Here is a 288358-nt window from a genome sequence, read left to right as displayed (position 1 = left end):
CTTTGTAATTGACATTGTTATTGGTATGGAAATTCTCTAAAAACTGTATATATATATATATATATATATAATTTCATTGAATGCAAAACTGGGGAACCAGTTACAGTTTTATGGCTTACGCATATGGAATTATTAAAATATGTTTCATATCAAGTTTACCAGTCAGTTTTCATTTTACCATTTAAAAAAAAGAGATTGAAATATAGAAGTGTACCGACACAAAAAAGCCTCAGATGCCCACAACAAAAGTATAAATACCAATATTTTCATGGATTAGGAAGTCTAACAAAGTAACTAATTGGATGATAAATATGTTTTAGTGTATTTTACAGCTGATTTAAGTTATGTATCAAAATTGAGCCATTATATCATAAGAGTTGCGAATAGAAAGCTAGCACAAGAGGAAGGTTATATTTTATGGGTTTATTTATTTCAGGCTCAGTAACTGTGATTAATTGAATATGAATTTAAGTAATTGAGATCGTATTTGTAATTGACTTTCAAGGGGAAAATGAAATTGGAATTTTAGTTGTAATTGTAAAAAATGCCAGTCATCGTTATCATAACTGAATTCTAATAGAACATGGATAATGGAAGTTGTTATTGTAATAGAAAAATGTAATTGACCCCAACCCTGGAAGGAATATTCTCTAGTATTAGCTGATGATGTGATGAAGTTTAGCTAAAAAGTTAGGAGAAGGAGAAGTGAAGGTATTGTGTCCTACCCTTAGCACCGCATGAGCCCAACACCAGCAGAGCCAGAGTCAACAGAGCCACCATTGTCGTTGATCCCATGGCTGCGTCTGATCCTCTGAACAAACACGTCTTCAATCACACCACAGTTATCTAAAACTGCAGGTCATAAAGACTTCTGATGAAACATCCTGTACCGACTCAAAGAAAGACACGAGGCTGTCCCTAAAACATGAAAATACGTTAATATTAAAGGGGCAGTATTATGAAAAATTCACTTTATTATAGTTTTGCTACAGCAATATACATTCCTTTACCCTCATTCAGAATCACTTTATTATAACACTTCAAATAAAAAAATAAAAGAACAAACACCAAAGAAGGAAAACGTACATGGTTAAGTAACCATTAAGCAAATAGAGACCAAATACCAGAGCACACATTACCGTAGTAATGTAAGATAAGATAATAGTAATAATAATCAAGATTTACTTGAAATGAAGAACAAACACCCAACAACAGAGAAAAAATAGAGAAAAAAAACCGCACAAAATTAAATAGAAGACTGTTAACCTTTAACCAATAAGGACCAAAATACCAGTGCACACATTATCTTGGTAAAAGATGAACAAGATAATAATAATAATAATAATAATAATAATAATAGACTGTTAAAACCACAGATATATACAACAGTAATAATAATACCATTACTACTACAGATATTTACAACAATCAAAGCTGACGAGTAACAAGTTACAGAGATGAATTATACAGTTTGAATGCCACAGGCAGAGATTATTTCTTGTGGTGTTCTGTGGAGCACCGTGGTGTGATCAGCCTGGTGCTGAAGGTGCTTCTGTGACTGACCAGCACATCATGGAGTGGGTGGGAATCATTGACCAAGATGGCCTTCACCTTGAACAGGCTCCTCCTCTCTGTCACCACTGTCAGAGAGTCCAGTTATACCCCACAACGTCACTGGCCTTGTGGATGAGTTTGTTGAGTCTGTTGGCGTCTGCGACCCTCAGTCTGCTACCCCAGCAAACAACAGTGTAGAAGATCGCACTCGCCACCACAGACTCGTAGAACATCCTCAGCATTTTTCTGCAGATGTTGAAGGACCTCAGCCATCTCAGAAAATAGAAGCGGCTTTGGCCCTTCCTGTAGAGGGAGTCATTGTTCCTCCCCCAGTCCATTTTATTGTCATTCACCACTTCAAGGTATTTGTACTCCTCCACAATGCCCACACTGACCGCCTGGATGGAGACAGGACGGACCGGCCTCTTGTTCCTCCTCAGGTCCACAATCAGCTCCTTAGTTTTTGTCACATTGAGCTGTAGATGGCTCAGCTCACTCCATGTGACAAAGCTGTCCACAGCAGCCCTATACTCCACCTCGTCCCCCTCCCTGATACATCCAACCACTGCAGTCATCCAAGAACTTCTGGAGATGACTGATCTCAGTGCAGTAGCCGAAGTCTGTGGTGTAGGTGTTGAAGAGCAAGGGAGAGAGGAAAGTCTCTTGAGGAGTCCCGGTGTTGCTGACCACTTTTTCAGACACAGTGTCTCAGGTGTTCATACTGTGATCTGCCAGTTAAGTAGTCCACAATCCAGGACACAATAGAGGTGTCAACCTGCATCTCTGTCAGCTTCTCACTCGGTAGAGCCGGACGGATGGTGTTAAAAGCACTGGAAAACTCAAAGAACATGACTCTCACAGTGCTCGCCGGCTTGTCCAGGTGAGAGTAGACACGGTTGAGCAGGAAGGTGATAGCGTTCTCAACTACAACCTTGAGCTGGTAGGCAAACTGCAGCAGATCCAGGTGTGGTCTGATAGATGGTCGGAGCTGCACCAGGATAAGTCTCTCCAGGGTCTTCATGATGTAGGAGGTCAACACAACCAGTCTGTAGTCCTTGGAGCCACTGGGACGTGGCGTCTTTGGAACAGGAACCAAGCAGGATGTCTTCCACAGCACAGGGACCCCCTGCAGACTTAGGCTCATGGTGAAGATGTGCTGTAATATTCCATAGAGCTGAGGGGCACAAGCCATCAGTCCTCTGGGGCGTCATTCAGAAGGCCAAAGTTGGAAAAAGTTATGTTTTCTCACTTCCTCGTTATTCCACATTTTGTAATAAGTCAGCTACAAAATGGCGAGTTGGATTTTTGCCATCTTATGATTCATAAGTCATACTGGAAGAAACAGGAGATTTAATATTTCCCCAGTATTGGCTTCCCTTCATTGGCTTCCTATAAAGTTGAGAATAGAGTTTAAAATCCTGCTGTTAGCATACAAAGCTCTACATGATCAAGCTCCTGTATATCTTAGAGACCTGTTAGTGCCCTATCGTCCGGGCAGAACACTCCGCTCTCATTTTGCTGGCCTTCTGGAAGTTCCTAACGTGTGTAGAAGTAAAACAGGAGGCAGAACTTTCAGCTACCATGCTCCTCACCTTTGGAACCAGCTTACAGTCTCAGTACGGGAGGCTGCTACTCTCTCCACCTTTAAGGCTAAACTCAAAACCTACTTATATGCTGAAGTGTATACCGTATAATAGCATTAACTTAACCGCTAGAGCGGACATGGGCTCGTCCATAAACTGTCGTATTTTACAGTCCTTGGAGTTGCTGTTAGATTGCATATAAACAGGAAGAGATTCAAATTCTAATGTAGCTGGTTATGATTTACAGTCCACATAAACAGGACTGAATCATAACATAACGTAACCACTAGAGCGAACATGGGCTCGTCTGTGAACGGTCACATTTACAGATCTTGGAGTCACTGTTAGCTTACCAATAAACGAGTAGAGATTCGTCACCTTTATAATAAGTGCTGACTAGGCCACTGAGAGTGAGGCCCAAGGCCAAGGCAGAATGACTTGATAATAATGTATCATGTTTTTCTGCAGTCAGTGTCTTCTCCTCGTCCTTCTCTCTCTGCTCTGTTTCAGGTGTCGTGAAGCTGATAATGGCAGTTCCTGATCTGTGGTTCACAGCTCAACTAGTCTGAGACACTCTGATGTTCTCTCTCTCTATCCTGTTCTGTTGGTCCTTCTGTCCACTAAGCCCAACCAGTGGAGGCAGATGGCTGTCACCTCTGAACCTGGTTCTGCTGGAGATTTTTTCCTGTTAAAAGGGAGTTGTTTCTTCCCACTGTCGCTAAATGCTTGTTCAAGTGGATCTTGTTGGGTTTTTTCTTTTTTATTGTGAATTTTATATTTTGATAAGCGCATTGAGATGACTTTGTTGTAAATTGCGCTATACAAATAAAGTAGAATTTAATTTAATTTAAATGAAAAAGGGGGAAACTCCTCTTCCTGACACACACACACGTTCCCTGGTAATGACGTCACTGGAGCAATGAAGTGACCAAAAATCACCACTGTGTTCAAGCGATTCATCACGGCTGATTGAAGCAACTACAGTCGCTACAGTCACGTTCGATGGGAACCCACCTTTAGTGTGCATTGGACTGTCGTAAAGCAGTACGTGTTGTCGCAAGAACGAGAATAGAAGTGCGAGACTGCCACCGAGTCGGAGGCAGAGAAAGTTGCAAGTGCTGTTTTCTGGCCAGAGACAACACCCCCGATCACCCCATGAAGACTTGGATTACCCTTAGAGGGACTATGAGAGGGATTTATTGAGGTGAAAAAGTTACTTAGTTTTGCTTTAAATGGACTAGTTCTGTGGTCATAGGAGGTGAGGAGGAGAAGGAAAACTGTTAATGATTTACTGTGGCTGCTGTTGCAGTGATAAACACACGCTGAGGCAGCACTAAAGCAGCGTGTGTGTTTAATCCCACTCATGCAATCCATGAAGGACCAAAAAACAGCCTGTTTTTAGGAGCGCTCTGAAATTGACTTTTCAAAAGGCTAGAACTCCAGAAAACAGGCGAGTTTGGGAAAAAAAAACCTCAAATACTCTGTTGTTGGGGCTCTTAGAACGAATAGAGATCGGTGAAAAATAGCATAATACTGGACCTTTGAGTCAATAAATTTTTAGACATTTATTTTTACAAGCTCCTAATAGTAGTACAAAGTCTCATTAGTACTAGACAAAAGGGGGAATACTTTCAGTTATTGAAACAATGGGGTTTTTAAAACTCTCCACAACATGAGTTTGTCTTTGCTTTGTCCCATCAACATGCCTTTCAACAAATAGTCATTAAAAACATTTAACATGAACTATATGACAATATCATTTGGCATGCAGTACTTTCTTTAAACTTGTAAATTTCTTGCTTTCCAAATGCTTATTTCTACACATTTAATAACTTTCCACCATTGTTTTTGTGCATCTGTTTGATTTTTTTCCAGGCAACCATAAGCAATAAGGGAGATACTAAACCTGGAAACATCCAGAAACATTTCAGAGACTTAGGCTACTGGAGACAATATAAATTCTGCCCCGTACTGCATGCACAGGCTGTAATATCACCAAGTTTATCATTGTACCTGTTGTTAGAGCTGCTATTTTTACCAGGCAGCAAATATTTATCTCTGCATGGTCATTGTTTTCCAGAGTTTAAGTGTTTTAGTTACCGGCGAGTAGTTCCTACTGCACATTCACAAGTTTATTAATATATTTTTATTATTGTGCATAGTTCCTGTTATGAGCATATAAGTAATACTAATTAATAATTAATAATAATGAATAAATGAAAAAATAAATTATAAAAAAAAAATACAACTGGTTTCCATGTGTTTCTAAGCAATAGGAACTAATCACCACTTTTTTTTACAGTCTTGTGTGGGCAAAGCCTGGTGGACTATTTCCCAAGCTAGGTCTTTGTGCTTATTTAACAATGTGGAATTGTAAACATTTGACCAAACTTTTATTGTATTTACTTCAGTCAGTGTGCCTGCCGGAGTTAACATTGAAAGTTAACTCTTCTTGTGATTTTGTCAGAGTGAAGTTCAAGTGTACAATTTCCCAATACTTGAAAAACTACATTATACATTTTGCAGCAGGTTTCTGCATATGGTCTTTTGAAACGGTCAGTCACAGTCTGCTTTTATCAAAAATGTCATCCTTCAACCTCTCTACTTCAGGACAGGGAACAGTGTGTTAAATTGGCCTAGAAAAAGTCTTCATTTTTAAACATTTAAATAGGCATTCCACATGGCTCCATACTGAGACCACTGCTGTTTCATCTCTTTTAAAATAGCTGTGTTTCCATTACAGATTTTGGCAAAATAAAAGCAATATTTCTGAATGTCAACAAGGTATAATTGCGCTTTGAACGTGTTTCCATTGAAGATTGTTTTGAGCAAGAGCCTCGCCACTCCCATGAAATCTCATCCCGCGAGACTTTGCTATAGGAAGACGGAAGCTCAGAACGACACATTTCAATATTGATAGGTCTGAAATACCTCCTCATTAAAGCTTGAAAACGTTTTGGCAATATTTGAGTTTTTTCCAAATTCAGGTGTTTCCATTCCCAGTTTTCATTGCGCTACTTAGATTTTGCTAATTTTCAAGGGGAATGAAAACGCAGCAACTGAATTGCCCCTAATCTGGCCCGGTGCCAGCTGCCAACTCTACGAGGACAATGTAGTTTTAATGTACCCGCCAAATCGCCTGAGCAGGAAGCAGCCGTCTTGTCTGCGTGTATGGCTGAGGTGAGTGAGTGGCTCTTTATCCAGAAACAAAACAGCAATAACAGAGTCACCAGAGGTTCCATCAATCATAACTGTCAAATCTCACACTGTAGTACTTCATTTGGTCAGTCCGCCTTCATCTACAAAAGTGCCAAGCTGTGGAATCCTAACGGAACTCAAGACCATATCAAATTTTTAAATTTTGACCTTAAGTCAATCAATCAATAAATTAATCAATCAATATTTATTTGTCATATCAAATGTTACAGAGCAACAAAATTATGTTTCAGTTTCATCCTGTCCAAGAAACATGAAAAGACTTGGCTGAAAGAAAATCCAAATTGTTACCATTTGGGAATCGCTGTGTGTGTGTGAATGTTTTCTAATCTTTGTATTGTGGGTGTGAACGTTTTATTGTTTTGACTGTATTTCACTGTAGTAGAAAGGCCCAACCACAAACAGGAGTTGTGAGCTAGCATTAGCTATAAACTCTAAGTGCATCACATCATCTGCAAACTTTTGTATCTATGTTGAATTACAATGTCCCTGTCAAATAAATACAGTACATGAATAAACGGGGGAGGTCGTTCCCCCGTGATCATGATGCATCTATGAAACTGGTAGTTAGATAAACATTATAAAGTTTTAATATTGTGTGTGTGGGTGTGGGTGTGTGTGTGTGATTCCTAATCACGGCTGTACTAATAACGCTCTGAGTTATGTAAGTGAGTCAGAGTCCACAGGGACTGCTCTGATTGGCAGATGCACTCAACTCAACAAGAGACGAACATATGGATGCAATCCACAGTCATGCTCTGTTGGATTAGTTGCCAAAAATACCCTCATCACTGTCACAGGCAGCCCTTTACTCTCTATTCAGCACATGTGATGAGTCAGACTGGTCCCAGTGCTCGATCAGAGCAGATTGGATCCCTGAATGCTCCCTGCATGTTGAGTGATTAGAATGTGAAGGAGTCGTTGGATAGTGGCACATAAGATGGATTAGAATCATTAGAAGGTTCATTGTTGCACTTTGAGCATCTGGTCCAGTATCTTAGTGCTGTTGCTGACCATGTCCATAGCATTTTATAACATGTTCTCAATAATGCACAGGAAAAATAACTGCTGCTACTTTTAAGTAGAGTAGTGAACAGAGGTGAAAGTAGTGGATTACAAGTAGTCACGTTACTGTAATTGAGTAGGTGTTTTGGGTACTTATGGGTAATTTCACTTGTACTTATGTATGTTTTAAAAGAAGTAATTTGTTACATTTCTACAGAGTCTTCTTCCTCTTCTTATGCGGTGTAATCGTTATTACTGTCCGGCTGGAAACGACGCTCAGTGAAGGATGGTCCGCCCGGACAATGTCGGGCAGAAATCAGGAGAAAATCGGGAGAATGGTGGCCCCGGGAGATTTTCGGGAGGTACACTGAAATTCGGGAGTTTCCCGGGAAAATCGGGAGGGTTGGCAAGTATGTATTAAACACAAAAAACACTTTACATTTTAAGTGTTTATATATATGTATTGTCATTTCTAAGTTACATGTAAGTGTGATTTAAACAAGAATAGCTAAATAAATAAATCTATATATATAAAAGCTCACTGGTAAGTGCTGCTATTTGAGCTATTTTTAGAACAGGCCAGCGGGCGACTCATCTGGTCCTTACGGGCGACCTGGTGCCCGCGGGCACCGCGTTGGTGACGCCTGGTGTATTCCAATTATAGAGGGATCACACTTCTCAGCCTCCCCGGTAAGGTCTATTCAGGGGTACTGGAGAGGAGGGTCCGCCGGATAGTTGAACCTCGGATTCAGGAGGAGCAATGTGGTTTTCGTCCTGGCCGTGGAACTGTGGACCAGCTCTACACCCTCAGCAGGGTCCTTGAGGGCTCATGGGAATTTGCCCAACCAGTCCACATGTGTTTTGTGGACCTGGAAAAGGCATTTGACCGTGTCCCTCGGGGATTCCTGTGGGGGATCCTCCGGGAGTATGGGGTATCGAACCTCCTGATAGGAGCTGTTCGTTCCCTGTATGACCGGAGTCAGAGTCTGGTCCGCATTGCCGGCAGTAAGTCGAAATCGTTTCCGGTGAAGGTTGGACTCCGCCAGGGCTGCCCTTTGTCACCGATTCTGTTCATAACTTTTATGGACAGAATTTCTAGGCTGGTTCGGGGGCCTCAGTATTGCATCACTGCTTTTTGCAGATGATGTGGTCCTGTTGGCTCCAACATACCGTGACCTTCAATTCTCACTGGATCGGTTCGCAGCCGAGTGTGAAGGGGCCGGAATGAGAATCAGCACCTCCAAATCCGAGTCCATGGTTCTCGACCGTAAAAAGGTGGAGTGCCTTCTCCGGGTTGGAGATGAGGTTCTGCCCCAGGTGGAGGAGTTCAAGTACCTCGGGGTCTTGTTCACGAGTGAGGGAAGGATGGAGCGAGAGATCGACAGGCGGATTGGTGCAGCGTCTGCAGTGATGCGGAGTCTGCACTGGTCCGTCATTGTGAAAAGGGAGCTGAGCCAAAAAGCGAAGCTCTCGATTTACAGGTCGGTCTACGTTCCAACCATCACCTATGGTCATGAGCTTTGGGTCATGAACGAAAGAACAAGATCGCGGGTACAAGCGGCCGAAATGAGTTTCCTCCGTAGGGTGGCTGGGCTCTCCCTTAGAAATAGGGTGAAAAGCTCAGTCATTCGGGAGGGGCTCAAAGTAGAGTCGCTGCTCCTCCGCATCGAGAAGAGCCAGATGAGGTGGCTCGGGCACCTAATTAGGATGCCCCCTGAACGCCTCCCTAGTGAGGCATGTATCTCCCTAGAGAGGCGTTCAGGGCACGTCCCTCCGGAAGGAGGCCCCGGGGAAGACCCAGGACACGCTGGAGAGACTATGTCTCTCGGCTGGTCTGGGAACGTCTGGAGGAAGTGGCCGGGGAGAGGGAAGTCTGGGCCTCCCTACTGAGGATGCTGCCCCCGTGACCCGGAAACGGCTAAGCGGAAGAAGATGGATGGATGGATGGAAATTCTATGGGACATGTGCATGACTTCATCACTTTTTTTTTTTTTCATTTGGTGTATTTTCCTGTAACATATGTTTTTTGGAGTCATGTGTATTTATGTATCTTTCTGTTGTCTTTTTGTGCATAAATGTTTGCTGTTTTTTTTTAATTTAAATTTATTTTTGTAATGTATGTTTTTTGGGGTCAAGTGTATTTTTGTATCTTTCTGTTGTCATTTTGTGCATTTTTTGTATAAATATTGTTTTTTGCCATTGTGTGATTCAGGAGTCATTTTGTATATTTTTTGTGTAAAAATTTAGTTTTATGTATTTTTAGTATAAATAATTAGTTATATGTATTTCGAGTATAAATATTTAGTCTTATGTATTTTTAGTATAAATATTTAGTTTTCTGTATTTTGAGCCATTTTCATATTTTTGTTGTATTTTTCTGTAATGTATGTTTTTTAAGTCATCATTATGTGTATTTTTTTATCTTTCTGTTGTCTTTTTGTGAATTTTTTGTATATTATTGTTTTTTGTTGCCATTGTAGTATGATTCTGGAGTAATTTTGTGTATTTTAGTTTTTTTTTTGTGTAGTTTTGTGCATTTCTGTTGTCATTTTAGCTATTGCCGTCAATCACTTCCGGGTGAAGTCCGTCCGGTCTAATTAGAGTACGGTCAAACTAACGTTTTGAAATGATATAATCACCAAATAAGGAACAGTAAAAGAATATTTTTCCTCAAAAGAGAAGTCCACAGGAGCAAGATCAGGGCCAAACTCAGCTGGCAGAGAGCTGTGCAGTGAAATAGATACAGAGCTCGTCGGAAGTATGCATTCATGTGGGAGCTTAAGTAGAGTTAATTATGGCCAAATGAGTATGTGTTTGAAGGTTGGATGTACAAAGAGGTATACATACTCTGTGCTCTATAGTGTTATTAAGGGGTTTATTTGCGGGTGCAAAATAAAACAGCATGTGCGATTTCCCCGGTTTAATTCTATTGGACATGAACATGATAAATGTGTTTGTTGTTTTTTTTTACTCACTTTTATATTTTTTTGTTTGGTGTATTTTTCTGTAACGTATGTTTTTTGGAGTCAATATGTGTATTTGTGTATCTTTCTGTTGTCATTTTGTGTATTTTTAGTATAAATATTTAGTTTAGTGTATTTGAGTCATTTTCATATTTTTTTTGTATTTTTCTGTAATGTATGTTTTTTGGAGTCGTGTATTTTTTATTCTGTCAGTTGTCTTTTTGTGCATTTGTTGTGTTTTATTTTACTCATTTAGTATATTTAAATTAAATAAATAAATTCCATGTGCGTTTGAGACGCCGATAACCAAAATCCATAGTGAATGTAGCGCCAATCAGAAAAACAACCAAACTGCGGAAAACTAAACATAAAGCTCCAAACTACATGAATGAGTAAGTAAATTAAAGTATTATCCACAATTCGACTGCATTTTTTTTAAAAAGCAAAAATAATTGTTTACCTTCAAACCGAGTGGTCAGAGCTTAACTTCCATGCACGGCACCACAGAGAATCTGCAGTTTTCCAGATGGAGAATTGAACGGGTTGGAAAACATGTCTCGAAAAGACTCACCAGTGGCTGATGGTTTCAAACAATCTATTCAGAGCTCCGTGTCTCGGTCTAAACTATCTTCCTCTCTATCGCTCGTGTGTTTACAGCTGCTTAGCTGTGTGCGCAGCGATTGGCTCTGGCCGTACACGTGACTCTTGCTCTTACTCTTGAGCTGTGCAGTGAAGATGGTGCGCTAGCGCCCCCTCACACCCTGAGGTCAAAAGTTGAATAGGTTTCCTTTCGGGGCCGTTCAGAAGTGAAATAAAATTAAAATAAACATTTGGAAATGACCAAATGACTCCAAAATAACAGATACACGCACTCGGGGTATTTTGAACCCGTCGACCGAGTTTCAGGTCGAACTGGCACCGCGTCGGTGAGATATTTGCTCCACACACACACACATCCATCCACACACACAGACCTCCCTTGAATTATAGTATAGACTAGTGCAGTGCCCGTCGGAAGTATGTATTCATGTGGGAGCATAAGGGTATATTTGCCGGTGCAAAATGTGGGTGCAATTTTCCTGGTTTAATGTCATCATTGTGTTTTCTTTATCTTTCAGTTGTCTTTTTGTGCGTTTTTTGTATAATTATTGTTTTTTGTTGCCATTGTAGTGTGATTCTGGAGTCATTTGGTGTATTTTTTGTATAAATATTGTTTATTTTTTGTTTTGTTTTACTCATTTAGTTTATTTTTATTATAAATACTGTGTGTGTGTGTCTCTCCATCCATCTCCTCCGTGTGTTATCTCGCGCGCACGTCTTACACATAATCCGTCCCAGGTTGTTAAGAGACACAGAAGTACCACAAAAAATAAACGTTTTGCAACACCAACTCTCTAAAAGGCTCTGTGTGAGTTCAGTATCTTTATCCCTTTGTAGTGCACGGACGTGCATCAGCCGTGTGTGTGTGTGTTTACATTGTAGCTGCTAGCATCTTTCTTAGCACATAGAATAATATAAGAAAAACACACCCTTGCGCAGAACAAACAATCATCGTGGAGCCGTGTTGTGGACCCATTATTATTATAATTACTTCAGCCACTGCTTGTTACAGAAAAACTTAACATTGACGCTAAAACATTTAGCAAATATATCTCGAGTCACTGTCAGTCTTTACTTCATACAAAACTACAGTACGCCAGTTAAGTCAACTATTCATCAGCATGCATGGCTATGCTGTACAGAGAAAGCTGGTCACACCAGTGCCACCACTGGATAAGTTTGTGTAGAGCCCTGATGATAATATACAAAAAATAGTATTAGCGAAAAAGTAATTATAGTAATGGTTATAATCATAATAATAATAATAATAATAATAGTAGTAATAATAGCAATAACAAAGTAATATAATAAGAATCTAGTAACATTAATATGATAAAAAAAAAAAAAAAAAAAAAAAAAAATTAAAATAATGATATGGTAATATGATGATAATATAGCAATGCTAATAATACAATGATAATAAAAATAACGATAATATAGCAATGCTAATAATACAATGAGAATACCAGTAACTATAATAAAAAATATTAATAATTAAAAAGGAGTTTAAAAATATAATGATCATTATAATAATGCCAATAACATTATTACAGTAGTACAATTATATAATAATAATGGCAATAACAAAATAGCAAAGAGAATCCAGTAACTGTAATACAATAATAAAAACAATAATAAACATAAAAAGGTAATAGAAATATGAATAATAATACAATGAGAATACCAGTAACTATAAGATAAAATAAAAAAGAATAATTTAAGAATAACAATAACAATACAGTAATAGTACAATTAGATACAGATATAATATTAATAGTGAAAGTAGTAATAGTAATGGTTATAAAAAATAATAGCAACAACATATAATGAGAATCCAGTAACTAAAATAAAATAATAAATATTTAAATATTTAAATAAAACAGCGTGTGCGATTTCCCCGGTTTAATTCTATGGGATATGAACATGATAAATGTGTTTGTTGTTGTTTTTTAACTCACTTTTATATTTTTTTGCTTGGTGTATTTTTCTGTAATGTATGTTTTTTGTTGTCAATATGTGTATTTGTGTATCTTTCTGTTTTAGTATATTTAAATAAATAAATAAATTATGTGTTTGAGACGCTGATAACCAAACTCCATAGACATTGTAGCGCCAATCAGAAAAACAACCAAACTTCGCAAAACAAAACATAAAGCTCCAAACTACATGAGTGAGTAAGTAAATTAAAGTATTATGTACAATTCGGCTGTCTTTTTTTAAAAAACAAAAATATGTTTTTACCTTCGAACCGAGTGTTCAGAGCTTAGCTTCCATGCACAGCATGACACAGAATCCGCAGTTTTCCAGATGGAGAATTGAACGGGTTGAGGTCAATATCGACTCTAGTGAAACAGCGCGTTATTGAACAACAGTTTTATGGTTTAAACAAAGGGAAACGTGTCTGCAAAAGACTCACCAGTGGCTGATGGTTTCAAATCATCTATTCAGAGAGCTCTGTGTTTGAGAAGCTAACAATAGCATGGCACAGGAGGAAGTGGCGCCTGCCGTGGCTCACACACACGAACATCAGTGACTAACATCAGGCCCAATAAGTGAGACTTAAGAGCTTTGCTAGTTTATCAGTGCAAACACTGCTGCTCAGACGTTCCTCTCCGGTATAAAACTATCTTCTCTCTCACTCGTGTTTACAGTCCGTGTCTGCTTGGCTGTGTGCACACGTGACTCTTGCTCGTGTGAGGAAATAGATATAGATGGTGCGCTAGCGCCCCCTCACACCCTGAGGTCAAAAGCTGAATAGGTTTCATTTCGGGGCCGTCCAGAAGTGAAATAAAATTAAAATAAACATTTTGAAATGACCAAATGACTCCAAAATAACAGATACACGCACTCGGGGTATTTGGAACCCGTCGAACTGGCACCGCGTCGGGAGACATTTGCACCACACACACACACACACTCACACACACACACACACACACACACACACACTTGAATTATAGGATAGACTAGTACAGTGCCCGTCGAAAGTATGCATTCATGTGGGAGCATAAGGGGTATAATTGCATATTTTTGAATATTTTTTAGTGTCGTTTTGTGCATTTCTGTTGTTATTTTGTGTAATTTTGTATAAATATTTAGTTTTGCGTATTTTGAGTCATTTTCATATGTTTGTTGTTGTTTGGTGTATTTTTCTGTAATGTATGTTTTTTGGAGTCTATTTGTGTGTTTTTGGAGCCTTTTTGTATATTTTTTTGCATTTCTGTTGTCATTTTGTGTACTTTTTGTATAAATATTGTTTAGTTTTTAGTTTTATTTTACTCATTTAGTATATTTTTATTATAAATATTGTGTGTGTGTGTGTGTGTGTGTGTGTGTGTGTGTGTGTGTGTGTGTGTGTGTGTGTGTGTGTGTGTGTGTGTGTGTGTGTGTGTGTGTCAGCCATCTCCTCCGTGCGTTATCTATCACACATGCGCGCACGCTTCTTGCACATAAGCCATCGCAGGTTGTTAAATGACTGATTTATAAGGTGCTACAGGTGTCGTGGGGCTGCTTTATTTTTTTCTCATCCTAAGAGAGGAGTTAGAGACTAAGTCTGGTTTTTTTTCTTGAAAGCAGATTTTTACTTTTACAGGAAACTTGTGCTTCAGTATCAGATGTGTCATTCTGGAGAAGTCAATAGAGGGTTTTCACGGTGCGTCATCAACTGCGTCATCCATCCTGAAGATGACATATTGGCAATATTCAGTAGGTAAACAAAGCGCACGCACAAAAGCAAATCCTGAATATCGAAAGGAAATAGTGAATTATTGCGAAAAACATTTGGAGTTTTATAGACTTCCAAAAGTTATAACGAATCAGGGAGAACAATGTCAAAAGTCATCAGAGGAAAGGAGGCGATTGTGGCTAGCAAAGCTAAACTAGGACGTACGAGGCAAAAATCTGAAAAACATCCAAATTCCTTCGGCCCATTTCTTGTCAGGTAAGTGAATTTAAACTTTGATATTGATAAGTGCTGTAGACCAGGGGTCACCAACGCGGTGCCCGCGGGCACCAGGTCGCCCGTAAGGACCAGATGAGTCGCCCGCTGGCCTGTTCTAAAAATAGCTCAAATAGCAGCACTTACCAGTGAGCTTTTATATATATAGATTTATTTATTTAGCTATTCTTGTTTAAATCACACTTACATGTAACTTAGAAATGACAATACATATATATAAACACTTAAAATGTAAAGTGTTTTTTGTGTTTAATACATACTTGCCAACCCTCCCGATTTTCTCCTGATTTCTGCCCGACATTGTCCGGGCGGACCATCCTTCACTGAGCGTCGTTTCCAGCCGGACAATAATAACGATTACACCTCATAAGAAGAGGAAGAAGACTCTTCTTCCTCTTCTTATGCGGTGTAATTATATTATTGTAATAATAATATTGTTGTCATAATAATAACGATTACACCGCATAAGAAGAGGTGTAATCGTTATTATTGTCCGGCCGGAAACGACGCTCAGTGAAGGATGGTCCGCCCGGACAATGTCAGTGAGGAAAAAGGGAGAAAATCAAATCCAACCATGTGTAGGGAAGTGTTTCTGTTATGGTTATAGCCATTGTTGTAGCTATGTTTAATTTTCCTTTTGTTGATTATTTTTATTTCAAGCATACATTGCATAGATTGATGAATAATTTATGCAATGTATGCCTTTTTTGTTTAATTTTATGTTATTTATTTTATTTATTCTACTACTACCACCATTTACCATTTGCACGGGTACTGTGGAATTTGTTCTTTACTTTATATGAATAAAATAAATAAGGAAATAAAATAAATAAACAAATAAAAGAACACTGTGAAATTGAATTATTTCATTTTCTCTTTAAAAAGCAAACACCCCCCCCCCCCCCCCCCCCCCCCCCCGCTCTTTTGAAAATCTCCCTAATTATTATTTAAGTGTGTATCAAACTGGTAGCCCTTCGCATTAATCAGTACCCAAGAAGTAGCTCTTGGTTTCAAAAAGGTTGGTGACCCCTGCTGTAGACTGTGGTCTGTGGACTAATGCATATCACACTGGAGGTCATTGAAATGAAAAACTCTTGGCTAACATTACATTTTGGGTATTCATGAATCATGATATCATAAAGTTAAGGTTAGGTTGATTAAAGATGTTATTGCATTACTTACTTTGGCCTTCACGACACATCTGTCGTTGATGACTTAATACTGCATCTCCCTCACCCATCCACAAAACATCTGGTTATAGGCCTCCAAACTTCTATAAGATTTAAGGTCTTCTGCTGTGTATGGGCTTGGCGAGAAAACCTAGTAGTCGACGATATCTGGATACATAATAGACAGAACACTCTCCGGGTCGTCATTGATCCAAGGGAGCCGACTCAAAGAGATCTGCACCATCAATAAAGCGTAGTTTTTCCAAATATTGTGTCCTTTCCTGCAGACCAAGTCCTTCTCTGTATGCCTTTGTATCTATAACACATTATGAGGAGCTTTTCTGTGGTTTATCCATCGCAGTGGTTACCTCCGTGTGCCTCCAACATGTAGTGTTTACCCTCAAGTGCCGCCAAAATGGCTGGGCATCCGGGTTACTGCTCAGAATGTGACGTCAGTGAAAACCCTCTATGGGGAAAATATATATATATATATATATACAGTATATATATATATATATTTTTTTTTTTTAATTTTTTTTTTGTAGTAATAGATCAGCAGGGGTCGCTATACTAAAGGGAAACTTGAGAAGGAAAATCATCAAACATATCACTGACAATAATGGTTGATGGGTTATATTGATTTAAAATTCCCTTTTCACTACTATGCCATTGGCACATTAGATTTAGAAATTAATAACAGCTCTCCACATGTAATTATCAGATTAGACACAATAAGTGACTTCTTCCAGAGCATGTTTCTACTGCTCTATATTCTATTGGCAGCAGGTTTTAAACAGCAATATTTATTTTGAAGAATTTACAGCTATAGTTTTTAAACCAGTGAATAAAACCCGTAACATCACTTTTTATCTGATTCAGTCTGTGTATCATTAACTCACTCAGTGCCATTGACGAGGTATCTCGTCATTTCAAATCCAAACGCTCAGTGCCATTGACGAGATAACTCGTCATTTGCATTTTTTTACAGAGATTACTAGAAAACACCCTGGCGGAGGTCCCTCATCAAAATCTAAGCTGTGGGGTGATGTAGTGACCAACTGTGTCTTGAAGATGGCAGCAGTGCACATTAGATGAGAGATTAGCCACTGACGCTACCCAGCAAAGCAGGAAAAGAAGGGAGATTATGGCGCTACAGAGTGATATCGTGACGTATCCAGCAGCTCACAGCTCCACATACTAACACAGAACATGTGTGGACCTGAGTGGATTATTGATAATGTTGTGATCGTGAGATAAAACCATCAACTAACCGGGCCAAACGGATATATGTTATTCTCAACAGGATAAGTCAAATTCAGTGTCAAATTTCACTGTAAGGTTACATTGTATGTGACATTACATGAGTGGTTCTCAACCTTTGTTGTGTTGTGACTCTATTTTATATATTTTTTTTCTTTCTCAAATTAGCGTTTGATAATGTTTGCTGTTGGCAGGATTAGTACACAAAGTGACAAGATGCACCAGCTCAGATATCCTTATACCGTTTATGCTATTTTTTATACTTATTTTATTTCTAGTAGATTTTTATTTGAGAAAGTGAAAGTATAGAACACAGTTGTTTAAGATTGTTTTGTAAATGGTGTTATAATTTGAAAAAATAAATTAATAAATAAAGATTACAAAATCTTAAAAACAACACATTTTCTATTATTATAAATTATTAGACTTTTCAGGGGACCCCATTTGAATTCCAGGCGACCCCACATGGGGTCATGACCCCAAGGTTAAAAAACACTGCATTCCATTATGTATTCTAAGTGTGCAGTGGTGGGGGGTACATGGATTCAGGTTAAATGTCTGGAGGGGTACGGGACTGTGAACAGTTTGGGGAAACACTGTAAATGACAAACCATCATAGGGGTTTGTTGTTGACTAGAGGTGAGTATTTGCAACGATGTTGCAATACGATACGATATTATCACGATATTCTACTCAGTTGATATCAAAATTAAATGTAGAGATTAAAAATCAAGTTGTTGTAAATGTTCATCAGAAGATATTGATCATTCAGAGAACACATTGAGTCAAAACTATTTGCTTCAAAACATCTTATTTATTATTTATTATTAGTGATTTTGCACATTTTCACTGAAAAAAAAAAATACAGTGTTACACACTGACATCATAAAATGAAGTGTAACAAGTTTATTTTCACTGAAACTACTGTGTAGAAGTCTCAAAGTAACCATGACAACATAATGACGGCATTGTAACAATTGTAAGTGAGAACATTAATGATAATGTTAATAAATTAATGAGTTACTGATAATGCACAAAAATAAGAAAAAATAAATAATCCTATTGAATCAGTTTAAACACTGATCTGAACAGATTATAGAAAAATAAAATGTCTGTGTTTACATAAATATTACAGGTGTTACACACTGTAATATTTATATTAAAATAAAGTACATTAAGTAATCATTGAAAACATTGTAACCACTGAAATATTACACAAAAATATTAATTAATTATCAGGAACAATAAATAAATAATTTTTTTCAAATAAAAAAAAAATCTATTTAAAATCGATACCCAAAAAAAATTGCGGTACATCGTGATTTTTTTTCACACTCCTATTGTTGACCAATAGTTTAACTGGATCCAGTCAGCATGGAATAAATAAAAAACATGGTTTTACATGTATTGTCATGGTAGAAAAGAAAACCTGAACTGGAGTGGGAACAGAAAGAATGCACACAATTATCTCACTAACAATGTGATTTTATTATTAATAAAGTAAGCTGTGGTTTCTGTAGGGGAGACGGTGAGGGACCCCCTCCAATTCCTCTACCAGGAGAAGGTGGGGGTTGAGGATGCAGTCCTCTATCTTCTTCACCGCGCACTCACATACCTGGATGTGGGTGGGGTGGGGTGGGGGTACACTCCATTGTGAGGATGCTATTCTTCCACTTTTCCAGTGCTTTTAATACAATCCATCCCAGCCTTCTCCAGGAGAAACCCACCATCATGGCTGTGGACCCTCACCGTTGGAGCGGGGGGCTGTAGGTCCTCAACATTGACCTGCAGCACCTCAGGGTACTGTGCTCTATCCCCTCCTCTTCACCCTCTGCACTGCTGACTTTAGTTCTCTGATACATGCAGAAGTTCTCTGATGACACTACAATTGTGCCATGTGTCCTGAATTTCATTCAGGATCAATAAAGTATTTATCTATCTATCTAGTATTTATATCTCTATATATCTATCTATTTATATCTCTATATCTATCTATCTATCTATCTATCTATCTATCTATCTATCTATCTATCTATCTATCATCTATCTATCTATCTAAAACACTCACTACCCAACAATATTCAGATCAAATATCAGATCAAACGGTTCACATGAGTTCATTCTGACTTTATTTAATACAAAGATGTTCTCTATCGTATCGAGACTATCTCTCCACCCAGTTACATATTCCATATGTACGGGGACTAATCCCACTGGGACAGTTGACGTGGATTTTTCTTTAAGACACACCACTACGTGGCCCATGCATGGGCTTAAAAGCCCCAGGTGTACATGCAATCACTGATTCATTGATTTCCACTCGAAAACCGGATCTGCCTCTCCTGGTTTTCGCTGGGAGCCAGGGTTACCTGGAGGCTTTGTCTTCGCCTCCTGGGCCTTATGGCGGCATCGGTGCAGGTGATGCCGCTGGCACTCCTGCACATGTGCCCAGGACAGAGGTGCCTCTTTTTCTGGGGGCTCTGTCCACAGAGGCACCTGCGTGCGGTTACGTTGTAACCTTGGTTCTCTGAGTGGAGAGACTATCTCTCCACCACGAGGCCGCTCGGAAACCGTTCCAATCAATGTGAATCAGTGATTGCATGCACACCTGGGGCTTTTAAGCCCATGCATGGGCCACGTAGTGGTGTGTCTTAAAGAAATATCCACGTCAACTGTCCCAGTGGGATCAGTCCCCGTACATATGGAATATATAACTGGGTGGAGAGATAGTCTCTCCACTCAGAGAACCAAGGTTACAACGTAACCGAACGTTTTACTTCAGGAACGCCACGTCTGGGATCTTTCCCGCCGTCTGAAACAGAAACAGTTGCTACTTTAGACATCAGCACATTTAAACCATGACGTAGATTGTTTAGAGTTGTGTCACCTTTAACTGAGTGAAGATTTGTGCTGCTTGGTTCAAGTCCCACTTGTTGTCCTGTAGACACCTGCAACACACGGACAGTGTTTACCAGTGAGCTGTGACATTCATCCTAGTCTGGTAGACGGCATTAGGAGGGGACACCTACTTCAGGGACCATTCCAGGTTCATGCCTGACTTCAGGGAGAAGGTGCTGAGCATCTCCCGCTGTGGGGCAGTGAGGGTGGGCACTGGGCTGGAGGAAGGGGTCGAGGCAGGCGCCACAAAAGCTCTGCTGATCTGCTCCGTTGTAGCCATTCTGATGAAGAGCTGGTCGTTGATGATGGACAAACTGTTCAAGTATGAACGAGGACCACAGGGTTCAACGGTTAGAGACTTTCTATGGTGTTAATATTACAGTAATATAGGGCTGTGTCCCAATAGTCCATCCTATCTCCTTTCCTATCCACTGTCCTTTAACACCTGGAAGTGTTTAAGTGGTGGCCGTGATAAAAGAGCGTTTAAAATTTCTGAGGAAAGGAGGCGTGGCCATAGGATTATTACATCACCTTGTGGAAGTGCGTCTGATCATCAAAACAATTGTGATCACCTTTTCCTAACTCCTCTCCTAACACCTTTCCACCTTTCTAACAACTCCATGACATCTTCCACAGGGTTAAGGAAAAGTGGATAGGAAAGGAGATAGGAGGGACTATTCAGACACAGCCTTAGCCTTAGTTCATCTTTAGAACTGTAACATGGTTTACCAGTTTAGCCTTAAATTATAATTGACAATTTTTATAGAATTTCCATGGCAATTACAATTAAATAGTCAATTATCTAAACTCAAATACAATTATGACAGCAACAGATTTAAAAAAATAACAATTATAATTATGCTTTAATTGTAATTAATTATCAATTAAGCAATTACAATTATAATTGACCCCAACCCTGATTATACTGTTGCTACAATACAAACAGATGTTAGTTTGATATAATTGTTAAAGATGTGGTTATTATTATTATTAATATTAATAGAAATAAATATGGTAATAACTGGAATATTTTGGTATTATATTATTTAATATTTACTACCACACAAAGTACTAAAAAATGGTATCGTTGAGTACCGATACTGATTTACGAGTACCGAGTATCGGTTTAAATGTGTAAGGTGCCCATCCCTAGTAATCTCTACAATAACAATGGTTGTTGTGTAAAAACATTATTGTTTATCATTTTATGGACAAATAAATATACATTAGGTAAATATAGGAATACACAGAAAACACATGTAGTGAAACAGTATTTACTGTTTGTTCATTCCAGTCATACTAGCAGAGGCAAGCATTATCTGAAGCTACAGCTGATAATGAGCACTTTGGTTTCACATGTGTAACTTACCCAGAATCCACTGCTGGAACTGTGATGAAAACTCTGGAGAAGGCCTTTATAGATTCTTTAGATTTATCATCTATAACAACTGAAAAAGCCCAAAAACCCAGGAAAGCGTTAGTGAGAACAGATGCAGTGAATCTTCTTATAACCATGACAACTAAGATACTGACCTTCTTTGAAGACTCCGCCCACTGTGAAGGACAGCAGTGTGTTCTGTGAAAACAAAGCAGTTTGGCTGAGTGTGAACAACACAAATGATGTAACTCAGTGTGTGGCAGATCAGACGTGAACTCACTGTGTAGGCGTTTACGTCCACGGTGAAAGAGCTGATGTCATGCTGGGTTTTTGGCAGCTCGTTGAGGAGCGCCACCACATTCAGTCGTCTGTGTTTCAGCAGACGGAAACGCATCGCTAGGGCAGGTGAAAACAAGACAAACATCAGGTGGGCTCCATCATCACTCGGGTTGGGTATCGATACTACTCGCTACTTTTTCAACGCTTCTAGTGCAAAATCATTATTTTAAACTAACTTCAAAATCTGAAAATGACCTTATATTTCTAGAGTCAAATTTAACTCAAAACAACAAACAAATAAACTATTATTAGATAAACTTCACATTCATTTATTTGTGGCGGATAGTGTCACACACCTTCTTTCAGGCCGTGTTTTGTGCATGTGCTACGGTTAGAAATGAGGTCATTGATCAATGATCTGATCAGCAACAACAACGTCATGTGTATCAAGTAAAGTGTGGCACCGAAATCTTTGTTCTTATTGGTTACTAGCGTTTGAATGGTAACTGGTCCCATACTCGTTCCAGGTTTCGGTAGCCAACCCTAATCATTACAAGTCATACGTTGACTTCAGGAGAACTTACTGGAGTCTTTGGTCCTCTTCAGGTTTCTACTGTCTTTGAAATATTCTCTCAGACTGCTCCTGAAAAACAAAGAAATCAGCAGCACTCAGTTAAAACGTGTACGTGTGTGTGTGTGTGTGTCTCTGTGTGTGTGTGTCCTTACATTGATGGATTCTGGACGTTGTACGGTGTTGTTAGTGAAAATAATGCCTCATCATGGTAGGCACCCAGCAGTGGCTGTCTGTCTCCAGAGTCGTACACACTGTAGTACCTGTGAAACACACAAAACACACTCTGCATATCAACACCAATCACTGATGTCATTTCCTACTTATTGTTAGAAACGCTGTGAAGCGACATAGAGAAAAGTGTTAGAAACTCACTGTTGCAAAAAGTGCTGAATGTAGACTTTAGCGTCATCAGAGCCAAAGCAGCTTCCCTGTGTGATCACATGGTCAACATTTAGCAGGAGAAATGAGACGTTCATTACAGAAAAGAAAAGGCTTGAATATAAAAATCTAGTGGCTTCTATATTTGGAAAAAGTGACGTTTTGAACACAACAGACACAGACAACTCAGCATCACACTGACTAACCTTGCAAGGTGGGAGAGTGGTGGGTGTTTCCACATCAAAGCCAATGTTTGGGGGGAGGTCATTTCCATCCTGATGAGGGACAATACACAGTTTAGTACAAGTTGGAAAATATCAGTTCATTTGGTGAATATCTGGTGTTATATGAAACATGACTGACACTGGCCATAACATTATCATTAAAAACCACTGGACCAAAACACAAACTAAACTCAAGGAACCAGAACAAATTTAATCTGTGACCTCTGAACTAATCTGGTTGGTCCAAGTGGATAAAAACAAACTCAATGAACCAGTCAATAAATATATAGTGACTGGTACATCGTACTCAGGCCCAAAGCTGTAGAACTCATTAATCACAGAACTTACAACCATATCTGAGTTTAAAATGTTCACTTCTAGGGTTCAGTCTGAAAACAAACCAAAGTAAATAACACTGAGTCTGTGTGAATGTACGTGTGATCGTGTGATTGAAAAAGTTTCATACAAATGCTGTATTAATGTGTTTTATTAATGTAAATTGTGTAAAAAGGCCCAACCAGGGACATGAGCTGTGAATTAGCATTAGCTAGAAGCTCTTTATGTGTCGCATCAGCTGTAAACCTTTATTGTAACTATGTTGATTGCATCATCCCTAAAACTAAATAAATACATATTTGGGGGGAATAACAGTACTTATTTATTTGATTTCTGAGTGGCTCGACTCATTTATGTTGTAGTTTGTCCCTGTGACATCACATCACTACGTGAGGCATTCAATTTCAGCTGAATATATAGAATATATAGAACTTTCTGTGTGAATAACTTCCACCACTGTTTTTACTGCAACGTTCAGTCTGTGAAAACACCAGAATTATGTTGGGAAGTTTATTTGACAGAATTAAGTACACCTCTATCCTATTCTATGGGACTCCACATCCCACAATGCAATGTACAAAATGTGGAACAAACTTTCAAGCTGCAATTTCAACTTTTTTATTATTTTGTTGTGCAATTGATGTTTGAGTTATTGATCTATGGAGCTTTACACCATGTCTTTTACCTGATAGATCATTATTGTTCACAGCAGCTTTAACACAACTGAGAATTGACAAAAAGACTTTAAACACTAAGGTCCTCTAGTATCAAAACTATGGTGGTAGAAATGAAGAGTGAGTGACCATAAACTGCTGATGAATGAATGAGTGAGTAGACCTACCAACTTCAGAAGCTGGGGAAACTTCTGGCACACAGCACTGGTACGTAAACAAAATAGAAAAGCAGAAGAATTAGTGTGAGAATTCAAAGTTGACACAATAAGTTAATCACTGTAAAACTCAGTAAGACCTGCTGCTCCACTAACACATTCATTTTGTTCACTGCAACACTACGCTGTGCTGTGTAGAACATACATATACAGTATATATATATATATATATATATATATATATATATATAAATAAAACACCTTAGCAGTTTGCTTGTAGCAGCTAATCAGATCAGGAGAGCTGGGTAGAGCTTCATGGGAACCAAAGCGTAAAAAGAAAGATTTCCCACAGAGAGACTGAGTGACAAGAAAAATAAAATGTGGTTTCAAGTTCCAAAGTGGTGAGAGCTAAATTCTGCTCTGGTCACATGTCCTTTCATTTGATTACAGATGACATTTAGATTTAAGCATGAAAAAGAAATGTTATTCACAGGAAAGGAAGCAATTTACAAGTTACGAGAATGTTTTTATACTAAACTATAGTGTGTCTGAAAGTACATGTAGAGGAAAGAGTATAAATGACTATGTCTTTGGTGTTTTTACACCAATCTGATCAGCTTTATCAAATCGACCAATATTTAGCATTTTATGCAATTCATGTGATCGGCTGTAATGTCTATCGATCAGTGACATCATTGTCGTAATGAAACTTTATGTAGAAGCTCCCATTGTGTTGTTTTATCATCTCATTTAAACTGAAGAGTTGTTTGCTTTACGTGACACGGTTTTATAGTATTTCACTCATGTGCATAAAGGTGAAAATCTATGTGTAAACCGTTACAATGTCTCTCGGTTGGAACGGAGCCTCTGAGCGCCGACTTCTTTCCTTGTTTACTGGCTCTGAAAGCTGTGTGTGTGTGTGTGTGTGTGTGTGTGTGTGTGCGTGTGTGTGTGTGTGTGCGTGTGTGTGTGTGTGTGTGTGTGTGTGTGTGTGTGTGTGTGTGTGTGCGCGCTTGTTTTGTTTACTCAGCATGTTAAACGGGAGAGTCCTAGAGCGGTTTCACTTTCATACCAGAGACTTCAGTCCGTTTCAGGGTGATGGTGAACACAGAAGCCTGTGTGCGCCCCACCTCCGCTGTGCACCTGTGAATACAGACTAAAAGCAACAGCATGTTTTGCGATGCAACAGTCAGGATATATGTGTTAGCTCCTAATGCTAATGGAGGTGTGGTCCGCCTCCGCAGCGTCATCGTTAACTCTCTCGTAGTCGACACAGCTGCTGTTCAGGGACTAAATTAAATGGTTGAGTTCACATTTACACCAATGCTCGTTTTGAATCACATTTTTAAAAGTGGGGTCACAAAACATGGTACCGTTTGATTTTCTGTGAATCATTCATGTGTTAGTGCACTGTTAGACCCTGTGATTTAACAACCATACACAAAGCACTTTTCTCAATTTGGACATTGTTGGATCTTCCTTGGTTTACAAGTTCTCCATCAACTGTGGGAAAATTCAGTCATTGATTAGGAACAAAAACACACAACAGCGGGTTTGACGCACGTTGGTTGCATGTTGTGGGAAACTCAGATATAAGACGTTGGATTGGCAGAAACTGCCTTCGATAATAAATCATCAAAACTTTAAATTTGGATCAAATCTTTTTCAATCTGCAAATGTTTACACAACAAATGTATTTCACGGGCTGAACACCAATAACTGGGCGTCTGTTTTAATGAACTATGGAAACATTAGCGTCTTGGATGCAGAGCGGTCAGTCAACTATTTTTAGGAATCATAAAAAAACAAAGTTACCAGAACTACATCTGGTAAACAGACTACAATCATATATTCAGGATTTTAAGAGTAAAATGACAATAACATCCTTTGTTGTCACAGTAAATCTACTGAGCTCACATGTAAACATCTGTAACAACCCAGAATAGAAAACTGACCTGACGTATGAAGATGGGTCTTTGAAAAGGTCACAGAGAGGGTTTCTGACCAACCACAGCTCCACCAGTTTCAGCCCCTTCAACTTGTCCAGCTCATGTTCACTTTTCAGCTGAAGAACAAACAGGAAGCCGGTAGGCGTCAAGACAGGAACCTTCAACACTACTACACAAACATGACAATGAAAGCCTTGGAGCTGCCAGTCTTACGTCGTTGTGTGAAAGGTTCAGGGCCTTCAGATGAGGCACTTTGGTCACAAGCTCGCTGAGTTCATCCAGTCTCTGGATGCAGTTGTGACTGAGGTTCAAACTTGTCAACTGCAAAGAAAACATTGATTTCATTAGGTCTGGACTTCACTTTGATGATCTAACTTTTAAAGTATCCACAGTATATGAAGATACACAGATTGTTGCTGATTGTCGTACGACCGTTACCTGAGGAATGTTGTCTTCAATGATCTTAATGATGGCCTCCATGTTTGTTTTCCTGTTTAAAACCACTTTGACATCCTGAGACACCAAGTCTGTTAAACAGATAAAAGTTTCGACATTCACGTCCACGTGAAAGAATCCACAAGGATGTGAAAAACAGGCATCATGAAACAACACAATTCTGAAGATTTAAAACATTTAAACCACATTTTAAGTAAAAATAATAATAATAATAATAATAATAATAATAATAATAATAATAATAATAATAATAATAATACAAGTTGAAACCAACTGTAATGAATGAATAATAATAAAATGTAAACTGTATATAAAAGTATCACCTGGTGCTTCCAGCCTGTTAACCCAGTAACACAAGCCATCTAGATTGTGTTTTAAAAAGCAGTGACTGCTAAATACTTCCACTATATAAAACAACACCAATCCAAGGTATTTCCTTTGAGATGTCAAAGGAAGTGGTCAACATTGTGAATTATCTAATGCCAAAAGAGGTGGTGTGGTTACCTGGGTCTGTGTGAATACTGGTCAGATCCAAAGCTTGCTGTGAACCATCAAAACGTTTTGACATACATTGCTAGAAAAGAGAAAAAAAACATCTTTAAAACAGTTCAAAAACATTCTTTTAAATCAGGGATGCTGATGGTTAACTATTTAACCGTTAACAGACAACAACTTTGACCAATTAATGCTAACATACTACTTTCTGCAAGTCCTAAAAAATAAGATGTACTATTGTATGTACTATATTGCATGGATATTAACATTTGGCTATGGTATTATTATTTAAAATAACTCAAAATGTCCAGTAAATTCCTATACATCATTCCCATGAAAAGTTTCTATTTTAGAATATTCCCAATTTTAAATTCCTGTGGACAACAGGACAAAGCAAACAACATCGTAGAGAATCACACTCAACACCACTGACTCATAAAACATCCTCAGCATTTTTCTGCAGATGTTGAAGGACCTCACAAGGCTTTGGTCCTTCCTGTAGAGGGAGTCAGTGTTCCTCCCCCAGTCCAGTTTATTGCCTCTTACCACTCCCAGGTATTTGAACTCCTCTACAATGTCTACACTGACCTCCTGAATGATTTGTTATCACTGACCTTCAGATGTTCCAATTCTTCAACCTTCAGTTCTGAGAGGCAGAATTTGGGGGGATCACTGCGGTTGACGTGTACATCCACCTTGAGGAACATCAGTCAAGGAAAAAAAAGATCACAAACTAATGAGTGAAAACAGTAATGTAGAGCCTGTGAGAACATTTAGCAAACTATTCACTAAATGCAAAGAATACATTTATCAGTAAACATTGTTCACTGTGAGATGAACTGGACAAACACTGAGAACCAGTTGGTGGTTTTGACTGTAGTTTTCTAAGAAATCCTTGATCATTTTGAAGTATTCAGAAACCTTTGTAATTGGTTTTTTAAAAACTGAAATCCTGAAGCTCAATTTTCAAACCATTTGCATGAAAAAAGTAATAAAAACATTCATCATAAAGGCAGGTGTACGTGAGCTCAAAGCTGATAACAGATCCTGAACACAAAGTTCTCATAGAAGTGAGTTTGTGTTTCCAGTTGTCATCACAAACGTACCTTATAGCCATCACAGACTGTGACCTTGCGAGAACACTTGTTGTTGTCATACTTTTTGCCGTGAGGAATCTGTTGATAGGGCAAAGATATTAAGATGCTGTTAAACCAATCACAAAGCAGATTAGCTAGATGTGAGTGTGAGCTTACACACCGTGATTTTGAACCAGCCGATTCGGCTTCTAATTCCTCCTCTGGAAGATCCTCTCCCTCCTCCTCCTCCTCCTCCTCCACCTTTGCCTTGTGGCCAGTCTCTGTCCATACGGCCGTCTCCTTTGCTAAATACTCTCCCATAAGGATTGCTGAACAAGACAAATAATATTAATGATAATGATTTCTGTCCAAGAGCAAAACGCAAGTGACCACGGAATGAACGGAATCACGAAATCGACCAATGAAAATGATTAAATGCGCAAATGGACATGAAACGCCGTCACCGTGGGGCAAAGAACTTTTTTTTTTTTAAATGGGGAAATGTTTCTGGGGAACGCCTATTAGGTGCACCACCCTCCCTCCTCCTGTTCAGGTTGCATTAAACTCATCTTAAATCACCACAAACACCGTCTAAAAAGCAACGCAAATCATCACTGCCTCCTAACTACAGAGCCTCCAGTGCCCGTTTAACTTTGCTGTGCCTGTGAAGCTCCGCCCGTTTTTCATGTAGCGCAGCGGTGCTCCGTGAGAATGTGATCAACTTTAATCATCTTCCCCTGCTCAGTGTTCGAACTGTTGTGTCTGTCTGTGCCTCGTAGGTAAACATTCACAGTCAGCTAGCTACCTCAAGTAGAACAGTTTCAGTGGGAACTTCCGGTTTACAAAATAAAAGTCCGTTGGAGCAACGTTATTAGAATGTTACATTCTAACATCTCATCAGAGCTACAGAAGATAGGATCATTTAAATTAGGTTTATTTAAACAAAGTTGATCAAAAGTTAATCAATAAACCTGATCAGATTCAGTAAACCATTGATGCCCGAGAGGAAATATAGTGACATTAAAGCTGTTCTCATAAATAATTAAAAAGGAGCAGTCAGAATAATCCATGTCACTACAACTTATATCTACCCTTGAATTGTATCTTAATTTATTTTTGACACACATTTTTGTTTAATTGTTTTTTTTTTTTTTTTTATTAGTTTTTATTTTGTTTCCTCACAGGAGTTAAAAACTAATATTTTCTATGAAAAATTATAAATATTTCTAAAAAAAAATGTAATTTAAACAATGTATTTTATAGGGCCCTACTTATCCACAGACATATTTCAGAGACACACACACACCTTGCATTATAAATAGATACTGTAGTAAGAAACAGGATTGTGATGATTAAATTAAAGGTCTGGGTTAAAACATGTGGGACCATCTGCAACTGTGAACCAACATTTAAAAACTGCATCTTATTCACATTGACTCGAGCGCTGCACAGCTATTAATGATTATTGTATTACTGCTACTTTTTCATTTACAATGTATGAACTGAATGTTGTTTCAGGAATATCATGTATTCTTATGAAGACAAAATTTAATGAAAGTCAACACTTACTATCTTTGATGAGAACTGCCGTCCTGAGAGCTGTCACTCATGGTCACATCTCTATTGAGGCCAAGCCTGGACCACACTCCAGGTCCTCCACATCCACCACGGTGGTTCCCCCGCTGCCGGTCTCTGCGGAACGACCGTCCCTTGTAGGGGCCTCGGCCTTTGCCAAAATGTTGGGGTGCAAATCTGTCATTGTCTTCTGTAAAAGAAAATAAACATCATTAACCTATAATTTCAGTGAGTTTAGTACACATGCATAGCCATAAATGCAATGTTACTAATAATGACAAAATAATTTCTTTCAGTTTTTGGCCTTGTTTTTTTTATCATTTTTGATTTTGGCCAATAATTTTCCTATAGCACGGTGCATCTCTATGCTTTGTCTTAGATTGTACAATGTGCAGTGAAAAGTATTTTTGTACCAGCATTCAGTTGTCATAAAAATACTAAAATTATACATTTACAGTATACCTACATAATGAAATATTTTAATAAAGGAATTGAATAAGCAAATTTAATCAGTGAAATTAAATTAATCTGTGTCGTTAAATGTTGATACATGTCGGGGTTTACTAACAACCAGAGATAAAGCAAATGTGTCATGTGCAGAAACAGGTATTTTAATGTGAACCTTTTGACATTTGTAAGACTTCAAAATAAAATACTTTTTAACTTGTTTACCAACGACGACAGAGAAACTACTTTTAATGTCTACCAGGTGTTGGAGAAGACCCCATTAGCAACACGCTACAATTTAGCTCAAGATGACTTTGTAAAATGCTAACGTTTACTGTTGTATAATTACATGTATTATACCTTTCCACACCTACTGTCTATAGTTTGTACTGCAAACACAGTAAAATACATTTAGTATGATCTTTTCATTGTTCAATCCGTATATGGTTGGTCAATTCTTCTTCTGTTTCTAAACCAAATCAAAAAATCAAATAAATAGTAGGGATGCAACGATTCACTCAACTCCCGATACGATTCGATTCACGATACTGGGTACACGATACGATTCTCTCACGTTTCATTTTACAAAATGGAACTGTACTTAAATGACTGAAAAATATTCCTTTATTTTTTGGGGGGGAAAAAAAAACTAGAATATACTGTATTATTTTCCTTTTATTTTTCATTGTCAAAAGAATCCCTTGATGAACTATTCAAACAATGCAATTTAACTAAAAATAAATCTTGAATGAAATAAATAAAGGAATAATACAAATGAAGAAGCCTATTCATTTAAATTCTGGTTCCATAGTAAACAATAAAAAACTGCATAATAGTTATTTTTCTTTTAAAAGTGCAACTGAAAATGTATTTTGTGCCTTAACAATTGGACTTTAAAAAAAAACCAAAAACAGTCTGCATTATATTTGCGTCAGATATTTGTTTGAACCAGCAGAGGGCGATGCTAACCCAGTGGTCGGTTGGGATGCAGCTAAGTGTAGTGAAGAAGAGATGCTATGCTAGCAGACAGAGCTAGTAGAAAAACGTGACTTTTACAGATATTCACGTAATATTACAGATATTCTTTTGGTGCTAAAAAGGTAATGAATCATTTATTAACATATTTAAGAGTAGAAGGCGGCCAGAAATAAAGTGTTAGCAGATTTCGCCCGCCGCCATGACTTCTGGATAGCGCCCTCTGCTGGTTAACAAAGTACTGCAATTCAATTTTCACAGCATCGACGTGAACCTTGATACCTATGAATCGATTTTTAACTGTTATTTAGCTGTTATTTTGATTTTATTTTACTGGTTTAAAACTCAAATAAAAATACAAAGAACATAAGCAGCAGCTATGAGATGAAACATCCAAAAAATAAATCCTAAACAGTAGGGATGTCCCGTTCCGATATTGATATCGGTCCATTATCAACCAAATAATGAATATCAGATTTTATAGGACTGCATCTAAAATCTACAATATATATAATGTTAATTCAATTGTATAATACTGTAGATATTATTGGTGAAGGTTAAAATGTATGTAACCAATTAGTTAATAATAAATAGGTCAGTTTTTATCATCCCTACTGTTGTTGACTATTGTTCTCTGTTTGAGTGACATCACTAGATCAAACCTTTTATAACATTTCACACTACAAAATAAGTCATAAAAGTTTGTATGATTTGTGCTGATGTCGTATCGGATCGGTATCGGCCAATACTCAAGGCTGCAATATCGGTATAGTATCGGAAGTGGGAAAAAGTTGTATTGGGACATCCCTACTAAACAGTCCTAGTGTGTGAGGAGACATGGTCCAGGACCTGTGGAGGGAAACCAGGTGTAGTGAACATCTGGTCTGGTTCTGTTCACTCTGACAGTGTTTTTGGGGTTTTGTTTAGAGATCGGAACCAATGTCCCCACAAATATAAAACCAGTTTAAACCCCACAAACTAGAGCAACCTTTGCCCTGTGCTTTGTCTCAGAGCTCAGTGCACAAACCAAGTCATTCACCTTCATAACTAATACTGAGATATTACAGAACCTAAAAGGATCCATAGATTGTAGGTACAGTGTAGTTTGGCACATGGTTTACATGTATTTAGACAATATACCAGCTGTGTACAGAGACTCCATGACACTGTGTTACCACCAATTTGGACCCTATTCTTAGCTCTGCTGACCTCACTCCTCATTTTGAAGTCGTCTTCCTCTAAAAGGAATAAGCAGATGTTTGATATTAACACTGAGCTCCACAGAAGTCTCTTACCGTTGTAATTCGCCATGTTTCTGTTGTTGACAACCGTGTTGTCTTTCAAAAACAAAAACTTCTTTATCCAAACAAAATGTATAAAACACAACAGAAAGACTAAAACACACTGTCTCAACGTATGTGAGAGAAAAATACACAAAGATGCCTGCGATACGACGATATGCAGCTGTTAAAGTTAGTATGTAACGGCTGCCACTGTAAAGACGAAAGAGATGGGCAACTTCCTGTTTATACTGAAGTCAACTGTCAGTTCCCAATCCTTTCTACGCATGCGTGTATACTACGTCACTTCCTTCATCGCTTCCTTACGACAGATCTGCGGGAACGTGATATTTGAATGTAAACCGACCATACGACGTTTGTTAAATATTTCAATAGCACACATTTAAATATGTGACAGTTTTTTTTTTTGGTATTTTTAATTGTTAATTTAAATAAAACATTTGTTATATATATATATTGTTTTTTTTAAAAATATTTTTAAGTTTAAATAAAAGAATGTTGTATGATATATATCAAACATTTGATCAAAAAATGTTTAAAAAGAAATATATATATATATATATATATCTTATAATAGTAAATATGTAAATATGACTGTTTTGTGGTGTTTTTAATTGTTAATAAAAAAAAAGACAAAAAGAAACAAAAACGGATTTAAACACAATACACAACATTGACAATCAAAAACCAAACATTAATAAAAAAAAATAAAAAATAAAAATTTCGAATGATTTTTAAATACCAAGGTTTCAACCTTTTAAATAGTACACAAATTCAAATCAATTTTATTTGTATAAAGCAATTTCCAACAATGTCATCTCAATGCGCTTATCAAAATATAAAATTCATAATAAGAAAGAAAAAACCCAACAAGATCCACATGAACAAGTATTTAGCCATCTAACAAAATCAACATCATAAATACCATTAAAGAAGCATAAACAATTATTTAATATAGCCTCCATACTCTCCAGCAAGATATATCTCATGACACGGCAGCACATCTGTTGTTTGTGTTGGAAACACAGAGAAAATGACAACAACTCAGAACAGCCTCAGTGAGGAGCATCCACAAAGTCAATCCTTCCTTTTGTTCCATTCACTGTAGAAAGTATGAAACATTTTCTAATCTTATCTTTGCTGAAGCTCTGTTAACTCAGGTGTTGGTCTCCATCTTTTAAAAGTTGTCGTTTTCCCTCAAAACAAACTTTCTTTATCATCTCTAGTACTGTCATCCTGCCTGTAGTGTTATCCCGCCCACTAGCTAGAGAACGTAGCAGCAGCGGTCACGTGATATCAATTCACTAATGTACTGTGAACTTACGTATAACATTTAGCATAGCGCGGTTACGTGCAAAGACAGCTCTCTATGCTGCCTTTACATGTAAATGGTTTTCATCTTGGGGACCTGACTGCGCATGCGCAAACACATAAAATCACGCAATGAGAATGAAATGAGAGGAGCAACGTGCCTTTGGGAGGGGGCGTGGCCTCCCTCTGCCTTACAGCGGAGCAAAAAAAAAAAAAAAAAAAAGACTGTTTAGTAGTTTGGGCCATGAAACGCACAAAATGCGGACACTTTCAAACTTATAGGTACTGTAGGCTATTGGAAATGAAAAATAAATAATTTATAATTATATGATAGTTAAAAAAATTTTTAAAAAAATTAAAAAAATTATAATTAAATAATCAAAATATCAATTCACCCTTGGGTAGGCACTGCCTACCTTGCCTACCCTGACCTCACGTCACTGGATGTTATTCAGATGAATAAATAAGTGTGGTTATCACAGATTCATATTGGGTCCAGCAATGTGTTTTTGTAAATAGAAAAATGTCTCCTCCATCCTCCTCCAACACTGGATCAGCTCAGGGATGTGTTTTCTCCTCTACACGGACAGCTGAAGTTCTGACGACACAGTTTTAGTGTCACTGTTTTCAGGATCAGAGACGAGCCACGAGCCTGCGCTGGCACAATTTATCACATGGTGTGAGGATCATGATCTGGATCTGAACGTTGCTAAAACCAAATATATGGCCATTGATTTCAGATGTGTTGTCCCAAACATGTTAGTGTCATTCAGGGTGAGAATGTTGAGATTGTTGAAAGCTATAAATATCTTGTAGTTTGACCTGAACACTGATTGGATTGTAAAACGAGGGCAGCAAAGAAGATTTCTGCTGAGGAAATTCAACTCATTCAACGTAAACAAAACCGTTCTTAATAACTTTTATTGTTCATTTATTGAACGCCTCCTCACTTTTTCTTTATTTGTTGGTTCCAAGGCTTGTCAGTGAAGGACAAAAATAAGCTCCAGAGCTTTGTTAAAACATGCTCCAAAATGTCAGGGGTCAGAATGAGGGACCTCCATTTTTTGTGGGAGGAGCAAGCGCTGAAAAAAGCCAAATGTATCCTGGCTCCGCCCCAACATCCTCTGTTTTTGCAGTTTGTCTTGTTGCTGCAGGGCATCGTTTTAACGTCTCGGCACGGAAAACAAATCGGTTTTCCAATTCTTTTGTGCCCTCTGTGATTAAATTGTTAAATTCATTTACTGACCACTGTGTGTGTTGTTTGTATGTGACTGCTCTGCTGCTCTGACAATTGCTACAATTACTGTAATTGATGAATGAGTTTCCTTCGCAGGGTGGCTGGACGCACCCTTCGAGATAGGGTGAGAAGCTCAGTCACTCAGGAGGAGCTCGGAGTAGAGTCGCTACTCCTTCACGTTGAAAGCAGCCAGCTCGGGCTCGGGCATCTGTTTCGGATGCCTCCTGGTCGCCTCCCTCGGGAGGTGTTTCAGGCATGTCCTATTGGGAAGAGGCCTCATGGAAGGCCCAGGACACGCTGGAGGGACTATTTGTCTCTGAGCTGGCCTGGTGTCGCCTCGGGGACCCCCAGAACGGTTGGAGGAGGTGTGCGTGGTTCGGGAAGTCTGGGCATCTCTGCTGAGACTGCTGCCTCTGCGACCCGGCCCCAGATAAAAGCGGAAGAAAATGGATGGATGGATGGATGGATAATTATCTAGATATGTATAATAGGGCCTTAGTGTTTTATTAATGTAGCCTTTTCACACTCTCCGAAATCTCGCTCTCGTTCAGTTCTCGTGCGATAGTTCAATTGTCAAGAGGGAAACCTGAATTTTTAGCGTGTGTGCAGCATTAGCTTTAGCAGCTAACTCAGCATTTCTGACTTGGAGACCGGTACCACGCTTACCCAAAAAATCTTTAAAGGGTAAAACAATCTAAATCTCTGTCAGACTCACTGCCAGCCATGGCGCATTTATCTCTCTTGACTTTGACCTCATGCGCAAGAACTGAACGAGAGCGAGATTTCCAAGAGTGTGAAAAGACTTGTCATTGCCCAATTCTCTCACGGGCGGTGGACGCCGAAGATGGCGGCCTGAGCCAGAGCGCACCAAACTTATGAAAACAATAAAAAAAGGAACTTTTATTTTACTCGCTTCTCACCAAACTGTGTTGCAATGCTCCATCACAGTCAACGAGTGAGTGTGGCTTCAAGAGGCAGCACGAAGAGAACGAACTCCTCACAACAACGTGGGGCATATGCACAGTTGTTTGCCGCTGGTGACCATGATTACACTCAGACTGTAGGTGGTTAGGACCAAATTGAAGAGGACTTTCCCCCGCTGCCTGTTACACCATCCAAATCTTCGGCGACCAAAAAGAAAGCCTGTGAAACTGAATTGAACCCCATTATGTTGATGCAGTTTGAAATGTTTAAGACACTTATTAACAATAGAGCTGATGCCATTGAAAGCAGAATCCCTTTCCTGGAGGACAAGCTTCAATGTGTTTTGTGGACCTGAAGACTGTTACTACGAGAATGGATACTTTGGAACAGAGTCACTCAAGTGGAGCAGCCTGTCGTGGCCATGCAAAGGAGGATGGACGTAATGGAAACCCACATGAGAAAAAAAAAACCTGACACTGGACGGTGTGCCTGAGTACATCCGGGAGGAGGACATCCGTGCAGAAGTGATCAGAATCTGTCAGAAGGTCGTACCTGACATGAAGGACCTGCTGGTGCGGGACATTGATGTCGCTCATCGCGTGGGGGAGACACAGCGCCGTGGAGGAGAGGACCAGGCCGAGGATCACCATCCTGCTCTTCATCTCTGGGGAGAGCAGAGACGCTGTCTGGAAGGCAGCGAGGATGTGCCCCCACCTGCAGCAACATGGCCTGCGATCCAAGAAGGACCTGTCTAAAGGGGACCGTGAGAGTTGAATAAAACTGTACCCCTATGTCAAGAGTGCACGCGAGGCCGAAAAGACGTGTGAGGACGAGCCTTCATCAAAGGAGAAGGAGAGATTATTGCTAATGACTAAAACATGCTCAAAGAGACCCAGGTTAGTCCTGACTTTTGTTTAACGGCCATATTTGGCTATAATAAAGGACTAATAATGAACCAAAGCAAAGACAGCGATGACTGACTTTGACTGAGCCAAAGTGACAGTTCATTTTGTTAATCAAAAAAATAACAACAAAGAACAATGAGAATTTAGCTATCATGTGGTGCTTAATGTTGGTGCAAGATACTGGTCAGATGTTTTTTACCTTCCAGAACAAGTGTGGGAGTGATGGGGCTAGATGATTCTACCTGCCTATATGAACATGGACACCTCAAACATGGACACTCCAGTTATGGACGCTGAAGGACAAAACATGGATGGCAATTCCCCCAAAGAAGCCGTCATGAACTGTGCTACTGAACGATAAGTTGCTGCTATCAAAGGAATATCAACAACAACAATTCAATCAATCAATCAATCTTTATTTGTATAGCGCCAAATCATAACCAATGGTATCTCAAGACACTTTACAGTGGAGCAGTCTTAAGGACGGACTCTTCATTTTATGGATACACACATATGCATATATACGTATATACACATACATATGTATCCCACACCCAACATGAATTCATCATGGCGGCAAGGAAAACCTTCTGTTAAGCAGCAGGAACCTTGTGTGGATCCCATTCCTATGATGAACAGCCATCCACGTTATGCTGTGTTGGGTGTGTGCAGAGGAAAGGGTGGAGACAGAGTTGTTGAGACTCTGTAACTCCACACTGAGGATCCCACGGACCTGCAAGACAAAAGCCAGAAGGAGTACAGGAGCAAACACACAAGGGAAGAAGCAGACATAGAGGGAGTGTTTGAGAGAGGAATGGGACCCTCTCCGGTCCCTCTCTAACCTAAATGACCTCTCTCTTAACGCCCTCTCCAACCTCTCTCCAACCGAGCATGCCAGACCCCCCCCGGCAGTCTATGCCTATTGCATCTTAATTATGAGCTATGAGCTGGTTCCTAACTAAAAGCTTTACCAAAGAGGAATGTTTTGAGCCTAACCTTAAAGGTAAAGAGGGTGTCTGCCCCCCGAACCGTGGTTGGTAGATGGTTCCAGAGAAGTGGGGCCTGATAACTGAAAGCTCTTCCTCCTATACTACTTTTAGAGACGAATGGAACAACGAGTAGTCCAGCATTTTGAGAGCGTAGTGTTCTGGGGGGATTGTATGGCACTACAAGCTCCTTGAGATAGACTGGTGCCTGTCCATTTAGGGCTTTATAAGTGAGAAGAAGAATCTTGAATTCTATTCTATATTTTATGGGAAGCCAATGCAGAGAGGCTAATACAGAAGTAATGTGATCTCTTCTCCTAGTTTTAGTCAGTACACGTGCTGCAGCATTTTGAACCAGCTGAAGTGTCTTAAGCGACTTGCTCGGGCAGCCTGCTAAAAGAGAATTACAATAATCCAGTCTAGAGGTAACAAAAGCATGGACTAGTTTTTCGGCGTCGCCCTGAGACAGGATAGATCTGATTTTAGCAATGTTACGGAGATGAAAGAAGGCAGTTCTTGAAGTTTGTTTTATGTGAGAGTTGAAGGATAAGTCCTGATCAAATAGAACCCCAAGGTTTCTAACAGTTGTGCTTTGTGCCAGAGTAATGCCATCTAGGGCAGTTAGGCTAGCATAGGTTTCTCTAAGGTGTCGTGGGCCCAGTACAATGACCTCAGTCTTGTCTGAGTTGAGAAGAAGAAAATTTTGGTCCATCCAGGCCCTAATGTCCTTTAGACAGGCCTCAAGTTTAGATAGCTGATTTGTCTCACCTGGCTTCATTGATACATACAGTTGGGTATCATCAGCATAGCAGTGAAAGTTAACAGAGTATTTTCTCATAACATTACCAAGGGGGATCATATAGATACAGAAGAGGATTGGACCTAGCACAGAGCCCTGAGGAACCCCGTAGCTTACTTTAGTGTACACAGAAGACTTATTATTCACGTGTACAAACTGGTACCTATCAGATAGGTAGGACTTAAACCAGTTTAGGGCAGTCCCTGTGATTCCAAGTAATTCCTCTAATCTCTCTAGTAGAATATAGTGATCTATAGTGTCAAAAGCTGCACTAAGATCTAATAAAACCAGCACTGAGAGTCGTCCTTCATCTGAAGCCCAGAGTAGATCATTAGTTACTTTAACTAAAGCAGTCTCTGTGCTGTGTTGAGCTCTAAAGCCTGACTGGAAGTCCTCGAACAGGCTGTTGTTTTGAAGAAATTCACAGAGCTGAGCTGCCACAACTTTCTCAAGAATCTTTGAAATAAAAGGAAGATTAGATATAGGCCTGTAGTTTGCTAAAGTGCTGGAATCAAGAGTAGGTTTTTTGAGAAGGGGTTTGATTACAGCTACTTTAAAGGACTGTGGCACGTAGCCTATTGATAGGGATATATTTATTGTCTCCAACAAAGATGGGCAGACTAGGGGAATAACTTCTTTAAACAGCTTAGTTGGGATCGGATCTGAAAGGCAGGTCGATGGTTTGGAGGATGAAATAATAGAGTTAAGTTCCTGAAGTCCTATATGTGTGAAACAGTTTAGGTTAGGCCTATTTACATTTAATGGTACAGCAGGCCCAGGTGAAGGCAGGGAGTGGCTAATTTTATCTCTAATCTTATGAATTTTATCGTTAAAAAATGTCATAAAGTCCTCACAGCTGAGGGCTAGAGGAATCATGGGCTCAATAGAGCTCTGACTTTGTGTTAGCCTGGCTACAGTGCTGAAAAGGTACCTGGGATTATTTTTATTTTCTTCAATTAGTGAGGAGTAGTATGTAGATTGAGTATGTCGTAAGGCTGTCATGTATTTACTATGGCTTTCTTGCCAAAGTATTCGTGACTCCTCTGTTTTATTGGAGCGCCACATTCTCTCTAATTTACGGGTTGTTTGTTTGAGTGTGTGAGTTTCAGAGCTAAACCACGGAGCTTTCCTCTGACGTTTAATAGTTTTTTCCCTCAATGGGGCAATTGAGTCCAAGGTGGATTTTAGTAGACTAGCAGAGCTATCGACAAGCAGATCCAGTTGAGAGGGGTTATAATTAATATCATAGTTATTTATTGGATGGTGCACTGAGTGTAAGGCAGCAGGAATGGCCTCTTTAAATTTAGCCACAGCACTATTGGACAGATTTCTACTCGTAACTATTTTATTGCACAGTGCGAGATCCTCTAGGATAGTGTTAAAAGATATTAAAAAGTGATCTGATAGCAGAGGATTTTCAGGGTAGACTTTTAGTTCATTAATATCAAGGCCATATGTTAGAACAAGATCAAGAGTATGATTTAAATGATGAGTAGCTTCATTAATAGTTTGAAAAAAGCCAACTGAGTCTATTAGGGACATAAAGGCTGACCTCAGGCTATCACTATCTTTGTCCACATGGATATTAAAATCTCCTACTATCAGTATTTTATCAGAACTGAGGACTAAGTTTGATATAAACTCAGAGAATTCTGATAGAAATTCAGAATAAGGGCCTGGAGGACGGTAAATTATCGCAAATAAGACTGGCTGGCAGGTTTTTGATTCGATATGAGATAAATTTAGAACCAGGCTTTCAAAGGAAGTGTAACTGGCCTTTGGTTTAGGATAGATTAGGAGAGAGGAATGATAAATAGCTGCTACACCACCTCCACGGCCTATGTCTCGTGGCATATGAGTATTTAAATGACTGGGAGGAGTGGCTTCATTTAAACTAACATATTCATCTTGATACAGCCATGTTTCAGTTAAACAGAATAAATCAAAGTTATTTTCTGAGATAAGGTCATTTACTAGTAGAGATTTGGATCTCAGTGATCTAATATTTAATAGAGCACATCTAATGGTTTTATGTTTTGGTGTTTCTAGATTTGAGATTTTAATTTTTTTCAGATTTTTATAATTGATAGCTCTTTTATTTGATTTTATGTTAAAATCATTGTGAAATTTGGGTCGGGGGACTGACACCGTCTCCATAAAATAATATTCATCACCATCACAGCAGTTGCCATGGCGATGAACACAGCTATCATAATAGCAATGGGAGGGAAACTGTCCTAAGGCAAGCGCAGAGGGGCGTGGAGGACTCCCCCTCTGTAACATGGTCTCATTCATGAGATGTCATAACAGTGACTGTGCCATGTTTTCTGATAGTAGAGATGCTCCCTCCAAAGTAGGATGGATTCCATCTCTTCCTATCAGGTTCGGTTTTCCCCAGAAGGATCTCCAATTATCAATGAAGCCCACCTCGTTTTCTGGACACCACCTCGATAGCCAGCGGTTAAATGATGACATGCGGCTATACATGTCATCACTGGTCAGATTTGGTAAGGGACCAGAGATAATTACGGAGTCCGACATTGTTTTAGCATAAGCACAAACTGATTCAATGTTCACTTTGGTTGCTTCCGACTGACGACGTCGGGAGTCATTAGTGCCGACATGGAGGACTATCCTATCAAACTTATGATTACTCTTTGCCAGCAACTTTAGATTTGATTCTATGTCGCCCGCTCTGGCCCCTGGGATGCACCTCACAATGCCCGCTGACTTCGCTAGCTTCACGTTTCTCACTATGGAGTCGCCAATTATCAGAGTTTGTTCCCCGGTGAGTGTGTTGTCCTCACGGAGGGGGGAGAACCTGTTTGAGACGTGAACATGGTGGTGTCCCGAGCGGCTTTTTGACCTTCGACTATGCTTACCACGGACAGTAACCCACTCATTGCTGGCCGGGGGGGAAGCTGAGCTAGCGCTAGCACGGTCCGCACCGGCTAGGTCCTGCTTGCTAGCTTCTGTTTTGGTATCAGGGGTGCGGAACCGCTTCTCCAGATTGTTGATCCTCGCCTCCATATCTAACAGTACGCTACACTTTATGCAACTACCATTGTCCCTAAAGGAGGACGAGGAGTAACTAAACATCTGACACACCGGGCAGGAGAGCGGAGGGGAGGAGAGAGAAGCCATAGGTGCTAAATTTAAGCTAAGGTAAGCTAAGGACAAAAGGAAGTTTAAAGGAGATTACACTGCCTATAAGAGGCGGGATTGCTTTTTACTTAACCTTCGTACGTTTAACTCTACGGTAAAACAAGTGTTTTCAAGGCTAAAATATCAATGACAATAAGTTTGATTAGCGTTAGCAGAACACAGTAGTAGAGCGCTGCAAACAGCGGTAGAGTGTAAACAGGAAATGATCGATACGTCACCACGTCAGCACGTCACCAGCGTCGTTATCAATTGTCCAATGTATTCATATATGTCCTACATGTTTGTGATGTTTATTGTATTGGAAGATGCTTATTACACTGTATTCTACCTCATTAATGATTTTTACTTTATACTTTAACAATACACATTTTAGAGTTTGCTAGATAGTTTAAAGTGCTTATGTTGGGACCTCAGGTATTGTGATTTTTTTCCTGGTTTTTATTTGCAGGGCCAGTGGGGCTTAGGTAAGGAAAGGCTTACTGTAAGGTGCGATGGGACGACCAGACCTCACAGTGGGCAACCTTTTGTTTGTTTCTGAGGTTCTCAATGTGTGTACTTTATGTAGATGCACGTAGACATTTAGACATTTATGTTTTTCTTTTCAAGCATTAACAAATCAACTAAATTAGAGTTAAGTAAGTCTATAAACTTGGAGTTAAAGACTGATAAATATAAGGCATTAATTAAATACTAGTTTTCTCATTTTGATTGATTAGAGATTTATTAAAATTGGCAGAGGATGATATTTGAAAGGATCCTTTTCACATTTGGAAATTTTACAGTCTGAATAAGGCTAATCATGATAAGGGGTTGCCATAACTTTTAAGACAGTTTATAACATGCTTTGTTATCTTTGTTTTTTCAAGACTTGTGGCCTCGAAAAGGGGGGAATGAGGTGTATTAACTGCTTAACATGATATCCATTTATGCTATATACCTTTTTATTTTAAAGTTGAGTATAGGCTTAAACTGGGATTTGACCATATGGGGTTTACTATCCTAGCAGTTGTCCCTGTGGTGCTGCTGTTTGCATGTGACATTGCCTTGTGATTAAGGGGGCATCCTATCCCCATTTCCTGCTCTTCCTCAAATTGTAGTTTCAGGCCATAAACTATCTAACTCCTGCCTTTGTTCATTGTCATGTGAGGGTCTTACCACCTTAATGGACAACTGTTGCTTCCTTTCTTTGTGTCCCAGAGAAGGGTGGTTTAGTATTCATGTGATGTCTGAAAACTTTGTGAAAGATATAAGCGCTTCTCTCCTGTTCTTGCTTCAGAGTACATTTTGGCCACTCGTGCCTTTCTCCTGTTTGTGGCCTGAGAACATGATTTGACCTCCTTTGTTCTTGCAGGGTTCCTGTCCCGGCCCTGCTCCTTTGATTCTGCTTGTGTTCATAAACTTTGTATTATTCTGCAAGTACGTTTCAATGAAGATCCTTTTTCCACACTACATCTTTTTCATCGTCCACATCACTACCTGGGGAAACCACGACACTCCACACACACACACACACACACACACACTCACACACACACACAGACCTCCCTTGAATTATAGTATCGATAGATACATAGATACACAAAGTGAAAAGGCTCCCCCTAGTGTTCATTGCTGGTAACAGCTCATTTTGCAGTGTGAGGGAGTTTAATGAGTGCACAGAAACCTGCTGTTTGTTAATAGGTCCAGTATCTAAATATTGATTGGTTCATATGTTTCTTTGCCTTGTCTGCACATACTGTCAGAGGTCAACAATACATGAAGTGCAATCTTTTAAAGACAGCAATGCATGTTTTGTTATTGCAATTAAATAAGTGAATTTATTTTATTGCATAACTGTGACCATCACCAGCACTCCCTAAGGAAGGGTAAGAAACACTTTATTATAGGTAGAATATGAAAAAAGAGGGCAGTGTTACACCTAGGGGAGGGGAACAGGGAAGAGGGAGTCAGGGTAGGAAAATGGAAGGGGTGGAGAAGAGTTACTGTTTTAAGGTGAGAGTGAAATGTGGTTTATATTTGTGCTTTTGTAGCCCAGTCTAAAAAAAAAAACACTTTAGACTAAGCTGACTAAAATGTTAAAAGTGGTTGTTGATAAAAGCTAATTTGCATAATCAATGTTTTGCTTTGTTTTTTTAATGTATACTTTAAGATCATTTTGCTATGTTCAATGCCCCTAATTTAGGTTAAGGTACCTATGTCAACCAATAGGAGATAGATGGGCGGAGCCAAACTAGTCCTCCTGTCACTCAGCTTTAAGCAATGAAGTAGAGCATATGTGAGTGAACCAGTCCGGTAAAAAAAAACACTATTTAATCCAGTGGATGCAGAGTCTACCAGCTTGGTTTGGATTTTGTTGATGCTTTTGAATGGACCAGAGACCCTCTTTGGACCCTACTGTGAAGTATAAAGAAGTTTGTACATCGTTGGATCTGCCTGTTGTTCCAGTGAGGCCCTGCTGTTTCAGTGAAGGCCTGCTGCTCAGGTGAAAGCCTGTTAGCTGAACTCAACACCGCCATCATCGAGGTTTGGGCCTCGTGCGGCTGCAGCCTATCTCAGCCCATATCATCACTTCTAATCCAAGGTTTTGTGAGTACACTTCGAGGCACAAGGTGCACGTGCTATTATTTTATTTGATTTTTTCAAAAGCTTGCTTGGCAAGTGAAGAGGCCATTTTTATGTTTGTAAGGCCACAACGATCACAAGCAACATCAGGCCTGCAACAAAAACTGAACTGAGCTCTATTAGGTTGAACACAAAAACAATAGGGGAGTATTCAAAAAGTGATTTTAAAATTGAACAAAATACCTGAACCATTGTTTTATTCATGTTGTCAATTTATTTATTTTTATACTAAACTTCGATTGTTTTTGCAAGTTATTTCCCTGTGAGTGTGTGGTTTATTTTTTGGTATTTTAGAGGTTACATTGATAGATGTGTATACTTTAATATAGATTTTTCTTAGTAAAAGTTAAAAAAAGTATAGTTAACTAGGTTTTTCTTTTGCTGAGTGGAGGCACCTTTAAAAAATATTTAGAAGCTGTAGGACTATTTCTTTGGTTTTTTGTATCTCCTATCTACTATTTTTTATTTATTTATTACAAAGTAAGAGTACCCAGGACCCCACCCATTGTCTACCACCAATCTCAATAGAATTAAAACTGTGGTTACCTGGGACGGGTGTTACACTTATAGTGTTGTGTAATGAGTTCAGTCAGTCTGGTGACAAGTGTGGAGAAATGTAAGGTGGTGACACAGCACCCAGTGTAAGTATAATGAGGGAAGGAGTGAGTGGTAACACCTAAAACTGGTGTTTGGGATCAACGTGTCTAAGTACGAGTTTATCCCACAGCCCAAGGCCAGTGCATTCATGACCAATGTTTGTGCAAGAACCACTTCTGTGAACCCAGGCGCCGTCCCGGGCCCGAAGGTGCAGCCAGGCCAGCAGCAACAACGGGAGCCCCCCAACAGAGCAGCCCAGACCCCAGGCCGACAGGCAGCCTCCGCCCTCAAACACACATCCGAGAAAACCCCACGGAGCCGAGGACCCAGCGTATCGCACCACCGACCCCACCAGCTGGAAACCCACCCGGAACCATACCAGCCCTACGGAGCACAGCAGTAATCCCCCCTCCCCAAGCACAGCGGGGCACCAGCCACACCCCCCAGCGGTCCAGGGGGTGTCCCAGAAGCAACAGGGAGTTACTGTGCAACAGAGAAACCCCCGCCTACACCAGGACAAGCACAGCCCCGTACGCCCCCACAATACAACACCGACGTCCCCCCGACAAGAGAGAACACCATCAATCGCCCAAGCAGGGCCACCCCACCAGTGTGTTAATTTTAAATGATGTCATGGAACGTTACAGGAACATGACAACGAGTCGATTCTCTAGAAAGTAGAGATGTAGTCTGATCGTAAGTTTTTCCATTGTGGGATATTAACATTAGCTTTGAGTTCCAGTTTATCAGGACAGTTTTTTTGGCGATGGTTAAGGATACACGTAGGTATTTGCTCTCTGGTGAAATAGGGGTAATGGATGATAAGTGTTTAAGCAGACAGAGTGAGGGGGGCAGTGGGATGTGGTGGTCCCAGAGGGCAGAGAGGGATTCCGTCACCCATCTCCAAAAGTGGTGAACAGGTGAACAGAACCAATGAATGTAAGTCTCTGAGGTGTTTTGAATGCAGTTCGTGCATATATTTGAATTCAAGCTAAATTTGGAAAGCGTATGACCTGTGAGATGAGTTATAATTATGTAAGGCACAGTTAATGTATTTGTACAGTGCATTTCATACATAAGGCAACTTAACGCGCTTGACATGATCAAAAAGTGCAACAGAAAACATTCAACAGCTTAAAATCAATAATGTAATGTAATATATTGTAATTGTAATACAATATATATATTGTAATATATTGTATTAATTGTATATTGGCATTTGGGGACATTTTGTAGATGTTGTTGCAGGTTTGGTTCCAGAAGTTGGCATCAGGAGCAAATGTCAGATCTTCTTCCCATTTATTGATATTGTTTCATCAGTTTTGAGTATGATAGTGTATATTTTGGATGTGAGTTTTGAATGATGACACTGTGGGAGGAAATCCAGACTTATGTTTATTTTGTATGTTGCCAGGACTGTAGATCGTATTTGTAGAAATTCCACGTATTGAGTGTTCCTGATGCCAAACTTCTGAACCAGATATGAGAATGAGATCATTGACTTATTTTGGAAGATGTGCTGTAAGTGTGTAACGCACCTCTCTGTGCGGAGTTTGTAAGTTTGTGAAATGTCCACCAGGCTGATAGAGCTGAGGATAATGACTACAAATAGATTTAAGGAATGATCAATTTATCATTGGTGGGAAACACTCAATATTTAGAAAGACTTATATTACTTCTGTTAATATAATGGGCCACTTTTATCACAGAGGGACCACGAAACAGTGATTGGATCTGATCTGAGGGCCACATTATCAACATTCAGATCAGCATTATAATAAAGACTAATCTGAGCATTAATACAGGAAACTGTAAGGATTTACGTTATGATTAACTGTGTATTTCTGCTGTCATTTTTATATGATTCTGTTATTTATGTTGTCATTTTGTGTATATTTCATATGTTTTTTGAGTCATTGTGTCTGTTTACTTTGGAAGCCACACAAAGTTAGACCGAGGGCCACATTTGGCCCCCAGGCTGCCTCTTGATCATGAAAACCAAATCTGAGTTTCTCATCTCTTTCTTTGTTTGGTGAGATCTTCAAAGCAGCAACAAAATGTCACACGATGGAGTCCGTCTCATCTCTAAGAGCAGATGTTCGTAAAGCACAAGATCTACAGAAAACGTGTGTATTATTATCAACAGACGCTCCAACATCACTATGGTGCGATGCTAAAGGCAGATTCATAGTGATCTGATCTCTCACACGACAGTAAACGTGAAGAAATATACTGTACAGTAAAAGGCACATCATCACTAAAGAATCGCTCCTTAAATGTGTTATACAGATGGTTTATAAGATTAAACTCATGAGTAACCAAAGTCAAGTGTCAAACTACAATAATCTCCTGTTCAAATGTCAAAGCAGCTTCTGGCATTTAAGGTGTTCAAACATGCAACACAAAGTGCTTTACATCATAAAAGAAATCACATTTTTATATTTAGAAGAACTGATACAACATTAAGATATAATTAAAGTGTAAAATCAAAGGAAAAACCTGAGAATTATATTACAACACAATAAAAAACAGCAGTTTGGAAAGGATTTACTTTTATATTGATATTTTGAGAAAACGTAATAATGGAAATCTGGTTCAAATCAAAGATTTAATGAATGAATGAATAAAGATTACATAAAAATTATGACAATAATAATAGCAGCTCCACAGAGTTTAGCACGTCTGCCTTATGAATAAAATGCCCTGTACATGGAACTTCCTGTACATAGTTTGCATGTTCTCCCTGTGCCTGTAAAGTGCCTGGAGGTTCTCTAAGCTCACACAAAATCATTTAAATCCATTTAGAACCTTTTGAGATATCAAACATGGTCAAACCAGTGAAAACACTTATGGTACCTTAATATGGTAGATTATTTAATAAGATATCCCTCCAAAAGTTGGTTAATTTTTCTCGCTTGTGTGGGATTCAACACTGATTACAGGCATGAGAGGGTTTACCTTTAAATAGCACAGTCAATGTTTGAGAAGTGCTCTATGATGTCCTGGTAGATGCTGCATTGACTGGACTTCAGAAAACATAGTGGACTGGACTGTTGCTCATTGGTCCAAAGTCCTTGTTTCAGATTAAAGTACATTTATCATATCATTTAAAAATCATGGTCCCAGAATCAGGCGGAAGAGTTGAGAGGCTCAGAATCCACGTGGCTGGTGTCAGTCCACTGTGTTTTCTGAAAGTCCACAGTCAACGCAGCATCTACCAGGACATTATAGAGCACCTCATGCTTCCTTCTGCTGACAAGTTTTATGGAGATGCTGATTTCATTTTCAATCAATCAATCAATCAATCAATCTTTATTTGTATAGCGCCAAATCATAACCAATGGTATCTCAAGGCACTTTACAGTAGAGCAGTCTTAAGGATGGACTCTTCATTTTATGGATACACACATATGCATATACAGGTATACGTATATACACATACATATGTATCCCACACCCAACATGAATTCATCATTTTCAGCAGGACTTGGCAAAGGTACCAAAAGCTGGTCAATGACCATGGTGTTACTGTGCTTGAAAGGCCTGTAATCTGGCCTGACCTGAACCCCATAGAGAATATATGGAGTACTGTCACGAGGAAGATGAGACACCAGACCCAACAATGCAGATGACCTGCAGGCTGCTATCCATTACACCTGAGCAGCACCACAGGTTGATCACCTCCAGCCCACGCTGCATTGATGCAGTAATTCATGCAAAAAGAGGCCCAAGTATTGAGTGCATAGAAATTAACATACTTTTCAAAAGTCTTACACTTTTGTTTAAAATATCCTTTTTTTTTATTGATATTATGTAATATTATAATTTTCCGAGACACTGAACTTTGGGTTTTCATTATCTACAGACAATGAAAACCATAATTATCAAAAATTCAAGAAATAAAGGCTTGAAATATTTCACCCTGCGTCATGAGCTTATATCATATATGGATTTGATTTTCTGAAATGAGTGACAAAAAAATATTAAACTTTTTCTCAGACGCACGGACCTCAAACCTATATCCCTCTTTTCCACTTTGTGGCGGGGGATAAAAATAAACATGGAGGGTGAAAAAAATCAATCAATAAAGAAATTAAATCTTGTTCCGTTTGTGTGGTGTTTGGATATTTAAGGGGAAACTAGGATGAGAGCTTCATGTTTTAAGCTCGTCACACAGAGGGGACCCACGGACGGGGGCGGACTTTTACTCCCTGACAAAAAAAGGAGCAACACATAAGTCACATTACTGATGAACTGGTGAATTGAAACGTTAATACATAAATAAATTTAAAAAAGCATATGACTGTTATGTAAAACATGCAATGGTATGTGATAAAGGAACGAGGGGTGGTGTAATGAATCTACTGGTGCTCTTTGTTTCATGTGATAAATACATTTTTCACTGCCCTTGAAAAAATTTTAATTATTTTTCCAAGTGTCAAAAATCTTGGAACATCTATTGTTCTTCACACCAGCCTCACAGTCGATAGTCACCAGATTATTTGGATACTATTTGGACCGTAACACTGTTTGGTAAAGTTGGCAGATATTCAGATTCAGAATTCCAGCATCAATAACTCTTTAACGAAACATCCGACACAACAAATTACGCCTCTTTGACATTGGTGTGTGGTGGACAACATGATACAAGATCATTTTTATCAAACGCAGCAGAACAGAAGTCCATCCCCGTCAGTGGTCACTCTGTGTGGTGAACTTAAATCGTGAAGCTCTCGTCCTAGTTTTTCCGTAAATATCCAAATATCACACAAACAGAACAAGATTTCATTTTAACACAGAAAACACTGCTTGTTTGGTTTTTATTTTTCTGTATGTCTGTTTTTGTTTTAAGTCAGTAAAACAAAATAACCACACCGTTTATTTGTTATTTCATTTGGTTTTAAAACGGATCAATCAGAAAACGCATGGGTACACGACAGACTGACCGACCACAAAAAAGTAGAAAAGTAAAGAAAAGCTGGGCTCGCTGCAAACACAACAATCACAAACACATCATATTTGCAACAATCTTTATTATTTATTCCAGTTCTGCATGTGAAAAGAGGCAATATTCTCTTTAATTAAATATCTGTTTTTTTAATAAAGTAAAGCAAAAAAGTATTTACATTTTTGTTTTTCAATTAAACTAATCAATGACTAAGGTTGGATAATTACAAGCACCTTCTGCCAGCTGAGGAGAGCTAAATATAAATACAGATAAACTGTCACCGAGGGGGGGTTAGATTAGAGTTTCTTCTTTGGGGAGAAGAAACCCAAACTATTCATTAGATATTTACACATATCTCCTGAAAAATGAAACATATTTCACTCATGGAAGCAACCAAGGCCTTAAGGTTTTTATTGTTAAACTCTTTAAACGTCATCGTGTTAAATAGCGTCTCGCGTTGGGTGCAGCCGTGTTGCCAGTTTAGTGAAGCAGAGTAAAACACACACACAGACAGTGTGTGTGTGTGTGTGTGTGTGCCAAGGGTGGGGGGCTGGGGTTCCAGGCATCATTACGAACCCCCCAGCAGCAAAAAAATGCTCAGTTCATCCTTCTCTCCTCGTAAAAATTCCACGTAAAATCTTCGAGTCCATAAATCGTAGCTTCAGCGTCGTCTGACGTCCGTGAGCAGCTCTTCACCTTGTCTTTGTAGTTTTCTATTTTCTTATAAAACACACTCCAAGCGTCCCAACGTCAGAAGCACTGGGAACAAAAAGTGTTTCCTCTACATGTGGTCATCATCATGGAGCCACACTGGTCAATAAAAATAGAAATGTGAGCAGAGCAGCACGACTGTCCGTTTCAAAGCGTTGCTGTAGTGAGAACAAGCCTTTGAAAAGGTCAAAAAATACTGAAGAAAAGCACGTGACAGTTTCTCCAACAGCTTGGAACGCTGCTCACCATCCTCACCTACAACTACTCAATATCATCATCATCATCATGTAATACTCACGTTCAAATAAGACATTCATTTGTGTAGAAACAAAGAAAAACTCAAAACTGAAGAACACGATCGGTCCGATCCATAATAAAATCTCTCCCAGTTGAAGAAGTTTCTTTTTTTTTTGTTGATTTTTTTCTGTTGATGCAGAAATATTTTGTGGCTTCAGACGGTTCTGAATAATCCACGGAACATTCACTGTCCTCACACTGGGTTCTCCGTCCGCTCAGCCCTAGCTGTTGTCGGACTCCGCCTCGTCCTCCAGCCATTTGATGAAGTTGGTAACGGACTTGAGGGCGACGCCCTTTCCCTGCTGCTCAGTGGCGTCTTTGCTGTTCGCCCACTTTAGGAAGGTCTCATCTTTGATCACGTCTTCATCATAAAGCAAATTAAAGAACTTCTGCAGCATGTCTACAGGAGGAGGAACACACACATATCAGAATATAATATAATAATCTCAAAATGGAGATATACTATATTTTCAACTCAAAGTCTTACAGATGTGTTGATGTAAAATGCCACACAGGCACCTTTATTAACAAACAGCTGACCAATATGTGACACTTCATGCATTTTCTCCTAGAAGGGACAGCACGTGTGAGTGAGCTCTGTAGTTTGGCTTGTTTAGGGTTAGGACGCATTTAGAAATTCATCTAACTATGATTTTCATGCTGTTCTAGACAAGGCACATTTATTTGTATAATGCATATTATACACAAAGAAACTCAATGTGCTTTACATGATCAAAATGTGCAACAAGAAACATTCAACAGCTTAAAAATCAATAAGAACATTAAAATCAGCAGCAAAAACTACTAAAAAGTAGCGAAAGCAGCAACTCCTAAGATGAGTATTTTATTACAAAATATTGTACTTTATATATTTAGATAAATTACATATATAATTTATAGATATATCTTTAATCTCAATATATTGCCCAGCCCTAGGATCAGAAAAGTCTGTGTCCTAAATGTCTTCATTATTAAAAAATTGAAAAAAAAAAAAAAAAAAATCACTACAATAATAGAAACATATTTCCAAGCAGTATTTCTGTAGTTTTCTAGTTAATCCAACCAAAATAAGGTTCTTACTGGCAGGCTGCTCCAGCTCCACCATCAGGGCCTGCAGGGCGTATACACCCTGGAGCTCCAACTGTTCGTCCTTCAAGAATTTCTGCAGCAGTTTGGTTCTGTGTTTGAGCTGATCTTCAATCACTTTACACGTGTTCTCATCTGCATGAAGAAAAAAAAACTGTTTTTGGAGTAATACAATTTTATAGGTAGGAACAATTAGTTTAAACTGGCAACTAATGGGGATGACAAAGTGTGAATGGGGTTAAATTGGCAAAAATATGCATGAAATATGCTTAAAACATCTTTCAAGTGGAAAAAATGTACAGAAAAAGAATTTATATTAAATGGAGGAGTGGCAGAATGGGAATATTGTAGCAGAAATGTAGTAAAATTAGCAAAAATATGGAAAGAAAAAGTGATGAAAATAGGTTAAAATATTAAAAAAGATAGCTTGAACATAGTAAAAACAAGTTCTGATGAACTATGGCCCGTGCCGAATAGCACGTACCACATTCACAAGAATTCAGTGAAACGTCTCAGTTCCACCAAGTAAAACAAATGAAATTGCACAACGTAAAATCGTTGAATTGCCTTTAAAACGATAGATCACACGACTATGTTGTGATAAGACATAGTTGTGTGATATATCGTTTCAAAGCCCCTTTAAAAAGGTCTCCTAGAGGGTGTTGACATCCGCTTATAAAATATCAATGAGAAATTACAGCTTGATTCAACAAGCATTATAAGAGGAGAAGTCATTTAAAAAATGGGGCCCCCTGGCGCCCCCATGGCACATACAGAGTAATGGCACATTCATATATTGGTATGTGTCAATCATTCAAGACCACCAACTGTTGCAATATTTGACTCACAACTAAATGAGAAAACAAATTTAATGGAAATTACTGAAAAAGGCATCTAATTGAATCATGTGTGGCATAATCATAATCTACATTGAATTACCTTTAAAACAATATATCACACGACTATGTTCCCATACATTTGGTAATGACCAGAAATGGGGGGGGGGGGGGGGGGGGGGGGCCTCATTTAAAAAAAGGGGCTCCGAGCATCTCAACATATTTATTCATACCAAACTGCATTCCGATCTAAGAAGAACTAACAGAGGAGTAGTCATTTAAAAAATGGGGTCCCCTGGCGCCCCCCATGACACGTACGGGGTAATGGGTCCCATTTCATCAATGATTCTATACCATCAACCGTTGTAATATTTGACTCACAAATAAATAAGAAATTGTCATGAGCACTTTGAGCATTAATGATGACAGAGGGTCACTTACGAGAAATTGTTGACTGGCAGATGGAGGTCATCAGCACTCGGACAAACGTGTTGGAGGACGTCTGCTGCTCGTCTAAGTTAGCCTACACACACACATGCACACACACACACACACACACACACACACACACAAACGCATGACACATGATCTCAGAAGGACAGACAGTAACAAAAAGGGGAAATCATCTACGTTTATAGTAAGGTCATAAGAAAAACATAAATTTGGTAAAATATCGCGATAGTTCAACACAACACGAAACGAAAGCAGACACGAATACAAACCCCACAACACAACATGAAAGCAGTCCAGTAAAAATCCACAAAGAAGAGTGAAGGAAAGGATCAGGTCTATGAAAGGATCCGGTCTGTGAAAGGATCAGGTCTGTGAAAGGATCCGGTCTGTGAAAGGATCAGGTCTGTGAAAGGATCCGGTCTGTGAAAGGATCCGGTCTGTGAAAGGATCAGGTCTGTGAAAGGATCAGGTCTGTGAAAGGATCAGGTCTGTGAAAGGATCAGGTCTGTGAAAGGATCAGGTCTGTGAAAGGATCAGGTCTGTGAAAGGATCACGTCTGTGAAAGGATCACGTCTGTGAAAGGATCACGTCTGTGAAAGGATCCGGTCTGTGAAAGGATCCGGTCTGTGAAAGGATCAGGTCTGTGAAAGGATCCGGTCTGTGAAAGGATCCGGTCTGTGAAAGGATCCGGTCTGTGAAAGGATCCGGTCTGTGAAAGGATCAGGTCTGTGAAAGGATCAGGTCTGTGAAAGGATCAGGTCTGTGAAAGGATCAGGTCTGTGAAAGGATCAGGTCTGTGAAAGGATCCGGTCTGTGAAAGGATCAGGTCTGTGAAAGGATCCGGTCTGTGAAAGGATCCGGTCTGTGAAAGGATCAGGTCTGTGAAAGGATCAGGTCTGTGAAAGGATCCGGTCTGTGAAAGGATCCGGTCTGTGAAAGGATCAGGTCTGTGAAAGGATCCGGTCTGTGAAAGGATCACGTCTGTGAAAGGATCACGTCTGTGAAAGGATCACGTCTGTGAAAGGATCCGGTCTGTGAAAGGATCCGGTCTGTGAAAGGATCCGGTCTGTGAAAGGATCCGGTCTGTGAAAGGATCAGGTCTGTGAAAGGATCGGGCACTGACACCAACGTTAACGTCACTCTTCTTCATGGATTTTTTAAAGAACTGCTTCCGTGTTGTGCTGTGATTTTACAACCACTGTAATAACTAGGGATGACGTTAACATCACGTTGTTAACAGATGTTTTATTGACTAAAGCTGAGATTTTTACGACTGAAGCTCAGCCATTATTGACACTACGTCCACTCGCACCGTGTGCAGAGAGAAGGGGTTGAAAACCATGTTGATAATGTCAGTGAAAAGCAGCCAATGAGAACAGAAAGGTCCAGCTGCAGATGTTCATTCATCTTCAGTGATCACTCCTAGTGGAGCAGATACAAACCTCCACCCAGTCAGAGATCCTCTGGTTGTCAGCGTTTTCCTTCAGGAGTTTGTCCAGATGTTTGCTCAGCTCTGCAGAGCTCAGCTGCTCTTTGTTCTTCTCCGACTCCGACTCGTCGCCAAGAGTGAACTCTACATTCTGCAGACAGACAGCGGATCAAGTTCATTAATACTATTCATTCAATGCATTCAATGATGTTATTCAGAATTCAACTCTTTTTAAAAAAAAAATCTAAATAAAAAGCTGTGATAGAAGTTTAATTCTTCCATTTATTACAATAATTCTTTGTTAGGTTGTTTCAAATAAATCAAACTGAAGCGACATCTCACCTTTTCTGTCACAAACTTGTTTACGTCCACATCTTCAGGTAGGAAGTCTTTCCATTGGAGCCCCGCCTCCCTCCACATTGTCCCTGCCTTTTTATGGCTCTGTTTAAGGACAAGACGCAGTCGTCAAAAGGACGAATCCACAACTGATTGAAAAACAGCATTTATTGATGATGTTCTGACCATTTCTTTGCAGAGTAAAGTGAGGATGTGGACCAGCAGGACTCCAACTCGGCTCAGAGGAACCAAATGCTTTGAAATCACACTGAGGACCAAACAGTTCACAAAGTTTACCATCACACATTCTCATAATTGAAATCACGATTATTCAAAGGTTTTTTATTTATTTGCCAAACAAATAGTTTTTTCTTTTTTGTACAAAACCATGTAAAATATATTCTTTAAACATAAATAAAATCATTCAAACAATAAAATCAAGTATGTTCACTTTTGCACAAAAAAAAATATAATTTGCATGCAAATACTGTAAATAAAAGGTGTGAAGTATGAATTAAAATATTATTCAAGTATGTTTCCTTTTGTAAACAAATGCAGTGCACTACAACTAAACTGCTAAATATGACACAGAACTGTAGCATTTAAATAAAAAACATTTAAAGGGAAGTGAAAACTGTAGTAGTAGTAGTTTACTGTATTATTAAACACTGTAAAACATCATCTTTGAACACTTAAGAATGATAAAAGTGCAACTTGGAAAAAAGTATGTTTTGTAAACAAATGCAATAGTGCATTAGAAGTGTCTTCATTAGGAAAAAAAGGGGGTGCATTAAACCAGGTTTCTAAAATGGGGGTACGTGTACCCCTAGGGGTACGCAATGGCATTACAGGGGGTACTTGAGAGAGAAGCGTTCCACCCTGAGATGACAGGAAATGATAAAAAAAAAAACTATAGAAATAATTCTATTCAGGAGCCAATAAATCAGTGTTTTTCCACCTTGGGGTGGGGATCCCATGAGGGGTCGCCTGGAGTTTAAATGGGGTCACTGAAATTTCTGAAAAATTAAAATAGATTTTTGAATTTTTAAATTGATTATTCCTTTTTTAGATTAAAACAACACTTTTAAAGAACTGGATTTCTATACTTTCACTTTGTCAAAAGTATTTATTTATTAGTTTCTTTGACAGAGACATAATGAACATTTCTGTAAATATGTCAGTATTCGCTGCAAAGCTAGTTTTAAACTGTTGTATAATGCCAACAACAATTATAAAACATATACAAAATTTTATATAAATCTAGTTCAACTAAAATGCAGTAAAAAAAAACATCTGAGCTCAAACATGATCAAAAACAAATTCTAGAAAATAAATGTCTTTGGGGTGTCACCAGAAATTCTTGATATCAAAATGGGGTCACGACCCAAAAACGTTTGGGAACCACTGCACTTATTTACACAATGAGATTTATTAAAATGTGTTATCACTCGTTCATTCCATCACTATGCTCTATCGTTGTTTTAAAATAGTTTTCTAAGCAAAATGTTGTAGTCAGACAAAGGGGGTACATGGATTCAGAAAAAGGGGGACTTGAGCCAAAATAGTTTGAGAACCATTGCATTAAACAACTCAAAGGGCCCATGTTCAGCTAAATCAACTGTTCTGTGCTTTAAACATCATAAAAGTGCTATTTGGGCTTCATACACATGCTCAAAGTCCTCTGGTCCTACGTCACTGTGCGGAGAGGAGGAAGTCAGTGTCCCGTCTATAGACACGCCCACTCATGAATATGCATAAGCAGGCCGCAAATCAGCCTGTTTGTGTAGAGTTGCTCAGAAAGTGACTTTTCAGAGGCTAAAACTCTGTAAAACAGGCGAATTTGGGGGAAAAAAACCTCAAATACTATGTTTTTGGGGTTCTTAGAACAAATGGAGATGTGTGAAAAATAGCATGACATGAGACCAAGCATAATTCTTTGTAGATATCCTAAATTGTGGAAGTTTGTTTTATTTAGAAAATAAATATATGCATTAAAAATATATATATATACTGTATATATAATTTTTTTTCTCAATTGTTATTTTCTCAATCGTTGAGTGAGTATTGAAATCATAATCTAATTTTGACAACATTCCAATCAGAGCCATAGAAAGTGTAGACAGACGGGGACGCACCTGAAGAGCTCTCCCATGGGGACGCCTCCCTCGTGCAGCATGGGAGTGATCAGCTCTGCCAAGTAGAGCCACATGTGAGGGATGTCTATCGCCATGTCCTCGGCCACCTCCAGAATTTCCTGCAGCCTGAACAAAGGAAGCAAACCCTTCACTGTCCTCTGTAGGTCAAATACACAGAAACTTAAAATAGAACATGCGCTCTCATCCTAGTGTGTGTGTGATAAATTAAGGAGGACTACCAGTAATTAAGATAAATCAAGATAAACTGATCAGAGCATTGTCCGTTCATCATTCCATGGATTATTATTGTATAATCTCACACTTTTACGCATTAACCTCTTAAGCCCCAGCCACTTTTCACCAAAAATCACATACAGGTACCTCCATGACCAATCTGCCTTATTGTTGTTCAGATTGAAGTAAGACCCTCAGTGGTTACAGATGATGTGAAATTTTGAAAAAATATGATACTGAGTGACGATAAATTAAGTTATAAATACAGAAATCTGTAGTCCGCCCAAAAAATGCACATTGGAGATAAAACAATTTGGCATCATTGCTGACGTTTTCCACTGGCTATTTTCTGATTTTGTTATTGAGCTCTGTGTTTATTTTGTGACTCACAGCGGAGGAAAAAGGCTGAGTTTGCAGAGTTGTCCACATTTCCCTCTTTGAAAAGAATGGCCTGGTGTGTGTGCTGTGGTCTATTGCTCTGAATGTGGGTTGGCTACAGTTTTTCATTTCATTTCATTCATTCTTTACAACATTAACACCCGTGAGAGTCACGGAAGCTGGGGCTGCCCCCGCCGGCGGGTCTGTTGGGGTTGAAGAGGTAAACAGCGTCAGTAGCTTCCTGTCTGTCTTCCTTTCTTCCTGCTTATGCTGCAGCAACTGTGTTGTTTTTCATCTGAATTATTCCTCAATTGTGACAAATTTCTCTACATCAGTGTTTCTCCATAACCATGAATGTGATTGGTCCGATGCTGCACGTAGTGTCTTTGAAATCACCCGTCTTAAGTTAACGTGTTTATATCCTGTTACGTAGGACAGGGGCTCTCTGACGAAGAATATTTGGTTAGGTGAAGCCCGCTTATGGAGAGATATCCTGGATATACTTATGGTACATGCTTCGTGGTGCAGGCCCTTCACAACAAACAACCAACTCTTCTCCTTATTTGCTTCTAACCTTTGTGCCTTCATAGAGACACAGTCTCCTGCAGAGAGACCAAGACAATCTCGTGCAGAGGTCTTCTTCAGGAGAAAATCATTACCAAAGCATCTTTCATCAACATTTATAAATCATTCTCCTTTAAGACAATAGACTCCCTGTTCCTTAAATGAAAAATTACGGTAACTGGACGAAGGTAAACAATGCACAACAACAACAACTAAACAACAAAAACAGCCCAAAGATTTCTTGATTTACTGGATGAAAACACTGAGTTTTGGGGGACTTTGGGGGGGCACTGACCCTTTGTAGTACTGCTGTGCTGGGAGGGAGCCAGTCTTTATGAGCTGGTGAAACAATAAGCCCATGTGCTCCCTGTGCATGGGGCTGCGGTCCAGCGTCGACTCCAGACCATTTCGTACAAACACAAAGAGCAACTGAGTGCTGGCCAAGTCCTTCACGCACTGAACGGCCTCCTGTTGGGACACACAACGGTTCCATGAGCCATGACGACACTAACGACACATCACTGTCTACAGAAAAGTGTCCCAATGGTGTCCCACTGGAAAGTGTTCCTAAAGTTTGGAATGGATGAGTCACCTTCAAGTCTTTGATATGGAGATACTCCTCAATGATGGCTGTGGCCTTCTGCTCCACCTGCTCCTCAGTTAAGGCAGACTTGGTGGTGGGTTGAGGCAGTGGGGGCATGGCAGCAGTCTCCCCCTTCTCTGGTCGCACAGAAAGGAAAAAAAAAAAAATCAAGTACACCCTAAAACCACTTTTTTATGCTAAATACATCTATGATTAGGTATGAAGTCATGTAGTTGATTGATCCGAGTCCCACTCTTCACATTTTAGTCAAAATATTTAAATTTAGGGTCTTAAACCTCCCTTTTGCTTGATTAATATGATGTTTTGACCAAACCCCAGTACACATATGTCATTTAGACCAGCGATTCTCAACTGGTGGGTCAGGACCCAAAATTGGGTCGCGGACCTGTACTGGATGGGTCGCGGACAGCTAGTCAAAAATAAATAAATACTTAATGTCTCTCAAGTTGGACTTGTCTTATTTTGAAAGAAACTTTTCTTTTGACAGGCATGCTGTGAAATTCATGTTGCTCAGGAAAATACATAGATTTATGTTTAAAAAACATTATTTATGTGTGTTTTCAACAGCTATTTTTGAAAAGCTTAGTTTTGTTGACTGAATTCTAAAAAAAAGTGGGTTGCGATTTAATGGCAAAATGTGGGTCCCAGGGTGAGACCAGTTGAGAATCCCCAATTTAGACAACAGGGAACTGTTTTAAAAGGTGAAAAATTAGTATAATTTGTTCCCTTTAAATGGTTTCTATATATGGATATAATGACATTCAGAGTTTTTTTCATGTGTGTGCACAGACAGTTTAAGATTTCAGAAACAATCACAATCATTTTCCTCTACCTTTGTCTTCGGTCGTGCTCGACACCCTGCGCACGACGTCAGACGGGCCACGCTGCTCTCGGTCTTGGACCCGCTCTTCTTTCTCTCGACTGAAGCTGCGCTTGGTGACCTGCAGCTGGTTCCGGTCGCGGCTGTCTCGCCGGTCAAAGCGTTCGCTGCCGCGCTCAGAACGGTCAAAGCGTTCGTTGCCGCGCTCAGAACGGTCAAAGCGGTCGCTGCGCTCTCGACTCGAGCTGTTTCTGGAGAGCAAGATGAGTTATGTAAACCAGTGACATTCTACCTGTTTGTAGCTACAGGTTGAAAAGTCCTAAAGATAACTGCACGTTTAGTTCAGTCAACTTTTTATTACCAGGCCACACCATCAACTGACATCAGAATCACTCTTCTTCAAACACCTCACAGGTGACAGAACAGTAGTGTTCCCCCTAGCTGTCAAATATTAAACTGTCAGCATTAAAGGGTACCTGTAGTAAAATTGTAGATAGCAAAATGTATTACCAATAAACACATTTTTATGAAAAGAACACATTAAAAAGACTTTTTAGAACAATTTTATACCGTCGAGCATAAATTATGGAGAGCCGCCATTTTGGACAGGATATTTTTCTGAACAATGGTTGAACAATGAGTGTAAAGCCAATGGTTGCTATAACAACAAGAGAAAAACCCAAGAGAAACATTTCCTTCGCGCATCTAAGCCAAATAAGTCAGAGTCATCCATACGTTGGCTCCATAATAGCGGTACAAGACATACACTTAAAATGTTTGTTTGGATGAAATTCTGTGGTATGCAGGACCGCTTCAAGCCGAGCTGCTATGAAAGGGATCTGTGGGCTAAGCTAATAGGCTAAGCTAATGGGCTAAACTAAACAACGCGGTACCGACAGAATTCCTTCACATAAAGTTTTTCAATGCAGCTTGTAAACATACTTGTTCAGAGCACTACTACGTTTCTGCTTACAGGGTATACTACGGGTGCTACATATATATGTATGTGTATATATATATATATATTTATTAGGGCTGAAAGATTTTGGAAAATAATCCATATGCGATTTTTTTCCCTCAATATTTTGATTGACGTAATCGTACCATTACCGTGGCGCAAAGACCGTGATGAATACCGAACCGTGGGAAAACTGTACCGTTGAATCCCTAATGGCTGTCATGGCAATAACCACATCACCACCATATTCTTCCCTCTAATTTACTTATGGAAAAATGATGGACAGATATCGTTTCACGCAGCTTTCATCACAGTCGCTCGCCCTATTTTTGCACATCCAACACTTAACTACACAGCCGCGTTTCTGTTGGTATCAACAGCTCTGTCCGTTAGGCTAATTTTGCATGCTGAGTCAGCGCAGGGCCGCATACAAGAAGCAGGTATTTGGTGAGAAAGGTGATATTTAATCCTCTCCTAACATACAACCTGGATGCTGCACTTTATCACATAAGGAGTGGATGACAGCCTTAATGACACCTTATTCATGCTCGTAACAGGTGTCATGTCATAATAATGACAGCGTAAAGTCAGCCTTTATGTATAAAACTTCAAGTAAAGTGTTACCACACATTTTTTTGCTATACACATTTTCACTGCAGATACCCTTTAACAACAAAGAGGTAACAGGAGATGGTGATGCTCCTTACCGCTGAGGAACTCTTCTGTCCGTGTCTGCTGATGGCCTAGAATGTTGCTGCAAAGCTGAGAATCTGTTCAGAGTGCTGGTGGCAGGACGGCTGCCTGAGTCTGGGCCTGGGAATGGTGACCCACACACTTTAACTCTTGACGTAATAAATACATCAGCAGCTGATGAATTAAAAAGCAGTCAGAGAGACCTACCAGGATCATTAGCTTTAGCACTGGAGCCACCACTGCTACCTTTGCCCCAACTGCCCCACATGCCTTTACCTCCTGGGGCCAGCAACTGATTGTTGAAGTCGGGAACAGGATTCTGAAAGGAAAACTTTTTTATTCAAAAACAACTCAACACGGGGTGGTTTTTGCGTCCTGCTGATATAGTGAAGGTCTATTGTTATGGTAACCCTCCAATCCCGCTCCTACTTTAGTGATCTTGCTCAGACGAGAGGTGTCAATGGGTCGGTTCTTGCTGATGGGTACAGTATTCCAGCCTTCATCCTGAGGAGGAGCTCCCCGGCCTGAACGACCGCCTCCACCCATCCGGCCTCCTGGGCCTCCGCCGGTGTTTTTGTTGGAGATGATGGCTTGTTGCACCTTCATCTGCTCCCTGTGCTCCTCCATCTCTGCCTCTTTGTGGATCTGGTCGATGGTTTTGGGACCCTGGTCCCCTCGACGAGGCACCCAATTATTCTGCGATGATGAAGATGTGAGAAAGAACAGTAAGACTTTTACTTTTGGACATTTGTTTCACCAAGTCTACATATCGTTAAAGTTGTTGGAGACCAACAGATCAATAAATCAAAAAACATTTGCTCGAAAAAGATAAAATAAATGAAAAGGTTGGAATTGCCGCTCGAAAGTTTGTTTTAATCTGCACTGTAAAAACACTCTTATTGACATTTGGGAAAAATTTTGTGCATTTAACTTCTGTGCATCTGTCTGCAGGACTCCACACCCCACAATGCAATGTGCCAAACTTTTCAGAAAATGTCAATAAACCCAGTGTTTACAAAGGAGAAGAAAACAAACTTTTGAGTGAAAATGTAACTTTCAATGAGGCCTGCACTACGTCATCTGATTTTTTTAAACCTTTAAAATAAAGGAAATATAAGAGTTGATTCTCATGTATTTTTAATAAGTGAAGTTCAAATGTAGTTTAGAGCAGAAATAATCGTGAGATATACAATTTAGTGTGTGTTTTTGTCGGCAACACTAATCAAACTTTAAAAAGCTTTTTTTTTTTATAACTATGATAATAAAATAAAGACTTTTGGAAGGACTATGTTTTTCCAAGAGCTGATGTGCTGACTTAGAAGAGCTGACTTTAAGCTGGTTTGGTCACATAGTGTGTGGGTGGGAACTGGAATGCAGATTTCCTTAAAAAAAAAATTAAAACAAAAACAGCACAAAACTAAACTGGTTAGTGTTCAGGAGCTGAGGAAAACTTTTCTCTCCTCGTCCATATCGAACACTCACTCAGGCCAGGGCTGAAAGACCAGTGCGGTCTTTCAGCCCTGGCCTGTGTGAAGATCCAGGCTTGCTTTTTGGTCTAAAACTCAAGCATGCAATACATTTTAATGGGTTTGTTTTAAAAAAAAAAAAATAAAATAATGGAATGTATTAAATGTATTCCCTCCAAACTGGAAAATATATTTAAAACACTGAACATTTTACGCTCAGATCAACATGAGACGGCTGTGAATCATCAATAAAACAATGCATTAGGATTTAAGAAATGAGGCCGACATTCTTAAAGAAATGGAAACCAGAATATGCTGGTGATGGGATGTGGGATCAATTATGTCTTAAAGGGCACAACACCATTTTTGACATCTTGTGTCTTTAACACAAAAAAAAAAAAATCATGCTGACAGCAGGTTTAGGGTTTGAGGAACTCTCAGCGCACGAGTGACAGAGGGACAATGAAACTTGATTTCTCTGGACGAGTTCATTCTGAAAATATTTACATTTCATGCTCAGATTTACTCAAATATCTGAGCATGAAAAGTAAACATTTTCAAAGTGAACTACTCCAGAAATCACATTTCTGTTCCAGTTAAACACAGACATTCTGCTTGAAGGATTAATTCAGCCTCATTGATATGAACCCAGTATAAATGATAAGGACGCAGTCACAGTCCACTGTCAATGAGGAAAAATAAGCTGTGTGCGCTCAGGCGGTAGAAGAAGGCAGAGTGAAAAATACTGAAGAGTAGAATTATAGTTGATATTAAATCTCCATTTTAAATAAGGAAACTACATTGGAAACAATGAGCTGCTCCACAGTATGGAGGCATCTTTGAGAGTACTTCATATGATGAATATAACGATGATGTTATCTAACTGCGTAAGTGTCGTCAGTGTGAGCTATCAGCGATGCAGTGAAGCTGGACGTACCAGCAATGTGCCAAAAGCAACATTAAAATGTTAAATTTAACATTAAAATGGAAAAAATCATGTAAAATAGTTTGCGGATGCACTATTTAGCGCAGTGGTCCTCAACCCAACTGGAGGAACTGAAGTCTGCAAGATTCATCAGTACAGTCACCTAACGTTTCATTATTAGATAAATAAGATTATGATTTCTTCTATATTTAATTCAGACACACACGGAAGCATGGGCCGATCTTTTGCTTTGTTCAACACTGTCGATTAAAATAACACTTAACATTGTTACTGTAATTTATCTATCAATAAAAAGCTAGTTCATCATGGACATTTTGTGTCTTGACCCCTGCTAAACCTCTGAGACTGACTGGGGTTCCATCAAACACAGGTTAAGAAGCACTGTTTAGGGTGAGCTCTTGCAGTTAGCACCAACATGAAAAATGGTGTCATGAGATTTGTGATGCACCAAAATTCCCGCCACAGAAAAAAGCCCAAAAGTGAAATTTCGAAACAAGCCGACCAAAACAGGATGTTTCATGAGCAAACACTGCAGTCAGCGCATGCGCTTGTCTGGAAAGGGCCAACTTGTCCACGGACTCACAGAGCAACTGTTTTTCAATACATTTGAGCACTAAAGTGTTTTCTAAGCATGGTTCTGTGTCACGTCAACACAGTAGCCCTACAATAACACAGACCTCCACATGGCAGCCTGACGCACGGCTGCGCATCAGAAGCATTAATCTGGTTTCAGAGTCTGTCAGTGCAAGTTCCCCAGAGAGTCTCTGATCTACATCATGACTGTGCTTGGTCTGCATTTTAAAGATCATTACTTGGATGGGATTAAACCAGCGCGCACAAGAAATGATGCACCTCACAATGAATGCAGCCAGAGCGTGTGTGTTTCCAAGAACATGCTTGGATATCATGTGTCATTGTCCTTATCTTAAAGCTATGTGTCTGTATGTGTGGGCTAATGTGATGTTGTTTCATAATCTATGTAAAGTTTTAACAATGTAAAGCACTTTGAATTATATTTTATATATGAAAAGCACGATATCAATACATTTTGATTGGATTTGATAATAAATACAGCAGAGAAGCCGATCTTCATCGAAAATTTTAATTCACTTTGTGTTTTAATGAGAAAACATTTAATGTGACGCTCTTTCCGCAGCTCAGTCAGTTATAGGTAGGTACAATATTAATCAATGTATGAGTGGGGACAAGTTAAACATTTGATTTTTTATTTTATATTGTGCATAGTTGGAATGTCAGAATGACGTTCTTTGAAGCATTAATAGTAATTTATACAATTGCAATGTTTTAATTTTAGAGAGGTTGGTAACATTTATGCAATGTGTCACGGCAAATTTGCGGTTGACCTCATTTGGAGACATGATTTATTGCTCTGGTTGAGTGATGGAGTCCAGGCGAGGCATTGATGATTTTATAAAAAAGGTTTATTATAAAACTAAATAAAAAGGAGTACAAAGATGGACAAAATTAGTGACCGCCCCGGGCGGACGTCCGATGATCGAGTGGCCCACAGTTCTAACTCATCACGTATATTCCCCCTCAGTCCCCCTCCCTCCTCCCCCCAGGAGATAAAGAGGACAGGGAGGAGGAGGTGACAAATGAAATGAAAAAAGTCTGCAAAACTGCGTAGTTAGCTCCCAATTTTATTTTAACTTACACCAAAAAACGTGACATTTCGGGCTGGAGGGCGTCCAGTAACTGATGTGCATGTTTTTTTGATTGCAGTAACATTTATACCAAAAAATGTAATGGACATAATAATTTGCATGATGATTATTTCGGTTTTCAGTCTTGGCGTTTTCATTTTCGGTTTTGGAAAACAATCTTTATTTTGGTGCATCCCTAGTCATGAGCCATTTATACTGATAAATGTATGTTTCCATAATCCACATTATGTTGCCACCCAAATCAGGCCACGCCTCCTGTGTTTGTTACTTACCCCTCTGAGGTCCAGGACATCCTGCAGCATGAAGCGGATCCTTGAGGAGGTCTTCTTCTCTTTTACTATTTTCCCCATCTGATGGAAGTACTGGTCCATACGAGGCTGAAATTAACCAAAGGTAACAAACAGTCCCATTCATTATGGTTTGTAGAAACCATAAAACCATTAAAACAAACAACGAGAAATTCTTTGAGCGGATGTAAAATTAACTGCTTAAACGAAAGACAAAAAAGGCAGTCAGATAGTTTATTCTGCGTTTGTGTGTCGTACCTTTGCCTTTTCAAAGTCTAGGTCCTTGCCGATGGTGGATAACAGTCTGCACAGGCATTCCAGGGATTCCTTGTCATGGTTTTTAAGCAGCTTTACGATACAGTCGTGCATGATGACCTCTGTGAGCATTTTAAGTTTAAAGAGCTCGCCGATGAACTTGATGTTTCCCAGTGAGCGTCTCCTGGCCTTATCTTTAGCTTCTTCTAACTCTTCCCGGAGACGCTGCTTCTCCTCTTCCTGTGAGGAAAAGAACAAAGAAAAATAAAGAGGAAACATTAAACTACATGATTTCAGTTACAGATTAATAAATACCAAGTACATTACCCCAGAGGCAGCATCCAGTTCCTTTTGCTTCTTCTCAAAGATTTCATCGTCATCTTTGTCTTTTTCAAACTCCTTCTGACATCGGTTTAGTAGCAGCTTACGAAAATCTGCTTCGCTTCCTGGCTTATCTTTGGTTTGGACTTTAAGCTGAAATAAAGAGTGCAGGGAGTCAGTGAAAAGCTCCTAAAATCATAATGCCACATGGAGCTTAAGCATTAGCATGTTTAGAGATAATCTAACCCAAACATCTAGAAATCTCTATGTGACCTTTGTCAAACTGACACATCCTCAAAAAAATGATTACCAGTAAACTTTGTGTTATAATAATCATTTGTAACAATTGTATTTTTTTCTGGAACCACTAGTAGCAAACAGATTGAGACATAAATCAAATAAATTACATTTTAAAATTAAAAACATTTCTGTTAAACAAGCCAAAATATTTGCACCAGTAAAACCAGTGTTTGAGGCAGGGATAAGGAAACTTTTGTCACAAAAATGTGATTGATCTAAGGGTCATATTATCAACATTCATGTATTTAGAATAATGACCAATCTGAGCTTTAACAGAGGAAACAACAAAGCCTTTAGTCTGCTTTTCTGTCATTTTTGCGTGAATTTTTTTTTGTGTCAGAATTCTGTATATTTTTGTCCTTTTGTGTATTTTTCTGTCATTTTGAATGTTTTTGGAATTTTATATTTTGTTTTACTTTGGTATGTTTCTATTGCCATTTTGGGTATTTAAAGAGTAACTAAATCCCAAACCCACTTTTTTCAGTATATTTGGGTATTAAGTAGTGCTGTTTATTAATCCTAGTCCCACTCTTCACATTTTATTAAAATATTTGATTTTGCATATTTAGTTGTAAATTGTGAGATATACTGGCTACTAAGGGTTGAACACAAGCTGTTACAACTGAATTTTGCTATTGGCTGAAACAGATTCTTTAGATTCCCCAGAGTCATCAATGTTCACTGTTGGCCCCGCCCCTCCTATAAAAGCTGAGAGGAGGGAGGAGGGTTTTCTCCAATCACAGCCCTCAGTGATTGGTTGACAGTAGGGATGTAACGATTCACTCAACTCCCGATACGATTCGATTCACGATACTGGGTTCACGATGCGATTCTCTCACGATTTATTTTACAAAATGGGACTGTAGACAAATTTTTTTTTTGGGAAAAAAACTAGAAAATACTGTATTATTTTCCTTTTATATTTAATTGTCAAAAAAATCCCTTGGTAAAATATTCAAAACAATGCAATTTAACTAAAAATAAATCTTAGAAATAAATAAAGGAATAATAGAAAATGAAGCCTATTAATTTAAATTCTGGTTCTATAATAAACAAAGCAAAACTTCATAATAGTTCTTTTTCTTCTTAAAAGTGCAACTGAAAATGTATTTTGTGCCTTAACAATTGGACTTTAAAAAAAAAAACCGTGATTACACTGATTTACGTCATATTTGTTTGGACCAGCAGAGGGTGCTGGTAACACAGTGGTCGGTTGGCATGCAGAAATTCTTGCAGAGAAGAAGAGAAGCTATGCTAGCAGACAGAGCTAATAGAAAAACGTGACTTTTACAGATATTCAAGTAATGTTACAGATATTTTTTCGATGCTAAAGGGGCAATTAATCATTTATTAACATATTTAAGAGTAGAAGGCAGCCAGAAAGAAAGTATTAGCAAACTCTGCCCGCCGCCTACACTTGTGGATAACGCCCTCTGCTGGTTAAAAAAATACTGCGATTCAATTTTCAGAAAATCGATATCAACCGTGATACCTATGAATCGATTTTTAACTGCCTTACGATTAATCGTTACAGCCCTAGTTGACAGCGTAACTGAGGAAGTCCACTGTGTTCCATATGAAACAGCCGGTGTAGCAGTGTCGTTTTTGTCTCTGTGCTTCTATAAAGAACAGATTCTGCGCTAATCAGAGGGTTCATCAAGCTATGAGTGTATTTACAGACACATCTATGCTGTGAGTGTGGGTGAGGTGGTGGGAGAGCAGGGCTGTTTGCCCCTGAGTGGTGTCTGTAAGGCTATGTGTGAGCTTCACTTTGTGATTGTGTGTGCCTGTAGATGTAGCGACATCTCAGCTTATGAACTCACTATATGTGTGTGTGTACAGACACATCGTGTGTATATTCCCGTCCGTCTCTGCGCACAGCGCTATGGGCTGATTGAGTGGGCGTGTCTTACTGCTACAGCAGTAACGCCCATAATCAAGGCATTTATGAATTTCCCTCCTAGTAACTCTTAAAGTTGTAATACAGATTTCTGTTGTCCTTTTGAATGTTTGTGATTTTGTGTTTTTAGAGTCTTTTTTGCAGTCATTTGTGTATTTTTGGACTAATTTTGTGCATTTACTTTGAAGGCTGACATCAAAGCAACCTGGGCTTCCATTTGCCCTGAGCAGTGCCACAGGTTGATGCAGTAATTCAAGTAAAAACAGACCCGAGCAGGTATTAAGTGCATAGAAATGATCAGACTTTTTACTCAGAAGCCTGACATTTGTGTTCATCATACACTTTGTTAAAAAAAATGTTGGGTTTTTTGACTCATGACTCTATACACAATTTTTAATTCATAAAATGACTGAAAAAATATTTGACCTTTTTCAAAATGTTGTCTTTTTTTTGCTGTCTGGGTCAATGATGTATAAGGGTTTTCCCCGTATGGTGTTATATGTCATAAAATGGGCATCAACCGACAAAGTTTGCACGCTTAGTATGGAAATAAAAACAGAAATAGTTGGAAATTTCCACAACACAAAACACTGGGGAAATCATGTCAAATAGGGGCGACAATAAATTTAAATAGATTTGGAGTCATTTTAAAAAGTGGCCACTGGCCAGGCAGTCGCACCACATCATATTTTGACACTTTAAATAACTGAATAAATTACATATAAGTACATTTTTAAAAAAAATCAAAGTGAGTGTATATATAGAACATACTACATATATGTATCTTTGGTAACACTTTACTTGAAGTTTAATACATAAGGCTGACATTATGCTGTCATTATTATGACATGACACCTGTCATTAGCATGAATGAGGTGTCATGAAGGCTGTCATTAAGTGCTGTTCGTTACCCTAACTCCTAACCCTACCCCCACTAGATCCCTCCACATAACCCAAAAAATGCCAACATAGCTCCAAAGATGTCATAATTTAGCAAACAACACTAAATGACAGCCTTCAAGACACCTCATTCATGCTAATGACAAACAATGACAGTGTAACGTCAGCTTTATGTATAAAACTTCAAGTAAAGTGTATCTTTTTATGCATTTAAACTTTTTTTAAGTTAAAGAAATGCAGTTGAACAGAAAACGAAGGCGTCAGGTCATTGATCAACCTGTAAATAGAGCTTATTTGACATCATTACTAGTAAATATTAAAATGACTTACCCCAATAAGGCCTCTGCACATGTTGGCATAGGCCACTGAGAAGTCTGGTTCAGAGATGGCTTTTTCAAAGGTGATGTCAATGACACCTTTTAACCTCTCTTCAGTGTCGATGGTCAGCTCCGTCACCTGTTTCATCAGCTTTTGAAACTTCTGTGGGGTCAGTTTGTTGAGGATACTGCGGACCTGTTTGAACAACTCCAGGGTCTTTGCTTGTTCTGACTCGCTCTCCTCGAGCTCCTCTGGTTGAGAGCTGCGAGCTGATTTCTTGGCCGAGGATTTCCATGCTTTCTCTGCCTTGTTCAGCTTCACGTCGTCATTAAGTGACATGCTGGTGATGATCTTTCTCGGCTCCTTTCTCTGCATCTGTTGAGAACGACGTGGGCCGGCGGCACCCATGCCCATTCCTGGAGGCTGAGAGGTGACACAAAGAGGTGACGCTAACAACAGTTCATTACGATTGTATTCATTTTTAATCTGGGGATGCACTCACTGGTCCTCTGCTTCCTCCTCCCATGCCTGGCCTTCCCAAGTTGGCAAAAGACGGCGTAAAGTCAGGGCCGCTGTTCATCCCAGGTATGCGACTGGGGTCAAGTGTGCGCAGAGGGGTTTTATTGGCCTGTACACAAGGAGAGCAGAATAATATGCAAAATACATGTGAAAAAAAAGGTTTCTTATAATATATACACTTACAAATATTTTATAGCTATACTGTGTTTTATGCTTTGATTGGTACAAAACAATAAAAACAACAAAGCAGATTGTCCCGTGGGATCACATTAAAAGTCAGTTTCACTATTTTTTCCAGTGCAAGTCTTTATATTGTAATCACTTTTCAGTTAGTGGCAGCGTGGCTAAATAATATTGGATATTCCCCATTTTAAGAGAGATTCAGCATGTTCATGTTCATGTTCATGTCAAGCAATAAATAAATAAATAAAAGGTGGGTTGCCTGGCACAAGGGGACACAAATGGTCTCAAGGGATTGTGGGGGCTGGGATTAAGTGGCTCTTGTTGTGAAAGGATGAAAGAGATTTTTACAGGTGTCCTTTATAATAATCACCAGAGGTGGGACTCGATTTTAAAAAATCAATGAGACTGTGTAATTAATCTTAATTAATCTAAATTAATCGCATAACAATATTTGACACAAGCAAATTTTTTTCAATGTAAATAGATTTTGGTATTTGATTGAATCAACGAAAACCAAAAATCTACATAAAATTTTAGCATTTTCATCAATGAGTGCTAACATAATGTACAATATGAATACTAGGGATGTAACGATTCACTCAACTCCAGATACGATTCACGATACTATTCTCTCACGAATTATTTCACAAAATGGGACTGTAGACAAATGATAAAAATATTCCTTTATTTTTTTTGGGAAAAAAATTTAAAATACTGTACTATTTTCCTTTTATTTTCCATTGTCAAAAGAATCCCTTGATAAACTATTCAGAACAATGCAATTTAACTAAAAATAAATCTAAATCTAAATAAATAAAGGAATAATACAAATGAAGAAGCCTATTAATTTAAATTCTGGTTCTATAGTAAACAATGCAAAACTGCATAATAGTTATATTTCTTTTTAAAAGTGAAACTGAAAATGTATTTTGTGCCTTAACAATTGAACTTAAAAAAGAAACCAGTCTGCATTGTATTCACGTCAGATATTTGTTTGGACCAGCAGAGGGCGCTGGTACCTCAGTGGTCGGTTGGCATGCAGCTAATCTGTGCAGTGAAGAAGAGATGCTATGCTAGCAGACAGAGCTAATAGAAAAACGTCACTTTTACAGATATTCTTTCAGTGCTAAAGGGGTAAGGAATCATTTATGAACATGTTAAAGAGTAGAAGGCGTCCAGAAAGAAAGATTCTACCCGCCGCCTACACTTCTGGTAAAAAAAGTACTGCGATTCAATTTCAGAAAATCGATATCAACCGTGATACTTATGAATCGATTTTTAACTGCCTTATGATTAATCGTTACATCCCTAATGAATACAAAATATTATGATTGCATTGTTCACAAAGCACTCACTGAAATTTAAGTCTAAACTGTATTCATGCTGGATTCATTGTAAACTTTCTAAAACAAATGTGTTTTTGTATTAAAATAAAAAACAGCACTTAACAGTACAGAACATTCCAGAGAAGTGGAAAGTGAACAGTGCAAAACAGTTAGAATATCTGTGGCATTAAATAAACAGAGCAACTGAAGAAGCTGATGAATTTAGTTTTAAATAGTATTTCTACATAGCAGTTAAGTTGGGTCAGACAATGCTATCTGTAGCAGCGCTTCTAGCCCCGCCCACATCCTCTACCACCGACAGCGGTCAACTGTCCACTACAATCATTTATCCACTGACTTTGTTCATTTGTCAATCATGGATTTATTCATTTTGGCTCTGAACCCTGTCATCTTGTTTAGTGTGGATTGGCAAAAAAAAAGTAATGCATTAAAGTCCCACCCCTAATGATTACATCACTTCTTTACCAACTGCATACCTCAGGTTTACCTACTGGGAATGAAATGCTAGTTATTTGTAAATCCTAAAAACTAATCAGTTGTTCTGTAAAATGCTAACCATAAACATATCTGTGACTTTTCGTGAGGGAGTGTCGCTGTGTTTTATGGTGTGGTGTTCACACCTTGTCGAGGACAACGTCACTGATGGCTGGGAGACCCTGAGGCTTGTTCATGCTGGCCGAGATGAACTGGAATCCCAGCAGAAAGTCTCGGTCATATTGCTTCTTCTCCTCCTTGTTGATTGGCTTCCATTGGTCTATGAAATCAAGATAAAAGATAATGAAACACACACACGTGTTTATTACAAACATAGGCAACGTGGCTGAGATGGTAGGAGTTGCTGACAGCTTAACCCTCTGGAGTCCAGGGTATAACTGGCCGTTTTTGTACTACTTTTGATTTTACCTTTATACCTCACCATGAAAACGGTTTAGCTTTCCTTGTTTGGTATAATTTTTTTTCAGCACAACTTCAGCTATATGAATTTACTGTTAAATTTCAGTAGAAAAAAAATGGGTCTTTTTACTGTGAAAACTACAAACATGTTTAGCAAACTGATTTGATGCATGGGAATGCAAATATAAAGTGTAATTATCAATAACATGTGTATAACTTCACAAAAAACAAGTTATATGCAACACTACATGGAAAAAAAATCAGGAAATGCCTCAGGCGTTTTTGTCCACAAATCATCTAAAACTGTTTACAAAACATCACAATCAGATGCTAAATATTTTTTGTTTAAATGGTCACTGTGAAACTGCATCTGGCCGCTGTGCTGTCTTAAACAGGTCATGTGATCAGGACGAGCCAGCGCGTCCCTCGGCTCCTAAGGGTTAATATAAGGTGCATCAATACATCATAATATAATAAAAGTCTTCCTCCTGTGCCTGCTCAGGGAAAAGGCCCAACCCTCTGCCTCACTAAAGAACACAGATTGATAATGTGCTAAGCTGAGAATGTGACTGAGATAAGCCGGTTGTTTAACAGTGCAGAAAAGTATCAAGGTTCAGGAACCCACCCCCTTTGTACTGGTACTCCTTGTCAGGTGTCGTTGGCTGAATGTTCTCAGCATCCAATTTGTCTTCTTTGTCCTCCCAGGTGAGGTCCGCCTCCTCCTGGGCGGGAGGAGAGTCTGCGGGAGGCTGGGGTTCTGGTGCCGGAGTGGGCTCAGGCTCTGGTTGGACCACTACCTGCTCCTTAGTAGGAAAAGTAAGTTTAGAGGATCAGAAATAATAGAATTGATCTGTAAATTCTACCAATTATAGAGGCACGATAAATCCCGACTGAGCTCGATACTAAATAATACAATATAAAATAGTACAAAGTACAAAATGGTATGAAATTCAAGAACCTTCGCACACACACCCTGGTGTGTGTGAAGGTTGGAGGTGAATGAACCACCCAGGCAGGGCAGACCAGCCAGCAGCTTGCCGGGCTTAGCCGGATGTCTCCTCCTGATAGACCCATGGCTGGCAGGCCTAGGGGTCCCTCGAATGCTGTTCGCACACACGTGCCACCGACAACCCACTCCACTGGTCGTCAAGATGCCTAGCTTTCCACACAGAGACCAGCCCGGGATTTTCAGGGCTCGGCCCGCCTGCCCCCCAGACAATTTCGAGCTCCTGAGGCCAGCAGGCCAGAAATTGAGGCCTTTGCGACTTAAACAATGAAGTGACAAATTTGTGGATTTTTTCAAGCTTTATGCTGCCAGAAGCGATTGCGTCTGTATTCTGACTCAGAGTCCGACTCGCTATGATCGCTCCATGGTAAGTAGAGCGGACAAAGCATTGTATCAGTCTGGATCCAGTGGGGCAGTGAGGAGCTGACTTCATGTAGTAAAGGAAACTTATCAGGTGAAACACGGAAATCTCAGTGAAACCTAATGGCGCGTTCACACCAAACGCATCAAAATCGTCAGGTTTACATTCACAAAACATGGTGGACGCGCTTCTAGGGAGCGTCGGAGGTACCGCTGTGCGGCAAGTTTTGAAGCTTTTCACTCGGCGGACGCTTTTGGAGTGCTTCTGGCGCTTCCAACGCGGCCAACCCTAGAGTGGGATTGTTGAACTTTTGGGGCATATCGCGGCGCGTCGACCAATAAGGAGCGTTCCCCAACCGTGACATATTCAGAATAATGAGAAGAAAAAAAAAACACTAACCGGAGGCGGAGGCAGATGGACAGGCTCTTCTGCTGGAATAGAGCGCCTGGAATTGGGGTCCTGGTAGGAGACGCGAGCGCTGATGCCGGTCAGCAGGTCGTCAAACTGGGCACGGGAGAGACGGAAGTAGCGCTGAAAGCGACTCACGTCCAAGCACAGCTCTGGTGAATCCAGAAATGGCGCAGAGGAACAAATAAAGCCAAACCACTCTCTGGATAATGTAGAACCGATGAAAGGCGTCGGAGGCGGCGTGTTCAGCAAGGAACTCAAAACTTAATTCTCCATTCAACCACACCATTCAAACACTGCCTTCTCAACACAATGTTCCCCACCACTTCACAGTCACTGGGTGAATTATGAAATTAACTGATCGCCACAATATCATCCATTGTATGAACACCACCGGCAACAGAGAAGACCCTCCCCTCAAAGCGCGTCCTGAGAAACTTTGACACTGGTGACAAGCATCTGTATTCAATGAGCACAAGCATACAACAATGCCCGTGAGGCACGATTTTGACGTCCGAAATGCGTTTGGAGTCTGAAGGGCACCCTCATCAGCCAATAAAGTGCAGCCTATGTTAGGCTGCGGCATTTGTATGGATTTTTCAGTGTGCTTTAGTCCGGAAATTACGGTAGTTATTAACTCACTCAGTGTCATTTCAAATCCAAACGCTCAGCACCATTGACGAGAAACTCGTCATTTGCGTTTTTTCACGGGGATTACTAGAAAACACCCTGGCGGAGGTCTCTCATCAATATCTAAGCTGTGGGGTGTTGTAGTGACCAACTGTGTCCAGAAGATGGCAGCAGTGCACCTTTAGATGAGAGATTAGCCACTGGGACTACCCAGCAAAGCAGGAAGAAGCAGGAAGGAGTGAGAATATGGCGCTATGGAGTGATATTGTGACGTATCCAGCAGCTCACAGCACCACATACTAACACAGAACATGTGTGGACCTGAGTGGATTATTGATAATGTTGTGATCGTGAGATAAAACCCATCAACTAACCGGGCCAAACGGGTGGGTCCAAAATACCCCCAGCCTGTGAGCCAGATAGCAAATAATAGGTGACATGTAGGAAGTAGCAGTGCACATTTGGATGAGAGATCATCCATGCTCATCAGAGCTCAGAGGGAGAAAGGAAAGGAGTTTATGAGACAGAAAATGGCGCTACGTGCAGAGCTGACGTTCCCTGCAGCGCACAGCAACACACACTCCGACCAGATCAAGTGTGGAACTCATGGATAGTGTGGCGATTGTGAGATAAAACCATAAAAAAACGGGGTAAGCAGTGACCCTCTGTATGTCCGGGAAGAAGAGGAAGTTATGTGTGTACAGACTGACGGGAGAGAAAGTTGGAGGAACGCCAAAATAAAGTAAGAAATCCATTCAACTCTGACCCAGATAGATAAATAATAATAATTTTGCCATCAAAAGCCCGGTCTGTGTGGTTTTTTTTTAGTTTTATATAAGGAAACGATGTTCAGAAGTTAGAGTTGTCACTAAAGCAAAAAAAAAGCTTTAAAGTCACTGACAGGGTTTTTTTTTTTTACAAAAAGGCTTTTGCTCTGAAACTGAAGATTTGTGTAAAACTTGCTCTATTCAACGGCTGATTACATAAGAATGAAACGAGCCAGAAACATTTCTTTTTTTGATGAAAGTAGAGGCTTCAATCTTTCAGAATCTGGTGTCAGATTTCAGATAGTCATAGTAGAAAATATTCTGTGGGTCTTTAAAATCAGTCAAAATGCTCAAAAACGGCTGGCACTGAGGGGGGTAGAAAATCTGAGAATTTCTGGCACTGAATAAGTTAAAAAAAAAAAATCTTGATTGGCAAAAATTGGAATCGGCAGGTCAAGCTTTCAAAAAAAATCGGTGATTGGCCAGAAAAATTGCAATCGGTGCACCCCTAATTATGGCAGAATGTTTGGAGCTATATTCAGGTGTTTACATTACACGGTTGCAAACAGACCTCCTTAAAGGCATCCAGGAGGTCTCCAACTGCCTCCTTTTTGTTCAAATCCTTCATCTTCCTTTTCTTCTTTGGCACAGACACAGCCGCTGCAGAAAATGAGACAAACACACTCAAATCAGCACAAATCATTCAGATATCAGTGTGACAGAGGACACTGGTTTACAGAGTGACGGTGAAATTCACCTTGCGTAGTAGTTTCTATGAAAGCGGGAGGAGCAGGCTGAGCAGGGGGTTCCTCTTTCTCTTCTGGAACAGCAGCCGGAGGAGGAGTGGGCACTTGTTCTGGGGTGCTGTCAGCTACTGGGACCACTTCCACAGGAGATGGAGTCGCTTCCTTGGCCTCACATTTTTCTGAAACCTCTTCACTGACGTTCGAGGCGACTTCAGGAAGTGTCACCTCCACCTGAGGCTTGGTTGATGTCACCTCCACCTGAGGCCTGGTCGATGTCACCTCCACCTGAGGCCTGGTCGGTGTCACCTCCACCTGAGGCTTGGTCGATGTCACCTCCACCTGAGGCTTGGTTGATGTCACCTCCACCTGAGGCCTGGTCGGTGTCACCTCCACCTGAGGCTTGGTTGGTGTCACCTCCACCTGAGGCTTGGTTGGTGTCACCTCCACCTGAGGCTTGGTTGGTGTCACTTCCACCTGAGGCTTGGTTGGAGTCACCTCCACCTGAGGATTGGTTGGTGTCACCTCCACCTGAGGCTTGGTCGATGTCACCTCCACCTGAGGCTTGGTCGGTGTCACTTCCACCTGGGGCTTGGATGGTGTCACCTCCACCTGTTGCTTAGTCGGTGTCACTTCCACCTGGGGCTTGGACGGTGTCACCTCCACCTGTTGCTTAGTTGGTGTCACTTCCACCTTGCGTTTGGACGGTGTCACCTCCACCTGTTGCTTAGTTGGTGTCACCTCCACCTGTTGCTTAGTTGGTGTCACTTCCACCAGGGGCTTGGTCGGTGGCACGTCCACCTGGGGCTTGGTTGGTGGCACCTCCACCTGAGGCCTGGTTGGTGTCACCTCCACCTGAGGCTTAGTCGGTGTCACTTCCACCTGGGGCTTGGTCGGTGGCACCTCCACCTGGGTCTTGGTCAGTGGCACCTCCACAGCTGCTTGTGCAGGTACTTCCTGACCAGCAGGGGTAATAGACATCTGCTGGTCTGATGGCTTTGGTACAGCTGGAGCTACAGAGGGGAGCTCCTCAGTAGTGACTGAATGGGGGGTCGGGTGGAGGACGGACTCCTGGTCCACCTCTGGCTCTGCGATGGGGCTGTCGTCGCGTTCGGCCGTGGAAACAGCAGGGGCCTCTGGGTCCTGAGGGGCAGGAAGCGGCAGACCGTTGGGCAGCCGGAGCTCCTCTGGCTGTGCGATGGGAGACTCCAAGGGTGGGGGCTCCAGCTGGTGTGCTGGTAAACTGACAGTCAACTTCTCCACCTGCGCCACACCATTGGTGGTAGTGAAGGACGGAGAAAGGGGTGTTTCAAGAGTGGCTGCTGCCTCCTCTGCTACGATCCCCCTCTCTTTAGTGTCCAAGCCTTTCTTCTTGGTAGAGATGGGGTCGGGGAGGGGGGCAGGGTAGGCAGGTATCTCCGGTGCCAATTGTGGAGGTGATGTAGCCTTCCTGGGAGACGGGGGTGCATCCATCACATCTGCCAATGGAGCGCTGTGTGCGAGGTTGGGTGTTGTACTAAGTGTGGGTGTGGTTCCTTCTAATAATGATGGGGGGGTGGGGGTCTTTGTGCTAGCATCAGAGGAGAAAGTCACTGTAAGGATGGAGTCCTCCTTCGTAAGGTCGGGGCTCTTTGACAGCAAAGGAGACGCTTTTTCACTGTCATCTGAAAAGTGGGGTGAAAAATGAGACATCTTCTAATCCAGTTCTACAGAGCAACAGTAACTGAAAACAAAAAGAAGACAGTCATCAACAACCCCCGCTAGATTGGTTCTCATCATAACTCACAACCTTTTCCTAAATGTCCTATATCTAACTTAGATGTATACATAAGAAAATATCATCACATCAGAATATCAAATTACTAACTATATTAAACATTTTCTAAGAAAAGCTGTCCCCTGTAAAGACACCTCGAACAGAGTTAAAAAAAAAAAAAAAAACGCACAAGGGCAATGACTCCGGAAGAAATAATTGTGCACGTCTAATTTTCGAACTCCATCAAGGTATTGATACCCTGAAGCCACACAGGTTATCCCATCTTAAACAGTTTCTGAGAAAAGCTGTCCCCTTTAACTCGGACGGACAGACGCACTGAGCTCAAACCTATACCCCCCCTCCACATTTTTATATAATAAAAAATGAGTGATGACGCAAACATTCTATCTACAACAATGAATACGACAGTTAGCCAGTATAATAACTACATTAATATGTATTCAGTGACAGAGCCTCACCTGTCAATCTTGTAATTAGTTAATTATAAAATATAATAAGTGTATAGTACACTTTATTCATGGCAGAGGGCGCTTGTGAGTCCACAGACTCTTATGTTGCCTACAATGATCTTTGTTCTTCTTCAAATAATGAAAAATTTTATTTTTATATTTTTTCTCAAAATGGAAAATTTCCAAGCTGAGAAAAATCTAGATTTCATGAACAAGTAAAGGTAAGACCATAAACGTTTATTATAGCGTGTAGATCAGGCAGCTCAGTGCGTGCATGTGAGTGAGTGCACGTGGCCGATGCGCGCCCGTGTAATTGAGCCCCTGGAGCGGACGGGTGTGTGTGTCTCAGGGTTGAGGTCAATTACAATTGTAATCACGTAATTGATAATCAATTTACAATAATGACGCAATTATAATTGTAATTTTAAAAATCTGTTGCTGTTGTAATCACAACTGAAATGTAATTAGTTCAGATAATTAACTTTGTATTTGGAGTGGATAGTCTAGAAAAAAACTTTTAATTATAAGTTCATTATTAATATTATTTATTTTTTTTAAATGAAAAAAAAATGGAAAAAAATGATAATTTAATTAAACACAGAAGTGTGGAACCATTTTACAGTTCTATGGTTTCAGATCAAATTTTGTTACTACCTGTCAGTTCTCTTGAGGATCATTTAACCATTTAAGAAAAAAAGCCTCAGACGCCCACACCACAAATATTAATACTCATATTTAAATGAATAGAGAAACCTAACAAGGAAGCCAAGAGATGAAAAACAAATTAAATGATAAATAATGTTTTTGTGTGTTTTACAGCTGATTTAAGACATGGGTCAAACTGACCCGTTATCATCAGGGATGCTAACACAAGAGGAAGGTTACATTTCATTGGCTTATTGATTAAAGGCTCCGTAATAGTAATTCATTGTAATTGATATTCAGAGGGTAAATAATAATTTAAATTTGAATTGTAATTGGATAAAATGTTGGTCATCGTATACATACGCATATAAAAATGTATAAAAATGACCCCAACCCTGAGTCTTTGATGCTGGTGAGAGACAGACACAGCGACAGGTAGTGAGTTTAGTGTGTATATTTCAGAGTATTCAGCAAAAAAAAACAACTCTTCAGCAGCAAAATGGAATGTTCTTTCTGTGCTAATTATTACTACTAACACGTGAAATCTACGGCAGTAAACACATCCTCAATCAGATATTTAAATCCCTCTCTTAAATCCCAACCTTGTCATTGTGATTTTATCATTAGACCTTTATTTTGTCCTTTATGCTTTAAAGTTTTTCGACTGGCTTCCAGTCAGCCTCAGAATAAACTTAAAAGTTCTGTTGCTGGTGTATAAATGAGGTCCAGAATCCATCAGTGAGATGTTAGTTAGATATGAACCCAGCAGGTCTCTCAGATCTATAGACACAGGTCAGATAGTGGAGCCCAGAGCTCACAGTAAACATGGTGATGTTGTGTTTAGTTGTTATACAAAATTGGGGAGAAAGAAGCACCTTAGGGCCATGTGCAATGCACTATAGATCTTTAACTGATTTTATTTATTTATTTTTTAAAGGCAACGTAGGGCTGTTTGCAATGCACAGCGGCACCTTAAATAAGTTATTTTAATTTTTAGAAGATAATGAAACACTCCTTAAACTGACCATCTCTGAGTATGTGGAGGTGAACTGCTTTTCTTTCCCCTGTCCTTTTCTTTGCCGTACAGCATCCTGTCCATTCCATTGATAGTGTAGTTGTTCTGATCCCAGTGTTCCATTTAAATGTAAAGTCACTGTATTTTATGATCCCTATGTTCCTTGTCCTGTATGTAATCCTTTTGTGTATCATTTTGTGTCTTGCCTTGTTTTATTGTTAAGTGTGACATTTCTTACATCAGCCTTTCTAGGGACAACAAATGGAAATATGGCTACATTCTCTCAAATTCACATTTTTTATTAATGTTCATTGATATGTACTGTCCCTACTTAAATAAAAAGAATAAAAAAAAGAAGTGGAACAAACTGTAGCAGAGCTGAAGTCAGCATCACATGGGAACATATTTAAATCCAGTTTTCTCTACTGCGTATGACTAAGAGGGAGGTTTTTAATCATATTATTGTTGATTAAATGTTTTAACTGCCAATTTTAATGTTCTGATTGATTTTTGAACAGTTAAATGTTTTCTGTTGCACCTTTTAATCATGTAAAGCAGTGTTTCCCAAATGGGGGTACTTCAGGGGGTACTTGAGCGAGTGCGAGAGTGAGAGTGTAAAATGAACAAAAAGTGTGAGCCAGGCGTTAAATAAACAAAAATTATAAAAACTGTAGAAATAAATCTATTCGGGAGCTGTGTTTTTCAACCGTGGGGTTGATTGAAATTTCTGAAAATAAAATAGACTTTTGAAATGTTGTAATTATTATTATTTTTTAATTAAAACATCATAAACTCTTAAACAACTGTATTTCTATATTCACCTAGTGAAAATAGTTAACCCAAAATGCAGTAAAAACAAACAATATTTGAGCTTAAACATGATTGACAACTAATTCTAGAAAAAAATGTCTTTGGGGTTGACAGAAATTATGTCACGATCCAAAAAAAAGGTTTGGGCACCACTGCATTTAATACTGTTTTCTCACTTATTTACAAAATGAGATTCCTTCAAATGTGTGTTATCACTCGTTCATTCCATCTTTATGATCTATAGTTGTTTTCAAATAGTTTTCTAGGCAAAATCTTGGATGTACTTGGATTCAGAAATGAGGAAAAGGGGGCATTTGAGGCAAGAAAGTTTGAGAACCACTGATGTAAAACACATTGTTTTGCCTTGTGTATGAAATGCACAACACAAATAAATGTGCTTTGCCTTGTCCTACTGTGATATTCCGTACCACTTTAATAAATGCGCTTGAGGAGGTGAAAATGCCTTTATCGAGGTCATGGCTGGTTATCAAAAGTTGATGGTGGGACTCAAGGCCACCCTAGTTCAGAGCTACTGCATTAGAGCACAGTCTTTCACAATGTTTCCACTCAGCAACTAATGTGCATGACACACTAAGTAAACGAGATTCAGAGAGGACCAGTTTTTTACCATCAGAAAAGCCAAAAAAACAGTTGTCACTGTCAAATCTTAAGGCTGACGAGCCCCCCCCCCCAAAAATACTGATACACTAAAGTCCCAGCAAGCAACACAAAAACTCAGCAAGTCGAGCTACGCAGGACAAAGAACGACAGCTTGCTTTAAATGAGGAAAAACTGCATTTCTATGTTTGTGTGACATGTGTGTGCTTGTTCCTCACCAGGTGGAACCAGTGCTGGAGTGGCAGCAGCTGTGATGCTCTCACCGTTGGCCGCTGAACTTTCTGATCCTGATACAGCCGTCTATTAAACAGAAAAAAACACACAAACACACACACAAAATGAAGCCGGCCCATCGTGTTGGGGAAAGTGCACATTTTTCCATTGGACTTTGGAGGAAAGTGGTCTCGTGGCAGATCTCAGTTAGCTCTGTTTGAGCTTTTTATAAAACTACTGAAATAGTAGTAGTCTAGGGCAGGGGTATCGAACTCATCTTAGTTCAGGGGCCAAATGCGGACTAGTTTGATCTCCAGTGGGCCACAGACTTTTGGCAGAGAAAACGAGTCATTTCAACCTTAACATTTGCAATTCTACGTATAAATGATATGCAAAGTATGTAAAGCATCGACAATTTCCAAACAATATGTGACAGATTTCAGTCCCTGCGAGATCTTCAGTTTAAATTTCCCTGATTATTGGACCAATTTTTATTTAATTTGGGGAAATTTTGTTGAAAAATTTGAGGAAAAAAGCAGAATTTTGGAAATATTGAGTTAAATGACTGCTATCATGATATAAGCGTAGGAAAGATTTGAACCATGTGAATATTATACAGTTTAATTGAATTTATGTATTTGGAGGGACTGAGATATCAACAACTGAATTAGTTAAAAACTTACAAAAAGATTCATGGTTTGTCATTTTTTATTTCTCTTGCGCGGCCAAAATGGATGTTCTAAAAGTCCGGGCCTTGAGTTTGACACGTGTGGTCTAGGGCCTCCGATTTTCACGGAAAATACGAAATTCACTTTAATGGGAGAAGCAATCTGAAACTGCTTTATTCTGTCTCTCTTTATTCAAAATCTGGCTTCAACACAGAAATACCTCCATTGCATGTTTTGGGACATTGAAATAATGATGTTTTGGGACAATATCACATTTACACGCTATTTTCTACTGGAAAACAGGTGACAAAGTCTAACAAGTGTGACAAACAAACTAATACGTCAAATTCTTTCCAGGTGTGGGGCATTTCGGATGGGCTGCAAAACCGCCTTAGTGGGGGTTACGGAATCTTTTCACCAACCAATCAGAAAGGGTTTGAAAAAACTTCATTTCCGCAACTTGACTTGCAGCTTGGTTACTGCTTCAGCATATAGGTCATGAAAAATATGACACTAACCCTAACACAGCATCTTATTTTGAAATACTGATCAAGACCGGACGTTAAATTACAATTCAGAAGCGAATAAGAAGAATGGGGTGTTTCTGCCTTCGAAGACGTTGTTAATTAAAGGTTTTTAAAATAATATTTTGGTACCTTATTACACATTTCCATGGGATTTTTCCCGTAAAATGACAGAGCGATGGAACCTAAGCCAGCTAAGTTACATTCTGAATTGCGGCCAATAAATCATGCTCACACACACAGAGCACTACTTTTTAATTCAAAAAAGGGAACAGTTTAATTGCAGAGGAGAGCTTTTGGTAACTATTTATATTACTACTGAGTCCTAATCGAGTTTAAGCAGAAAACATGAGAAACTTCCGGGCAATGTTTCCATTGCTCTGACAAATAAAATAATAAATTACTTACTTTAACACAAAAAAATGGTCTCAGGAGAGATGCTGGTGTATTCTTTTTTTGTTACTGTCACTTTGTTTCTAGTTCAAAAACTGTTTGACTTTAAGATGCTTTAAAACATAAAGTATTTAAATTTTTCCCTATGTGTATCTAACTGTACTTTAAAAAGAAAAAGCATAAAATATACTGATTTATTAAACTAATAAGGATTAATCATAAATTATCCAGACTAAACTGGATTAAAATCTTTAAACATTCTTCATCTTTTAAAGCAAAAAAGAAAGAAAAATGATTAACTTAATCACTTAATATAAACAGATATAAAGACATTATAATAAGGATTCTTTATCTCTGTCTGAAACGTCATATTAAAAAAACATGGTAATTTAACGGTGCAAAAATGTTTTGTGTAATGCATACCGAGTTATTTAATTCTTAAACATTTAAAAAGTTCCATTTATTTTAAGCATATATTTAAGACAAAATTTGGGGGCGTACCTGTGGTGGTGTGGGGGTCGAGCCACTGCGGCCCCCGGACATAATCTCCTCTGTGATATCTCGACCTCCTTGGTTAGGGTCTCTTATTATGATCTGTGGAGAAAAGGCAGCAGATGTCAGTGGGAGAAGACGCGAAAACGCCAGAAGACGATTTCAACACCGAGACTCACATTAAAGCTTCAGCCATAATAAGTGGAAGAGCACAAAGAGAAACGTCTGCTTTCCAGAAGTTACCGTTGTAGCTCCAACTCAAACCCCATTCAACCAACCGTTTGTACAGCAGCACAATATCCAAACACTGACCGCGGTACAAATTCCTTGGCTGCCACGCTGAAAGCGCCTTTGAGACCCAGCCACGACTCAAATTAAGCAACTCCAAGAACTAGATAAACTAAAGAGCAGGAGTCGACTTCGCCCCTGGTTGAAACTTTGTAAAATAACTCGCCTCAGTCATGAGGCAAAAGCACAAAAGAGTTTCCTGTTTGTGCACGCGACAAGCAGGTATAAAGGAAAAATGTGATCACTCATAAAAACTGGAACTATTCATCACATTCACTAAAACCACCAAGAGTGTTTCCTCTGAAGCCAGAACAGTCATGACAGTGGTATTAATAACCAAAGTGACGAGTGCAGTCACTGGACAAGGATTAAACTATATACTAAAAAAAGTTAGTGCTGCTACAACACCAACGCTCACTGACCTACTTTTCAATCCTAAAGTGCAACACTATTTGCTCAACACTGCTGACCTTTACCTGATCCAGTTGATCTCCAGAGAACTAGCAAACCCCGGTGGGCCCCTCTCATGCTGGACAAGCTGGACTTTCAACCAACAATGCAAATGGAGCTTTCTCAGCTCGGAACAGGCCGGAGTACGGGCTGGGTCAGCCTGTCAGAGTTTGACTCACCGAGCAGCACGGGGAGGGAGAGGGGAAAAGAGGAGGATAAAGCCACTGGCCTTGTAAAGCTATGGTATTGGAATGTGCCCCCCCTTCCTCCCTCCCCAGCCGACAGCAGAGCATACAGACAGTTAACGGGGCGGGGGAAGGAGGAGCATTGTGGAGGAATGGGAGGGTTCATAGAAGGAAAAAAGAGCTCTCACTAACAAATGAGCAGCAGCCGAGGTGAGAAACTCCCCTTCCTCTTCTCTACACTGTCAGTCAGGACAGTCTGGTCTTTCTCCACATTTTTCTCAAGCTTTGTGAGAGTAGCAGAGGCAGAGAAGACTGCCTGGTCGGCCTTCCCGTCTCAGAAAGAGGGTGGAGAGCAGTGGCCACGTGGAGCTGAGCTACGTGCAGACATGCCCTTTAGCCACACACACACACACACACACACACACACACACACACACACACACACACACACACACACACACACACACACACACACACACACACACACACACACACACACACACACACACACACACACACACACACACACACACACACACACACCTAGATTCAATATATAACACGTTTTCTATTTTGGCCATATATTAAACTACAATATCAGAAATTACAGAACCTAATAAAATAATAGAGGCATATGCTGGTAACTCCAAATCAATAAAAAAATTTTAAGAGGGAGATGTGAAAAAGAATTGAATGATAAAATAACTGATGAGCAATGGGAGAACATGTGTGAGACTGCCTCCTCTACTTCCTGTTCCATGTATTGGCCTGATTTTTCGCTACCCCTAACATAACACATTTTACATCAATGGGCCGTACATGTTGGAGAAGTTTTGGGAACGATGGAGTGGACCACCACCACAATTTTTGGAGTTGTCCAAAAATTCTAATATTTTGGAAAATATTTGGGAAGTCCTATAACACATTTTTGGGGAGAATATTCCATTAAGATGCACAACACTTTATCTGTGTGATTTACCAGAAGGAATGACAGGACATGATAGATACCTGCTGAAAATATTGATTGTTTCAGCAAAGAAAGCAATAACTGGTAAACGGTTACAGAAGGATGCACCTACAGTAGATAACTGGGTTGATTCATGAGATGGAAAGATTGACCTTCTTACTAAGCCTACAAAAGGAGTCGTACACTGCAAAATGGACAAAACTAACGTTATACTTTCAGATATAAGATCCCTTCCACACCCCACCCACACACTACCCGTGCACTGTAATAAAATATTCTCAAAATGCTGAGTATACAAAACCCCCTTTTACCAAACACTGTAAGAATGTCAATGGCCTAGAAATGTAATAGGAAATAATGTTTGCGAACGTAGATGCACTGTGACACTGTTTAATGTTTGTTGCTGTATTGTTTTTAAGTTTCTTTGTTCTTACGAGAAAAAAAACAAAACATTTCAAGTATCAAAAATAAATAATATTGCCTAGGGCTGGGTGATATTGACCAAAACTCATATCACGCTACTTTTTCTCAAAATGGTGATATACAATATAAATCTAAATATTTTTAACTCAATAAAGTCTGACACCTGATATATGGTTCAGCGTCAGGACCTACGCCAGGGGCATGCCGTCAACGTGATGGGGAGGTTAGCCCTCTGTAGCTCTGCACGGTGTGCACTGCCACCGCCCCCCGCACACAACACCGTCTGTGTGTGTGAGGTGTTCGTCTCAGCTACCTGAAGCTGCCGTGCTACGATACATCATGGACCACTACTTGGTTAAAACCAGATAACCATCCAACAAAGGGAACCAATCCAAGTTCCTCCATCAGATCCACCCAAAGTTCCACAAACGTGGGTACAGAGATGAACCTGTAGCAATAACTATGAACTGGAAACTCAACTAAAGCTAACTATGCTAAGCTAACACACTGACACACAGATTGGGCTAAGAGCTAACGCTAACCACTCCATACAAGGAATAATAACCAAGTAAAAAGAACACGTCTTACGGTCATAAAACCACAGAGCCATTGATTTGTTTATGGTCAGATTTAACACTTGTATGGAAGAATAAAAACTAAACATGTTACACGTGTGAAATAAATGCTAGCATAAATAATAATGTCACTATTAATCTGTCCCAATTTGTGAAACGCAATAGTTTTTAATTATATTTCACGTGTTCACAGACAAAGCTGGTCCCATTATACTGATGTAACTATTGTGATTATTACACCTAAATATACTGATTGATTAAATCATCAGCTTGATCTGGTTTAATTATAGGAAATCAGAGAGTTATTTATTAACCATAACTTTATGTAACTCATTATCAAATATGAAATAAACAAGATTCATCCACAGTAAAAACACTATTGGAGTTATTTTTGCTTTACATGTGCTTTTTTTTTTCAATAATTATATTTCAAATGAGGAAATACATGAACTACATACAATAACACTAATAGAGTGACCCACATGCACAAATAAATTCCATAAAATTTCAACTCTTTGAGTCAGCAGATATTGTAGCCTTTTTAAATGTGTCTAATGTTGATGTATTCACATTTATTTGTGTTTGTAAAGAAGCTGTTTACACTAAGTTGTGATTTTTTTATTTATAGTTTTTATTTATTGTGATTTTTATCATTATCGTGATAAATACCAGAAATTATCGGGATAATTTTTTTGTCAATATCGCCCATCCCTAGCATTAATAACAGTAAACAAACACCTTTTGTCTGTGATTGACTCCATTTGGCGGTGCTTCACGTGCTGCAGCCATGAAAGGAAATAATACAACTCTGGCACTTTTAGTCCATCTCGGTTTTCTCTGTGACTCAATCCACCGTAGAAACAACTCTCGTATGACTGGAAAAGCAATGACCGGGGCTGAGGTTTGAAGCGGACCAATCACAGCCCTTATGTTCCATGTCGCCTTGACGTGTAGTCAGGATTTTTGGGAGGCGAACGTAAGGTTACAGAATTGTCATTCTGGCTTTAATGGAAAGACAATTTTGTGATTATCTGACTGCTTTTCATGCTGTTCTGAGAAGTAACGAAAGCAGAAAAAACTAGTGTTTTAATACCAAATAAGCTATAAAAAATGTATATCTCAGAAATATGTTAAAATTGTAAAGGACACTGTTAGACTGTACCCTATGAATACTATTAAATACTTGTCTGATGTCATTTGTACTGTGTGATTGTATAAATAAAAACAAGCTAAAATAAAAAACTCAATATATCTTGAATCACAATATATTGTCCAGCACTAATATCGCCTATATATATATATATATATATATTTCATAGCTTGTTTTGTATTAAAATACTCATTTTAGGAGTCGCTGCATTTGCTACTTCTCAGAACAGCATGAAAAGCACAGTTGGATGGATTTCTGAGTGCCTCCTTACCCAGACCTTCCCCTAAACAAGCCACACTACAGAACTCACTCACACGTGCTGTCCCTTGGAGGAGAAAAAGCAAAAAGTGGCACATTTTGTGCAGCTGTTTGTTAATAAATCAGCATGTGTGGCATTTAGCATTAGCACATTTTTACCTAGAATTGTCTTTCTGCAAAGTCTTTATTGAATTTTGACATTTTGAGAAAAAATATTGAGATATAAGTTTTGGACCATATCACCCAGCCCTAACATGTAATTGTGCACTCACACACTTTAAGCATAAAGCAACATTTCCTCTCTGCTTAGCAGACACGCCTAAAGAAAGTATGTCAATAAAGTAATAATGACCATCCAAGTGTGAGCCAATCAGAACATTCTTTGAAAACACCAATCCTGTTGCTGAACTCTCAAAGGACATCAGCACCCAAAGGAAACCCTCTGAGTCTGTGGTGTTCCTATTGAGGTTCTATAGGGAAAACACATGGATCCTATCTCTCCTATCTATTGCAACATTACACCTCTTATCTGTGGGCTTTGAGTTCAGAGCAAAGACACGCTATGGCTCAGAGAAAGCAGTGGTTGGGATTTAAGATTCGCCCATGTAAGAGTCTTCCTTGCCTGGGAGGCACAAACTGGGGCTTCAGTTCACAGATAGCTACCACATACCAAGCAAAGGGCCATGTTAGAGCAGGGAGGGAAACAGTAGACAGACTGTGGGAGTGGGAAAGCGTGGTGTAGCAGTCCCAGGCTAAGGTCATTCCTATCTGTTGCAATCAGTAAACTGAACTCTATGACCAGACTCAAGAATCATCTTTACACAAGTTGCAACACAAAGAGTCGTGAAGCTCAACACAATCAGGTCACAGGCCTGCTATGAAGAAACATGACAGCAAATGTCACTTTAAAGGACAAAGCAAAACACATTCCTCCGTCATTCACATCTCATAGCCAGAAACTAACAATTATTTGTGTTCGACCTCAGCAAACATATTATTTTAAAGCTGCAGTATGTAAAAAATTTTCTCCACTCAGTTTCAAAACCGAAACGTAGTCTCCCTTACCGGTGTCTTTTGTGAACTCTCGTAGTGACATTTTTCTTAATAGAGACATATGTATGAACTTTATTTTGTGTTATGGGAAAGTTTCCTGATATTTTAGAGACTCTGACATAAATGCACATATCACTCTGTAGTTACTGCCCTGAGCAGAGGCTGCTGTCGTCAACCCGTCCCCTCCAGAGAGCTCTCAGCGTGATCTCAGCTGTCGCTTAGGGCAGACTAATAACCATCACTCCGCATCCAGACTACACAATTATTTCACCTTGAATATTCTTCTCTTAGATTTACACGCGATCTATCTGTTCTCACTCTCCATCTGACACCAGTGTGTGGGGCGGACCCTCCGCAGTTACAGAGATTCACAAGGGCACAAAGCGGTCCATTCCTCCCGAGTATGTCAGTGCCTTTAAACTGTTACTTCTCCACATTGGTCTGCCTTTTACCACTTCATTTTCTGTGTAACTGTTGTGCTTAACTTCTGCACTTGGTATGTGAACGCGCCTGACTTCAGCCGAGCAGCCAATAGTAATGTTCAAAACAGCAATGGAGGACTTTTGTTTCTAGAAAGATTTCATCACACTCCTGGATTTCAAAACTCAATTTACAGAGTCAGGAGAAGGGGAAGAGATTCACTGTCCACGCAGAACACCTTGGATTACAATATGCTCAAAGATGATTATGGATTTTTGACCAAATGTTCCCAAAAAACGTACATACTGCAGCTTTATGTCTGGTTGTAAGTTGTAATGACGATTTTTATTCCAACTTCAAGGAATTAAACAGAACATGGGCAAACTACAGCATGTGGGCTAAAATCACATCATCAGTAACATCAATAAATGCATTCTGTGTTTCTGATCAGGGCTGATCACTTTCAATCATCCTGTTTTTTTGTTTTAATGGAATGCACATTTAATCACCCCTCATCTCTTGTCCTTCAGTGCAGTGGTTTTCAACCTTTCAGCCCGCGCCCCCCAAATGAACCACAATTATTTATTTATTTGAATAATATCCACTGTTATCCAAGAAGTTTATTATTTACGCCATACTATACAATCATTTTAAAGATGTAAATCCTTGTTTTAATCATTATGTTTATTTTTTATCTTTCAGTTGTCTTTTTGTGCATTTTTTGTACAAATATTATTTTTTGTTGCCATTGTAGTGTGATTCTGGAGTCATTTTAGTGTATTTTTTGTCCTTTTCATGTTTTTGTTGTCGTTTGGTGTATTTTTCTGTAATATATGGTTTTTGGAATCATTTTGTGTGTTTTTGGAGCCTTTTTGTATATTTTTGGGCATTTATGTTGCCTTTTTGTGTACTTAAATATTGTTTAGCTTTTCGTTTTACGCCATTTGTGCATTTTTTGTATAATTATTGTGTTTTGTTGTTTTAAGTAGTGTGATTCTGGAGCTCCTCCATGAACCGCCACCTTAACGTGGTGGAGGGGTTTGAGTACCCGAATGATCCTGGGAGCTATGTTGTCGGGGGCTTAATGCCCCTGGTAGGGTCTCCCAAGGCAAACAGGTCCCAGGTGACGGGTCCGACTAAGAGCGGTTCAATAGCCATATATGTATAATAAAAAACAAAGGCAGTTCACGTCGCCCGGATTGGCGCTACCGGGGCCCCACCTTGGAGCCAGGCCCGGGGTTGGGGCTCGAGTGCGAGCGCCTGGTGGCCGGGGCTTTGCCCACGGGCCCCGGCCGGGCAGAGCCCGAAAGGACGACGTGGGCCCGCCCTCCCGTAGGCCCACCACCCGCAGGAGGGATCATATAAGGCCGGTGCAGTGTGGATCGGGCAGTCGTCCAGGGCGGGGGCCTTGGCGATCTGATCCCCGGCTACAGAAACTAGCGTTAGGGACGTGGAATGTCACCTCTCTGGCGGGGAAGGAGCCTGAGCTTGTGTGCGAGGTGGAGAAGTTCGGACTAGATATAGTCGGTCTCACCTCGACACATAACAAGGGCTCTGGAACCAGCCTTCTCGATAGGGGTTGGACTCTCTTCTACTCTGGAGTCGCCAATGGTGAGAGGCGCCGGGCCGGGGTGGCTATACTTCTTGCCCCCCGACTTAGTGCCTGTACGTTGGAGTTTACCCCGGTAGACGAGAGGGTAGCCTCCCTCCGCCTTCGGGTGGGGGGACGGATCCTGACTGTTGTTTGTGCCTATGGGCCAAACAGCAGCTCGGAGTATCCACCCTTCTTGGATTCCTTAGAGGGAGTACTGGAGAGTGCTCCTTCTGGGGATTCCCTCGTTCTGCTGGGGGACTTCAACGCTCACGTTGGCAGCGACAGTGAGACCTGGAGGGGCGTGATTGGGAGGAACGGCCCCCCTGATCGGAACCCGAGCGGTGTTTTGTTGTTGGACTTCTGTGCTCGTCACAGATTGTCCATAACAAACACCATGTTCAAGCATAAGGGTGTCCATATGTGCACTTGGCACCAGGACACCCTAGGCCGCAGTTCGATGATCGACTTCGTAGTCGTGTCATCGGACTTGCGGCCGCATGTCTTGGACACTCGGGTAAAGAGAGGGGCGGAGCTGTCAACTGATCACCACCTGGTGGTGAGTTGGCTCCGATGGCGGGGGAGGATGCCGGTTAGACCTGGCAGACCCAAACGTATAGTGAGGGTCTGCTGGGAACGCCTGGCAGAGTCTCCCGTCAGAAGGAGCTTCAACTCCCACCTCCGGGAAAACTTCAACCATGTCTCGGAGGAGGCGGGGGACATTGAGTCCGAGTGGGCCATGTTCCGTGCCTCTGTTGCTGAGGCGGCTGATCGGTGCTGTGGTCGCAAGGTAGTCGGTGCCTGTCGTGGCGGCAATACCCGAACCCGTTGGTGGACACCGGGGGTGAGGGATGCCGTCAAGCTGAAGAAGGAGTCCTACCGGGCCTTTTTGGCCTGTGGGACTCCGGAGGCAGCAGACAGGTACCGACGGGCCAAGCGAAGTGCAGCCACGGCGGTCGCTGAGGCAAAAGCCCGGACATGGGAGGAGTTTGGTGAGGCCATGGAGAACGACTTCCGGACGGCTTCGAAGAGATTCTGGACCACTATCCGGCGTCTCAGGAGGGGGAAGCAGTGCACCGTCAACACTATGTATGGTGCGGATGGTGCGCTGCTGACTTCGACTCGAGACGTTGTGGATCGGTGGGGGGAATACTTCGAAGACCTCCTCAATCACACCGACACGCCTTCCAATCAGGAAGCAGGGCCCAGGGACCCGAGAGTGGGCTCTCTTATCTCTGGGGCTGAGGTTGCCGAGGTGGTTAAAAAGCTCCTCGGTGGCAGGGCTCCGGGGGTGGATGAGATCCGCCCGGAGTTTCTCAAGGCCCTGGATGTTGTGGGGCTGTCATGGCTGACACGACTCTGCAACATCGCGTGGACATCGGGGGCAGTGCCTCTGGATTGGCAGACAGGGGTGGTGGTCCCCCTTTTTAAGAAGGGGGACCGGAGGGTGTGTTCCAATTATAGAGGGATCACACTTCTCAGCCTCCCCGGTAAGGTCTATTCAGGGGTACTGGAGAGGAGGGTCCGCCGGATAGTTGAACCTCGGATTCAGGAGGAGCAATGTGGTTTTCGTCCTGGCCGTGGAACTGTGGACCAGCTCTACACCCTCAGCAGGGTCCTTGAGGGGTCATGGGAATTCGCCCAACCAGTCCACATGTGTTTTGTGGACCTGGAAAAGGCATTTGACCGTGTCCCTCGGGGATTCCTGTGGGGGGTCCTCCGGGAGTATGGGGTATCGAACCTCCTGATAGGAGCTGTTCGTTCCCTGTATGACCGGAGTCAGAGTCTGGTCCGCATTGCCGGCAGTAAGTCAAAATCGTTTCCGGTGAGGGTTGGACTCCGCCAGGGCTGCCCTTTGTCACCGATTCTGTTCATAACTTTTATGGACAGAATTTCTAGGCGCAGTCAGGGCGTTGAGGGGGTCCGGTTCGGGGGCCTCAGTATTGCATCACTGCTTTTTGCAGATGATGTGGTCCTGTTGGCTCCAACATACCGTGACCTTCAACTCTCACTGGATCGGTTCGCAGCCGAGTGTGAAGCGGCCGGAATGAGAATCAGCACCTCCAAATCCGAGTCCATGGTTCTTGACCGGAAAAAGGTGGAGTGCCTTCTCCGGGTTGGAGATGAGGTTCTGCCCCAGGTGGAGGAGTTTAAGTACCTCGGGGTCTTGTTCACGAGTGAGGGAAGGATGGAGCGAGAGATCGACAGGCGGATTGGTGCGGCGTCTGCAGTGATGCGGAGTCTGCACCAGTCCGTCATTGTAAAGAGGGAGCTGAGCCAAAAAGCGAAGCTCTCTATTTACAGGTCGGTCTACGTTCCAACCCTCACCTATGGTCATGAACTTTGGGTCATGACCGAAAGAACAAGATCACGGGTACAAGCGGCCGAAATGAGTTTCCTCCGTAGGGTGGCTGGGCTCTCCCTTAGAGATAGGGTGAGAAGCTCAGTCATTCGGGAGGGGCTCAAAGTAGAGTCGCTGCTCCTCCGCATCGAGAAGAGCCAGATGAGGTGGCTCGGGCACCTAATTAGGATGCCCCCTGAACGCCTCCCTAGTGAGGCGTTCAGGGCACGTCCCTCCGGAAGGAGGCCCCGGGGAAGACCCAGGACACGCTGGAGAGACTATGTCTCTCGGCTGGCCTGGGAACGTCTCGGGGTCCCCCCGGAAGAGCTGGAGGAAGTGGCCGGGGAGAGGGAAGTCTGGGCCTCCCTACTGAGGATGCTGCCCCCGCGACCCGGAAACGGCTAAGCGGGAGAAGATGGATGGAGATGGATGGATGGTGATTCTGGAGTCACTTTGTATCTTTTTTAGTGTAGTTTTTTGCATGTGTATTTTGTGTATTTTGTGTATTTTTAGTATAAATATTTAGTTTGTGTAATTTGAGTCATTTTCATATTTTTGTTGTCGTTTGGTGGTGGTGGTGGTGGGAGGATCCATTCTAAATTTATGTGCACCAGTCCATCCACGTGTACCTGCCTAACTTTCACTAAACGTATCTATTTCCAGTAGTTAGGTGTCGTGGCAGGCAGTGTTGGGAACGTTACTTTAAAAAGGTAATTAGTTATAGTTACTATTTGTTCCAAAAAGTAACTAAGTTAGTAACTGAATTACTCTATATTAAAAGTAACTCATTTCCAAGGAAAGTATTTGCTTTACTGTTAAAAAAAAAAGTTGCTATATGTCAAAGAATCCAGATGTTTTAGATGCGTGTGACATTGTGAGGTGCTTCATTAAATTCTAGTTACTTACAACGGATGTCAACAAAGTCTTCACTCCTGGATATAAAGTACACTTCACATACACGTTCTTGCCTTTGACCACAATTAATTTAAAGCAGTGTTTGTATCGTCACCTTAAAAATGCCAACTTTTCATCAGACTGCTCCACGCTCACCATCTCTGCTGCTTTATCAAATCTGCAGTGTGTGTGTGTGTGTGCGCGCGCGCGCTGGCATAGGGGTAAAAACACTGGCTCTGATTGGCTAGCATGAAACATGACACCGCCTTAGCCAATCATAATCGCTCACCTTGTTTTTAACCCACCTCCTCACTATAGCTGAGTAAGAAGCCAGGGTTGCTTTCGGATAACAGTTTATTCAATCAATACATGTAATGCACCGCATTTAAAGTTCCGTAACGTTAATGCCGTTGTAATGGCGTAAAAAGTAATTAGTTAGATTACCCTGTTACTGAAAAACAAACGCCGTTATTTTAAACGCCGTTAGGCCAAACACCGGTGGCAGGAGTGGCGTGAGTGAAGCTGCAGTAATCAGGTGACCTTCACTATGTAGCACCATCCACGTAACATGTAAACACTTAGATCTGACTCAGAGCGTAACGCTACAGTCACTACCACGCTATGGACGGGTGTCGTGACACAGACTGTAACCGAACTAAATGGTGGTCCGTTATACACAACACTCACATACCTGCACGCATGTCACGTAAATGATAAATGGTAAATGAACTTGATTTTATATAGCGCTTTATCACCACACTGAAACAGTCTCAAAGCGCTTTACATATCAGCTCATTCACCCATTCACTCTCACATTCACACACCAGTGGGACAGGACTGCCATGCAAGGTGCTAGTCGACCACTGGGAGCAACTTAGGGTTCAGTGTCTTGCCCAAGGACACTTCGACACATAGTCAGGTACTGGGATCGAACCCCCAACCTCTCGATCAGAAGACGACCCACTACCACCTGAGCCACGGTCGCCCTATCACGTAGACGGTGATGGATAGCGAAGTGCACCTGATCAACGTGTGTGCGTGACTCTCTACCTGGGACTCTAATCTCCTCTGTTGGGTCTCTCACATACACACATGCCGGAAAGAATTGAGCATCTTTCAACAGAGCAGCCATTGCCGTCAATAACTTCCGAGTGAGGTCTGTCCGGTCTAAATAGCGAACGGTCCAACTAACATGAAAATAAACGTTTTGAAATGTCATTACCAAATAAAGAACAGTAAAAAGTATTTTTCCTCTAAATAAAAGTCCACAGGAGCTTTTACATGCATCGGAAGTGAGCTGTGCAGTGAAATAGATATAGATGGTGCGCTAGCGCCCCCTCACACTCTGAGGTCAAAGGCTGAATAGGTTTCACTTGCCGTGTCGTCAGGAAGTGAAAAAAAATTAAAAAAAACATTTGGAAATGACCACATTACTCCAAAATAACAGATACACACACTTGGGGTATTTGGAAGCCGTTGACTAAGTTTCAGGTCAAACTCACATCGCATCGGGGAGATATTTGCTCCACATACACACACGCGCACACATACACACAGACCTTTCTGTCTTTATAGTATAAATGAAAACACAATAGTTATCACTCTACACATTTCACAACAAACCTAAATGTCCCTGACGTCCCACCTTTAAACACAACCTCATTTGGCATTCCATGAAAAAGCTACTTAAACTCCCACTTTTCTATAGCAATGCATACTTCCCATGGGCACTGCACTAGTAATAATAAAAAAAAGAAGAATCTGTAACCATGGGTAGTCTTACATCGGCTAATGTGTAATTTGTGGCAATGAATGGAGGCTTTATATTCAATTTATATTCTAGTTTCCAATTTTAATTTTTTACTCATGTACCTCCTATGACATTTGCGTACCCCTGGGGTTCCCCTACCCCACTTTGGGAACCGAGGATCGAGAGAAACTTTCATCACAACAATGACGTTATTGATCGGATCGGCGAATAAGGACATTACAGCCGATCACAATAATTGCAAAATATTGGCTGATCCGATATAGCCGATCAGATCAGTGTAAAGTATAGTGGAAATGACTCAAAGAAATTCAAAGGACACTCAGTCAAAGCCAAGCAGACTGTACCTGTTTGCGTTCCCGTTTGGTGGGGGGGATGTGTTGGGGTTGCTGAGGCAGGGGCTGCTGTTGCTGGGGGGCAGGATTCATGATCACGGGCGCCGCCTGCACTGGTGGGGTGAACTGAGCCTGTGCGGGGTAATAGGCCCCGGCTGTGGATGAAGCACAAAGAAAAATGTGTTTAACTATATGATGTAAAATACATTTTTAAACCAATTCTAAGTTATGAAAACAATCCTTAAGATTTTAGGATGCCCTGAAGTTTTCCTTGATCACAGTGCAATCAACCCTACACTTCTAGTCCTCAAAGTGCTCTACAGATTCATTATCTCCATGGTGACGAGCTAACATGCTAGGCGCTAGCATTCTGTGGACCACCAAACTTCCAATTTGAAAGAAACCCACTCCAGCAACTGAGCCAATACCTCTAACATAACTAAGTTGTTGTTTTTTACTGGTTCTGCTGTTTGTACTGGTTGTTATACTATACTATACTGTTTATTGTCCACATTAATTTTTTTTAATCTTTTTTCACCTTTTCACAATTTTCAGGTTTTTTGTGTCTTACTCCAGTGTTTATCAACCTTAGGGTCGCATGGAATTAAAAAGGGGTCACCTAAAATATCTAGGAATTGATTAAAAAAAAAAACCCCAAAAAAACAGTACTGATTAAAGTTATATTTTTAAACCGTTTAATCCTGGCTAATCTGTATTTGTAACACACAATACTAAACATGATCAAAAACTAATGAACTTTGTAATATAAAAATGGGATCACAACCCAAAAAAAGTTGGGAACCATCGCCTTACGTCATCAGATCAATAGCATGACCCTTATAAAAACAATGCATTTGACAATTTGAGGGATAAGCATGGAAGCTCTAGGAAAAAGAGCATAAATAAAAGAGCAAAGCCCTTAAAAACTGAAATTAAGGAATGTTTAAAAAACAATACGGGTCAAAAAAAAAAAAAGTATTGGCTGCTTTAATTATTGTTTAACAATAATTTAACAATAATACCCGCAAGAGGCCTGCCCTGTACTAATAAACTAGAAGCATTAAGTTCTGCAGGAGGAAACAGTATTTATAATGTATTTAATATGGCCACATTTACAAAAGAGCTTTAATTCCCCTTTAATTTAGAATAAAGTTAAATAATCTTTAAAAAGATTAAAGATGACCTTGTAAACACCTAATTACAAATGAAAATCTTCATTCCAAATTAAACTTAAAGCAAAATTAAGTGGCTGGATTATTCAGATTTTAATTTCGAATTGAATAATTCCTCGATCTTGTATGCATTTAATTTAGCTTTAAATAAACTAGTACAGTGCCCATCAGAAGTATGTATTCATATAGTGGGGCCTTAAGTAGAGTTGTCATTATGGCCAAATGAGTATGTGTTTGAAGGTAAGGTGTACATACTCTGTAGTGTTATAAAGGGTTTTATTTGCGGGTGCAAAGTACAATAGCGTGTGCAATTTCCCTGGTTTAAATTTATGGGACATGCGCATGATAAATGTGCTTTTTTTTTTACTCATTTTTGTTTTGTTTTTTGTTTGGTGTATTTTTCTGTAATGTATGTTTTTAGAAGTCATAATGTGTATGTATTTTTTTTTACTCATTTTTGTTTTTTTTGGTTTGGTGTATTTTTCAGTAATGTATGTTTTTAGGAGTCATTATGTCTATGTTTTCTATATTTCTGTTGTGTTTTTGTGCATTTTTTGTATAATTATTGTTTTTGTTGCCATTGTAGTGTGATTCTGGAGTCATTTTGTGTATTTTGACTCATTTTCATTTTTTGTTGTCATTTGGTGTATTTTCTGTAATGTATGTTTCTTGGAGTCATTTTGTGTGTTTTTGGAACCTTTTTGTATATTTTTGTGCATTTCTGTTGTCATTTTGTGTACTTTTTGTATAAATATTGAGTTTTTTGTTTGATTTTACTCATTTAGTATAAATACCTTATGTGTGGTGAGGGTGTGCTTCGAAATGTGTGTCCATCCGGTACATAGAGCTAAAGCAGCTTTTGCACTAACCGCTGGCTTTGATTAGCCATAATACGGACTTCTGCCTCCCTTCTCCTACTCAGCCGACCAAAGTGAAACAATATGTTATTGTTGCGCTGCTCCTTCAAAACTATAATCAAAATAAAAGTGAAAATAGTACTTTTACTATATGGTTTACTTTTATGCTGTGGCCGACAAGAAAGGGTTTGTTTTGTGTGTGTTTTTTCTGGTAGACGTGAATACGGCAGTTTTGTCCCCTTTCCAACCCAATTAAACAAAGGCGAATAAACATGTTTCCATGTAAACCTCAATTTGGAATTACTATTTCAATGGAAACACTAGGGATGTAACGATTAATCGCAAGGCAGTTAAAAATCGATTAATAGGTATCACGGTTCACATTGATACTGTGAAAATTGAATTGCAGTACTTTTTTTAAACAGCAGAAGGTGCTATATATCCTCTTGTCCAGAAGTGTTGACGGCGGGCGGAATCTGCTACTACTTTCTTTCTGGCCGCCTTCTACTCTTAAAATATGTTCATAAATGATTCCTTACCCCTTTAGCACCAAAAGAATATCTGTAATATTACGTGAATATCTGTATGAATCACGTTTTTCTATTAGCTCTGTCTGCTAGCGCATAGCATCTCTTCTTCACTGCAAGAATTTCTGCATGCCAACCGACCACTGGGTTACCAGCGCCCTCTGCTGGTTCAAACAAATATCGGCCGTAAATACAGTGAAATGGCACAAAATACATTTTCAGTTGCACTTTTAAAAAGAAAAAACTATTATGCAGTTTTACATTGTTTACTATAGAACCAGAATTTAAATGAATAGGCTTCTTCTTCATTTGTATTATTCCTTATTTCATTCAAGATTTATTTTTAGTTAATTGCATTGTTTTGAATAGTTTATCAAGGGATTCTTCTGACAATGAAAAATAAAAGGAAAATAGTACGGTATTTTTACAAAAAAAGTAAAGGAATATTTTTCAGTCATATGTGTACAGTCCCATTTTGTAAAATAAATCATGAGAGAATCATATCGTGAACCCAGTATCGTGAATCTAATCGTATCGGGAGTTGAGTGAATCGTTACATCCCTAGTAAACACGAAGCAGAATACTTTAATTCCAAATAATTAATTCAGAATCTAATAAAACATGTAATCATGGCCAATTTGTATTGGGAATAAAATAAAACCCAGCTGTTAAAGTTTTCTCCTATTGATTCTTTCATACCATTCCTATGCTTTTCTTGAATCCACAACTGTAGCAACAATGACAAATATAATCTTATGTTCATACTAGTGCAATGGTCTGCAACTTTTACTCTCAAGAGCCATTTTGCCTAATTTCACCTGTATTAAAGTCCAGAGCAGAAAAAAATACCTTCTCAATGAAGACAATACAGTGTATAAAATTCTATACAGTTAACATGATATCGAATAATTTTAAGAGTTAATAGATTTGAAGGGCTACAAAAAAAGACTTGAATTAGATAACACATGATCATGTCAGTCAAAAACATGCTAACTGCTAATTTCTTGCAACAAATCAAGCATGCATATTAAGGCGGCATGTTGGCAATTAAATAAATATTTCCCCACACAAATACAACCTTTATTTTCTTCCAGAATAGTCTTTTTGCTAGTTTAGTTACCTTACAAGGAATTTAAAACTTAAGCTTAGGCACAGGTGAAAGGAAAGTTGATGGTCTGTCGATGTTGCAGAGTTATTGCACAATGTGATTTATTTTTAGGTTAACCAATTGTTTTATTACTTTTTTTTAAGTTAATGTCAATCATCAATACTATCTGTAAGAAATAGCAATTCATTATATTAATGTATTTTTTTTTTTAAAGCTACAGGGAGCCATTGCAAAAGAGTCAAAGAGACACATGAGGCTCCAGAGCCGCAGACCCCTGTACTAGTGTGTAGCTACCATCTACATGCATGTTGGCTCCATTATATTCACCTTTCAGCAGTTTTAAAGGATTTTCATTTAAACATGTTCTTCCAGATTAAACCTACCAACCTCTCAACCTCTGTCTCTTAGAGTATCTTTGGTTTAACAACACCAAATAAAAGTAGCACACATGGCACAGGGCCCTTGCTTTGCTCCATTACTCATTCTAAGATCAGATTTTTCTCATATAAGCTACCAGTGTTTACCCCACCCACCCATTTTCTACATAGACAAAACTTTCCACAAAGTCCAAAAGCCCTTTCTACCATTTCTGGTCAATAATGTCAACAAAACATTCAGTGCTAGTACCCAGTGATAGTGACTAGCCTAGGCTACATTAGTATCCACTCTCAGAGCAGTGGAGAAAATAACCTCAGGTAAATGAAGACCACCCGTGGCCAGGTCCTGCTCTGCCTCCCCCCAACACGGTCTAACTCACATTACTGTGTCTGCATTGTTGACCGGTAGCAGTCCAGTCTAAATATAGTCAAAAATCCACAGTGAGTGAGGGAAGAGTGTGGCTGAGAGTAAAAGGGAGGGAAGACGGTAGGAGAGGATGAAATGACTCTTTTCTTGGAAATAATCCAGCCATTGTAACTCAGAGTCCAGACATGGCTCTCAAACTGAGGTCTGTGGGACCAAAGCACCTACCCTCGGAGTCCTGCTGCTCTTGAGACCCACGGTTGCCCATGCTGAATGCCTGCAGAAAACTACGTGGATGCTAAAATGGATGGAGGCTGCCTCTTTACACCCCCTCTGCCTGGCTCCTGTCCTCTCCACAGGTGCCCTCTCCTCTGACTAGGATTTCTGTGTAATTTTGAGTCCTCCCTCATGCAACGTGCCAGTTTTTTGCTCCTCCCTCAGACCTTCCCAATTCCTCCCTCCCTCTTTGTTTTGGCTGTCTGGACAGAGCTAACTGCTAGCCACTGAAAAGCTAAACCATCTCACCATAAACACTGGATCTGCACAAGTGATCACTACAGGGAGCTCAGTGTACGTGTGTGATAGTGACACCACTTGCTCGCAAAAAATAGACCACACGGTTGGGATTACATGCTCGTGCTTCTGCCTGAATGCTTGAAAAGGACTGAGTGGACATGGAGCATACCACTTGCTACCTGGGAAAGGGTTGTTACTTTGAAAAAAATACCCTGAAATGTTGAAGTAGATTTATTCATTCTGTCCTTAGATATTTACTCAGCTGGGGGATCAATGTGATTGAAATCTCCTACATACCAATACAGAAAAATAACATTCCACATATTTGATACTACCTACTGCATGAAATATGACTGTTTGAATCTTACACAGAAGTATTTTTTTATGTATTAAAAATGTTTACAATGGTAAATGTAAAAATATTCAATCTTGTTGCAGTTTGAGGGATCATAATAGATTTCCCTAAACTTTGTGCTTTTATTAAAGGTACAGTATTGTGCTATTTTTCACCCATCTCCAATTGTTCTTAGAACCCCAACTACATAGTATTTGAGGTTGATTTTCCCAAACTTGTCTTTTTTCCAGAGTTTTAGCCCTCTGAAAAGTCCTTTTCAGAGCGCTCCTAAAACAGGCTGTTTTTAAGTGGAGATTAAGAAGTATATAGACCAAATTCAAAATGTAGACCTCCCACTTACATTAAATTTTTCACCCAACTTTATTTGTTCTAAGAACTCTAAAAACATAGTATTTGAGGTATATTTTCCCAAACTTGCCAGTTTTGCAAAGTTTTAGCCTCTGAAAAGTCACTTTCTGAGCAACTCTACACAAACAGGATGATTTGCGGCCTACTTCTACATATTCATGAGTGGGCGTGTCTATAGACGGGACAGTGACCTCCTCCTCCCCGCACGGTAAGGTAGCACCAGAGGACGGCCCGCTCTGCTCCCACCCACTGTGTAGCCGAGCTCATGCTGCTTTAGAAATACGAGACAGAGCGTGGGGGCGGGGCGTTCACCGGTACATACATAGACTGTCAAAAATACATACATAGCACTGCGCGAAGGATGCTGAAATGCTCACCTTTGTGGGCGTGTCTGTTTACATATCAATCACGGCAGAGAGCTTCCTGGAGGCGCGGCTTCTCCAGTTCAGTGCCGCGTCAAATTATTTATCAAAGTGGGAATGCGTCATCAAATTGGAGCGAGGTGTTTGAGCTCACCCCGCAGTAAGAAAGGAGCAAATCACCCTCTAACTAACGATTGAGGGAATCAATGAAAAAAACACTTTGGGCATGTGTATGAAGCCCTAATAGCACTTTATGATGTTTAAAGCACAGAAAAGTTGATTTAGCATAAAATGGGCCCTTTAAAGGCACTATACTTGGGGAAACTGGACATTAACTTTACAATATTTGGGGATTAACACATCTGTAGAAAAATGATGATGGCAGGTAAGAAGGCGATTACCAGACAGTGGATGAAGGAGGAGATACCAAAGGTTAACGACTGGATTGAAGTTATACATAATATATATGTGATGGAACAGTTCACTCACTCCATGATTTGGGAAAATTTCGAAAAGATTTGGGAAAACCGGCTAAAATTTGTGTGACCGATTTGGTCTGATTTTGTCTAAGAGGAACATTGCAGGGATTATTATAAAAGAAAAAGGAAAGAAAAAATAAAATAAAAAGGAATACCCCAATTTCATTGCTACAGAAGTGAATAAGTACTTTTTATTCTGTTTTTAAACTTTTTATTTTATTTTATTTTTTGCTAAAAACCTAGCAAAGACCCGATGGTTTAACTGGTCATGATGTAAGTCAGTGAATGACTTTATTGATGTTTATGAATAGGTATGTCCTATCGTTTTTCTTGTTTTTGTTTTTAGAAAATCTGAGGAAGGATGTTATCTTTTATTTTGTGATGATGTTGATAAAAAGAAAAATGACTCAGTCATTATGTACCTGTTGTATGGAACTTGTATGTTTTAATAATAAAAAAAAAAAAGAAAGTAAAATTTTTGGCAAATACTGCCAACTCCAGGTCTGACATGCTTATAATTGCGCTCAATAGCACATTAATGCAGTTTTGTGTGGATGGAAATACATTTTTTTTTAAATGGAGAGAAGTGGATATTCTTTTCTAAAAAAATACCTGCATACATGTGTACAAAGTCTACAAGTTGATATGAATGACTTACACAGCTTTAGATGGTTTAAGGTGCATTCATAGTATGTCACCAGAAAAGAACCATCAAAAAACATCTGTATTCAAGATCTTAATTTATCGCTAATACTGTAGATGAAAGATTTCTATATTGTTATATATATTATGTTAAATATTAAGTCCATAGTAAGAAAGACACAGTTTCGCCTTCAAGCCTCTGAGGCATCATGCTGCTGCTGCTGCTGAGTTGTAGTCAAACAAAGCTGACACAATGATGGGTTGGGGCATGTGAGGTCAGCAAGTTTGTTTCAGGACGTCATTGTTTCTGGAAGATTGTTTGCACACAGACGCCTCTAGAGGGCAGCAGATAAATGTGAAGCACCACCACATGAGGTTAGATGAGAACAGTGTGTTTGGACTGTATTTTCACAAACATGAAAAGAGCCGCGTCTCATGAACGCTTCACTGCTCAGATTTACGAACGCAGTGTGGCAAACTGAATGGGACTTTATCATGTGCTGTACTCACACAATAGTGTATCCGGTCATGTGACAACCAAGGCCTTCCAACAAGCTCACCCATAGCTAACTGAGTAGACACCTTAATGTGCTTCTTTTCAAACTCATCTATTCCTCAGTTGGCTGTGAGATCATAGCAGTGAAACTTTCTCTCCGTATATTCACCGTCATTAAGAACACGTTTTACTCTTTAGCATCCGTAAAGCAGAGCTTAAAATCAGCAACTATATGAAACACTACCTCCTTTCATAAAACTCTTCTTATTCCTTACATTTATTTTATTTAGATTTCTCTTGTGTTAAGTATGGATTAACTATTTTGTTTGAAATGTGTTCCTGTTGTAATATACTGTATGGAAGTTTTCGTCTTGGTGCTGTGTTTGATCAGTAATTATTGTTATTTTTCATACTTGTTCTCTTTTGTCATGTTGTATTCTCTCTGTTTTTAATACCTTTTCCATTCTAGGTTGTCTTGAAAATCTGGCCAGGGGCACCAGATGAAAACTAGCCTCTTTTGGCAAAATCTGGCAATTTTTTTTTAATCTGGCTCATTTATTAATGTGCATTGTCCCTTTTAAATAATAAATTCAAATATAGACCTTAAATACTGACAAGCCAAACAAATGACCGTCAGGTTGTAGACAGTAAAATGATTTCATTAAGATTCTGCTTGTGAGATTAATTGGAGAGTTAAGGTTCTACACAGTGTTACAGGTATGGATGGGTACTGAATTTGTTACATTTTTTAGGTATCACCTGGTACCGATTCATGTAAACTCAAACGGTACCATGTTTCCAAGTAGGCAATTTCCCATGCAGTACCTGAACACAACAGTGCACGCACAAGAGCGTAATGACAGCAGTAGCTGTGGGTTCAGCAATGGCTGACAGAAAGCAGTCGAAAGTGAGGCTCCGTTTTTAAAAAGGCACTGCAGACCCAGCACCTGACAAACTCTCGCTCTATGCAAAAACATAACAGAACAGAACAGCGCTCTACGACTACAGGAGAGTTGGAGAACAAGCTGCTAAGGGCTATGTCTGAAGCCTCCATCAGCGGAGCGCAGAGATATTCCCAGGTTCAGTGGCGTGCACACACACACACACACGCTCCTGTGTCCAACAACCTGCTGAAACGGACAAAAATGTTAGTACAGTTAGGTCCACATATTTGGACACTGAAGTTTTGTTTTGTTATCTGTATAATGAAACATATTCCATTTATAGTTACATAATAGACGTGGGCATAAAGTGCAGACTCAGCTTTCATATGAGGGTATCCACATTCAAATTGGAAGAAGGGTTTAGGAGTTTCAGGTCCTTAACATGGGCCACCCTAGTTCAAAAGGGACTAAAAGTAATTGGACAACTGACTCAAAAGCCATTTCATTGGCAGATGTAGGCAAATAAGACCACTAACATATGCGAAAGGTCTGCAGGCGTCGGCCAAAAATAAAGAGGTATGAAGGACATGGCAAATGATCCATGGGCCATTGGACCAACCAGCACCCTGGCTAAAGCTACCTCAGCCAAAACAAACTAATCAATGAAGATAAAAACAGGACTATTGATTACTACAGCCAAGCTAAAACAACAAAACCCAGAAATCTTAACATGCATGGGGAAAAAATTCATAAAGGGGAAAAAGAAACACTGCTACTTAAACAGAAAGAAGGTTCAAACAAACCAAACGAACCAATCAATGCAACAAACAAACCTCCCTATGTCTCTGTCCCAGGAGAGTGTGTCCCAGTGCTCAGCGCCGCTCTGCTCCTCTCTCCTGAGTGCCAACAGCAATCAGGTGTGCTGTAGCCACTCAGGTAGAGGAAGACCAGAAAGAGGAAACACAGCAGCCTGCCACACTTAACAGTCATTACCAATGAAACATATAAAAGGCCTGGAGTTGATTTAAGAAGTGGTGCATGCATTTGTTATATTTTGCTGTACAGACGACATGTGGTCAAAGGAGCTCTCTGTGCATTTGAAACAAGCCATCCTTAAGCTGCTAAAACAGAAAAAAAAATCCTTGAAATTGCTACATTAGAAGTGGCAAAATCTAGAGTTTTGTACGTCCTGAAAAAGAAAGCAAGCACTGATGAATTTGGCAATGCAAAAAGAGCTGGACGTTCACGGAAGACAACAGAGGTGGATGATGGCAGAATCATTTCCATGGTGAAAAAAAACCCCTTCACAACAGCCAACCAAGTTAAAAACCCCTCTCCAGGAGGTAGGCATGTTATTGGCCAGGTCTACCATAAAGAGAAGACTGCATTAGAGTAAATACAGAGGGTTCACTGAACGCCTCAAGAACAGAAAGGCTCAATTGGTCTTTGCTAAAAAACATCTGAAAAAGCCAGCACAGTTCAGTAACAACACTCTTTGGACAGATGAAACTAAGATCAACCTCTACCAGAATGATGGTAAGAAAAAAATACGGAGAAGGCGTGGTACAGCTCATGATCCAAAGCATACCACATCATGTGTAAAACATGGTAAAGGCAGTGTGATGGCTGGGCCTGCATGGCTGCTAGTGGCGCTGGGTCACTGGTGTTTATTGATGATGTGACACAGGAGAGAACCAGTCAGATTAATTCTGAGGTGTTTGAGGACATACTGTGAAGCCAAATGAAGGCAAATTGATTGGACGGTGTTTCATAATACAGATGGACAATGACCCAAAACATACAGCCAAAGCAACTCAGGACTTTATTGGAATATTCTTGAATGGCCAAGTCAGTCACCTGATCCCATCCCAATTGAGCATGCATTTCACCTGTTAAAAACTAAACTTGGGAAAGAAAGGCCCACAAACAAACAGCAACTGAAAGCTGCTGCAGTAAAGGCCTGGCATTAAAAAGGAGGAAACCCAGCATCTGGTGATGTCCATGAGGTCCTGTTAGTGCGTGTGTGATTCGGGCCTATGTGTGTGAGAAGCATGTCCCTAAAAATAACAGAGTGCAATGTAATTTCCCTTCAGGGATTAATAAAGTAATTCAAATTAAAAAAAAAAAAGTTTCTCAGATTTTTATGAAATCTCTGTTCAATCAATTTAATTAAAGCTGAAAGTCTGCACTTCAACTGCATGTGCGTTGTTTAAATTTATTTTGGTACTGTACAGAACCAAACTTAGAAACATTCTGTCTGTCCAAATATATATAGACCTAACTGTAAAAAGGAGCGCCTCACTTTGCTCTTTAATCAGAATCTCTCTTCACCTTGCGGCTGCACGGGCTAAATAAACCAAACAAGCACCTCGACGCACACGGTTCTTAGAATAAACAGGATTAGAACTAACTAAGCTCTGGCACTAGCAATATCACCCGACGAAAACTTGGTTCTTTTGGTCAAGATGGGGTAAGAGAGACCGCACTTTCAGAGCCAGTAGACTCAAGAAGCCTTTGACCATTTTTTGCCTTTCGCACATAGGTTTTCACCTCTGTGAACAAATGCAAGTGTAATACTAGTAATAATCATAAAATGGGGGTACAAGTCATCCTTTGTCAAAGATGGTTATGTACTGCCGTGAAAAAGGGGAGGGAATCCAAACTATGGAATCAGAACAGTATCATAATGAACTCTTGGAGGGTATTTCACGAATGCACATGCTTTGTTTCACATGCTTTCATACCAAACCCATCTGACCCAATGTGAAAAATGAATTGCCTCTTGAACCTAAGAGGTGGTGAGAAAGCAAGCATTTCCAATATTTTTTTTTAAATTTTTGGGTCCAATTTCTTTGCAGACCAGCCATTCTTGAGGGTTTTTGAGAATGAACTAACAAAAACATACCTGACCAGTCATGCTCCTGAAGTGCTGGACTTCTGTGAATATCTTTCTAACTTTACCGAAGTCACTGCTGGGTAACTTTTCTTATACTATATTGTTTGTATCCTCCTTAAGCTATAAGAGCGTTACCACAACTAATGGGGATCTTAATAAAACAAACTGTTACATTAGCTAGCTAGCAGGTGACCCAAGGCTAATGAGATAGTAGCTATTAATGCTGCTAAGTGGTAACAAAGCCTGTTATTATAGATTGGGAGACATACATGCTTCAGGAGAATGTCGACTGAAATATTAATAGTAATATGGAAATATGATAGTGGCTATACCCCAGTCGTCACCGTACCCCCCCATCTTAACTTGGTATGTGAATGTATAGGTTGGTCAAGGCAGTGTAATATCTTTCAACACCTTATTTATTCAAAATCAAATTAAACCAAGCATTATTGTCATTTTGCTGAACATACACATTAGTGCAGACAAGATGAGATAACGTTAAAAACATACACTATACTACACATACTGACACACACATCCCTGAGACGTTTTCATTGTTTTATAGTCCATTGTTAGACGTCGCTCCAGTTGTGTTTCTGCTTTAGGAATAGAAAGAACACGACTCCCCCAGCCAAACTCTAGGGGTACCTGGTAACCAACTTGCACAAGCCATGAGCACACCACTTTACCACTGTGCTTGCCCTGAGCATGTCGGACCGTGTTTGCACAGTAACGATTGCTCGGACGTTTGATTGGACAATGACTGTTTGTGGGCGGGGTTTTGCAACAGGTCCATTGCAAATGACTATTTCCTAAATCCAAAACTCCTGCCCTTACTGTGATGACCTTTCCAGGTGAAGAGTAAACCCCTACTAGATTTTAAGTCCTGCTCTGAATCTGAATCTGTCTCGAAATGCAAAGATTAAGACTGAGTGTAAGAGTTTCTTACCATAAGTGCCATACTCAGCGGGGCTGGTGCCAGGGTAGAAACCTGGGGTGCCTGCAGGAACTGGATACTGCTGAGGCGTGGCCACATAGGTTGGGGAGCGATACTGAAAGAAACAGGGACGAAACAAGACGAGACACAGAACAGCCATTATTGGATACATCTTGTAGAAGATTTTTTCATTGATATACACCCGTGTTTTTCAACCTTGGGGTCGTGACCCCATGTGGGGTTACTTGGAATTCAAATGGGGTCGCCTGAAATGTCTAATTGATTAAAACACCACACACAATCTCAAACAACTGTATTCCATACTTTCACTTACTCAAATATAAATCTAGTCATTTAGAACATTGCAGTATAAAAATTAAATAATTAAATAGGTAATTAAATAATAATAAAAATAAAAAATATGTTTTTGTAACTATTATTCTTCAGATTACCAAAGCAAATGTAATCTATACTTTCACTTACTCAAATATAAATCTCGTCAATAAGGGTGGGAAAAAAAAGATTTTACGATTTATCACAAATTTTTGGGTGCCAATTTAATAGTCGATGCTGCTTCCCAGAATCTTTTTTTTTTTTTTAAATTGTATTTTTAACATTTCCAAGGGCGACAACTTGGTGGCGGTAATGCACCAACAAGTGAGAGTAGAGTTAAATTCAATTCAACTTTATTTGTATATTGCAAATTACAACAGAGTCATCTCAATGCACTTTTCAAAATATAAAATTCATAATAAAAAAGAAAAAAGCCAACAAGATCCACATGGACAACATTTAGCGACAGTGGGAAGAAACGACTCCCTTTTAACAGGAAGAAATCTCCAGCAGAACCAGGTTCAGAGATGGCAGCCATCTGCGTCGACTGGTTGGGGTTTCAGCACAAAGAAGAGTTGCAGCCAGCATCTGTGATTTTCCTTTAGCAAACAAACCAACAACCGTGATTAAACCTGCACCTTTATGATTTAAATCTAAAGTATAGACATACTTTTGATGGATTCCATGGCAAACGTATTTAGACGTGACCAAAGCTGTATTAAACTCTGCTCCAGACAAGTAGCGTATTGTGTAACACAACAAACATTACTGCTCATCTTGTCCGTCACCATCCAAACATGAACCTAGAGCAAGATAAGACACCGGCAGCAGTCCAACAGACCCTGGATGGGATGTTGAATAAACTTATCCAGGTAATGAAGCCAGTCAAGAGGTCTACATGCGTTATGCTAGATGAGGCGGATTCAACCCTGTCCATCATAGCACCGCCACATGCACACCTCCTCCAAGCTTCACATGCACGCCAACAGAGTGACCATCAGCATTTCTAATAAGTTTAAATTTACCAGTTTTAAACGAGACAAAATATGTTACATTTAATGATATTTTATCCTTGCTGTCCACTCCTTTTCTTGGAAGGCGGTGTGTGCTGCATCGTGGAGCTGATCAGCTGTGTCCAAGTGTAACATTGATGACAGATGATGATGATGATGACGACTAATGTGCACTGATCATTTCTGAATGTGAGAAGTTAATAAAATCAGGCTTTTCACTAATGTTGTGCCAATACCGATACAGTATTGATATCGGCACCCGATACTGCACTAAAAGCTGGTATAGGCATTGGCAACTCCTAACTATTAACAAGCCAATACCTTTACAGCTTCTAACACAGCGCCTTGTGTTTTTCTGTCCCGACTCTCACTAACGGCTGCTCTGACACCTGATCACAAGCATGTATGGTGACGTATTCAGTGCATGCCAAAGCAAGCTATTGCTATTGGCCCGAAGCTGCTGCTATGAACTAATTTCATGATGCAGAAAAGGAAAGGAACGTCCCTACAAACGTGAAAAAATGTTGGTGATTTGGGAACATTTCAATATAGAAATTCCAGTGAGTCTAACAGCCATGTGTACGGTTTGCGGTTTGAAAGTTTCGAGAGGTGGAACTTAAGTGATCAGTTTCAAAAGCACAAACCTGATTTAACATTTAAGAACAAACCACCCGAAACAGCACCAAGAGTTTGAGGCTGCAGCAGCTGTGAGCAAGAGGAAGGGGGGGACCAAAGCAACAAATCCTGGTCAGTTCACTCTATGGAAAGGACCAGTGGGATGAGAAAAGTGAATCAGCTATAAAGATGTCTGAGAAAATAATGAAATTAATTTCTGCTTTTTATGGCGCAAGCAGCCGCAAATATTTCACAGAGATGGCCGTCCCTTTGTACATTTGAAAGCTGAATCGTTCAAACAGGAAACAAGTTTAAAGGATTCCACACTGGCAAAACAATAGCAGGAACAATAGAGAATATGCTGCTTAACTGGAACATCTCCAAATCAAAGGTAACGTTAGCCTACTAATTTCCAGAATTAGTTATTTTCTCTTGTTTTTCCACTTGTCTTTCACTGAAAAAATACTGAACAATCAGTTTTAGAAGAACTGTACAAAATACACATTTTATAACAAGATAAGATGAGCTAATCCTTTATCTCACAAACGGAGAAGTCTACAGTGTTACAGCAGCAAAGCAGGAGAAAAATCACATAGTGCAAAATTAAATAAGACAAAAAAAAAAAATGCAATTAGATTAAAATAAATACGCCTAAAAAATAGTTAAAAAAAGTTTCAGTTGACTAACTTCAAAATGTTCTGTACAAATTTGTTTTTTGTACATATTTACCACCTTTCTGATGGAGGTTATATTTTATTCATTTCAGTATAAATAATAATAAATCACTGAATAAATAATGATAAATCAGTGACTGACTGAATGTGATGTGCATTGTCTTTTGGAACTGTGACATATTTCTCGAAGTTTACGATTCAACTTATGTGATAATCGTCACTGTAGAAACGCAGTACTTGTAAAATCAGAATCGCAATTTAAATCGAATCATCACCCAAGAAACGGGAATAATACCAAATCTAGTCAAACAATATATATATACAGTATATATATATACACACACACACACACACAGTATAAAAATATGTGATATGGTGCATCTCGTCAATAAAATGCTGCTCGTAACACCATCACAAATATGATCAAAAAGTTATTTTAAAAAAAAAAGTCACTGTATGAAAAGCTTAAACTGTTACCATTTCTACCAAAAACAACATCTGAGGGTTTGGCAAACACCATAAATCTTTGACAGACAAGAAAGTGTTGCATAGTGTTTCTTTATTAGACTTGGCTTTTTAGGCCCAACAATATTCACTATTTTAAGGCATATTTTCAGAGCCTATTGTAATGTGTTATCCTACAGAATCAAAATAAGGCTTAATGAAGGGTTCTTAAAACAAAGGCTCATACTTTCCATTACAGTCTTAGAATCTATTAGTGATGGGACTATCACCAGATGGCTTCTTAGAGTGTTTTTTTCTTGAATTAAACATGACGTATGCCAGTGCAGGTTGTTTTTGACTGTGTCAATCGACACTCTGCAGTGGAGCCGTATCCAAACCTTATGCACTTATTTCTCTCGCCTCTACTGTGCAGTGCATCTGTGAACATCTTGTGTCTGTGTTGTTCATCAAGTTTATCATTGTACCAGTTGTTAGAGCTACTGTCTTAACCAAGGATCAAATATTTATTCTTAGTTATTGTTTTTAAAAGTTTGGAAACACATGGAAACAAGTTGTATTTTTATTATGTATCTATTTTTTAAGTATTATTATTTAAAAGGTTACCTCATTCAGATGTAGACTACGTATATGTTCATAATAGGAACTATGCACAATAATAAATAAGCAGTAGCAACTACTCGCCGGTAAAGAAAGCACTATTAAACTCCTGAAAACACTAGCCATTAATAAATATTTGCTTCCTGGTAAAGATGGTAATTTAATAAAGAAAACCTCCCTTACGGCAATACTTTTCTCATCACCAAAGCCCAAAGTCTCGGGTAAGGAAGAACATTTCACTATATTTAACAAAATCTGGCTTCAGATTAAAAAATACTGTGAACTCCCATATACTTCAGTGCATTCCCCAATATGGCTTAATCGCGCCTTTCCACCTTCAATCACGAATTCAGTTTTTAAAGAGTGGAGTGGGAGAGGCATCATGTCTTTAAAAGATCTCTATATTAATAAACGTCTTTGTTCTTTTGAACAACTAGTAAAATATGACTTGCCAAAATCTATTTTTTTCAGATATCTGCAATTACAAAATGATATAAGTCAAAACATTCCTTTACATAATTCCCTTCCAGAAGAGAACTCCCTGTTTAAGCTCTTACTCACCACCCAGAAAATAAGGGATTAATTTAGAAATTGATTCAAATAAACATAAATGGGAAACAGACCATAATAATTCAGAATAACATTTGAAAACAAGCATTAAAGAATATTCGTTATTGTTCTATTAATTCCAGATTACAATTAATTCAATTCAAAGTTTTGCATAGGTTACATTATTGAAGAACAAAGTTACATAAAATGTTCCCTCAAACTTCACCACTGTGTGAAAGAAGCAAAATCTTCAATGGTACACTGACACATCACTTCTGAGAATGCCCAAAGATTAAACACTTTTGGTGTTTAATATTTAAATGATATTCCTCTATATTTCAAATCAGGGGTTCTCAACTGGTCTTACCTTGGGACCCACATTTTGCCACGGTCATGAAATCGCGACTCAGCTTTTTTTAGCATTCAGTCAACCAAACTAAGTTTTTCAAAAATAGCTGTTGAAAACACACATATATAATTTTTTTTAAACAGAAATCTATATTATTTCCTGTGCAACATGCATTTCACAGCATGCTTGTCAAAAGAAAAGTTTCTTTCAAAATAAGACAAGTCCAACCTGAGAGACATTAAGTACAGTATTTATTTATTTATTTATTTTTGACCAGCTGTCCGTGACCCAACCAGTACAGGTCCGTGACCCACTTTTGGGTCCCGACCCACCAGTTGAGAACCACTGTTTCAAATGAATCTGGAGCTGGACCCTAAATCTGCCTTGTTCGGCATCTCTACTGCATTGGAAAATAAGGTTAAAAAATTCTGTACCACTTTTTCTTATGGTATGGTTATAGCAAAGAGATGTATTTTGAAAATGTGGAATTCAGATGCCCCACCTGTATTTGAGGTTTGGTTGAGGAAAATTATTTGCGTACTCCACATTGAAAAAGTTAGATATGAAATGTCAGGGAACATGTATTTTATAGCACGTGGAAACCTATTTTAGAGTATTTAAAACTTTAGATACTGCACACTCTGAGCCTGGCTGTATGTCTTTATCTGTCACATGTAAAATATTAAAAAGATGGTAGCTCTAACACCCGGTACAATGATAAACTTGGTGATACTACAGCCTGTGCATGCAGCACGGGGCAGAATTTACTCTGTCTCCGGTAGCCTGTGTCTCTGAAATGTTTTACGGATGTTTCGAGGTTGTAGTATCTCCCGTAAATGTCTTGGAAAGGAGCCAATGCCGCATTGCCCTCCATAGCAGGGAAAATATGGTAAATAGAAAAACAGGTGACAGGTGTACCACCTACCTGTCCTATGAAGTAAGCAGTTCCCTGTGGTGAACTTGGGAAGGATAACTGTTGCTGGGGGATCATCTGGTAGACATGGGTAGGTGCGACTGGTCGAGGGGCGCTGCTGGATGAGACACCTCGAGGGCCGCTGCTGGAAGGCAGGCTGGCCCTGTTGTAGTAGGGCTGCACAAAAACACATGATCATGTAAACGTGAGTGAGTGTGGGTGGGAGCCACGCACAGCAGAAGATGATGAGTAAACAGTTCAGAAACATTCAAGCCTTGTTTACATGGCAACGTTTTGCTTCTGTTTCCATTTTTGTTTCTAAAAAAGTTTTGCATCCACGCGGTATCGTTTTCAAGACAATCTTTGTTTACATGAGACCGCGGGAAACAAACAATTATACAATAAACATGCCAGGCCAATAGATGGAGAAGTGGTTTTACAATGAACCAAAATAAGTGCATGTGCAGAAACACTTAAATCTGACCTACATAGTTAGAATAGTGGTAGGAACCTCTGGGTACCTCGCGATACGATACGTGATACAAAGCTCACGATAACAATTATCTCACGAGATGACAATACTGCGATTATCGATATATTGGTCAGAAATCAATCTACGATAATCTATGACATAACAAGAAAAAAGATTAAGTGAAAAAATACAATTTTTATTTTATATCTCTAAAAGACAATAAACTGAAAAAATATCCTATGAACAGCGACACCATTTTAGTGCAACATATCTGTAAATAAGTGTCAACATACCAATGTAAACAAACAAATATCTCCAAGAGTGCTTTCTGTAAACAAAAAAATAGGGTCTTTTTTTTTTTTTTTTTTTTTACCAGTGACATCATTATAGTGCAATATTCCAGTAAACAACATATTGGTTCCTTCAACAAACAGTGACAAAATTTCTGTGAAGTCGTACCTGCACATTTTAGTGAAAAAGCAGTAAAGATTTTGAAAAAATAAAAATGAAAAAAAAAATAGGTTTTTCGCGCGAGCATATCGATAATCAATCGTGCAAAAAATTATTGTGATATATCGTCGTATCGAGATATCGTCACACTCCTAAGATAGACCCGACCCTGCCCGAGGCCGACAGAATAGGGCCTGAACTGAAATAAAACTGAACTCTCTTTAAGCCTGAACCCATTGCAACCCGTCACTATACAAATCTGTGTGCGGTACACACATGTAGAATGAGCCGAAGTGAGTTTCTTTAATAACTCAGCTTTATTTAATAGTCATTTGTTCTGCAAACTACTAGAAACATGACAAGCAGCTAGGGCTGCATGATTATGGACAGAAATTATATTCACAATTATTTTGATCAACATTGTAATCACAATTATAATCATAATTATTTAATCATATTTGGTTAAAAATGAAGCTTTTTTTATTGCACTACTTTTGAACAAACAATGTGTACAGTTTACAGTACAAAATGAAGCTTCAAATAAATAAATATTTTAAAAATAATTAACCCAATGTACCAGAGGCTAAGCTTTAATTAAGAATTATAATAAAAAATATTATTTAACAAAATTAACCCAATATATCGAAGGCTAACTGAATGAATGCACTATCACAGAGTGCAACTACAGATGATCAGGTTTATTTAATCATGGCAACCAAAATTGTGATCATGATAAAATTGATTAATTGTGCAGCTCTAGAAGCAGCTTCATGTGATGCCACACGCAATGTAACGGTTTACTGCTACAACACGCAACTCATGTATGCATTTTTTTTAACATCATTGATTCATGTACCCATGTAGCCATCCATTAACCACCTCATCACCCATTTGTGCCTATTTCTTGCATTAATCCAAACATCACCTGGCCGTTTATTCACAGCGAAGCGTCCAAGCCGAGTCCAACATGAGTTAGTGTTAAAAATATAGAAATTAAACCTGACCCCGCTGGTATTTACAGACCTAAGAAGTAGTGCAGCACTGTGATTGTAGTCAGCATGGAATAGAGACACGCTAAGTGTTCCTCACTCTGAGGGTCGGCAGCCTCAGTGAACATGGCCGTGACACAGAAATTATCGTCACCCCGTTTACACGGAGACGGAGAGGGAAACGTTTACAAGCACCAAAAAGGTAATTGCCGTGTAAACGAATGAACAAAACGCAACAACACATTTGCATTTTTACTCGAGCCCGATCAATTAATTATCAAGCCAATAAATCGGAATAGTGAGAAGCTCCACGCTCCCCCTCCCTAAACCTCCCCTACCGGTATCCAAGTTCATGCTCCAACTGCGGAGCTCTTAGCTTGTTCTTATTTATTATTGTTTACACTTTGCTGTTCTTATTTATTATTATGTTTACAGTTTGACTACTGTTGTGTTTTATTATTATTGTTACAGACTAGTGTGCCTGTTGTTCTTAATACTGTTTACACTCATGTAGACAACTAGACATTTATTTGTTACTAATTAAAGTTTTAATATTTAATTTAGCAGTGTTCTGTATATGTATGTGTGTGTATCAATGTTCTTACATATATCAGCATATTTATCAGTTATGAGCGGATTTTTCTGTTATCACGCGACTTATCGGTATCGGCCGATTTATCCGCTTTAAAGTCCCCAAATATCGGTATCGGCCCCAAAAATCCTGAGCTCTAGTTTTTACTAGAAAACATTCTCGTGTAAAAGGGGCCTCAGTTACTTTTATACTTTGTCTCTAGATAGTTTAAATGCTACAGGCCAATTCCAACATGTGGGACCACGTAGACCCCACTTGTTTGCCCTAATAACGAGTCATCATTTGTCCCAGGATGGGGGCTGAGCACCCAATGAAAACATATTGTCCAGACCTGCCAGGAGGGATAAAGCAGCTAATGCAGCTTTATTCAACGCCTCCTCATTAACATTCTCCTACTGGCCTGGGAGCTAACGGCTGTGGCATAAAAACTAACACAGAGCCAGCAAAGCACAATGCTGCCAAATATCAGACACATGTATGCACTACTCTAGTGGGCAAAGGTGGGAAAGACTAATTGAAAGGATAGAAAAGGTGAGTTACCTGGAGTGACCTGAAGCTTCCCTTCAGCAGCGCACACAGATCAACACAGACACAAATCAAACAGGAAGCAGGGAGAGGAGAGGGGAGGAGGGGGGGCCGGGGGGGAAAAAAAAAAAAGAAGAGTACCACAATCAGTTACAGCAATGCACCCAGGAACCATCCCCTTTGAGCCAGGCAGTAAACCAACAAGCAGCATGCAGAGAACAGGCACTACAGGCAATCTGAGCGCACAAGGATTCTAACATTGTTTTATGTCCCACCTTCTTACGGTAATTTGTACGATAGGTTTCTGTGTTATTCAGATACACAGCATTGGGAAATTATTTTACCATACCATAACCACTCATAACCTTGGTAACCTTAATTATAGACGCTGAGCATACTACATAGTAATTTCAATAAATTACACGTTAAAAAGGCATTGAAATTGAAATTTTTTTGTATTGAAAAAATATCAGACTGTGACACGTAAAGGTCCAGTATTATGCTATTTTTCATCCATCTCAATTTGTTCTAAGAACCCCAACAACATTATAGTATTTGTGGTTTATTTCTCCAAAGTCGCCTGTTTTCTGGAGCTTTAGCCTCTGAAAAGTCACTTTCATTACACTTCTAAAAACAGGCTGTTTCATGAGTGGGTGTGTCTGTAGACGCAGACTTCATACCTTGCTCTTATAGAGGGTGATCACTATAGCGATTCTGTTTTGCTATCCACACACTATTGTTATTGTTTGCAGCCAAAAACTGTACATTACAGTTAAGCACATGGCTATTTAAGTGTCTATTGAAACAGCTGACTGACTCCGCTGCTGCTGTGATAAACACTCACCAGAGCTGCTACGTAGCTTTGTCTTCCTCCCTATTCTGACCTCAGGAATAGTCCATTTAAGACAGTGCTTCACAATTATTTTCTGTTGCGCCCCTCCTAGATAGACGGAAACTTCACTCTCCGCCACCGCGACTATAAATAGTATCATTTGTCTATAAAATTGTTATAAGTACACCTCTGCGTAACGTTGTATCGTTAATAACATTAAAGAAAACAAAAAAAGAAATATAGACCAACTTACATCAAAAAATAACTTTATTAAAATTGTTTTTTAGTCTGTAACAGAAAATATTTAAAGAAAAAAAATTAAATCCTTATTTAAACTAATAACATGTTCAGAATCAGAATAAGTTTTATTTGCCAAGTACAGTTTAAAAACAATACAAGAAATGTATCATGGTGGATGATGTGAAGAACAAAAAAACAAACCAGAAACACTATAATAATAATTATAATAATAAAAATAATAATAATATTAAAAATAAATGATAGATATATACAGTACATACAAGTGTTGCAGGTAATTTTGACCAACTTGAACCATTTGATACTGAAAAATTTAATTAAATAAACTCAATAAATAATATAAATTCAAATTAACCAGCATACCAGAATGCTCAGTGTAAAAAGCCCACACCATAGCAGAGGAGCTGATACTGGCTGCAGCATTAAACTTGGTCCCTGTCATGCTGGAGGAAACAAGTGCTGTAAAAATACAATTCGATGAAGCAACTAACAGCAACACAGACTGTTTATTGCCTATGTACGTTTTGCTACCTTATATCATGTGATGCTAACAGTGCTCGCTGGTTTACTGAAGTAGCATTCACAAAACAAGATGATTGTTGGCAATATTTGGCACGTTTACGCTGAAAAAACTCAAGCGGCTTATCAGCGTGACTGGGGTGCACCGCCTTTAATTGACGCCCCACTTCCTCCGGTGGGGTCCGGGTCTCCCCTTCTCCCCACCGCAGATGGCTTCGGATCCGCGCCCCTGCCGGCGGTCGTGGGGGATGCGTCGGCATCCCTGGGGCGATGCCGGCCAGGCTGCGTCCCGGTTTGCCGTCCGTCACTTAGAAAAGAAACCCCACTCTGCGCCGGCGGGAGCAGCAATCTCTCTCTGGGTGTCACCCCGTCCGACACCCCCCCCAAGGTAACCAGCAGGGAGGCGGGTTCAATGTTCCCGGAGAGCACGCGTTAGAGAGGCCAAAGAGAATAAATATTAGGTGTCGTAGACTGAAAAGTTTGGGAACCCCTGCTCTAAAAATGTTTTATTATGATCTCTAAAAGAAAATTATGGTCTCTATTAGACCCTTTGATTGTTTGTAAACATTGTAATGTATTTTGTTGGGCGAGGCTTAGCCTGGAGGCGAAACCACAATTGTCTGTTTTTCTGAGCACGTGTGTCCAGTGGAATCCTACAAAACTTTAATTTAATTTTACCTGTGAGGTAGTTTGAGAGGGAGGACCTCACATTCTTATAGGGTAGGAGGAGCCAGGATTGTCAGGAGGAGGAGTTTCTGCATTGTGATGTCATACCGCGACAAAAATCTAACTCACCCGTTTGGAGCTGACTTTTTACAAAATGTGGAATAACAAGGGAGGGAGAAAACAGAACTTTTCCAACTTTGGCCCTGTGAATGTGGCTAAAGGAATGTATATCACTGTAGAACAACCAATATAAAGTGATTTTTTTATACGATTGCCCCTCTAAGTATTGAACTGTATATGCTGTGCATCATTGCACCCCAAACTGCTATATACATATTTTTGTTCATCTCTGTTTCATGGGGTGGCGTAAGGACGTACCTGTCGTGGCTGTTGTGTTGGGTTCATTTGTGGAGGTTGTGGGGTGGCAAACACGACCGATGGGGGCTGACCAGGGGGGAAGGAGGGCTGCAGAAAACAAAACAAGGCACAAAATTAAGGATCTGTGTGAGAACAGGAGGACAGATTTTTTTACTCTGAAGAGATGTTTTATCTGTTTCAGACACAGATGAAGATAAAACAACCAGACATAGAACAGTTTTGATCGTACTGTGCGTGTGAGCTCCCTTCAGACAGAAATATCAAACGAGATCTAACAGTAAAAGAGAGATTAGCCAAAAAAAGGCATAACTATATTACATTTAAAAGCTTTTAAAGCAAATAAATGTTTCAATTAAGGTGAAAATTAAAATGTTTGAGATATTTCTACGTGCTGCTGCTGAACTCTGGGATTTCAACTGTTAAATGCTGACTTCAGACTTCAGCATTACGTGTTTATCAGTCAGCTGCTTCCTGATTGGCTACATTCCGTTACACGTCACAAATCACCGGATCATGAGTCGGGAGTCATCGGCTTTCCTCAAACACACACACACACAAGGAGTTTTGGTCGTAAATATTGAACAAATTAAATATGACATAGTTCATATTTACGATTGTTGAGCATCCAGTTTCAGAGGCGTTTATCAGGACAAATAAAGTCTGAACAAACCTCAGAACACAGGATCTTCTTAGAGGATAAAACACTAAACATTCTGGCATTTGCGTTCCTTGGACCAACAGGGGAAAATCGAGACAAAAACAGCCCATTTATCTTTGTGTGTGTACCACGCTTTAGGCTGAAGACAGCAATGGAAAATTCTCAGCTAGCTTTCTCATCTTACTAGCAACTTTTCTTTAATTGTTTAATTAAAAAGTGTTTTGTGAAATATGTTTTTTTTTTAAATAGCATGCAAATATAATTTAAAACGGGGATGTAAAACAAAAAATTTACAAAAGAGAAGTGGCACATTGTCATAGTATGATTTACCTGTGAGAGGCCGGGGGAAGGTGTGGGGTGGGGGCTAGAGGGGGGTCCCGTTATAGGATGTGGTGCTTTGTTCATTTCATGAAGTTCTGCATGGGGAACCCGGCGTGCACCTGTACAAAGATCTGACAAAGACAGGAAAGGGTTAAACTGGTGCCGCTGTCACATGTGGCCCATCGGTGCTGAAACATGACAATAGACCACTACATGACGGGGGGAGTTAAAGTCTCAGTTAAAGTTAAAGTCAAAATGATTAGTTCTAATTATTGATTATTGGAGGAACATAGGCCCAGTCCACACGGAGACAAATCAAAAACGCTTTCCCCTAAAACAGGTAATGTGTGCGTCCACATGAAAAGGCAGAAAACGCTGTGGTAAACATTAGGGACCTGTAAGTGGTGCTGCAACGTGCCACAGAAATACACCAAAACAGGGAAGAAGACACAGAGAAAGGCAGCATCTATTTGCAAGCATGACTGGATTAGAAGTGGAGGTTTTCTCTGTTTTTCTTATTTATTTGGTCACAATGAGAACCACCAGATAATCTGCAGTTCCTGCATGACAGTGGAACATATGGGAGGATCTAGTTGTTGGAGGGCAGTAATACGTCTTGTGGCGTCCACTCTGAGCATGTGCATAAAACTCGTGTTACAAAAAAACAGGACATACAAAAGAAAAGAGGAAAGTGATGGAGACAGAGACATGCGGGTTAAAGGGGGAGGGGGCTATGGAGTCACCATTTGCAGAGTATGCGTATACGCCATCCACACGGCACCCCAGCAGGTGCCATTCTCAGACTTTCCCACTCTGGGACCCGTTTTCTGAAATGATCGTATTCGTCTTCCAAATCCTTGTTGCCGTGTGGACGCAAGGCGTAAACGATAAAAAAACTGGAGCGTTTAAATTACAACCTGTCTCCATGTGGACGGGGCCATACAGTGTAAGCTTTCTTACGTATTTTGAACTTACATCCATAACCTCTTCAGGTCCTGAATGTGGTTACAGTGAGGGAGGTTTAAAAAGGTGATCATGTAACAGCAGCATCTCATAGCAGTTCAGAAAGCACTTTAACTTTGTTTTTAGACCAGACTGTTAAGTTTGTATTCCTGCGGCACTTTAGTTTGCTTTGTGCTAAAACACTACGAGGTGAATTCTTATCACTGATGCCCTGGTTCACCAAATATTTAAAATTAATTTGTTGAAAGATCTTTGATAAAACAAAGTTCTAAATAAACATTGAAGTTAGGCGTGTCCCGACACAATACCAATATTGCATCCTTAAGTCTGACCAGAAAAAATATTTCTGGATTAAATTTGCTGTTGAAAAAAACCACACAGGCTCATTTATTACCAAACAGCTGCACAATATTGACTTGTTCTCCTGTAAGGCTCAGCATGTGTGACTGAGTTCTGTAGTGTGGCTTGTTTAGGGGAAGTTCTGGGTTAGAACGCACTCAGTGATCCATCTAACTGTGCTTTTCCAGCTGTTCTGAGAAGTAGCAAAAGCAGCGACTCCTAAAACAAGTATTTTGATCCAAAATAAGCTATAAAATATATGTATATTGATATAGCCGATATTGTCATTTTCAATATCGTCAAAATAGAAAACTTGAAAAATCTTGAATGTCGATATGTCGCCCAGCCCTAGTGTCTAGTGTTAATAAGGCCGAAACATGCCCCGATTCAAAGGAACACGACTGATGATGCGTCCCAAAATGTATATCCTTCCCATATCTGAGACACAGCTCCCACACCACTCTCCAATGCTAAACCTCATTTTTTGGCACAAATGACACTTTAACATCACGTCCCGTGTTTAATAATTCTGATTCGGACTGCTTATATTGAAGATTTTAGATGTAGGTCAATATAATCAGATACTCTTCGAAATCTTTATTGGATCAGGACACCCCTAATTAAAGTAAAACAATCAGCATTATAAATCAGTTGAAAATGATTTAAATGGTTTACTCCATTTGAATAAATAATGAATCTGACATTTTAGCGCCAAAGGTATACAGTCAATGTCCAAGGAACAGGATGAAGCATAACTAAAACGACCAAGGGCCTCATACACAAAGAGCTGCATGAAAAATGGCGTGAAACAGGCGTACGCCTCAGAAATTATTATGTATGAATGAATCTGTGAGTACAATACAAAATTAATTACAAATTAAGCTTAAATCCCAATTAGGTGACAGGTTTATTACCATTTAAATTATTCCTCTTTCTTGTTCACACTTAATTCCGCTTTAAGATCATTTTGGTCGTTCTGCAAATGCACAACTTGCCGCGATGACGTGCTGGTAACGACATAGTCCAAGACGGCTGCCCAGACTCCAGCCGAGACAATTTATTTAATAAGAGCCTTAGAAGACAAGGACATATTGAAAAGAGTGGATGAATGTAAGCTAAACCATGCCGACATTAGGGTTGGGCACCGAGAACCGGTGAAGCCTGTTCGTTTGTAGTTTTATTTCAGCAAGTTTCACTTTTACAGTTACAGTTGGTGAACTTGTAATTGAATACCCTAGTTACAATACAGCAACCAAATTAAACTGTATCAACTAAGTGAATTCATAAAAATGGCCTGTGTAAAGGCTTTTTCAAATGATAAAATTATCTTGTGAAATCTGTGACCTGTTGAACTGCACAACTCAAAGAATCGGAATCGAGAATCGTTTAGAACAGAAATCGAAATCGAGAATCGGAATCAGAATCGTTAAAATCCAAACGATGCCCAACCCTAGCCGACATTCACACGGACTAATTACACACAGACATCGGCAAACGAAACGGCTTCATCAGGACATGAAGCACCAGAGCTTCACTAACGATACAAAAATCATTATGAAGTTTGTTTTTCACTGAACATCCTGTATAGTGGAGGTAGAACAGCTGTTACATTAACCGCTGGCTTTGAGTGACCAAAGTCCCTTCTCTGGTGCTCCATCTCCTTCTGCTCCGTGGATCAAAGTGAAACTGTGTGTTTATGTCGAGCTGCTGCTTCAAAACTACAATTAAAATAAAAGTGAAAACAGTTCTCATGTTGTCTTCTATGTTGTAGCCGAAAAGAAAAGGTTTGCTGTGTGTTTTTTCTCAATAGACGTGAATACGTCATGTTCGCGTCCTGTCTAATCAGAAACCTTCCCAACCCCCAGATCTAAGGCGGAATTGCATAAAGCTGAATAAACTGTTTTTTCATGTAACCCTCAATTTGGAACTACTATTTCAATGCAAACACGAAGCAGAAAACACATCATGTAACTGTGGCCAGGGTGTGTGGGTGTGTGAAGAAGTGGGAAGCAAATCAAGGAAGAGGGAAAATAATACTACTACACAGCAAATTCAAAAGTGTTACATTTGTGGTGTTGGTAGACTTTGTACAAAAGCAGAGTTAATTTTACTCTAATAGAGTCACATTATTTTTATGTAACTCTGGGGTGTATAATATTAGTAGTTAAAATCGAGTGTTAAAACCGAGTGTTTCTATATCAAATCTGAAGGTGTTACAATGGAAACAATAACTCTAAACTCCCACAGTGTCTATAACACTAAAAGAGTAAATTCACTGACTCCGCCCCCAGCATCACAGGCTCTCACCGAAGCAACCATTCAGAACAATTTGCTTTCCACATGACTGAGGTGTTTGCCACGCTTGGTAAGTCATTTTAATTTGAGATGTTTTTATTTGTCAATATTATTTTGGGCTAAGACCAACCTGTGTGATAGGCATTAGCCACATTGCTAGGTGATATATAAATCTGGTTTGGCACGCCGAAGTTCATTGTTTGCGGGCAAAACTATAGTTTTATAAAACCGTGCAGGTGAACATTCACATTTTTGGCTAACTTAAATACAGTAGTTCCTCATTTATCGCAGGGCTTACGTTCTAAAAATAACCCACAATAGGCGAAATCCGCGAAGTTGTCAGCTTTATTTTATACTATTTTTATTCATGTTTTAAGGCCGTAAAACCACATTTCTCTCTTGTTTAAACACTCTCAAAGTTCAAAACTTCGTAGATTTTAAAACATAAACCTGTTTTCAAACATACAGCACTTCAGAGTCACACTGCTAGTGTTCAGACATTGATGCTGAACGCATTCAGAGTCTTTGTTGACGATGACGTCACGTAAACACGGACACTGGTCTGTTCATCCATTCAACCATGGAGTAGAAGCTGTGTGTGAACACCTGGAGCTGTATGACACGCCCTTTATAACCAGGACCGGACAAGGAAGGATTAGGTGTGGAGGAGAATCAGAGAGGAGGTGGTAGTAGCAGGTAAAAGTTCTCTCTGTAGCACTGAGCTAGCATAGCATTAGCTGCTAATCACACCGGCTTTTTTCACTGATGGTTTATGAGAGGAGAAAAAGGAGCACAGCTCCTCACTACAGCAGACAGTGAAACTCACTGAGTTGGATGTGTCACTGGTGGGTGAACGCAGCATTAGCCAATCAGGACACAGAACACAATGCGCGTTCATACACTGTAAAACAATGCATCCAAAATTTCACTGTAAAAAAAAAAAAAATCAGCGAAACAGCGAGAGACTACTGTACACCTAAAGCAATTTTCAGATCATGAAAGGTTGACATACAGTTATGCCACGACTTGAAGACTGATGTTCTGATTGGGTTCTACGTTAACATTTAGATCTCTTCAGAGCTTTGTGCACACGGTTTAGGTAAAAATAAAAAAGGTTGCGGTTTTGTATTTATTTCGCTAACTATTGTCTGTGTGCGTTGATTAAGAGAGCACAATTTTAACAAACAAATTCTGTTCTCTCTTATTGTAAAGCACTTTGTGATCTTTAAAGCACTATATAAATAAATGTTATTTACTTACTTTTGAGTAGAAAATTTCCTTTAAAGATGGACAATAGTATCTACAATTTGTCTTCTTGTAAAATGATTGGGCTTAAACAACTTCTGGTTTAATCTCCACGCAGGAGATGCAAAGGTAGAATATAGAGGAGTTCAGACGTACATTAAAGTTCCACAAAGTGTTGAATGCTTCCATTTCCTCCAGTTTCTTCAAGAGGGTTTGTATTTATGTGCAATTTAAATTGGTATAGACAAATTACCTGTGAGTGAACAACTTGAATTGGTGGTTTTAATAGTTTATGACATTTCAATTCTCTTAATTTCTTTCAGTTATGGAGAAATGTAGCTTTCAGTCTCAACTCTTCACAGAGGGTGTATTTATCCTGATCAACACCTCCATGCATAATGTATTGAAATAAAAAAAAATGAAAATTGACCAGCTCACATATGTCAGACCCTTTGATGAGCAATATTCTAATGAAAGTGAGAGCATGTACATTGTTCCACATTGTTACATGTTTTAGAAATTGTTTTCTAATTGTGATGCATGTTTTGAAATAAATGTATTTCAGAAAATCATTGCCTCTTAAATGTTTATTTCCCAAGGAATTTCTAAAAGTTAAAAACTGAATTTATACCTTTTTTTAGTATTATTTACAAATAACTCTTATGTAGATAAAAGAAAAAACTCTTGGAGAGTTAATATTTAGACTCTAACACTGAGTTAGTGTTACTAAGTGTTAAATTATTAACTCCAGACAGATTTAGTATTTCACACTTTATTAGAGTTAAGGTACCAACTCCAAAAAGAGTTAAATTAACACTCTCTGGTGTGGACCCATATAGACACTTTAAAAGTGTTGAAATCAAATCTGACAGTGTTAATTTGGGCATGCTGGATTTGCTGTGTACTACTAATAATAATATAATGATAGTAAAATATGTACATATAGGGACAGAGCAATAGAACAGTGTGAATGAGAGACGCTCTGGAGGCGCACATCTATGTAGGCTTAATTTTTGCCACGCATCTGAGTTTCAAACAGACTGTGGGAATGTGTAACAGGTAAATGTGACTCATAGTGAAATGCACTTTGAGACTAAAGCGCTCTATAAGTGAAGTCCATTTACAATACGTCAATCGCCAACCCTGCAGCTTACAGAGAATAGTCTAAGCTGAGCGCTTTTTGTACTAAAGAACTTATTAAAGTATATTGCAATAATAAAGTTGAAAGTGGCTTTATTTCTTTGACAGAAAAAATTAGTTACTTGTACCATTTTGTCCAAGCTTTCAATTGACCAAAGAAAAGGAAAAACCAAATCACACAAACGTGAAAACGGAAGCAAAAATCATCCATATTAGAAGTTTGGTTTGTACCAAGTCTGCCTCCAGAGATCACATGGTACAGTTCAGGAAAACAAGGAGAGAAAACTATTCACGGTTGCTCTTCTTGGAATATGTTGCCCTCTCCAATCAGAAAGACTCTCGTGTCCCTCATTTAAGAGGCAACTCAAAACGAAGTTAAACACCACCCTGACCTGTACCCACTAATGGGGACTGTACTCCTCTTACGCCACTCATTTATGCACTTCACATCGTTTGCTAATGTACGACACTGTTGTATGCATTTTAAATTGTTTACCGCTGCTTCTTAAGTACTTTATACTTGCTGCAAATTCATACAGAGTTTATATCATATGCTGTAAGTTGTTGGAACACTAAGTTATCCAAAAAAATACCAATACTATCTTACCCATACAACTCTGACTAAGAGGTTCTTCCTTCTCTTTATCCAGTGTTTTAAAAATAACCTTGTAGGTCATATAGTCCTGAGTGACAATAATGGAAAATTTATTATTTAAAGCTGAAGGCAGCAGTCTGATTTATGACACATCCACACATAGACAGCACAGTAAAAAGCCTGAGTCATGACACAATTGGTTGTTATCAACTTTGTTTCCATGACAATACCAACACAAAAAGAAAAGGCTAAAGGGATCAAAGTGGAGAAGAGATTCACCTGAAACCCTGTTTATTTACATGAGAGCTTTGATTCCACTTTAATTCAGAAAAAAAGTAATCCTATTTTTAAAAAAAATTTAAATTGATCTTGTAAACACCTAATTCCAAATGAAAAGGACCATTCCAAACTCAACTTAAATCTGAAGTAAGTGGCTGGTTTATTCTGAATGGAATAATTCCTCGATCTTGTATACATTCAGTTCGCTTTAAGTAATTACTAGGGGTGTCCCGATCCAATATCGATATCGTATATCAGTCCGATTTCCTTTTCTTTTTTTTTTTAATCTAAAAAATTATGTTGTTTTTTTAATCTAAAAAGAATCTAATTTTTGTATTTATTTTGTTCTTTTTTAGAATACTGTAGATATTATGTTGAAGGTTAAATGTATGTAACCAATCTGTTAACAATAAATGGGTTCATTTTTCTCATCCCTACTGTTGCTGACTATTGTTCTCTGTTTGAATAACATCACTTGATCAAGCCGTTTCTAACATCCCACACTACAAAGTAAGTAATTGTTTTTTTATTAAAAAAAAAATAGAAATAAAAATAAAAAAGAATGGATGATTCATGCTAATATCGGATCAATATTGGTATCGGCCGATATGCAAGGCTGCAATATCGGTATCACATCGGATAGGGATCTAACGATTGACTCAACTCCCGATACAATTCGATTCACAATACTGGGTTCACGATACGATTCTCTCACGATTTATTTTGCATAATGGGACTGTAGACAAATGATGACTGAAAAATATTCCTTTATTTTTTTCGGGAAAAAAATAGAAAATGCTGTACTATTTTCCTTTTATTTTTCATTGTCAAAAGAATCCCTTGATAAACTATTCAAAACAATACAATGTAACTAAAAATAAATCTTGAATGAAATAAATAAAGGAATAATACAAATGAAGAAAAAGCCTATTAATTTAAATTCTGGTTCTATAGTAATAATACTTTTTCTTTTTAAAAGTGCAACTGAAAATGTATTTTGTGCTTTAACAATTGGACTTTAAAAAAAAAAAAAAAAAACAGTCTGCACTGTATTTACATCAGATATTTGTTTGGACCAGCAGAGGGCGCTGGTAACCCAGTGGTCGGTTGGCATGCAGATATTCTTGCAGTGAAGAAGAGATGCTATGCGCTAGCAGACAGAGCTAATAGAAAAACGTGACTTTTACAAATATTCACGTAATATTACAGATATTCTTTCGGTGCTAAAGGGGTAGGGAATCATTTATGAACATGTTTAAGGGTAGAAGGCAGCCAGAAAAAAAGTAGTAGCAGATTCCGCCCGCCGCCTACGCTTCTGGACAAAAAAAGAATAAATAGATAGCGCCCTCTGCTGTTTAAAAAAAGTACTGCGATTCGATTTTCAGGGTATTGACATGAACCGTGATACCTTCGAATCGATTTTTAACTGCCTTACAATTAATTGTTACATCCCTAATATTGGAAATTAAAAATTTGTATCGGGACATCCCTAATAATTACGGTCATTCTGGGCATGCTCGTCCTGTCGCAATTGTCAGTGCCCAATCCTTTTGCGCATGTGCTGATCCTTTCAACACATGCGCGAAATGCGTCAACATCCGGTCGACCTATTTTACGGCAGTTTGTGTACTATTAGCCACAGTTATGTTTTTTAATTAGGAATTAGTTATTCCGAATTTAAGTATTCGGAATTCAAGTGTTCTGCTTCGTATTTGCATGGAAATAGTCATTCTGAATTGAGGATGACATGAAAAACTGGTTTATTTGGCTTTACTCAATTGTTCTTTAGGTCTGGGGGTTGGTTAGGGATCTGGTTGGGGAGAACGTGGCGCATCATGTATATCGGGGAAAAACACACAAACCTTTTCGTTTCGGTTACAACTAGGGGTGGTCGTTATGGAAAAAATAATATACAATTTTTTTGTAAAATCTGAATTTATCATTCGGACTATTTCCAAGTTATTTACCAGTAACCAAACCAACTACTTAAAATCATAGCCCTAAATGGAAAAAAGGACAAAAGATCATTTAAGTCAGGGTACTTTTCAAACTTTTTTTTCAATGTATGTAAGCATCTTATCAAACCGGTCCAAGTATTATTAATAACAAACAAAAAGGCTGACATGCAAAACATCCAAGTTCTTTTAGTCACACAGTCTTTTTACTTTGTTTAACGAAGGTGGTGTAGCATTAGCAACACTGCTACATAGCAAGGCACCATATCAGTTTAGTGATTTGCTTTTGAGGTAACACACTCATGTTAATAATTAAAATGAATAAAAATGATAAAACGTTACTGCTTTGGTTACACGAGGCCTGGTTGATATGAACCAATATCAATATCTCAATATTTACCTCAAAATGGTGATAGGCAATATGAATAGAGCTGCAAATAACGATTATTTTTGGAGTCGACTAATCTATCAATAATTTTTTCGATTAGTCGAGTAATCACGATTGTTGTTTTTGTTTTGAAGCACATATTTTTTAATCGTTTTTTAACCCACCGGCTTAAATCCTCACACCTGTGAAAGTGACCCTGTTGTACTCTGACGGCGTGTTTTACAAAAAGGAAATAAAACAATGACAGGACAAAATAATGCATTTATAATTGTTGTATTTTCAACATGAGAAATTGGGATCACAATTAAAAATAAATACATTAAATAATACAAAGTGCATTTGGTCTTCAAGGGAAACACAAAAAAAAAAAAAAAGTAACAAAAGATGTTGCTAATCTGCCTTACAGGTTCTGGTGGTAAGAACTTTAAACCAACTAAAGAGTTGTGCATGGTAAGGTGTAGTTTGGATGGATGGTCTATCGTCCTCAACCATGGATATTGGTCTCGTGTCAATGACTATCATGGTCAGGATGCTCTCTGTTAGTACTTTAACCATTTGGGGGGTGCATGAACCTCTCATGACAAACTCATCCTAACACATTTGCTTAGGAGAACTATTTAAAAAAAAAAAAAAGTACTGTATATTAGTTCACATTTTAAAGATTAACACAATAAAATACCTATTACAATTTATCAGATTACCTACAAGTAGGGATGTGAAGATTAATTGTGAGGCAGTTAAAAATTGATTCAAAGGTGTCACGGTTCACATCCATACTCTGAAATTGAAATAGCAGTACTTTTAATTTAAAAAAATAATTAAAAAATTATACAGCAAAGGGCGCCATCTATTTAGAATTTTAAAATTCAGGATGCACCACTGTGTTTTAAATCAGAAGTGTGGAAGCATTTTGGCTTCCCCAAGGCAAAATGAAAGAAGTGAGAAAGAAAGAACATGTGAAATCCAAGGTAAGAGGGGAACAGAGAGGAAGGGAGAAACAAGTGAGAATGAAATCATAGTTTGTTTATTTATATTATTTCTTTGATATGGGATTTGTTTCAAAGTCCAATTGTTAAGGCACAAAATACATTTTCAGTTGCACTTTCTAAAAGAAAAGGAACTATTATGCAGTTTTGCATAGTTTACAGTAGAGCCAGAAATTAAATGAATAGGCTTCTTCATTTGTACCATTTCTTTATTTGTTTCATTCAGGATTTATTTTGAATTAAATTGCATTGTTTTGCATAGTTTATCCAGGGATTCTTTTGACAATGAAAGATAAAAGAAGAGTACAGTATTTTTTATTTTTTTTCAAGAAAAAAAAAGAATATTTTTCAGTCATTTGTCTACAGTCTCATTTTGTAAAATAAATCGTGAGATAATTGTATCATGAATCGAACCGTATCGGGAGTTGAGTGAATCGTTATATCCCTACCTACAAGTTAAGAAAAATCTACCAGTAATCATTTCTCAATATAAAATTACACAATTGATAGATGAAATAATTTTACTGTTCATAATTAATGCTAATGTATAAGCAGAAAACAAGGTATTTTAATTCAAAGCAGATTTAGTAAAGTAAATTATGCGTAAACAAAACGGAACTAGCGTTTGCTAACTGAGCCAACTTTTTCCGTAGTTTTCTGATACACAGTATGAGCACTAAACAAACTTAATAACTATTCAATCATAGCTTGTTGGCTAACAAACAAATCTGCATGTGATAAAAGTTAAAGATTCTTGAGATATCAATGTGACTTATGATCTCACCTTTCCGATGGACATGAAGAACGTGTACGCTTACCATAAACAGACAGTTGTACCTCACATAGTTTACATCTAACTTATTTCACTGCTTTATCTTCGCTGAAATATTCCCACACTTCAGAAACTTTAGGTGGAAGCTTTCAGGCTTCCTTAACAGTTTGATTTCCCATTCTTCCTCGCTTGTATTTTCCAATTTCCCGCATTGAAGCAGTCAGGTGGGAGTGGTACTGCACCCCGTCCCACGATCCCGACCCCGGCGTGACTGTTGACCGGAGCAGTCGACAGTCCACTCGATACACTTTTCTACTTTGTTTACGAGTTTCATATGTTTATATTGAAAAATAAAGTGCAAGTTTTGAAACCATTGTTTTAATGTTTGTGTCCAACAAAACACACATGGTTTGGTACAGTAGGTAAGTAATAATCCAGAAATAAATTACATTTAAAGATGCTTAAAAATAAAACATATTTTTCTGTGACACGAAGATAAACAAGGGCTTTTTAATGCTCATTTGTAACAACAACAACAAAGCCACAACCCCCTAGCGGCGGGGCAGCCAATCGCATAGCGAGGCGTTCCCTCTACGCAGTAGTACATGGGCCAACCTCCGCGTCACGTTGACGGCATCCCTACGGTATAGGTCCTGACGCTGAACCTTAAACCAGGCTTAAGGAACAGCAGCGATAGAGTCAGGGCAGATTAGGGAGGGGTGCCCAGCAGAAACAGACAGACTTTGGAGTGGGGGAGGGGGAGTGTGGCTGGGAGAGAAAATGCTGAATAAACAGTCTCAGGGCTGAGAGACAGCAGCAAACTATCATCTGTTTCATGCATCTCTGCATGAGGCTGGCTGTGATGTCGACTGTTGAGAGCTCGTCATGTGCAGTGCAATGTTTTGATTAGCTTAGATAACGTTCATAGTTGTAGGGCACACTTCTACGAGCAAAATGAACTCAAAGTGCCAGTAGCTCCATTTAATACGCACACAGAGCACACAAAAAACATGTGCATGGCTGTGTACACAAAAGCAGAAACCTGTGAATCTGCTTTAAACGTCTGTGATGTCTCTTATTAAGTGCTGATCTTAAAGGTCCTCATGTCTTGGAGTAACATCTAACCCAGCCCAACCCTGACATCTTATCTGAGCTCTCCTGACATGGGCGACAGAGGAGATCCACTCCCCAGCAGCAGCAGCACTAGTGACATGCTGCTTTAGCTGTTGCATAAGCCTTTACGTGCACTTTCATGACCTTCCAGGGGAGGCACGAACTTAAGGTGTGTTGCCAAAGAAGTTGACTTGACTACCATGTCTCCACACGAGCGCAGTATGACTGAACGATTAATTGCATTTGCAATATTATTGCAATATGATAAAACAAGTTTTTGTTTAACCGCAAAGGCTGCGATTTTGAAAAAAAAAAAAAAAAGGAGGAGCAGCACAAAGCAAAGCAGGCAGATGGAGATGTAAACGCTGCTTTAACCTGTTGCATAATGGCCTCAGGCTCGGCAGATGCCAACACTGCACAGTTTAGAACCAAAGAGGAGCAGCACGCCAGTTGTGTGGAAATATTTGGGCTATAAAAAAGAATGTGATGCACACCCCCGCCAAACAACACGTCTCGCGGCCTGCTCCAAAGGCCACAACGGACTCCGACTTAGACTACGTTCACATTGCAGGCCTTCATGCTCAACTACCATTATTCACTCAGATACGATTTTTTGTTCATTCGTTCACATTACCATTTCAAATGTGACCTGTATCAGATTCCAGTGTGAACGGTTTGCAGCTCCAAACTGACCTGCATGCGCATTTTCACGCTTGTCTGGAGAATGAATGATCAGGTGCAGAGGAGGATGTGGAAAAAGAAAAAGAGAGCCAAATATTTTGTTTTGGCTTTTAAACACAAACCATTTATGATATGAACCTTCTAGCCTTGACCTGAACTCGACAGAGCAAAAAACAAAACTGACAGACATTAGGTATTTATATCTGTGCCCGACCCAAACCGACAGTTAAAACACATTATACAAATTACATATTCATGTTTATTTCAGTGGAAAGGCTGTTTTTATTATTAAACAACTGTTAATGTCAACAGAACAGATCAGCGCACGCCGCACGGGGCAACAAGTGCAAACACAAATAGGGGCGCAGTGCCCGCAACAGATAGTGGATCTATTTACATAATCCATGTATCAAATATAAGGATAATGTTATTGTTCAGAAAAAGGATCAATTCAACAGTGGATGTATCAATTCTGTCCCTGTCCCTCTCTGGTCCAGAGGACAGCCTGCTGTTGTCACTACTACAGCTTTTGCTATAAAGTGATGTCAACGTATAAAAAACGCGCTTTAAATCCGCCGTGACTGTTCACACTGAGGTGGCATTGAAAAAAATCTGATTTGTATTTGAATCAGGACCACATATGGAAGTGGTCTAAATGTGATTTGAAAAAATCCGATATGGGTCAGATTTGAGTGTTCACACTGCTTTTTAAAAATCAGATCTGGTCACTTGACCCCCCAAAAAAAAATCATATTTGAGCCACTTTAGCAGCTTTAGTGTCATTATTTGGTTTAGAGACGGGGGGGTGATCTTATGGTTATTAGCAACCATTGGCTTTACACTCCACCATTGTTCAGAAACTGGACCAATGGAACACTGTTGCCTAACAACAGCTAACAGGAATCAACGAACAAGTGTCACATCCCTGACCTAAATCGCAGCTTCTCATATTTTATGACCGAAATGTGACAAAATGTTTTGTTATATACATTTACACTACAGGTGCCCTTTAAAGTTTACAATATTTTTTTTAAAAACTTGCAAAATGTGCAAATCTGGGTGTTAAGCACCGCTGTTTGGCTCAGTGTATGATAAAATAACTTATTATAATAGACAACAATATCCCTCTTAAGGTGTAGGCTAGTGTTTGATACATTTATATGCATACTAATGTCTTCAAGAATTCAGAAAAATATGTTTTAGATAGTAATAAACACTTCTTTCAGCTCACTAAATATAAGCAACGAATTTTGAGTGTAATGCTGCGTTCACACCGAATGCGTCTTCTGCGGCACCGGACGCGTCTGCCACACAAAACGTTCCACAGGTTTTGCAGGATCAAAAAATGTCCCCATTTGCTTCATACACATGTTTGAAACGAAGCCCCGCCCACCAGCGGCACATCCAACTCAGTGCCGACTTTCAAACTACAGAGAGAACTTTTACCTGCTACTACCACCTCCTCGCTGATTCTCCTCCAACGCCAAATCCTTCCTCGTCCTGTCCCGGTTATAAAGGCTGTGTCATACAGCTCCAGACGGTCACACACAGCTTCTACTCTATGGTTGAATGGGTGAACAGAGCGGTGTCCGTGTTGACGGCTTGATGTCATTGTCAACAAAGACTCTGATTGGCTTTCGTCATGTGAAACAGTCGCAGGAGTTCAATCTTTTCAACTCTTGTGAATGTGCAAATATGACAAAAAATTGGGAGTGCGCCCGCAAAGCCAACACTCTTATCTATTGACTTTGTATGTAATCTGGTCGCACGAACATTTTGTGATGCATCCGATGTGAACGCAGCATTATAAGACAAACGAACATAAGGGTGATTAGACGTCCCGATTTACCCGGGACAGCCCTGGTTTTCAAAGTTATGTCCTGTGTCCTAGTCGATTTTCCCCAAACCACAGAGGGTTTTCACAGCTTGTCATCACCGCATCTTTAAAACCAGAAGTTGCCATAATGGAGCTACTCAGCAGGTAAACAAAGATCTCGAACGAAAGGAAATGGTGAATTACTACTGTGTTTTTGGCTGCACCAGTCGGTCAAACCGTGACAAACATTTGGAGTTTTATAGACTGCCGAAAGTTATAACAAATCAGGGAGAACAATGTCAAAAGGTATCAGAGGAAACGAGGCGCTTGTGGTTAGCGAAGCTAAACCAGGATCTATGAGGCAAAAATCTGGACAACATCCAAATTTGTTCGGCCATTTCTTGTCAACTAAATGAATTGTTGATAGCAGCGGCTCCCAACTAATTTTCTAGTGTGATAATATAATTCATATCTACTGCATGGAGCATTATTGACTTAATATAATCACATTTAATAGCCTGCTACAGTAGCAACACAATTATCAAAAATGACCTATATTGGGCTAGGGTTAAAACCAGGCAGTTGATATCGGGATACGCAATAGACAGAATACTCTCCAGGTCGCCATTGATCCAAGACAATGGGGCCAACTGATATGGATCTGCACCACTAATAAAGCAGGAACTGGTCCCAATATCGTGCCTTATCGTGCGGACGAAGTCCTTCCCTGTATGCCTTTGCATCTACAATGCATTTTGAGGAGCTTTTCTGTGGTTTCAGACATTTATCCATCGCGGTGTTTACCTCCGATTAGGGATGTCATACATTTTAACCTTCAACGTGATAGCTACAGTTTTCTACAATTGAACAAAATAAATAAAAAATAAATTGGAAAAATAAATAATAAAAAATTAAAATCTGATATTCGTTTTCAGGCTAATATTGGACCAATATCCGCTATCTATATCAGCTTGGGACAACCCTACCGCCGAGTGCCTCCATTATGGCCGCGCATCCGGGTTGCTGCCCAGAACGTGACGTAGGTGAAAACCCTCTACTGATTTGTCCTGGTTATTCACAAGCTCAGTCCAGTTTATTAAAATATGAACGTCTATTGCCGCTGACAGAAAAGACCCTGAAAGCGCATTTCGCTTAAAAACGTGATCTCTGTGGACTGTGAGCTGTCAATCACAACTGTTGCCATAGTAGCACTTACAATATAAACCAATTAAAAGGCTGAAAAGTCTTCCACATGTTTGCAACTCGATGCTGATTGGTCGATGGCATTGACATTACCCATTAGCTTCCTCTCATGCCAAAAAGAAAAACATGTTTTTTTGATGATTCAAAACAATTTTATGCTAAATGAAAATCTTGCTTTTTTTTTTACACTGGTGGAAGCAATAAATGTAATTCAAGTGACCCTTTTTCATTACAAATAAAAGCATCTGCAAATAGTTTGTTTTGAAAATGTGTTGTCTTCTTTGGTTGTACATGACACCGGTTTTGACTTTTAAAAATCTGATCACCCTACACCAGGGGTCACCAACCTTTCTGAAACTGTGAGCTACTTCATAGGTACTGTATAGTCCAAAGGGCTACCAGTTAGAAAAGCATGTCTTTAATACTATATTTTGTCCCTTTATTAGAGGGTAAGATAATAAGGAAGGCCAGCAGTAACTTAAAAATGTAAGAAATCTTAATGTATGCAATCGTTTCATTTTCATGACATTTTGTAGAAAACAAACAACTTTTACCTATTCGTATAACGTAACATTTGTAAAATGTAACAATTGTCATATTTTACGAAAATCCACCTTGCATTTTTTTAAATAATCTTAGATATATCCTATTATATATAACAACATATACACCAAATCTGCAACATGTAAAAGCATTTGTGATGATGTTCCAGTTAAAATAAACATTTAAAGATGGTTTATTTAACACTAAAACTTTATAAATGTTTATTATATTTAGTAGTATTTAACTCTACTTAGTAATAACTACATCTCTTATACGTATTTATCTTTGTGAGTTTGAATCTTGGAAAGTAAATCAGATTTTAGATGGAGCTCATTGGTAACTAGAGCTCTTGAGGGCCCCTCACAAGGTCCGTGAGGGCTACCTGGTGCCCGCGGGCACCGTGTTAGTGACCCCTGCCCTACACCAACATCAACTACTGCTCAAAACAAGACAAACACACTTTTAAAGGATGCTACACAACCATACCACGGGACAGATTGGCCTGCCCAATTTAAAAAAAAAATGTAAGAAGCGCCTATCGGCAAGGCAAATTCATTTTTATAGCGCATTTCATACACAAGGGAACTCAATGTGTGTGATCAAAACGTGAAACACACAACAGCTTAAAATCAATAAGAACATTAAAGTCGGAAAAAAAACATTTAAAATCATCAACAACATGACCAAAAATCTCCCTCTCAATCATACGCAGTAGAGAGAAAGAATGTCTTTAACTTAAAAACGTTTTTTTATACATCAACCATAGTTGTGAAAAAGTGTGGGATCGCTATGGCGCAGCACCATTGGGCTGCTAGCCATGCTGCTAACTAAGCATCTGGACAGACCACGTGGTTTCCTCCTGATGTTGGCGCGATGCAGCCACACCTCAGAGTCAGTAGAACATCAGTCTGCACATGTCATTCATTCACAACAGGAACTATACCCACTCAGTTAGTGGCTAAAGCAGCTGCTACGGCAAAATGTATGTGTGACAGCTATGGACGCGTTTCAAACACACGTGGCTCATGTTAACGCTCACAATAACGGGACCAAACATTCAAAACATTGACCAGATTCTTACACAACTGCTCCATGACAGCAGGACTTAATGCTTCTCAGTGGCTGACAGGTTTAAAGTTAGCTTGTTTAATCAGTATTTATTTACTTACCTACATTTACATTACACGTTTTAAATAAGAAGGTTTGGGCTATCCAGTGTACAGTAAATGTGTAACTAAAGCCCGTCGACAGTCCTTTGCTATTGCTAAAGCAATAAAGTAAGTAATTCCACTAGCAGTGAGTTAGCCACACAGCTAACTGAGTCACAGCGACCGGCGACAACAGCCACACTGAGATAAGACAGGCCATTTAACCGTGTGCACATCACAAGCCATTTTGTTTTTGTTCAAAGTGTCACCGAAGCAGCATTAGCATCAGAGCTACTCTGTGAACCAGAACAGCTAAAGTAAATAAAGAACACCCACGTCGCTTTAGCATGGGGTGCTAACCAGCGGCTAGCAGGCTAATCCCCGGGTACAGACAGTGGTTCCAGTCAGCAGTAAAGCCGCTGATAAAGTCTCTATACTCAGACAGGAGCAGCACACATACGCTGACAATGTCAGTGTGAACGGGACGTGACGTTTAAGTGGACAAAGTGGTGTTTTATAAAAAAGTGGAGCTCGGGGCTCGCAGTTACCTTTCTCTCCTTGAGTCCGCAGAGCCGGACGGACGGAAGGTCTTCCCGGAAGCCGGCTGACATTCGTTCCGACCATGGACGTCGTTGACGCCGCGTACCGCTACTACCATGTGGAGCAACGTGCCAACGCGGCGGCCATCTTGGTACAGGGCACACTTCTTTTCTGTTTTAATTGAAACAAGGCACATAGGGCCTGTACTACGAAGCTGGATGTCCTCTCATCGCGCTACCTTGTGGGACTTATTCCGTGTGTGCTGTACTACGACACGAGTTAATTTTTTACTGGGCTAAACCACCATGACTACTTAGGCTGAATGGCTTACCTGGAATCAGTTCTCTTGGAAAACAACCAGCCCACGAAAAGGTGTGTCATTCTAGACACGTCGCTGCGTGGATCTGACAGTTGACAGGAGAAAATATTTAGTCTACTCTTTTTCAACCTTGGGGTCGGAACCCCATGTGGGGTCCACTGGAGTTTAAATGGATCGCCTGAGATTGATACCAAAATAAATCACCGATTAAAAATGCATTTTGGAACTTTTATTCTTTTTCAAATTAAAACAAACTGTATTAAATACTTTCACTTTGACAAACAAATGTAATTATTAATATTAATATAATACAGCATAAAAGTATTTGAGCTGGCACAACGTGTCATTAATCTTGGCTACTCTATTTTTTAATACAGTATAACAAAGATGATCAAAAACTACTTCTAGAAAAAAAAATAACGTCTTTAGGGTCGCCAGAAAATTCTTGATATTAAAATGGGGTCACAATCCAAAAAAGGTTTAGGAACCACTGATTTAGCAATAATCCTTTGATTAACCCGATGACATGAACGAGATAATTCAAGAAAACAGACAAATATGTTTCACATGGTAAACATTGCTTTCAGTTCACTAAAGATAAGAGCAATGGATTTTAAGTGTTTTAAGACAAACTAACGTCAACTACTGCACAAAACCAGACTTTTAAATAATGATACACAACCATAACAGTAAAAACTCACACCGACACACAATGCTCACTGGGGACACCTGCTGGTTAAAATGTACAGTGAGATTTGGAGATAGTAACTAGTTGAGATCCTGTAGTTTCTGAGCAGACTTTGTATCTGATGTCCTCATAGGCCTAGACATTAGGTTCCCAAAGTGGGTACAGGTACGCAAATTGTCATGGGGGTACGTGAATAAAAACTGAAAACAGCGTCATAACATTGGTAACTACAGTAATCTATAAATAATCTGAACATAATCTTCCCACGGGCCTAGACGTGGGTTCTGTATGTTAGAGGATGTTATTTAAAACACCCTCTCCGGTTCTTTAATTATAATTAATTAGCTTTCAGGTTTCAATGAGTCTGTGACACAAAAAATACAGCACAAACCATGTTGTGGATCTGAAAATGTATTTAATAATTCACGCTTTTACAGAACTGTAACAAAACCAAAAAACCAAAAAAAAGTTGTCTTGTTGACAATGTTTTTATTACAAAATATGACAGTGTCAGCTGTGGAAGGAGAAAGTATAGATTTGAATCTAGTCTAACGGGTCCCACCTTAGTCTGGCCTCAGCAAATATTAGATCAACTGGTTCAGTGCAGTGTAGAGGATGAAGCTCCAGTTTATTCTCCCTGTGTCGTACCAGTCCAATAAACCAGAGATTTACACTCTTTTCAGCCATGCAATGAACAGCTAACGCTAACTGCCAGGAACCTAGAGGAGGAGGGGGGATGGGAGGAGGGGGACACTAGGTTTCATAGTTGGGGTTCTTGCGGAGGATGACGAAGCCTTCCAGGATGGGGGTGACTGGGAGGTACTCTTCTGTGGCCAGCTCAGCCCTCTCTCCATGAGCGAGAAGCACTGGTGTGGTGTGTGTCTGAAACCCTGTGATGGCCTTGGGTTTACCCGCCTGTCCTACGACATCCACCGCCTGTGGGTCACAAGGACATTCAAGTTAAAACACATTTTAGCAAAACAACACAGTAAACTAAATCATTTACCCCCGCCATCAAATGGAAAGAAAAACTAAAACAAAACGCCCTAAGGTTCTTGGGCAACAAATATACATAAAAAAAGTGAATAACTGAGAGTTGGTCATAAAACAAATATCGTTCTTGAATAATAGAGTACTGTATAGATACAGTAGGAGACTGATTCACATGATTGTGAAAAACAGACTGAAAACACATAATTCACATTTTGAAAATGACAAGGTTTTTTTTTCCTTCACTTAAAATCAGGCCTAAATATGACATGAAATACCTCACATTCATGTTTCGGAACAAAATCACACATTTACACTAGGGCTGGGCAATATATCGAGATTCAACATATATATTGAGTTTTCCATTTTGGCGATATAGAAAATTTCAATATTGCCTGTAACAATATATTTTTATTTTATAGATTATTTTGTATTAAAATACTCATTTTAGGAGTCGCTGCTTTCACTTCTTCTCAGAACAGCATGAAAAGCTCAGTTTGATGGATTTATGAGTGTGTCCTAAACCAGCCACACTACAGAACTCACTCACACATGCTGTCCCTTATAGGACAAAAAGCCAAAACTAGCTCATATTGTGCAGCTGTTTGTTCATAAATGTGCCTATGTGGCATTTTTCATCAGCAAATTTAACCCAGACATATTTTCATGGTCTGACTTTACTTTCATTAAAAACATTGACATTTATATCGTATATTATCATTTTGAGAAAAATATTGAGAAATAAGTTTTGGCCCATATCGCCCAGCTCTAATTTACATGCTATTTTTCCCTGGAGAATGGGTGACTGAATGTCTAGCAAGTGTAGCCAATGGATGAATACTTTAAATTATTATCAGAATCTTGCACTGCGTAGTAATAGCTGTGTGGAATTTCACTAAAAATGAAACAGCTCTATTTCATGAACTAAACCCTCACATATTTTTTGACCATAGCACACATTTTTTCAGTATTTTTACGATAAAACATTTGGCTGACCATCTAGCACAGGAGTCTGCAACCTTTAGTGTCAAAGAAGCCTTTTTGCCTGATCTCAGTTTGAAGGGCTACGAAAAAAATAACTTGAATTTAATAACACATGATCATGTGCTAATTGCTAATTTCTTGCAACATATCAAGCATGTAATATTAAGCCGGCATGTTGGAAATTAAATAAATCTGTCCCCACACAATAAAAGTCTCTATTTTCTTCCGGAATAATCTTTTTGTCAGTTTAGTTATCTTACCAGGGATTTAAAACTTAAGGTTAGCCACATGTGCAGGGAAAGTTGATGGTCTGTAGATGTTACAGGAGATGAAGTAAAAAGGTGGCAGAGTTATTGCACAATGACATTTATTATTAGGTTAACCAATTGTTTTATCAGCATTTTATTTGAAGTTAATGTCATTAATCATCAATACCCTCTGTATGAAATAATTAATTATTACATTTTTATTTTTAAAGCTACAGGGAGCCATTTCAAGAGTCAAAGAGCCACATGAGGCTCCAGAGCCGCAGGTAGCAGACCCCTGGTGCCTCATTTATAAAGGCTGCGTACATCACATACTGTATAAGCAAAGAAAACCTGGCGAGATGATGTGTGCACCTCCACGACAGCTCTGACCCTGCTGTATGCACAAAATCATGAGAAACGGGAAACTCTGACGCCAACAGGAGAAGGATGAAATTAAAGACAGCTCTGTGAAATTTATAGAATTTGTGTGAAATAATCACACACACACTGAACATTTCACAACACGTATTATTTGAAGGATGCATTTGCAAAAACGGAGGAGGAAAAAATTATACTGATGTCCGCAGGGAGTGAGTCTAAACTGGGAAAGAAAATCAAATGTAAACTAAGGATGCATCGGCTTAATTACTTAATTTTGGGGAATAGGCCAACACTTACGCTAAATATTAAACAATCTTATCCACCAATCAATAACAAGGCTAAAGGAACTGATATAATTTATTATTTTGGACAGCAATGTTCTAAACTTTTCAATTACATTTGAGAAAATGACCTCACGTTTGTATGGTTTCATAGGTTTTACAAAAAAAAATATAATGAACATTGAGGTGTATGCTCTCAGTTCTTAAAAAAAAATTCTTGGGATCAGCAGGTCAGGCTTTTTAAAGATCTGTGATTGGCCAGAGAATGGGTGTACGCCTGATGTAAACAATAAGAAACTGTTAAACTGATGTGGAAATGAATGAACTCTGATTTAAAACATTCTAAATTCTGTATCAGAGTCGCTGTAAAGGTTTTACAAAGATATTTTTTTAAATGTGTTTTAATTCCAACTTGTGGCTGTCACTCATTCCTTCTCTTCATGGACACTGAACAATGTCATGTTTCACCTTCTTTAATCTCTACTAATGTCACTACAGTGGCACTAGGGCCTCACGAATATGGCCAAAATGATCATCACGATCATTTTGATGAATATGGTAATCACAATTATCTATCATGTTAGGGAAAAATCTGTATTTCTTTTGTGCTACTTCAAAAAAACTATATATGAACAGTTTACAGTGCAAAATAAACCTTTAAATAAAGGTTATACTAAAGAAAAAAAGAAATTAACCCAAGAATCTAAAATGTACCAAGGGCTAACTGAATAAATACACTATTACGCCACCAAATGACTCAAAGCTGCCACTGGATAATGGTTGAGAAAGTGCCTAATTTGATATGCAGCAGATCCCACATTTTAAATGCAAATATTGCTGACGATCAGGTTAATTTAATCATGGCAGCTAAAATCGTAATCACTGACAGTGTTGTAATTGTTTCACGCAGCTTTTACAGAGCGTATTGCAGCGTTTTAATGTTGTGGAACTTGCATATTTATGAAATAAACAAAGAAATATGCAACAATTAATTTAAAATAAACAGCATTTTAAAGTTGTTTACATTGCATCTTTGTGAAAAAGCTGTTAGCTCCCATGTCTACATGCTGCATTGTGTTCATGTACAGTACATGTACGTTATTTCATATATTGGCCGATATTTGCCGATTACTCAGATTAGAAGCTGTGTCCCATCTCTGGTCTCTTACCTGTCCTACTCTGACAGACACTGGCAGTGGTCGCAGCTCCTCATCGAACGTGACCAACATGCGTGGCTGCATGGCTGCTACCAGGCCGTATAGAATGTAGTGAGATTTACCCAGAATTACTGGAACACAGGAACAGGACATCACAGAGCACTTGTTACACGTGGAAAAACTCATTTCCTTTAATTAAAGACAGATAATTGGGGTGTACATTGCCATGAGAACAAGTAAATAGTAACTAACTATAATTCAAGAACTAATATCAAAAACAAGTGGTATGTTGATCAAACTGTCAAATTAAATTTTTCAAAAAAGATAAGCTTTTACTTCGACAACAGATTCTTATTCTGTTAAGTTCTTACATTCTTAAAGTAACCACATACATCTATAAAAGTGGCCAGCATGTTTCGAGCAGTGTATTTATGTTTATCTACAGTATTTATGTTAAAACATATATTAGCCGTGTATGCAACAAATTGGATTTTTAAATTTTTTTTTATTCCCTATATTTGATATGGACATCACAATTACTTTGGTAAAGTAGATGTTTTGTTTTGAGTGTGTTAGCACATGTGCTAATTTATAACACATGTCTACAGGAGGCTTTTGAAAAGGTTAAAAGCAGTGACGTGCCGTCAGGGTAGGCAAGGTAGGCAGTGCCTACCCAAGGGTGAATTGATATTTTGATTATTTAATTATAATTTTTTTTTTTTTTTTTTTTTTAAATTACGAATTATTTATTTTTCCATTTCCAATAGCCTACAGTACCTATAAGTTTGAAAGTGTCCGCATTTTGTGCGTTTCATACCCCAACGGCGCTGTTTCCTGGAACAGCTGCACAGTCTTTTTGTTTTTTTTTTTTTCGCTCCGCTGTAAGGCAGAGGGAGGCCACGCCCCCTCCCAAAGGCACGTCGCTCCTCTGCCTCCATTCTCATTGCGTGATTTTACGTGTTAGCGCATGCGCAGTCAGGTCCCCAATACAGTATGACATCCATTTACGTGCAAAGGCAGCGTAGAGAGCTGCCTTTGCACGTAACTGCGCAATGCTAAATGCTATACGTAAGTTCACAGCACATTAGTGAATAGATGACACGTGACTGCTGCTGCTACGTTCTCTAGCAAGTGGGCGGGACAACACTACAGTGTGGATGACAGCGCTAGAGATGATAGAGAAACTTTGTTTTGAGGAAAAACGACAGCTTTTAAAAGATGGAGACCAACACCTGAGTTACCAGAGCTTCAGCAAAGGTAAGGTCAGAAAATGTTTCATACTTTTCACAGTGAATGGTACAAAAGGAAGGATTGACTTTGTGGATGCTCCTCACTGAGGCTGTTCTGAGTTGTAATTTTTTCCATGTTTCTGTGTTTCCAACACAAACAACAGATGTGCTGCCGTGTCATGAGATATATCTTGTTGGGAGAGTATGGAGACTATATTAAATAATTGTTTATGTTTCTTTAATGGTGTTTATGATGATGATTTTGTTAGATGGCTAAACACTTGTTCATGTGGATCTTATTGGGTTTTTTCTTTCTTATTATGAATTTTATATTTTGATAAGCGCATTGAGATGACTTTGTTGGAAATTGCTTTATACAAATAAAATTGATTTGAATTGAATTAACACTTGACAGCAGAAACATATGAAATTGTCATTGGTGGTCTCAATTTGCAACGTGACTACCCAGCCCTAGTGGTCACGGCACGTCACTGGTTAAAAGTAACAAAAATAAGAAAATTAAGAGGAAAAATGCACTGCACAAAATATTACAAAAATAAAATATATGTACACATACTACATAAGCTTTTCTGTTAGTATTTAATTGCTCGAAATAAATAAACAAAAGCAACATGAAAACCAAAAAAAAAAAAAAAAAAAAAAATCACAAACTTCCCGCTAAAATGCCTTGAGGAGTGAGGTAGGCAAACAAGTTCTGATGTGGTTCACTGACGCCTAGTGACTGAGCGATTACGTGCTATGCATATGTTAGACCAGGGGTCTGCAACCTTTACTCTGAAAGGAGCCATTTTGTCTAATCTCACCTGGATTAAAATCCTTCTGGAGCCGAAAAAATACCTTCTCAATGAAGAAAATATAGTGTTTAAAATTCTAAACACTGAAAATAGTATAGAATAATGTTGTGAGTTAATGGATTGAAAGGGTTACAAAAAATAACTTGAATTTGATAACACATGATCATGTGATGTCACATGCTAATTGCTCATTTCTTGCAACATATCAAGCATGCATATTAAGCTGACATGTTGGCAATTAAATAAATCTTTCCCCAAACAAATAAAATCTCTATTTTCTTCCAGAATAGTGTTTTTGTTAGTTTAGTTATCTTAAAATTTATGGTTAGCCACAGGTGCAGGAAAGTTGTTGGTTGATGAAGTAGGAAGGTGGCAGAGTTATTGCACAATGTGATTTATTTTTTTAGCTTAAATTGTTTTATCATAATTGTATTTGAAGTTAATGTCATCAATCATCTATACCCTTTGTAAGAAAAATAACAATTCATTATTTTTTATTCTTTTAAAGCTATAGGGAGCCATTGCAAAAAAGTCAAAGAGCCACATGAGGCTCCAGAGCCGCAGGTTGCAGACCCCTGTGTTAGACCAATTAAATGTTTTCTTCATTAAAAAACATGATTTAAAAAAAACAATTTTGACATTTTTTGGATCTGTATGATTATCGGGTGGTGAAATATCGCAATATATTGCCAAATCGATTTTTTCCTAAACCCTTAACAGATAAATAAGAATCAGAATCAACTTTATTGCCAAGTAATGTATGTTATACACACGAGGAATTTGTTTAGGTAAACTCACTGTTTTTGACATCCAGGAAGGAAACGAGCACGGTGAGCAGCCCGGCCACGGCCACCTGACTCATCAGCTGCCTGTCGCTGTGGTAAGGACAGAGGGTGAGTGTTCCTTTACCCAGGTGAGTCAGACCCTGCACGGGAACAAAAACACGGCACTAAGTCACCACACAGGCTGCTTTTTATACCACCGCCTACCTGAGCCAGTCGGACCATGAAGAGATTGTTTGGATCTTTGGCGTGGTACTGAGCCAGCTGACGCAGCATGGCAGCCAGGCGGGCGTTGTTAGTGCCTGAGGACATGGTACAGAAAGGCTGCTTAGAGGCACACCACCCAAGTGTCTGGTTATTATCAAATGATGAAAAACAAGCTCACCACTGCCAACCATGCCCATGGCAAAAATGGAGTTGTGGGAGACTTCAGGGTCGGCGTCGTGGGAAAACTTGCTGAGGGTGTCCAGGATGTTCAGACGAGGGTTGGACACGGAAATGAGAGCCAGAGCAAGAGGCACTGCTCGCCTTAACGTGGGCTCACCATAGCGCAGCTGAAGAAGAGAACACAAAACAACCTCCAAATGTAGCTCACGTTTTATTCAAAGCTTCACCAAACTTCTACAACAGAGGTTTCTGACAATAATCTACAGTCAAATTTAACAAGGATATTTTTTATTTCACCCACAGTGATCTTTGCTTGGGCATGATAAACCAAACACAGATTTCTGATAAGCAGACAGACTGCATTCTCCAAAGCAATCAATACTTTTGCATCTATAAATGATGGTTTTGGTTTTTGGACACAAGTGTTCCGTTGTGTAGCTTTTCATAGGATCTTTTTCTCCCCAAACTCTTTCAAAACAAGTCATCAGGAACTAAAGCTTCATCAAACCTGTTTACTCACACACATGATTACTAGGGGTGTGCACTGCCATGAATCTGATGATAAGATACAATTCACAATTAGCACGTCACAATACAATATATCCAGATACTAAACAATACGACATACATCACAATATCAATAATTACAAATTTTACCTTTACAAGTACAAAATAATATTTACTTCAGTTTTTTTTTACATTTGTGAGAACAAGTAAATGGTAACTAACTGTAATTGAAGTACCAATATAAAAGAGTGGTATGTTTATCAAACTGTCAAATTAAATTTTTCAAAAAAGTTAAACTTCTACTATAGATTGTTAAAGGAAAATAAAGTAAGTAAGAAACCAAAATTATTACTGGGTGATATGGACCAAACTCATACCTCAATATTAATTCTCAAAATGGTGATATACGTTATAAATCTTGATAATTTTAATTCAAATTAAGTCTGACAAGAAAAACTATTCAGGGTTAAGTAATCCATCTAACTGTGCTTTTCATGTTGTTCTGAGAAGTAGTGAAAGCAGCGCCTCCTAAAACAAGTATTTTAAAACAAAATAATCTATAATATATATCTATCAATATAAGCAATTGTAATTTTTTATATCACCAAAATAGAAAACTCGATATATCTTGAATTCTCAATATACTGTATCCCCCAAATCCTAGCCTAAAGTAAATAAGTAGCTAAAAGTAACCACGTACATCTATAAAAGTGCAATAAACTTCCAGCTAAAATGCACTGAGGAGTGAGTTAGTTTAGACAGGGCGTTTACGTGCTATGCATATGTTAGCGCAATTAAATGCTTTGTTAAAAAACATGATTAAAAAAATTATTTTGAATCAATACAATAATCGTGCAGTGAAATATAGCGATACATTGCCAAATAATTTTTTTCTTACATCCAAAGTTGGTGAGGAATAAATAAAGATAATACAAAGAGAAACTGACCAGGTGTCCAAATGTCCGCAGTGCCATCTCAGAACCGATTTCTTCGCCCATTGCAATCAGAGCGATACCGAGGACAGCCACGCCCTAGGAGGAAAACATCATCACTTCACGCTTCTTTGTCCACCACCACCACTGGAAACCAGTGGTAACAGTGCAGTTAGCTGGTGTTGTATGATATTTACGTTACCTGGTGTGAGCCCATGTCGGCTACGGTCTCTTTCTTGTCTTTGTCCTTTTTGTCCTTCTTGTCTTTGTCCTCCTCCTTGTCTTTCTCCTTGGCCTCGTAGTGCTCACTGCAGATGTGAAGAAGCTGCTGCACCTTCAGAACGTTTCCAGAGCCTGCAAGGTGGATCAGCATTGTTACCATAGCGATGAGGTCTCTACAGCTGTAGACATAGTTGGGGTCAATTATAATTGTAATCAATTATTAATTGATAACTAATTACAATTATGACATAATCATAATTGTATGCTGTTTTAATCGTAATCAAATTGTCAATTACAATCAAACACAAACCTGAGGAACATGTTACAGTTCTATGGCTTACACATACGTAGTTTATTATTAAAAGATGTTTCAGATCAATTTTTCCCATGACCTGTCATTATACCATTTTTGAATTATTTTAAATCAAGGGGTATACTGACACAAAAAAAGCTCTAACACCCACACTAGGGCTGGGCAAAAAATAGTTTTTAATCGATTAATCGAATTTGTAGATAAAACGATTTTTATTTTGCAAATTCGAGTTTAAAATGTATTCATTTTTTTTGCGTTCTGATGTGAGCCAACCCCCTCTTTGTTTACATTTGTTTAACCTTTGAGTAGGCTATATGTGTGCCACATGCATGTTAAATATTTTATTCACACTATGCTGAGATGCTAAAGGAGGAGTTTTTTTTTTTTTAAATTGTGATGTTATAAAATATGTAGTTATCTGATTTCTTAATCAGAAAATTTAAGCTACTGTGAAGTTGCTGTTGCATTTTTGCTTAAACCTGGTTAAAGCTTGAAATTGCTGAATGACAGAGCCTCATTTACTTTTTCTTTTGGGATTGTTCTTTGCATTTTAACTCTTGAGGACAATCACAGGAATAAAGTTGCACTTTTCAATCAATCTGATGTCTGCAGTCATTTTTAAGTGCATTAAAAAAAAAATCAAAAATCAAATACAAACTCAAAATTGTCTTTTTTTTAAGGAAAAATCGCCCAGTCCTAGTCCACACTAAAAACACTAATACCAATATTTTAATTAATTAGGAAGCCGAACAAGGTAACCAAGAGATGAAAAACAATATGGACAGTAGATAATATTTTTAGTGTATTTTACAGCTAATTTAGGACATTGGTCAAAAGTGACCAGATAAGAGATGCTAACAGAAAGCTAACACAAGGAGGTGGTTACATTTTATGGAGCTGTTTTTTTTCAGGTTCAGTAATTGAACTTTAGTAAATGACAACGTAATTGTAATTGACTTTCAGAATTTTTTTCATTATGATTTTTCAGAACTTTTCCAAAATATTTTTCCAAATTTCCATCACTTAGTTCTGAACCGCTAAGATCTATTCAAGAACATTAGAGCGCAAAAATGAGTGTGCCTTTACAGTGTATTAGTGTAACAGAGGTTGTTCCATGGTTAGTAGGAACAATGTGGCACAGGGAATGCAAGTTGTGTCCATCACTTATCTTTCATATTGTATCGTACAATGGCGCAATTACCTTTAACACCAATTTTGCAATATTTTTTAAAATACGATGCATCAGCTATTACAAGGGATGTAACGATTTATCGTAAGGCAGTTAAAAATCGATTCATAGGTACCACGGTTCACATTGATGCTCTGATAATTGAATCGCAGTACTTTTTTTAAACAGCAGAGGACGCTATATATTAATCCTTCCAGACGCGGACGTGGCGGGCGGAATCTGCTACTACTTTCTTTCTGGCCGCCATTTACTGTTAAACATGCTCATAAATTGCCCGATCCCGTTAGATCTCGGAAGCTAAGCAGGTCTAGGCCTGGTTAGTAGTTGGATGGGAGACCACTGAGAATTCCAGGTGCCACAGTGGGGTGGCAGTCACCCAGTGGTATCTGTCATTGTGCCCTTGGGCAAGGCACTTCACCTACATTGCCTAGTATGAATGTAGTGTGTGAGTGAGTGTCGGTGGTGGTCGGAGGGGCCGATGGCGCACTATGGCAGCCTCGCTTCCGTCAGTCTGCCCCAGGGCAGCTGTGGCTACAATAGTAGTTTACCACCACTAAGTGTGGAGTGAAAGAATAATGCCTTAATTCTGTAAAGTGACTTTGAGTGTCTATGATAAAGCGCTATATAAAACTGATGCATTATTATTATTATTATTAAATGATTCTTTACCCCTTTAGCACCGAAAGAATATCTGTAATATTACGTGAATATCTGTAAAAATCACGTTTTTCTAATAGCTCTGTCTGCTAGCGCATAGCATCTCTTCTTCACTGGTGGAATATCTGCATGCCAACCGACCACTGGGTTACCAGCGCCCTCTGCTGGTCCAAACAAATACCTGACGTAAATACAGTAAAATGACTGTTTTTTTTTTTTGTTTTTTTTAAAGTCCAATTGTTAAGGCACAAAATACATTTTCAGTTGCACTTTTAAAAAGAAAAAGAACTATTATGTAGTTTTGAATTGTTTACTATAGGCTTCTTCTTCATTTGTATTATTATTTATTTCATTCAAGATTTATTTTGAGTTAAATTGCATTGTTTTGAATAGTTTATCAAGGGATTCTTTTGACAATGAAAAACAAAAGGAAAATAGTACAGTATTTTCCCCAAAAAAATAAAGGAATATTTTTCAGTCATCATTTGTGTACAGTCCCATTTTGTAAAATAAATCGTGAGAAAATCGTATCGTGAACCCAGTATCGTGAATCGAATCGTATCGGGAGTTGAGTGAATCATTACATCCCTAGCTATTACTAAGTGCTAGCATGTTTAATTATAAGATTACAATTTCAAATAGCAGACACTTTTATCCAAAGTTATGTACAACACAAGGTGTTATAGGGTTAAGGGACATGTTGAACGCCCCATAGTAATAGCGAAAGTTATATTTTAAACATTAAAATAAAATAAGCTATATTTCTGAAACAGTTAAATTATTCCATGACTTTTCAAGACTGGGAAATCCTTATTTCAAATTCTATAACTTATCCAGGAAATTCATGACCGTGGGGACCCTGAAATAATGATTGTAATTTCATTGTAATTGGAAAAAATGTTAGTCACTGTTGTAATTGAACATTGATAATGAAAGGCATAATTGTAATTGAAAAATGCAATTGACCCCAATCCTGGCTGTAACTTTAGCGCTGTCTGCAGTGAGCTAGAAGAACAGGAAGCAAAAAGCTCACCCGCATAAGCACAGATGTCCACTAGAGTGTTGGCGAAGCTGCGGAAAGGTTCTGGTACCACCTGCAGAGCTGCCAGCGTTGTTTCAATGGCTTCCCCCTTCCCTACACACAGTGAAAACAACAGTGTTGCACAAATAGGCAAATATACAACAAAGTAACATTTGTGATGTAAGTTTTGTTGAGCTTCTGCTGGTAAATGTTAGATTGTTCACACCGAGGTGGTTGAGTCCTAGGCCGAGAGGCAGCCAGCGAGCATAAGTGTCCTTCAGCTCCTGCTCGTTCTTCTCCATGATGGTCTGAACTATGGTGGAGGTCACGTCGCCATTGCAAGAGCCGACTGCGATCATGCCACACGCTATTGCTGTCACACCAACCACCTGCACATTTATCATCACACAGAAACAAAGCAACCATTGGTGTGTGAAGCACCACAGTCAGAGTTGGGGTCTATTATAATTGATAATCAATTACAATTATGGTGTAATAATAAGTGTAATTTAAAAAATATGTTGCTGTCATAACTGTAATTAACTTGTAATTGAGTTTAGATAATTGGCTTTGTAATTGTATGTGCTATGAAAATTCTATAGAAATTGGTAATTATAATTTAATGCAAAACTGGGGAACTACGTTACAGTTCTACACATATGTAGTTAACAATTATTAAAATATGTTTCATATCAAGCTTTTTCTTACATTAATTTTATTATTTTGTTTTACTGACTTAAAACCAAAACACAGAAAAATAAAAAACCAGACAAGCAGCGTTTTTCAGTTTTAAAATTAAATCTTGTTCCGTTTGTGTGATATTTTGAAATGAGATTATTTTGAATAAGACGAGAGGTTAATGTTTTAAGCTCACCACACAGAGGGGGCCCACAGACGGGGGAGCAAGCCACATTACTGATGAACTGGTGAAATGAAATACAATTTTAAAAAATTATGCTTTGAAAAGCATGCACACAATATGTGATTAAACTTAGGAAACAGAGGTAGTGTAATGAATCTACTAGTGCTCCTCGTTTCTTGTGATCAACTTCTGTGTGTTGACAGCTGCCGTTAGTGGCTAGCGGTATCAAAACATGCAAAATAAATATTTTTACTGCCCTCACAAAAGCCGTGTAATTGTTTTTGCAAAAGCGTCAAATGGTAGAAGTTCTAACATCTGTTCCTCACACCAGTTTCACAGTAGATAGTCAGTCACCAGTTTATTTGGATACTATTTGGACCATAACATTGTTCGCGCTGACAGAATGTGAAGAGCTTAAGCTCTTGCTCTAATTTTCCCTAAAATATTGCACAAGCAGAACAAGACATCACCATTAATATTTTAATTTTAAAAAAGAAAAACGCTGCTTTTCTGGTTTTTGATTGCGACCACATTGTTATTTTGATTTGGTTTTAAACGGAATAACCAAAGAATGAAGGGTACACGGATTGTCATTCCCTCCTTGCACCTTTAATGTTGTTTTTTCTTTAATGTGTGAAAAATTAATAAATGAAATGAAAACATAATTGTTACTTAAAAATGTAATTGACCCTAACCCTGACCACAGCCATACCTCCATGCTAGACTTGGAGTCTCCCATGACAGGCAGGAGCAAAGACAGGACATCTTCTCTGTTGGAGCCAGAATAGGCCAGACCCAGTCTAAAAGCAAAAAGGCAAACATTAGGATAGAACTAAAGCCTCCTTTGGTGGTTGAAAGCAAAGCTCTCATCACCCAAAGATGGCTCCTATCCTCATGACGTTGCTGTTGTGGAGGACGTAGTCAGAGAGCAGAGCGAGAGCAGGATCACACTCATTCCTCACACCTGAGTTTACGATGCCACAGGCCAGGAGAGCACCAGACTGCATGAGAGGAGGAACACACGCGTGAGTGCAAATAAGGACAAGCAAATGAACAGACATGAATTTATTGAAAAGAGTGGATGGACGGAGGCATAAGCATGCGGAAAAAACACATATACATGGAGATCAGTAAACGGAGCTGGCTTCACCAGACGGGTGAAACTAAAACCCGGAGGAGGAGGAAATGCGTCCCCATACTGCTGCACAGGCTGTTAGAGCTACTATCTTTACCAGGGAGCAACTATTTATTCCTGGTTATTGTTTTCTGGAGTTTTACTGGGCTTTATTTACCAGTGATTAGCTCATATCTCTCTTCCTCTCCACGGACCAAAGTGTGTTATTGTTGAGCTGCTGCTTCAAAACTACAATCAAAATAAAGGTGAAAACAGTTCTCATGAGTGGTCGTCTGTGTTACAGCCGACAATAAAAGGTTTGTTGTGTTTCTCCCAATAGATGTGACACGTCACGTTCACCCCCTGTCCAATCAGAGCCTTCCCAACCCCCAGACCTAAAGCGGACATACCTAAAGCCTAATAAACCGGTTTTCCATCAAACCTCAGTTCGGGAATTACTATTTCCATGTAAAGACAAAGCAGAGCACTTTAATTCCGAATAACTAATTCCAAATAAAAAAAAACATGTAATAGTGGCCAGTGATCACCAAAGCAATTTTATTTTTGCTATCCACACACTGTTATTGTTTTCAGCCAAAAAACTGCACATTAGTTAAACATTGTAAGTGAGTCCGTCTCAGCACTTAGGATCTCGCAGCAGTCATTCAAAGTTTCACCAGAGTGTTAAGCTGCTAAGTCACTTTCTCCTCCTCCATTGCTCTTCTAACTACAGGAATAGTGCATTTAATGTGATCATTATTTGTTTTCTCCAACCGCTGAATTGTATTGTGTCACAAACATGTCAGATCAGCGACACATGGCGATATAATAGGTTCACCAATGCGCCAAACCACAAGAACGGAGTACCCTACACTACAGTGTACATCACTGTGGAGGCGTGACACCGGCAGCAGGAAAGTTCTGTATTTAGTTTTACCGCTGGCCATTATTCCTTCGCTAGCAAGAAAAACAATGGCGGACTTTCGCAAAAGGACTCAGGTTGGTGGTGGAGTCCATAGGTGGAGTTATCAGCGGAGGGGAGGACATTTTCTTTCCCGATTTCACTTGTGACGTCACAAATGTAGAAAATTTGAAACGGAGCAATTTTCTCTGTGTTGTAAGACCTACAAAGACCACAAACAAATGACTGCATGGATTTATTTCACATTTTGTGCCGGTGAACACTCAACTTACCTCATATGTGATCAACAAAACTGCACAAGTTGATTTTTCATAATTTGTATTCAGTAGGGCCCTATAAAATCCACCTTAACAGAATCGCGGTTGTAATCACGGAATCGCCCAATGAAAATGGTAAACGCGGAAATGGACAGAATTGGCATGAAACCCAATCACCACAAGGCAAAGAACTTTTTTAACGGGGAAATGTTTTCGGGGAACGCTCATTAGGTGCACCGCCCTCCCCCCTCCCATCCTGGCTGCATTAAACACTGCCTAAACCACCCCAAACAGCATCTAACCTGCCAAAAAACTAAGCAAATCATCATTGACTCCTAAAATCAGAGCTGACCAGCCCCTGCTTAACTTTGCTGTGCCTGTGAAGCTCCGTCCGTTTCTCGTCAAGTGCAGCGGCGCTCCGTGAAAACATGAGCGGCTTTAATCAGCTTCACCTGCTTAGAGTATTTAAATAACATCTCATCAGAGCTACAAAAGATGCACATGAGGAGTTCTGCTTTTCAACCTTGATGGTTCCACTGAGGAAGACTGGCAGTTTAAACATGTCAGGACAAAAAAAATTCCTGAAAAACCTTATCTGAATAAATGAAATGATTGATTTTGAAGCTGTTGAATGTTTTCTGTTCAACATTTTGATCATTTAAAGCACACTGAATTGCCTTGAGTATGAAATGCACTATGCAAATAAATTTGCCTTGCCTAACACACACAACTTCAACACTATTAAAAATGTGTAACTCATAAAGTGACCAAAAACATGCGATAGAAAACCTGTGAAGCATAAAAATGATTGCTACCTTTATGTAGTCTTCAGAGGAATAGAGGTATTTGTCGATCTGGGTCAGACCACCATCTACGTCCCACAGCAGGATCATTCCTAAAGAAGCCGCAGCACTCAACATGCCTGAGGGGACACAGAGAATCAGCATGAACAACAGAGAGCAGAAAATGCATTTAAAAAAAGAGTAAATCAATAAAAAGAAATCACTGACAATGCAGTCAGTGGATCCCGTTAGATCTGATTAAATTGTTTTTTCTTTTTCTTACCATGGTCTTTGTTCTTGTACAGCCATTTGTTGCCGTCGTCAGTGAGCAGTTTGTCTTGTCCAAAGGCTGCGTTGACGAAGCCGTTCACAAAGGAAGAGGCCAGGTTCATGCGGGCGGAGTCCACCTGTGAGCCGCTGCTTCCAAACCCTGTCTCACACACGTTATGATTGGCTTGTTCATTTGTTATCGTGACTTGTAAAAAACAGTTTTCATCACAGCATGGACTTACGATTGTTTTCCAGGTGTGTTTTATAGATGTCATCTGGGACTTTGGGCTCCATGATGTCCAACTGGGAATAAAGAATATAGTTTATAGAGGGATGTACACTGTCTGAAATATAGATTGTGTCTCATAATATCTGAAGCGGCTGAAAACAGGTCAATATAACAAGGAAACGGTCTTTCATTAGTCTTGGAGTTGAATGGTGATCTTGGTCTCTTATAGCCAGGTACAAAAAAACAAAAAAAACAAAACTTCATTAAATCATAATCCAGGGTTCTCGCCAGCGCTGTTGAGCGTAGGGGTCCCCGACGTTGTAGTTTTGCTCCCCTATGGAACAATAGCACCCCTTACGTTCAGTTTTCAGAAGCGTAGTGAGGATTTTCTGTTGTTTTTTCCTTTTTTAATCGGTACTGTCGTAATAATTGTTGCACACTTGGACACAAAAGGGACTACCAGGTATGCACGGGTTGTTTTAACTCTTTTTAATCTGAATAACCCAAAAACACTTACATCAGCCACAGCGTATATTTAATACAGGCGATTGGTTCAGACGCTTCTGTCTTTACTATATGACCCCTGGAGCCCTTTAGCTGCCTCCGATGCTTCTTGTGAGCAATGCATCCTCTGCTGACGCAACTATGATAACCGTCCACATATATAAGCTCCGAGGAGTGCGGACAGTCCAGACTTTGCTACGTGCAGAGGCTCAAACATACCGTGGCCTGGAAGGGCCCAGCAGCAAAGGCACCGCCCCGCTCCAACTGAGCCCTCTCTGTTTTACGGTGGGGACGGAGTCCCCTCACCCCCGGCACGGACTGTCCTCAGTGCCACGACAGTTGGCGCAAGGGGTCGGCGGCGATGTCGACCCCCCACCCGACCAGTCTAGAAACACGGACACCTGTCTAACTGCACAGCAGAGCATACTTAATTGGAAGCATGTTGACTAGCTCCTTTTTTTACACAATTTCAAAGTAAAGACAGCAACGATGATGAGTAGCTGCACGTTTGTATCGTCACCTGGCATTAATAATTCATTGTGTTGTTTTACATATCCACCTTTTACTTAAAAACCCAACTTCCACAAGTGTTTGAGAGCTGATATTGGACGTTTTGTGAGTTTAAAGCAGATTTGATTGTGCACAGCAAAATGTTTAGTTTCTTGTGGGATTTATGCTGCAAGTTTTGTTTGGAAGTCTATTTCTTTTTACTGAATAAGCTTTTGTGTTAGATCAGATTGAATTAGCTTAACAAGGTAATATTGTAGTTATTTTTATACATATTTATTTCTTTTGTAATATGATTACTGGGATTTGATAATTTGATATAAAGATAATAGCGATAAACTTGTTTGGTTACTTTAATGAATGGATACTGACACATATACCTTGTTTAAAAGTATGAAATAGCCACCAAGTGAGGAAAAGAAAAAAGTTGATTAATCAAATCGTAGCACCATGACTCGAAATCGAATTGAATTGTGAGGTCCCTTAGAAGGCATAATGGCACACCCCTTAAAGTAAGGTAATAAAAATAATTTTGGCACTCAAAGAGTCATACATTTCAACATTTTCACTCGCGCGTTACGCCCCCATGCTGTGAAAAATTCCTGGTGAGAACCCTGTAATCTACAGTATATACAGTAATTCCATGCATGCAACCGATGAGAATCCAGAGGAAAGCGTACAAATCCATCCAACCATTTTGTGAACCGCTTGCTCCTTTTTAGGGTTTCAGAGAGCGAATAAATCACAACAACACAAGGCTGTAATGATCTGATTGAGCACTCCGATTAGGATGATGACCGTTCACATTCCCACTGAAGTATACTTCCAAGTTACAGGAGATACATTTAAAACCTACAATGACACAAACCTGAATCACACTGAGGCTAAATATCTCTTTTGATTCTCCACCTTTGAAAGCATTTTAAGTGAGAACGTAACCAAGTAGAATATCAACATGTGATCATTTGATCCATAAAACTTGCAGAAAAACCATTTTGTGCTGAAAAACTTTCTGGTAACTTCAAAACAAAAGCCCCATTTACAAAAGCGTTAAAATACTAATGGAAGACAAGAATATGCTTTTGTTTTGAAAATAGGACGTTTGATTTTTTAGCTTGAAGCTGGCCCCAGGACCATTTTACATTTCGTTCTCAATGCATCATGGAACGGTTGAGTACAAGTAGTGTACCTACTGTACATAAATGTCCCCATATAGTATACATTTGGATATTTCTCACATAAGAGGAAAACTTCTAAGAAAAAAATCTTAAAATTCAAAGAATCCTAAGATTTTTTCGAAGAATGACGACACTAAAAGCTACTTTTAGCCCTAGGATGCTTTGTTAATATGGCAACAGGGCTTTAACAGACAAATCTGTAGCACAGCTTGCTACATTAAGAGGACCAAGCCATGTACAGACAGGGAATGATCCAACAAACATCATGTCAACAATCAAAGGTTTCATCTCGCCTCTCCCCTACCTCTCTGGCCAGAGCCAAGAAGTTACTGTTGAGCTGCACATTGGACATGATCTCCGTCAGGTCCTCGTAGTCCTCCACTTCCTCGTTGAGGTCCAGGAACATGCCATGGCGTCCAAGCATGTAGGCCATCTGCTTCTGGATGACTCTGGAAAGAAAAAAAAAACATGTTGTGGTTCAATCAGAGGGAGAGTGAACAGCACCACGAGTAGCCGTAGTCCGTGTACAGCTGGTACCAGGGTTGGGGTCAATTACATTTTTCAGTTACAAGTACGTTTTTAATTATGCATGTTCAATTATAATTTGATTATGACTACAATGACCAGCATCTTTTCCAATTACAATTGTTTTTATCCTCTGAAAGTCAATTAGAATCACGTTCTCAATTACAATTAATCACAATTACTGAGCCTGAAATAAATAAGTTAAAGGGGCGGTATTATAAAAAAATTACTTAATAATGGTTTTGCTACAGTGATATACATTCCATTAGCCTCATTCAGAGGACCAAAGTTGAAAAAGTCCCTTCTTAATCCACATTTTGAATTTTGCCCGCTTGTTGACGTCACCCAGCGGAAACTCCTCCTCCTGACAATGCTGGCTCCTCCTACCCTATAAGAATACGAGCTCCTCCCTCTCAAACTATCTCACAGCTAAACCAAACCCTGCGGTTTAATATAGAATATACTAGGGCTATATATATATATATATATATATATATATATATATATATATCGATATTTTGCCCTCGCCTTGAGATGATGCATAAAATCGAAGCAAAATGGCAATACTTAGTATGCATTAATGTTTTCTCTGTGATGTAAATGGGGTTTCCCTCTAACCATTATAGCATACCATAACTGTTTTTTCAGAGGCAAACCCTTAAAATACCACCATTAACAGAGGTGTAGAAAACAATATCAAAATGTATAAAACAAATTAAGTGCATTTGTGCACATTTTAAAAACAACTTCAGCTGACCAAAGTGCTGTACAGTTTTTTTAAATTATTACAATTAACTATCAATTGTGAATTTATCAGATACATAATATAGAAACAGTTGCCACTACTAGCACGCGCGCACACACAAACACGCACTGTAATGCTGGCCTTCTGAGGACTGACCCTTTAAGGGAGCCATAGTAACATAAGGTCAGAGTTGAGTCAGACCTGCCTTCTTCCTGATTTGGGAGTGAGACTGGATAGAGTTTTATGTTACTTTTCTGTTACCATCCCATCTAAAATGACATAGAAGCAGTGTTTGAGCTTCCCTTGCATACAATAAACATGCAGTGTGATGGTAACAAGTTGTTTTGAGTCCTGTTTATAACGTTATCGACCCGTGGATCCCTCTGGATCTCTACAGCGAGCACAAACACACACACACACACACACACTCCTGCACAGTGTTTTACTAAGCATTATGCCTGTCAGACTTGCTTATTATGGGGACCATGTCTTTAGCATTATGGTAGGCTACTGCCTTGGTAATCTCGCCCCGCTTTCATAAGGCACAGCACGAGTCATTGAAGCTTTCAGCGTGGTTTGTTTCGGCTGCAAGCAAAGGGACAGAACGAGAGAGCGGCAGGGTTGAGAGGGACAGATAGAGGAGAAAAAGGCATAATGGCGGCTCCATGGAAGAAACTATTGTTACGTGAATTATATCAATATTACAATATAGTCCTATGCTATATCTCCTAGATAAATATCGATATTTATGAAAAACTTGATATATCACCCAGCCTTAGAATACACATTATACTTTATTGTCATATATCTAAAGCTACGTACACAAAATGTGTTCTCTGCATTTAACCACTCCCTGAGGAGACGTGGGCAACAAAGGTGTCTAGGGATGTAACGATTAATCGTAAGGCAGTTAAAAATCGATTCATAGGTATCACGGTTGAAATCGATTTTCTGAAAATTTAATCGCAGTACTTTTATTAAACAGCAGAGGGTTAGGGTTATATATTTATTCTTCTCTTGTCCAAATGCTGAGGCGGCGGGCGGAATCTGCAACTACTTTCTTTCTGGCCGCCTTCTACTCTTAAATATGTTCATAAATGATTCCTTACCCCTTTAGCACCGAAAGAATAGCTGTAATATTACGTGAATATCTGTAAAAGTCACGTTTTTCTATTAGCTCTGTCTGCTAGCATAGTATTTCTTCTTCACTGCACAGAATATCTGCATGCCAACCCATCACTGGGTTACCAGCGCCCTCTGCTGGTCCAAACAAATATCTGACGTAAATACAAGGCAATGACTGTTTTTTTTGTTGTTTTTTAAAGTCCAATTGTTAAGGCACAAAATACATTTTTAGTTGCACTTTTAAAAAGAAAAATAATTATGCAGTTTTGCATTGTTTATTATAGAACCAGAATTTAAATTAATAGGCTTCTTCATTTGTATTATTCCTTTATTTCATTCAAGATTTATTTTTAGTTAAATTGCATTGTTTTGAATAGTTTATCAGGGGATTCTTTTGACAATGAAAAATAAAAGGAAAATAGTACAGTATTTTCTAGTTTTTTTCTCAAAAAAAAATAAAGGAATATTTTTCAATCATCATTTATCTACAGTCCCATTTTGTAAAATAAATTGTAAGAGAATCGCATCGTGAACCCAGTATCGTGAATCAAATCGTATCGGGAGTTCAGTGAATTGTTACATCCCTAAAGGTGTCACAAGGCAACGCAGCGTTTGGACAAAACCAATGATTATCACCTTGAATGCACTATTCCTGTAGTAATAGCGATGAGGAGGAGAAGAAAGTGACTTAGCAGCTTAACACTCCTGTGAGTGCTTTAAACAGCTGAATGACTCCGCTGCAATAAACACACAATGAAGTGCTGAGACTCACAATAACAATAGCTGCTTGAATAGCAATGTGTTTTACTGTAATGAGCAGTTATTTGGCTGAAAACAACAACAGAGTGTGGACAGCAAAAGAAAATTGCTTTGGTGATTTCCCTCGCAAGAGCGAGGCACAAAGTTAGCGTTTACAGACACGCCTACTCATGAATATGCATAAGTAGGCCCCAAAACAACCTGTTTATAGAACTGCTCAGAAAGTCACTTTTCAGAAACTCTGGAAAACAGGCGAGTTAAGGAAAATAAACTTCAAATACTGTTGTTGGGGTTCTTAGAACAAATGGAAATGGGTGAAAAACAGAATAATACTGGACCTTTAATAAAAGTTAATATTCCTCTTGTGTTAGCATCTCTTATGATAATGGGTCCTAAATCAGCTGTAAAATACACTAAAAACAAACGTATTTCTTATTTTTGGTGTTAGTCTTTTTTGTGTCAGTCAACCCCTCGATTTTATTTTATTCAAATCTGAAACATATTTTAATAATTGTTAACTACATGTGTAAAACTGTACCTAGAACTTTAACTATTCTGTTGTTTCTAGAATTTTCATGGCAATTACAATAACAAAGTCATTATCTAAACTCAATTATCATGTAATTATGATTACGACAGACACAGATTTTTAAAAATGACAACTATGTCATAATTATAATTATTTACCTATATTCTTTTTATATTCCTTTTGTGTTTATATTTATATTTACTGTATATATGGCCTGCACTATTGTATTGTCGTATTTATCTCCATTGCACTATTTCTCGGGTGTCTTTTGGGTATTCGTGTTTCACTTATCTGATCCAAGTTGTCATGACAGTAAAATTCCCCACTTTGGGAACAATAAAGCTACTCTATGTCTAATCCTCAGTTACGTGATTACAATTCTAATTGAGCCCAACCCTGGCTAGTACTCACATGTCTTTGCAGGAGGTGAAGATGTTTTCTACCAGCTCCACATCGTTGAGCATCAGAGCCAGACGCAGTGCCTCTGGGTAACGGTTAAACTTTCTGAAGATGTTCAAAGCACACCTGAGCAATGCTGAGTTCTCCGGCTCAGGAACGTAACTCACACAGCTGGAAAGATGGAGGTCAGATGTTAGAACCAAAGACCATCACATTTAGCACCAGTGGCTCCTGAAGCATCACTGACCTAGTGAGATAGAGGCAGACTTTTCCATAAGCGTTCTCATCGATGTAATTCTCTAACATGTCCAGCCTCTCGATCTCCATCAGCAGGTCACAGGCCTCGTGCTCAGCGTTGTGAGCCATGTTGTAGGGAACGATTTCCTTCACCAGCTTCAACAGCGTCTCCTGCTGGCTCTTGTCGTTCTCCTCCACCTCCTGCCACTCCTTAGCCACCTCACCTGCTAGATGCCTGCAGAAGAGTCAGAGGAAACCACTCGGATGTTACATCAGCTCTTACAAACAACCCTTCCATCAACATACGGTGCAGTTAGCTACAACAAATGCTTCATTACATCATTGTTTATCATGTTAGCAGCAGCAGGGCCTCTGATTTACCGTGATCATGCTTTTACAGACGGGAAAAACATAATTGACATTAAAGCTGCACAATTAATCGAATTCCAATCATAATCACTATTTTAGCCTGCACGATTAAATTAACATGATCGTCGGTGATTTTTTTTACATTTAAAATGCGGCTCTGCTGCCTATCAAACCAGGCCCTTTCTCTGCCCCAGTCGTCAGCCAACCACCAGGGGGTGAACACATGATTAAGGCTTCATTAAGCTGCCTTAACAAACAAGCGAGCAACGCTTCAGCAGCTGCTCTGCAGCTCAGTAAACTAGACTGATGAGAGCAAGCCATGTGGAGCGACCAACCTGCAGTGCAGCTTATTGTATTTTACATGCTCTGCGGTCAGCCTGGTCTGTTAACAATAGGCCCCGCACCTCTCTGCTCCAGCTGTAGGCTGGGATGAAGCCAGGTAGAAATAAAACATGGATCATCCAGATGTCAGTCTATACCTCTCCCTCCTTTTTTCCTCTGGGACTCTCACACAGGACCAATGTTATACCTGGATTGGATATATAGGTCACATCAGCTGTGCGCGCTTGTTATTCTGTGTGTCGCGCACTCAGAGCTCACACAACCGAATGTTGAAAATGTTATAGTATTTATTATTATTCTCATTTAAAGCTTTTATTTTGTACTTTAAACTCTTCATATATTGTTTGTTGAAAAGTAGTTAAATAAAAATACAGATGTTTTTCCTAACAGGTTCAATAATCGTGATTAATAATCGTGAATAAAATATTGATCCAAATATACATGATTATCATTTTGGCCATAATCGTGCAGCCCTAATTTACATTCTGAAACAGTAAAGTCAATCCAACCCTTTTCTTTCCTGCTCTTTATTTTGAATCAGGCCCCAACATGACAAAAATTCCTCACATCACATCCATCATTTGGGACAATATCATGTGTTTACACACTTTCATTGAGTGATTGAAATGATTGAATGTGACAAATGGATGAATATGTGCAATTCTGCATATAATTCCATTCACGTTCTCAAATGAGAAGTGACCAAGTTATCCTTGGACTGAAAATTAATACAGAGCTACATCTGAAGTGGGCTTTTAATATATTGTGATGATCAGGCGGTTCAGTTTTTTTTTATGATTTAGAGCTTTAACCGGGCCAAAGAATGAGCCCTAACCCGTTATAGCCCAACATTATTCACATCTGTGTGCACACATGTAGAAAGATCCAAGGTGAGTTTCTTTAATAACTCAGCTTTATTTACCCGACCATGTGATAAAATGATAGAAATTAGGCCCAAACCAGACCCGGCCCGTTAAAGAGTTACAGCTCTATTATGACTGCATTCAAATGTGAAAAGGCTCTGGTACAGACAGGTTTAGCTGTTGGTGATGAGTTCACCTGGTGACACGTACAGCATCTCTAATCATATGGTTGTGTGTCATTTTATGCAAAACGTGAGAGTGGTTCGACTCGTGATATTAATCTGTGATTAAATGAGTAATCAAGGGTTTCACAAATTATTTTTTGGGATCATATCACACATTTGCACGGGATTTTTTCAGTTAAACGAGTGGCTGAGTGACTAGCAGTGGGGGTAACACCATCATACTGAAATATGATATTAGTATATCTATCCCGTTTTTGTAAATCATCCGAGGCATATAATAGCAGTAGTTGACTATTAACCATATTTAGTATGTTTGGTATGATTTCAGAAGGTTAAAAAACCAGTAAATTCATCTAAACAAAGAAAGATGATGAAACGAGAACCAAACGAATAAGTTTAAAGTGACAATGACATGCATGGAAACAAAATTTGAGAAATTTTGAAAGTGAAAATCGGAGGCCCTATAGCAGGAAAATTAAATTGTGTAGACTTATGCTGAAATTGTTCTCATATAAAATGTTAAATCAAATGAAATTAATAAAAGTGCATCAGCAGAAAATACTTTAAAAAAAAAAAAAAAAGTCATTGTATCCTATTTTCAGAAGAAAAATTGCAATTATATAAATGCATATCTCCTTCAAAATAAAAGCACAAACATTGAAAACAGGCCCCTAACTCAGCTGTGATACAGTGAGGAAATACAGCACCTGTAGATTCTTGCCAATGCTGTATTTTTGCAAGTGTTGTGTTAATACGTGGATTCAAAAACACCTTTGAGTTGAGTTGAGCTCTTTCCGTTTATTAAAACCTACAGATGTCATGGCCCGTCTCACCTCACGTATTCATGTCCCCATGATGCCAACTCCTCTTGAGAGCCTAGCAGGCGGTACTTCAAACACTCCCTCTCCCCACTCATCGTCATGGCCAGCACAGACACCACGTCAGCACAGAATTGCTGGAACACACACAGAGTAGAGCAGGAGTTTTAACTTACATCATTGTTTTGGAACAATATCACATTTCCACCATGATTGTCACCATAAAACGGGTATAATGTGTAGCTTTAGCAAATGCAGCAAACTCTCACATGATGTTGTGCTTGTTTTCTATATATATATATATCTGCTGTGTATATGAATTTATTTATTTATATCATGTACATGACAACTCAAAAACAGTTTTAAATAAATTAAATAAATAAACGTGCTGTTTTATGCTCCACATGGTAAAAAAAACAAGTTCATTGTGTGAACCCCAAAATCAACATTATGAACAATTTTGATTGCTCTTTTCTGCAGAATAAAAAGCATTTAAAGAAGTTGTTTCCTCATGCCTCTGTACTAGGGATGTCAGGACACTTCCTAAATCAGCTATTAATAGATGAAAATAAGGGGGATTAAAAGGATGCAGCACAGTATGTGCATCAATACTCTGCTTAAACCAGGGGTGGGGAACCCTAGTCCTCGAGGGCCTGATTCCTGAGACTTTTAGATGTGTCCCTGCTCCAACACACAAGGCTGAAACCAACGTGTTGTCATCAAGGTCTGCAGAAGCATGATAACGACCCATTCATTTAATTGAGGTTTGTTGGAGCAGTGACACATTTAAAAGTCTCAGGAATCAGGCCCTTGAGAACTGGAGTTCCACACCCCTGGCTTTAACAACAGGGGGTGCATCTAAAACAAAATCAATGGGGTGGCAAGAGGGGGATAGGAATTTTTTAGAGGTGGCAACATATAGCAGACGTACATAAAGCATACTGAATTATAGGGCTGGGTATCGCCAGGTACCTCGTGATGCGATATATCGCTATATGTTTTTGCCCGCGATAACAATATTATCGCGATAATCAATATATCACGGGAAAATGAATCACGATAACTGTAGAAATTCAGAATTTATCTACTGCACTGAATCTATTTCACAGGAATTACAAAACATTTTCAATCAATTTTACATGAATGACACCCAAGTGTATACAGCACAGTGGCTCTTCTTAAAACACCCTGACCTCCTTGTGTTTAGTTTAGGTATTTAAGAGAAGACTGATACAAAATATTGCTTCACCAAAATATTGTTCATGTTTGTGCAAATTAACTTTAAAACATTAAAAACACAATGAATGCAGAAAATACTAATTTCAGTGCTAATATTATCACTTCTCTGTAAACATGGACACATATCAGTGCTGCTTAACATGCACAATGATTACATCCTCTTCATTTCTGTAAGATTCACACCTTAAGACACACACCTTAAGAAAAATATGTAAATTAAAAATAAAAACAAAAAGGTTTCTGTTTTTATTTTATATGTTTTTAAAATATATTTAATTTTGTTCAACTCTGCATGGTGATAAATGAAATGTGTAGTACAGTATATTTTGGTTCATGAGTTCAAACGGTTTGGAAGAAGCTCATAAGAAGAAAATGTATTAGTTAAAAAAAATATTGACAATTTAAATAAAATAATAAGAATCTGTATTTTGACTCATCTGTTTTTTATCTCCAAAGTATGATCTATATGTATTGAAATTGAAAGCAGTTAAGTGTAACATTACATCCCAAATTTTGATTTGAGTTTTTTTTTTTTTTTTTTTTTTTTAATTAAATTGGGATTAGGATCAAATCGTTGGTTGACTGTATCCTTACACCCCTACTCTGCATACTAATCTAAATAAGGCAGAAAGAGTGAATTATACATAATGTAGAGTGTAAATCAAATTATTGACAATAGTTAACTTCAGGGGCGCACGGTGGCTTAGTGGTTAGCACGTCCGCCTCACAGCAAGAAAGTCCTGGGTTCAAGCCCTGGGGTGGACTTGGGTCCTTTCTGTGTGGAGTTTGCATGTTCTCCCCGTGCTGCGTGGGTTTCCGCTGGGTACTCCGGCTTCCTCCCACAATCCAAAAACATGACTGTAAGGTTGATTGGAATCTCTAAATTGCCCATAGGAGTGAATGAGAGAGTGAATGGTTGTCTGTGTCTGTGTTGCCCTGTGATGGACTGGCGCCCTGTCCAGGGTGTACCTATGAGAGCCGGAAATTGGCACCGGCAGACCCCCGCGACCCTGTTAAACGGGAATAAGCGGGTATGAAAATGGATGGATAGTTAACTTCAATAACCGTACTGGGAATAATTGGCACAATGTGGCACAACAGAAAGTGTGACAGCCTGTAATGATGTGTGATTAGGAAAAGCCACATTACATATTGTATTGCCATAGCAGTAAAAATGTCCTGTTCTCCCACAGCAGTGCCTCACCTTGTTTTCTCCCGTTGCCATGCCATCATAGATCTCTTTGAGCTTTCCATAATGTGGGCGCAGGAATTTCAGAGGCTTGGGCACGGACGTCATGGACGTGGTCGAGGAGCGGATTAGTCTGCGCAGTTCTTCCAGTGCCGGACGGTACAGTGCTGTGTTCTTCTCCTGTAAACAGAAAAAACTTGATCACAATGTTCTCAGGGCTCCTTAACTCTAAGAATAAGAGAGAAAAGTTATTCTAGAAACACTGAATACTTACACTCAGTCTCTCTACCATCATTTCCAGATCCTCTTGGAGCTGCTTGTCTTCCTCTGACTGAGAAATAGAGAAAACACAAAGGGTTCATGCTCACCGTATCCATTAGTGAATGTGTTCTTTATGATTCCTCATTTCGTTTAAGGATAGTGAAAGAAAATAATTAAGCACCATTTTAGTATTGAAGTATGAATCCATCCTTAAATTTCAGATCAATTATTTACATTTTTTTTTTTTAAATGTAATACTACAAACCAGGTGAATTCTACTATTTTGGATATTTCAATTACACTGTGTTAGGGCTGTAGTCAACCAAGGAAATGGTTGGTCGACCAAGACTATGGCACTATTAGTCGATCAAAAAAAAAAAAAAAAAAATGGAGAATGAATGAACAGGTGCAGAGGAGGACGAGGAGAAGGAAAAACAGAGAAAAATATTAAGTTTTGAGGTTTTGTGTTAGCGATTTGCTTTTAAACACAAACCATTTATGATATGAACCTTATTCAAGCTTTGACCAGAACCTGACAAAGGAAAAGTGAAACCTACAGGTCCGACAGACATTAGGTATTTATATCCGTGCTCGACATATTTACGTCAGTTTTAGTGGTAAGCCTGTTTTATTAATAAACAACTGCTGATGTCAACATCAGATCAGCACACGAGGAAACAAATGCACGTCAAACACAGGTGTGCAGTGCGCGCTGCAGCGCCAGAGACAGCAGTGAATCTATTTACATAATCCACATATCAAATATAAGGATAATCCATGTTCTTGTGCAGAAAAAGGATTGATTTAACAGTGGATGCTTGTTTCAAGCCTGTCTTAATTTGTTCCCCCTCTGCTCTGAGGACAGCACACTGTATTGAAACTGATACCATTGCTGATCGACCAATGAAAATCTTGGTCAACCACGACGGCATCGACCAATTAGTCGACTAAACGGCCAAAGTTGGCAGCCCTACACTGTGTACAATATTGAAGGGGCTGTGAGTTGTTACTCAAAAGAGAAATCAAATAGTTCAGCAGCTGACTGAAGTTAAACGGAATATCAATAATCAGCAAAGATCTAATTCTTAATCATTAATAATCAAAATTTGGTTTGTGATCAAATGGAGACTTTAATAAAGGGAATTGAATCAGGAAATTGAGCAGATCAACTAACCCTAATGTGAATGTTAAACTGCACAACGTTTCCAAGTACTACTGTAATTTTGTTGAAATTGGCAATTTAGACAAACTTGGGGACTTTAATTTTGAAATGGCTTTAATGTTGAAATGGCTTGTTCCGAAGTTCCCACATCCTTGGGTAAATGATACAAAAAGTATGTAAGGCGCCCACAATATCCAGACAATACTGGCAAATGTCAGTCTCTGCAAGTTTTTCTCTTTTAATGATTTTGTAAACATTGTTATTTAATTTGGGGGTAATTATGTGAAATATTTTGAGTTATTTGAACAATTTGAGATTTAAAATGATTGCAGTCACGTATGAGAAAATTACCATCCTCTAAATATTGTGGAGTTTTTATTGAATTTGTGTATTTAGAAGGGCTGAGATATCGACAACTGAATTATTTGGTAGTTTACATGATAATTCCTGTTTTTTCTGTCTTTATTTACTTTCTCCTGAGGGCCGAATTGGAAGGTCTCTAAAGGGCAGGATTTGGCCCCCGGCCCCTGAGTTTGACACGTGGTATAAATGAACACTAATTCAAACAGTGATGAAACCTTGCAAGTCATCTTGCTGGGTAATGCATAGGAATTATAAACATGCATAACTGTACTTGTCTCAAAACTATTATAAAATTTAAATTAGATTTTATTTTATTTTTTAAATATAAAGCACTTGAGTAATGTACAACTAGTGTAAAACTAATGACAACGTGTGGATCTCAGAATGAAAGTGTATTTAGGTTGGATTAAAATGTAGATGTAAAAGCTAAAAACACAGCTAAACTTCTGATAATGGTCACAACGCACTGACAATGAACCTTGACCTCACCTCAGCTTTATGATAACATACTTTTTTATACATACAAGCCCTATAAAATAGATTAAAGTCGAGTAAGCAAAACATTTCGACTTGCCATGTCATTCAAATGGTCCCCATGAGCTAACCCTGGCTAGTGAAACATGCTAGCATAGCATGTACTGATATCAATGCGAAAGGAGTTAGCACTCGCTCAGGAGCTAGGCTAACGTTAGCCAACACACCGAGGATCTCTACAGCACTTCAGGACAATGAAATGTCAAAGCACATATGTAGCGTTGTTTAATACAGTGAACAAACGTGGAAAACACTCAAGTCTTTGTTGGCATTGTAATGTGATGGCCCCTGAGTGCGACCGGTAAAACCATGTTGACAGAGCGACAGTGACTAAGGCAAAACGCCACTTGATTAGCAACTGTTTAAAAGATTAACTCATTTACCAGCTCTTGCTCCTCTTTCTTGTCCTTATCCTTCGCTGTGGACTGCTGTCCCTTATCCTTGTCCTTATCCTTCTCATCGGTCTTTTCGGCCAGTTTATTCTCTTTGTTCTTTGCCTCCTCCATCCTTAGACCGTGAGCTATGAGCTAAATGCTAACTGAACTGAGGAAGCAACAGAGATACGCTGCCTGCGTTCTTTGGTGTGCATAAATACATACAAAGTTCCACTTAGCGCCCCCTCTGGTAGAAACCTGTTACTGTTCAAAGGAATCTTTGTTTTTTGTTTTGTTTTGTTTTTTTAACAAATGAAGCTTGCAGGAGATTATGAAACCACACAGTAATACAATTGGTTAAAACACTCTCATAGTAAGAAAAATAACCCAACAAGATCCACATGAACAAGCATTTAGCGACAGTGAGAAGAAAAAACTCCCTCTATTTTATAGGAAGAAATCTCCAGCTGAACCAGGTTCAGAGGAGACAGCCATCCGCTTCGACTGGTTGGGGTTAGTGAACAGAAGGACCAACATATAGGATAGAAGGATAGTCCATCAGAGTGTTCCAGACTAGTTGAGCTGCGAACCATCGGTCAGGAACCACCAGCTCCAACATCAAGACACCTGAAACAGAAAAGAGAGCCCTCAGAGGGGCGAGGAGAAGGCACAGACTGCAGGAAAAACATGATACACTCGTTCCTCGTGGTTAGGTTAAGATTGAACGTCTTGCGGCCTCCACAACTCCATGATGTCATCCACAGGGTTATGGAAAATGGGATAGGAAAGGTGATTGGTGGGACTATGCGGACGCCGCCCACGATTCCCAACCTTTTTTGAATGGTGACCCCATTTTTATATCAAAAAATTCTGGCATCCCTCAAGACATTTTTTTCTAGATTTAGTTTTTGATCATGTTTGTTATACATTGTTACAAATACACAGTAGCCAGGATTAGTGACCAGCAAACGGAACGTAGGGGGCCCCTATGCTCAACAGCGCTGGTGAGAACCTTGAGGGGTACTTGAATTCATGAATAAGAGAAAGGGGGTACTTGAGCCAAACAAGCAGAGAACCACTGGTCTAGACAAGGAGACTCAAGTTTTATATCGAGGAGGCATTCATGCAATATACAGTAATAAAAATATAAGGCATTTTTTAAGTATCTCAGGCCACCCAGACTGAGTTTTCTGGTTGTTATAAAGTTAGGATGCAAAATAAATATATATTGATCCATCATATAGTCTGCATCACTTCCCCCCTAAAATCTGACTCTGAGGTTCTTTGGTAAAACAAAATGACAAACTTTCTAAAGGAGGTGTTCCTTTATTTTTGTCATTGTGGAGGAAATAAGTCTTTCAAATGAAGTTCCCCATCCCTATAGCCCATCCTTTGTGATCTCACCCTGCTTCTACATACACTTCTGCTATTCAGCTGACCCTTAAACGCCACTGAAGAGTGTGACTGCTGACTGTTGGTCTGGACATCATCCTTTTACACATGGTTTTCAAAGCTGCTGTCCTGCTGCTGAAATAATTTTTCTGCTGCCAGGTTTTAGAAAGCCATTGTGGGACCAATGTACCTAGAAACCACCTGGGCAATAGTGTAGACCACTGGACCCATGTGGCGTTTTCTCGCTGCTTTCAAATAGATCTCAAGATCTCTACTGGTTAATAATTTTGGGGCAATCGTGGCTCAGTGGGTCATCCAGAAACCAAAGAGTTGGGCTTTCGAATTCTGCTCTATCCAAGTCATTGTTGTTGTGTCCTTGGGCAAGGCACTTTACCCACATTGCCTCGTATGAATTGTGCATGAATGTTGGTGGTGGTCAGAGGGGCTGTAGGCAAAAAATGGCAGCCACGCTTCTGTCAGTATGCCCCAGGGGAGCTTTGGCTACATTGAAGCTTACCACCACTGGTATGACTGATGTGAGTGACTGGTGTGATTGAATAATGGTTTCTGTAACGCGCTTTGAGTCTCCTAGAAAAAATTGAAGCCATTGTTATTAGTTCACTATTATTTACTATAAATAAAATGCAGATTCAAGAAATATCAGTTTTTGTACAATCTGTGAAAATAAAAGAATGCAGTGCAAATTATTCAAGAAATATCAGTTTTTGTACAATCTGTGAAAATAAAAGAATGCAGTGCAAATTATTCAATAAAGAGGAAACCTTCTCAATGTAACACAGATAAGGCTTTAATATTCTATTTATTATTCAAAGATGAATAATTAACTGAAAATATTTACAGTTATAATTACAGAAAACTTTGAACCTTCAGTTCAAACTTTTAAAACATTGTCTTTCTCAAATATCACATTTTAATGGTTCCACTTCTTTGTGCATTCTCACATGTGACTGCAAGTAAGCCTTACGAGTAAAACATTTACTACAAACATCACATTTTAATGGTTTCTCTTTTGTGTGGATTCCCATGTGTCGCTTAAGGTTGACCTTACAGTTAAAACATTTCCTACAAACATCACATTTAAATGGTTTTACTCCTGTGTGGATTTTTATGTGTCGCTTAAGGTTGACTTTACAGTTAAAACATTTCCTACAAACATCACATTTAAATGGTTTCTCTCCTGTGTGGATTATCACGTGTCGCTGAAGGGCGGCCTTATAGGTAAAACATTTGCCACAAACATCACATTCAAAATGTTTCTTTCCTGTGTGGATTATGATGTGTTGCTTAAGAGTGACCTCATAGGTAAAACATTTACTACAAACATCACATTTGAATGGACTCTCTCCTGTGTGGATTCCCATGTGTCGCTTAAGGGCGACTTTATAGGTAAAACATTTACTACAAACATCACATTTGAATGGTTTCTCTCCTGTGTGGATTCCCATGTGTTGCTGAAGGGCAACCTTATAGGTAAAACTTTTACTACAAACATCACATTTGAATGGTTTCTCTCCTGTGTGGAGTCTCATGTGTACCGGCAGGGAACCCTTTTGAGTGAAACATTTATTACAAACATCACATTTGAATAGTTTTTCTCCTCTGTGGCGCCTCATGTGTGACTGTAGGTTATCCTTACGGGTAAAAGATTTCCTACAAACGTCACATTCAAAGGGTTTCTCTTCGGTTGGATTTTTTAGTTTTGAAGCTGCACTGAGTGATGCTTTTTTACCACTTACACAGTCATTTTTCATTTTTACCGGAAACTTTTTCTTTGAACAAATTTGTTGAAATGATGAAGTTTCAGACTCTGACAGAGGTTTCTGCCAACATTCTTCATCATCATCTTCATCATCCTCGTTACTATCTTCAGTCTGAGACGAGTCTGTTTCTGTTCCATCAGGACCTTGTAGTACTAAACTGATTGGATCTGGGTTCTGTGCTGCTTCTGGTCCTTTGTTGTTAATTCCCACAGTTTGTCTTTTCATTAATTCATTTAAACTACAGGTTGAAGGTTCCTCCATGTTAATTTCTGTTAGTTGTCTCCAGTGTATCTGGGAGGCCTGAGGCTTCTCCTCTTCATCTTCACATTTAACAGGACAAGCAGCACTGTTTGTCTCCTGCTGCACACAAAGCTGCTTTTCCTCCAGACCTTCACTGAGCATCTCTGGTTCCTCCTTTATGTGGAGACGCTCTGGGAGCAGCTGCTCCACATTCTTCATCTCACTGAAAACACAATCAGTGACTGACGGCTGCTGGAGCTGTAATCTGTGCAGATGAACTTTGGGCATGAAGGCAGCCAGCACAAGTTTTTCAGTTCCATCTGTATTTGGAACAGATTGGGAACCTAATTGTCTACTGGTGTTATGGTGGAGACTCTTGTCAGGAAAGATCATTTTTATTTCACCATCCACTGGAACTTCTTGCACTCCATGTTCAGTCTTGATGGCTTGTAACAGAGTCTTTTCTTGCTCTGTTGCTCTGCATATTTCTATTGCTCTGTGTAACGTTAGACGTCTTTCCTGTAACAGTCTCTTTTCTAGGTGAGAGTCTGTGATGCTTAACATCAGCTTATCTCTGAGCATGTCATTCTCACTTATTCCAAACTCACAGTGTTTGCTTTTGTGTCTCAGCTCTGTTATGAATGTGTTTACTGATGTCCCTGCTGTCCTCTGATGGGACCAATATTGAAGTCGTTCAAAGACAACATTTCTCTGTGGACTGTAGTAATCTTTAAAGGCTTGAAGAACATCCTCCATTGTCAGCTCATCTCCCTCACCTCTAACAGTCAGTGTGTTGAACACTTCCAGTGCATCCTCACCGATGGTGTGGAGTAAAATGTCAATCTTTTCTTGTTCATCTTTCTCCCCTGAGGCCGCTATATACCGCAGAAAGCTTTGTTCCCAGCTGCACCAGTTGTCAGCAGGGTTAGTGGTGAGAGACAGTGGTGACGGGGCTTTAAATTGCTGCATTGTGCTAGCTCCTCTGCTAGCTCGGTTAGCATTCTGCTCCAGCCTCTCTTTGTCTAAAACTCCGTCTTCTGTTCTCTTAATTTCCAGTGGAGCTTTAAGGCGCTATTATAGTGTGGACTGACTCCATCTGTAGGCTGGATATTAATAACATTCACCGTTAGACTCACACAGTTTTTGTTCTCCTCTCTTTCTTCTTCTGCTGCTCGAACTCCGCTGTCTTCTTCTTCTTCTTCTTTTGTTTTCCGGCAGACTAGACGCATCAAGGCGCTTTGCTGCCCTCCACAGGGCAGCAAAGCTCAGTTCATGGCGTTCTCTGCACTCAGAGGAGTCTTCACAGAATTATCTTTTATCCACTGCAGTTACCTCTGCATGCATGAGGGTTATATTTGTATGCTGTAATAACATGGGTCATTCATCCCCACTGTTAAGGTGTTTGAGCATAAATAAGTCCTTACTGCGTGCATATAAACGACACTTCACCAGGTCGGATCATCAACGTCCTCTCACGGAGGATACTTTACTGTCTGCTCTTCTATTATGTTGTTGCAACATTTGAATGTCCCCTCTGGGAATCAATAAGGGTCTATTTTATTCTATTCTATTCTACCCCCACTGAACCTGAAGGTGGTTGATCACAGACATGAACATTGAAGAACAGTCATGTGGAGACAGGGCCATCAATAAGGGGGAATAAAGGGGGGACATTTTTGGGGTCCATCCATAAAGTCAGCAAAAAAATGGTCCATTGTTCTATATGAATATGACATTTATTATGACTTGTGCCATAGTATGTAGTCATCTTAAAGATGTAAATCCTTGTTTTAATCCAAAATAAAATTGGTTAAAAGTCACCAAAATTGTGGAAAAGTTGTTAAAATGGGATTTTAAAAATAACAGAAATTGGTTAAAAGTTGCAAATTAGAGGGGCTAAAAACGAACAGAAAAAATGGCAAAAAAAAGGGTTAAAAATGTCAATATTGGAACAATTAGCTTCAACTGGTAAATAATGGGCATGCCGAATCGTGAAAAATTGTGGTTAAAATAGACATGAAATATGGTGAAAAGAGGTTAAAAGTGACAATAATGGATCAACTAATGTGACATTAGGTGGAAAAGTGGTGGAATGGGTTTATAAGTGCCTGAAATTTTTCAAAAATGAAAAAAATATGCAGAGATTACAATTTGATGGAGAAGTGTGGCAGAATTGGGGGTAATGTAGCAAAATGCATTAAGGTGATAAAACTACAAGAACAATTTTTTTTCATCATTGTGCCATAGCCTTCAATATCAGTTCAATATACTTTAAAAAAAAAAAAAAAAAAAAAACATTGATTTTGTTGCCAATTTATGTGTAATTTAAATATATTTTGTAGAGTTGTTTTTGAGAAATAAAAATGACTGCATTCATGTGATATACACAGGAAGAATACAAGCCCCTAAAAATAGTTTCATGTTTCATTAAATTGATTAATTTAATATTTCTACAACTGGATTTTTTTTCGTAATTTACACAATAATAAGAGGTGACAAAAGTACTAGTCTTCAGTACTCACATAAAAGTAGATACTTTAAAGAAAAATTACTCTGCTAAAAGTAAAAGTGTTGAAGTTGATCCCTTACTTGAGTAAAAGTAAAAAAGTACTTGCTACTAAATGTACTGAAGCAAAAAATTAAAAAGTAAAACAAAGACAGGGTTTTTGAACCAGCTAATTCCAAATGTTTTATTTTATTTTTTAAAAAACTTGTAGGATACTGGTACATGGAAACAAGTTAAATCTGTTACCTATGAGCACCTGAGGAATTTAGCACTCATAATAAATACTATTTGTTATTAATAAAATGTGTCAAGAAATAAAATGCTCAATTAAACCCAGAGCATGTTAGCACGTTGACTAGCACTAGCTTCTCCTCCAGGTTTGCTTTGCCTCTTTTTACGTCGTGACGTCATCTTTGAAGGTCTATGAAGTAACAAGCTCATTTTTAAAATGTAAGGAGTATAAAGTACCTTGAGTTTGACACGTGCAATAAAGTACGTGTGGCGAATAGGATCCTATTATTTCCGACTTTTCAAATGTGTCAGTAAAGGGGTCACAGATGAAGTCACATGAGCAGGCAGCAGCCGATCACGTGACTTCCTGATTACACTATGGAGAAGCTGTTAATGGGCTCAGGAAGTCTAAATAACATGTCTAATAAAGGGTATGGAAGCCTTCTGTTGTCGCTGCTGTTGCTCTCCGTGGTCACCGAGGCTCAGGCGCTCTTTCATAAAGGCTTCAGCAAGTTCCAGCGGCAAAAGGCTGCTCTGAGTCCTGGAGGTTTGTCCTCTGAGCTGTGGTTCACTCAGAAACTGGACCACTTCAACGGTGCAGACAGCAGGCAGTGGAAACAAGTAAGACTGACACACAGTGACACAGCATTACTGTCATTAGGCGTTTTAGGGCCACATTTACTCAGAAAAACCAAACCACAACAAAACTGTGTAGCCATTCTCATCAAAGTGTCTTGAATAGTCATCAATTCAAATAATCACAAATATATATATATATTTTTAATGGTATTTAATATTTCTTCTTTCTAATAAAAAAGTGCAATTAACAATCTGCAGTTAGTTTTTAATAGGATTCAAATTAACAACAACAAAATCTATTATAATTTATTACCTTTCACATTTATTATTCCAAATAAAAAAGTTAATTTAACAATATGCAGTAGTGTCTTTATTGATTGTCAGTGTCTTTAATGCAAATCGAACAAATAACAAAATATATTTAATGGTAATTAAATGCCAATGTGTGTTGGAGGGTCCAACAATTTGTGATTACTTAAGAAAAGTTTTGTTATATAGTTAAAGGTGCAGTTTGCAACTCTCAGCTCCCTCTCTCCCCCTCCCTCCCCGCTGCTCTCTTGCCCTGCCTCCAAACTTTCCAAAGTCCCTCCCTCAGAGAAGCTAACAAGCTAACGTTAGCCAGACAGCAACATCACAGTAATATAACATGCTCTGTTAAAAGCATGTTACTGCAGCGCTTCTCTCTCTATGTGCACACACCAGATTCTAGCAGCAACAACAACAGTGTCACGGAAACGGAGGCTGCTGCGCACACACACAAACACATGCACTACAGAGTTCTAGTGTAATAATTACAAATCAAACATAATGTAAATCAAGCAGCAGTAATTACCTTTCAAGCAGAAAAGTCACCAATTCCATCTTCAACTCCTCCAAACCATACACTGTAAAAAAGACGGCATTCCAGCCCAGGAAAGGGGCGGGGCCTGTCAGCAACAGCTATCAGACAGTCCATCAAACACAATCCTGGCTCTGATTGGTTCTTTTTGCAGTGCATTCTGGCAATCTGCCAAAGGCTGCAGGATCAGCAGGGGGCGGGGCTCAATGAGCCTGTTTTTTTCACACAAACTACTAGTTTGATGTAAAGCTGTCCTTACATAGTGACAGCTTTAGCAAATATGACAAAAAGTTACTTTTATAAGAGTTGCAGACTGCACCTTTAATGTGACAAATTAGGATTCAAAATCAAATTGGTACAGAAACAATAAAGTGTGGCGACGTTTTGCCTTGAATAGTTATAAAATAAACACAATTTAAAAATATATATATATTATATATAGTAGAAGAATGACTAAAAAGTCAGTCATTCTTATACTTTAAGAGTTTTTAGTAGGAATTAAATCAACAACAAAATGTATTATTATTTTTTACATTTCTTTTTTCAAATGAAAAGTACAATTAACAATATGCAGTAATTCTAGGGAGAGTGTCTTGAATTCAAATCAAACAAAAAAAATGTTTTTATCATCTTTAATTTTTGCATACTTAATACACGTCGTGGGAGAGATAAAAGTAAGTTTATGGGATATGATGTTCAAGAATGAACCCAATCTAATTTATTAACATGAACGATGAGAACTGAGTAGCAGGTGTGTGCTGTTCTTTTTCATTATTTTATTTTTTATGGCTGAGTTTCACACAGAGGCACACACAAGGTCTTCATCTGTTCCTTCTCAGAGTGAGAGCAGTACACGGCAATTATCACATGGTGTTTTTTACTGTATGGGGAGTGGTGACCTAGTGGTTAAAGGGGCAGTATTATGAAAAAATCACTTTTGAATGATTTTGCTACAGCGATACATACATCCCCAGAGGGCCAAAGTTGGAAAAGTTATTCCACATTCTGTAAAAAGTCAGCTCCTAACAGGCGAGTTGGATTTTTCTCACATTGTGACATCATAACGCGGAAACTCCTTCTCCTGACATTCCTGGCTCCTCCTCCCCTATATACTGTATGAATGCGAGCTCCTCCCTCTCATACTACCTCAAAGCTGAAACAAACACTGAGGTTTGTTTTTGAATATACATTATACTTTATTGTCATATATGTAAAGCTACATACACAAAATGTGATCTCTGATTTAACCCCTCCCTGAGGAGCAGTGGGCAGCCACAGTGAAGAACCCAGGGAGCAGTTCATTGCCTCATAGGGGTGTGAAAAATTTTTTATTTCACGATATATTGCGATTTTTTGGGTGCCGATTTTAAATAATTTTTTAATATATTCTTTAATACATTTTTGAATACATATGTATTTTTTTCTATTGCTGGAGACATTGTCACTTCTCAGCAGAGCAGCCTAACTACTGGGCATGTTGTCCAGCTCCTGTTCCTACAATTAAAATGTTGCCACTTCCGCACCTCCACTCCAGTAGATGGTGCCATAGATACGATAATAATTATGATAAATAGGATGTTTTGAAGCAAAAAGTTTTGACTCAATTTGTCCTCTGAATAATCAATATCTTCTGATGAACATATACAGAAACTTGATTTTTCATCTCTACGTTTAATTTTGATATTAACTGGGTAGAATATTGCAAGATATTGTGATAATCGTGATAATATTATATTTTGATCTAAACTTTGTGATATGTATCATATTGCAACATCCTTGCCAATACTCACCCCTAATCGCCTTTGACATGATCTGACGTGTTTGTGACCCAATGCGACGCAGCGTTTGAATGGACTATTCTTGTAATGAGTAGTGGAGAGGAGGAGAGGAGGAGAAGAAAGCGATGTAGCAGCTCTGGTGAGTGTTTGAAGCAGCAGCAGCTGACTTACTCACTCTGCTGCCACACACACACACACACACACACACACACACACACACACACACACACACACACACACACACACACACACACACACGGGCTCTATCCTAACTTTCCCAGTGGTGGCACTGGTGCCTCTAACTTTCTCAGTTGATCACACCAGCACAGAATTTGGTCGCACTTTTTTTTTGAGCGTGGGTGGGGAGAGTGTACAACATAGCCATGCATGCTAATGAATAGTTGACTTTGTATTGTTTAATGTGTTCCAATAAAATAAGATAAGATTGGAACATTCAAGATGAGTTAAAAAAAAAATCGGATCGGCTAAAATCAGTATAGGCAGGTCAGGCTTGTAAAAAATTGGTGATCGGCCAGAAAATTGTAATCGGTGCACCCCTACTCGTTATATATCTGTGTCTTCGAAATCCTGCAGTATGCATCCTCATAGTGCTTGTATGGCATTTAGTAATTGCACAAGATGAATAAAGGATGTTCACGCTTTAAGTTTAGGATCCAAAAACGGTTGTTACACATCATCCAAAAGTGCACAGCTAAGTAATTGCTAATTTTTCAACTACTGTAGAAAAATATTCAAAGGACACATATTATGCAATTTTTCACCCATCTCCATTTGTTCTAAGAAACCCAAAAACATAGTATTTGAGGATTATTTTCCAGAGTTTTAGTCCTCTGAAAAGTCACTTTCTGAGTAGTTCTTAAATTGGGCCGTTTTGGGGCCTACTTATGCATATTCATGGGTGGGCGTGTCTATAGATGCTCACTCACTTCATGTCTCACTCTTTTACAGGGTAAATCAGTGATCACAGAGCGATTTTATTTTATTTTTGCTATCCACACACTGTTGTTGCAAACTACAGTAAAACACATGGATATTTAAGTGGGTATTGTTTTTGTGAGTCTGTCTCAGCACTTAGGGTCTCGCAGCAGCAGTCATTCAAACTCTCACCAGAGTGTTAAGCTGTTTAGTCACTTTCTCCTCCTTCATTGCACTTCTAACTACAGGAATAGTGCATTTAATGTGATAATCATTTGTTTCCAACCTCTGCGTCATATTGTGTCACAAACACTTTAGATCAGCGATACGAGGCGATATAACAGGTTCGCGCCGAACCACAAGAGCAGAGTACACCTCAGCATGGACAAATAGTGCTTACACTACAGAGTACGTTCACTGTGGAGGCGCGACACCGGCAGCAGAAAAGTTCTGTATTTAGTTTTACCGGTAGCAATCACTCCTTTGCTAGCGAGAAAAACAATGGCGGACTTTCGCAAATGTTTTTATCAGGTTGGTGGTGGAGTCAATGGGTGGAGTTACCAGCGGAGGGGAGGGTAATTTCTGTCCCGATTTCACTTGTGGCATCACAAATCTGGAAAATTTGAAACGGAGCAAGGTTGTTGTAAGACAGACAAAAAAAATTACTGAATGGATTTATTTCACATTTTGTGTGCCGGTGGACACACGTTACCTCATATGTGATCAAAAAACTGCAAAAGTGGATTTTTCATAATATGTCCCCTTTAATATTTAAAGCAACAACACAAAAACAAAGAAAACTTCCATATAGTTTGAACATATTTTTTTCAAATGTAGCTTGTCTTCATGACCTGTTTTGATAATTTCACACAGCAAGAGCATCCTTTAGTGCTAAACTTGTAGGTGATATTTCACTGGAAATGAAATGGAATTTGCTACATGATACAGACTGAAGCCTCACTTGCATGTGTTGGGATAATATTACACATTTCTCCAGTATTTTTCCTGTAAAATGAGGGGCAGAGTGCAGCCAAATGGACACGTCAAATTTCTCTTAACCTAATCTGTCGTGATTTCAGCGTAATCCTGTCGATTTCCATACTCAGAGGTGTAAAGAGTACTGATATATTATACTCAAGTAGAAGTACTGTTACTTGATTGAAATTGTACTCAAGTACAATGTCATACATAAAATACTCAAGTACAAGTAAAAAGTACCTCAATTAAATAGTACTGAAAGTGAAAGTTACTAGTTACTTCACCACCCACATTTATTTATGGTAATAAATCTTGCCACGGTTCCCTTACGTACAGTAAACATCTCATTTATAAACTTAAAAAGGAAGAGACCAAATCTTAATTTATTTTTTACAAAGGCATCTGTATAAAATCAAAGGTTTGTCAAAATGTACAATTCTTTTTTTAAATAAATTTACTAGCTACATTTATGAACTCTAAAAGTGAGAAAATAACCTACATTCACTGCTGATGTGATGCATTTGATTGTTGTCTGGTTATTTCATTTCTTTGTAGTTTCACAATGTCTATTGATCATTTTAAAACAAATGACAATTATTTACTCAGTAACGGTTGGGTGTAGTAATGTAATGAATCACTTTACTTCTTTTAAAACCTAAATAAAAACAAGTAAAATGACTCACAAATACTCAAAAAAGTACAAGTACCCATAAAAGCAACTTAAATACAGCAATATGAGTACTTGTAATTTGTTACTTTCACTTTTGAAGCACAAAAATATAAAAATTGATGACATTTGTTGACTCGAACCTTATTTATTATGTTTGGTCTGATTTGAGGAAGCTTTATAGCCACTAATTTCATCTAAATAATAAAAGACGATCAAACGGAAACAAAACTGAATAATGTAAACTCTGAAATGGGAAATCTGAGTCCCTAGATTACTGATACTCTTTTCTTCTTCTTGTTGTTTTTTTTCTAGAGGTACTTTGTGAATGATGTCTTCTACAAGCCTGGGGGTCCAGTGTTCCTGATGATTGGGGGAGAGGGCCCAGCAAACCCAGCATGGATGAAGCAGGGCACCTGGCTCACATACGCCCAGAAACTGGGAGCGCTTTGCTTGATGCTGGAACATCGTTTCTACGGAAAGAGCCACCCCACACTGTACGTTTGTCTTCGCTGCTTATCCACACCCCACCCCAATTTATTATTTATAGATTATTAGTCCCAACTTGTGAAACACAATCATTTTAATTATATTTCACGTGTTCACAAGACAAAGTAGGTCCCATGAGACAGTAATGTAACTAAATATCCTGTTAGTACTGCTCTCAGTAATTAATGATTTAATCATCAGCTTGATCTGATTTGATTATAGGAAATCAGAGAGATATTTATATGTAACTCATTATCATACATTAAATAAAAAAGATTAAGCAGAAGTGGTTTGTATTAAACAGTAAAAACACTATTGGATTTAGAAACAAATGTCATTATATATGAGGAAATAGATGAATTTCACACAATAACACTAATAGTGACCCACATGCACAAAAATATGCCATAAAATATCAGCCCATGAGCTCTTGGAGTCAACAGCTATTGTAGCTTTATTTATTGTGTAAATGCTATACTGTATATTACTGAAGCATATTCTAGTGTTGATGTATTCAATTTAATTTGTGTTTGTAAGGAACCTGTTCACACTTTAAGTTAAGAGTGGTTTTATTGGATTTGGTAATTCTTCTCCTAGGTTATTAATGCAGCACTAATGACACGTATGTCATCTCATAGGGCCAATGTCAAGGATGTGCATTTGACCTTTTTTGAAGCCAAAATGCCAAGGTCACGTCAAGTGTCAAAAACCGAAATTTTCCATATCTTCCAATTAGAGGTGGCCCAATCGGATATTGATATCGGATATCGGTCCGATATCAGCCAGAAAACAAATATCGGATTTTATCCGACTGCATCTAAAATCACCGATATAAGCTCTCCGATAAAATGTTCCACTCCAACGAAGTAACCTACTGTTGCTGACTATTGTTCTCTGAGTAACATCACTTGATAAAGCCTTTTCTAACATTCCACACTACAAAATAAGTAACAAAAGTATGTATAATTTGTGCTGATATCGTATCGGATCAATAGCGGTATCGGCCGATATGCAAGGCAGCAATGTAGGTATTATATCGGAAGTGAAAAAGTTGTATCGGGACATCCCTACTTCCAATATTTATTGTACAAGTTCAATGCTTACATTTATGAAAAGCTCATCTAAAGTGGAGTATTTTATTTAATTGGACCAAAGCTGTACGACCTACCAGTAAAAAGATTGATTGGGGTCAAAGTTCATGACGTCAATAAAAAATACTATTACTTGGCCACAAATTGAGATACATTGCTCAGACTGGTACCATTAAACAACATTTCCTTTAAATATGTGACCTTGACCTTTGCTCAAGGTCATATTAAAGGTCAAGGTCAGTCTTCTGTTTATCCTGCATTATTACTTTCATTTTAGTTAGTAAAAAAAACTAACTTGTCAACAAATCCAGATACAGGTTGTCATTTTTGCCATTTTTTCAAATTGCCAAATACCTATTTGCCTTGTTTATTTATTGTTTTTGTTTATCGTAATTTTTATCGTTACTGTGAAAAATACCAGAAATTATTGGGATTATATGGGATTATTATGCACACGTATATGGGATTATTATGCACACGTATTTGGATGAGCTTATTTAGAAGTGCAGCTCAGTCAACTGACCACAATTGTTCATTGTTTGCTTATATAAACAGTTTATTGTTGCTGTAGTGAGTTAAAAAGCAGAACCTGATTCAAAGCTATGAATGATTTCCCTTTGGTCTCAGGTTTACTTCACATTTCACTTCGTGTTAAGATGTAATAGTGGTTTGTACCACTTGATGGCAGCATGTCCTTTTATACAAACTTTCCTATATCTTAGACCACATACAGTATGTAGCTTGGAGGCCACAAAAATGACTCAAACACACAAAATGAAAGAAAAACACACTAAACAGCAAAATGACAGGAAAATGACGACAAAAAATACAATGAAAGAATTTCAGAAACACAATATGATGACAAAAATGCCTAACTACTTGAAAAACACGAGACAAATGCAAAACTACACAAAATGAGGGAAAAATAAATCTAAATGACTTATAAACACACTACCTCAAACAACAATATAACAAAAAGAAAAGCAAATATACAAAATAACAATATAAATGTGCAAAATGAACCCAAAAACACACAACACACGCACCCTTTGTTCTCTCCTGTATTAATTGTATTGTATACACAAAAAAATACACAAAAGGAAATCTAAAATAGTACACACAAAAATACACCAATCAACACTAAAAACACACAAACCCTTTGTTTCCTGTTTAAATGCTCAGATCGGTCATCATTACTCAAATTGATGGCATGAATGTTTATAACGTAATCCTCAGATTAGACTATCACATTTTTGTGGTCCCACTGTGATCAAAGTTGCCCACATGGTTAAAAATGGATGCATTGTGTGGAAATCTCACAGGAAATCTGTAACATTGTTTTGTTTGAACATAATTTCTATCAATCTAATTGGACCTTTATTAAATGACTAGCCTAGGGTTAGACTAGGGTTAATTCAAGGTCCGGGGCTGAAACTCCGGCCCTTTAGAACATCCAGTTCGGCGCACAGGAGGAAGTAAAAATGACAGAGAAAGCATTTATCATTGTGTAAATTACCAATTACCTTGAGGGTCTCACAGTTTTACCATGTTTATATCACGACTGCCGTAATTAATTTAATCTCAAATTGTGTAAAGTTTTTTTTTTTTTTTTTAAAACTTGGAATTTCATTAAAAGCAATTTATAAGATTACACAATGGATGTTTACAATTACGCAATAGAAAAATCCAATCAAACCAACTTTATTTATATAGCGCAAATTACAACAGTCATCTCAATGCGCTTAACAAAATATAAAATTAATAATAAGAAAACCCAACAAGATCCACATGAACAAGCATTTAGCGACAGTGAGAAGAAACAACTCCCTTTTAACAGGAAGAAATCTCCAGGTGGCAGTCGTCTGCCTCCACTGGTTGGGGTTAGTGAACAGAAGGACCAACAGAACAGGATAGAGAGAGAGAACATCGGAGTGTTCATTAGAGCTATGTGTAGATGGTGGATCGTGTTTTAATATAACATTGGTGTTTTACTCTATAATCTTTGTTCCTAGTGGTTAGGTTAACGTTATTATACGCTATTCGCTTCAGCAGTTAAGTAGGTTTTGAGTTAACTTTTAAAGGTGGAGAGAGTAGCAGCCTCCCGTACTAAGACTGGGAGCTGGTTCCAAAGGCGAGAAGCCTGGTAGCTGAATGCTCTGCCTCCTGTTCTACTTCTAGACTTTAGGAACTTCCAGAGGACCAGCAGACTGAGAGCGGAGTGTTCTGCCTGGACGATAGGGCACTAACAGGTCTTTAAGATACACAGGAGCTTGATCATGTAGAGTTTTGTATGCTAAACTCTATTCTAGATTTTACTGGAAGCCAATGAAGGGAAGCCAATACTGGAGAAATATGCTCTATATGTTGGTACTTGTTGGTGTTCTAGCTGCAGCATTCTGAATTAACTGGAGAGTTTTTAGTGAGTTAATAGGACATCCTGACAGTAAAAAGTTACAATAATCTAGTCTAGATGTAGCAAATGCATGGATTCATTTTTCAGCATCACTCTGGGCCTAGATATTCATGATTTTAGAGATTTGTTTAATATGATAGTTAAAGGATAAGTGAGTATCAAAGATAAAACCTATGCATTGTTTCACTTTTTGCAAGTATAAACCAAGCATTGCTGTCAAAAAAATGATAGCACTGCAAGTAGCATTATCCTTTAATGACATATGCAGACATGGTTAGATAAATGAATGAAACATTTAAAAACGTACACAAAAATTGGTCTCAAAATCAAGGAATTTAGAAGTGAAGCTCCTGCTGGGTCTTGAATCTGTCATTTATTGTTTGGATGGAGATATCATTTACACGTTGAAGTGCAAACTAGGGAACAATAATGTTAAAATAATTTATTTCCACCCCTAAAATCTGCAGCCCTCTAGATTTCAAACTACTCTGTGTTTGGCCCATGAGTGAAAATGAGTTTGACACCCCTGCAATAGATGGCGGCCAAGGCAGTCACATATGATAAGCTACAGTATAAGAGAGACAGTTTACAGCGGGTTTGGGACAGAGATGGGAAGGTTTTTACTGGAAAATGCATCAAAAATGTCAATGCACTGGTGTACCTGGCATAAATGATGCTACGAGGTGGTAATGTTTTGTTTGACACATTATGTGTATTGTATACAGCCACTGCAGATCTAGCTGCTGTGAGAAAAATCTGTTTATGTTAAACTTGGAGTTTTGCAGAGAAATTGGATCATATTTGGTTCTCTTGAAAAGCAATCACGAGGAAGCTCAAAGGCATTGTGGTCATTTGTTTGGAGCTGTAAAGCCTCTTTTAACGATGTGCTAGAAACCACATGAGAATGATTGAAGCAACTTTGTATTCCATTAGAGGGACTTTAGAAGGCTGTCGTCAGCTCTGCCTACGTTGATTAACCAGTGTGGTTTAGAGACGACGCAGTGGATGATGTCAAGACTGAAATCAAAGAACAGCTGCTTCTTCCTCCTGGACAATAAAATGTAAAACCTACCAAACAGATCTTAAAGCTGTTGGAGAGAATGATTGTTTATCAGATAAAGTCATAGTTTAGGCCTCATAGATCAATAAATCAAAGATGTTTAGTTTGAAAAAAGGTTAAAATTGATACTCGTAGGTTGGTTTTAATCTCCGCTGTAAACTCTCCGCTTATGGACATTGTTGTTGAAGTTACTGTGAATTGCATTGTGGTATGTGGAGTCCTGTAGACCAGGGGTTCTCAAACTAGGGTTTGGGACCCCATTTGGGGTTGCGGGACACTGGGAGGGGGTCACCAGATGCCTTCAAGAAACTAAGCCATTTTTGCTGATTTTAACCAGAGGTCGACAAATATGGGATTTTCAAAGGCCGATGCAGATACCGATTTAATGAATAATAATAATAATTCAGCCGATGGCCGATATCTAAAGCCGATATTTGAGCCAATATACTTTTTTTTAAAGTACAATGATTATGAAAGACAATTGAAACACTCATATGATATAAATGCGGGGTCCGTCCGTCAGTCAAGCGGTGGCGGCAGCTGCCCACACGGGTGCCTGTTCAAATATCCTTATCTTATTAAGGATATGATAGGATAACAATATGAAGGCACTATTATATCCTTATCCTATTTTATCAGCTTTTTATTTGTAACCCTATTGGCTTCTACCTCTTCCATGCACATATCATTACTTCTTTTTTTTGTTGTTTATTTATACATCCGAATTGATGTTTTTTATGTTCTTTCTTTTTCCCTTTAATGGCTACTCTAAAGTGCTAAATAAATGTAAAAAAAATAAAAATTGACCGATGGCCGATCTTGAAAAAAGTCCACATATCGGCCAGTCAATATATTGGTCAACCTCTAATTTTTACCCTTTTTCTGCAACTACACCAAACATGCCATATTTGTATTTAACAATTGTTTAACCTATTTTCATCACTTTTTTACATAGTTTTGCTCCTTTTCATGCATTTTTGCTACAATGCTCTCATTTCTGCCACTTAAAAGAAGCAAAAATATGGCAAGAAAAACTAATGAAAATAGGTTAAAATGTTATCTTTGGTTCTTGTTTCCCTGTTCTCTCGTAGTGACCTCAGCATAGACAACCTGCGTTACCTCAGCAGCCGCCAGGCGCTGGCTGACCTGGCCCACTTCCGCACCGTCATAGGCGAGTCCCGAGGCCTGTCCAATGAGCGGTGGGTTGCGTTTGGCGGGTCCTACCCAGGATCTTTGGCTGCCTGGTTCAGGCTGAAGTACCCTCATCTGGTTTCTGCCTCTGTGGCCACGAGTGCACCTGTTCATGGTACAGTCAATTTCCCAGGTAAGTCAGTTATGTTCAACACGTGGCTCTTTGTCTTAATTTTAATTATTATTCCCCCAGAAAACTTTAAAAGGTAGAAACTCTTTTTTTTTTCTTCCTTTGGCCATTTTACAACTTCCTTTGTCCCATTTTTGCTCCTTTGTAACTACCTTTTGCCAATAAATATCCCCTTTTTTCCCTATTATTTGACCATTTGTTCATCTTTTATCTAATTTCTGTCCTTTCTTTAACCATTTTTTGCCACTTTTCATCTAAATGACTATCTTTTGCGCAATAAATACCTTTCCAATAAACAATGTTTCCTCTTTTCCCTACATTTTGTTCCACATTTTTGCCATTTTTCGTGATTGTTTGCCACATTTTGCTTTTTTAAGCTACCTTTTGGACCATTACATACAGTACCACCTGTTTATTCTTTTTTGCCACTCTTGACTGTTTTTGGCTCATTTTAGTCACTTTTCACTGTTTTTTTTTTTTTTTTGCCACTTTTGGACCATTGCATACCACCTGTTTCTCATTTTTTACTCACACTTTACTCATCACCGGTCGCAAACTTTATCACCAATTGCTTCCGATGCTGAGTCGGCCCTCCCTCTTGTATCGCCCCACATATGCTGTCTGATGGGCCATGTCAAAATAATTATTCAAAAAAAAAGTAGCACACCGGACCGGCCCACTTCAGGTCGACGACGCACCGGAGCTGATGCCCGGTAAGCCAGATGGCCAGTCCACCCCTGGACACAATCCCCTTTGGACCTCAGTCGATGCTGATCTTTTAGAAAACATCAGAGAAGTGTGAGCACAGTGTTCCAATGCCTGACTTCCATTTCCAGCTCAGTATTTATTTGTGAAGGTAATTTTGTCCCAAACAAGCCCACAGTTATTCAGCAGGAAGACAGCACGCTGTGATTCATTGTGGGAATTTTCCATGATTTGGCAACATGGAGGTTTTTTTTCCACTCTTCTTTGGGTTTTGTACACAGAGAAACTGACTCACTGCTTCACTTTTGAACTGACATTAGAAAAAAAAGCACACACAGAATTAGATAAGAATGGATCATTTTTGTTTATTTGTGGAGTCTTATGCATTATTATGATCATTTTAAATGTTTGTTTATTGTTTTCTCAGAGTACTTGGAGGTTGTGTGGCGTTCACTGGCCTCAGTTAATACCAACTGCCCAGTGCTGGTGAAAAAAGCTTCAGACACCCTTGCAGAACGTCTCAAAGACCCCAAAACCTACGACAACATCACCCGAGACTTCAAGTACAGTAAATTTTCTCTCCTAAGCTGTTCTTTCTCTGGACCAATTGTAAAATGTGTGTACATGTTGGGACCATGTTTAAAGGAAAATTATTTAACCGATTGAGCTATTTTAATCAAAAATACTTGTTCAATGTTAAATCTGTTACCACCGACGTGTCTAGTGGATGTTGTCCATCCATCCAGTGTCCTTGTTTGTCTTTAATGCAGTGCACTCTATTAATCTCAGCCTTAGTTTTCAATCCTGACCAAAACTATAGAATCTCAGACACTGATGTTCTACCAGTGAGTCACTCTGCACTCTGAGCTATTAAAAGAATGATGGAAATGGTGTTTAAACCTTGAAGAACAAACATTCCTAAACTGTGGTGCCTTGATAATAGTGCATTCATTTGATTTTGAAGGTCAGTGTGTGTTTAAACTTCCTCTTAAACATGTAGTCACAGAATCAGTCATTTATTTATGTCTATGGCTCCAGCTGCTGAGCCAAGGTTAAACCAGTCCATCAGACACAACTGTCCCTGCACGGCGTGTCCTACAAGGCCGCATATTTCAACAATTCTATTAGTGGATTTATTATCTGGGAGCTGCTGATGTGTCTGCACATCGCAGCCGTCTGGGATGTTATTTTTTAAAGTTTTATTGGCTTAAAGGTCTTTTAGCGTCAGAAAAGCAGAAGTTTTAGCGGCCGATGTAAAAATGTGGTTTAACGCTCATAGAGGCAAATGAAACCAGCTCTGACCACATGGCACATTACTATTGCAACAACGCATCATCAGTAGGGTAAAACTAACGCAGTGACATGCTAAAGTCTTAATGCAGGTGCATGTTTAAAGGAAACTGCCTTAGCATCACAGTGTTTGTCCTTTATTACAGGAGTTCTCAACCTTGGGGTCAGGACCCCATTTCGGGTCGTGAGACACTGGGAGGGGCTCGTCAGATGCCTTCAATAAACTAAGAATAGTTTTTTTTTTTCACAATTTGAGCCGATTTTTGCTTATTTTTACTCTTTTTCCTGCAACTACACCAAACTTGCCATATTATAACCTATTTTCATCAGTTTTTCTTGACATATTTTTGCTCCTTTTAATGCATTTTTGCGACATTACTCCCATTTTTGCCACTTCTACATCAGATTTCAATGCCTTTTCTGCACATTCTTTCCAATTTCAAGACATTTCAGGCACTTATTAACTGGTGATGTGCGATATTTTATCGTTTATGATTTATCGTCAAAAACATTCTCACCGGTAAGAATTTGTCATCCCTCAATATATAAACGATAAATTCCCATGTCTGAAATTAGCGAGGGCCACGGGCCATTTGGCCCTCAATTTAGCCAAGAATGCCCCCCCAAAAAAAGAAAAGAATTTCATCAGATCCATCCAAAGCTCCACAAACGTGGGTACAGAGATGAACCTGTAGCAACGATTATGAAATGGAAACTCAACTAAAGCTAACGATGCTAAGCTAACACACTGACACACAGACTGGGCCACGACTCCGTATAACGAATAATAACCAAGTAAAAAGAACACATCTTACTGTCATCAAACCACAGAGAGCCACTGATTTGTTTATGGTCAGATTTAACACTTGTCTGGAAGAATAAAAGCTAAACATGTCACATGTTGTGTGAAATAAATATTAACATAATAATTATTGTCACTATTCATTCATCCCAATTTGTGAAACGCAATATTTATTAATTATGTTTCATCAGCAGTAAAAACACTATTAAAGTTATTTGTGCTTTTATTTTTAAATCATTTTATTTCAAGTGAGGAAATAAATGAATTCCATACAATAACACTAATAGTAATTCACATGCACAAATATATTCCATAAAATATCAGCTCATGAGTTGTTTGAGTCAGCAGTTATTGTAGCCTTTTTGAATGTTGTCTAATGTTGATGTATTAACATTTATTTGTTTGTAAAGAACCTGTTTACACTAAGTTGTGAATTTTTTAATTTATTTTTTTTATTTATAGTTTGTATTTATTGTGATTTTTATCATTATCATGATAAATACCAGAACATATTGGGATACATTTTTTTTTGTCAATATCGCCCATCCCTATTATAAACCCTTTCCACCACTTTTCCCGTCTAATGTCACACATGTTGACTCATTATTGTCACTTTTATCCTCTTTTCACCATATTTCATGCTTATTTTGTATTATTTAACCACATTCACAATTTGTCATGTCCATTATTTGCCAGTTTAAGTAATTGTTCCAATATTGACACTTTGAATCCTTTTTACCACTTTTTCTGCAAATTTTATCCAATTTCTGTGGTTTTTAAGACCCCATTTCACCTCCTTTTCCACCATTTTTGCCACTTTTAACCCATTTTATTTCTGATTAAAACAAGGATTTACATTTTTAAGATGACCATATACTATTGGGCAATTAATAATGGATGTTATTTAGATTAATAAATAAATGTGGTTATCGCTGATTCATAGAACAATGGACCATCATTTTTGCTGACTTCCCTTTATTCCCCCTTGTTCCCTGTTTCCACATGACTGTTCTTCAATGTTCATGTCTGTGTTCATGGGCAACTGGTAGCTCATGGGCCAAACGCTAACACACAAAATGATAGAAAAATACACCACATTTGCTAATACAGATCAACTCTGTTTAGTTTCCAACTGTCACGTACAAGCTTATGTGCAAACAATTCTCATTTTTCAGTAAGTTGGGAAGGTAAATACAGCCTGCGTGCGTCATTGTTTGGACACCGGCACTTTAGTTGATGAGACATCATTTAATAGAGGATCACATGCTTGTATGTCAAAGAAAAACAGACATTTCTCACTGCATTTTGCATATGACTGTATCAGTGTGCATACACACATGTGCCTGGGGGGGGGGGTAGACAGACAAACACATTTGTCATTGCTGTTGGTTTGACAGACTAGTCACAAATTCCAATCAGGACTTTGTAACTAGTTATAATCAGCCATAATGACCACATGCTGACATGGGTGATGCTAGTGTATTGTTGTTCCAACTGTTTGTTCTTGTTAACTCAGGAAAAGTAGTTTTTGCAGAATGTTTCTCCTTCCTTTCCCTCGGTCTGTCCAGTCTGTTCATTATATTACATTAATGTCACGTTCACCTTGGTCTTCTTCCCCGTTCTTTGGCCTGACTCCGCCTCCTTTCTTTTTTTCTCTTCACTGTCAGCTTGTGTACCAAACTGCAGATCCAGACTGAAATGGACTCCGCCTACTTCCTGGAAACGCTGGCCGGTAACTTCATGGATGTGGTCCAGTACAATGAAGACAACAGAGCGTTTGAGGTGAGGGAGGGCTGACGTTTAACAAACATGATGAAAGAACCTTCAGTTACTGATCAATGTGCACAGAAGGGAAAAAAAATCACAAAGAAGAAAAGATAGTTGATGTATGGAAATATTGCTTCTTAGGGTCGATATCATATCTGTGAGTCAGTTGTTCAAAGCTTAAAGGTTTTTTTAATTATTTTTTTTATCTCTCGTTTAGCAGCAGATGTTACAATTAAAAATAAACTTTAAACAAACAAAGTTAAACAATCTGTATAATTTGAGGTCAGGTTAGTTTTAACAACCTTTCCAGCACATGGCCACTGTTTGAAATCAGGAGTGTGCAGTGAGAAGGAAAGTGTGTTCCAACATTTGTTTTGTCCTATCGGTGCGTTTCATTGGTTCACAAACACGTCAGATCAAGTCATAAAGGTGATATGATGCTGAATACTACTGCTAAAAGTGAAACTGATTGTGAGCGCTCGCACTGCGCTTTAGATTATCTATATACTGAACGTAAAGATGTTAACTATGGGTAAGCCACATTAAAACAGGGATTTACAACCTTTACTGGGGGTTTGAGTTCATGCAGTTACGCAGCCTTTATTATGCCTCCTCAACCTGCCGCTCTGAGGTGATGAAAATATATTTCTCCTACCTAGTCATCGCTCTTTGCTTTTTCTTCCTCACTCTCTTTCCCTCTCGGTCGCCCCAGTGCTTTGAGGAGATGTGAGTCTGGCTACCAATGAGCTGATGTGAAACAGTAACAAAAGACTCTTTGGTGTCTGTTCCACATGGCTTTGAGCTAAAGAGAGACATTAAAAAGACTGCGTGTATTATTGGAGCGCTGAGTCTGCAGCTAGCAGGGAGCAAACTAGCAGGTTTTAGATACCCTGTGGAATTCAGGTACGAGGTGTAACTCAATCAGAAGGATCAGATCAGAAGCCCCAGAGGAGGACTTATCAATGGGGTCCTTTATAAAATGTGGGGGAGGAGTTATGTAATGCTCCAACTATTTGCACAGCTGCGTCTCTTTTTACTCTGAAGACACTAAAGGAATAGTGGTCAGTCATCATTTCTGATTAACAAGGTTCTCTTTTTGCTCAAGGGCACGATTGTAGTAACTGTTTGCTTCACTTTTGGCCACTTTACTCATGGAATCATTAACCCTCAACTGAAAAAAGTCAGTGAATATCATCTAAATCAGTGTTTCCCAAACTTTTCAGACCAATGACCACTTAAGGTGCTTTCACACCGGTTTAGTCGTGGACACGGTCTGAATGGGCGGAGGACAGCTGATAATTTTATCACCTTGGTTTGGCTCAGTATGCATTCAGAACGTAACGTCTGAAAGATCAAAAAACTTACGGAAGAATACGCAGCTAACCCGTCTGAACTTTTATGGGAAAAACTCCAAAATACAAAACTTAATCTGGATATCATCTTATCTAAAAAAACCGACTTCATTTTGCAACAATTAAGATACAAAAACTTTGACTACAATAATAAATCAGGCAAATATTTAGCAAATCAGCTCAAACACAATAAAGAAAATTCCTTTATAGCAGCAATTTCTGATAATGCAGGTCAAACTTTAAACTTACCTCAGGACATTAATAACATTTTTCATGATTATTATCAAAACTTATACTCATCAAATTTAAACCCTGACCCGGAAGATATTAAAACCTTTCTTAATAAACTAAACCTACCACAGCTCACTATAGATCAGAAAACCACCTTAGACTCACCATTAACCTTACAAGAATTACAAAATGCTTTAGACAGCATGTCAACAGGCAAAGCACCAGGTCCAGATGGGTTCCCTGCTGAATTCCTAAAACATTTCTGGTCAATGCTGGCTCCACTATTTTTCAGAGTAGTAACAGAGATCAAAAATAAAGGTCATGTAGGAGGTCACATGAATACAGCGAACATTAAATTGTTACTTAAACCAGACAAAAACCCCATATTACCCTCAAGCTATCGTCCCATCTCACTTATTAACACAGACTTAAAAATTATTTCCAAAGCACTCACATCCAGGTTAGAGAAAGTAGTACAGTCAATTATACACCAAGACCAGACAGGATTTATTAAAAATAGACACTCCACAGACAATGTGAGAAGACTGTTTAATGTGATCAACATGGCACAGAACTCTAAAAGGAAAAAAATAATCTTGTCACTCGATGCAGAAAAAGCATTTGATAGAGTAAACTGGTCGTTCCTCCTAGCTGTCCTTGGCAAATTTGGCTTCGGAGAATCATTCATCCAATGGATCTCCACCCTGTACAATAAACCTAAGGCTTCAGTAACCACAAACAAAATAACATCCCAAAGCTTCACACTGCAGAGGGGAACCAGACAAGGCTGCCCACTCTCACCTTTGCTTTTTGCAATATTCGTTGAACCTCTCGCAGCAACTGTACGTCAGAACTCTGTTATTAAAGAAATCCACTCATCCATCTCAGAACACAAAATTAATCTTTACGCGGATGACATCTTACTCTATTTGGAAGAACCACAATCCTCTTTGGAGGAAGTATTTAATCTAATAAACAGCTTCTCTAAATTATCAGACTATTCCATTAACTGGACAAAATCATCAATACTCCCTTTGACAAAAAATTCATGGAATCCTGCAAGCCAAAATCCACAACACCCCTCCACCACAAATACAATTAGATATCTAGGCTTAAATATATCACCAAACTTAAATGAATTAATTAAACTAAATCATGATCCGATGTTGGACAAAGTCACAGAAGATCTGCGGAGATGGAACAATCTCCCCATCTCACTACTTGGCAGGATAGCCTCAGTTAAAATGAAAATCTTACCTAAAATAAACTACCTGTTCTCAATGATACCACTAAAACCACCAAAACAATGGTTTCAAAGATTAGACTCTGCAACTACAAAATTCTATGCTAGAAATAAAAAACCTAAAATAAGCCTTTCAACCCTTCAAAAAAACAAAGACAAGGGTGGTTTAGAAGCCCCTAATTTCATGCATTATTACTTAGCAAACCAAATATTATATTTAACAGAATGGCTAAAACCAAAAGAATACTACAACACCTGGCTAGAAATAGAACAGTTAGACTGCAAACACATTAAACTCTCTGATCTCCCTTTTATCACTGCGACCCTCAAACATCACAACTGCTTTAAAAACCCACTAATTGCCTCCACACTGACTGCATGGTGGAAAGCCCTGGACATCACAAATGTTCAATTAAAAGCTAGTATACTGTCTCCAATCTGGCACAACCCCGACTTTAAAAATAAAAAAACACCACTCTATCTGAAGACATGGGAAGAGAGTGGAATCACTCATCTCCAAGACCTCTTTGAAAATGACAAGCTTAGGACATATAATAATCTAACCCAAGCTTTCGGTATAAATAAATGTAACTTTCTACAGTACTTACAAGTAACAGAAACAATAAAGAAAACTACTCCACTAGACTTAACTACTTTACAACCTCCAGAACTGGCTATATATATGAAAAAAATCTCAACAAAATCAAAAAAACTCTCAAAAATATACAGAGCTCTCTCGATCACCAACTGTAATTACTTACCAATCGCTAAGTGGGAGGCCGAACTCTCAATCACCCCGAGCATTGATTTCTGGACAGAAATTTGTCGTAATACTTTTAAGATGACGAAAAACACAAATCTTCAGCTAATTCAATACAAGGTCCTCCACAGATCCCACATTACCCAACAGAAAATGCATAAAATGGGCTTCTCCTCAACAGACATCTGCTCTCAGTGCACCCAGAATACAGCGGATTCCTATTTACATGCCTTATGGCTTTGCTCCCCAGTGCAACACTTTTGGATTCTAATTACTGAAAAACTGTCCTCCATTTTGGACTGCAGAATTCCTTTATCTCTAAATCTTTGTCTGATAGGAGACCTGACAATGCTTCAACTTCCCGCAAACCGATCACAATCAATCCTTGCGGCACTAGCCATAGCAAAAAAAACAATATTACTAAATTGGAAAGACAAAAAATCCTTAAACATAAACCAATGGCAAAATCTCCTCACAGAATTTATCTCCATGGAAAAGATGTCTGCTCTCAGAAAACAAAAAAAAATAATGTGCTTTGAGGAGCGTTGGACTCCTTTTTTAATTGCATTAAATCTAAATTTTTAAAGCCTCATTATCTAGCCTGCAAGCGACTGCCAGCACCACTTTTTACTAACGCACTAGTCCAACTGTAGGCCTGGGCCGCCCTGGGCCTCTGGGGTAGTCCTGGCCGGGTTGGCTGGGGAGGGTTGCCGGGGGTGCCTGGCTGCCTCGGCGCGGGTGTGCATTCCTTCTGGGTGTTCACAGGGTCCCAGGGCTGTTCGATTTGGCGCTGTTGCCCCTTGCATGCGCATCTGGTTGGCCTCTGGGGCTGGGGCCCTGCGTGCTCCTCTGCCGCTCCTTCCCCTTGCTCCCTGTCCCCCTGTCTCGTCCTCCCCCCCCTCCTCCTTTGCTCTTGCGCCCGCCATCCGGTTGGGCTGGGTTTGGGGGGCTCCCGTTTGCCCGGGGGCTGGTGGGGGGGCTGTTGCTCCCGCCTGGGGGGCGGGCGGTGCCGTGCCGGGTGGGTTGGCTGGGGGGTGGTCCCGTTGGGGGGCCTGGGGTGGTGGGGTCCGTGGCTCCGGTCCGGGGGGATCCGGGGTGGGGGTGGCTTTGGGGGTGGCTGCTGCCCGGGGTCGGCGATTGCCTCCTGGGTTGCTGGGTGGCGGGGTGTGGCCGTGGGTTGCTCCGTCGGCCCTTGCGGGTCCTCGGCTTGGCTCCCTGGGGTGCGCCTTCGCCAGGGATGTCGCTTGCGTGACGGGCCGGGCGGGGCCCCCCTCCGGTGTGGCCAGTACGGCTAGGGGTGTGGGGTGGGGGGTGCTATGGGGCCTCCCCGGGGGTCGTGTTGGGTGGGTGTGCGGGGGCGCGGCGCGTGGCTCTTGGCCTGGTGGATCCGCGTCGGGATTGGCTGGTCTGCTGGCTGGGCGCACCGGGCGCCGTGGGCGCCATTCCGGGGCGGGGGTGTCCCGGGGGTGGATCCGTGGTCTGGGTGTCCGGGGGCGTGCTCTCCTGTCATCTGCCCGGGGACCGGCCGCGGCTCGTGGCGGCGCTGCGCAGCCTTGGGTGGGGCGGGGCTGGTGGCCTGGGGCCCGCTGTCGTCCGGGGTGCGCTGGCGTCGGGGGGGTGTCTCGTGCCGGTGCGTGGGTCGTCGGGGGTCCCCTCCGTGGGGGGGGGGGGCTCTTCTGGCGCCGTTGGTGTGGGATGGCGGTACCGGGCTGGGGGTGCTTCGGTACTCGGGCTTGCCGGTCCGTGGCTGGCGGGGTGGCCCTGCTTGGCGGTGGATGGTGTCCTCTTTCGGGGCCGCCTTCCGGTGGAGGGTGTTGTGTCGTGGCGCCGGGTGGGCCTGTGCTGGCCCTGGTGCGGGCACGGGCCTCCCCCCTGCTCGGCCGCTCTCCTTGGCGGCGGGGGGGCGTCGCTCTGGGCCGGCGTACGGCGGGGGTCGCTCCCTGGGGCACCGGGGGACGGGGTTGGTGCCTGGCTGCGCCCGGGGGTGGGGGGTGCCGCCGTGCTGCGCGGGGCCGTCGCAGTCTGGGGGGTGCCGTGGGGGGGGTCTCCGGCTTTGCTGCTCCGGGGCCCACAGTGCCGCTTGCCCGTCTGCACCATCTACCATCTCGCGTGGCCCGCCACGCGGACGGGCCCGGCTCGCACCGGACAGTCCTCCTACATGTACACTTCACCTCACTCCCAGCTGGTCTGGCCCATTCACAATATGCACCACACACCCATACCCAACCCTTGGGGGGCTGGATGGTGGGACTGGGGGTGGAGGGGGCCGCCACCTGTGTCACTATGTAGTGGCGTGGGGGCGGCACTCCCACCTCTAGTTACCCTACTAATCCCTCCAATTTTAATCACACCTCAACATGCCACCCCCCGGAGGGTGTACCCTCACTTACACCCTCCGGCCTATTACACCACATACACATATATCCACAGAGGTAGGATGGGGAGCACCGCTCCCCTCCATCCCCCTTCTTTTAATTACACCCCATACATTCACTGAACACACACACTCACACAGGGGATAGGGAAGTGTCCCCAATGGAGAGGCACCATAACAGGGTGGTGGGTTGGCTCACATATTTGGGCCTCTCCGGTGGGGGCCTGGCCCCTCTGTTGGTGGCTGGGCCACTACATAGAGTGAAAATACATCAGGATGGTGTGGTCAGGCGTGGCGGTGGGTCTCGGGGGGGCTTTGCTGGGGTCTCTCCTTGCGGGGTCTTTCCGGGCGGTGTCGGCCTGGTGGAGCGCGGGGACGCTTCCTCCCCTTGGGTGAGGCTTGGTGCTTGTTTCGTCGGCTGGTGGCCTTGGGGGCGGGCCCCGCGGTGTGCGGGCCTGGGGCGGCCTGCCTCGCCGGTTTGGGGGGTGGGTGTGCTGGGGGTGTGCTGGTGTCCTCACCGGGGTTGGGGCGGGGTTGCTAGGTGCCTCGGAGCGATGCTGTTTACTGGGGGGCGGCGCTAGCTGTTCCGGTGGTGGAGGTTGCTGTCGGCCGCCTGGTGGGTCTGTCCTGCCATCTGCGGACTGGTGGGTGGGTCCGGGGCATCTTTGGCTCGGGGCTGCGGTTCCGCACTTGATGTGTGCCTTTGGGGTGCCTCCGTCCCCGCGGTGGGGATCGCCGGTTGCTCGCGGGCCGGTGGGTGGCACTGCTCCGTGGCTGGCGCTGCCCGGGGGGCGGCGGGCCCTGGGCTGCTGGCCTTGGGCTGTCCGGGGCTGTGCGGTCCTGCTGGGCTGTGGCCGGGTCCTGGGCGGGGGTGGGGGGTGCGTCCCGGGGGGCTTGGCCCGGGGACTTGCCCTTGCGGGGTCCTGGTCCCGGGGGGTGCTCCTGGGGCCCGGGATGATTGGCTGGCTGGCCGGGCCGGTCCTGGCGGGGGTCTTTCGGGGCGGGTGCCGCGTGCCGCGCCCTTGCATACCTAATGGTACGGCCCCTGCTTGGGCAGTGCCCCGTGAGGCAGGGTGCTGGGGATGCACAGGGAGCCACATCCCGGCAAGGCGGTCTGGCTTGGCCCTTGGAGGGGGCCCTGGCTTTTAAAAAAAAAAAAAAATAAATAAATAAAAAAACTAAAGCCCGTGGCGCGGGCGACATCAACAATAGGTGATTTGGGGCGCCATGGGGGGCTAGGTTGGGGTGCCTGGGGGCCGGCGGGGAGACTCCCGGCGGCCCCCTGGTGCCTTATGCGGCTTGGGGTGTGGTCGTCCTCCCTGGGCGGGCTGCTCCTGGTGCTGCGTCCATTCCGGGTCCCTCTGGCCTGGGGTCGGGTCCCTGCTGGCTCTGGGCCCGGCGGCGGGTGCCCGCCGGCTGCCCGTTCGGCGTGGCTCTGGTCGTCTGCTGGGCGTGGGCTTCGGCTCCTCCGCTGGGGTCTCGGGCGGGGAGCTCTCTGGGCCCTCCCCTCGGGGGGTTGGGCGCGGGGGTGTGGGGGGGGTGGGGGGGGTGGGGTGGGGTGGGGGGTCTGGGGGTTGGGGGTTGGATTGGTGGCGTGGTGCGCTGGGTCCTTGGCTCCTTGGGGCTTTCTCGGGTGTGTATGGGGGGGGCGATGGTTGCCTCTCGGTTTGGGATCTTGGGGGCGTTCGGGGGGCTGCTTGGCCGTGTGGTGGTCGCCGGGGGCCCCCGGATTGCCAGCTCTTGCTGCTGGCCTGGCTGCTTCCGGGGCCCAGGGGCGGCTCGTGGGTTTTGCAGTGGCGGTTCTTGGAAATACATTTGTCATGGATGCACTGGCCTTGGGCTGTGGGATAACACTCATACTGGGCTCAACCACAGACACGTTGTTCCCAAATACCTGTTTTATGGAATTTCCACTCACTTCTTCCTCTGCTCACAGCCACCACCATTATTCCTAAGCCGCACACTGGTCACCAAACTGGCTTGATAACTCAACAATAAGCACAATATACACAACCACAATTTCACATCGCATCACTTGAAATCTATCGACTACTCCCCACACATTCCATTTCCTATCTTGTACTCCTCTTCCCTGTTAACTTCCCCACCCCTCTCCAACCCCTCACCTTGGTGTAACACTGCCCTCTCTTTTTTTTTTTACATCCTCCCTTTAATAAAGTATTTCTTACCCTTCCCTAGGGAGGGCTGGTGATGGTCACAATTATGCAATGAAATAAATACATTTATTTAATTGCAATAACAAAATATGCATTGCTGTTAAAAGATTGCACTTCTTGTAGTGTTAACCTTCGACAGAATGTGCAGACAAGAGAAAAAAAAAAAAAAAAAAAAAAAGAACGTAACGTCTGATCTGCTCCAAACAGCCTCTGGTACAGTTGCATCGAGGGCACCATTACTGGAGTAGAGACTTCTCTCGGCAGAGAAACAGAACCCTGAAGAAGACTCTCATCTATGGGTGAAAGCGAGCGCTTGAGAGTGCACAGAAACTTCTTCTTCCTCTGTTTGTTCTTTCACAACATTCAACAATGGAGCAGCAACAAGTTGTCCTGCTTTTGGTGGTTTTAAAGCAATGTTTTGTGCCGGCTCTACTGATCACCCACAAGGCTGTGTGCTCTAAGTCATTGACGATACTTTCTGTGTTTAATCTGCACCGAAATCGATTGTGTTCACCGCGCTCCTTATCACTCTAGACTTCTACTGGAAATGCACTGAGACCGAAACAATCACTCTAGGATTCGCCTTTTTGATCCGCTCTAGACTTCGTTTGCATGTTCACAATGACCGAACAAGGTCTCGAGCTCTGTTGGATTAAAGCTGCAGTATGTATTATCCTTCCTCTGCTCCCGTTTCGAAACCGAAACATAACCCTCCTGTGGAGCTCTGAGCTACATTTTTTTTCTCAATAGAGTCTAGTGACAAATATATGGACTTTATCTTGTGTTAGTGGAGAGTTTTCTGATGTTTTAGAGACTCTGAAATGAATGCACATACCACTCTGTAGTTAATGTCCTGAACAGCGGCTGGTGCCGTGAGCTCGTCCCCCCACACAGCTCACACAGGCAGCCGCAGCGATCTCAGCTGCTGCTCAGGGTAGAGTGACAACCATCCCTCCGCATCCAGACTGAATGAATTGCGTCTGTCGACCTTGGATATGCTTCTCTTAGCTTTACACGCGATTTATCCCTTCTGTTCTCACTCTCCCTCTGAAACCAGTACGTGGGACAGATTCTGCACATTGACGGGAATCTGCGAGGACCCAAAGCGGTCTGTTTCTCACAAGTATGTTTGTGCCATAGACTGTTGCTTCTCCTCATCGGCCTGCCTTTTTCCGCTTGCTTTTTTGTGTAACTATTGTGTCTAATGCTGCGATGGAGACTTCTGCTGGAGCGTCGGTCATTACGCTTTTACTACTGATGGTATGTGAACGCGCTTTACTTCACTCGAGAAGCCAATATCTCTGATTGGCTGAAGTCCAGCATCACGCTCCTGAATTTATAAATGTCATTTACGGAGCCAAGGGAAGGAGAAGAGATTCCCTGTCCACTCAGAACACTTTGATTACAATATGCTCAAAGATGATTATAGGCTTTTGACCAAATTATGCCAAAAAAAACTTCCATACTGCAGCTTTAAGTGCATGGGATCACTTGCCTTGCCTTGTCTCTGCAGCTCAACAACTTGAGGCGTCTGAATTACTTTCATCAGGACGATGTACCTTTCCTGTTGGGTCAGAGTTTCCATTTATTTAATTTTTTTATTTCACCCCTTCTTGAGCCACTGATCCATCTTCAGTTGACTGCGCTCATAAAATGCACACCTGTGTAACTATGAGGTGGTACCGTAATGTAAAACGTTTACCCTCGTTACTGACTTTGAGATGTTGAAAATCATGGAGGTTACAGTAGTTCACTTAATTTTCCATTTTAGCTGTGCTGTATGAGCAGCATAGCAGCAGTGCTGGTTTCTTTCTAATTTTTGTTTAACATGGGGTTGAATGATGGAATGATGGTCTTTCCACTCCGTTATCTTTTTGGGGTAACTGAGTGGAATGGGCAACATGAAAGTTAGTCACAGCCATCACACACTGAGGTACAACTCAATGGTTCCTGTTGTAATAATACCTTATGTCTTTCATTGCCTTTTTAAAAATTGACATCAAAAAGTTGTTCTTGGGTTTCCATGGATACGGTTGATGATAATGGAGGGGAAAGGAGAAGGAAAAGTGCTGAAAATCATTAATGGAACCTGCGTTATCTAAAAACTAGCAGAACTAGAACTAAGTAATCTAATGTTTCATTTTCCTATATTTTGTGTGCATCCTTTAGCGTGGCGATGTGTTTTACTGGTAGTGCACGTTCAGCTCTCGTGCGTGATTTTGTGCTCTTCCGTGAGAGGAGGAGACTGGGAGTGATTTTCAGAGTGGGGGGATGGGATTTAAGGTTCAAATTTAGCCATGCCCGTCTGTCATGGTTCAAAAATTAGGTAGTGCAGCTTTAAGCAATACACACCTGATATTTCAGTGGGTAACATTTTTCCTGAAAAAAACATGTTGAAAAGTATCAGACCCGGACTTACTTTTTCCCAAATGTTCCCCAAATAAAAATGTCACCCTTATATGTAATTTAAACTTTAAGAACCACGTGTGATTTAAAAATATATTAGTTTTAAAAACACATTTTCACAATAAACTAATGGACCACGGTTTGAAAAAGGCTGATCTCGATGAAATGATGATGAGTTGCTGTTATTAACTGGCCTTCATTTACCAAAAGTTAATAATAAATGTCTAGAAAACTATTTTACTGAGATGTTTTCTTTTTATGTTATTTTAGCCCTAAAGTAAAAGTGTGTTTGTGTGTGTGTCTTCCATCAGTAATCCTGTTCCACTGTTTGTATGCTGTTTGCTATTGTAGGGTGTAGTAGGCACCAACATCACCATCGGTGTGCTGTGTGGTGTCATGGCCGACACTTCACTAGGGGACCCGTACAGTCGCTATGGTGCCGTGGCCCGCCTCATGATGGACACCCTCTCTATGAAGTGCCTGAACGCCAGCTTCAGCAACAACGCCCGAGATATGACCAACACATCCTGGGACGGGCCGGCAGCAGGAGGCGGTGGGTCTGGATAGTTGTGTACAGAGTTATAAATGGACTCTAGAAAATGTTGTCATCTGCTCACTATTGCTGTAAAACAGCCTTTTTTCAGTGTTATTTTGGGTTTGGAGGTCCGGGGTGTGCTGAGTTAAAAATGGCCACCACCGCAGAAAATAGCACAGTGTGGCATTCATGTGTAGCCCAGTGGTTACATTCAAAATCATAGAAACTAAACAAAGTTAGTGTGGGTGGAAGCTTTAGTTAAGACAAAAGGTCAATCCTCAAAACTACAAACCAAAGAAAATAAGGAACAACAAGACAGATGCTTTTTATACAGACTTTGTGTTCATACGTACCAAATGACAGGGAAAATACCAAAATCATGATTCAGATTTGGTTGAAACAATTTCAAACTGCTGGAGATGATGTTCAGATTTATGAGATAGAAAACCTCAGTAAATCGAATATCATTTGCTCTGAAAAAAAAATGTAAAAGGTGGAAATTACTGCTTGAAAATGTGTTTTGATCTTCACTGTAAACACTGTCTCTTCAACATTGTTGGCCATTGCATTGTGGGATGTAGAGTCCCATAGACGGATCCACAGAAGTGTTTTTACTTCATTCTTACTGTGATTTCTTGTGTTTCTTATCCAGACGAGTAGAAAAATTATTGGCTTGATTTTTTTTTTTTTTTTTGTTCTAGTTTGTTCCCAGTATTCCCAGTGATATCAACTCATTCCACCAGACATTTGAGGCTGGATTCAGATATTTCCCTGTAAGCCAAAAAAAAAATCTGTTTTGCTGCAACTTTTGATTGAAAACACCAGAAATGTGTTGGGAAGTCACATTGGCAGAGTTTTTGAAGGCAAACACAATCAATAACGTGAGAATTAAGTACAAACACTTCCATTGATCCGTCTACGGGACTTCATTTCCCACAATGCAGTGCATACTACTTTTCCAACTTTGTCAATAAGAGAGTGTTTGATGTTAATCTCTTACATCTTTTTGAGCAAATTATTATTATTATAAAATATTGTCCCGAGCAGCTTTAAGATCTTACAAATGAATTTTTTCCATCATACACATCATCTCAATTTTGCTAGAGAATCTTAAGGCTTTTTTTTTTTTTTTGTATCAATGCGTATTAGTGTATTTTCCCTAATTGAATGCATTTCCATTCAGAAAAAGGCTTCACAAATGATCTTACTCGTGGTCCAGTGTCCCTCTCCTCATTGTTGCTAAGTCTTTGAATGTAAATAATGTCTGGAGGTCATTCAGAGTGCTGCTGCTTGTGTTATGATGACCTTGATCTGCACACAGGATGTATGAGCTCTGTGAGTGTGTGTGTTATCAGGGAGGCAGTGGGTCTATCAGACCTGTTCTGAATTTGGATTCTACCAGAGCTCGGATTCTCCCAACCAGCCTTTCACTGGCTTCCCCCTGCAGTGAGTACAGCGATGGACACGCCTACTCACGTGTTGCTTCTAAAGTGGCAAAATTCCAGCAATTTTTAAAATTGGAAACTTTTCATGGGAATTAATGGGATTAAACAGAAAAAAATAGAAAACTGAAGGTTGGCCCATAACAGGAATGTTAGATATAGTAGTTAGTATTAGAGTTTGACTGATTCAGGATTTTGGGGCCAATTTTGATTTTGGGGGGCTTTAAAAGCCAATAAATTGGTCACTACCAATAATTGGTTTGATATATGAAAGAAGAACATTGATATAAGGATATGAACTGTACATAACACAAAGTCTTATAATAATCAACATATGATTGAAGACAAGCAGAACACTAATATATTTAAGGCTATTCGTACAGTTGCCGTATCAATTTACTGACATTCTATCCGTACGCAGCGCCCCTATTTGGCCAGTTTAGGTCACGTGACTAAGACTAAACCTTGCCCTAAACCAAACCCTAAAAATTGTTGCGATGTTGGGTTATAACCTAAATCTAACTCTAAGACGCTACGTACTTGTACTGCGGTAACCGTACCAATAGCACCGTGGGTTGTCCGTACGGCAACCGTACAAATGGACACTTTCTACATTTAAATTGAAGAAAAAATATTTGCGCTGCAACATTGGTTCAATATCATTTACTTATTAATCGTCGGTTAAAAATATAACAATAACTGTTGATTAATCTGTGACATTCCACAATTGGCCCGGGCTGTAGTTAGTATGTTATATTTTAGCATTAGTCTGACTAAAACAACCAGATTTCTTGCAAGTATACTTGACAATATCTGAAAAATGCCATTCGAGCAAACCTTTTTTTGCCCTTTTTCTGCAACTACACAAAACATATTTTCATCACTTGCCATATTTTTTGCTCCTTTTAATGCATTTTTTCTACATTACTTCCATTTCTGCCACTTCTCCATCAAATTTGTATTTTTCACATTTTCAGGAGATTTTCAGCACTTAGGCCCCCCTTCCACCACTTTCCCACCTTATATTGTTCACTCTGTCGCTTTTAAACTCTTTTTTACTATTTTTCATGTCCATTAATTGCCAGTTTAAACTAATTTTTTCACCTTTATTTGGGGGTTGCGTGCTGAAAAGGTTGTGAACCACTGGTCTAGTGGTTAAGGAAGCAGGGTTGTAATCGGACGGTCACCTGTTTGAATCTCACTTGGACATCACTGTGGAATGTTGAGCAAGTTTTTTAACCCCAACTGCTCCCTGGGTGCTACTCATGACTGGGTGAAATGTAGAGAACAAATATCATGTATGTAGCACTACATACAGTATGTATCTACATACTGTAGCTATACAATAAAGGTGATCTATCACCCTTGCTTATCTTTATCTTTATTTAAAAAAAGGGGTCAGGCAGATGAGTAATACGTTACTTAACATTGATGTTTTTGTTGTTTTGTTATTTTTAAGTTAAAACAAACACTATTTGTGCTTGAAGTGCAGTTATTGGCATTAGTGCCACTGTTTTACGACCGAATTTTTCAGTTATTAATGTATTGAGTTGAAATCACAGTTGTAATTTTTAAGATTCTATTACTTTCCACATGTCTTAAAAATTCCAGAGCTACAGTTCACATGGAAATTTACGGGACCTTTTCTGCACCTTTGCAACCATGGTTACTTTAATATATTTGTTTGTTTATTAACTTGAGTGACATCACAGTGAACCATTTAATGAGTACCTAATGTTCCGTCGCTAAGCCCTTTCATTTCCTTGTGTTCAGTTATCAGGTGAAGCAGTGTGCAGACTTCTATAACATCAGTGCTGAGCAGGTAGCAGCAGCTGTTGATGAGACCAATGAATATTACGGCGGATACAACATCCGCTCCAGCAGAATCGTTTTCCCCAACGGATCCATTGATCCGTGGCACGCTTTAGGGATCACCCAGGACATCACAGACCAGCTCCCTGCTGTTTTTATCAAAGGTAAGGAAATGTATATATATATATATATATATATATTACTGTTATTTTTCAGTTGTTACTATTTCCAAACCAGTAATCAGATTAAAGTTGCTTATCCCAATCACTGTGAGTTACTATTTCTGTAATTTTCCTCACATATGCGACAAGTCACGTTTTCAGCATGAAGACGACTCACGTGTTACAAAGTCAGACAAAATTTGACTGGTCAAAAGAGACTGGCTTTATTTAATTTTTATTAAAAAAAGTAATAATAAAGGTAAAGTCAATAAAGACGGTCTTTATTTCCCCTTTTTTAATAAAAACATATTTTTTCTGGTTATTCAGGCGATGCATTGTTGACGTTACTGTTAAAAATGCAATTCCAATAGAGAATGTTGTATGTATGTAACTTGTAATATTTCTAAGTTACTTTCAGAACCAAGTAATCAGTAAAGTGTAATCAGTATTTATAGTATCATATATATGAATATATATTATACATACTGCACTATCCATTATTTTTGCCCATCTTATTTTCATTGTAAATGGTATTTATTGTTTAAGTTGTTGAACTTGTTTTACTTGTACAGTGACCTTGAGGACCCTGAAAGATGCCTAAATAAAATGTATTATTATTATTATTACATCTGAAGGCATGGGAAGAAGAGGGGAGCACCACTAAATACAGCAGACATGGGCAACTAGCAGACCAGGGGGCTGCAAGCCCCCACCCCAAAAAAAAAGTGTGAACGACTATGAAACCCAACATAAAACGCAAAGTAACTCAACAAAATGGCACAATATGACAAAAAATAGACAAAAAACAGAAAATGACTCAAAAAATGCACAAATAACAACCAAAATTCAGAAAACAACATAAAAATACACAAAATGACAACAAGAACACACAAAATAACAAAAACACAATGATTTGGAAAACACACAAACTGACAACAAAAATTCCCCAATGACAGGAATTTGCACAAAATGACTCACAAAACTAGAGAAAAAGACAAAACCCTTTGTTCTTTCTTGTGTTACACAGTTGGAAACAGAAATCTTGTCATGCCGAACTGCTGTTAGCATAGCCGTTAGCGTCGGATGATAGTACACTTCCAGGTCACGTACTTTGGCCAATCGGTAATGGAGAAAATGGATAAGTGTTCATTTTCCTTTTTTCGTTTTCTGTACTGAAGCAAAAGAGCTTGAATTTGAAAAACAAGGCGTTTTCCATTTTTTCATTTTGGTTTTGGAAACAAATATCAAATAATGAGTGTTTTTTTTTTTTGTTTTTCATGTTTTTGTTACTTAATGAAAAACGAATGAACGAATGATACACGGATTCAGGAAAACCCTCCTGGATGAAAAAACCTCCATGAAGCTCAGAGAAACTTAAGGTCACAGTTATTTATTGAACTCTATATTTAATGTTCTGTGAGGTTTTTTATCGTTTTATTTTCTAGGAGATTTTATCATGATTGAGAGATTTTAAGAAGGTTTATGATATTTTTCAAGGACAATTTGTTATAATGCGTTATAAGTGTTAATGACTTGAGTCACCACTGATTTCAGATAGTTTTTTAAGTCTTTGTCATAAAGAGAGAAATGTATTTTTAAACTTTAAGGACAATAACTACTTATTTATCTAATATAATGTATTTTGCAGTTACAAGGTAGATTCAAGATAACGTCGAGTACTTTGAGTATGACGAGGTCCAAAAGTCCTTGGCTTTGTGAGAATTAGAATAGAATAGAATCCTTTTATTGTCATTGGACAAACTACAAAGAAATTGCACATGAACCTGTCACAACATTCAAGCCAAAACAGACACAGTTATCATAAACTCAACATAAGGTATGGTAAAAGTTTGTCAGAATAAAAAGTTCATCAGTATAAAAAGGTCATCAGTGTAAAATATTAGAAAAGAGACAGTATTTCCTTTTCCATTATATTAGTAGTGATGCTGGTGTCTATGGTGTGTGTTTAGATGAGTCTGGTGGTACGTGATGTGATTATCCTGTATTTATTCAATGCACTGCTGTCTTTGTCTGTGTTTGTACTTGCTGCTGTATGCATGGTGTTGGTGTGTGGTGCAGGGACGGCTCACTGTGCCAACATGTACCCAGCCAGAGGCCAGGACCTCCCCCAGCTGTCTCTGGCTCGAGATCACATCTTCCTCCTCCTGCAGCAGTGGTTAAAGCAGTGACTTCCACCAAACATCTACTCACTAACTGTGGAAGATCCAGATCAAAATGTTTTTATGCCTGAAGCATATCTTTGCACAAATATTGTGACGTAAAAGATTTGATGAATCAAGATTAAATGTGCACTGATTTTTATTTTCATCTATTACATGATGATGGCCAAAGATGCTCTTTTGAACTTTTGCACGCGTTTGTGTTTTTGCTTTCCAGTCTGCAGGGTTGGGGTCAATTAAATTTGTTAATTACAATTATGTCTCTAGTTATCAATGTTCAATTATGATTATGGTGACCAGCATTTTTTCCCATTACAATTATTATTTTTCCTCTGTTATTCAATTATAATTACGTTCTCATTTATTAAAGTTCAATTACAATTAATCACAATTAGTAAGCTTTTAATAAATAAATCCATAAAACGTATCCTTCCTCTTGTGTTAGCGTTCTGTTAGCATCTCTTATGATAACGGGTCAGTTTAACTCTTACCTTAAATCAGCTGTAAAATACAAATTTGTTGATTACCTTGTTAGGCTTCATAATCAATGAAAATATTGGTATTGATATTTTTGGTGTGGATGTCTGAGCTTTAGATTTTTATTTATTTTTTTTTTAAAAGGTAAAATGATCCTCAAGATGAGTGACAGGTAGTGGGAACAATTGATATGAAACCTATTTTAATAATTATTAACTACGTATGTGTGTAAGACATGTTTGTGTTTAAAATGTAAATGACAGTTTTTATACAATTTCTTTCCCAATTATAATTAAAAAGTCAATTATGATTCCAAGAGCAACACAATTTTCAATTACGATTACAATAAATCACGCCATACTTGTAAAAATGATCAATTACAATTATAATTGACCTCAACCCTGCGTGTGTGCGTTGCCTGGACATATTGTTGCACATCCCTAAATCATGAGTTGGTGTTTTTAATTTTACTTTTTTCTGTATTGTGTCCTAATATGTTGATTAAGTTTTGTCCTGAATAAAAATTTTCATTTGAAATAATTTAGGGCGTCCATGTCATTGAAACATAACTCATTTGAAGAGGGATTTATATAGGTTTACTGTAGGTGTTTAAAACTAGAGCTATCTTCTTCTATAAATAAATGACCGTATTCAAATCAAGATTATTTCTGCTGAAAGTTGTTGTAGAATTTATTCAAACTTAAATGTCTGACTGTCTTAAATGTCATTTTTTAGAAAACGGGTTTAAAAAATCATTTCTGGTGTTTTCACTGAAAGTTGTTGCAAAACAATGGGGGATGATTAATTTAGGGCTTACATGGAAGAATTGGAATCAGCTGAAAGTGAATGTGTGGTGGGTGATCGGTGATATCACTGGGAATACTGGGAATGAACTGGAACACAAATGGAGTTGAGCCAATCACTGTCTGGAGAAGAAATACAACAAATTACAGTAAAAATTAAGTAAAAACACTTCTGTGCATCCGTTTATACATCCCACAATGCAATGCACCAAACTTTATTGAGAATGTCAATTCAGAAAGTGTTTACAGTGGGCATAAAAACAAAGTGGTTATATTCAAAATTTTCCCTCTTGTTTTTAGTAAATAATCTTTATCTGATAAGAAATGCATCCGTTTATGGCACGTGTCAAACTCAAGGCCCGGGGGACAAATCTGGCCCTTTAGAGCATCCAGTGTGGCCCACAAGAGATAGAACATTTCTTCGGGCTCACAGTTTTCCACAAGCCTATATCACACGATGACTGTCATTTTTTATCTCAAATTGTTGAAAGAACTACCAATTTTTTCTCAAATTATTCCACAAAATTTCCCCAAATTAGATAAAAATTTGTTACAAAATAAAGGAAATGTAGGTTAAGATCTTGCAGATCTTACTGATATCTGTCACTTTTTGTATGGATTAGTGATTTATTGCTCTTTTTCTTCACCTAAAACCTGCAGCCCAATCCTGAGCTAAAATGAGTTGGTTTAAGGGACTCCAGATCCCACAATGCACCAAATTTTTGTGACAATGTCAGTAAGAGTGTTTACTGTGGAAAATCAAAGCAAACTTTCAAGCGGCAATTTCAACCTTTTACATCTTTTATTTCTGAGCAAAGGATTTTGGATTTATTGATCAATGAGGCCGACACTGTTTTTATCTAATAAAAATAATCATCATCCCAAGCAGCTTTAAAGACAAAGTGTGAATACAAAACAAATGGTTAATAACCATGTTCTACAATATTATCAGTTGTTAGAAATATGGGAATCTTACATTAATCATTCTGACAGTGGATTTGTTTAAACCAGAACAAAGAGGTCAGAACTCATCTCATTATCTCAGTCAGCCTCAGAATAGACTTTAAAGGTACAGTATTTTGCTATTTTTCACACATCTTCATTTGTTCTAAAAACCCCAACAACATAATATTTGAAGTTTATTTTCCCAAACTCGCCTGTTTTCTGGAGTTCTAGCCTCTGAAAAGTCACTTTAATGACGCTTCTAAAAACAGGCTGTTTTGGGGCCTTCATGCATATACATAAGTAGGCGTGTCTGTAGACGCAGACTTCATGCCTCGCTCTTGTAGAGGTAGATCAGTGATCACCATAGTGATTTTCTTTTGCTATCCAAAAAACTACATATTACAGTAAAACACATGGATATTTAAGCAGTTATTGTGATTGTGAGTCTGACAAACGCTGCTTCAGGGTGTGTGTTTATCACAGCAGCAGTGGAGTCAGTCAGCCGTTTCAAACACTCATCAGAGCTGCTACGTCACTTTCTTGCCATCCTCACCTCTAACTACAGGAATAGTCCATTTCAGACGATAATCCACTGTTTTGTCCAACCGCTGTGTCGCATTGGGTCACAAACACATCAGATCATGTCAAAGGTGATAAAGGTGATATGACGGCTACTAAAAATGGATCTGACTGTGAACACTCACTGCGTTTCGGATTATCTTTATACTGGATAATCTATACACTGGATTATCTTTATACTGGATAATCTATACACTGGATTATCTTTATACTAGATAATCTATATACTGAACATAAATATATTATCTGTGGATAAAGTGGTTAAGGGAGCAGGCTTGTAATCAGAGAGTCATGAGTTCTAATCTCCCTGGTCCATCACTGTGGGATGTTGATCAGTCCCTTATACAGTATTAACCCTAACTTCTCCCTGGGTTCTACACCGTGGTTGCCCACTGTTCCTCAGGGAGGGGTTAAATCAGAGAACACATTTTGTGTATGTAGATTTACATACAGTATATGACAATAAATTATAATGTATATTCTATATTAAACCACAGTGTTTGTTTTACCTATGAGGTAGTTTGAGAGGGAGGAGCTCATCTCATATTTTTATAGGGTAGGAGGAGCCAGGATTGTCAAGAGGAGAAGTTTCTACCTAATGAAGTCATAACGCGGGAAAAATCCAACTCGCTTGTTTGGAGCTGACTTTTTACAAAATGTTGAATAACAAGGACAGATCAGATAGTGGAGCCCAGAGTTCACAGTAAACATGGTGATTTAATGTTTTTACTGCTGATTTTAATGTTCTTATTAAAGGTTTTCTGTTGCACTTTTAATCATGTATAGCACATAGAATTGCCTTGCGTATGAAATGCGCTATACAAATACATTTGTCATGCCTTGCCTAAAACAAAGGTTTGCTGAAGGCTAACACATGCACCACTTTTCATTGTATTATTCTGTGAGAAAAAGGTTAAACGGCATCATAAGCAACAGACAAATATCACTGAGGGAGAAAATCTCCACCTCAACTGTGTCCCTGCAAACAACATGTGTTGCAATAACTTAACATGCACACACCTGCCTCTACTGAGGACAAGTTTACGCTTGTTTGATCAGAGTGTGATGTCTCAGAGTGATGATGATGATGATGATAATGATGATGATGATATCTGCAGCACAGAGGACATACTGTTGTTCACTGAAAAGGCTCCAGACAAAAGTGTTTTGTCCAGCGTGGCATGGAGTGGATCAGTCTGTGGCATTGCTCAGGTGTTATGAGAGCCCAGGTTTCTCTGATAGTGGCCTTCAGCTCTTCTGCATTGTTGAGTCTGGTGTCTTGCATCTTCTTCTTCACAATACCCCATAGTTTTGCTATGGGGTTAAGGTCAGGTCAGTGTGCTGGCCAATCAAGAACCGGGATACCATGGTCCTTAAACCAGGTACTGGTAGCTTTGGCACTGTGTGCAGGTGCCAAGTCCTGTTGGAAAATGAAATCTGCATCTCCATAAAGTTGGTCAGCAGCAAGAAGCATGAAGTGCTCTAAAACTTCCTGGTAGACGCTGCGTTGACCTTTGAACTAAGGAAACACAGTGGACCAACACCAGCACATGACATGGCACCCCAAACCATCACTGACTGCGAAACCCATGTCTTGCATACGTCTGTGCGTGGTGGTTCTTGAAGCACTAACTCCAGCTTTTTTAATGTGTTTTGTTTCGTAATCCTCTCCAGGGCGTGGTTATCCCTATTGCTTGTACACTTTTCTACCACAGAGCTCTGTGAACAGCCAGCGTCTTTAGCCATGACCTTTTGTGTCTTGTCCTCCTTGTGCAAGGTGTCAATGGTCGTCTTTTGGACAACTGTCAGGTCAGCAGTCTTTCCCATGATTGTGTAGACCTACAGAACTAGACTGAGAACATTTAAAGGCCTTTCCACGGCACCATGGATCTTTAATATTTAACCTCTCCACAATATTCTAATTTTCTGAGATACTCAATTTGGGGTTTTCATTAGTTGTCAGTTATAATCATCAACATTAAAATAAATAAACACTTGAAATATGTCAGTCTGTGTGAAATGAATGTATACATTATACAAGTTTCACTTTTTGAATAGAATTAATGAAATAAATCAACTTTTTCATGATATTCTAATTATATGATCAGCACCTGTATAGGCTGAACAAAGACAATTTGAACAATATTATGCTGTAGTTTGCATTAGTATGCAGCAGAGATGAGAGTTACAGATTACAAGTACTCACATTACTGTAATTGAGATGCTTTTTTTGGGTTCTCTGGATCTTGTTGGGTTTTTTCTTTCTTATTATGAATTTTATATTTTGATAAGCGCATTGAGATTACTTTGTTGTAAATTGCGCTATACAAATAAAGTTGAATTGAATGGAATTGAATTATAATATCATACATTTACTTAGACTTTTTGTCCTTGTTTTGCATTTCTCAGGGTCTCGTTTTCAGTCAGGAATGGATGTAATATCAATATCAACGGTTGATTGAACTTTGCATATTTCTAATTTGCAATTACTGCAGTCCTAATGGAACAATGTTGGTCTGGTATGATGGTTTACAGTGTTTAAAGGACTAAAAAAGCTTCAGGCTAAATGTAAATTGTTGGGCTGTCTGTGGTTGTGACTTTTGACTGACTAAACCTCTCTCATACTATTAGATAATATGTCGGATTGGTCTTTTTCTAGACCATTTGATTCAATCAACTGCAGGTTCTTCCCTTGATTGCATTAAAATAGTAAGAAACACCAAAGCGAATACAATGAGACCAAATGATCAAATGCAATTGACACTAACAATGCAATAATAATTAAATCCCTTTACTTTTACAATGATTCTGACCCAAAGGTCAGATAAACAAGTTTCTTCACTTTTAATAACAATAAACTCTAATATTTTATTGTTTTTGCAAATTCAGGCAAATATTTAAATAAATTAACCATTCATGAAGAAATGAAAACACATTTAAAACATTTAACAAAAGAAAAATGTACAGATTTAACGTAAGGCGCTTAATTATGTTTTTATTCAACACTTACAACTATCTTAAAGCTGATATCTGGAGTTTCTGAGAGGACTTCTTGAGCTCCACTTTCTCCCGCGGCCTTTGCCAATCTACCAGAAGCCACGCCTCTACTTTTCTGCATGCGCATCGTGGAACATAACAAGGTCGCATTGGGTTGCATTGATATACAGTAGGTCCAGAACCATAATCATATTTACCTGTTTGATGTTGTGATGTGCGGCCTTGTTTCCGTGCACAGTTCCACAGTCACTTTGATTGACAGTCTCAAAAACACTAAGTCGAAGCCTATTGGCTGGGCGCACTTGGCGATCGTTTCCATTTGTATAAGCAGTGTTGTGCTGGTTATTGAAAAAAAGTAACTAGTTACCGTTACTAGTTACTTCATTCACAAAGTAACTCAGGTACTATTTTGATTACTTACATCAAAAAGTAATGCGTTACTGGAAATAGTAACTTTTGAGTTACTTAGAATTAAAGAATGTATTTTTTATTTTGGGTCATTTGTGTCCATACAGCTTCATATCAGTGCTGTAATAATATAATAATCCACTGTTGATCAACTATTCCCCTGTATTAACATTGCTTTGGATAAAAGCCTCTGATATATGAAATGTTGTTGTATCCAACCTTAAAGTTTCAATCATTTACATTAACAGAACTAAACTCTGCTCAGTATTAATCTTTACAAACACCAATCTGACTGAAACACTAAGTATTCTTTCAATACCAGTTTATTTATCTGAGACCAGCAGAAACTGAAAATGTTACAAGGAATTGTGAAATAAATAAAACACAAAACAACCTGAATATTATTCAGAATCAAAGATCAAAAATTAAAGTGGCTTCAGCATCATGAAAACGGTTGTGTTTAGCCTTAGAATGTTCCCTTACAGCTTAAGTACAAAAACTAGCAATAATGTTCAACATAAACACAAAAAACCTTCTAAAATAAATGAAAGCAATCTGAAAAATGTTCGGAATAAATTTTGACCAACTCTGCTTTACAAAAACTGCTATAAAACAACTATAAATGATGTGCATATGAAGCACAAAACAGCTGCTTCAAAATTAAAACAGTCATTTTTAGCACAGTAATGTAAAGTAAGCTGTGCATATTCCAGGTGCACATTCTGCTGTTGAAAATGCTTATAAAAATAAATGTGAAAAAACTAATTCACAGCATTTTTCTCAGGTACACAATGCTAAACATATCAGGCTAACTAGCTGCTGTTAGCAGTGACTCAGCAGTAGCGACAGGCTTCTTATTTACAACAACAAACCGATCAATAGTTTGGCTGATCTGTCCCTGGATAACAGTCACAGTCCGTTCAAATCCATACGCTGTTGTTTCGGTAGAGAAGCCTCCATCACATCCACCAATGCAGCGTTAGCATAGCTTCATCGGTGTATCTTTTGGAGACAATAATAATACGCGTATTTCCACTCTGAGAAGCTCGTCCTGCTCTCGCATTGACTCGCCATGACTGGCGCACGTGATGTAAACAGAAACACGCTGACAATGTTTTTTCTTCTTCTGTTTTACCGTGGTTGGCATACCGCAAAAATATGTAGCGCCACTGTAAACAGGAAGTACACTGTAGCTAGAAAAGTGATGGACAAACGCACCATATTGTAATGGTAACGGAGTTTTTTCTTTAAAAAAATATTGCGTTACAGTACTAGTTACTGTCAAAAGCAACCTGTATAAGGGTCTATAGGACAAAGGCGAGACTTATATACATTGATGTATATGAATGAACGCCGACAGTAGACCATAGTAAATGACTAGTTAGGTATTATTTTTTGTATTTCAAAAGAATCATACATAAACATAGATTTCTCAGAAACTCCGGATATCAGCTTTAAAGGTATAGAGGATGATTTTCCTGAAGTTTAGAAAAGAAAAGGGGTTCGATCCCTGCTGGCTCTGGGCCCGCCGGCTGCTCATTCGTTGGGTTGGGGTCGGTGGCGGGATGCGCTGGGTGCTCGGCTGCTTGGGGCTTCCTCAGATGTGTGTGTGGGGGGCGATGGCTGCTTCTCGGCCTGGGATCTCGGGGGCGTCTGGGGGGCTGCTCGGCCGTAGGGGGGTGGCCTGGGGCTCCTTGGCCCCCACTCTTTCTGCTGGCCTGGCTGCATCTGTGGGCCCGGGGAAGTTCCTAGGTTTGCGGTAGCGGTTTTTGCACATATACTGGTCTACGATGCACTGGCACGCCTTGGGATGTGGGATAAAACTCATACTGGGCTTAACTTTAGACATGTTAATCCCAAATACCTGCTTTAGGTATTATCACTCACTCATTCCCCCTGTTCACAGCCACCACCATTATAGCTAAGCTTCACACTTGTCACTATACTGTACTGGCTTGATTACACAACATAATAAGCACAATATATTCTACAACTTCACATCTCACCCTCACTGGAAAACAATCTATTCTTCCCCACCCTTTCTATTTCCTACCTTGAGTCTCTCCTCCCTGCTCCCTTTCCCCTCCCCCTCCACTTAGGTGTAACACTGCTCTCCCTTTTTATATCCTCCCTATAATAAAAGATTTCTTACCCTTCCTTAGGGAGGGCTGGTCACAATGGTCACAATTAAGCAATTAAATAAATCAATTTATTTTATTGCAATAACAAAACATGCATTGCTGTCTCATAATGACTGCACTTCTTGTAGTGTCGACCTTTCACAGCATGTGCAGACAAGAGAAAAAAAAAAGAAAAGAAACGTCATCTGCACATGCGCAACACTCTACCTGCTTCCAAGAGGGAACACCTACGTGTGCGAGAAAGCGTGCACGAGCCCAGTTTTCCTCGTATACAGCTCTATTTACAAGATGGAGTCGGCATCGCTCATGCAAGCTGCTGGTTCAGCTTACCTTGCACTTTTCCCACTATGTCAAACTCGCCACCGGTATTAGTGAAAATCAATTTACAAAGGACCCGATGTGCACGGGCACGAGCCTGTATGACGACCTTACGTAAACATATCATCAGAATGATTGACAATTAGGAGGACCAATAGGTACGCCAAAATAAGATTGTCCACAATACCTTTAAAATAACTAAAGTCCTCTGACATTTAGTGCAATGAGGACTAGGTCATGTAAAGGTCAGAGCGTCATATCAACATACCGTCCGTGGAAGAGTGTGGAGAAAAAAACAGACCTTTACAACAGGCTGTTCATCTCAAGGGGCCGAAAAAAGATAAGTTGTTTTCAGACGGCCTGGTCACAACATTGACTACCAGTCCTATTGTTCCTGGTCATTGACATCCAATAATCCAATAATATGGCCATTTCCCTTGAAACGAACTCTCCACTCCTCCTTAAAAGTTCACCACGATGGATTCCATCTCAGAGGTCAGAGAGTTTGGCCCCTTCCCTTGATGACTAGCGGCTTTCCAATAATGCTGCCAATGTAATACAAATTTTGCGAGAAATCAGGAAAATGCCAGTTCCAATCAGCAGAAGACCTATCATAATTCCAATCTGGTGGACGTCCTCCACATCCTCAGGACATACTCCCATTGTCCGTCCTCCTTATTGATAAATTTGACCAAAAGCGCTGATCAATTCCATGATTTAGATTTAGATCAGGATGCAGATAGAGGCTCCTATTAGATTAAAACAAGACAAAACAAGACAAAGAGCAGCAAGCAGGAAAAAAAGTGTCCGTCTCCTCTGAGAGGAAAAATACACAACATGATTTTAAAAACACCCAAAATGACTCCAAAAATACACAAAACTACAGGAAAATACACAAAATATGGTAAATATCAACAAAAGCGCAAAACATGCTTTAATAAATTTACAAAAAGACTTAAACACACTAAACAACAAGAAAAATGCACACAAGTATATGTACTTTTCTGCATTAATTCTCGGATTGGTCATTATTCTAAAAGTGTTGACATGAATGTTGATAATGTGGCACTGGGATCAAACAGCGGCCACATTGGCCATTTCTGAGTTAGAAAGTAATAAAAATATTATCCTAAATTGAGCTGTGATGTGAATCCTATTGTTTAGAGCAGGGGTTCTCAACCTTTGCATAGCACGACCCCCAAAATAAAGGTGCCAGAGACCGGGGACCCCCACTGAAGGTGGTTGAACACAGACATAGACATTGAAGAACAGTCATGTGGAGACAGGGCCATCTATAAGGGGGAATAAAGGGGAGATATTTTTGGGCCCATGCATAAAGTCAGCAAAATGATGGTCCATTGTTCTATGAATCTGTGATAACCACATTTATTTATTTATCTGAATAATATCCATTGTTATCCAGGAAGATTATTATTATTTACACCATAGTATCCATCCATCCATTTTCAGACCCACTTATTCCTGTTTGACAGGGTCAAGGGGGTCTGCCGGTGCCAATCTCCAGCTCTCATTGGGCGCTGGGCGGGGGTACACCCTGGACAGGGCGCCAGTCCATCGTAGGGCCCATAGTATTGAGTCTTATTAAATATGTAAATCCTTGTTTTAATCAGAAATAAAATCGGTTAAAAGTGACAAAATAATGTTGGAAAAGGTGGTGAAATGGGATTTTGAAAACCACAGAAATTGGTTAAAAGTTGCAAATGAGTGGCCAAAAATGGACAGAAAAGGCGGTAAAAGGGGTTCATAGTGTGAATATTGGAACAGTTAGATTAACCTGGCAAATAATGGGCATGACAAATCGTGAAATTGGTTCAAATGGCAAAAATAAGCATGAAATGAGGTAAAATAGGTTAATAGTAACAATAATGTGTCAACATATGCGACATAGATGGGAAAAGTGGTGGAATGGGTTTAAAAATGCTGAAAATGTCTTGAAAGTGGAAAAAATGTGCAGAAAAGGCATTGAAATTTGTTGGAGAAGTGGCAGAAATGGGAGTAATGTAGCAAAAATGTATTTAAACGAGCAAAAAATATGGCAAGAAAAAGTCATGAAAATTGGTTCAAATATGGCAAGTTTGGTGTAGTTGCAGAAAAAGGGTTTTACCCTTTTTTGCCAATAAGCAAAAATTGGCTCAAATTGTTCAGAAAATATTTTTAGTTTCTTGAAGGCATCTAGCGAGCCCCTCCCAGTGTCTCGCGGCCATAAATGGGGTCCTGACCCCAAAGGTTGAGAAACTCTAGTTTAGATGTAGGGCGATTCAAAATAAGACCAGGAAAATGTTTGTTGAGACGATACTCAAACCAAAAATAATTTAAAGAATTACATTTTTAAATAGCACTTTAGTATTTTGTTCAATATTGTTTTTTCATTCTTATATTTTTTCTTATAGTATCGCTGTCGTGCTCAAAAGCATAAACGTTTCTCTGAAATTAACTCTTTAACAGTGGTATTAGGTCGTCGAGTTGTTAGTTTATGGTGCGAGCGTTGAGGGTTTTATTTTGTAGGGGAAGCGGAAGTAGGGTTCAGGTTAAATCCATCCGCGCTTCACACACAGACGCTCACACGTAGTGCGCAGATCTCAGCAGGAAGGAGGGCTTCGCTTTGTGCTGATAAATTCCGCTACAAACAGCTGCGCAGGCGGTAACAGGCTCCACTTTCTCTGGATTTAAAGCACTTTGTCGCTAACGGAGCAGGTTTAGCTGCACTTTGTGCTTCAGACACCGCGGAGTAACGCTGTGAGTCGGTGTGAAGTTTCACCTGCTGGAAGCGGAACGCTCTCAGCTGCTCGGAGGTGAGGTTCATAGGCTTTTATACACTTTAATTTATCCCTTTATTATAAGTAACTGTTAGGGATTAGAATGTGTGTGTAAATTATGCATGTCAGTGTTTACTGTACCTAGTGTGAAAATAAACTATAATGTTAAAAATACCGCACATTTTAATGCATTATTATTATTACTACGAAATACAAAATAACTACAACAATAATGAAAACGCTATTTAATTATGCTTAAACTCAGAATATGTTGGTTTTTGCACAAATAAACAAGTTAGTCTTCATTGCACTGCTGTTACTGCAGAAATGGGCCACATGTGGCCCTCATTCTAATTTATGCCCCCAACGTTAATGCACTAAATGACTCCAAAAATACACAAAAATGAAAACATAAATGCACAATTTCTGTAAAAAGCCACAAAACAACAGAGGTGGTGAAACTACTACTCTTCAGTACTGAAGTAAAAGTATAGATACTTGAATAAAAAATAACTGGTAAAAGTAAAAAAACTGGTATTTAAGTAGTTCCATTACGTGAGTAAAAGTAAAAAAGTACATGCTACTAAATTTACTTAAGTAAAAAAAGTAAAACAAATGTCCCTTCAATGATAAATCAGGGTTTTTAAACCAGCAAATTCCATATGTTTTAGTTTTTAAAGAACTTGTAGAAAACTGGCACATAGAAAAAAGTTAAATCTGTTACCTTTGAACACCTGGAGAATTTTAGCACTCATTAATAATTGTAAATAAAATATGTCAAGAAAAAAAGTGCAAATGCTCAATAAAACCCAGAGCAGCTTTTATTTAACATTTTTAATAACTTGTATAAAACAGGTGCATTGAACTAAATTACATCTGTTCCCATTCATCAATATACTGTACCTGTAGAACTTAGCGCTTATTTTATATAATATTTGTAAATAAAATGTTTCTGCTCCAGCTTTGTGATTGTTAGTTTGTCTTTTTACTTTGTGACATCATCTTCGAAGGTCTTAAAAGTAACAAGTTAATTTTTAAAATGTAAGGAGTAGAAAGTACATATATTTGTTTACAAAAAAGTATGGAGTAAAAGTAAAAAGTAGCCATAAAATAAATACTCAAGTAAAGTACAGATTCCAGAAAAAAACTACTTAAGTACATTAACAAAGTATTTGCACTTTGTTACTTGTCACTTAGGCAAGGCAACGACAAATATAATGGAAAAATGTAACAACAAAAATACCCAAACATGACTCAAAAAATACAAAAGGAAAACTTGAATTCACAAAACAACAAACTAAATCACACACAATTACAACAAAAGACACACAAAGCCTTTTTTCCTTTGTGTAAATGTTCAGATTGGTCATTATTCTGAATGCTGACATGAATGTTGATAACGTGGCCCTCGGATGAGACCAACACATTTTTGTGTCCCCTCTGTGGTGTATACAGTAAATGCTGATGTTTGTAATAAATGAGTTTGACACATTCATACTAACTTCCTGGGCCTTGTGTTCTTCTGGTAAGTTTCCACAAACCCAGTCTGTCCAAGTGAGGTGAAACACATTTATTTATTTTACACAGCTACAGAATAATACACTTCACAACATAAGAGATGGATAAACAGTTTATTTGAAGCCTTTACCTAATTAGTAGGGATGTAACGATTCACTCAACTCCCGATACGATTCGATTCACGATACTGGGTTCACGATACGATTCTCTCTCGATTTATTTTACAAAATGGGACTGTAGACAAATTTTTTTTTTGGGGAAAAAAACTAGAAAATACTGTACTATTTTCCTTGTCAAAAGAATTCCTTGATAAACTATTCAAAACAATGCAATTTAGCTAAAAATAAATCTTGAATGAAATAAATAAAGGAATAATACAAATGAAAATGAAGCCTATTAATTAAAATTCTGGTTCTATAATAAACCATGCAAAACTGCATAATAGTTTTTTTTTTTTTTTGCCTTAACAATTGCACTTAAAAAAAAAAAAAAAAACCGTGATTGCACTGATTTACGTCATATTTGTTTGGACCAGCAGAGGGCGCTGGTAACACAGTGGTCGGTTGGCATGCAGATATCTTGCAGAGAAGAAGAGAAGCTATGCTAGCAGACAGAGCTAATAGAAAAACGTGACTTTTACAGATATTCTTTCGGTGCTAAAGGGGTAATGAATCATTTATTAACATATTTAGGAGTAGAAGGCAGCCAGAAAGAAAGTATTAGCAGACTCCGCCCGCCGCCTTCACTTTTGGATAGCGCCCTCTGCTGGTTAAAAAAAGTACTGCGATTCAATTTTCAGAAAATCGATATCAACCGTGATACCTATGAATCGATTTTTAACTGCCTTACGATTAATCGTTGCATCCCTACTAATTAGTAATCAAAGAACAGAATTAATATATTTATCTATAAAAGCAAGGAACGTCTGTGTGTGGAATGAATATCTCCCCGACATGGTGTGAGTTCAACCTGAAACGTAGTCGACGGCTTCCAAATACCCCAAGTGTGTGTATCTGTTATTTTGGAGTAATTTGGTGTAGCAAAACGGTCACAATGTTAATTTTAAGATTACGGCTCCCTCGGTAAGAGCTCGGTATTGAGCGCGCAACTTCCGGTTCCGGGTTCATGACGTCACTGTGCCGCAGTTTGTTTGGGTTAAAAAAAAAAAAAAACAGGTCAATATTGAAAACCTTTTTGTACCGCTAAAAGTCATTTCAGTTAATTTTTCATGGTTATTTAATAATATTCCCGTTATTCCAAACTTCCTTGAAATCTCGGGTCACAGACTTCACTTCCTCCCTCGTCTCCATGACTGTGGGCGGTGGCTGTGCTGACGGTCATTATCCGATTATATCACAAACATTCTGCTTCTTCAGACAGAGGAATGTATCGTTTTTGTGAGCGGATGGGTCCACTATGATTATTGTTTTTTCTGCGCAACGCTGACTGTTTCTTCTTATATTCTTCTATGTGCTAAGAAAGATGCTAGCAGCTTCAATGTAAACAAACACACACACACGGCTGATACGCGTGCGTGCGTGCACTACATCGGGATGTACATGGTGAACGCAAACAGAGCCGTTGAGAGAAAGTTGCGACTTTGGTGTTGCAAAATGTTTATTTTTCGTGGTACTTTTGGGTCTCTCTCTTTTTTTTAAAAAATTTCTCAACAACCTGACGGATTATGTGCATGATGCACACGCACATGTGAGAGAGAGAATGCACGGAGGAGATGGAGACACACACACACAGTATTTATAATAAAATTATACTAAATGAATAAAATAAAACTAAACAATATTTATACAAAAAGTACACAAAATGACAACATAAATGCATAAAAATATACAAAAAGGCTCCAAAAACACACACAATTACTCCAAAAAACATACGTTACAGAAAAATACACCAAACAACAACAAAAATATGGAAATGACTACAAATACAAAAATACACAAAACTAAATACTTATACAAAAAATACACAAAATGACAACAATGCACAAAACTACACCAAAAAAGATACAAAAATACACAAAATGATTCCAGAATCACTACAATGGCAACAAAAAACAATAATTATACAAAAAAATGCACAAAAAGACAACAGAAAGATACAAAAATACACATAATGACTCCAAAAACATACATTACAGAAAAATACATCAAACAAAAAAATATATAAAAATGTATAAAAAAACAACAAACACATTTATCATGCATATGTCCCATAAAATTAAACCAGGGAAATCGCACACGCTATTTTACTTTGCACCCGCAAATAAACCCCTTTATAACACTACAGAGTATGTACACCTCTTTGTACATCCAACCTTGAAATATATTGTCATTTGGCCATAATTGACAACTGTACTTATGTGCCCACATGAATGCATACTTCCGACGGGCACTGTCCTAGTATGTATATATATGTGTGTATATGTGTGTGTATATATGTATATGTGTGTGTATATATGTATATGTGTGTGTATATATGTATGTGTGTGTATATATGTATATATGTATATGTGTGTGTATATATGTATATGTGTGTGTATATATGTATATGTGTGTGTATATATGTATATATGTATATGTGTGTATATATGTATATGTGTGTGTATATGTATATGTGTGTGTATATATATAAATAAATAAAACTAAAAATAACCAAAGATAAATGGTTAAAATGACTAAACACACAATACGATTAAAACATCAAAAGTACAAGTGATTTTAGAGCGTTTGTGAATACCTCAATGTGTGATGATTTGTCTGTGTTTGAACGCTTCATTTGAAAATAGCGAAACGCTTGTTTTTCTGAAGTTTGTCCTGCTTCGGTGTGGAATCGGGTATGCGCTGCGCGTGTACGCTCTATCACTCCGCTAGGCGCGTCCTTCCCCATGCCCTGTCCCAGGTCCGAGAAGCGTGCTCCACATGCGCTCCGCACTCCGCTCAGCGCGCCCTACCTCATCCATTTGGCACGCCTCCCATGCGCTCTGTTGCTATGCCTGGACGCCTCAGCGTGTAACTCCCTGTTTTATTTCTTCCTGGCTTCATCCCAGCCCACAGCTGAAGCAGAGAGGGGTGGGGCCTGTGGTTAACAGACCAGGCTGAGCCCAGAGCATGTCAACATGTTGGGTGCAACCAAAAACTTCTTATGACATCTTTTGTAGCAGTTTCAAAGTCTTACAGTTTTTTGCAAGGTGTGAATAATTGTTCCATATTTTAGTGTCCCTATATTTTAAAGCAAGTTGGCTTCTGCTTGATAAACATTGCTCTTTCTTCCAGTTCCTACACTCATGTGCCTTTGAGTGTGTTTTGTGGGGGACAGACATGGCACTATGACATGTTTGTAGGAATCTGACACTTTTCTACAGGAAATAACTTTAACTTATCCAGTAGTTTAACCTAAAGTAGCATTTTTGTCAGGTTTTTCTTTATCAGTTTTTGCTTGGTCGTTCTCACTTTAATTTAAATGCGGCTGCTTTTAGCCTCTGGTGTGAACCAGTGAACTGAATGCAGTGTTTGTCTAACACTTATAGCTTTGGGCAGTCGCAGGATGAGAGCATCAGAGATCAGACTGACTCCTACTCAAACGTATTTAGTAGCTGAATGTTTAAACTGGTATCATAGTAGCTAAACAGTCGGGCACTTAGTGGTACTGCTGTGCGAAATGGAGAAAATTTTATATCACAATATAGGTAGAGTTAAATCCTGATAACAATATATATCACAATATAGTATTTCTCTTAAAATTACATGAAATGAATGGAAAATTGCTACATATGCTATATGTATAAAAATGGTTTATATAAATACATTGTTAACATGACCATTTCCTATTTCTCAGTACCTTTAGGATTTCATGACCAATTTCTGCGATTGTTACGGTCAAAAACACCTGATTTTGCAGCTGCTTTTTCCAAAAATTGTTTCAAAAGTTGTGACTAAGGCTTCTTTTTTATTATAACATCCTGTGACCTGTACTTGCAGCAGGGATGCACCGAAATGAAAATTTGAGGCCGAAGCCGAATAAAATATAAATGCTTGGCCGAATATCAAATGCGGTTGTTAAGTTTTTCACTATTTTTTTAATAGTGCATAAATAGCCGAGAATACATTTTTAGACATGTATTGTTATGAATATTATGACTTTTTTTTAAATATTCCAGTAGCATTTGCTTTTCTAAAAAAGCACAACAAAGTTTTTCATTTTATATTAGTTCTTCAAATAAAACAAAACATGCATTCAAAAAAAAACTAAAGTGCATTAAAGGGGAGGTATGATGAAAAAATCACTTTCTAATGGTTTGGCTACAGTGATAAACATCCATTTAGCCTCATTCAGTGGGACAAAGTTGAAAAAGTTCTGTTTCCTTCCTCCATTGTGATTTCACATTTTCTAAAAAATCAGCCTTAAACGGGCGAGTTGGATTTTGCCCACGTTTGCAGGTGACGTCATCTAACACGCCTCCAAGAATGTGAGCTCCACCCTCTCCAACTATCTTACAGCTAAAACAAACACTGCGGTTTAATATAGAATATATATTATACTTTATTGTAAGAGTGTGCGATCTAACGTTAAGCTCGTTAAGGATTACAAAATGATGACTATCTCCCAAATCACGGAGAACGTAGAGCCGTCTGTAGTTCACATTTTAACCCTTGTGGTGCCATGTCTGCGTCACGTCTGTCGTCCATACACAGAACATCCAATGGTTTTTTTTCTCTGTCAAATCACACCATTTTCTAGTCAGCATGTCAGCATTACATACATTACAGATTATGAAGCCCTTAAACAGGGCAGAAGTACGCTCCGCTCCCCCTCCCCCCAGTGCACGGACACAGAGTTAGCTGTGCTGCTTCCTCCGTGTTAGCGATTGTCTGTCAGAGGCTCAGTGCAGGTGTCTGTCTGTTCAACTTTATCAGTTCTGAGTATTGAAGCACTGAAATATGTTTGAGAAAACACTGCATGTGTTTCACTTCTATAACTAACTCTGTAGCTACACTGTAGCAGAGATCTGCTGCTGTAGCTAACACGGCTGTTTCCATAAGAGACTAATAAAAGGGTCTTTGTGGCATTTTTCTCCACTTTGACCCATTATTGTTTTTCTTATAAAATTATTGAAAAAAAATACAAATAATAAATGGAGTTTATATCACCTATTGCCATTTTGAGGAAAAATATCGAGATATAAATATTGGTCCATATCACACAGGCCTAATGTAACCAAAGCAGTAATGTTTTATCTTGTAAAGGATATGATTGTCTAAACTGTGTGAAATGAGGCGTTCAAACACTGTTTAAAGTAGGATTTTATTAATATGAGTGTGTTACCTCAATAACAAATATAAATCACTAGACTGATATGCTGCCTTGTTATGTAGCAAGTGTTGCTAATGCTAATCCACTTTAGCTAAACAAAGTAAAAAGACACTAAAATAACTTTTGGTTTTGATTTGGTTTGTTTTATTGGTAAATAACTTTAAAATAGTCTAAATGATTTGAATGAAAAAAATTGTGATAAAATCGTGATCGTGATTTCACAAAGAAAAATTTGTGATATGATATTTTTCCCATATCGCCCACCCCTACTTTATTCCTACTTTATTGCCATATATGTAAATGGAAACTACACTACTGGACGCCCAAACTGCGCTTCTTTTTCTGCTGTTGATCGTGTTTGGAGTCACTGCTTGGCGCCACTGACCCATTGTTTACATACATCATCTATTAGCACTCCGTGCTAATGCTACACCAGTTTATGCAGCGAGACCCGGTGTAGTGTAAAGAGGAAACGATAGGGATGTTTACGGATTTGTGGCTCACAGCGCTAACAACAGACTCGGTTGTGGAATTGGACAGTTTCCAACTTTTACACCGTGACGGACGATGGAGAGCGGTAAGCGGAAAGGAGAGAGTCTGGTTGTGTTTGTGTGCGGAATGGAGGAGGAGCTGCTGCTACTACTGCAGCAACGTGCACACACTTCCGACTCAAAATCACTGAACATTGTTTGGTTGCGTCATTGCGTCACACACTCACTAAACCAAAGGCCGAATGTTGCTTTTTTTAGCAATCATCAGCCGAATATATTTGGTGCATCCCTAACTTGCGGAACAGGTGTTTAGATGGCGCTTTTGCGACACATTTCAATATCGAAATGTCTGAAATACCACCTCATGGAAGCTTAAAAACTTTTTAGTGATATTTGAGTGTTTTTTCGAAATTCAGGTGTTTTCATTACCAGTTTTTATTGCACTATTTAGATTTTGCACATTTCCAAGCAGAATAAAAACGCAGCTGATAGTGTAAATTTCTAACACTAATAAAAAAAATATCCCAAATTATAAGGTACTTCTCCTTTAAGACTCTTCTCAAGGAAGGAATATTTGCAACTTTTGTGATCTTTGTTTACCAGCCTTCTTGGACGGCACTTAGCTTGGACGGCTTGAGCTGTGGCACAGAGATCACTGTAATTTACTAAATAGTGTCAAAATAATACCATGGTGTTTTGCTGCTGGATGTATTCACAGGCTTGTCCTTTTATCGTTTCTTAGCTGACAGAAAGCGACGTAAACAATGGATTGCTTAGTGTTCTTATTTTGTGTGTGTCTGCACAGCCGGTGACGGGAGAGAGAGGGCTGATCACTTCTTTTCCGTTCGTACATTTACAGCACTTACCATAAACAGCGCCGATATTAGATCGTTAAGGATTGTCACTTCAGTCGCGTTCGGTGTGGAGGCACCTTTATCCTGGTAATTTCTCTGCATGAGATATACATGGTGTGACCATGTAAACAAGTTGAAATGCGTGTGTCTCACGCCCAATGCGTGAGACTTGAGTGTTCAGTGTGCTAAAATGAGCAGGAGTATTTCAAACGGCAAAGTTAAGTACTACCAGTGATTAAAGTAAGGGTTCTCACCAGGAATTTTTCACAGCGTAGGGGGATTTTGTGGCGTGTGAGCGAGCTGAAGGCTGAATTTAGTGAAGTAAAGCTAAAGTTGGGTTTAGTTTTGTTGTTTTTTTTTTTAAATCTCCGTTCCAGCCTTACTTTAAAGCGAAACGTTATTTGTTGGATTGGTGAAGGTGATGATGAATGTAGTTAAAGAGTTACTCATGCTTGGTATATACAGTATATATATTAAGGATGTCCCGATACAACTTTTTCACTTCCGATACGGTACCGATATTGCAGCCTTGCGTATTGCGGATACCGATATCGATCCGATGCGATATCAGCCCGAATCATACATTTATTTAGAGTTGTCACGATACCAAAATGAGTAACCACGATACTATACCAGACAAAGTATCACGGTTCCGGGTATTATCGCGATACTGAAGCCTTTTTTTTAATTATTATTTTTATGAACTGCAATGTGTTTATACAAGTTAAAAATACTTATTAATTACTAATAGTGTTGTTTGGTGCATGATAGAGTACATGAACAAAAGCATATAAGCAATAAAAAAACTAATAAATGAAGTTAGAATTTATATGGTTGAAATTAAAAAATAATCATTCACTTTCCATCCATCCATCTTCTTCCACTTTATCCGGGTCACGGAGGCAGCAGTCTCAGCAGAGATGCCCAGACCTCCCGATCCACGCACACCTCCTCCAGCCGTTCTGGGGGATCCTCAGAGACATAGTCCCTCCAGCGTGTCCTGGGCCTTCCACGAGGCCTCGTCCTGACAGGACATGCCTAAAACACCAACCAAGGGAGGCGACCAGGAGGCATCCGAAACAGATGCCCGAGCTACCTCAGCTGGCTCCTTTCCCCCCGACTCAGCTCCCTCTTCACCACAACAGTCCGATACAGCGACCGCATCACTGCTGACGCCGCACCGATCCGTCTATTGATCTCAGGCTCCATCCGACCCTCACTCGTGAACAAGACCCCGAGATACTTGAACTCCTCCACTTGAGGCAAGGACTCTCCAACGACCCAGAGAGGGGAAGCTACCTTTTTCCGGTGGAGAACCATGGCCTCAGATTTGGAGGTGCTGATCCTCATCCCTGAGGATCAGCACCTCCAACAGAACATCTGCAAACAGCAGAGATGAAATCCTGAGGTTCCCAAATCGGACTCCCGCCGGTCCGCAGACAGAACAGAACCAGTGACAAAGTGCAGCCCTGGCGGAGACCAACATGCCCTGGGAACAGGTCTTACTGACTGCTGGCAATGCGAACTAGGCTCCTGCTGCGGTCATACAGGGAACGGACAGCCCTTAGCAAAGGGCCACGGACCCCATACTCCCGGAGCACCCATCACAGGGCATCACGAGGGACACGGTCGAACGCCATCTCCAGATCCACAAAGCACATGTGGACTGGTTGGGCAAACTCCCACGAACCCTCGAGCACCCGATGAAGGGTATAGAGCTGGTCCAGTGTGCCGCAACCGGGATGAAAACCGCAATGTTCCTCCTGAATCCGAGGTTCGACTATCGGTCGGATCCTCCTCTCCAGCACCCTGGCGTAGACCTTGCCGGAGAGGCTGAGGAGTGTGATCCCTCTGTAGTCCCTTCTTAAAGAGAGGGACCACCATCCCGGTCTGCCAATCCAGAGGCACTGTCCCCAACTGCCACGCGATGTTGCACGCCAATTTATGTTTAACTAATATAAATAATCAACTTCGGATAACAAATCCACTGTCTTTAAAATTTTTTTAAAAATAAGCAATTTGACAATAATGCTTCTTCTCCAACATAATAAACCATAGAGAATGAAATATAATAAACAGGAACTGATTCCCTGAGAAAACTATATATATGCATTTTCTGGGTGTCGTCACTGGTGTTTTGAGATTGGATGTGATCCCTCCTTTGTATGTATATAATTTGTAGATATTGTTTGACCATTGTAAATATACATTTAAAAAAAAAAAAAAAAGAAAAGATCGCTCTGAGTTCGTGCGGGAAAAAAAAGTGTTCCCTCCTTTGGCTCCTATAGCTGGTGACAGGGCCTGCACAGTGGATCTCCTATTGCTCTACCGTCTCTGCCTCATTTAAAGCCAAAATGGTTCCAAATGGGACTTTTGGAGTTTGTTTTTTTTAGCAAAATTAGTGATGCCACTGATGACGATGCCACCGCAGCAGACTTGCCGCTCGCGCCGTGCACACGTCCAGGCGAGACGGAACTTTAGCTTGTTGTTTCTGTTGAAGCGTAGCTGTCTTCAGAAACACACAAACATCTACCGCATCTACCTATAAAAGCAAGGGAGGTCTGTGTGTGTGCGTGCGTGTGTGTGTGTGGAGCAAATATCTCCCTGACGTGGTGCAAGTTCGACCTGAAACTCGGTCAACGGGTTCCAAATACCCCGAGTGTGTGTATCTGTTATTTTGGAGTAATTTGGTCATTTTAAAATGTTTATTTTAATTTTATTTCACTTCTGGATGGCCCTGAAATGAAACCTATTCAGCTTTTGACCTCAGGGTGTGAGGGGGCGCTAGCGCACCATCTATATCTATTTCACAGCACAGCTCACTTCCGGTGCGTGCATGAGCTCCCGTGGACTTCTCTTTTCTCTTTTGAGGAAAAATACTTTTTTACTGTTCTTTATTTGGTGATGACATTTCCAAATCTTTATTTTCATGTTAGTTTGACCGTTTGCTATTTAGACCGGAGAGACCTCACCAGGAAGTTATTGACGGCAATGGCTGCTGTGTTGAAAGCTGCACATTTCTCAGCAGCGCGAGTGTGTGAGAGAGAACCAACGGAGGAGATTTGTGTCCAAGGTAGAGAGTCTCTCACACACACACACACACCGATCAGGTGCTACGTGTGTGTAACGGACCACCATTTAGTCCGGTTACAGTCTGTCACGACACCCGTCCATTGGGTGGTAGTGACTGTAGTGTTGAGACAGATCAGTAAACGGTGCTACATAGTGAATCCCGCCTGATGATTACTGCAGCTTCACTCACGACACACCTGCCACTACACCTAACTACTGAAAATAGATAAGTTTGGTGAAAGTTAGACAGGCACACACAAAAACGACAACAAAAAATATGAAAATGACTCAAAATACACAAAACTAAATAATTATACAAAAATTACACAAAAGACAACACAGAAAAGTACACCAAACGACAACAAAAACGTGAAAATGACTCAAAATACACAAAACTAAATAATTATACAAAAATTACACAAAAGACAACACAGAAAAATACACCAAACGACAACAAAAACGTGAAAATGACTCAAAATACACTAAATACTTATAATCCCACATGAATGCATACTTCCGACGGGCACTGTACATTACAGAAAAAAAACACCAAATGAAAAAAATATAAAAATGAGTTTAAAAAAAACCCCACATTTATCATGCGCATGTCTCATAGAATTAAACCAGGGAAATTGCACACGCTATTTTACTTTGCACCTGCAAATATACCCCTTTATAATGCTACAGAGTATGTTATTATTATTATGCCCATAATTGACAACTCTTCTTAAGCTCCCACTATATGAATACATACTTCCGACGGGCACTGTACTCGACTTCAAAAAAACATACATTTACAGAAAAATACACAAAATTACTCCTGATTCACACTACAATAGCAACAAAAACAATAATTATACAAAAATACACATGACTCCAAAAAAACATACATTACAAAAAATTAAAATAAAAAACAGCAAACATTTATGCACAAAAAGACAACAGAATTATACAAAAATACACGTGACTCCAAAAAACATACATTACAAAAAAAATTAAAATAAATAAACGGCAAACATTTATGCACAAAAAGACAACAGAAAGATACACATGACTCCAAAAAACATACGTTACAGGAAAAATACACCATACAAAAAAATATAAAAGTGATAAAATTAAACCAGGAAAATTACACCCACATTTTGCACCCGCAAATATACCCCTTATGCTCCCACATGGATACATACTTCCGACGGGCACTGTACTAGTGTAAAAATGGACTTGATTTATATAGCGCTTTATCCCCACACTGAAGCAGTCTCAAAGCACTTTACATATCAGCTCATTCACCCAATCACTCTCACATTCACGCACCAGTGGGACAGGACTGCCATGCAAGGTGCTAGTCGACCACTGGGAGCAACTTAGGGTTCAGTGTCTTGCCCAAGGACGCTTTGACACATAGTCAGGTACTGGGATCGAACCCCCAACCTCTCGATCAGAAGACGACCCACTACCACCAGAGCCACGGTCGCCGATAGTGTGATATGATCCATTGAGTTATAAACAATGAGCAGCTTCATGTGCGCTCCACACTACGTCTGTTTATATTGGACGGTAATTACAGTTACCAAGCGGAGGAAGTACACAGGCAGCAGGGGTCCTCTGGTAAAGACAGTGGCATCTGAGCAGATTGTCTGTATTGAATAGATGGTGCGGTTGGTGTATGTGTTTCTCGGTTATTCAGATTAAAAAGAGTTAAAACAACCCGTGCACGCCTGGAAGTCCCTTTTGTGTCCATGTGTGCAACAATTATTATGACTGTACCGATTAAATTGGTTCGTAGGTGAGCAAAATTCAATGTCAGGGGCCCCTATGCTCAACAGCGCTGGCGAGAACCCTGAAAGTGTAACTATGTTGCTTGAATTGGTCAATTAAACATTTGGTGGTAGATATAGTATAACTCAAAAGTATAAACCCTGTTAAATGTGGCTTCATTTACAGATCATTATCACAGTCACACAACTTGAACTGTGGTCTGCTGACATGCTGATGCCGTCCAAGATGGAAGCACAAACAAGCCCCACGTGGTATCAGTGACGTCCGTGCAAAACCTCTATACTGTTGTCACGTGTTCTGATTTGTTAATTTGTCCGTGGAAATGCCACCAGGAGGCGCAAAAACAACAATAATGGCCACTGCTATCATTTTAAACTGTACCTGTAGTGAATTATAGTTGCAAGCTCCATCAAAGATCATATAATGATGTAGAGGTTTGGTTACAATCTAGAGCAGCAGGAGATAAATTAACACTTCCATTTTGAGACACGTTTGCAGCTATTTTGCTTGGAAGAGTGATATTGGCTGTAGTGACACAGTTCGTAACGATGTTACGAACTGTAACATCGTTGTTATATACCATACGATGGTTCGTAACGTAACAGTTCGATGATTGCGGGAGACCCAATCTGTCAGAAAAAAGAGGCGTTTCACCTCCACATACCACAGTATTATTTTCTACATCTATGTGGAGCGAAACTAAACACTTAACGCTCATGTCCGAGCACGACCCGGCCGGTGTTAATTGATTTAGAATTAGGCTGGATCTGACCAGTGGGTGTGGCTTCAGTAGCTGATGGTGATTTACACAATGCCTAACTACTTTAGTCACATGGACTGGGACCAGCTTGTTCCAATAACAGTGCTGTAAAATAGTATTTCAGGGAGACGCAAACATGCTGCTGCAAAGTAGCAGCGTTGCTGTGAGTAGATTAGCTTGGTTAGCTTCATCATATTTTAGCAACACAGTGGGACCAAGGTCACACATATTAAAGTAGCCATGTAAACGACAGATACATTTTTATGTCGCACCACGATATATATGTCACATTACTTACCGGTACCTAATTTGCACCACTATCCACTTGTTCATTGCCAATCAACTGTTAATCTTCCATTTGTTTCTGCAGGTTCAGCAGGAATGAAAATGAATCGGATCTCCTTTGTGTGCCTGTGTGTGCTGGTTACCGTGTCTGGTGTTGGGAGTGTAAGGCCTCAGGCCCCCTCCTATGGAGAGCGGGGCTCTGATCTTGGCATACACGTATTTCGTCAAGTAGTCCATGCCAAACCTCTGGAAAACGTGGTGCTGTCACCTCACGGAGTGGCTTCTATCCTGGGCATGCTGCTACCTGGCGCTGATGGGGATACACGCAAACAGCTGCTCCAAGCTCTGCGCTACAAGAAAAATGGTAGGAACAGCTCTGCTAATGCTATCGTTAGCATGTAGAGGGTGTGCACAATTATACTGGTACAAAATGTAGCAATACATTATGAAATGAAGATTGACTTACTGCCTACCCTTCATACATAGAGTATATTTATTTATTTTCAAGATGTATATAGTAGGAAACAAATTCCAGTATCTATAATGATGATTTTTTTTTTTCCAAACACATTACGAAATAATAACTTGACTCTTACGTCCAAAGTTGCTACGCTTTATTTTTTGATTAAGGGATCATCCACTGTTTTTACATATGTGGCCGAAAACCTTTGAAATTTACCCTTTAGTAGATCTATGCCTAACAAAAAACATTATTTTGCATTATGTCATTGTAGTAGACAATGAAGCACAGAAGAAGAGCTCTCCTAAGGGACCTTTAATCTGCATTTTTACCAAGGATTAGCAGTGGGCTGCCAACTGCAGGTGCCTGGGAAGCAATTTGGTTGGGGTTAAGGGACTTGCTCAACATCCCACAGTGTTGGTCCGGGTGAGACTCGAACCGGCAACCCTCCGATTACAAGCCACTAGACTAGACTATATACAGGTGCTGGCCATAAAATATCATGAAAAAGTTGATTTATTTCATTAATTCTATTCAAAAAGTGAAACTTGTATAATACATTCATTTCACACAGACTGACATATTGCAAGTGTTTATTTATTTTAATGTTGACGATTATAACTGATAACTACTGAAAACCCCAAATTGAGTATCTCAGAAAATTAGAATATTGTGGAGAGGTTAAATATTAAAGACAGCTAATTAACTCAAAACACCTGCAAAGGCCTTTAAATGTTCTCAGTCTAGTTTTGTAGGCTACACAATCATGGGGAAGACTGCTGACCTGACAGTTGTCCAAAAGACGACCATTGACACCTTGCACAAGGAGGGCAAGACACAAAAGGTCATGGCTAAAGACGCTGGCTGTTCACAGAGCTCTGTGGTAGAAAAGTGTACAAGCAATAGGGATAACCACGCCCTGGAGAGGATTATGAAACAAAACACATTAAAAAAGCTGGAGTCAGTGAATCACCACGCACAGACGTATGCAAGACATGAGTTTCAGCTGTCGCATTCCTTGTGTCAAGCCACTTTTGAACAAGAGACAATGTCAGAAGCGTCTTGCTTTTTCTACAGACAAAAAGGACTGGACTGCTGCTGAGTGGTCCAAAGTGATGCTCTCTGATGAAAGTACATTTTTCATATCCTTTGGAAATCAAGGTCCTAGAGTCTGGAAGAAGAGAGGAGAGGCACAGAATCCATGTTGCTTGAGATTGAGTGTAAAGTTTCCGCAGTCAGTGATGGTTTGGGGTGCCATGTCATGTGCTGGTGTTGGTCCACTGTGTTTCCTTAGTTCAAAGGTCAACGCAGCGTCTACCAGGAAGTTTTAGAGCACTTCATGCTTCTTGCTGCTGACCAACTTTATGGAGATGCAGATTTCATTTTCCAACAGGACTTGGCACCTGCACACAGTGCCAAAGCTACCAGTACCTGGTTTAAGGACCATGGTATCCCGGTTCTTGATTGGCCAGCAAACTCGCCTGACCTTAACCCCATAGAAAACCTATGAGGTATTGTGAAGAGGAAGATGCGAGATGCCAGACCCAACAATGCAGAAGAGCTGAAGGCCACTATCAGAGAAACCTGGGCTCTCATAACACCTGAGCAATGCCACAGACTGATCCACTCCATGCCACGCTGCATTGCTGCAGTAATTCAGGCAAAAGGAGCCCTAACTAAGTATTGAGTGCTGTACATGCTCATACTTTTCAGTTGGCCAACATTTCTAGAAATTTTTTTTGTATTGGTCTTAAGTAATGTTTCTGAGATACTGAATTTGGGATTTTCATTAGTTGTCAGTTATAATCATCAAAATTAAAAAATATACAGTATATCAGTCTGTGTGTAATGAATGAATATAATATACACGTTTCACTTTTTTAATGGAAATACTGAAATAAATCAACTTTTCATGATATTCTAATTTTATGTTTGCAGTAAAGGACAGGGAAAAAGAAAATAGACATACTTCAATAAAAAAAACAAAAAAGAGGCATAAGTTGCCTATCCAACAAGGCTTAAAACTGGTTCCCGTCTTCTTTCAAAGATGTGGGTCTTGAGCTGTAGTTGTGCGGTTGTTCCATTGAGTGTACCTGTCTGATTTAGTTTTTTTTGTTTTTTTTTGTATCCATTGTGAGACCAGCAGGTTGTTATTTTTTTGCAGTCATTAGAAGGAGATGCAGCAAAAACTTGTGATCATGGGTAGGGATGGGAATTGATCTATACGCCTACTCATGTATATGCATGAAGTTCAAAAAACAGCTTGTTTTTAGGAGCGCTCTGGAAGTGACTTAAGAGAGCTAAAACTCCAGAAAACAGGTGAGTTTGGGAAAATAAACCTCAAATACTATGTTGTTGGGGTTCTTTGAATGATTGGAGATGGGTGAAAAATAGCACAATACTGGACCTTTAATAAGCCAGAACACAAAGGCATCCATCCTTTTCCTCACAGTTTTTGCTCATTCCATTTCACCATTCACAAAAAACTCACCCCCTTCCTTCGAGCAAAAAAACTGTCATTGTTTCAACAGCCTTGTTGATTTTTTTTCTCTATGCCATACATGATGTGTTTCTGTAGTGGGAAAGATTTCTTTCATCTAAGTTCTGCTGTTGTGGAAGTAGAAACTGTGTAAAACACTGTTTAAAGAGGCTGGACTTGTCTCCTCCTAGCTGAAAGTGAGTTTCAGAACTGTTTCAAGACGGGTTAAGGATTTTATTAAGGATTTTACATCATTGTCTCCAATCAGGGCAGTGAAAAAAGCATGACCTAAATTTATCCTCGTTGTGTCTACACAGGCCCTTACAAGATGTTAAAGAAGCTGCACAAGTCCTTGACGGCCAGGTCCAATCAGGACGTGGTTCAGATTGCCAATGCCCTCTTCACTCAGAAGGGCTTCCCCATTGAGAAGAGCTTTGTGGAAACCAACAAGGCCAACTTTCAGTGTGAGAGCAGAAGCCTGGACTTCAGCCACTCTCAAGCAGCAGCAGATGAAATCAACACCTGGGTGAACAATAAGACCAAAGGTAGGAGATGATCAGTGATTCTGTGATAGAAATACTGTAAGTGTTCTGTGACTGTCCTGGTCAACTGCATTGACAATCGCATACAAACATTTTTAAGATTTTCTGTGATGCTTAAAGAGTAACTAAACCCCTGCTTTCTGCTGACCTGCCACTAGAGGGGAAATTAAAAAATGCCTTGATTATGGGCGTTACTCCTGACGCAGTAAGACATGCCCAGTCAGTGCTCTTAGTGACCCGTCTGCTCAACAACTTAAAGACACAGACACACACAAAAGTGAGAAGTACATGCAGAGACAGACAGGGATACACACAATGTGTCTGTACATACACACATAGCTTGATGAATCCTCTGAGTAGACCAGAATTTGCTCTTTATAAAAGCACAGTTTAAAAACCTCACAGTATTAATGCATGGAGCATGGAGTTCCGCATTACGGCTGTCAATCAACGCTCACTGAAGGCTGTCATTGGAGGAAACCCAACTCCCTCCTCTCAGCTTTTATAGGAGAGGCGGAACCAGCAGTGACAGTTGGTGATGCGCGATGGTCCAATCCATCTCAGCCAGTAGCAAAATTCAATTGTAATAGCCAGCGCTCAACCCTTAGAGGTCAGTATATCTGACATTTTCCAACTAAATACGCAAAATTAAAAAAACTTTTACTAAAATGTTAAAAGTTGGACTATGATACATCAACAGCACTACTTAATACCCAAATACATATGTATTCAGCAGAAAAAACCTTTATTTGTATCATTTTTTATCAATATGGTTATTTGCACGCAACCATCTTGCTTTAAACTTGTATTTACTTTTTTTTATTATTATTATTTATTCAGTTTATTTTCGACATGGTTGCATTCACAGAAGTTTTGATTTTCCCTTTTTTTTTTTTTTTGTTTTGTCCATGCCGAAAAAGGAGACGAGAGAAGCAGTTTGCTTATCCTTTAGTCACGTCCCCTATTATGTATATCATTAATGTTTTTCTGCATCTGTTTGCGTTCTTCCTATTTTTTTTTTTTCCACTGTCAGTCTCACCTTGCCTCTGGATACACATACATTTAGTCGTGCTGAAAGACTGTAAAGAATAAAGCTTTAAAATGTAAAAGGACTAAATCTAACTAAATAATGAAATTTCTTCTAATTGTTCTAAAAAACATATAAAACAAAACAATATTTAACAGAATGAAGTTAAATTGTACCAGTTGTTCTAATCATATTTAATGTACTTTTATCCCTCCCACGACTTGTATCAAGTATGCAAAATGTGAAAGATAGACAAAATATTTTTGTTTGATTTGTATTCATCAAGACACTTTGATAAGAATGACTGCATATTGTTAATTGCACTTTTTATTGGAAAGAAGAACTGTGAAATCTTTTTTTTGTATTTACTATGAAGTGCTCATATCTAACACTGCTGATTGACTTGTGGTCCTATGTTGAATCTTTATCCAGGTCACATCCACACCTTGGTGAAAGCAGACATGCTGGATCCAGCTCTGACCCGCCTGGTTGCTTTAAATGCGATCTACTTCAAAGGTTTGTGGAAGTCTCGCTTCCAGCCTGAGAACACAAAGATGAGGGCGTTTCACGGGGGCGATGGAAAAGTTTATATGGTCCCAATGATGTCGCAGCTGTCACTCTTCAACATGGGTAAGTGCTCACATGTTGGAACTAAAACAATTCCTCTGGGACAGGTGTACAATGTGTTTTTTATCATATATAAACAGTGTAGGCCTCATGGATCAATAAATTAAAGCTTGAAAAAAAAGATGTAAAAGGTTGAAATTGCGCTTGAAAATTTGTTTCACCTCCACCGTAAACACTGTCTTATTGACATTGTCGGAAAAGTTTGGTGCTTTGCATTGTGGAGTCTGGATAGAATTTAATTTTATTTTTTATTTTTTCTCTTGTCTGCACATGCTGTCAAAGGTCAACACTACAAGAAGTGCAGTCATTATGAGACAGCAATGCATGTTTTGTTATTGCAATAAAATACATTGATTTATTTTATTGCTTAATTGTGACCATCACCATCCCTCCCTAAGGAAGGGTAAGAAATCTTTTATTATAGGGAGGATATAAAAAGGGAGAGCAGTGTTACACCTAAGTGAAGAGGGAGGGGGAGGGGAAAGGGAGCAGGGAGGAGAGAGTCAAGGTAGGAAATAGAAAGGGTGGGGAAGAATAGCTTGTTTTACAGTGAGGGTGAGATGTGAAGTTGTAGAATATATTGTGCTTATTATGTTGTGTAATCACGCCAGTATAGTGACAAGTGTGAAGCTTAGCTATAATGGTGGTAGCTGTGGACAGGGGGAATGAGTGAGTGGTAATACCTAAAGCAGGGATTTGGGATTGTGGAGTCCTGTGGACAGATGCATAGAAATGTTTTAACTTCATTATTACCATAATTTTTTGTGTCTGCCCCCAAAAACGCTGCCATAGTGACTTCCCAAAACATTTCTACAGATGTGTATTTATGTATTAGGTAGTTCTGTTTATTATTCCTAGTCCCACTTTTCACATTTTAGTAAAAGTATTTTAATTTTGCGTATTTAGTTGTAAAATGTAGTGTTGTAGTGGTCAAGACCGATCTTGGTCTCGAGACCAAATTTTAAAGGTCTTGGTCTTGTCTTGGACTCTGAAGCATTTTGACTCGGTCTTGTCTTGGACTCGGGCTGCCCGGACTCGGGATTTTCCGTCAAGACCGTTCGAGACCAGCACTAATTCCCGCTATTTTTAAACTTTTTTATAATGTGATAATAACACGGAGAAGAACGGGATACAACAATCCTTTATTCATTCTTTAATCCACCCCGTATAATGACCAGAACCTTCCTTAATGTGACTGAGTGACGTGTGTGACACACTCATATGTGTGTGTGGCTACGGTGTCAGTTTGGACCGCAAGGGAGAAATGAACTAATCAATGGTAAAAATCCCAGTAAAACTCCAGAAAACAATCACCATGAATAAATATTATCTCCCTGGTAAAGACAGTAGCTCTAACAACAGGTAAAATGATAAACTGATGATATTACAGCCTGTGAAGGCTGGATAGGGGACGCACTGACTCTGCTTCTGGGTCCTAGTGCCAGCCGAGCGGTGAAGCCTGTTCCGTTTACCGTGTGTACTGAGGTCCGTGTGTGTTTAATAAGTCTGTGTGTGTCCGTGTGAAAGTCTGCATGTTTATGCATCTGTCCATCCACTCTTTTCATTATATCCATGTCTTTTAAGGCTTTATTACATAATGTCGGCTGTAGTCCGGGCCGCCGCCATCTTGGTTTATGTCGTCACCAGCGCGTCATCGCCGCAGAGTTGCAGTAGCACAGAATGAGTCGAATAACTGTAAAGAGGACTTATTAGTCTATTTTCTTTTTAAAGTGGTGTTTTTTTTTGTGGCTTCAGACTCTAATTACATTTATGTATATAATATGTTCCCCACAATATAAACAGGTTCACAATATAATTATTTTTTAAAGTTTCTGTTTCCACTGTATCTAGAATAATAATGATAATTCTCAACAATAACTATTGATTGATTTGTCACATGACTTTTCCAGGGTTTGAGTTTGTTTTATTTAGTTTCACATCTACCTGTAGCTCTATGTTTTTTACACTGCTGACAACTTGTTTGTAGTTTGATTTCAGAAAGTTTCACTTTTACAGTTACAGCTGGAAACCTTTGTTAATTGAATATCCTAGTTATATTACAGCAACCAAATTAAACTATATCAACTAAGTGAATGAATAAAAATGGCCTGTGTAAAGGCTTTTTCAACCTAAAAAATGATCTTGTGAAATCTCTGACCTGTTGACCTGCACAACTCAAGAATCAGAATCAAGAATCATTATTTCTTGGCAGAAATGCTTTTAAACACTTGCTGTACATTCAGATGACATAAAAATCTTGTTTTCAAATATGTAGAATAATTGTGAATTTATCAGTGGCAGTAGTAGTTTTAATACCGTATTTTAGTTAATTTTTTGCAGGCACCTTTTTTGTCCGTCAAATGTATTTAAAATAAACTAAAATTAAAGAGAGAATCTTATTTAACTGTTGAACCTTGCCATAATTTTATTTATTTATAGATTTTTTTAAATTGAAAAAAAAAATAGTTTATGGCCTTGGTCTCGGCTTGTCTCGGTCTTGGTCTTGACTTGGTCTCGGTGCATTCTGGTCTCGGGCAAGTCTTGGTCTCGGACAGTGTGGTCTTGAACACAACACTGGTAAAATGCCAATTCGTGGCCTCTAAGGGTTGAACGCCGGCTATTACATGTGAATTTTACTATTGGCTGAGACGGATTCTTTGGATTGCTGTGCATCATCAACTTTCACTGTTGGCCACGCCCCTCCTATAAAAGCTGAGAGGAGTTAGGAGGGTTTCCTCAACCTTAATGAAGAAGTCCACTGTGTTCCGTGTGAAACAGTCACTGCAGTGGTGATATTTTTGACTCTGTGCTTCTATAAAGAGCGGATTCTATGCTTTGTGTATTGCTGTTTGTCTCTGTGTGTGCGTGGACATGTGTGTATGTCTTATCGCTATGTGCGTGAGGTGGTGGGAGAGCAGGGCTGTTTACCCCTGAGTGGTGTCTGTAAGGCTGTGTGTGAGCTTCACGTCATGATTGTGTGTGCCTGTGGTTGAACTGACACATTTCAGCTTATGGACTCGCTATATGTGTGTATACAGACACATCATTGTGTGTATTACCGTCTGTCTCTGCGCATAGCGCTGTGTGCTGCCTTAGTGGGTGTGTCTTACTGCTTCAGGAGTAACGCCCATGATCAAGGCATTTTTTAAATTTCCCTCCTAGTGGCAGGTCAGCAGAAAGCAGGGGTTTAGTTACTTTTTAATTGTGGCCACTAATTAATATTATCATCACAAATAATATTTAATTGTGAAGCAAAACACTTCTACACACGCTGTCTCCAACTTTTGTCAAATTGTTTTTCATTGACAAAGTTTTTTATTTTTTTACATCATATGTGTATTTTGTAATGTGAGCCCTATATCGTATTTTCTATCGTATCGTGAGTTGACTGTTTTGTTTACACCCCTAGTGTTTAATATGCAATTTTTGAACTTTTTTTCCCCCACTTTGTTTGCATATGCTGCCAGAGGTCAACACTACATGAAGCGCAATCTTTTTAAGACAGCAATAAATGTTGTTATTGCAATTAAGTACATTAATTTATTTTTTGCATTTGTGACCATCACCAGCCCTCCCTAAGGAAGGGTAAGAAACAGTTAAGGGGAGGATATAAAAAGAGAGGGCAGTGTTACACCTAGGGGAGAGGAAGGGAACAGGGAAGAGTGAGTCAGGGTAGGACAATGGAAGGGGTGGGGAAGAGTTACTGTTTTAAGGTGAGTGTGAAATGTGATGTTTATATTTGTGCTTATAGTGTTGTGTAATCAGTTCAGTCAGTCTGGTGACAAGTGTGGAGAAATGTAAGGTGGTGACACATCACTCAGCTTAAGTATAATGGTGGTGGTCATGAACAGAAGGAAGGAGTGAGTGGTTTTACCTAAAACTGGGATCAATGTGTCTAAGGTTAAGCCCAGTACAAGCTAATCCCACAGCCCGAGGCATGCCAGTTTAGGGCCCTATAAAATGTGTTTCATTTTTTTCCCCAAATTCTGTGTTTTCCACTTAAATTTTTTAAAATTCATTTTTTTTAGAAATATTAATCTTTTTTTTTAGAAAATATTAGTTTTTAACTTTTGTGAGGAAACAAAATAATTATTAATAAAAAACATAATTGAACAAAAATGTATGTCAAAAATAAAGTAAGATACAATTAAGAGGTAGACATAAGTTGTAGTAACATGGATTATTCTGACTGCTCAGTTTTAATTATTTATGTCATATAAAAATGTATGAGAACAGTAACCCAGTTTCTCCTCAGGGATCAATGGTTTGCTGAATCTGATCAGGTTTATTGTATAAGTTTTGATAAACTTAATTTAAATTAACATAATTTAAATTATCATAATGACATCATTCCAGACCATAATGATTACACAATAATAAATGGACACAAGGATACATCAGTTACATCAGTATATTTCACAGTATTAGAAGTTATCATTAAACTACGATGTTTCAGATTCTACAATCCCTGGCATCGATGGTCTTGTCCACAACAACATGCATTTTTTCCCACGGATCTTCTGTAGCACAGATGAGATGTTGTTCAAATGTTCTGAGCAGGTGAAACTGATTAAAGCTGATGGTTTTACGGAGCGCCGTGCGCTACATGAGAAACGGACTGAGTTTTACAGGCACAGCAAAGTTAAACGAGCACTGGTGGCTCTGTATTTAGGAGTCAGTGATGGTTTGCGCTAGGGGTGGGAACCTCTGGGTACCTCACGATACAATACGTGATACAAAGCTCATGATAACTATTATCTCATGACATGACGATACTGCGATTATCGATAAATAGGTCAGAAATCAATCTGCGATAATCTATGACATAACAAGAAAAAAAAAGATTAAGTGAAAAAATACAATTTTTATTTTATATCTCTGAAAGACAATAAATTGAAAGTGTCCTATGAACAGTGACACTATTTTAGTGCAACATTTCTGTAGATAAGTGTCAACATACCAATGTAAATGAATAAGTATCTCCAATAGTGCTTTCTGTCTATCGATAATTGATCGTGCGAAAAAATATCACGATTTAGCGCCGTATATAGATATTGTCACAACGAGATTGCGCAGTTTATTTTTTTGGTGGCAATTTTAGACAGTGTTTGGGGTGTTTTAGGTAGGGCTTAATGCAGCCAGGACAGGAGGGTGGAGGGCGGTGCACCTAATGAGCACTCCCTGGAACATTTTCCCATATAAAAAAAAAACAAACATTCCTTGCCTCACGGTGATGGCGTTTCATGTTGATTCTGTCCATTTCCGCGGTTAGCAATTTTCATTGGTTGATTCCGTGATTCTGTTCGCGATTCCGTTAACGCAGATTATATAGGGCCCTACCAGTGCATCCATGACCAATGTTTTGTGTAAGAACCACTTCTGCGACCCCGGGCGCTGCCCCGAGCCCGAAGGTGCAGCCAGGCCGGCATATATGGAAATTTTAAAATACAATAAAAACACATGGCGTTAACGGGCAAAAAAATGCAACTTCGTGTTTACAACAGCTGCGATGAGTCAACTTTGCAGGAAAGAGTCCGGTGTTGTGCATGCATGTGACGTTTTGGTGGAGATGTATAATTGGACGGAGACTATAACGACGAATGATTTGACCAAGGGAGAGGAGGTAGATGGTGCAGAGGAGAGGACCAAGCACAGAGCCCTGGGGGACTCCGTGGGATGGGGGCAGTGGAGGAGGAGCAGTTGTTGATGAAGATGAATTGTTTTCTGTCAGTGAGGAATGAATATAGCCAGGTGAGGGCACTGCCAGTGATATTGAGGAGGGATTGTAAGCGGGAAAGTAGGATTGAGTGGTTGATGGTGTCAAAAGCAGCAGTGTACGCTAGTTTGTTACTGAGATATCCATTATGTGAGGCATCGATAATATCCAAGCAATATGTGACAGTCATCAGTGCTGGATCTTCTATTCAAAATGCCTTGATTTTTTTTTTTTTTTACCAATTTTAGTATAATTTAATCAAGATTTAGATTAATTCTGTGGAATGATTTGCAAGAAATTGCAGGATTTTAGAAGACTGGAGCTTTCTTACAACAATTGATTACATTGTGTTTGTAGTTGTGTGATTAAAGCATAGGGAAAATAGGTAGCCCCCTGCAAATATGGTGATAGTTTCATTGAATTTGTGACTTTGGAGGGACTGAGATATCTACAAGTGAATTAATTGGTGTCGGCCGGGTGGGGCGCGGGGGTGCCTCTCCCCCTTGGGTGTGGCTTGGTGCTTGCTTTGTCTCCTGGTGGCCTTGGGGGCGGGCCCCGCGGTGTGCGGGCCCGGGGCGGCCTGCCTCGCCGGTTTGGGGGGTGGGTGTGCTGGGGGGGTGCTGGTGTCCTCACCGGGGTTGGGGCAGGGTTGTTTGGCGCCTCGGGATGATGCTGTTTACTGGGGGGGCGGCGTTAGCTGTTCCGATGGTTGAGGTTGCTTTCGGCCGCCTGGTGGGTATGTCCTGCCATCTGCGGACTGGTGGGTGGGTCCGGGGCATCTTTGGCTGGGGGCTGCTGTCCCGCGCTGGATGTGTGCCATTGGGGTGCCTCCGTCCCCGCGGTGGGGGTCGCCGGTTGCTCGCGGGCCGGCGGGGGGTGCTGCCCCGTGGCTTGCGCTGTCCGGGGGGCGGCGGGCCCTGGGCTGCTGGCCTTGTGCTGTCTGGGACTGTGCGGTCCTGCTGGGCTGTGGCCGGGACCTGGGCTGGGGTGGGGGGCGCGTCCCGGGGGGCTTGGCCCGGGGGCTTGCCCTTGGGGGGTCCTGGTCCCTGGGGGTGCTCCTGGGGCCCGGGGTGCTTGGCCGGCTGGCCGGGCCGGTCCTGGCGGGGGTCTTCTGGGGCGGGTGGCGCGTGCCGCGCCCTTGCATACCTTCTGGTGCGGCCCCTGCTTGGGCAGTCCCCCGTGAGGCAGAGTGTCGGGGCTAGATTAGGGGGCCACATCCCGGCGGGGCGGTCTGGCTTGGCCTCTGGAGGGGGCCCTGGCTTTAAAGAACTGAAGCTCGTGGCGCGGGCGGCATCAGCATCTGGGGCGCCCAGGGGGGCTAGGTTGGGGTGCCTGGGGACCGGCGGGGGGACTCCCAGCGGCCCCCTGGTGCCTTATGCGGCTTGGGGTGTGGTCGTTCGCCCTGGGCGGGCTGCTCCTGGTGCTGCATCCATTCCGGGTCCTCCTGGCCTGGGGTCGGGTCCTTGCTGGCTCTGGGCTCACCGGCGAGGGCCCGCCGGCTGCCCGTTCGGCGTGGCTCTGGTCGTCTGCTGGGCGTGGGCTTTGGCTCCTCCGCTGGGGTCTCGGGCGGGGGGCTCTCTGGGCCCTCCCCTCGGGGGGCTGGGCGCGGGGGTGTGGGTGGTGGTGGGGGCTGGGGGGCCTGGGGGTTGGGGGTTGGAGTCGGTGGCGTGGTGCGCTGGGTCCTTGGCTCCTTGGGGGCTTTTCGGGTGTGTATGGGGGGGGCAATGGCAGCCTCTCGGCTTGGGACCTTGGGGGCGTTCGGGGGGCTGCTTGGCCGTGGGGTGGTCGCCGGGGGCCCCTAGATCTCTCGCTCTTTCTGCTGGCCCGACTGCTTCTTCGGGCCCGGGGGCGGCTTATGGGTTTTGCAGTAGCGGCTCTTGGAATCACATTTGTCATGGACGCACTGGCCTCGGGCTGTGGGATAACACTCATACTGGGCTCAACCATAGACACGTTGTTCCCAAATACCTGTTTTATGTAACTTCCACTCACTTCCTCCTCTGCTCACAGCCACCACCATTATTCCTAAGCCGCACACTGGTCACCAGACTGGCTTGATAACACAACAATAAGCACAATATACACAACCACAATTTCACATCACATCACTTGAAACTTATTGATTATTCCCCACCCATTCGTTTTCCTATCTTGTATCCCTCCTCCCTGTTAACTCCCCCCCCCCCCCCCCACCCCCCTCACCCTGGTGTAACACTGCCCTCTCTCTTTTTTACATCCTCCCTTTAATAAAGTATTTACCCTTCCCTAGGGAGGGCTGGTGATGGTCACAATTATGCAATGAAATAAATTCATTTATTTAATTGCAATAATAAAATATGCATTGCTGTTAAAAGATTGCACTTCTTGTAGTGTTAACCTTCAACAGCATGTGCAAACAAGGTAAAAAAAAAAAAAAAAATACAAGTGAATTAATTGGTAATTTACACAATGAGTCATGTTTTCACTGTCATTTTAACTTTCTCCTGCTGGCCACGTTGGATGCACTAAAGGGCCGGGTTTGGCCCTCAGGCCAATAGTTTGACACATGTTGTAGTGCTATTTAATGCTGTGGTGCTTTGATTTTGATATAAGCGGGGCAGTCATGATGCATTATTGATACTGATATATAAACAAGTGTCACTTCTGCAAGATATTTTTTTGTTGTGTGTGAAATGGAGCGATAGAGCTGTAATTGATCTATATTTAAATAAGATGTCATGGGTTTGGTAGCAATGGAAGGGCTGCAGTTTATCTGTGAGGCACGAATGTTTATTATCCTGTTGTTTGCTGACTGGAGTTTGGAAGCGCTGAGACTAGTTGCTCTGATTGTCCCCACCATTAATGGAGATGAGTTCAGTTCTGTCTCCTATTATTTAAGCACACAGGGCATTAGGATTTAAAGTGTAGTGACATGTAGTGAGCTAAAAATATCACTTGAATGTTTGTGGACTGTTTAGATTCTCATTCAGCTATAAAAGGGAAAAGCATCATAAATTAAATGGGCTTCCCACCCTTTTTGTGTCTGTGGCTCATCAGTAAACCAAAGATCTGAGAACATCAAAGAACAAGAATAAGACAAAAAGGGATTTTGTTAGTACCCATAGATTTTTGGTATTCACATCATTTTAAATGTCCGTCCATTGCACAAAAACACGTTTTAAATATAAGAAACAAAGAACAAAACAACCCACATAATAGAGTTCAACTTCTATTATATATTTCAAAGGAATTCTATCATTGATCTGTTTTAACCCAACTCTGGGCTTATTTCACAGATTAAACATCTAAACAATAGTTTACCTGCTGCTTCCAGATGTGTTGACAAAGCAGGCTTTAAAGTGATTCTCCATTGTTTCTACAAATGTGGCCCAAAACCGTTTAAATGTACTTATTAGAAGATCTATGCCCAACAAAATGCATTATTTTGCACCATATTTGTTATATTAACTTTTGAAAATGATCAGGAAAAGTTAAGGATGTCTATATAAACCTCCTTAGTTTACCTTCAACAGTCCATGATTTACTCGCCAATTCAGCCACCAGATCATCAGTTCGCACTTTTTAAGAGCGAGTAAAGGTACTTTAGGGGAGTACTTCTCTGCTTCGTTGACTACTACGAAACCACAGAGTTGGAGCTGTCGCCCCCTGCGGTCATAGATCATTTTTTGGTTCACAAATGTTTTTGTCCTCTTTTGGTAAACAAGAGGTTTGACATAGACATCCTGATTTGTTAGAGCAACCAAAAGCAGCACATATTGTCATTTTGACTGAAAAAGTTGCTAAATGATCTAAAAAGCAGACTGAATGCTTCACTCAATAGAAAACAATGGGATGTTTACAGGAAATGGGGCCGTATGACATCATCAGTCACGTGATTTCAAGATGGTGGAACACAGGATGTAAAACTGCAAAGTAGTCCTATTTTTAAAAGTTATCAAAACGAATATGGTGCAAAAATAATGTGTTTTGTTAAGCATAGATCTACTAATAATAGTTCAAAGGTTTTAGGCCATAGTGGAAGATCCCTTAAAAAAAAGACCAATTAGTGGCTTTTGAGCTGATTTAGATTACATTAGAATTATGCAATATTCTCGAGGCACTTTTTTTTATCATTTGATGTATTTGATTAATTTAACAAATAAAGACTCCCCTGTCAGTGCTCAGTCCCCTCCAATTATTCCTGAATCATTTGTTCTGTGCTTGGCTTAAGCAAGACACTTTTGTGACTTGGAGAATATTGTTCCATGATGTCTAAATGTGTCACATCTTGTAATTTTCAGCATTCAAACGAATGCTCCCAAATGAAGCGCAACAACTGAGTAGCAGCCCAGCCTTCTTTCACCTGCATCTTTTTTTTGTTTTGCAATATTTTGGGGATATTTTAATACAAAATGAGCTATACACTATGTACAGTATATATATATCAATCTGGGCAATATTGTAATTTTCTATGTTGCCAAAAAAGAAAACTCGATTTAACTTGAATTTGGATATATCCTCCAGCCCTCCCGAGCGTTTACATGAGTTGTTGTAATATTCCAGTGAAAAGATGCACCTGTCTATCTTGTTTAGTTTTCACAAATAAAGCTTTTTTTGACTGTAATCTGTCAAAGCGCTATTTATTTTTTATTTTATTTATTTTACAAATGTCAGAGGTACTAAATATGTGGTTTTACCGACACTGTCCTCTTCATTAATCCATGTTTATGCCAGTGCTTCCCAACCTTTTTTGGATTCTGACCCCATTTCAATATCACAAGTTTCTGGCAACCCCAAGAATATTTTTTTCCTTTTAGAATTAGTTTTGATCTGTTTGTTATACTGTGTTACAAAAACAGAGTAGCCAGGATTAGTGATTTTTTAATAATTACTATTATTTTTTTAATATTTATATTATTTTATTATATTTAATAATTGCTTTTATTTTATATATTATATATTATAAATTGTTATATTTATATTTTATTAAAATATTAAATAGTTTAAGATTGTGTTGTGTTTTAAATGTGAGAATAATAGAAAAAAATCCTGTGTAATTTATTTTTAAAATCAATTAATAGACATTTCAGGCCACCTGAACATGGGGTCATGACCCTAAGGTTGAATAACACTGGTTTATGCTCTGTGCTGCTGTCAGGCATGGCCTCCACTCCTCAGGGGCTCAAGTACAGAGTGATTGAGTTGCCCTATCATGGCAACACCATCAGCATGTTGATGGCTGTGCCTTACGAGGAGAGCACCCCCCTGTCACGAGTCATCCCTCACATCAGCACAGCCACCGTGCACAGCTGGACCAAACTGTTGCACGGCAGCAGAGTTCGTTTGCTCATCCCCAAGTAAGAAAAGAGACATGCAAACCTGTACGATGGCTGCCTGTGATAAAAGCTCTCACTGCACGCACGCTTCTGTTTGTAGGTTCACTGCAGATGCAGAGGTGGACCTGAAAGCCCCTCTCTCAGCCCTGGGAATAACTGACATGTTCAGGGAAGACAAAGCCGACTTCAGACACATCAGTAAGTGAAAGCAGTCGTTGGCTGTTTTGGAAATGTCACACTCTGTACTATACACCACAAACTCAATGACGATATACTGTATTTTGCGGCATATAGGACACTATTTTTTTCCTTTAAAGTTGAGGGTGTGGCCAATGTGATCTTCGTCAGTCACGCATGTGTCCAGTGAAAGCGGGTGTTCGGAGGCAGAGTATTACTGACAGTCCCCGCCAACCGCAGAATGACTGAACTGTAACAGCCACTGAACGTCACCGTGAACTGAACATTCAAAAACGAGCATTGGATAATGTGGGGAAAGTGAAAACACTCACAACTTTAATAACAGGACGGATTGCGTCATGGTCCGCAGGACAGTGTCTGATCGTGGAGGGAAAGTGCATGGCAGCAAGTGACGGCAGCAATCATACATCTGTTGAACATATATTTTTATTTATATATTTATATTTAAAATGAGGTTGCTGATTGTTTAAATAAAATAAAATACCGGTAATATATGGTCGTTTGTGGATGGGGGAGCAGTGGTGGCTCGTATGCATTCATGGTGGGAAGAGCCAATAAACAGTACAATAAGGTTTAAAATGTAAGATATCTCAGCCAGTTTTTAATAGTAGTTTATAATGAACGGCATAAGGTTTATCAGCTGACGTGACTCTCACACACACACACACACACACACACACACACACACACACGGTGAGATAGAGCAAGCGCTGAAACACTCCAGATAAAGTAAAAATCAGCCGGTTAATGATAGAAAGAAACATACAAAGCAGAAAGTTGCCAAATAATCATGTAATGTTTGTTTAACAGGAGTACAGCAGCCCACCTACCTGTCTGTTCTGATTGGCCGATTCATTTGAAGAGTACCCTCATCTGCCAATAGGGTGCAGCCTATGTGACAGTGCAGACTCTCGTGGATTTTTCTTGAAAAATTGCTAAATTATTGGAATGCGGTGCGTTCAATAGCCCAGGAAGTACGGTATAAGAATGGAGGGTGTGCCTTGAAGTGTAGGGGCACAACAAGTCAGTGATATACTGAGGCCTGACCATACAACGCACGGAAAGTCAGGACTAAAATTTTAAACTCAATGAAAAATTTGACGGTAGCCAATGAAGACTGGAAAGAATGGGGGTAATGTGGGCTGTTCTGGGAGCACCAGTCAAAAGTCTGGCAGCAGCATTCTGTACGATCTGAAGTCTGTTCTAAGTCGACTTGTTGAAACACGTAAAAACAGAATTCTAAAAATCAATGGATTATTATATGAGCGTGGATGATCATTTCAAGATCTGATTTTGACAAGTTATTTCTCAGCTGATAAAAACAGTTTTTCATCAGTTGATGACAGTGGTTCTCCAAAGACATGGACTGATCAAACACAACCCCAAGGTTTCTGAGGCTGGTTTTCACAGATGAGCCCAGAGCACCAAAGGAGTTCTTCATCAGGGAGATCTTTTTATCAGGAGCGATGATCAGAGTTTCCGTTTTGTTAGTTTATCTGAAGATAATTTGATGACAACCAGTTTTCGATAAAAGATACACAATCCAAGAGCACAGATAAAAAGTGAACTTTGAGTCATTGAAGGAGCAGTACAACTGGATATCATCAGCATAGAAATGAAGACACATTTTCAAAACCATGCATCAACCAACCAAGAGGAATCAGGTACAACAAAAACAAAACAGGCCCCAGAATAGAGCCCTGGGCTACTCCACATGACAGGTTGGACACGTTGGACATTACATCGTTAATAGCAACAATAAAAGTTATTCCCTTCTCAGATTTGAGTCGATCAATCAGTTTACCATGATCTACTGTGTCAAAGGCAGATATCAGATCGAGTAAAACCAAAACTGTGTAGCGACCAGAGTCAGCGGCCATGTGGAAACTTTCAGAAGAGCAGTTTCAATGGAGTGGATTTACCTAAAGCCAGATTGATATTTATCATAAAAATCATGCTGTTCCAATAAAGCGGTTAGCTGCTTAGCCACCACTTTTTCTATGATTTTAGACATGAACTGAAGTTTAGACTTGGGCCGGTAATTTATAGGCTCCCCGGGATCAAGATGAGGCTTTCTAAGAATGGGATTCACTATAGCATGTTTAAAGAAGCTGGGGATTGAGCCAGATTGAAGTGAAGGGTTTATCAATTTTACCACCCAAGGACCGACAACATCAAAAATATTTAAGAACGGGAGTAGGAACAATGTCTACAGTGCTCGATGAGGGTTTCATCTTTCCCACTAAAACCTGAACATCCTGTAAGCTGGCAGGTGTGAAGGAAGACCATGAGCACACAGGGGCTAATGCAGTGCACAAGCTAACCAAGGGAGGAGTGATACTGGCCCTTATGTCTTGCACTTAGTTTACAAAGAAGTTCAGAAAATTATTGCAGTCATCCTTTGTGAGCACAGGCACGTGGGGGGATGGGGGCTCAACAAGATTTTCAATAATGTCAAACAACACTTTTGGGTGTTTCTTTTTACGCAAAATAAGATTTGAGAAATAAACTGAGCTAGCGTATTTCATTATTTAATTTAGCTCCATCATCATTTCTTTAAGATGGAGTCTATGCATCTCTAATTTGGTGGCTTTCCACAAACGTTCCACTTTCTGGCAGCTTCTCCTAAAGCTAAAAATGGCTTCATTTAAGCATGGACAAGATTTCTTATGAGAGCTTGGAGTATTTTTAGCTGGTGCTACTGTGTTCAAAACAGTCAAACAATGGCTATTGAAGTTAGTCATAAATGTGTCAACATCATCACAACTAGCAAAGGTAGTTGGGTCAAAAGAAGCAGAAAACCCATTGATTGCAGATTCATTAGCAATGCGTCTCTGCTTTTTCACATTGGAAGTAGTCTTTACCAGTGTGAATTACAGATTAAATACAACAGTGGTCACTTATTTTAAAATCTTTAATACTTAGTTGGTCAATTTTTACACCAAAAGAAAAGACCAAATCTAAAGTATGACCTTTTGTGTGTGTTGGACCCGACACATGCTGCACAAAGTGAAGAGTCCATAAGAGATGCCAACTCGGCTGCCATGGGACAAGATTAATTATCAACATGGAGATTGTATTCACCAAGGATTATAATACTCTCCAGTTTAACGATAAATGACTTAAACTCAGTTCAAGAAATAAACGAGCAGTACCAGGAGAGCACAGCTCATTAACATGAAAGAACTCATTCTCCCACTGCCATGTCTCCATGAGGCACATAACATCCAGCTTGCGGGACATGAAAAGGTCCTTCAGGAGATTTGTTGGCTAGTGATCTAGTATTCTGTAGGCACAGGCGTAGAGACACTTCATCGTAAACCCGTGGAGAGCTGCGGCGTAGTGGTCGAAAGCATTCATAATCACACCACGGTGCCGGGGGAGGCGTTTGTGCAGCAACGCTGACAGCGGCAGATGACACAGGCCGGTGTCCAGACTCACTGAAGCCACAGGCTAGATCCACCACAATCCATGTGTTTCCTGGCATCCAGGAGCCAGGGAGCCAATCCTGGGATTGGACCTACAATACGCCTTAATCCTCAGCAGGAGTCTATCGCGTCTACCCCGTTTTTTGGCACGCTTCCTTCGTGGGACAAGTGAGCGCAGCAGGTCAGCAGGTACTGAGGCAAGTGTGGAGGAAGTCTCGATGCTCAAAGCTGTAGTTAAGACACACCTCATAAGATTGATTAAGATCAATAAGTGCCTGATGGCCGTACACTATCAACGCAGTGATATTTTGGCACAAAATACCAAACAATGCAGCAACAAACAATAGTTCCAGCAGAGCAGAGAGACGGTGGCCGGTACACTCTGGCACCATCTTGCCTAGTAGACCTTATGCAAAGTTGGAGGGACTATAACCAAATCCAGCTTCCTGATTAGTGGTTGTAATGTTTTTGAAAGCCAATGGAAAGCCTGAATTTGCTTTCCCTTATAGCATATAAGGCTTACTAGTAACACTTTGCTTCACAAGTAAAGTCTACTCGTGCACTAGTAAACCTAAATTGGTGTACTCCACCTCTGAGAACTAGTAGAACTTAACTATGGTTGATATCACATGTATGCTCAAACAGCTTCTGGTGTTTTCTACAGGAATGTACTAAAGTATCTCTGTGATGTTAGCTGTGCGTAGTATTGAGCTAACAGGACTGTGATGCTTATCAAACAAAGTGAACATGAACTGCTGCTGTCTCTTCAGGTGCAGAGCCGTTGCACGTCACCAAGGCTCTTCAGAAAGCCAAAATTATTGTGAATGAAGATGGAACCAAAGCTGCAGCAGTAACAAGTAAGTACTTCCTAAATACCAGATCAAAAAGAGGTTTTGTACAAATTTAAATATTATGAGTAATGTTCAAGCATCCAGAATCCAGATTCTTTGCATTTTCATGAGAAACCTCCATAAAAATATATTTAAATGTTAATTTACTGTTGGAAATCATAGAGTTAACTTGTATAGATTCAGCAAGCAATGTAACAGAATAGCTTTTAAAAAAAATCAGTCGTCTGTAATTAAATTTAGCTTTGCCATTAAATTGGACAAAGACTATCTGCAGGTCTTTGTTCTCAGTCAATGTATGCTGTGCTTTTGTTTGAGAGTTTACAGACTTCTCTTGACAATATTTGCTCACAGCGACAGTGTTTTAACAGATACAGACATAGTGTAGGCTTCATAAATCAATAAATCCAAGATAATTTACTCAAACAAATGTAGAAGGTTTAAATTACTCAAATGCCAAAATGTACATAATTTTACCCAAAATTATAAAAATTAACCAGACAAAATGATTGGCACCCTTTTAAAATTTTGGATAAATAATTTCATATCAAGCATGTGATGCTCTTTTAAACTCACGTGGCAAGTAAAAGGTAAAGGCAATATGAAAATCCCACCTGAAGCCAGTTATAAGGTATAACAGTTGACTCAACCTATGTGCTGTGTGTCTGTGTGTCACACCAAGCATGGAGAAGTGAAAGAAGAGCTGAGAACTGTCTGAGGACTTAAGCAAAATTGTGGAAAAATATGAACAATCTCAAGGTTACAAAACCATCTCCAGAGATCTTCAAGTTCCTTTGTCCACTGTGTGTAATATCGTCATGAAGTTTATAACCCATGGAACTGTGGTTAATCTCCCTGGAGAGCACTAGTATACAAATGAACGCCTCGATTGAGCCGATCTTCTGATATGATAGCATCATGCTAGCACTTAGCATGACGGAGCAAGCTTACAATATGTTCAAAATGCTTGGACCTTTTTTTGCTGTTTTTGGCTCATAACTCCTTTTCCTTAAGAGTGAAAAGGTTTTTGAGCACATGTAACCCCACTATGTCAATATAGGGCTATCCAGTGCACTTTAAATGGAGTCTCTAGAAATTAAAGCTCACACATACCCAGGTTGACCCCGCGCACAACGGACTCTGAGGACTTTACGGTTCCCAAGATGCAGCATAGGTAAATTTTCTCATTTTTTGCACTTTAACTTTCCACAGGAATGTATCAAAAAGATTAAACAAGTGTCTCTAAGTACTATATAAACTACTAGCTTTCCAACAGTACCACCATCCCCTCTTTACAACTTTTGGTTCTTGAGATATAGACTTTTTTCTATTTGAGCAAAATGCTAACTTTTGAACAGAGGGTCGCGGTCTGTGGTACCCCACTGCTGACAACGAGACATCAAAAGCCAGACTGAAGTTTGCAAAGTACCTGGGTAAGCCTCAATCCTTCTGGTAGAATGTTTTGTGGACAGATGAGACTAGATAGTTTTTTCTCTTCCGTCCCCGTGTAGGGAGATTAGCTTCAGTTTTATAGGTTATAAACTTCTTGATGATATCACACAGTGGATAAAGGAACTTGAAGATCTCAGGAGATGGCTTTATAACCTTGAGATTGTTCATATTTTTCCACAATTTTGCTTCTTAAGTCCTCAGACAGTTCTCAGCTCTTCTCCGTGCTTGGTGTGACACACAACACAAAGGTTGAGTCAACGTTTATACATTTTCACTACAGCTTCAGGTGTGATTTTTATATTGTCTGCAAATACTTAAAATAAAATGATTTATCTACAATTTTAAAAGGGTGCCAACATTTTTGTCTAGTGAATTTTTTTTTATTCTGAATAAAGTTATGTAAATTTTGGCTTTTTTATTCTGCTTCTTTGTGTTTTTGCAATGCACATAAATGAAATAATACCCAAAACATTTGTAAGCAATTTATGGGAGAAATGCTGTATTTTGTGGAAAAATTTCAGGGGTTTTAAAAATTTCATCCATGATGTCTTTATCTGACAAAAATCTCTGGAAAGAAAGTGCTACTCCACATGGCTCCTGGTGTGTTGACGTGTAACAGAAATATAAGTGGTTGCTGTGTGTTTGTGTTCAGCTGCCCTGTTGATGGCTCGATCCTCTCCCGTGTGGATCTCTGTGGACAGACCTTTCCTGTTCCTCATCAGACATAACCCCACAGGTAAACATGCATTGGTTTTCATCAAAAAGAGCTGTAAACGGTACACACTGTTGAATTACATCAGAGTTGTGGGTCCGTATTCACAAAGATTCTTAGTGAAAAAAGTTGCTCCTAGTGGCCAAGTTCTAAGAAAATCATTATGTTTTCTTAGAATTTCCCCTAAAAGTGAAGAGTAGATCCTAGTAAAGATAAAAGGTATTCCTAAATAATCTTAGCTCTTAGAGAGATCCTATGGTGAGATCTGTTAAGCAGCTTAGGAGTTCCCTAAGCAGACGACAAAATGGCAGACGGAAGAGGGAGGAGAGATATTTTCCAAACACTGGATGACAGTGAATTAATTAAACGCTACAGGTTGGATCATGCAGGAATCATGTTTGTGGTTGATCTCATTAGGGATGCACTTAATTCCCCAACCCAACATCACAATGCAATACCACCCTAAATGAAAGTCATCACAACACTGAGGTATTTGGCAACAGGAAAAATCAACAATGCAGTAGTGAACCCTCCATCAGGAAGTAAATAACTTTAACTATTGGAATACTGTGTAAGTGGGCCTAAGTTTTCACATATTTTGTAGGAGGATTTTAAAGTATATCTTACTGTTCATTTAACAGATTTTCTTTTATGTGAAATATTATTTACAATTACAGTCTTCATCAAATTAGATTCTATGATTAAGTTTATCGATTTGAGGGTCCATCCTTTGCCATTATCACCAAAAGTATATTTTTTGTCTAGCTTTTATGATCAATCAATAACAGCTTTTGAAATGATGACTCATACCAAGCAACGGGGTTAACCACACCTCCTCACTAAGATAAGAATTTCTGTCCATTCCTTGCTCAGAGTTCTCTGAGAATGTGCTGGAATCACTCCTAAGCTAAGACTCCTTGCTAGGAATTTCTAGGTTAAAGGGGACATATCATGCTAAATCCACTTTTTTAGCCCTTAAATGCATTTTGTTGTATATTTAGAGTGTTTAGAAGTACAGAAAAAATCAAATTAGTCTCTTCAGGTGCTCCGTAGATATCTTTATATTCTGTTTTGCTCATATTTTTCAATCTGTTTCGATTTTTCTATTCTGTATTACGTTTTTTGAACTATTACATCACAGTATTTGCAGCAGAACTGCCAAATTAGGACATCGACTCCAGGTCCAACACTTCGAGCAATCCGCCATTTTTATTTCTCGCTTTTATTTTGTAGTCCAAGCTCAAGGATGCAGAAGTTACGAGAGGATAAGTTAAAATGTTCGGTTGTTGGATGTAGTAACCCACACGCTTTATTACAACGTCTCCCAGCATCAGAACCTTTTTGAAGTGCCTGGTTGAGTTTTATTTTTCACAGAAATGTACCCACATCTGTGGGTAAGGTCATTTTTGTGTGCGCGCAGCACTTCAAGGGTGACTGCTTCATCAACCTCCACCAGTATAAAGAAGGATTTACAGAAAGACTTTGTCTGATTGAGGGTTCAATTCCTTCTATCTTTGGAGACGACGAACAGAGCACTTTGGTAAGCTGTAAATAATGCTAAAAAGTGTGATGATAAGACGTCCCTGTCATTGTTTTGTTAGCATTAGCAGTTGCACCGTCTTCATATGTTAGCGCTGTGTGCTCGTTTTAGATCCTTGATGATATGGCCTACGTGATTTAATTTAAGTCTAAAGTTTTCATTAGTCATTTCATTTTGCCGTTTTTGTCTTTGAAAAGACTGTATTAAAATGCATTTCGTGACGTTAGCTTGGTGCTAGCGTTAGCTCGGTGCTTGTGTTAGCTCACTTGTTAGGGTTCTGCAGGTTCATCATCTTCATTTTCATCTCGCTCCGCTGGGTCAGACTCTGGCTGGAACATGTAAGACTGGATGGACAAGTATTCTGTTGACATTTTGTAAATAACCTCTGAATAAAAAGTTTATGCGCCGCTACATAGCCGTATCTCTTCTATCAAACTACAAAAATGGCCGAGCAGGGTGGAGTTGAACCGAGTGTCACCTGAAGAGGGGGCGGGGTATGGAGTGTCTCATTTGCATTTAAAAAGACCTCACCAAAACGAGTTGCTCTCAGAAGCACATCAGAAAAGGGGTAGAAAAGGGGTCTGTGGAGCTATAATAATGAGGAATTCAGACCCAAGCATTGCAGTTCCGCTTTATAGACCACAACTGTATGATTTATATGTAAAAAGGAAGGATTTAAAACCATGATATGTCCCCTTTAAGTTGGGAGCTCTCTTAGAGGATTCTCAGAATCTTTAGGAATACAGGCCCTGGTTTGTACCTGTGTGGTAAAATTATTTCCTGGTCTTTGGTTTCAGGTACCATTCTCTTCATGGGTCAAATAAACAAGCCTTGAGTCCAGCCTGCTACAGTATTTACCTCTGACTGCTTTGTGTGTGTCACACACACACACACACACACACACACGCCTGGCTCTAGACCTATGCACAATGGTGATACATGATTTTTTTTAAATGTTGCTTTTCAGGTTGCTCCTCCTCTGTAAAGTGCCATTTTTCCAGCTGTTTTAATTTTTTTGTATACTTTTTTGAATTTCTTACATTTTTAAAAGACTTTGAATGTTTTCCATGTTCATTGTGTAATTTCTCATCCCAGGATCTGAAGTGGGATTATCATTTTATTTATCAAAGCACCATTCGAGTCACGTAACTCCAGTCTGCTAATTTTCACTTTTAAGTTATGACAATGTGTGTCTCAATGTAACGACTTAACATTTAGTGAGTTGAAATGTTTGGTTTTTCTCCTTCAAGGGAAGTCTTCTGTTAGACTTGCGGCACATTTAACTTGAAATAAATACACGTTTGTAACATCAGTTTGGTTTTCTTCCTCTGCTTTTTGTCATTTGTCAACTTGTCTTTCTACGACAGTGTCAGATATAGTCTACTTTATTTATTTTATACATAAACTATTGAAATTACTAGAGAAGCCTCCTACTTGATTAGGTTCATAGGTCAACCTAACCACATTGACCTAATAACCTAGATAATGATAATAGGGCTGGGAGAAATAATCTAAACTTCATCATTCAGACATGATAATCTGTGTACATTTTCAATAATTGATCATTCAAATGATAAATTATTGCTATTATCAAAGCACTATGGTGGAGATGGTGATTTAGTTCATTTATATTTAATAAACTGTACATGATCTGTAATTTAGAACAGGCCTTTTTGTTTATTTTCTGTGTTTTTAAACACATTACCATGCAGTTTTAACAGAACACTTGACAGATAAACTGCTGCTTTAAAACAGCAATCCAGTGGTCACTGTGAGAAATAAAGAAATGCTGTGAAAAATCAATTAATAATCGAATCGTGAGGTACCTGAAGTTTCCCATCTCTAGCTAATACCACGTTTTCAATCAATTTTTGGGTCAACATTTTTTGCGTACTACTTTTCTACAACCAAGAAGGGAACTGAACCATTATGTTCAATGTGCCAAGAGACCATGAAATAGAAGTAATAAAAATAATAATTTACTCTGTTACGGTTGGGTGTAGAAATGTAATGAATTACTGTACTTATTTTAAAACTTACTTAAGTACAAGTACAATTACTGATATAGAAATATACTCCAAAGTACCCATAAAAGCAACTCTATTACAGTATCGTGTGTACTTGTAATCCATTAGTTTTACCTCTGACTAAAACATACTACAGTAAATAAGAATTTAATGCCATAATGCAACATAAGGTAATAGGAAACTGCATCATTCCAAATTTGACAAATGAGCTCGTAGTGCTGCGTTAAAGGCAGCTGCAGTCAGTTAAAGGCACCATTTAAAAGTCCATTACAATATTTAAGCCTTGAGCTAATGAAGAATGGTGAGACTATTCCAGTTGATTTAGGAAGGGTTGGATCTGGACCAGAAGGCTTAAGTGGAAGAATGATTTGGTTGGATCTTGGATGCCAAACCACAAAAGTTTGTCAGAGCTTTATTAGTTCTGTTCTGTCCCCCCAAAAATACTTATTGGTATTCTTTGGTTGGGGAAAAATTAACGCTATCCCAGCACTTGGCATTATAGCCAAATACATCTGCAGGTCATCCATGTAACAATAAAATATTTGGTGCTTAATTATGTTTGTCCAGTCACCATGAGGGGGAAAATTAGAGCGCCAAGGTTGTGGTACTTGTGGTGCCTCAGTTTTAAGCCATGTGATGGTGCACAAGGGCAAAATTTGCTGAATTGGCATCAAGGCTGGAAAACAACAGCTGAGGAAATCTGACATGGGACTGGACCTTTGTAATAAATAATCTTTATTATGGGATGTCCATGGTTCACACATGGGAAGTATGATGTCCTCAGAAGAGAAGAAAAAGAACCTAATATTTATCTATCTATAAAGTGTCTGTTCCTCAAATATCTCTGTGAATCAGGCTCAGACTGACCTGAGACTTTCAACATGGCTGCTGCTTGATTCAAGGGTGTGCAACGTCAAAATTGTTTGGACTGCAATGAAACTGTTAATTATTTCATAAAATTGTTTTAAATATTAAAATAAAATTTAAAATATTGACCAGCAGGTGTCCTCAGTGAGCAACATAACATGAAAATAAAAAATAGTATACTGTATATATACATATGAAACTTATATTACAGTTCTAAAAATTAAACCTCCCACTTTTCTAGACATACTTCCTATGGGCACTGCACTAGTATATAGAATAATAACTAAGATAAAAAAAATACAGTTCTTGCAAAACTTAAGTTTTTTTTTGTTTTTTTTTTAATTATAAGTAAATAAAAACTATATATGCAATCAGCAAGGCTCATAATTGTTGATTCAAATTTAATCAATAAACCTGCTCAGATTCAGTAAACCATTGATCCCTGAGAGGAAATTGGGTGACATTAAAGCTGCTCTGATACTTTATATCAGCGATTCTCAACTTGTGGGTCGCGGACAAAATAAATGTCTCTCATGTTGGACTTTTATTGTGAAAGAAACTTTCCTTTTGACAGGCATGCTGTGAAATGCATATTGCACAGGAAAATATATAAATTTATGTTTAAAAATAGATTATATACAGTATGTGTGTTTTCAACAGCTATTTTTGAAAATCTAAATTCAGTTGGTTGAATTCTAAAAAAAAAAAAGTGGGTCATGGTTTAATGACCGTAGCATATGTGGGTCCCAGTGTGAGACCAGTTGAGAACCCCTGCTTTATACTGTATGACACATTATAAATAATTAAAAAGGAGCAGTGAGAATAATCCATGTCAGTAAAATTTACATCTATACCTTTGAATTGGAGCTTACAGATGGTTTTAAATTGTGTTTTTATTTTGACACACATTTTTGTTTAATTTTTTTTTAATTATAATTTATTTTGTTTCCTCGCACAAGTTTGAAACAAATATGTTCTTAAAAAAATTGTTCTATACAAACACAAACATTTATGTTTAGTAACATAGCTTATATAAATCCATTCATTTAGTTGAATTATTACTTTTAACCTTTAAGGCTTTTGTTATACTGTGTCACGGCAAATTTGCGGTTGACCTCATTTGGAGACATGATTTATTGCTCTGGTTGAATGATGGAGACCAGGCGAGGCATTGATGATTTTATAAAAAAGGTTTATTATAAAACTAGATAAAAAGGAGTACAAAGATGGACAAAATTAGTGACCGCCCCGGGCGGACATCCGATGACAGAGTGGCACAGTTCTAACTCATCACGTATATTCCCCCTCAGTCCCCCTCCCTCCTCCCCCCAGGAGATAAAGAGGACAGGGTGGAGGTGAAAGAAGAGGGTGAAAAGAGACAGTTTCTTCTTTAGGTCAAAACAACCAGTTCTCTGGTATCTCCTGATTGTCGTGAGTGTTGGAGGTGTGTGCGTGTATGAATGAATGTGTATTGGGTGTGTACGTGTGACTATGTGAGTGTGTGTAGGCATGTGAGTGTGTCATGCCTCTGTGTCTGAGGGATAAGATGTGTTTTGGGAAGCTGACCTCGAGAAGAGAGCAGAAAACATGAGACAGCAGAAATGAAAAGTCTCAACTTAAAGCCTTAAAAAGAATAAGGCCTATGAGTAAATATGTTAATAAACATAACTAACAATTTTGCCCTGACAACTGTATAAATGAATAATGAAAAGCAAATTGCCATCTTTTAACAACCTTAAGCAATACTGTACCTGAGCTGAGCGACATATTGGGTTTTTTTTTGTTTTGTTTTTTTTTTTTTTAGATTAATTCCTGTTTTTTTGTAGTGGACGATTTACGGCTTTTTTCTTCTTTCTTTGAAAAGTAGGAGGAAAATCGAAATCGAATTTTTTGTGAGAAAATCAGCAATTTTACCTTTAAGTCATATCGCCCAGCACTATTTAAAACCTTGTCTTGACAGCATCTTGCCTTACCGTAATTCCCAGAGCCTGCGCGCGTCGGTCGCCTGTGCTCCGTGTGTTACGGTAATGTGAGAGCGGCTCTGGGTGTCAGCTGATCCCCCGCTCCTGCGTGAGTGAGCAGGAATCAGCAGCAGGAAAACACTGTCCCACTTTGGAGCCATGGCTGCAGAGATCCACTCCAGGCCTCAGACCGCCAGACCGGTGTTGCTCAACAAGATCGAGGGTCACACGGACACCGTGACCGCGGCTGTGCTGATCCCGAAGGAGGACGGAGTGATCACGGTTAGCGAGGACAGGTGAGTCCCGCTCCAGGAAGCTAACGGCGGCTAACAGTACAGGGCCCCGTCTACGAGCTGCTAACGTAGTATTAACCAAATACACAAACAAGCGCTAACATGTTATTAGATGCCTTTGTTAGTAGTTTTATTAATCTTGGCGGTATATAAACCGTAATATTGACTTAATTGCGCAGCTGTTGTTGATGGTAAACATTAGCTCAAACTTGGTGCCTTCAGGTTCGTCGTAATCTGTTGCGAGTTTCTTTCCACACAAACAGTGTCAATGTTAATTTCCTGTTAAGTGTGTAATGGTATGTAACAACGAATCACACTCAGCGGAACCACACATTTCATTATTCGTCATTGTTATTGATTTGTTACAAGACCTTTTTCTAAACCATATGCTGTTTGATCTTCCCATGGGCCTTTGAACGTCACACGTAGACATAAACAGGCGCCACAAACAATATCGTTGAACTCAAAATAAACACACAAAATGACAAAACAACAGTAAAAGTACACAAAATGACCCCCAAACACTTAGAAAATTGCAGAGAAATGCAATAAAGGACAGCAGACATCCACAAATTAGCTAGAAACACGCACAAAAGTACTCCAAATATTCACAGATGGCAGAAAAATATACAAAAAATATACTTAAAAAATACAAATGACAACACAAATACTCAAAATAACTTTTGATACACAAAACAACCAAAATACAAAGAATTACTTCCAAAACACACCAAACCCTTTGTTGATTCCTGTCTTAAAGCTCAGATTGATCTTTATTCTAAATGCTGACATGGATGTTGATCATGTGGCCCGAATATGAAGATTTTAATCCAGATAGAAACATCCACATATATAGAAAAGGGTAGTAATTACACCCATTGTGTTAATTATAACTAGTCATGCACTGGTATGGATTTTTCCAACTGATCCGATAACCTCTATGTAAACTTCTGTGGCTGATAACAAATGTAAAAAATAAATGGATATTTGTTTTCTCAAATTTTTGACTTTTCAAACAAATCCCAGAAATGTTTTTCAAAACTTTTTTACAAATCAATTAAGAAAGTAAATCCATTGTGTTCTTTAAATCAGTGGTTCTCAAACTTTTTTTTGTTTTAACTTAAGTACCCCCTCTTACTTTTGAATCCAAGTGCCTGCATTTGTCAGACTACAACATTTTGCTCAGAATTCTATGAAACAATAACTGCAGAGCACAATGATGGAATGTATGGGTGATACCACACATTTTAAAGAATCTAATTTTGTAATTAGGTAGAATGAAACAGTATGTAGGCTTCCTGAATAGATTTATTTTTATAGTTTATATCATTTCCAGTCATCTCCCTCCTGATGTGGGACAAAGACTGACCTTTGTATTTTCAGTTCATGTTCTAATTAAAATAATTTCAATCGTCATTTTGTGTTTTTTGTGTCATTTTGATTTTGTTGTTGTCTGTTCTTTTTATTTTTCAGTATATTCTTCTCATATTTTGTGTTTTTGTTGTCGTTTTTGTGTGTTGTTGTTGGTATTTAAATTATTCCATCGCTCTGTCATTTTTTTTTTTTTTTGGTGCGTATTGTATGTTTTTCTGTTATTTTTGTGCATTTTGTAGTGATCTCGTGTAATTATCTCTAATTTAGTGTGTTTTTGTTGTTGTTTTGTGTATTTTGCTGTTGTTTGTTCTTTTAATTATTCAGTATTTTTTTCTCTTATTTTGTGGGTTTTTGTTGTCGTTTTGTGAGTTGCTGGTAATATTTAGTGTTATGATTTTTCACTACAAAGAAATTTTTATGTAACTCCCTATTTTTAATGCTTCCTTGTTTTAATTTTACCCTTTCTGTCTCTCTCAAGTACCCCCTGTTGTGCCATTGCGTACTCCTAGGGATACACGTACCGCCATTTGAGAAACACTGGTTTAAATGAACATCTTGCAGTTTGATTTCTTTAACTCATTCAGTGCCAGCCTTTCTGAGATTTTCTGCCCCCCTCAGTGCCAGCCGTTTTTGAGCATTTTGACTGATTTTTAAAGACCCACAGAATATTTTCTACTATGACTATCTGAAATCTGACACCAGATTCTGATAGATTGAAGCCTCTAAAATGTTTCTGGCTTGTTTTGTTCTTTTGTAATCAGCCGTTGAATAGAGCAAGTTTTACACAAATCTTAAGTTTCAGAGCAAAAAACTGAGAAAAAAGCCTTTTTGTAAAAAAAAACCCTGTCAGTGACTTTAAAGCTTTTTTTTTGCTTTAGTGACAACTCTAACTTCTGAACATCGTTTCCTTATATAAAACTAAAAAAAAACCACACAGACCGGGCTTTTGATGGCAAAATTATTATTATTTATCTATCTGGGTCAGAGTTGAATGGATTTCTTACTGTATTTTGGCGTTCCTCCAACTTTCTCTCCCGTCAGTCTGTACACACGCAACTTCCTCCTCCTCCCAGACAAGCAGAGTGTCACTGCTTACCCCGTTTTTTATGGTTTTATCTCACAATCGCCACATTATCCATGAATTCCACACTTGCTCTGGTCGGAGTGTGCGCTGCTGTGCGCTGCTGGGAATGTCAGCGCCATTTTCTGTCTCGTAAACGCCTTTCTTTCTCCCTCTGAGCTCTGATGAGCATGGATGATCTCACAATCCAAAGGTGCGCTGCTACTTCCTATATGTCACCTATTATTTTGCTATCTGGCTCACAGGCTGGGGGTATTTTGTACCCTCCTCCACACCCCCACTCCTTCCCCTCCCCCGACACGCAGCGATGACCCATTTGGCCTGTTTAGTTGATGGTTTTATATCACGATCACAACATTATCAATAATCCACTCAGGTCCACACATGTTCTGTGTTAGTATGTGGTGCTGTGAGCTGCTGGATACGTCACAATATCACTTCATAGAGCCATAATCTCACTTCTTTTCCTGCTTCTTCCTCCTTTGCTGGGTAGCATCAGTGGCTAATCTCTCATCTAAAGGTGCACTGCTGCCATCTTCTGGACACAGTTGGTCACTACAACACCCCACAGCTTAGATATTGATGAGAGACCTCCGCCAGGGTGTTTTTCTAGTAATCCCCATGAAAAAATGCAAATGACGAGATATCTCGTCACTGGCACTGAGCGTATGGATTTGAAATGACGAGATATCTCGTCAATGGCACTGGGTGAGTTAATTAATTAGTTATATCTAAAACAATGGTTAAGCAAAAAAGTTCAACAAATTTTCACCATTCTACACATTGAAGACATTAAATGTGCTGAGCCCAATATGTTTTTGTTTGCAGGGTTAGGGTCATTAAAGAGGCGTGGCTGTGGTATCAAGTCAATTTATTGATTGAAATTGTCTAATGAGGGCCATTAAAAAAATGAGAGAATCTGCCATTCTCTACCAATAAACTATTAGACCAATAACTGGTGAATATTCAAAAATAGAAACTTTTTATTGGAAATACTTAACGGAATTAACCAGAAATTTGGTGTAATTAAAAAACAACAACAAACTATATCATATATAAATATTAGAATCCATTCAAAATAACATTTCTACCGGGGTTTCAAAATTCTGAGAATCCAAGGTTGGATACTTTTCATGGGAATTAATAGGAATTATCAGAACATTTTATAATAATATTTGAAAAGAAATATAATTGGTATATATATTTAAGCATCATCTAAATTATTGCCATCAGTTATTTAAAAGTTACTCCCAATTTCCAGTTAATCCTGACGATTAATTTACATAAAAATTAATGTTTTTGAATAGTGCCAAAATTCCCGAACTTAAGTTCCAATGAAAATTTACGGGGAGTTTTCCAGCCCTTTTCAATTCTGGCTACAAATAATTTGAGGCGTTGGTTTGGCCTCGACATTCTCATATGTCAATAGAATTGAGCACTTTGTGTTGGACAAATAAGTACGAGCCACAGATTACCCAACACTTAACTTTCAATTTTCGGGTTCAAAACTTCCCAAATTCAGCAACAATTGACCCTTGTCCATTTTGGTTTTCCCCGATCAGATTTGATTACTGGCTCGTGAACTTCCCAAAATTTTTTGCTTTATTTGCATCAAATGCACCATGTTATTTCACAAATGGCCCATGCACTTCATTCTCAAAAAATTCAGAATTTTTTTTTACAAATTTTGTGATTATTCAATAGGCACATTGTAAAATTTTAAGTTTGATCGAATTAATAGTTCTTATGATATGGCCAAGTTAGTGAGGTATGTATGTGTCGATTTTCATTCGTCCTGATTTTTCTTCCATTTTCTGCTGCTAATATTTCAGGAACTACATCACATAGGAAACTGACATTTAATATAGTAATACAGCTCCACCTACTTCTTCAAAATATACAAAAATATCTGACATCCTTTCTGGTGGATATGCCAGACCTTCAAAAATGTAAAATTGTTTGTCGAGGTTTAGGTCTGGAACATGTTTGGTCCTTCAGTAAACAACTTTACATATGCATCAGCTCCCTGTAATTTGATCAGCTTTGAGCTATGAACATAGACTGTTCACAACAATAATGATTAGTCACATATATGCGTTAGTTCTTGGGTGACAGTCTCTTGAAATCTGACAAAATACTTTTTTTTTTGTACTGTAACTGCATGTGGTAATGTAAGAAAAAATCTGATCTCTGTTTTAATTCATAGTCTAAAGATGACCAGACATTTGGGTTGAAATGTGTGTATAAATCCATGATATTGTTCCAAAACATGCATGTGAAGGTATATATCAGCCCCTACATTTTAAAACCTCTGCAGCTAACGTCTTAGCACTGGATGCAACAGCAGAACAAAAGGTTTTTAATATTAGTGCAGGAGGGTTCATCATCCTAAAGCTGGTCAATGGGTATAATTTAAGCCACAGTGTCATAGCCTACATGAAAACTAATAACCTGTCGGATCTTTTCGCATTTTTTTTTTGCTTATTCAGAAGGTCAATACTCTTGTTTATTATCCTATGACTTTGTTAAGATCAACACTTGGAGTTCTCTTATTTGGTGACCAGGCTGAAATATTAACTGTGAAGAAATGTGATGTAGTTGAGTTAAAAGGAGAAGTGGTGATGTGACAATGCAGTAGCAGGTTTATTTGTGGCTGCTTCTGAAATTGATGCACGTGAAACTGAGACTGTAACCTTGATGCTGTTCGCAGCAGCAGAAGGAAGTACTATACTTGCACTGCACAATAGTTCAGCTTTTTGCCTTAAAGGGATCCTCCACTGCAAATGTGGTTTAAAACTTTTGAAATGTACGTATTAGAATATCTATGCCTAACAAAACACATTATTTTGCACCATATTTGTATTATTAACTATTAAAAATGGGACTACTTTAACTCAACTCAACTTTATTTATATAGCGCAAATTACAATAAAGTCATCTCAGTGTCCTTTACCAAAATATAAAGTCCATAGTAAGAAATAGAACTTAACAAGATCCACATGAACAAGCATTTAGCGACAGTGGGAAGAAAAAACTCCTTCTATTTTATAGGAAGAAATCTCCAGCAGAACCAGGTTCAGAGGTGGCAGCCATCCGCTTCAACTGGTTGGGGTTAGTGAACAGAGGGACAAACAGAATAGGATAGAAGGATAGTCCATCAGAGTGTTCCAGACCAGTTGAGCTGTGAACCATTGATCAGGAACTGCCAGCTCCTGCATCAAGACACCTGAAACAGAGAAGAGAGCCCTCGGAGGGCGTGGAGAAGGCACAGACTGCAGGAAAAACATGATACACTATGATACACTTGTTTCTAGTGGTTAGGTTAATATTATTATTAAACGTCTTGTGGCTTCCACCATGCTCTGAAATGCTACCACTACAGACAAGGTTTTGTCTTGTACTGGGTGCACGTAGTGATCTCAGCAATCACTACAGAGGGGACCATGTCTGCTTTAAATTATCACAATTATACTGTGTACGCTTTAGTAAATAAGTAGGTTTTGAATGTAATCATCTCTCGCAATGGTCTGAGGTTTTGACCATTGCGTGTAATGGTCTGTGATTGTGACCAAAACAACGAGACCAAGTCCGTTTTAGGTTATTGCTATTATATGGTATACAATTTAGCAGATAAGTAGGTTTTGAGTTAACTTTTAAAGGTGGAGAGAGTAGCAGCCTCCCGTACTAAGACTGGGAGCTGGTTCCAAAGGTGAGGCGCTTGGTAGCTGAATGCTCTGTCTCATGTTCTACTTCTAGACACTTTAGGAACTTCAAGAAGACCAGCAGACTGAGAGCGGAGTGTTCTGCCTGGATGATGGGGCACTAACAGGTCTCTAAGATATACAGGAGCTTGATCATGTAGAGCTTTGTATGCTAATAGCAGGATTTTAAACTCTATTCTAGATTTTACAGGAAGCCAATGAAGGGAAGCCAATACTGGAGAAATATGCTCGCTCCTGTTAGTACCTGTTAGTATTCTAGCAGCAGCATTCTGAAATAATTGGAGACTTTTTAGTGACTTACTAGGACATCCTGACAGTAGGGAATTGCAACAATCTAGTCTAGATGTAACAAATGCATAGATGGGCCAAGATATTATGGCGGTAGAAGAAAGCTGTCCTTGTGATTTGTTTAATATGAGAGTTGAAAGATAAGTCAGTATCAAAGATAACGCCCAAGTTTTTCACTGTCTCTCTAAGGCGTTTTGGACCAAATAAAATCACTCTGGTTTTATCCTGTTTAAGAAGGAGAAAGTTACGGCTCATCCAGGATGTGATGCAGGGCTCTACACTAACTTTTCCAGTGGTGGCACTGGTGCTACTAACTTTCTCAGTTGGTCACACCAGCACAGAATTTGGTCGCACCGTTTTTTTTGAGCGGGGGCGGGGGTGGTCTACAGCATAGACATGCATGCTAATGAGTAGTTGACTTAACTGGTGTACCATAGTTTTGTATGAAGTAAAGATTTATAATGACTTGAGATATATTTGCTAAATGTTTTAAAGTTTTAGCGACAATATAATTTTTTTTTGCAACAAGCAGTGGCTGAAATAACAGGTGATTTATTTTATATAATTTTAAAAGAAGACTTAACATTTTTTTTAAATTAACAGCAAAGCATAACAACAGGTTACATGTATTCTGTTTTTTTATTTTGCAGAAATGCTGTACTTGAATTAAATTAACAGTAGCATAACCAACTTAGCATCTGCATTACGTCACCCATGGAATTAAATTCAGAGGGTCCAGCTCTTATAGTGGGGTCTCCTAACCCTCTTCCCCTAGTCAGGGGTCCTCCTGGAGCCTAAAAATACCTTCTCAATGAAGTGTATTAAATTATATACAGTTAAAATTATATAAAATAATATTTGATTTAATTTGATGTGATTTATAATGATCATGTAAATGGAAACTTAAAAACAGTTTAAAATAAAATAAATTGACTTCAAGAAATAAAACAGTAACTTTCATCTTCAAATACACATCTCAGTTTACATGAACACAATGTTATATAAAGAAGATTTTTTTAGTTAATGTATTTGAAAGGCTACAAAAACTAACTTGAATTTGATAACACATGATCATGTGATCAACACATGCTAATTACTCATTTCTTGTTACACATAAAACATGCATATTTAACCTGTACATTGGTGGTTAAATGAATCTGTTCCCACACTATTAAAATCTCTGTTTTCTTCCAAAATAGTGTTTTTATTGGTTTAGTTATTTTACCAGGGATTTAAAACTTAAGGTTAGCCACAGGTGCAAAAAAGTTGATGGTCTGTAGGTGAAGTAGGAAGGTGCTGAGTCATTGCACAACGTGATTTATTTTAGGTTAACAAATTATTATACCTTGATTTTTTTTGGTCATTAATCATTAATAGTCTAAAAAAAGTTTTTATTTCCACACACACAAATATATATATATATATATATATATATATATATATATATATTTTTTTTTTTTTTTTAAAGCTATGAGCCATTGCAAAAAAGTGAAAGGGCCACATTAGGCCCCAGAGCCACAGGTTGCAGACCACTGCCCTTGGAGAACTACAGCTGAACATCTGGCCTGGCATCATAGTCCATCAGTTCTGGTCCCTCCATGCTGATTCTGATGAGTGTGTACATTCTATCGCTGAGCTCGACACGTTCTTCCTTTTTACTGCTGCCCTCAATGTGAGTGCGCACTCGTTATGTCTGGCTGCGTTCACAGACCGCGTGCACTCCAAAGGAGCACATTGGTGTTTATACTTGGTGCATTCACTGTTGCATTACCCACAGCCAAGTTGCATGAACTTACACCGTCTCCTCACCCGCAGCACTGCGGTCAGTCAGCCTCCACTCTGAAATCCTCGGTCAACCTAGCTGCCAGTCAATTTGCAGTGCCTGTTTATAGACGGTTTTACGGTAATCCCGCAGCGCGGAGAAAGAGAGAGAGAGAGAGAAGTGCAGTTAAAATTTTCACTTGCACACACTGAAAAAATACTCGCATATGCCACCATTTTAGTCGCAGTTTCGAGCCTTGCTATTTATTTATTTTTTGGCAATTTAACCACATTCACAATTTGTCATGCTGATTATTTTCCAGTTTGAACTAATTTTTCCTACTTTTTAAATTGCATTACCCCAACCCTAACATTTCTACCACTTTTTGGGTTCATTTTTGGCGACTCTAATTTGCAACGTTTTAACCAATTTCTGTGGTTTTCATAATCCCATTTCACCACCTTTTCCACCATTATTGGTCACTTTTAACCCATTTTATTTCTGATTTAAAACAAGGATTTACATCTTTTAAGTGATGATATACTAGAGTGCCAATAATAATAATAATAAACTTCCTAGATAAGTGGATATGAATCAGCTAAAATAAATAAATGTGGTTATCACAGATTCATAGAACAATGGACCATCATTTTGCTGACTTTATGGATGGGCCCAAAAATCTCTCCCCTTTATTCCCCCTTATAGATGACCCTGTCTCAACATGACTGTTCTTCAATGTTCATGTCTGTGTTCAACCACCTTCAGCTACAGTGGGGGTCCGCGGTCTCTGGAACTTTTATTTTGGGGTCACGGGCTGAAAAGGTTGAGAAACCACTGCTTGATCAGATACCTGCTATATTTTGGAACACTGATAAGGGTGGAAGTAATGATCTTAAACTGTAAAATGAGTTAGTCTGAATGTTTCAGAGACAAAAACTTTACAATCCATCCAACAAGCTAAACGTTACTAGGTTAGTGTGTAAATGTTAAGGTTTATCTCGTAAGGGGTACCTGTACTGGTAATGTATAAAACTTAGAATATGGTTATTATAATATTAGCATATAAAAACACTGTGCACATGTAACCCTATGATGTAATTCATGTGGATCAGCAATGTTCAGCAGGATGTGACTGTTAATTGATGACTTGTTTTGCAGAACCATTCGAGTGTGGCTGAAGAGAGACAGTGGTCAATACTGGCCGAGCATCTACCACACTGTCTCCTGTAAGTAAGACCTCGACGTATGCATACATATTTGCACTCTAGTCTACATGCTGTAAAACAACGTACTTTTGTGTTCTGTAGCACCGTGCTCTTGCATGTCGTACCACCACGACAGTCGACGAATCTTTATCGGTCTGGACAATGGAGCTGTTGTGGTGAGTGAAGTGAGGCTGAACACATGGCCTTATGCAGTCCCTCCTGACTCACTCATTTGGCTATTTAAACTTTACTTCATGTAAAGAATCCTTGTGGAGCGGTACAGCCTCAGGGGAGACTGAGTTAGTCTAATGTGGTGCTATGTTTTGTGTGATTGCCTCGTAGGAGTTTCTCATGTCTGAAGATTTCAACAAGATGAACCACGTCAAAACATACCCAGGTGAGACTCAGCCAGCTGAACTTTTCTGGCCATTAAGCCAAATATCAAACATAGCTTTTTTTATTGACTTCTTAATGTAATTATCATATAAAGTGCTTTAGCAGATGAGAGCCTGTGGAAAACATTTTGGTTTGATTTTACACAGATCTCCAAACTAATGGTGGGACACAATTTAAAAAAAAAAAAAAAAATCTAATTAATTAGAATTAATCTCAATTAATAGCCTAACGACATTTGACACGAGAAGCAACGTTTTTCCAATTCAAATGTTTTTTGGTATGTGACTGAATCAATGAAAACAATACAGTGCTAGCATGCAATATGCAGTATGAATAAAGAATATGATGTTTTGTGAACAATGTAAACGTAAATTTAACTACGCTAAGTGATATTCAAGCTTTTTCAGGTTTTTTTTCCTAAACTTTCTAATACAAATTGTTTTTTGTGTCTTCAAATAAAAAACAACACTTGGTACAGAAGTGGAAACTGAACAGTGTTGGGATAGTTACTCAAAAAATGAATTCATTACTCGTTAGTTCTGTAAATTATAGTGAGATTGCTTTACTTATTACTGCATTGAAATGTAACTTCACTACTTATTACTTGACTTTCCTGTTTCTTAATTGATCATGTAGATACATGGAAACCTTTATGACCATTTATGGATTGATTGATTAATTATACTTCCCACAACAGGGGAAATCAGTTGTTACAGCAGCAAACTGATAGAAATAAAAAGTTAAATCTACAATAAGTACCATGTAAATATTCATAAATATGTGATAAGTGGAGGCCTTGCATGAAATATTAGTTTAAAAAAAGACAGTGATCAGTGTGAGTGTAAAGATAGAAAACATCAGCACCTTAGCAGAGGTTAAAATGATATGATTTGGTATTACTGTTGGTTTCAGAAGGGGTTGAGATGAATTAGAGCTGCAACTAACATTTTATTTTTGCAGTTGACTAAATCTATCCATTATTTGTTTGATTAGTCGACTAGTCATGATTATTAACACCTGTGAACATGTCCCTGTTGTACTGACAGCACGTTTTACAAAGAGGAATTAAAACAATGACATAAAACATGTATTTGTAGTGTAGTTGTTATATTTAGCACATAAAATATCATTGAAATTGCAATGAAATCATGAACATATTGAATATCACCAACTTAAGTGAAAGTTGTCTTGAACAAAGTAGTTAATAAGTAACTTTAAAAAGCTGGAGCTAACCTGTCTACAGGTTGTGGAGGTAATGAGGTGTAAACCAATCACAGAGTTCCTTTTACTAAAACTAAGTCCATAAAATAAAATATGGTAATAAACATCTTGTGTGAAAAAATCCTTACAAGTTAAGAAATGTCTAATTGATGTTATTTAAATCACATAGCTGATAATACATTCAAGAGGTTTACTGTTCAGAATAAACACTAGTATCAGCAGAAAGCAGAAATGATATTTTAAAGCAGTTACGTCACTAACTCACTGATGAGTGCAGTGCTGAACATGCTTTCAGACGTACACACATACATATTACCCATTATTAATTAATGACTATTTAAATCACAGACTGTTTGCTAACAAACACATGTATATGTGATTAGAAAAAGCAGATAGATATTAGCGGTAATGATGTCATTCATCCCTGGGTCCGTGGACAAACTGGGGCTCTGCTGTTTCTGTTTGGGGGTCCCTCCCTCCCTCTGTGTATCTTTGTCGTGCTTTAATGATTGACAGCTGAACTTCAGAGTTTACACTTAAAGTGTTTCATTGGTTTGTTTTCGGTCAAAAGTTCTGAAGCTTTAGAAACTTTAGGGTGTGTTAAGCTTCTTCAGTGTTTTCCTCTCTCCATTCTTCCTCTCTGTGTACTTGCACAAGTGGCGCATCACTGCCCCTAGCAGAAAGAAAGCAAGATGAAACAATGCGTTTATTGATTATGTTGACTTATCATTGCCACCATCATTCAGTGCCAGCCATTTTCAGAATTTCTACACCTCAGTACCGGCTGTTTTTGAGCATTTTGACTGATTCTGAAAGAATAAAGTCTCTAATTTCATGAGAAAAAATTATTTTGTTTCTAGCTTGTTTCGTTCTTCTGTAATCCGCAGTTGAATAGAAGCAAGTTTCACACAAATCATCAGTTAGTGACAAAAAGCTTTTTATTAGTGATTTTGAAGCAATTTTTTTGCTTTAGTGACACCTCAACATTGGTTTCCTTCTATAAAACTACAAAGACAACACTGAGACCTGGCTTTTGATGGCAACATTATTATTATTTTGCTATCTGGGTCAGAGTTGAATGGATTTCTTACTGTATTTTGGCCTTCCTCCAAGTCTCTCCCCCCGTCATTCTCCACACACGCAGCATCCTCCTCCTCCCGGAAATGGCGGGTGTCACCGCTTGCCCCGTATTTTGATTGTTTTCACTCACCATCGCCACACTCTCAATTGTCCACTTAGTTCCATACATGCTCTCGTCAAGTCTGCGCTGCTGTGAGCTAGTGGGAACTTCAGCATCAACTCTCGTAGCACCATTTTTTGTCTCGAAAACTTTTTTCCTCTCCCTCTGAGCTCTGCCCATCACGGATGATCTCTCATCCAAAGGTGCACTGCTGCCACCTACATTTCACCTATTATTTTGCTATTTGGCTCACAGTTTAATGTTTTGCTTACTGTATTTTGTATCGCCCCCCCCCCCCTCCCCCGTCAATCACCAAGACGTAGATCTCCTCTTCCTCCCGACACGCACAGATGACCCGTTTGGCTTGGCTCGGTTAATTGATGGTTTTATCGCAACATTGTCAACAATCCACTCAGGTCCACACATGTTCTGTGTTAGTATGTGGTGCTGTGAGCTGCTGGATACTTCACAATATCACTTTATAGCGCCATCATCTCCCCATCCCTGCTTCTTCCTCCTTAGCTAATGGTAGCATCAGTGGCTAATCTCTCATCCAAAGGTGCGCTGCTGCCACCTTCAGGGCACAGTCGGTCACTGCATCAACTGACAAGCCTTATATTCACAGTAGAACTCAGTCACAGCGTATCCGAGCAACTTCTGTGAAAAAACATAATTGACATAATATTATGTCTTTGGCACTGAGTGTTTGGATTTGAAATGACGTAATATTACGTCAATAGCACAAATTAGTTAATATGATGCAAAGCTTTCCTTCTCCTTTGTCCTTGCTTCTGATCATTCATCCAGTCAATAATCTCTTTCTGTCTGTGTGTTTTTTCAGCCCATCAGAACCGAGTGTCAGACATGGTGTTCTCCCTGGAGAGTGAATGGTTAGTGAGTACGGGCCATGATAAGAGTGTCAGCTGGATGTGCACGCAGAGCGGCAGCATGTTGGGCAGACACTACTTCACTGCCTGGGCGTCCTGCCTTCAGTATCCTTCCCTCGTGCACGTCTCGTGGCCATACCAGCCTGTCATTGCCCGATCCCGTTAGATCTCGGAAGCTAAGCAGGTCTGGGCCTGGTTAGTAGTTGGATGGGAGACCACTGAGAATTCCAGGTGCCACAGTGGGGTGGCAGTCACCCAGTGGGATCTGTCATTGTGCCCTTGGGCAAGGCACTTCACCTACATTGCCTAGTATGAATGTAGTGTGTGAGTGAGTGTTGGTGGTGGTCGGAGGGGCCGATGGCGCACTATGGCAGCCTCGCTTCCGTCAGTCTGCCCTAGGGCAGCTGTGGCTACAATAGTAGTTTACCACCACTAAGTGTGGAGTGAAAGAATAATGCCTTAATTCTGTAAAGCGACTTTGAGTGTCTATGAGAAAGCGCTATATAAAACTGATGCATTATTATTATTATTATTATTATTATTATTATATATTATTAATAATATTATAGTATAACAAGCAAGGTGGCCGTGCTTCTCGTTCAAAGCCCTGACCTTCTCCTCAGATATGATCATGACACACAGCACACCTTCGTGGGCGATTACTCAGGACAGATCACACTGCTGAAACTGGAGAAGCAGACGTACACCATCATCTCCACTTTGAAGGGTCATGAAGGTAAAAAAAAATCACACCACACCAATTAGAAAGCACACAACTCTTTATTGTTATCATAATGAATAGAATAAGTTATGGTCCTATGAATGATTACCAGGAATACTGGAAATTAAAGGTAATACAATGATATGAGAAACACTCTCAATTACAACAATTGTGAAACCACCAATTTGCTCACCTAGGTATCTTTATAAGGCCTCATACAGTATTAGAACGTAACGATCCAGAAAATAACTGCCCTATTCTTTATTTTTTTTGTTAAAAATGTGTTGAAGGCGAACAGCACGGTGGTGTAGTCATCGTTATGTCTGCCTTACAGCAACAATAGGTCGGGAGCCAGGCCCACTCCTTGGTCTCAGGGGCCAAAAAACACCCTTTTTGGAAAAGCCTCTGGTGAAATAATGTAATTGTGAATATTAAGGTACTGCAGACACATAAATGCTCAAATATCCCTTTCAATTTGGCATGGTCTATCCTGACAAATAGGGAAAACTAGCAGAATTTTTTTTCTGGAGATTGCTGCCTTTTTTAAGTCAAATATCACCTTCAACATACCCCAAAAGACATAAAAAAGTCTGTCCACCCGACAAATTGACAACAAAAGTGATCATTTTCAAGCATTTTATTATGTATATCATTGCCTCAAATGTACACGAAAAACTTCCCAAGTTTATAAGCTTCAATTTAACTCCAAGATGACCTTTCTATCTAGAGGATGACAGCTGCTTTGACCAAAGATCTCTATTGTACCTCAAATCGCAGAAACCTGAGCTTTCAAGCATCACCATTCCATATGGATTAAGGATATTTTTTTTCCAATTAAAAAAAAATAAATAAATAAATAAAAATTATATACTGTATATATAACAACTTGATATTAAATGTTTTTTTTTTCTTTCATTTTGTCAAATATAAATCTAGTTCAACTAAAAAAGGTTGTGAACCACAGCACTAAATACTGTTTCATTCCACTTATTTGCAAAAAAAGATTCTTTATAATGTGTGTTGGACAAAGGGGGGACTTGGATTCAGAAATTATAGAAAGGCTTGTTTTGACCTTCAACTACCAGTCTTTTTTAGAGGCTTAATAACATAGTAATTTCCGCTTAATAATTCAGGAAATTTACTTAACTTCAAGGATGTCAGACTTAGTATGAGTGTTAGTCTGACATTTCGAACACTTCCCAAGTCTCCATTCAAAGGGTCAAAGTCTTTATACGTGTGTTAACAAATAGATGAACAGAATTCAGGCAGTGGCATGCTTTACTGCAACAAGCAAACATCTTTTCACTTTGACTTTGTTCATCAGCCAATTGATAAAAAAGCTGAGGTGACTCATTATACTACATGTCAATCTTGAGCACTTGGAAAGCTTATTTTATAAATAAGATATAAAGATATGTTAGATAAGAATAAAGCAGTGCAACAAGTACCGTCAAACACCACCGCAGGTTACAGCCTGGATCATTTTTCTGCCATATATTTGTTCTGAGGACACGTTGGATCTTTAATCAAGCTTTGCATATTAATACAGTCGGTGTGATGCTGAGCTCATGCTGTGCATGGACCAAATATTTAATGAAAACTTTCATTAGGCCAGTTTGGTAAATGGGAAAAGGTCAGGCTTAATGTCGCATGAAAGGTTGGCTATTTGACGATTGTTTGATTTTTATTGACTTAAAAAGTACAAGTGATGCTATAATATAGGTAGTTTGACAGCTTGGGAAGTAAATACCTGAAATTAAAAGATGAAACAGTTTTTTGGGTGTTCCCCACTTTGAACGAAGATGAACTTTCAAGCTCCACCAAGGCCCATTGTCCCTCAAAGAATGCTGTCAAATAACACATTTTTAAATGTATTGAAATAACAGGGAACTTCATATTTCATAATAAATTTAAGCTAAATAACTAAATTAAATTAGTTACCTGCATAAAAAAAATGACATCATGTTTTATAATGACATATTTCATAAAGAAATCAAAACTCAAAAGCTAAATTAAATGAATTACTTGCATAAAACGTGTCATACTTCCATTCCCCACCAGGGGTCACGTCACACACTTTGAGAAACCCTGCATTAGTTTGATGTTTTCTGTGAACAGAATTAATTTGCTTTATAAAGTGGGGAAACCAATCCATTCTGGACCAAATAAAAGTGGGAACAATTCTAATAGCGCAGATCTAACTCTTTGGATGTGTTTGATAACTGGGAAGAAAACCGATTTAATTTAGTAGACATTGGGTAATAGATCACGATTGTGTTTTTAATGGCCAAAATATTTAAAAATAACTATGGTAACTTCCCACACTTCTCCTTATCGCCACTAGGAGGAGCCACCAGTACAGACTAGTATAGACGCTCCAGACCAGCCTTGGGCAACTGGTGCCTCAGGGGCCACATCTGGCCCTCTGCCTAATTTTGTTCAGCCCTCAAAGCAAGTCTCCCAAATTAGTAATTCAAGAAGTTACAAGGAATTTAAAGCCCAGCATAATACACAAAAAAACTACACAAAAAAACGACTCAAAAACACACACAAAACAAAACGAAGACACACAAAACCACAACGAGAATAGAATAGAACTTTAGTCATTGTTTAAAAACTGACATTCATGTTCCCAAGTTAGCACTTCCAGTTATAAGTTAGACATAGTTGGGAAGGCATCAACAATATCTACACCATGAGTGACAAATACTTATAAATCCTTTTGATTTAATTATTTTTTGACCAATTTATGTGTAATTTGGATAGATTTTGTGGAATAATTTCAGAAAAATTTTAGGAGGTCTTTTAACAACAATTCACAACTGAATTATTTGGTAATTTACACAATGAATCATGTTTTCTCTGTCATTTTCACTTATTTTAGTGAGCCAAATCAGATGCTCTGAAGGGCTGGATTTTCCCCCCTGGACCTTGAGTTTGACACATGTGCACTAAATGATTTTTTTTTTTAAATGACAGAAAACAACTCACAACACAAAAAGATTACAAAGAAAAACCAAAACCTTTGTTTTTTTTTCCTGTATTGATGCTCAGATTGATCCTTCTGCTAATTGTGGCCCCCACTGTGAAATGTTGCCCATTTCTCCTCTAGCCTTCAGGAACGGGGAGCCCAAGTCTGGTCCTGGAGGGTCTCTGTCCAGCTGTAAAAAGTTGTTTGTCAGGCTTTGGGTAGAGCTGTGTGACAACGCCATAATGTTGGAGCAGTGAGACGTGTGAAACATGCAGCATAGCGGCTAAAGGAGCTAACCTGTGTTTTTTTTTCCTCCAGGCAGCATTGGCACCCTGTGGTGGGACCCTGTCCAGAGGCTCCTGTTCTCAGGGGCCTCTGACCACAGCGTCATCATGTGGGACATCGGGGGACGCAAAGGTAGAACGCTGCTGCTGCAAGGACATCAGTAAGAGAAAACCTTCAAAACACTGTGCATTAGTGTCACAAATGACCACCAAACCTCACTGAATATGTTTCAGCATGTTTCAGTACTCATGTTTCATATTCAGCCTCCTCTGTGTCACGCCCCAGAGCCTGTGGTCTAAAGCTGTGGTGTCAGAGCGGTCCCTCCCCACACACTGACTCACTCTGCATTTATCTCACACACTCAGCCCCTGTACACTGATAATTCAGCTCCTCACAAGCACTTACACTTACACCGTGGATTTCAGCTAGAAATCAACAAAAGGGTTTGTAAGCTTTAAACTTGTTGGCATCCCTTCAATACTGATTAAAAGCCTTCTTTATTTGTTTTTAGGGTTGTTTTCCATTTTGTGGAAATGGATTAGTTTGTTATGGGTGCTCACCAGACACGGTGCCAGGATTTTTTCTCTCTCTCGGTGCTAAGGGGGTGTGGGATTAATTAGTGGCGGTGCTGAGAATTATTATTTTTTTTCAATACTATTACTTTTTTAAGGAGGTTCTTTTTTATTTAATAAAAGAAGCTATGCAACACAGCATGATAGATATAAATGTAGTTTTAACTGAATTTGGACAAAGAATATTTAACAAAATAGTTAAGCATTATACAAGTGACCACAAGGCAATGGTAAAAAAAATAATAATATGCAAATGTGACCTATTCAACACCTGACAACCACTCTTGCGCATGCCATTAATCAGACAATAAATCCGAAATGACTGGCTCTTGGTCTTTATTTTCTACAGGCACCTTTTTTTTAATTACAAAACAATTCAATGCAATGGACAATTACGGCTCAGTCCGTTTTGCAGGTGTCCACCCGAGTATGTTTGAGCCTTTAGCTAACCTTAAAATTATGCATGAAAAGACCCTCCCATCCCCTCACACACATGCTATTGCGTGTGTCAATCAATGGGCCCCATGGAATGGGGTACGAGCAGGGAATTTGATTGGAATAAAACAACTACTTAAAAACTTTTTAATGTTTTTGAACTCAAGAAATTAATAACAAAAATATTTTAAAATCTTAAATAAAATGCTCAAGGGGCTTGACTGGGGCTACATAAATTATTGACGGGGCTATAGCGCCCCCTAACCCTGGTGTTGCGCCGTCACTGATGCTTACTAAAGAATTAGAGGTAAGGTAGGCGATTTTCAAAAGCTAGCATGATTTTGAATGTAGCCTCCCCGACGGCTCCACCTTTACCCCCTCCCCCCCTCCCCTCTGTGCTCACTCACATGCATACACACAGATGCTGCAGAAGAGGAGCTCAGCTCATCGCTTGTTTTGTGTAGAAACGATGTTGTCTCATGTCTCATTCAGCAGTAAGTAAACAATAAACTTTACCATTACATATGTTAAAAAACGTGACTAAAACTTTGCTTTAACTCTGTCAGCGGTGACACGCTTTCAGTGTGAGCTTGTGCATGTGAGGGGTCGAGAACGAGCAGGGAGACGTGATTGGTTAAAAATGTTATCAGTTGTTATGATTACACCTGTTCCAGACAGGCCTGCATAGAGCAGTCATTGACAACAGCAGTGGGGGCAAGAAAAATGTGACCAAAATATGATCGTTATACATGTCAGTATTCAGAATAATGACCGATACAAAGAATAAAACGACTAAGACTAAAGCATTTAGTCTATTTTTTCTTGTTGTTTTGTCTATTCTCTCGTTCTGTGTTTTTATTTCTTTGGTGTTTTTGGAGCAATTTTGTGTTTGTGTTTTTTCAATTTGTCTTATATTTTTTTGTAGTAATTTTATTTTACAGTTTTGTATATTTTCCTCTCTTTTTGTGGTTTAGTTTGTGTTTTGTACATTTTTGTTGTGGTTTTGTATATTTTTCTGTTTTGGTGGTATATTTTTCTGTATTATTTTTCATTGTTTTGTCTTTTTATTTTTTTTGGGGTCATTTTGCCTATTTTTGTTTACCTTTTGTGTGTTTTTGCCGTTTTATGTATTTTTTTTCATTTTGTGTATTGGAGCAACTCTGGGACTCTTACTGGTGTTGTGTGTGTGTGTGTGTAGTTGAATAACTTTGTGTGTACTTCCACTCCTGCAGCGAGCGTGTCCAGGCCGTGTGTTACCTACAGCTGACCAGGCAGCTGGTGTCGTGCTCGGCTGACGGAGGCATTGCTGTGTGGAACATGGACACACACAGAGAGGAGGTGTGTAGTTCCACCGGGTGTCTGAGTCACAACCCAGTGTTTCACTGAGGTGTGTGGAGGCAGTGTGGGGGTCAATTGGAACCATGACACCATGAACTGATAATTATTTACAATTATGGTGTAATTATAATTGTAATTGTGATTTAAAAAAATATGTTGCTGTTGTATTCATAATTGAATTGTAAAATAGTTCAGATAATTTACTTTTTAATTGTAACTCCCATGGAAATTCTATAAAATGATCAATTACAATTTAATTAAATGCAGTTAATTATTCAAATATGTTTAATATCAAGTTTTCCCACTACCTGTTTGTAAAGGTTAGAAGAGTTAAAGGTTAGTGGTTTTAATAGGTACAATATAAATGTACAGAGTAACAATACTGTAACTGATGTTTTGTACAAAGAGTTTATAGCTACTGCTAAACTTTTGTCCAACGCTTGTTCCTAGTTTTTACATACAGTACAATATTATAATCAATGCACTAAAATGTAAATGTAAATATGCTAAAACGACACAGACACATACAGTGGGGCAAAAAAGTATTTAGTCAGCCACCAATTGTGCAAGTTCTCCCACTTAAAAAGATGAGAGGCCTGTAATTTTCATCATAGGTCTACCTCAAATATGAGAGACTAAATGAGAATTTTTTTTTTCAGAAAATCACATTGTAGGATTTTTAATACATTTATTTGCAAATTATGGTGGAAAATATGTATTTGGTCAATAACAAAAGTTCATCTCAATACTTTGCAATGTACTCTTTGTTGGCAATGACAGAGGTCAAACATTTTCTGTAAGTTTCCACACACTGTTGCTGGTATTTTGGCCCATTCCTCCATACAGATCTCCTCTAGAGCAGTGATGTTTTGGAGCTGTCACTGGGCAACACAAACTTTCAACTCCCTCCAAAGATTTTCTATGGGGTTGAGATCTGGAGACTGGCTAGGCCACTCCAGGACCTTGAAATGTTTCTTACGAAGCCACTCCTTCATTGCCCGGGTGGTGTGTTTGGGATCATTGTCGTGCTGAAAGACCCAGCCACGTTTCATCTCCAATGCCCTTGCTGATGGAAGGAGGTTTTCACTTTAAATCTCACGATACATGGCCCCATTCATTCTTTCCTTTACACGGATCAGTTGTCCTGGTCCCTTTGCAGAGAAACAGCCCCAAATCATGATGTTACCACCTTCATGCTTTACAGTAGGTATGGTGTTATTTTACTCCAAACACGAGTTGTTCTATTTTGGTTTCATCTGACCATATGACATTTGCCCAATCATCATCTGGATCATCCAAATGCTCTATAGCAAACTTCAGACGGACCCGAACATGTACTGGCTTAAGCAGGAGGACACGTCTGGCACTGCATGTGTTACTGATGGTAGCCTTTGTTACTTTGGTCCCAGCTCTCTGCAGGTAATTCACTAGGTCCCACCGTGTGGTTCTGGGATTTTTTCTCACCGTTCTTGTGATCATTTTGACCCCAAGGGGTGAGATCTTGCGTGGAGCCCCAGAACGAGGGAGATTATCAGTGGTCTTGTATGTCTTCCATTTTCTAATAATTGCTCCCACAGTTGATAATGCAGATTCAGTCTTCCCAGCCTGGTGCAGGTCTACAATTTAGTTTCTGGTGTCCTTTGACAGCTCTTTGGTCGTGGCCATAGTGGAGTTTGGAGTGTGACTGTTTGAGGTTGTGGACAGGTGTCTTTTATACTGATAATGAGTTCAAACCGGTGCCATTAATACAGGTAACGAGTGGGGAACAGAGGAGCCTCTTAAATAAGACGGTCTGTGAGAGCCAGAAATCTTGCTTGTTTGTAGGTGACCAAATACTTATTTTACCGAGGCATTTACCAATTAATTCATTAAAAATCCTACAATGTGATTTTCTGGATTTTTTTTACTCATTTTGTCTCTCATAGTTGAGGTATACCTATGATGAAAATTACAGGCTTCTCATCTTTGTAAGTGGGAGAACTTGCACAATTGGTGGCTGACTAAATACTTTTTTGCCCCACTGTACAAAAGTAATACAACTATCACAACGCTATATGAATAAAAGTTAGTAAAATTGTAATTGAGAAAGTAATTGTAATTGGAAAAAATTGCCACTCATTGTAATTGAGTTGTAATTGAACATAGATAATTGAAATTGTAATTGTAATTGACCCCAACCCTGTGTGGAGGTTACTTTGGCTGGTTAATGTTTGTTACTTTTATTCTCATTAAGCTGTTTTACTGAGTGACGCTAATGTTTCTGCGTGTTTAATGCTTGTGTTTGTGTGTGTGTGTGTGTGTGTGTGCGTGAAGGCTCCTCAGTGGTTAGAGAGTGACTCATGTCAGAAGTGTGAGCAGCCTTTCTTCTGGAATATCAAGCAGATGTGGGACACTAAGACCCTGGGGCTCAGACAGGTGTGTGCGTGCGTGTGTGCGTGCGTGTGTGTGTGCGTGTGTGTGTGTGTGCGCGCGCGCGTGTGTGGTACACATGAATAAACATGTTTCCTCTGTGCAGCACCACTGCAGGAAGTGTGGCCAGGCTGTGTGTGCAAAGTGCAGCTCCAAACGCTCCACGTACCCAATCATGGGCTTTGAGTTCCCTGTGCGCATGTGTGATGCCTGCTTTGACACCATCAAAGAAGAAGAGTGAGTCAAAGGCTGGGTTCAAAATGTCAGACTCCGTACTATACACCACAAACTGAGTATCTACTGTCTACGACAGTGTTTCTCAAATCGGGGTACGCGGCAGCACTACAGGGGGTACTTGAGAGAGAGAGACAAATGAAATGTCAGTCTTGGTCCCACTCCAGGCGTGAGATGATTATTCTGTCTAGTGTGTGGGGTTGGCTGGAGTTTAAACAGGGTCACTTGCAATTTCAGAAAAATAAAAATAGATTTTTAAATTTTTCTTCTTTTTTTTTTATTAAAACAGCACACATTCTTAAACAACTGTATTTTTATTCTTTCACTTTGTGAATCTAGTTACCCTAAAATGCAGTAATAAAAATAAAAGAGCTCAAACATGATCAAAAACTGATTCTAGAATATTATGTTTTTAAGGTCACCTGAAATTCTTCATATC

At 39.3% G+C, this 288358-nt stretch overlaps 7 protein-coding genes and 1 pseudogene across 17 annotated transcripts in view; 4 read left to right on the top strand and 4 right to left on the bottom strand.

Annotated features, from left to right (window-relative positions):
• The window catches only part of alp3 (alkaline phosphatase 3), a 34823-nt gene extending 33961 nt beyond the window's left edge, over positions 1-862 (bottom strand). For both annotated transcript variants that reach the window (XR_003675380.1, XM_028465028.1), the window contains exon 1: positions 726-862. Coding sequence is in view for 1 of the 2 variants with exons in the window: in XM_028465028.1 (XP_028320829.1) it covers positions 726-795 (70 nt within the window). In the remaining variant the exon portion in view is untranslated. The remainder of the gene's footprint in view (positions 1-725) is intronic.
• A 19204-nt stretch (positions 863-20066) lies between these two features.
• Positions 20067-32489, bottom strand: LOC114473985 (nuclear RNA export factor 1-like). The gene is made up of 20 exons (XM_028463813.1): positions 32473-32489; positions 29750-29945; positions 28362-28509; positions 28211-28279; positions 27719-27799; positions 27114-27183; positions 26592-26680; positions 26367-26474; positions 26160-26269; positions 24217-24253; positions 23022-23090; positions 22810-22865; positions 22590-22697; positions 22448-22506; positions 21865-21980; positions 21740-21782; positions 21576-21654; positions 20338-20520; positions 20196-20256; positions 20067-20120 (listed from the first exon to the last, which is right to left on the bottom strand). Exons 1-20 carry the CDS (start codon positions 32486-32488, stop codon positions 20082-20084), a joined length of 1737 nt encoding a protein of 578 aa, XP_028319614.1. The 5' UTR covers position 32489; the 3' UTR covers positions 20067-20081.
• A 17878-nt stretch (positions 32490-50367) lies between these two features.
• On the bottom strand, positions 50368-139704 carry eif4g1b (eukaryotic translation initiation factor 4 gamma, 1b). Of its 9 annotated transcripts, XM_028464081.1 has the most exons (32): positions 139541-139703; positions 121541-121662; positions 120553-120639; positions 117915-117935; positions 114884-115048; positions 109376-109478; positions 97056-97198; positions 84355-84447; positions 82274-82355; positions 77105-78405; positions 76756-77023; positions 76570-76658; positions 73452-73629; positions 72553-72686; positions 70387-70512; positions 69897-70307; positions 66473-66619; positions 66149-66385; positions 65876-65980; positions 61936-62202; positions 61714-61825; positions 61521-61626; positions 59868-60106; positions 59024-59151; positions 58727-58899; positions 57256-57381; positions 55307-55388; positions 55127-55225; positions 54798-54935; positions 53344-53425; positions 52061-52201; positions 50368-51380 (listed from the first exon to the last, which is right to left on the bottom strand). In XM_028464081.1, exons 1-32 carry the CDS (start codon positions 139614-139616, stop codon positions 51202-51204), a joined length of 5760 nt encoding a protein of 1919 aa, XP_028319882.1. In that variant the 5' UTR covers positions 139617-139703; the 3' UTR covers positions 50368-51201. The 9 variants fall into 9 exon arrangements, with proteins under 9 accessions (XP_028319882.1, XP_028319880.1, XP_028319878.1 ...); XM_028464079.1 differs by having other exon boundaries at positions 73452-73623; positions 76756-78405; positions 139541-139704; XM_028464077.1 differs by having other exon boundaries at positions 76756-78405.
• Positions 139705-140934: 1230 nt separating this feature from the next.
• psmd2 (proteasome 26S subunit ubiquitin receptor, non-ATPase 2) lies at positions 140935-171496 on the bottom strand. 2 transcript variants are annotated; one of them, XM_028463960.1, is made up of 21 exons: positions 171287-171496; positions 168858-168914; positions 168599-168763; positions 166171-166292; positions 163589-163813; positions 163354-163512; positions 159564-159708; positions 157084-157144; positions 156855-157001; positions 156605-156711; positions 154370-154497; positions 154209-154296; positions 152861-153023; positions 152647-152748; positions 149435-149586; positions 149248-149331; positions 147792-147960; positions 147614-147708; positions 147423-147549; positions 144593-144711; positions 140935-141475 (listed from the first exon to the last, which is right to left on the bottom strand). In XM_028463960.1, exons 1-21 carry the CDS (start codon positions 171407-171409, stop codon positions 141293-141295), a joined length of 2721 nt encoding a protein of 906 aa, XP_028319761.1. In that variant the 5' UTR covers positions 171410-171496; the 3' UTR covers positions 140935-141292. The 2 variants fall into 2 exon arrangements, with proteins under 2 accessions (XP_028319761.1, XP_028319762.1); XM_028463961.1 differs by lacking the exon at positions 144593-144711 and having other exon boundaries at positions 141310-141475.
• Positions 171497-177768: 6272 nt separating this feature from the next.
• On the top strand, positions 177769-211134 carry prss59 (serine protease 59, putative). Its single transcript, XM_028463962.1, has 9 exons — positions 177769-178048; positions 183519-183700; positions 189348-189580; positions 190710-190845; positions 194042-194156; positions 205036-205237; positions 206575-206665; positions 208435-208637; positions 210714-211134. Exons 1-9 carry the CDS (start codon positions 177806-177808, stop codon positions 210821-210823), a joined length of 1515 nt encoding a protein of 504 aa, XP_028319763.1. The 5' UTR covers positions 177769-177805; the 3' UTR covers positions 210824-211134.
• Positions 211135-222040: 10906 nt separating this feature from the next.
• Positions 222041-262002, top strand: serpine2 (serpin peptidase inhibitor, clade E (nexin, plasminogen activator inhibitor type 1), member 2). The gene is made up of 9 exons (XM_028465561.1): positions 222041-222295; positions 236432-236710; positions 239603-239830; positions 241287-241484; positions 252335-252533; positions 252613-252710; positions 256909-256995; positions 259091-259174; positions 261488-262002. The coding sequence occupies exons 2-9, from the start codon at positions 236443-236445 to the stop codon at positions 261523-261525; spliced, it is 1200 nt and encodes a 399-aa protein (XP_028321362.1). The 5' UTR covers positions 222041-222295; positions 236432-236442; the 3' UTR covers positions 261526-262002.
• A 3616-nt stretch (positions 262003-265618) lies between these two features.
• The window catches only part of wdfy1 (WD repeat and FYVE domain containing 1), a 30634-nt gene continuing 7894 nt past the window's right edge, over positions 265619-288358 (top strand). The window contains exons 1-10 of the mRNA XM_028465237.1: positions 265619-265841; positions 275224-275291; positions 275373-275446; positions 275613-275667; positions 278909-279059; positions 279578-279690; positions 282965-283091; positions 285171-285276; positions 287590-287691; positions 287792-287922. Coding sequence (XP_028321038.1) covers positions 265705-265841; positions 275224-275291; positions 275373-275446; positions 275613-275667; positions 278909-279059; positions 279578-279690; positions 282965-283091; positions 285171-285276; positions 287590-287691; positions 287792-287922 — 1064 coding nt within the window. The 5' untranslated portion in view covers positions 265619-265704. The remainder of the gene's footprint in view (positions 265842-275223; positions 275292-275372; positions 275447-275612; positions 275668-278908; positions 279060-279577; positions 279691-282964; positions 283092-285170; positions 285277-287589; positions 287692-287791; positions 287923-288358) is intronic.
• LOC114475081 (uncharacterized) lies at positions 279080-279197 on the top strand (annotated as a pseudogene).

This window comes from Gouania willdenowi, chromosome 13, assembly GCF_900634775.1.
Source record: "Gouania willdenowi chromosome 13, fGouWil2.1, whole genome shotgun sequence".
Classification (NCBI taxonomy): Eukaryota; Metazoa; Chordata; class Actinopteri; order Blenniiformes; family Gobiesocidae; genus Gouania; species Gouania willdenowi.
This window is presented reverse-complemented; position numbering and strand designations above follow the sequence as displayed.

Coding starts and splice junctions, on each gene's coding strand:
- LOC114473985 (XM_028463813.1), bottom strand. Junction 26,475..26,591: donor TTGAAGACAACATTCCTCAG/GTAACGGTCGTA, acceptor TTTTCTTTGCAG/TTGACAAGTTTGAACCTCAG. Junction 21,655..21,739: donor GGGCGGAGTCTTCAAAGAAG/GTCAGTATCTTA, acceptor GGGCTTTTTCAG/TTGTTATAGATGATAAATCT.
- eif4g1b (XM_028464077.1), bottom strand. CDS start 139,616: ATGGTCGGAACGAATGTCAGCCGGCTTCCGGGAAGACCTTCCGTCCGT. Junction 72,687..73,451: donor GGAGTACCAGTACAAAGGGG/GTGGGTTCCTGA, acceptor TTGATTTCATAG/ACCAATGGAAGCCAATCAAC. Junction 61,826..61,935: donor GTCTGAGCAAGATCACTAAA/GTAGGAGCGGGA, acceptor TTTTCCTTTCAG/AATCCTGTTCCCGACTTCAA.
- psmd2 (XM_028463960.1), bottom strand. CDS start 171,409: ATGGAGGAGGCAAAGAACAAAGAGAATAAACTGGCCGAAAAGACCGAT. Junction 157,002..157,083: donor AACACACCTGGAAAACAATC/GTAAGTCCATGC, acceptor TGTGTGAGACAG/GGTTTGGAAGCAGCGGCTCA. Junction 154,498..156,604: donor CCTCTGAAGACTACATAAAG/GTAGCAATCATT, acceptor CCTCTCATGCAG/TCTGGTGCTCTCCTGGCCTG.
- prss59 (XM_028463962.1), top strand. CDS start 177,806: ATGGAGAAGCTGTTAATGGGCTCAGGAAGTCTAAATAACATGTCTAAT. Junction 189,581..190,709: donor TGGTACAGTCAATTTCCCAG/GTAAGTCAGTTA, acceptor TTGTTTTCTCAG/AGTACTTGGAGGTTGTGTGG. Junction 194,157..205,035: donor AAGACAACAGAGCGTTTGAG/GTGAGGGAGGGC, acceptor TTGCTATTGTAG/GGTGTAGTAGGCACCAACAT.
- serpine2 (XM_028465561.1), top strand. CDS start 236,443: ATGAAAATGAATCGGATCTCCTTTGTGTGCCTGTGTGTGCTGGTTACC. Junction 241,485..252,334: donor GCTGTCACTCTTCAACATGG/GTAAGTGCTCAC, acceptor TGCTGCTGTCAG/GCATGGCCTCCACTCCTCAG. Junction 252,534..252,612: donor GTTCGTTTGCTCATCCCCAA/GTAAGAAAAGAG, acceptor TTCTGTTTGTAG/GTTCACTGCAGATGCAGAGG.